At 35.4% G+C, this 267789-nt stretch overlaps 4 protein-coding genes, 1 long non-coding RNA gene and 1 pseudogene across 9 annotated transcripts; 4 read left to right on the forward strand and 2 right to left on the reverse strand.

Annotated features, from left to right (window-relative positions):
• Positions 1-27556: 27556 nt before the first annotated feature.
• Positions 27557-31773, forward strand: DSPP (dentin sialophosphoprotein). Its single transcript, XM_039845780.1, is given in 7 exon segments — positions 27557-27607; positions 28685-28771; positions 28903-29901; positions 30372-31003; positions 31412-31455; positions 31458-31516; positions 31519-31773. Coding segments are annotated over 7 exon segments (2127 nt in total).
• A 17186-nt stretch (positions 31774-48959) lies between these two features.
• On the forward strand, positions 48960-61281 carry DMP1 (dentin matrix acidic phosphoprotein 1). Of its 3 annotated transcripts, XM_039844972.1 has the most exons (6): positions 48960-49171; positions 54274-54348; positions 54832-54879; positions 57064-57096; positions 57273-57320; positions 59189-61281. In XM_039844972.1, exons 2-6 carry the CDS (start codon positions 54295-54297, stop codon positions 60569-60571), a joined length of 1566 nt encoding a protein of 521 aa, XP_039700906.1. In that variant the 5' UTR covers positions 48960-49171; positions 54274-54294; the 3' UTR covers positions 60572-61281. The 3 variants fall into 3 exon arrangements, with proteins under 3 accessions (XP_039700906.1, XP_039700907.1, XP_039700908.1); XM_039844973.1 differs by lacking the exon at positions 48960-49171 and having other exon boundaries at positions 54295-54352; positions 54836-54879; positions 59189-60815; XM_039844974.1 differs by lacking the exons at positions 48960-49171; positions 57273-57320 and having other exon boundaries at positions 54295-54352; positions 54836-54879; positions 59189-60815.
• Positions 61282-93542: 32261 nt separating this feature from the next.
• On the reverse strand, positions 93543-93661 carry LOC120588394 (uncharacterized; annotated as a pseudogene).
• Positions 93662-113081: 19420 nt separating this feature from the next.
• On the reverse strand, positions 113082-182268 carry LOC120588301 (uncharacterized). 3 transcript variants are annotated; one of them, XR_005649220.1, is made up of 5 exons: positions 182057-182268; positions 172076-172190; positions 169865-169958; positions 113454-113658; positions 113082-113120 (listed from the first exon to the last, which is right to left on the reverse strand). It is a non-coding gene; the product is annotated as an uncharacterized LOC120588301 (long non-coding RNA). The 3 variants fall into 3 exon arrangements; XR_005649221.1 differs by lacking the exons at positions 113082-113120; positions 113454-113658 and adding an exon at positions 147162-147332; XR_005649219.1 differs by lacking the exons at positions 113082-113120; positions 113454-113658 and adding an exon at positions 168403-169079.
• Positions 143708-152727, forward strand: IBSP (integrin binding sialoprotein). The gene is made up of 6 exons (XM_039845658.1): positions 143708-143761; positions 143851-143901; positions 143997-144074; positions 147629-147691; positions 151462-151626; positions 152188-152727. Exons 1-6 carry the CDS (start codon positions 143708-143710, stop codon positions 152725-152727), a joined length of 951 nt encoding a protein of 316 aa, XP_039701592.1.
• MEPE (matrix extracellular phosphoglycoprotein) lies at positions 168373-178235 on the forward strand. The gene is made up of 4 exons (XM_039845659.1): positions 168373-168426; positions 173294-173347; positions 174296-174388; positions 176766-178235. The coding sequence occupies exons 1-4, from the start codon at positions 168373-168375 to the stop codon at positions 178233-178235; spliced, it is 1671 nt and encodes a 556-aa protein (XP_039701593.1).
• Positions 182269-267789: the final 85521 nt, after the last annotated feature.

Genomic DNA, 267789 nt, shown 5'->3' on the forward strand with positions numbered 1-267789 from the left:
ATAGATTCTTTCACTTTCAGCATGTATAGACAGGGGGAGAATGGAAGATTGCGTGGGACAATTTATGACCAGGCTTAGAAATGCATTTGTCTCTTTTGCCTACATTCCTTTGAAAAAGGAATATGCCTAGGAAAATAATGCATCAGTGAACCATAGCATTTTCTCTATCACATCATCCTTTCTCAGCTTCTAATGAAGTTTTAAGCAGTAGGAGTAAGATATGATCATGTTTTTAGGCCTCTAGTCTATTTCATTGCCTTTACCACATACGACAACAACCTCAATACATAGTGTACTCATTCTCTATTGTTTCCTAACATAGTATCACAAACTTAGTGGCTTAAAACAACACCCAATTATTATCTCACAGTTCTATGGGTGTGGCTGAATTCTCTATTCAGGGTGTTACAAACCAAAATCAAGGTGTTGGCAGGTATGCATAATTTTCTGGAAGCTCTGAGGAAGAATTCACTTCCAGCCTCATTCAGGTTGTTGGTAGAATTCAGTTCCTTGCAGCTGTAGGACTGAGATTCTTATTTCCTTAGGGCTTCCTACAGCTTCAAATTAGCAATGGTGCACTGACTGCTTCTCATGCTTCAAATATTTCTGTCCCCTCTTCTGCTTTTAAGAGTTTAGGTGGTTGGTTACCTTGGCTCACACAAATCAGTCAAGATAATCTCCCTATTTTAAGGTCAGCTGAGTCATAATCTTAATTATACATGCAAAGTCCCTTTGCCATATAATGTAACAAATTCATGGGAGTAACACCAGGGAACAAGGGTCATGGGGCAAATATTTTACCTACCACACTAGGAGTATTCCATGCGAATAGCTTTCCTTCTCTTTTTACTCATTTTCCAAATACACTATAGCCCAAGAGACTTTCAGCACCTTGCCAACCGTACAGCTTGAGGTACCAAATATCATCAGGTTTTCTCCACTGCCCGATTGCAGGCGTATGCAGAGGAGTGAGCTGGTGTGTCCCACTCACCATAGAGTGGGTGGGTATAGAGGGGATTGAAGCAATGGAAAGAAGTCAGCCGCAATAGCAGTGGTGGGACACTGCTGATTATTCCCTATTATAAAAAGCGAACACATTGTGCTATGGAGCTGATATATGTTCAATTCCACTTTCACCCTTATCCTAACCCATGGGACTGTGAAATTAAATGAAAAAGAAAAGATACAAAAATAAAAACTCTTTGCTAACACTAGAAAAGACTATTTCTGCAATTAAAAAAACAAACAAACAAACAAAAAACAATTCATGGTCCATACATCAGAAACATGGCGGAGTGAGAGATGTCCCCATATTTCTCCTCTTGAAACAACAATAAGCTGAACATCTAAAACTCAACAAAAAACACCTGCACGCAAGCTCATCTGAGCATGGGATCTGTGCATAAAAGCTTTCACAGTGCACATGGAACATTCTCAAGGATTGACCACATACTGGGACACAGAGATATCATCAACAAATATAAGAGGGTTTAAATCATACCAACCATATTCTCTGATCATAATGCTTTGAAGCTGGAGATCGACTGTAAAAAAAAAAGTGAGAACAAATACATGGAGGTTAAACAACATGCTACTGAAGAATGACTGGGTCTGAGAAGAAATAAAAGAGAGATCAAGAGATAAATAGAAAAGAATGATAATGATAGTACAATATATCAAAATTTTGGGACGTGGCAAAAGTGGTCATAAGAGGAAAGTTCATATCATTACAGGCCTATGTCCAAAAACGAGAATGAGCCCAAATAAACAATCTAATGTTTCATCTTAAAAAACTGGAAAAGGAAGAACGAATGAAGCCTAAAGTCAGCAGAAGGAAAGAAATCATCGAAGTTAGAGCAGAAATAAATGAAACTGAAAACAAACTAACAGAAAAGAATAGAAAAAATACATGCAACAAAGAGCTGGTTCTTTGAGAAGATTAATAAAATTGAGAAACCCCTGGGTAGACTCACTAAAGAAAAAAGAGAAAGGACACGAATAAACAAAATCAGAGATGAAAGAAGAGAAATGATGACAGACACCGCAGAAATACAAAAGATCATACAACAATACTATAAAAAAAAGTATATAACACCAAATTTAATAACCTAGAAGAAATGGAGAAGTATTTAGAAAGATACAGCCTTCCTAGACTGAATCAAGAAGAACTGGAAAATCTAAATAGACCGATCAGCAGTATGGAAATTGAAACTATCATCAAAAACCTACCGAAAAGTTAAAGTCCAGGACCAGATGGCTTCACCAGTGAATTCTATGAAACATTTAAAGAAGATTTAAAACCTATTCTCCTCAAACTCTTCCAAAAAATTGAAGAGGAGGCAATACTTCCCAACACATTTTTATGAGACCAATATTACCCTGATACAAAACCTGGTAAAGATTACGCAAACAAAGAAAACTACAGACCAATATCTCTCATGAACACAGATGCAAAAATCCTAAATAAGATACTAGTGAACCAAATATAGCCACATATTAAAAAGGTTATACTCCATGATCAAGTAGGCTTCATCCCAGAGGCACAGGGATGGTTCAACATACGCAAATCAATTAATGTGATACGCCACATAAATAAATTAAAATATAAGAATCATATGATCATATCAATAAATGTGGAAAAAGCCTTCGACAAGATACAGCATCCATTTATGATCAAAACACTTCACAAAATTGGTATAGAAGGAAAGTACCTTACTCTAATAAAAGTCATTTATGACAAAGCCTCAGCCAACATTATACTTAATGGTGAAAAACTGAAAAGTTCCCTCTAAGATTAGGAACAAGACAAGGCTGTCCACTATCGCCGCTGTTATTTAATATAACACTGGAGGTCCTAGCGAGTACAATCAGACAAGAGAAAGATATAAAAAGCATCCGAGTAGGAAACAAAGAAGTCAAACTCTCACTATTTGCAGATGACATGATTCTCTATATAGAATACCCTAAGAACTCCACAAGAACATTACCAGAGACAATAAGCAAATACAGTAAAGTTTCTGGATACAAAATCAATGTTCAAAAATCCAAAGCATTCCTATACTCTAATAATGAAGTGTCAGAAAAAGAAGTGGAAAAAAATAATTCCTTTTGCAATTGCAACAAAAAGAATAAAATATCTAGGAATAAATTTAATGAAATGCATGAAAGACCTATACGATGAAAATTACATGACCCTATTAAAATAAGTTGAAGAAGATACAAAGAAATGGAAAGATATTTCGTGTTCTTGAATTAGAAGAATCAACAGAGTTAAAATGACCATATTACCTAAAGCATTATAAGATTTAATGCAATCCCCATCAAAATCCCATTGGCATTTTTTAAAGAAATAGAACAAAAAATCAGATTTGTATGGAAGCACAAAAGACCCTGAACTGCCAAAGCCATCCTGAGAAAAAAAAAGAGTGAGGCTGGAAGCACCACTCTGTCTGACTTCAAATTATACTACAAAGTGATAGTAATCAAAACGACATGGTATTGGCAGCAAAACAGACACACAGACCAGTGGAATAGAATCGAGAGTCCAGAAGTATACCCGTGGTTATATGGGCAAATAATTTTTGACAAAAAAGCCAAAAACATACAGTAGAGAAAAAAAAGCCTCTTTGATAAATGGTGCTGGGAAAACTGGAAAGCCATCTGCAAAGGAATGAAACAAAACTGTTGTCTATCATCACACACCAAAATTAACTCAAAATGGATTAAGGACCTGAATATAAGGCCTAAAACAATAAATTGCATAGGAACTAAACTGAAGGACTTTGGACTTAAAGAGGATTTTATAAATTTGACCTCAAAGGCAAGGGAAGTAAAAGCAAAAATAAACGAATGGGACTACATGAAACTAAAAAGCTCCGCACAGCAAAAGAAATGGTCAACAAGGTAAAAAAACAATCATCTGAATGAGAGAAGATATTTGCAAGCAATACTTCTGATAAGAGCCTAATATCCAAAATATACAAAGAACTCATATGACTCAATAACAATAAAAAAACCCAAACAATTCAATTAAAAAATGGGCAGGGGACCTGAACAGACACTTCTTCCAAGAAGACATACAAATGGCCAACAAACATATGAAAAGATGCTCAACATCACTAGCTATCAGGGAAATGCAAGTCAAAACTACAATGAGATACCATCTCACACCTGTTAAAATAACTGTAATAAACAGGACAATTAATAACAAGTGTTGGAACTGATGAGGAGAAAAAGGAACATTCACACACTGCTGGTGGCACTGTGAATTGGTACAGCCACTATGGAAAACAGTATGGAGTTTCCTCAAAAAACTAAGACTTGATCTTCCCTTTGATCCAGCAATCCCTCTACTGGGTATTTACTCCAAAGACTTGAGAACTCATATCCGAAAAGATATATGCACACCGATGTTCATAGCAGCATTATTCACAGTGACCAGGACATGGAAGCAACTAAAGTGTCCTACAACAGATGATTGGATAAAGCAGCTGTGGTACATATATACAATGAAATATTACTCAGCCATAAGAAGAGATGAAATATTACCATTTGTGACAACGTGGATGGACCTTGAGATAATCATACTAAGCCAAATAAGCAAGACAGAAAAAGTTGAAAACCACATGATATCACTTATCTGTGGGATAGAAACCTCAAAGCAACAAACAGGACAAACAGAGACTCATGGACATGGGCAATAGACTAGTGGTTACCAGAGGGTAGGGGTTAGGGTAGGGGATGTAGATGGGCTAAAAGTGGTCAAATATGCAGTGACATATACAATATATATATATACCCATATATATGCCTTACTATTAAATTGTACACCTGAAACTAGATCTCGTTAATCTATGTCACCATAAAAAAATCAATGCTAAAAATAAAAACTCATGTTCCACATACATTCATATCTTAAGAGATCTCCACTAAGGAGCTTTCCAAGTTGCTATGAACATGTTAAAACTCGATAAAGTATAGTCCAACCATTGCAACATTATAAGCAAATAAAATCGAAAGATTATATAATGAGGCCAGTGTGTGTTAGGAAAACTATCAATGTTGGAGGAAACGGCAGGTCCACATCATGTATTTTGACAGTGGTTTTACTTGTTATGTCTAAACTCCAGAATGACTTGTTGTAAAAGGGTCTTTTTTGTGTTCTATTCCACTAGTTTATACGTTTTAAGATGGCATCACATAAACTGCTTCCATAAAAATAGAATTTTCATAGAAAAACAGTGTTTTCACAGACAGATAATTATAATTTCTGCATTGTGTTTCAAAACCAGACACATCATTTGACTCAAAGTTAGAGATTTATGTCAAGAGGTAAACACACAAAACTAAATCTAACCTACAGTTACTTACCAAGAGTCTAAGAGCACTGATCACCTCAGTAGAAAAACATTTGTGAAAATCAGGTCGTGTGGCAATGTAATTCTGAGTTTTTTGCTTTTCATTAAATGGTTTTAAAATTTTATCAATATAATAAAAATACTTTAAAATTTTAGAATAATTTATTGTGAAATAATCCCATACTTATAAGACTGTTGTCAGAACAGATAAAAACTGCTATGTCTCTTTCACCCAGATTCCTCAAATGTTAATATTTTACTACACTTGCTACATCACCCAAAGTCCATTATTATTAGTCTGTTTCTGAACCTTTGAAGAGTAATTTGTAACCTTTGAAATGATGTCCCATCACCCGTAGATATTCAATAATGGAGTATGAGGGAAGTTATTCTGATATTTTGTTAATATCTTGTACCTGATCAATATCTGCCCACCAGCTTCACCATCCATTGATAGTTTCTGTCTCAATCAACCTCCTTTATAATGGTTGCAAATGGTTATTCTCTATTTTCTACATTTAATAGTTAACATTTTGTAGGAAAAACTTTCTCTTCTACTTTACTTCTTTATACACTCACATATATGTATATAGATCTGTATAGATGCATGGATTCCTTTTTTATTATTGTTTGTAATGTGTTACTATCATTATTTTTATATTCAAATTGTTCCCAGATTGGTCAATGGGAGCCTCTTCAGGCTGGCTCCTGCGCTCCTTCGGCATGTCCCCATCATTCTTTGAGTATTTATGTGCTTTCTGATACAAAAAGGTATTCTAGGCTCATCTTATATTTTATTTGTCATTGTAGGCTTCTCTCACCTATTCTGCCTGGGTTGGGCTCTTGACTCCACTATTTACTAGACTGGTCCTGGCTGGGCAAGGCACTTAACCTCCCTGTGCCTCAGTTTCCTAATTTGTGAAATGGGAATAAAAATAATGATTACTTGTGAAATTCTTGTGAGAATTAAATAAGTTAATTCATTTAATTCATGTGAAGCTCTTGGGGTTTAGCACATATTAGATTCTCAGTAAAGTCTAGCTATTATTATCAGTTGAGGTAAGATTTACTTTCTTTGATTTATACAAGGCTAAAACAACTTAGAGGCCTGGAAATTTAACATGCTCCTTAGACTTTCTGATTTCATGAGGAAATTTCATTTCTTCAACCAGATATTTAGCAGATACTTGGTCACAATTATTTCTAAGTCAAGGCTTCTGTCCAGAGTTTGAAGTGCAGATATTGTGTGTAATTAGTTGAAGATCTATATCCTTTACTTATCAAGTAAGAGGGGGCAAAAGTAAAAAGAGATTCTTAAGAAAATTAAGGATCTGGACAGTTTTTTTTAGCCATTTCAGCAGATAGTGCAGAAAGCTTCTTTCCTCAGAAAAGCGCCTATGAATTTGCATAAGTATTTGGACAAGAACTTGATGGAGACTTGAGTCTTGTGTCTTAATGTGACAGATCAACAAGAGAGGGTCTGAAGGATAATTATATCGATTGTCTGCCAAATCTATCAAAGAAACAATGGCTCAGAGTCTGAGGAGAAGAGAACACGAATGAAGGTTGGCTTTACTTTTCTGCAAAATGTATCCCAAACAGCTAATGAAGTAACGTAATTGGGTAGGGTTCCTTGGTTTCATTTCACTTGCACATTAAATAATGTTCATCAGAATTCCATTTTAACTTTTTCATCTTAATAGTGAATAGTCAAGAAATCTAATAATACCTTAAAACTGGTCTAATTTAATTATAGTATAGAGAAGTTTTTTTTTTTTCCTTATTTTTATCGGGCTATTTTTTTGCTCATTAAAATATACAATTCAAACTTAAAAAAATTTTAAACTATTTAAAAAACATTATTTCTTGCTATTCTGTAGTGTGCCTGTTTAAAACTCTCCTTAGATTTGCCAGAGTCAGGGCAAATTACAATCATTTTAGAAATGGGATTTTATATTGTGCTGATTAAGTCAAAGTTTGCACTGTCATTTTGTGTTCTTTTACTGTTTTTATCCTCTGATATGATTTTAGATACTGATGAAATACAGCCCTGATGAAAACACAGCAACCATTCTGAATAACGAATTAATCCTTTCCCAATTTGCAGCTTGGGCATGTTGGCGACATTAATTATCATATATGTTCAAATTTTGAAGATGACTGTGGTATAGCTTCCTGCCCCCTCAAACATGACAGCCACCAATTAAGACAAAATACAGACTTAATTATGGCCCCAACAAACCAGAAAGGATGGTAAATTTCCCTTTTGACTGAGTGAAGCCCCAGGCCTGCTGAATCTGATCAGTTGTTCCTTAACGGGGCTGATCCTCACCCCACTCTGTCTCTCCCATGGGGAACACATTCTTTGACATCAGTGAGAGGGTGGTCTATACTATAGAGTCTATAGAAAAGAGATCCAAAAATTAGATTAGCTTGTGTGAAATAATATCTTTGTTTTTTTTTGGAAAGCCTGGCTTTTATTTTTTTAAATTTTTTAATTAATTAATTAATTTTTATTATGGTGCCATTGGTTAACAAAATCCAGTAAGTTTCAGGTGTACAATAGTATCTTTTTTGACTACATGTATTACTGAGTTATTGATTTATATATTCTAACTTTGGCATGTTTTAATTTTAGATAGAAATAATTTACTTTACAATGTTCTTCAATAGAGAAAGTCTCTTTAAACATTCTACATGTGTGCATGTCAGTTTGCTATAATTTTTCCTGTCCACTGATGTGGTGCCTACATCTATGCTCTCTCTGCCAACTTGCTCCTGTTACCGTGCACACATGAGAACAGTGATGGGCTGCAGTCCCAGTATAAATGGACAATTCACTAAAGTTCTGGAGGTGGTAGCAGAAAGAGTAGTAGCTGGAGGTGGGGGTTGAAGAAAGGAACCTGGAGCCAGCAGACTGGAAAAGACGACCATGGGCTTTCTTCATTCAGCAGTATCTACCATATGAACCATACTAGAGCTAGATACCAAGAGATTTATAGGTAATTATCTTTTCTGTAGGGAAAGGGAGGAATAAACAAATATCAATAATAATTAACACCTACACTTATTTTCTGTCTACAAAATATTTTCAAAACCATAGTCTTGCTTGGTTTTTACAATAATCCTGTAAAGTAGGCATAAAAGGCAATATTATTATTCACCTACCCCCTTTGCAAATGAGATGACCAGGGATCAGAGAGGTTAAATTGTTTACTAAAATTTACAAAGCTAAGGATTATCATCATTACCCTCATCATCATCATCAATACCATAAGCAGTTAATATCTGTTTCATACTGTACAACAGGCACTGTATTAAGTACTTCGTATAGTTCTTTTAAGATAGCAAATTGTCAAACCAAAGACAAAAATAACCAAAGTCCTGCTCCTTTTCTACTGTATTAAACTACCTTCTTCAACAATGAATCTCAGACATTCAAAAGCAGCTCTTTAGTCTGTGAGAAAATTCAATATAAGATTTACATTTCCTGAAAGTGAACAGTTCCCATACCTTATTACTTTATAGAAAAGCTGACTTAAAAAGGCTTTTGAGAAAAAAAGCATTTAACTTGATTATTATGTCCAAATTCTTTCATTCATTCTTCAATTAAATTGATAAACCTTATGATTCACATGAGTTAGTGGAAGAAATGTAGTAAACAGATGTTCTTATTTAAGGTTGTCTTTATTCTTTAGCTTAAAGCAGTTTTTCAAGCACTCAACATGCAAATGGATCAATTACTCAAAGGTGCCCAAAGAATAATTTTATAGTTGATTATATAAAGGTCTGTTCTCTCCACTGAGAGTAGGTTATCTACTTAAATATATGTTGGAACTGCTCATATAATTTCTTGATGAAGAGATAATTTTTTACCCATTTTTTGGATCTTGGTATGTTAAAACATATATAAAAACAGAAGTCATTATTCACTAAGCACTAGCTCTAAACATTTAATTTAAACAAACATTTTGTTCACTTACTTTAGAGTCAGCACATTTGTAGCAAACATGTCATCACTCTCCCAATGCTAGGCCAGTGGCAGACAATGCTAATTTTGTGAATCATTTCTTTCTTCTAAATCAAGGATTCAAAGCAGCCCCAAGCTTGCACTCTAGCCATTACTAATCAGTTATAGTTGACTCCTACAAAGAAACTTAAATCTGAATAAGATCAATGGAGTGCGTCACAGTCAGTATCCTGGTTGAGATACTGTATTATAGTTTTGCAAACTGTCGTCATTGGGGGAAACTGGGCGAAGGATACTCCAGAGCCGTTTTTACTCAACAAAACTTCTGATGCCAAATATGTGATTTTTTCCCCCAACACCAATCAATTCTCCTACACCAACTGGGTATTTTGCAATTGAATTCAGTTCTGACACTATCTAAAGTTAGCATCAGATCCAACAATTTAAGGGCTCAGTGTCATAAGACTGCCCCCATTTCACATTCCAATCACAAGTTCCAAGCCTCCTGGACATCTGGCTGCCTGACTATAAATGAGAGGTTCTCACAACCCCCTCCTAAGGTTTGATAACTTGCTAGAATTACTCACAGAACTTAGGAAGTCACTTTACTTACTTGTTTATTATAAAGGATACAACTGAGGAACAGCAAATTGGAAGAGATGCATTGAGCAAGGCATGAAAGGGAGGGGTGCTGGAGTTTCCATGCCCTTTTTGGGTGTATCACCCTCTGAGCACCTCCATTTGTTCACTAATCTTGAAACCTCTCTGAACCCTATCATTTAATTGTATTTATGGACGGACTATTCTATAGGCATCATTGGTTAAATCATTGGCCATTGGTGATTAAATCAGTCTCCAGCCCCTCTTCTCTCCTTAGGTGTCAGGGGCTGGGACTGAAAGTTCGACTCTCTAAACATGCTTTGTCTTTCTGGTGACTAGCATCCATCCTGAAGCTATCTAGGAGCTCACGGCCACAAGCCATCTCATTATCATAAAAAAAAGACACTCTTATCACTCTAGAGATTCCAAAGATTTTAAGAGTTTGTGCCAGGAACCAGTGACAAAGACCATATATATATTTCTTATTATCACAGGTACCTAAACATTCTCTGTATTATTTTTTGTCAATCTACAATTATCTAAAAACAAAAAGTTTGATTAATAAAAAAGAAATCTATTTGTCACCTGAGATTTGTAATACATTTCAATAAGAATCTCTTTGATTTGATAATAGAATGACCGTTTAAATTAAATTAGATAATTATAGAGCAGGCACTAGTTCATCTAGTTCTGCTCTTTTATTTCAGAATAAGAAACTGAGGCCAAGAGAAATTAAGTGACTGTTGCTGTGGTACCTGAATCTATTTACATACATAATATCTTAAGTGACTATTTTGTGGCCACCACTGTGCTAAAGGAGTTTGTATACATCATCTCATTTCACTTCCCAAGAATTCTTGTAGGTATTATTCCCATTTCGCACCTGAGGAAATTGAAGTGTGTCACAAGTCATAAAATTAGTAAGAGAGCCTGGATTCAAACTCCTTGTGATTCCAGAGCAGTTAACTTTATGCTACACATTTTAAAACTTTTCCCACACAATCCACTATAAAAAATAATTATTGCATTGTAACACAAATACATATACAAACTGAAACAAACTTTTTTCAAATACTTTACTATATATGATGCCCTGTTCTCTTCTATTCTTTCATTAAAAATAAACTGAAATTGATTTTATGATCCATTAATAGGTTGTGACCTATAATTTGAAAAGCACAGCATGCTATTTTCCCTTTCCTGTCGCTATTCTATTAATAGTTTGGAAGACTCTTTCTTTTCAATGCTAACCGATAGTCTTTTTAGCTTTGCTCAGATCTTACATACTAAAATTAAAGGAGATGTTGTCTTAGCTTTTATTTAAATTCATAGCTGCTCATGCAAAACATTGTAGCATGATTTTTCCTGTGGCCTTAGGCATTTTAGCACCCCACCCCGCCCCCTTTCTCTTCTTGACCACATCCCTGTGAGGGGGGTGGGTAGATAGACCCATTAAAATTGAACCCTGCCATTTTCTGAATTGATGGGTGGTTTGTTGTTTGAGGAGAGTCCAAGGCCATATCTATAAGAGGCAACTGTAGGCAAGTTATCCACTGATTTACATTTGGCTTCAAACTCTCTCTGAGTGGGTGTGTTGGGTGGTAGTAGTGGTAGGGTTGGGCTGTGTATCACTTACCCTGGCAATACTTCATGTGACAGGGTGCATTTGGGTGGCCTGGCATTCCTAATTCATTTTTTGGTGGATGCCACAGGTACCCATTTTAGTCACCCACATTATTCATTCACAACTCTTCCTCAAGTAATGGGAACCAGGGACTTCAGTTTCTTGGCCCATGTGGGATTACTTTTAGAGCTTAGTAATGCCACATGTCTGTCAGTGATTTTGTTAGATTTTAATAATTGTTGGCATTGCTTTAGTCATCTGAGTGTCGGGATCTGAGTTAAACACTTTACACACATTATTTTATTGAATCCTCAGAGCAGCACTGTGATGAGGATGTGATTAAATCATTTTATATTAACAGAAGACTAGCGGGTTAGCAGGTAGATTTTGTTCAGTAGACACTTAGAGGGCAGGAGAAGGTTGAATCAGAAAATGTGATGAGATGAGAAAGAAAGTGGTAGAGATGAAGTTTACACACACACACACACACACACACACACACACATCAGAAATAAAAATGTGAAAAGTTTTGGTGCCCAAGTCCTGTTCTTCTTTTTCTGGCCTCGATCATCTGGGCTTTGTCATCATCTGTTTCAGCCAACATTATGACAGTTTAAATCCTAGAATTTCCTATTCTTAGCTTTTCTTGTTTAGAAAAGGAGATTGAAATTGGATCTCATATCTGAGCTTATTTTGTAATCACAGGCAGACTTGGCTTTCAAGTGGAAGATATTTCAGTTCCCTTGTTGGGCAGTGGTTCTCAGATACTAGTACACACAAGAATAATCTAAGAAGCATCTTAAAATGCAAAATCTGATTTAATAGGCCAGATGCGGTTCCCTGAAATCTACATTTTCCACAAATTTAGACTTAACAATTTAAATCAAGGTGATTCAGATTTAAGTTATCTAGAAGCCACATTATGAAAAATGTTAATTTCAGGTATTATAAGTTGTATGCAGGAGTAATCCACATTGTGGACCTGCCCCATTTTTGGTCTCATCTTTAAAACTGTCTTAGAGAGGACTTCAAATATTTTTATTAAAGATAATAGCAATAATATTTATTAATAACAACCATTAATGAAAAGAGTTAAACAGTGCTTTAAAGCTATCTAAAAGTGTCCCCAGCCACATCTAATCGACCAAGATACAGGTTCCCTGCACAAATGTGAGGATCAACATGGGGGCCTGAGAACCTTTCCCTCTTGAGGCAGAGACTATTAGTGCCTTTTCCATATCTGAGCACTCCTCCACATTGTCCAGCTTCCGTTGGAGTTGCGTTGGCCCTGTGGAATATAGACAAAAGTGAAGAGCCATTTCCGGACCTGATCTTTAAAGTATCCAGAATAGTCTTTAATATCCTTCCTTTCTCATCTATAGACAGGTAATAGCCAGGGTGACCTCAAAGCTATAAGATGATAGAACAAGATGGAAACATCCTGGGTTCTTGAGTCACTGCCCACAGGAGAGCTACCTAATCTGCGCTGAATTGTGACATGAGCAAAAATAAGTCTCTATTGCACTAAGCTGCTGAAACTTTGGGGTTTATTTATTTAGGCAGCATAGTCTATCCTATCCTGACTAATACACTGCTATGTTATTGAAAACTAATTAATAATCATGATGGAAATTTTTCCTTTACTATAGCAGGACAGATTAATTCCTACTAAATCTCCCACTAACCTAGCAGAACAAAACCTGGGCAATCTTGCCTTTGCCTCTTCAAACTGATAGCCCATATTGAACTATTACAACCAAATATTTACTGAAAAGTATAAGAGTCAGCATTTAGCTTGCAAGGAATAATTATTTACTTTTTCATCTATAAAAAATTTCTGGCCCTATGCCTGAAACTTGATCACAAACCAATCTTCACTGCTTCTTCTACAAAAGATTATGTATTCCCTCGTAAGTCAGAAAGAGAATCGTGTCCATGAATTAAACGATTCTTACGTTCAACAGCTGCTACATATCCAATGGGAAAATAGAATCTAACATGGCATCTAAAATGAGGAAAAACAATGAAAACCGAAGAAGATACTGCTAAGACTCTTCACATTTCTAAAGAATGCAATCCTTTAACTTTCCCATAAACTTTGAATACTGATTTTATTTACTAATCTGAAAAAAAACCTACCTTTTTTCTTTCTGCGTGTGCTGGAGCAGTGTTTTCCACCTGTCCCTAATGACCTATTAATGGGTTATAAATCAATTCAGGGAGTTGAAATCATTGTAAGCAGCATGAAAAAAGAAACATAAGAGAGATTATTAAAGCATGCCACACATAGTAAAGGTAAGTATTATAGTTCATGAAAATTGTTTCTGATATAAACACACACACACACACACACACACACACACACACACACACACACACATTCTTGTTATCAAGTTAGCTATGTCCTATTCAGTTGCCTTGAACACTGAATTAGTGAATGTGGAACCACTGCCCCTGGGGAAATACAGAATTAGGTTTCTGAGAGCCTTTGGTCACAACATTTTCATCCACCGATCAATACATAATCTTGTTCTTTGTGAATTTCTGTTTAAAGATACTTTATTCATATACATTGTTGATTCATTAACATCGCACTCATGGCCAACAACACTATAACTTACATCTTAATGAAGCTCATTGAACACTATTTTCTCCATATGACACATGACAGTATTCCTACCCTTTGAACCCTAGATAATACTTTAGCACTATGCTTGGGGGGCATTTTAAACAGCAAAATCACCTATAAAAAGCACAAAATACAAAAATGTGGCACTAACTAGGCCACAAAAAAGACAGTACATTTATAGTATGAGAGCAGAAATAAGAAGGCAAAGTGTTACCTTGTTTGACCTCAGCCAGGAACTCATAGGACAGCTCAAATTTTTTGCTTCTCTGTGTGCATGCATGTGGCCTTGCTTGACCATGAAATGACTACAAATATTGATTAGCAAGTTGGAGAATGAGCAAATATGGAATCTTCAAATAATCAGGATTAACTATCAAAAAGTGCTGGATATTGAGTTACTGCTTCAGTCAAAAGCTGAAAGATTTATGAATATACTCATATTAATGAATATATGCAACAAAGAATATATGCAACATATATAAACAATATGTAAGTAAAATAAAAAGATACTATAGATAAAACATGTAATGCCTGTCACGAAGTAGGTAATTAGCAGGAATATGCCACTAATAGTTTGAAGAATGGAGGTTTCTTAAGGGCAAATTACCTGAGTTCTTCACTGAGTGTAGTTCAATGCCCTTCTCTACAAATCTGCTGACTGAATGGTGGCCAAAGGTGTATAACTGGTCTTAGAATAGCTTTATTATAGCCTAAAGTATATAGAGAAGGTTCACTTGTGGCAATTCTATCTAAACAATTCTACGGTCTGGTCTTAGGTAGTTTTTCTCCTCAGAATTGGTCTGGGAGGTGGTAGGATATGAGATTGGGAATCCCCAGCAGCCTAGTAAGGCTAATGGATACAAACACCAGATGTGAGACCACTGACTCTCTTCAGATATCTGATTGTCTCTCCTGCAAAGAAAAAGTCACAAAATGACCACTTGGAAAAAGCCTTACATCTGCTGATAGAATCTAACCTAGAGTCTCCAGATTTAGCAAATGAAAATACAGAGGCCCAGTTAAATTTGAAGTGATTTTGAATTACACATGCTTATGTACATGGAGATAAAAGAAAAATATTTCAGGGAACATACTTATACTGAAGTATTTGTTGTTTATCTGACATATATTATAAAAATATCTAAATTACATACTTCTTTCTTTAATTATGTCTCCATTATGATTTGGCTCTCCTTATAGTTATCTTGCAGCATTTACACATAAAATCTTATCTTACAGTTACAGTATATGTTTAATTTACATTGTGACATAGCTTCTACTGTGGTCACAATCATTTTCTTTTTTCTTTCTACTTTTTTCCACTGAACATTTGTTAATGAAAAATACACACTCACTATTAGTATCATGAGCCAATGTGTACTGGCATAAATTTTAAGATTCATTCTTCAAATTTGGTTTCTTGAAACACATAATACCTTCTTTCATTGCATAACTTACTTTTCCATTCTTCAGGGTTTTATTCTATCTCTTGATCAATGACTTTTAAAAATGTTGTTCACTGACAAAAACATTGTTGTCAATATTTATTCCTTTCTTCAACACAACACTTGACCATTTTTCACTTGTTCCTGTGCTGGAAGAGTATTTAGAAACATCCATACAAAAGAATTAATCCTTCAAGGGATGAAATTATTTCACAAAATAGTCAAGACAGTGCTATGATAGTTATCTATTTTAAGCTGGGATTTCTTTTCTTGTTCATAAGTAATATTCCTGTTAAGAACAGTTTTGACACTTAAAGGGATAGCTTTTTCTGTAGTTCTTTCTTTAACACATTCCACAATTTCTTTTAAGACTGGAGTACTTCAATAACATTGTTTACTCTTCTTTCAATTTGCATAATTTTATTACTAAGGCAATATTGAAAAGTATAATTAAGAAACATGTGGGCTTTCCTCAGTGGGTTATTTTAAAAGTCAACAAAAATCTTGGGAGCCTTTTCTTCGGAATTAATGTATGATTTGAGTTCTTCAAATAAAGAGAATTTTTTAAGTGACTATTCGAGAGAGTCAATGGATTCTGAATGCAAGAGCATTGAGGACAGCTGAATGTCAACAATATTACAAAAAAAATCTTTATTTTTTAATCTGCTCAAAGCTTTATTTTACTTTTTAGAACAGTGTTACATATATAACAGCCTAATATAAAATTCAAGCAAAATATTTGAATTTCAAATGCATTGAGCTACTCAAAAGACTCAAAAGACTATATACTGTATGATTTTATTCATACAACATTTTGAATAAGGCAAACATATTTGGACAGAAAACAGATCAGTGGTTGCTGATTGCTTTTTTCAATTATTTATTTTAGATTTATCCATGTTGATAGGTAGAGCCTAGTTCATTCCTTTTTAAATGCTATATGGTTATTCTATTATATAAGTGTATCATTCTTTATTTATATAATCCTCTACTGATGGATATTTAGATTGTTCACAGATTTTTGCTAATATAACAAATAGCAGTGAATGTCGTTGTGTACATTTTTAAAAATGAGAACTTTTAAGATTTACTCTCTTAGTAACTTTCAAATATGAAATGCAATATTATTAACTATAGTCACCATGCTGTACATTACATCCCCATGACATTTATTTTATGAGTGGAAGTTTGTACCTTTTGACACTTTTTACTTGTTTTACCTACCTCCAACTCATCCCATCTCCCCCATTTCCCAACATCTGACAACCACCAATCTGTTCTCTGTATCTGTGAGCTTGGTTTTATTTAATTGTTTGCTTTATGTTTTTATTTATATATTTTTTAGATTCCACATGTAAGTGAGAAAATATGGTACTTGTTTTTTCTGTCTGACTTACTTTACTTAGCAGCATACCCTCAAAGTCCATCCATGTTGTTGCAAATGGCAAGATTTCCTTCTTTTTTATGGCTAAATAATATTCATTATATATATATTTATATATATGTATGTACATGAATAGTTATATATGTATGCATATATACGTATATATCACATTTTCTTTATCTATTAATCCATCAATGAACATTTATATTGTTTCCATATCTTAGCTAAATAATGCTGCAATGTACATATGTCTTTCTGAATTAGTGTTTCATTTCTTTCAGATAAATACCTGGAAGTGAAATTCCTGGATCACATGGTAGTTATATTTTTAATTTTCTGAGGAACCTCATACTGTTTACCATAGTGGCTGTACCAATTTACATTGCCACCAACAGTGCACAAGAGCTCTTTTTTCTTCACATTCTCACCAACACTATTTCTTGTCTTTTTAATAATAGCTATTCTAACAGCTGTGAGGTGATATCTCATTGTGGTTTTGATTTGCATTACCTTGATAATTAGTGACATTGAACATTTTTCCATGTAGCTGTTGGCCACATGTGTCTTCTTTGGAAAGATGTCTATTTGAATTTTCTGCCTATTCTTTAATTGAATTGTTTGTTTTTTCTATTGAGTTGTAGTTGATATTGATTGAATTTGATAACGTCGGAGTCATGATAGTGTTTGTCACTCACAAGTCAGAACTCATAACTAATTGCAAAAGGGCTGAACTATTGAAAGAGTTGTGAATTTGAGAACTAACAATAAATTGAACTCAATATCTGATGTAAAAATGATGACGTTCTCCTTTACCCACAAGGAATAGCTGTACTTTTAAGGCACAGTATTACTGAATTGATGTTTTGGGAAATCTGGCTTTCAGGGATTGGTAGACTTTCAGAAATGAGAGCATCCAGCTATTGGTGGATTTGCAGATGTATTAGTGTGGCCACTGGAGTGAAGCACATACTCACCGGCTGCTGTATAGAATTGTCAGTTGCCACTGATTGGCCTTTCAGAAGCTTAGGCTGCCATTAATTTGCTTTCAGAAGCATAGTTATTGGAGTAAGGCTGTCACTGATTGGCTGGTTTTCCGAGCATACACACTGATCTCTTATTACTAATTAATGGTAGTTGCTTGTTCCTGACTTAGGATTTTAGCTAAAGAACGGTCTTTTCTTATATATGAAAAATATGTCTTTTAATTTTAAGTCCTCCTTTTGGTCTTCCCTCAGCCAAATTTGCAGGAGCGAACATATCAGATTGTAGAGATCTTTACTTGTGGAGGAAGGATTTTCAGCTAGTGTTGCCAATTAATAGATTTAAGCACAAATTACTGTGGTGGAAAACTAGCCCAAATTGCCAATATCTTGTGATTATTGAGAACAGCTGAATATACAACATTTAAGTAGGCCTCACAAAGTCAATGTGGAAGCAGGAAATATCATTAAAATATAGTACAAGTCCTGTCTATTTAGGGTGCCTGGCACCCTGATCCTAACCACATCTTGGGCTCTTCTTCTCTGTGCTCTTCCCAGCCCAGGTCATATTCCAAGTTCTCAAGGGTTCTCAAAGGGGTGTGGCTCAAGGTGAGGCTGGGTACTTTGAGAAGTTCCAAGCTAGATTAAAAGTTTGAATTTAAGTAGTGACATGATTCGATTTGCATTTTAGAAGAATCACTTGGCATCTGTGTAAGAGATTTGGGATCAGGGCCCAGAGACTGGGAGGCTGTGAGCCTTTTAGGAGTCTCAGCACTTAGTAGGAAGAAAGAATGAGAGCCAGCAGACTTTTGTTGTCACCGATGGTTAGTAATTTACTTATAGTATTGAATAAAATAACTGTCAAAATTTTGGGGTCTTATTTAAAAGGCATCACTTTGCTAATAATCCTAGGAAAATTTGGATAGTGACAAGTAAAGGACTTAGTGAAGAACCAGGAAATTCATAATAGCTCCCTAATTAGAAGTTATGTTCTGGGTACTGAGTGATTGTCCATGTATTACTTTCACAGTGTCATTATAAAGTAGGCACTTTAGTGCAGTGGCTAAGAGTCAGGGTATAAGGTCATAATTCTGGGGTTTAAATCTGGGGTCTGTCGCTTATTGGTTGTGCCACTTTAGGACCCACATTCTTCATCGCTATGATGGAGATAAGCAGTGTTACCATGTGTGATCATTTAAGGACTACATGAAATAATGGGCTTAGATTGTTGTGTTGTAGGGTGTGTCCTATTGTGGATGTTCAATAAGTGTTAGCTATTATTATAACATAATTTTACAGATGAGGAAACTGAATCTTAGATACATTTAGTTACTTTTCCAGGGTCATACAGTAAATGACAGGTGGTAGTTTGACCCAAATAGATCTGGCTTCAAAGCCTATAATTTTAATTATTACTCTCTGCTAACTCTCAATATCCGAGACACAGGTTTGGAGAAAATATAATATATGCACATAAAAGGAGAAAAATGGAAGTATTCTTTTTTCTTTTTTTCTGTAAGAAAAAAGATTATGTGGTCTAGTAATCGTTGTATTATCATTCCTAATAAGACAATGGAAGCTAAGTCTTGCCCACAGACATATCTGTTACTTGAGCTTCAGTTATGTCTTTTTAAATTAAGGTATTTCAGAGAACATTATGCTGACTATAGACTTGGAAGAAATGGAATAAAAAAAATCTTTGAAAAACTATGGTTGTTATTTTTAAAATTAATATTATATCATTTTTTGCAATTGCACTGGCATTAATTCAATATTGGGCAATCGAATTGAAGGTTTTTGCCCTTAAAATTTCCACCATTCAAAGATGCCTGGCTGGGATGTTGTACATCTGCCCACACAGAGAACCACTACTCAAGTACCTTCTGCTGGTTTGTGAACTGGTTTGAGTCAACAGAAAACAATTTGAGTTGGAACAGCCTCTCTGTGTCTATACTGCTATTGCTATTCTTGCCTTAGTTTTGATATTTGGCTCAGCAACTGTTTATCCAAACTTAAGAAAACAGGAAGCAGACAGTTCAAAGTCATGGTAATAGAGTAGCCACTAGGTTAAGAGTTCCATTCCAAACTCTCCTTAGGAGCAGAATAACAATCCTAATTAAGGGCTTTTAGATAACTTTTTAAATTACTAAATCGGTGAAGATATCTGCGCCCAGATCTTAAATTTTAATTAATTGCTTGGTTTCCACAATAAGTTGGGGTTTATGTTACCTTCTGGGGAGCCCTATTAAACTCAATTTTAACTTCTCAATTTACAGGATTTGAAATAGCCTAATTACTTTTTCCCCCTAACAGCTGTATTGAGGTATAATTGACATAGAATAAACTACACACATTTAAAGTGTAAAATTTGATAAGTTTGATACACACACACACACACACACACACACACACACACATGCACACCCCTCTATGAAACCATCACCACAATTAAGACAATGAAAAGTATCCATAAAAATTTCTTCCTGACCCTCTATAATCCTATCCTTCCATCTTCTCCCCAGGCCTCATGAAACCACTGATCTATTTTCTTTCCCCATAGATTAAAATATGTGGTAGGCAGCATTTAAAAATGACCCCAAATGACTTTTACCCTTGTATGATCACCTTTCTTTTGAGTATGGGGAGAATATGTAAAAATGAAGTATCATTTCCATGATTATGTCCCATTATGTGGTAAAAGGGATTTGACAGATGTAATTAAGTTTACTCATCAGTTGACCTTAAGATAAAGGATGAGACTAACCTAATCAAGTGATAATCCAAAAGCAGAGGTATACTTGGTGACTTTTTAGGAAGCAATAGAAAACTAATACAGATGTTGGTACATAGAAGTAGGGAGTGGCCAAAAATTCCTAAAATGTGGGAGTGGCTTTAGAATCAGGGAGTGGGTGGAGGCTGGAAGACTGTTAGAAATACAAATGTTAAAGATGTTCCTGGTGAGGTCTCAATAGAGAGTGAGAAAAGCATTACTAGAATTTGAAGGAATGAAAGTTCTTGTTATCCTAAGTGGAAAGCTTAGCAGAAAGCTTAGCCATAATGTGCCCTTCAGTTATGTGGAAAGCAGAACTTATAAGCAATGAACATAGATAACTAAGATTTCTAAGCAAAGTGTTGATACTGCCTGCTTCTTCTTGCTGCTTTTACTAAAATGCAAGAGGAGAGAAATACGTTGAGAGAAGAACTATTAAAACAAAAAGGAATTGGGACCTGGTAATATTGAAAATTCCCTGCCTCTTCACATGGCAAAGGATGTTAACATTAAGAAATTTGCTGTCAGGAGAGCATGATCTAAAAAAAAGTCCAAAGGAGTGACTCTACAACTCTTTGCTGAAAGCTGGGAAAGTTATCAAATGATCAGAATATTCATTCACAAGAGATTAAGAATATTCCTCACATCTTTTCACTCAAACCAGAGGACCTCTAAGTAGTTTCGGGGCTTTGTCCTTCAGCCATCTCAGCCAAAGGGATAGAAAGGGATATGTGAAAATATGTGTGGCTAGGACTTTTGTCTAATTGAGTGAACCTTGAGAAATCCATGGAAGAGTTTTTGAAAAATTTATATCAGTAGAAATGCTGCCAACTTAGATTAAAAGAGTCAGAGAAAGAGAGTATGAAATGAAAAGAGGCTATGGTGGGAAGGATTTTAAATTATGAATTTAACTTCTTTAATAGGTATAGGGCTATTTCTTCTTGAGTGAGCTTTGATGGTTTCGAGCAATCTAGCCATTTCATGTGAGTTGTTGAATTTATTGGCATAAAGTTGTTCATAGCATTTCCTTTTAAATCTTTTAATATCTATAGAATCTGTAGTATTTTCATCTCTCTCATTCCTTGTATTGAGAATTATGCCTTTTCTCTTATTTATTAACCTGGCTAAAGTCTTATAAATTTTATTGAGCATCTCAAAAAAACACCTTTAGATTTCATTGATTTTCTCTATTTTTCTTCAATTTTATTGATTTTAGTTCTGCTCTTTACTATTTCCTTTCTTTTACTTAATTTGAATTTAATTTTTTCTTGTTTTTGTAGTTTCTTACGGTGTAAGGTGAAGTCATTGTTTGAAAATCTATTTCTTTTCTAATAAGGCATTTAGTGCTATAAATTCCCCCCTAAGAACTGTTTTAGTGACATTTTGCTAATTTTGATAAATTGTTGTGTTTTAATTTTCATAATTCAATAAATGTTGAATTTCTCTTTGGTTTCTTATTTCACTCATTGATTATTTAGGAGTGTGCTATTTAGTTTATAAATATTTGGGTTTTCCAGAGATCTTTCTGTTATTGAGTTCTAATTTAATTCTATTGTAAACATACTTTGTATGACTCAAATCTTTTTAAGTTTATTGAGATTTGTTTTGGGGCCGAGAATGTGGCTTATCTTGGTAAATGTTCCACCTATTTTTATTTTATTTTATTCTTTTATTTTATTTTATTTTATTTTATTTTATTTTATTTTATTTTATTTTATTTTATTATGTTTATTGGTGTAACATTGGTTAGTACAATTATATAACTTTCAGGTGTATATTATAATTTGACATCTATATATTCTATTGTATGATTACCACCCAAAGTCCAATTTCCTTTAGCTATGTATATTTGATCCCTTTTACCCACTTCACCCTCCCCTCCCCCTACCCCCCTATATTTGACCCCTTTTACCCCATCTATCTCTCCTCCTCCTCCCCACCCCCTACCCTCTGGTAACCACTACTCAATTGTTCATGTCCCTGAGTCTCTGTTTGTTCTGTTCATTTGTAGCTTTTAGGTTTATATCCCACATATAAGTGATATCATGTGATTTTCAACTTTTTCAGTCTGGCTTATTTCGCTTAGCATGATTGTCTTGAGGTCCATCCATGTTGTCGCAAATGGCAGTATTTCATCTCTTCTTATGGTCGAGTAATAGTCCATTGTATATATGTGCCACAGTTTCTTTAGGACACTTCAGTTGTCCTAGGACACTTCAGTTGCTTCCATGTCCTGGCCACTGTAAATAATACTGCTATGAATATTGGTGTGAAAACATCTTTTTGGATATGAATTTTCAAGTCTTTGGGGTAAATACCCAGTAGTGGGATTGCTGGATCATATAGTAGGTCAATTCTCAGTTTTTTGAGGAACCTCCTTACTGTTTTCTATAGTGGCTGTACCAATTTGCAGTATGTTCTATCTATTTTTAAAAAGAATATTTCTTCTGCTATAGTTGAGTAAGTGTTCAATAAATGTCATTTAGATCAAGTTGGTTGATATTTCTCTTTATATCTTATCTGTACTGATTTATCAGTCTACTAGTTTTATCAATTATTAAAATCTGTCTATAATTCATGTTCATTCAAATTAAAGGAAAAGGAAAACAGATTCAATTCTCTAACCTCCACTGGTGTCTGTTGGAGTGAGGGTGTTGTGATGCTCTCAAGAGTGACTTAAGACTCCTCAAAAACATTTTTAGGTCCTTTAAGGCACCCACATAAACATGCTGTCTAAATAAAAACAAAGTCCTTGCTATGAAAACAAAGCTTCAGGGCGAATTCTCTTTCTATTCTCTCCACTCCCTTTCAAACTTACTGCTTTGCCTGTATAAATCCTATATATGAATTCTGTAGTTACTACTGTTGGAGAGCAGAATATTAGTGGTCTTACATGGTTCACATCCTTTGGTATTATAATATACAAAAAGAGTGGACTATTCCTGCAAATTCTGAACAAGTTCATGAAGAGACATAGATTGTAAAGTTTTTTGAACTCACAAATTGAAGAAATGGTCTAGAGATTACCTGAATTATAGGATAAGTCTGGGGTTCAAGAGAATGATGAGTTCAGGTACCAAAACTTTCTGCTAGAAATGTGTCTGGTTTTCTATTTTGTCCTCTATAGCTGACAGACAACTAAGAGACAATTGAAAGCTAATTTTTTTGTCTGTACATACTTTTGCACATCTAACTATCTTACAATAAGTTTTGGTATTTTGAATATCTATTTTCAAAATATAGTTTGAATCCTAAATTGATACATTTTAAAACTTCACATCAGGTCAGAGAGATTGCATAGAGTTACTATTTATAGTTTGTTAAAGACACCTCTCCAGCAATGTCAAGGCTGTTGCATGTGGACAGTTTCTTGAATTATAGCACAGAAACTTTAATATCTACCTCAGGAATGATAGAGGTCTTAAATAGGCAGTCATATTTACTAAAGAAACCTAGAGTTTTCTTAGATTGCCAACCTTGGTAAGACAAGAAATGTCAGGGTGACAGTGTTTAAGTGGCTCTTTTCAGATATGTTACACTGATTCTCTATATTTAAGATGCAAAACAGCCTCCCAAGAGCTATTTAATTAAGTGAAGTCTAGTTTCTTTGGAACCAAGTGATTCGGTGAGCAAATACATATCACCAAGTGAAGGAAGTAGAGGAAGTTATTATGTGCTTCGTAGACACAGTGACACTTTAGAACCTTATATCAAGGATCCTAAAAAGTGATTGGTTGAGAAAATTATCAGACTGAGTTTAAATTTCGGCAGGTAGAAAATTGTCATGCAAAAGTCCAGAACAGTGTGTCACTCGGTCTTCAAAGAAAAAGATAAGAAATCCTGGATTTTCAAAGTCCCTTTGAAGGCTTTTAAGGTAAGATGAAACATTCTCTTTACTCAGAACCAACAGATGCCTGTAGGAAGAAATTTGAATTTTAGAGGAGAAGCCAACTAGATTTTAAGAAGTGAATAACCCTGTGTGATTAGCTTTTCCTTCCTTTTTGACTTGTCAAATCAAGAGTTTGTATTAAAAGATAATGGAAAATTACGTGGTAAAATATTATATCACTGAAGAATTGTTTTTTTCTTTTCATAGCTAGTATATTAAAATATCAATTGCTAATAGAAAGAGTATATGTAAGATAAAACAAATATTTTAAATCTAAAATATTAACAACAGAATGGGTAGATCATTTATGTATAATCCACTGAAGTTTCATTAGTGTTATTTTTATTCAGAAAAACCATTTTTAAAAACATTGAATCTATTTAAAGCCATTTATTTAAGCCTAACCATTGTAATGTATGATATGATGGGATTTAATGAGAGAGGAAAAAAACCAATCTCTTTCTCCTTCAAATGGTAACAATAGTAATATTTAAACACTAACTCTATTAAGAAATAAACATGAATTTGGGAATTTGATTTAACACATTATGTTAACATTTATTTCAAAGTCTGACTAATTCACTCAGTGATAAGCTCTGTGAGGATAGGGCTCATGTCTCTTTCCAGAGCTCAGTATCTGGCCCACATTAGGCCTTCAAATATTTGTTGGATGAGTGAATCCTAGTTTATATTTAATTTTTTGGTCCTTGAAAAATCAACCTTTGACATCGAAAAAAACATTTTTTTGCCAATTAAACATTAAGGTTTTAAAAGCTATATTAAACAGCTACAGATTCTGACTTCTGTCACACTCCTTTTCCACTTTATAATATAATAATAGGTTTGAAGAAACAAAGACATGTTACTAAAAGTTAGCAAACAGAGGTGGAAATTTGATAATTATCTGGTTGCTTTGGTTACTTTTGATAAAAATATTACACAACTGGGATTTTAAAAATCCATCTTGGGCTTTCAAATGGCTTTAATAAGGCATTGCTTTTCACTGTTTTATTATTTATTCCTCCAAATTAAGTAATTGCTAAATCTTGTTTTATTTATGACAATACATGAAATAATCTGAAGAAGCTTCACGCAATTCTTAAGCCTCTTTTTTCAGGCTGACAAAATTGAGGCCATTTCTATAGCAGCCTTTCAAGCCAGTTATCTCCCTGTGGAAACAATGGCAAACATCATCATGCACCATGTAATTGTTCTCGAGTGGATGTGAAAGGGAGCTAATGTGGTCAGATTTCTGGATTGCAGTTTAGACATGGGCTGTGCATAACCCTGGCCTTCAATATAGGTACCTTTCCAGGACACCATGGCTCCTCCAAATCACAGTGGACACTAGCCTTCTGCCAGGTCTGTGTAATAGTTAGGTTTGAGACTGCAAAGTACAATATAATCCCTGCTACCTGAATAGCTACTCTTCAGCATCTATGCCCAGATCTCTGCATTATACTTGTCCTGAGGTCACCTCAGCCTTGTTTTTAATCTATAGCATTTTGGAAGGAGGTCATGGCATTCTGCTGAGCAGTTATAAGAGTAAGCACTTTTTTTCTCTCTCAGTAGCTCTAGAACTGTGTCCTCTTTCCTGTGGAGAAATGCCAATAATCCCATGGCAGTTGATATTCACTGAGGTTTTATTATGTTTCCACTATCAATATTAAATTTGTTAAAGGCTACTTTATGACCTGCAGCAAGCATTATGATCTATAAATCCAATGGGAGTCTATAAAATAAGAGTAAAACTCTCCCTTCCTTTTTATAGTAATAGTATCATTATATCAAGAAATTCAATTTACGATAAATAGGAATTCAAATTTTTGATTCACATGGACTATACTGTCTATTCCAATGTACCAAAAATATATATTAGAACATTTTTGAGTGTGTTATTCTAACAGGAATAAAAGATCATGTTTTTAGAAGTCCCACATAATAATTGCTATCATTTATTAAGAGATTGCTAAATACCCAGGACAGTGCCAGATATTGCTTATACTAATAAATATTTATTCATTAACAACATTCATAAAATACCTTTTTCTGTGCTATGTGTTGGAATACAATGATCACCAAGACATTCTCCTGGGTTTCAGGAGCTCTCATAAGGGCAGAGAAATGTATAAGTAACTGGGCTGTTTTAAAACAGTACAGTGTGCTACCAGCGAGGTGGGCTGAAGCTGCTGGATATAAAAAGAAGAGAGACACTGAACACCATCTGAATGAAGTAGAGCCAGAGAAGCCTTCTCAGACAATATTCTTCTGCTAAGATAATTCAGGTACTCCAGAAGTGCAGGCATTATTATTAGCCCAGACAGAGAAAACAAAAGCTTAATAAAGTGAAGTTTCTCAAGCTCACATATCAAGTAGCAAATGTAGAATTTGAATCCAGTTCTCAGAATCTAAACTCCACTAGCCTAGGCTCCCTCAAGTCTTTCCCTTACAGTCTAGAATAGCACAATATATGGATTTTGGGTGGGAATGATAAGTGCTTCATCTTTTAAGCACAATCTTAGCACAATTAATTAATGCTTGGTTAAAACTATTTAGAAGAGAGAGCTATTATTACCATCAAGAAGAGCAGAAGGACAAAGTTGTGGTTTTTCTTTTGTGCCTATGTGGCCGTTTCCCTTTACTGGCAGAGGCAGAAAAGGTCAGGTAGCTATACTGATGCTGAGCCTGATGATACCTCGTATATCCTTGTGACTGCTCCAGGTATGTTCTAGAACACTGAGTCCTGACAGGCACCTTCTCATGTTGTATATATCCTCCTTGCCCAGGAAAAATACAAATGCTTACAGATCAAAATAATATCTTACTGTGGTTGTCATCTTTTGCTTTATAAATAATGTTGTGTTGTTCTTTTTTAAAAAACAGCCATTGATTAATATTCCTAAAGAAAATGAAGATAATTATATATTTTTGCATTTGGGCAGCATCATGGGCCATTCCTGTAAGTATGCCTTCCTCAGAAAAGCTCCTTACCTTGCTATCTCTTTTCACCTAACACTTTATATGTATATATAATACATATATTATATATTTACATGCACACACACACATATATATTCTTAAGGCTTTGCAAATAAGCTGAGCCTAAACATTTACATTTGCATGAAAGACTTGACAAGAATTCTCTGAGATCTCAACAAAACCAAACATGACTCTTAATTCATGCTCCTATTCCTCCAATGAAAACTCATGCTAGTCAGAAGGATACTTATTTTAAAAATCTGTTTAGATTAATTTACATTCAGTGCCCAGAAGTCATGGAGACTTTCATCTTCATTCATGCTCTATCAATTTCATTCTAATATCAATAAAGGCTGTATTATTTAGGAAGTTTTCAAGAAAGAAAAATAGGAAAAAACAGAATTTTTTCAACATAGAAGAAAACTTACACTCAGAGAATTGTGTTTTATATGCTTGCTGTGGAAAAATTGGAATATACAGATAAACAACCACCAAAAAAATTAAACCATTTGTAATTTTATTAGCTAGCTGTTATGATTAACATTTTGATATATTTTCATAATAGCAAACAATTTGATCTTTTTGTAATTGGGAATTTCCTCAGCCATTTCAAATGTGCTGCTGAAGAGCACAAAAGTAGCCTATTACTTGATTTTGATTCTGTGCTGCCTCTGGTCAGACCAACTATTTTCTTAGGGATTTTGGCCAGGACTATAATTGGGGTGAGTCTTGTGCTATCTTTACTCATCTTTAAAAAAGACTATTCCCCTTTTATTGTTGAGATAAATGTTATGGTTAATTCTTCAATAAAATTAGTAATACCATTGTGAAAAATATCTGTGTGCCCAGTTTAAATTCCATATAAGCCCTGTAAAAAGTCACTTCTTTTTTTCTACTTGATTAGATCATACTTTGGCCTTCGTGTTTTATATATATATATATATATATATATATATATATATATATATATATATATATATATATATATGAAAAACTGCGTGTGTGCATGTACACAAAATAAAAATGTTTTCAATTTCCAATATTTTCACTTTGGTAGGTTCCTCAAATCAAGCCATTGGAGAGATATGCTGTTGACAAATCTGTGAATTTAAATCTTCTAGCAAAATCAAAAGTGCCAATACAGGTATAGGATATAAAATGTATTTCTAAGGTGTTTTTAGATTCCATTAACTTCCAAAATTTTACACTCTTCTTTTCAGCTTGCATTACTTCAAGATGATAACCACAATTAATTTTGAATTGTTTCTTTTTCAGAATGAGTTAAATGCCAATTATTCTACTAAAGAAATTGGTGTCCCCATGCATGAAAATGAAATAGGAAGGCAACAGTATACCAAAGATGGTTACAAAGGAGAGAGAAATGGCTCTGAGTGGGCGGAAATAGAAGAGAAAAGTTTTTCTACACATTCCAACTTAATAAATGAAGAGAGGAATCCTGAGGATCAGAATGGGAGCACAGGAAAATTGGAAACATATGGTCATGATGGGATACATGGAAAAGAAGACAGCACCTCAGCACATGGCATCAGGAGAGAAGTAAGCATTATCAACAATACTGGAGCAGAAAATGGGAGCAATACTAATGGAAATACTGATAAGGATTCAAAAACTGAGGATTTTGGAGATGTGAGTCAGCGTGAGGATTCCACTGTTGTCAAAGAAGATAAACATCAAGTAACTGGAAGCAATAGCAGTACAGGCCACGAGGATGGAATTAATGGGAATTCCTGTAGAAATGAGTGTGATACTAGTGAAATAACACCTCAGAGAGCAAGTGAGGGAAATAACAATAACAAAGCGGGAGTAATGCCAAGGGGAAGTGGAGCTGGCAATAGAGAAGATGCTGGCCTGGATAATTCTGATGGGATTCCTAGTGGGGATGGAGCAGATGAGGATGAAGACAAGGGCTCTGGTGATGATGACGGTGAAGGAACTGAAAATGGAAAAGAGGGCACTGATAACAACAAGGCCCAGGAGGGTCAAGGTCACAGAAAAGAAGATGATGATGACAACAGTTTAAGGCAAGATTCAATTAGTAGTGAAGATGATGACTCTGAACACAAAGAAGATCTGCATGGCATGGATGGAAACGATGCCTCCAAGAGTGAGGAGGATTCTGGCGGAATTCCAGAAGACACCGACAGCCAAAGAATAGAAGACACCCAAAAACCCAATCACAAAGAAAACAGTGGTGTGGAAAATGGAATCAACAAAGATTCAGAACCAAGTACAAATGGGAAGAGCCAAGACAAGGTTAGTTTGCGAAGCTGATTTCTTTCAATGGCAGTTTAAATTTTCCCCACCACTTGATAGTAGTAGCCCAAGAATAAATCACGACTTGCATTCATGTATTTTTGCACCTCAGTTACTTGAGTATTTAATGGGAAAGCTGGAACCCTTACTAGACTTTGATATAGAAAAATTTTAAAAATCAGATATTTTTGAAAATTTGGTTACAATTCTGGAAAAGTCTTATGCTAAATAATAGCTACCCCGTGTAACAGTTTACAAAAATTTCTACTGAGTAAAAACACAGATAGATTGTTAAATAATCTAAACACTAGAGCACTTTCAAGTACTAAATAAAACATTTTCACAAACAAATGTTTCTGAAGTACTGGAAGCTGAACTCCTGTTTCTCTGGTCCCTTTTCCCTGTCGGTTTTCCTCAGACCAATGCAATTTTGTAGCATAACATTCATTCTTTATCCTATTCTTCCATAGGGAATAGAAACTCAAGATCTCAGCAATGGCAACAGGAACAACATTACCAAAGAAACCGGGATAGTCAACAAAGATAAGGAGAGTAAAGGACAACATAATATCATTGTGGGCAAAGGAAATATCAAGATACAAGAGGAGGTTGACAACATGCAAGGACCTGGCCAGAAATTAGAACCTGTAAATAAGGTTGGACACAGCAAAATAGGTAGTGAAAGTAATAGTGATGGATATGATAGTTATGAGTTTGATGATGAATCCATGCAAGGAGATGATCCCAATAGCAGTGATGAGTCTAATGGCAATGACGATACCAATTCTGATAGTGACAATAACAGCAGTAGCCAAGGAGATGCTTCTTATAACTCTGATGAATCAAAAGATAATGGTAATGACAGTGGCTCAAAAGGAGAAGATGACGACAGGGATAGCACATCAGATACTAATGATAGTGACAGTAATGGCAATGGTAACAATGGGAGTGATGATAATGGCAAATCAACCAGCAGCAATGATAAATCAGATATCAGTGACAGTAGTGAAAGCAGTGATAACAGTGACAGCAGTGACAGCAGTGACAGTAGTGACAGCAGTGACAGTGACAGCAAATCAGATAGTAGTGACGCGCAACAACAGTGACAGCAGTGACAATAAGCAGCAGTGACATGACGATTACAGTGAGCAAGTAGAGTGACCAGAGTGACAGTAGTGAGCGACAACAGTAATGAAAATAATGCAGCGACAGCAATGTCCACAGCAACAAGTAAAATAAATGGTGCGCAGTACATGAAAGTAAAGTAATGCAAATGAACGTAATAGTTCAATGCGATACCGTACAACAATAACAATTAATATGACAATGGTATGTGACAAAGGCAATAATGTGCTGCTTATCGCGTGACCAGTACAATGACAAGTGCCGCCATCAAAGTGACAGAGTAATCGTAAACAATAACAGTAACCCAATAGTAATATGGCTTTAACAATTGAGTATGGTGACAATGGTGACCCTCTCACTAAGCAGTGACAATGGTATGCAACAGTGACAGTAGTGATGCTGACAGCAGTGACAGTAGTGATAGTAGTGACAGAATGACAGTAAGTGACAATGCAGCAGCAGTAGTGACAACAATGAGAATAGTGACAGCCCAGGAGTGACAGCAATACGTAGACAACGGCAAACAGTGTAGTGATGACAATGGTAACTAACAATAGCAACAACAGTGACAGTGACAGCAGCAATAGCAGTGACAGTGACAGCAACAAAAGCAGCGATAGTGCATCTGACAGTAGCGATGAGAGTGACAGCAAAAGCAAGTCTGGCAATGGCAACAACGGAAATGATAGTGACAGTGATAGTGACAGTAAAGGCAGTGACAGTAATCACTCAACCAGTGATGATTAGAACAAAAGAACACACCACAAGATTCCTTTTGTGCAAAGTTCGGCGAGTGATAGGAAATAAATATTTCTAAAAAAAGCAAGGGAAGGGGAGAAATAAACAAAACACATGTAAACATCTACAGAAAACAAGGGGAATTAAGTCAAACTGATTATTCAGAACCAAGTCTCAACTCCCTCAGTGAGAGAATCAGAATGCATGACCTTTGGTACATGCGTGTTAAAACATATCCTGAAACGAGTTTGTTAAAAGCGTAAACCTAAACATAAAAGAACAGTTAAAATATTCTTTAATACTTTACATAGAAACCTCAAGTAATCACATACTACGTGATAACTTCAATTAAGATACCAAGTGCTTTAGAGAATGTAGCAAGTAAACAGTTGTTATAAGCAACCGGTGGCTTTGCCTTAATCTTTCCAGTAATCATATATTTTGACTAGATGGTCTGTTTACTGCTGTTACTGTGATATTCAGTTTAGCTGCTAATTCATTTGTTTGTTCTAAGGAAGGACTTGTAACACGAAAAAAAGCAGCAATAATTTAACCTATTTGGACCATGGGAGTAATCTTTGTAATTACTGAATAGAGTAATTCCAAATTAGGGAAATTTTAAAGAGTGTTAGAGGAATTCAGAGACTGGTTTACACAACAAAATCTGATGTCTAGCAAACCACTGGAAATTTAGCATAAAGTCCCTAAACTACTGGCAAAACTGATGCAGTGTTTTAGAACAGCGTCTGGCCTCAAGTAGCTACTCACCAATACTAATAAATAAAGGAATTACATGGATGAAGGACTCTTGGGAAGGTTCACTTTTTGAACTCTATATTCAGAACTCTGTTAAGTGAAATCAGTTACTTGTCTTCCACTTCAGTCTCACCAAGCCAAACTTGGTTCACATTTCCCTTTTAAAGCCCCAATTTCAAGCCAAAACTTCCAAATCAGACCCTGAGACTCTCTTCTCTCTATTAATCTCTTTAATAAAGTCAACAGTTTCTGGTGGATAATGCTTGGAAACTACTCTTTTTATTTGAGAATCATATAAACAGCTAAAAGCCGAGATTGGACTCTTCAGGTTTTTGCATGAATGAAGGTAATTCTTAGTTTTGGGATGAAGCCCAAATGCTAGAACATGAGGATCTTGAAGATACGTGTGACTAGAGTGAGATATTTAATAAGGTGGAGATATAATTTATCACCCAAACTAGGATACTTTTGAGAGTGAAAGAGGTGCTATCAATAATTACTCAGGGACAGGAGGTATAAATTGGGATTGTCCAGGACACTGGGAGATACAATGACCATAGCCATAAACCTTTAGGGTATATTTTCCAAAGTTTAGTAGTGATTTGTCATTTCTCTCTTTTTCCACTTAGGTAATTATTATAGATTTGTTCTAGTTCAAAGGTAAAAATCTATACAACAAAATTTTGGGCACAACTTTTTTTTCGGTCTTGATATGGCTTCTTCTTCATATCCTTAGTTATAGGACTTCTGTTCAACTAGTCTTCAAATGGTTCTCCAGGTTGATCATTCTATAATTTAGTTGTAATTTTAATGTGGTCATGGGAGGAGGCAAGCACAATGTTTACTTACTCTGCCATCTTGACCAGACTCTCTAGGTACAACTTCTTTAATGTTAATTTTCAACCAATCATTAGTTGACAATTTATGTTCTAATATTAGCCATATTTTACACAAAGAGTTTCAGGTTGTTTTTTCTGCCTTATTCCTCCTTTATGCAAGAATTTCTTAGTTAAGAGATCCATCTTACAAGGAATATTGCTAAAGGTGTTAAAAATACTGCTATTTACAAACTACTTGGTAACTCAAAATACTGTAAAATTTCAGGTTTCAATATGTCGCAATCATGTAAATGACTTGAAACTTCTTTCATAAAAATATGCTCTAAATTTTTAAGTCTTTTATCTTCAGGTTTTTAAAAAATTTATAAAGTATGGCTTTCAGTGGCTGTCCCACCTATTTCAAAAGGTTGTCATGAGCACTAAGTCAGGTAATGGATGTGAAACTCTGTAAATTGTACAAAATATGTAAGTGAAAGAGAGAATAAATTTTGGTATTATAATAAACATCTATTTATATGACTGTTCACAAGGAAAACTCCCTTCATCTTAATGAGTTTGCAAGTACTTACTCCCTCCTCACATTTTTTAAAATTAGCTATTTTAATCAAAAAAGGAATATATGTATGTACACAAAATAAAAAATTCAAACACTATGAAAACGTATACAAAAATATTACATCACCATCCCATCTTCCTTAGAGGCAATTCCCATTACTAAAATCCTGTGGAACTTTCCAGAAGTTTTCTATGCACATATAAGCACATTTGTCCTCTTTTTAAAAACACATGGAAGTCTACTAAACACAGAAACAAATAGTGGCATGTGTGCGTGTGGAGGGGTAGGGGAATTTGGTGGTGGGGATGGGTTTCTGGATTTATTTGTGCTACAGTAAAAGAGCTGAGGTAATACTGTCATCTTCTGAAGAAGAGACTATCATGGTAGTGCTGGTGGGTTTGTTGAGAATTCAAGATTTCTTTTGGTTTGCTTGGGCTACTCCAGATATGACTGAAAACGCATGATCTTAAAACTGCCTCTCAGAGGCCGTCTTATCCTTCCCACCTGACCCAGGAATTCCTTCCACAAATCAGGAAAGGTAGTAAGGGTTTTTATTTGTTGTTATTACTATTGTTATAAAATCTATTTCTTAAAGTAGATTATAAAAATATAACCTTTAGAGAGTCATACCTCGCCATATAAATACATTTAAAGCTATTAACTGGAAAGGAATTTCCCATAATTCCAACTTGCCTTATGGTCTGTAATGGAAGTTTTGAAAAACTTTAGACCAAAATAACTAGGAATTATTTTCCTCTCCCCAAAAGGAGCAGGAACAGAATAGAATAGTTCAGTCACAGATAAAAATATCATTGTGTTCTCACAGTGATCCATTCACTGCGGCTTGCAAACAAATCCTCTAGAGAATGAAACAAGTCAACAACACAATGTTCCCAAGAGCTCTACTCTGAACAGGGATTTTGGGTTCATATGCTAAGAAAAAGGGGGGAAAAAGTCAATTCCTACGAGGCACGCATGTAGCTCAGCAAAATGGTATAAAGTCTAAAATTCGCCAACACTTTAAGCGTGTTTTCCATTAGTTGGCACAGTCCCAGCTCGAGCACAAAGCACTGCCTTACAGAGCACTTTACCACAAGGTGCTTCCCTTCCAAGTCCATTTTCTTAGGCTTTGCCACTGGCTATCCCCCTCTCTCCTCTACTCTTTCCTTCTTTTCCTCCCTAGTTCCCCCACCCCCCTTCAAAGAGATAAAGAAATATCCATGGGGAGAAACGCTTGTCTTTTGCACAGTTTAATTCCCAGGCACCTCCCTGTGTGAGGCCCCAGGCAAAGCCCCTAGTCAGGGACTGCTCTTTTGAGCTTCCATCACTGGCCCTTTCATCTTCTCCCAGGTTTCAAGGAGCTGGGTCCCAGCTCCTGCCTCCCTAGCACTTTTCTCAGTTGAAACCACTGAATCTTTCCTCACCATCCTAACTCCATCTCCCTGTCCTCAGGCAGATGTGAACTGCAACAAAGATACTCAAGCTGCGACAGACCAACACCTAGGCTTGGCATCAAAGCACATTAACTTCTTGTTTTCTAAAAAATCCTGTTCTGGTAAGTGGACTCTTACCTTTTCCCCAGGCGACAATCCTCTTTGACCTTTCTCACTGGGTTTCTGCGTGGTTTCCTCATCTCATTCACGTATACTGATTGGAATTGTCCCACCCCCATCAGCCTGAGATGACCAGGAGCAAACCTGTTGTCTGGCATAATCAGGCTTACTGATCCAACACAAGGAAGGAGACCACACACCAGAGCAACCTTGGGTGTCTCAGCAAACAAAGGAAAAGATAAAACTGCTGTAGGATTTTGATTTTAGGAAAGGGTGGTATTTAAATGAAGTTTGAGAGGCTCAAAGCAAAATCGGACTGTGGCTAAAGGGATCAACACCAAGTTTGGATTGTGAAGTAGACCCAGGCTCCTATGTCCTTATTGTCCTTATCAAGTGCAAAGTTAAGATAGATGTGGACTGTTGTAGCCAGAGACCTCTTATCTGAAACTCTGTACCTGGGTTGTAAATTGAGACTGATTCTCTGTGTCGAAGTGCCTTTAGGCCTTCCTAAAAATCCCTTTCTGGTAGAGTGGGGTGTTTTATTTTTACTGATATCATTTTAAACAGCATGATCTCTGATAATATATAATATTAGAGAATAAATTTCTTCAGTGATTAATAAAGCAGTAGTCATTCAGAGTAGGGGGTTCTTATGACATTTTACTGCTTCAGTGTTCTTGAGAGAGAGATAATTTTCTATTAAGTTCATAGCTGACTGTTAATCCAGTCTGATAAAAGCTGGGTAGATTTTTACTTTCTCAGTATAAGCTCATTTTTACTTTCTCAAGAGATATGTTTCTGCTAAAACCAAGCCTCTGCTTATCTTGCTAGTCTTTTCCCAAATTCTGGCAGAACACCCAGATGCCTGCCTACTCTTTAAATATTGCCCATTCCAGATCACCACTTGTTGGACTTTGCATCACTCCCATGATTTCTGTTTCTTTTTTGATGATTACTCTCTACACCCTGAACACACATTGTTATGTCCTATTAGTTTCAGTGTTTTGCAACTGATTTCCCTGTTTCTAACTTGCAGCACGGCAAAACTGCTCCACTGTCATTTCTCGCTTGTCTCATGCAAATGGGGAGACTCATGCTCTGTCTCCTTTCTGTCTGTCCCTTCTGCAACAAGGAGTCCATCCTAATTGGTCAAGTTATGGTATTTAACTGTTTCCATCTCTAAACTGAACTCAGGTTCTTTTCTGAAATTCAGGTTGTTGTGCCTTAACTTCGTAGATGTTTTTTTTTTTTTCTTGTGAGTCTCTTTGACTCTGGGTTTCTGAAGTTTGTTGACATATTTCTCCTCACTTTTTGTGGTTTGTTTAAAGGACATTTAAGAGCTTGATGTTTATAGCTGGATCTTGATTTTATGTTTCGATAAAGCTCAGATCTTCACCTACCATTATCTGCCAGTAGTTGGGACTAATGGACTTAATAGTTGGGACTATTTCATTTTCAAGAATATAAATGAGTAAAGTAGCCATTTTGTTTAACTAAGGAATCTTATTCTAGTCCTCTTTTCCATTCTGACTAGACTCAGGACAAACAAGATAAGGAAAAAACACCACAAAATGAACCATCAGAAACAGTCAGAAAAACAAATCCACAAGATTCTTTGCGGCTTTTCACTAGAAAGAGAAAGGCTGCTATCTTGAAGCAAAATGGTCATTGATAAGTAAACTTACCCTAGACCTATCAGATAGGTAAATGACAGCTCAATAATATTAACGTTGTGTATAAACTTAGTCACGTGTTTTTTTCCTCGTTTCACTTACCTATTCTCAGAGGAATGTTTGATGGAGAAATGTCCCCAATTTTGAATGTCTGTGGCTGGAGCTTTGGCAACACCATTGTCAATTCTAACTTTTTAGAGCTCTTGAAATAATTTTATTAACCTACATATGTTTATAGTATCTATAACATTGCTAATCAAAGTGTGACCGGTAGAGTGACTGGTAGAATAGCCTATAAATGGTCAGAAATATAGAAATTGAGAGTAAGAATTCATAATCTTTATAGCAATTTGACATTGCCATGAAATTTTTCTAGTAATTAATTTTCATTGTATTTATATAAGCAGAAATCGAGGAAACTTGTGGGAATGGATACTAAGAATGTGGTATAATGATAGAAGGAAGATAAAGTTGGATTAGGCTGAATTTATGGACATGGACCCACTAAACAAGATTCTGCATTTACTGTTGCAGTGTGGGGAGTCAGAAAGGACTCTAAGAGTTTGGTTGGCTGATTGACTGAAACATGAATGAAAAGGTGGTTTTAAGTGAGCAAACTGGAAATATTTGGCCTCCCTTGGTTTAATGTAGAGGAAGGGATTCAGAGACTTAGGGGACTGGAATGCTGAAGTGGATTTGTCATTTAAGACCTACTCGCCTACAGTAAGAGGGTCCAGAAGACACAGCTTTCATCAATACTTTGAGAAATCAGTTTCTGAGGGGAGAGCTAGCATCACTGAAGAGTAAGGGTAATTAGATCTTGGGATGGCAGGTGGCACTCAACTGCCAAAGACAAGTTGAGAGTGGTTACTCCAATAGATAGCAGAGTCAAAATAGTAATCAGATTAGTCTGACTTGCACAGACCTATTGTGTTGGCTAGTTAATCATGGTGTTCCTAGAAGTGAAATAGATGGTGAGTTTACTAAATTATTACTTTATTTGTATAAGCAGAAAAGTTCTTCACCAAGTGAACAAAAGTCTAACTCAAATAATAAAAACAGAGAGGTATATAGTCCTTCAGTCAATTCCCAGACTTGAGACAGTATATAGACCCAAAACTCCTTGAATGAAGGGGAGACCAGGTCCCCTTGAGGAAAAACTCCAGTTTTTCTACCAAAAATTTATACTGTTAATCTTCCTCCCAGTCTTCCCCAAAGGGATCAATGACCTTTTCCCAGGTTAACTGTACATCACTGGGGAAAAGGAAACAATCAGACCTGTGGGGACTCCTTGACACTGGCTCTGAATTGACACTAATTCCAGGAGACCCAAATTGTCACTGTGGCCCACCAGACATATACATTCACTTTCTGCCTTCACTATACCTATCAGTTCTCCAGCCCTCTGTCATAATTTAGTTTGTAGGGACTTTGATTGCCTTTCCTTTTCAAAAGATATCCTGGTCCACTGCATTTATGCACTGATGATATTAGGCTGATTGGACACAGTGTGTAAGAAGTAGTAACTACTCTAGAGTTATTAGAAAGACATTTGTGTCTCAGAGTGTGGGAAATAAATCTTACTAAAAATCTTACTGAAAAAGATGAGATAGGGAGATAAAAAGAAAGCAATATAGGGCAGTGCTGTCTGATTTATCTCTACCATTTTTTAAAACCTAATAAATGGTTCAACTTAAGTAATAATAACGTGGAATTTCTGGGAATTCAGTAGTGTGGGGCATATTGAAAAATTCCTTCTATGATGAAAGATAAGTTGTTCCATCTGGCTCTTCCTATAACCAAAAAAGAGACATAATGCCTCTTTGGATTTTGGAGGCAATAAACTCCTCATTTGAGTGTGTTATTCCAGTTCATGTACTGAATGACCCAAAAAGTTGCTAGTTTTCGGTGGGGCCAAGAAGAAGAGAAAATTCTGCAACAGCTCTCACTTATTGTACAAGCTTCTCTCCCATTGATCTCCCATTTGATCCAGTAGATCCAGTGGAGCTTAAAGTGTCAGTGGCAGATAGGCCTGCTGTTGGAACCTTGGGCAGGCCCCTATAGGTGAATTGCAGCATAGGCTTTTAGAATTCTGTAGCAAGATTCTGTCATTATTTGCAGATAACTACCTCCTTCTGACAAACATCTCTTGGCCTGTTACTGGGCTTTCAAAGAGACTGAACACTTGACCTGAATCAACAAGTTACCATCAGGAACTGAGCTTCCCATCAGGAACTGGGTGTTATCTGACCACGAAGCCGTTATTTATGAGTCTAGGAATTAAGGGGTGAGGATGGGAGTTACCCCTAGTGACCCACTAGCATGTTTGCTTTCTGTTTTTGTGACTTTATGTTTTGCTGGTCTGGAGGTCTTAGTTACAGAGAGAGGAATGCGTCCACCGAGAGGCACAATAATGATTCCACTGAACTAGGGGTTAATACTGCCACCTGACCACTTGGAGCTCCTCATGCCTGTCAAACAACTGGTAAATAAGAGAGTAATGGTGTTGGCGGGGGTGACCGATCATAAATACCAAGGGGAAATTGAATTATTATTCCATAGTGGAGAGTATGTCTGAAATGTAGGCGATCCATTAGGGTATCTCTTAGTATTACCATGTCCTATGATGAAGGTTAATAGAAAACTACAATCGCCCAATCCAGGCAAGACTACAAATAACCCAGATTCTTCAGGAATGAAGGTTTGGGTGACTCCACTAGGTAAAGAATCACACCAGCTGAGGTGCTTGCTGAAGGCAAAAGGAACACAAAATAGGTAGTAGAAGAAGGTAGTTATAAACACCAGCTATGATCACATGACCAGTTACAGAAACGAAGATTGTAATTACCACGAGTTTTTTCTCCTTAATTTGTTACACATACATGTGTGTGTGTGTGTGTGTGTGTGTGTGTATGCTGTATAATTTCTTTGTTTTCTTTCTTCTCTTGATCTCTTATCATATAACATAAGATGTATTTACTTTATGTCAGTATTTAAGTATTGTTAATTTCACATCCTGGGGCTTCTGGGCCTCTATAATCATGTGAACCTATTCTTATAATACATCTCCTTTTACATGTATATCTATATTTATCCTATTAGTTCTGGCAAACCCTGACTAATACAATGGGTGAAAAGGAGGGAATTCTGAGTAAGATGAATCACTGATTAGAAACAGAATGTATTGAGGGGTACAATGAATAGATGAATGTGCCTGATGTATAGGATTAATAGAGAAGTTATGAAAAAGATGAGATAGGGAGATAAAAAGAAAGCAATATAGGGCAGTGCTGTCTGATTTATCTCTACCATTTTTTAAAACCTAATAAATGGTTCAACTTAAGTAATAATAAATATGGTATTGGACAAACCTATTCATTCTTTTAAATTATGCAAAGAAAGGAATATTATCTTTTTTTCAGATTGCCTAATAGGTGTCTGTCTGGCCCTAATGATATTAACGGATAATACAAGGTGAAGTTATTAAGGGAACCTAGACAAAGAGGAGAGAAGGAAGTTGAAGAGTAGAAGAACAAAATGCAAAATATTAAAAAGTTAAAATTAATTCATAAGGGGAGAAGCAGCATTAGAGTATTAGAAATAGGATAAGAAAATATTTTAAAATAAGCACATAGATCATAATTGATATTTATGTGTGTAATTACATGTGTGTTCAGGAGAAGAACCTAGTAGACTAATAGATATTCTACTGATAAAAGAAGGAAGGAAATTTTTTGGCCTACAATTGATGGGAATATAGGAAAGCTTCGAGAAGATTAATGATTTTCACATCTGTATTTAACTAGACGTCTTGGTTCATGTGGATTCTTAAACAAATAGATCAGATCAAGGACTGAGGACATGATAATATTACATTAAACTTAATGCATATCTAAGTGAAATGTTTACCTGTCTATGTAATAATTACTGCTGTCAAAGGTGGTAATGATTATTATGCTCTCATTCATCAAATACAGATACCCCAGAATGGCAAAACACAGTTGATGTAACTGCTAGACAAGTCAAAAATCCATTTCATTACCACCTTTTCTTACTATCTTTTGTCATGTAGATAGTACATTTGATGAATATTTTTGTACATATAAATGAGATTTTAAGAGATATAATATATGTATAATCTGGTTTGCCAAAATTACATATATTATAAGCAAAGTGAAATAACAATGAGTCTAAGCGAAATAAATATGAGTGAAAATAAGAATAAAACATTTGGAAGAAAATATGATTTATTATGTATGTTTGTATCCAGAACCAAAAAATATAAGCCTGACATGTTATGGAATCTGACATGCTTTGAGCTCATCACTTTCTAGATATTATTAGATGTTGTTAGTAAAAGTTTTCACACCACTGGTCTGTCATTGACAGTAAGATATATCTTAAAAGACTGACTTTCAGATTAAACTACTCTTTTCCAGGCCAGTCTTTCTTTTCACAAGCTGAAAGCTGACTCTTTTGGGATCCCTTCAATTGGCCTACAGAGGGGTATAGAAAGGAAATCCCAAGTAGTACAACTTGGAGAACTGATACTACTTGGAGAATCTATTCTAAGCATTATTTTAGGTTGGCAAAGAAAAATGTGGGACATGATGTACTCAGTGTTATCCATTTTCATTCTACTACCAATTTTCTCCAAAATCAGAACATCCTGAGGTCTCTAGATTGGAAAAGAATCAAATTGTGTGGCAGACTGAAATCAGTCTTTTTCAAGTAACTAAATTGTAGTATTGTAAAGTCCCAAACAGTTTCTAAATAGCCGGTTGCAATTTTTAAATGTTATTACAAATAATAAAATTAAAAAAAATTTTTATCCACTCCCAAGTCTCAAAACAAAGAATTTAAATTCCTTTATGGAAAAAAGATTAAAAAAATTACAAACACTTGTTTACTTAAGATCAGAGTGGTAAAATTGCATCATGAGCTCACAGAGAGTTATTCTTAATGATCATATGCAATGTTAATTTTCAAAAAATGAAAATTTTTATTAAAGATTTTTTAGTATGAAATATAATACACAAACCCCAAAGCATAAAACAATTGTATAACTTTAAAGTAAATGCTTGCGTAGCCACCAATTAGGAGTTTTTCATAGTGTTTTGTTTTTGGTACCATTATGAATGCATAAACTCATGGATTTAAACATATTAGAAGTGACATTAATTTAAAAAAATATTTAAAACTTTTATTGTAAAAATAATCACAGATACAGAAAACACAAAAAGAAAGGAAGAAGTAAAGCTACCACTATCTTCAGATGGCATGGTACTATATATAGAGAACCCTAAAGAATCCACCAAAAAATTAAGAGATTAATAAATGAATTTGGTAAAGTAACAGGATACAAAATTAATATACAAAAATTTGTTGCTTTCTATACACTAATAAGTGATCAGAAGAGACATTAAAACAATCCCATTTACAACTGAATCAAAATGAATAAAATACCTAGAAATAAATTTAATCAAGGAGGTGAAATACACGTACTCTGAAAACTGTAAGACATTGAAGAAATAAATTGCAAAGGATACAAATAAATGGAAGACTATATTGTATTCATAGATTGGAAGGATTAATATTGTTAAACTGACTATACTACCTAAGGCAATTTACAAATTTAATGCAATCCCTATCAAAATACCAATGGCATTCTTTTGTAACTAGAACAAATAATCTTAAAATTTATATGGAATCACAAAAGACCACAAATAGCCAAAGCAATCTTGAGAAAGAACAAAGTTGGAGGGACCATGCTCCCTGATTTCAAACTATACTACAAAGCTATAATAAGCAAAATAGTATGATAGTGGCACAAAAACAGACACATAGATTAATAGAACAGAATAGAGAGCCCGGAAATAAACCCACATCTACGTGATGAATTAACCTATGATACAGGAGGCAAAAATATACAATGGAGAAATGACTGTCTCTTCAACAAGTGGTGAGAAAAGCTGAACAAAATGCAAAAAAAATTAAGTAGGAGCACTCTGTTACAGCATGTACAAAAATAAACTAAAAATAGATTAAAAACTTAAATTTAAGACCTGAAAGCCATAAAAATCCTGTAAGAAAACATAGGTAGTAAACTATCTGGCATCAGACTTTGTAATATCTTTTTAGCTATGTACCCTTGAGAAAAGGAAACAAAAGTAAAAATAAACAAATGAGATTTCATCAAACTAAAAAGCTTCTCTACAGAAAAGGTCAGGAAACCATCTACTAAACAAAAAGGCAACCTACTGAATGGGAGAATACATTTGCAGATGATATACCTGCTAAGGGGATGCTATCCAAACTATATAAGGAACTTATACAACTAAAAAAAAAAAAAATCCGGTCGAAAAATGGGCAGAGGACATGAAGAGAGAGATTTCTTTAAAGAAGACATACAGACAGACAGCAGACAAATGAAAAGCTGCTTTACATCACTAATCACCAGGAAAATGCAAATCAAAACTACAAATGAGATATCACCTCACAGCTGTCAGAATGGTTGTCATCAATAAATTAATAAATAATAAATAATATGTGTTGGTGAGGATTTGGAGAAAACACTTATGCACTGTTGGTGGGAATGTAAATTGGTGTAGCCTCTATGAAAAAGTGTGGAGTTTCCTCAAAAAACTAAAAATAGATCTACCATGCAACGCAGCAATTCCACTTGTGGGTATTTATCCGAAGAACATGAAAACACTAATTTGAAAGATATATGTACCCCTTGCAGCATTACTTACAATAGTCAAGATATGAAAGCAACCTTTGTGTCCATCGATAGAATAAATAATAAATAACAAATAAACAAAAAAGAATGAATTCTTGCCATTTGTGATAACATTATACCTTCTATACTTAAATAAAAAGAAGTCCACAAAATGAATTGAAGCTTCATGAATTATGAAGTGAATACTTTTGTCCCACCTTCTGGGCTAAGAAATAGAATGTTTCCAGTCACTCCAGGAGCCCCTCTGTTCCAATGAAACACTCTTCATTTCCCAAAAAGGAATACTGAATTCTACAGAAATCACTTCCTCGATTTTCCTTGATTTTTTTTTTATGATTTATCACCCAAGTGCTCAAACCTGAAACTATAATCTAGTCTTGCCCATTAAAAAAGATTGCTATGTATTTTAAGTCTCAAGATCATTTAACTTATACTTCTATTTCTTCTCTTTCTTTCCTAATACTGTAATTTTCTGTCAAAGGGCCTGAGGTATTTGAATAAAGTTTCTCACAGTCTAAATTTTACTGATTACACACATGGTGCACTTCCAAATACTCCTCTGCTGTCTGTATTTTCTGCAACTTGGCAGCTGGATCCAGACGTTTGATTGTGTTGCGTTTGATCTGTTTGGTCACCTATAGGTGATATTGTGTTCTTTTGTCAGGAAGCATCTAGTTTTGTTGTCTCTCTTTTTATGAGCCATTGATGTGCAATACTCAGATTGATTAATTTATTAGGGGTTGCAAAATGGAAAATTCTATCATTTCCTTTTAATTTGTTAATTGGAAGACTTTTATAAAGATATACTTTCCTTCATCTCTAATTTGGTTCAGTTCATATAGGGCTGGAAAAATGCCCCATTCTTTCAATTTATGTGTAAGTTTTCTACATAATGAATTGGCTTCCTGTCATTATCTCAAGGTGACCAGTTAACGTTTTATTTTATTTTCGTAATATCATTATAAACTCATGGATTTAAAATTATTTAACAGGTTTCAGTCTGTCACAATTATTACCTATTTTAAAGATTATATTGTTCCATTTTTGGCCAGTGGAAGCCTAGTCAAAATGTTCCTGAGTTCCTTTGACAGAATTCTAATAGTCTTTGATAGCTTTCTTGCAATCTAGTAGGACAAGATGTTCTCACTCATTTTGTACATTTCTTGTCAAGATCTGGAATTAACCAATTTCTCAAGAGGGCTTAGATGCTAGGCTGCAATTTGGATGCTAGCGACATTACTACTGTGTTGTCTTTGGTTTTAGGTGTCTATAGGAACAGAGTTAAGATATACATGTGGGGTAAGTGTTTGTGTGTACATGTGTGTATGTGTGTTTATAAATAATTCTTGGGTAAATTCGAATTCTCCCATTTAAATTCAAAATTATGGGATTTCTTTCTTATCCTCTTCTGTATCAAATACATATCTCCTTTCTTCCACACTAAGAATCTTGGTTGCAAAGGACACATTGGTAGAAAGGAATCTAATAATTTATAATTACTAATTTACTTTATCTCACATTACACAAACAACATTTTTCAGAATAACAATAATATTATCATCCCTAGTATAATTATTGAGAACATTTGAAATTCTTTTTGCATATGTATTCTTCAATCTCCCCACTTTTTTTAAAAGTTATACTATACTTATGCTAAGTATAAAACTGTTACATACAAAACACTCTCTTTTAGCCTCATTCAATTTTATTTATAAAAGTAACTATATATTTCAGGCTTACTACCTGTTCTTATAATAATGTCTCTCTGGTCATTTTGGTTACCTGAGCTTCTTCTCTATTAGATTCTCCAGAAAGGTTTAAAGGAACCAATGTTACCTGAGTTCTTGCTTGTTGATAATAGTTTGAAAACTTTATTTTTGAAAGTCAGTTTTGTTCACTACAAAATCTTTGGTACAGATTTTCTTATCTTGAATGTCTTAAATATGTTCTTCCATTTTCTTGTGGCATAAAACATTGCTGTCACAGAGCCTCATGATGATTTACTTTTCTTTCCCTTATAAGTCACTTGCTGCTTTTGCCTAGAAGCCCAAAGGACTTATTTTTATCTTTAAAGTCCAGTCATTTTATTAGAATATGTCTTGGTGCTGGTCATTCTGGGCTGTTATTCTTAGACACATGTTGTGCTCTTTTGATATGAATTTTAAATCTTTTTTAATTCAGAGAAATTTCCTTGGTTATAAATGTTACTGTTTGATTATTTTGTTTTATTTTTTTATTTATTTTGGTATTTCTGCTCTTCCCTCACTTTTGCTAGCTTCTTCAGAGCTCCTATTATCTATAATTTGGATCTTCTTTGCTCGTCTTCGATATAAGTTACTTACTTGCTACCAAATACTTCTCTTTTCCTTCATTTCTTTTAAATTTAAAACATTTTCCTTTTTTTTTCTGCCTTCTAGTTCTCTTTAGGAATTTTTGCATTTGTGTTTATTCTCTCTTGTGTTCCTTCTAGTTTAGTCTTCATTTCCAAAATATTTTTTCTTTTATTTTATTTCTCCTGATTTATGATACTTTATATTTGTTATTCTAATTTTTTCTTTATGGTATTTTTTCATCTATTGCCTCATTTTCTTAGCATCTTTTTGCTCTTTTAAAAATAGGTTATGGTTTAAATGTATCCTCAGTATGCTCTCATTGTCTGTAAAGTTGGATGTTTTTCTGTTCTTATGTCATTTAAACTTTATAGGTTTTGCTGTTTGTTTTATATGAAATTGGTTTTCCTGAACTTTTGGAAGGAGGCATGGCTCAGGGTAGCTTTTATGTAGTTCTCTCCTACTGTTTTCGTGTTATGTTGAAAAAGATTTCTATGATTTCTATGATTTCCTGTATCCATCTTCCTTTTCTACACATACCTGTGTCTTCTTTATTGTACCTATTCTATACAATTTGTATCCCAGAAGTTTCTCCTCTATATGGATCTTTCCTGGAAGGCAGCTGTTTTGAGAATTCTTAGGGGCTAGACTAGTCCAGATCCTTCAGATTTTATTATAAGCCATTAGCACTTACCAGCAATAATTATTGAATATTTAGAAGTTCTCCTGTTCTCATGTCCATCGGATGTTTTGATGCTTCTCTCTTCTTATGCCTGTGTAGATGAGGTAAGTCTTGGAAGTGTTTATGGTTTGTCCTCATCCACTTTATTTGAAGTTTGAGGTTATAACCTGTCATGTAGTGTGGCAATCAGTCTCCAAAATGGTCTCTACATTTCCTCTCTTTTCTATATGTTCGTTCTGCTCCTCACATGCAAGGGTAGAGGTTATTTCTATTTCTGAATATGGGAAGGCCTCGTGACTGATGTGACCAATAAAATGTGGAGAAAGTGACATTCTGTGAAGCTCTTGGATCTTGGCCACCATGTGAGAAGACTAACTATAAGGAGAGGGCACATAAAGGAGAATTCAAGTACTCAGAATAGCACTGCCTCAGATCCAAAAAACAACTATATGAGATATCTTGAATATTCTATTCCAATTGAGTCCCCAGATAACTGTAGTCCCAGTTATAAGAGATAATAAAATGGTCATTGTTTTAAGATACAAAGTATTGGAGTAGTTTTTAATACAGCAAAAGGTAACTAAAATATTTTGTTTGCTGTCAATATTGTCCATGGTTTTTAGTATTCTTATCTAGTTACTTTATCTGTTTTCATGTGGGGATTTAAAGAAATTCTAAAACAATATTTGTATGTAACACCCTCTGCCAAAATCTTCCCAGAATCTGCTCTGACATAAGATTATAAGGTTCTTCTAGGATAGACCTCAGTCAAGACCTATGAAACCACCGGGAAGTATAATTCAGAATGGGAACAAATGAGGGGAATTTACAGCTTCCCCATATAAATTTTGGTTTTCTAATCAGCCCTGAATAAAAATATACTTCACTGTCCTCATTTTATGCCTCCTAATCCATTGCAGTTAATATTGAACAAGTTAAGAATCCATATACTTGATTTAGTTTCCTGGATAAAGTTGGACACCCCAATTCTTTAGAATAAAATTTCTAATAACCATAAAAATTTCCGAAAACGTCAGAGAGAGTCATGTGGATACTGCAGGAAAGCTAATAATTTGGCCCATTTTAAAGCCAATCCATTCAGTCATTTATAAAAGTAATTATTGAATGTTTATCATGATTCAGACACTGTCTAGGTATTAGAGCGCTCACTGGGTATACACCAGTAAACAAAGCAAACATCCCCACTCTTGAGGAACTTAAATTCCAGTGATTTATATTTTTTTAAATACTTATTCAGTGGTTATTTTATTGTTACTTGACCAGGCTCCTTTGGAGTGCCAACTCCACTTCCAGCTCCCTGCAACAAATACACTCCCTGAAGAGTCCTGATGAATACCATTTTATCCATTTCATTACATTTTCAGTGATGGCAGAGAGTCCCTTGGAGATTGGTTTCTCTGGATGCTACCCAAATAGTCTTCTCTTTAATCTAGTTCTGATTTCAAATAGTCACCCGAGTTAAAACCAAAAAGCGGAAAGCAGTTCTGAGGAATAATGAAATATTAGATTTAAATTATTTTTGGTTAAAAACATTACTTAGGGTAATGTTTTAACATTTCCAGTCACCACAGAATTCTGTAAGTGGGTACTTCATTAGATTAGTAAAAAATTTGGACTTTTGTGTATATGTAGGGGTAGGGAGATGAGAGAAAAAGGAGATGAATAGTAGAAGCTGTTAAAAGAGAAAAAAAAGGAATGAACAAAAGTCCATATTCTTAACACCCATAATTTAGAAAAGTCTAGCATTTTAGTAGATTCTTCACGTACAACCTAGAAATGTACATTAACAGGAAACTTTCTACCCACTCTTTGACTCTCCTTTTCCCATCCTCACGTCTGCTGGGATCTATCAGTGGGTGGAAGATATTGTCATTGTTTATAATGCTTATAAGCCTGCATGGATGTGAATGACATATATTTAGAAATCAAAATAAAGCTTTAGGAAGATCTTCAATTTAATGGAAACTAGTCTAGTCATTTGAGAACCACAAGAGCTTTTTAGGGAACATCTGCCTCTGCAAGCTGGAGGAAGTGTGGGTGTATTGGAGTCCCAGTGACACCTTGTGATGTCAGTCACTCCTAGCCTGAGGGCGATTGGCTATGAAGAGCTGAAGCAGAGTTTAAATTCTTGCACCATCAGAGAAGTGGTCAGAATATCAACAGAAGAGTGGCTTTACTGGGCATAGATTTCCTCTGTGAGAACTTCAGCCTGATGGTTGAGACTTTCTGAGAAAAGTCTTTGTGAACTGAAGAGGGTAAGACATTTTCATGGTTTACTATTTTAAAATGACTTCTGTTTTGTTGTTTGGAAAATACTAAATATGTATACATGTCGAGAGGTATTATGCCATGTAAAGAAAGAGAGAGAACCGTGTCTTGGATAAAAATGATTCTCATTTTTGTACCTGATGGTTATACCACAGTAAATAATGATATTAAAATGACATGTTAAGTCATTAGAGTCAGGTATTTTTCTCGGTAGTACTTTAATTTGATCTCTGCGTAGTACTTCTTAAAAGGAAGGTTACAGAACAAGAGGCAGATAGAAAGTCATTTCAAAGTGTAGCTTTAATCAGGAAAACAAATGAAACTTTTACGTTTAGGTTTCATGGGTATAGTGATCATGGCCTATAGGACATTATGAAAGAATCTAAACTAGATTGGCTGGACTTTTAAAACATGGTCTTTTAAATTAAAAAAGAAAAACAAAACAAAACATTTAATGCTATTCGTCTAGACAGCATAAAATAATATTTATTATAAACTGAGTAATTGGAAAAAAAATGTTAAGACCACGGAAATAAACCAAGGGTGCGATAATTATAATGCTTTTGTATTATTTAGCTGGATATTCAAGTTAACATAATGCCTTGCATATAGTCAGAATTCATAAAATTTTGAATACAATTGTCTTTTTAAAACATTTTCTAATGTAGAAGACTTAAGATTATATATACTCCTGTCCATATGTATTTTTATTTGCTGCATTAATTTTGTTTCTTTATCTATAATGGAAATGTCTGTCTTCCATAGCAGAGAGTGGGAGCTGTGGTCAGGCAACGTATTCTGTGTGACATCTAGCAGATCCCATGTGTAGTAGCAATACTTCTAGAACCCTGTCTTTTTCAGGAGAAATAATCTTTGGTGAACCATACTTTCTCTTTCACTGAGGCCCAAGTAGACTATCCTACTTTGATCTGGTTGATTAAAACATGGGAATAAATAAACAGTTTTCCAAAGGGCATTATTCCATTTACCTATCCCAAAATGATGATGTGAACCAATGTGCTTCAGATGCTTAGAGACTTTACAAATCTATATTTAATTTGGGGACGCCTAAGAGTTATTTTAGTGTGGTTGAAGGCATATAACATGGAGTTGATTGTAATCGACCTCAAGACAACTACAATTGGAAAAATTGGAAAATTTTATTGATTTATTTGTTTGGTTCTCTGAATTCCTGATAGAATTCATGTCTTGGGAAAATTAGACTTTCTTTTTAAAAAGAAATAATGAAACATTCTAAATAATGGATGTTCTAGTTAGTTGAGTTCTGGGTAATTTTACTTTTGTAAGATCAGCTTGTTATCATCATTATTACACACTGCTATACACTCAGCACCTAGAACCAGTGTCTGGCACATAGGATGTTCTCCATGAATATTTGTTGACTTCCAATAAATGGATAGATTCCTCATTAGTATTATTAAGAAAAACAACACTAAGTCAAAAATAAACAAATTAAGCATGATAAATTGAGCCTATGATATTTCAAGGTCTTATTTCCTTCTTTTGGCCAATCTTTCTCATTTCAGTAAAAGAAGATATACTTTACAAGTGAATATAATACAAGTTTTAAGAATATGAGTTTTCTTACTTGAGAGTACCAAGAAGTTCTGGCTATTCTCCGGGGTAACCAGAGAGAAAAGAAACTGTAGTTCCCTTCTCCAGATCTTAAATTTTTAGATATTTTCAGCTCTGAGAAAACAATTGATAAAGGTTGAAAGTCTCTAAAACATACATACACTACCTTCCAAACAAGTGGAACTCGAACTGAGTTTATTTTCTTTTGTTACACATTCTTATTGTAGAATGACAGCATGTACAATGTACAAATGACATTTATCAATCACCGAAGAACTTGGGGTTCTGGGCTCAAATCTTTCAGGCTCGTAGCTATTTTGCTTATTTATTACTCAAAATAAGACTACTGCATATGTGCTTCTACTCTTTTTAGTGTGGTAGCTAAAGGGTATATAAAAGTTTAGAGCTCTTATTTGGAAATACGCTTCAGAAAAATGTAATTATTTTAATCAAAAATATGAATTAAAAATCTAAACGAGGGTTTAAGATCTGACTTTTTAAATGCTTGATGGCAGACTATATTCTTTGGGAGGCAATATCAACTCTCTCCGGACCCCGGAGTATATTCTATTTTAGTTCATCAGACCATTTGAAAAATTATTACTTTAGGTCAGGGTGCTAAATGGTATTTCTAGCACATGAGCAAGTTAGTGCATCTCCCTTATGTTGCATAATTTTCCATCCCTAAGAAATAAACACTGGGAGCACATACTTCCTTCATGAAAACACAATAGTCATTGGTGTAGAAAATCTCATTTCGTTGTTGTTGTTTAGATTAAAAAAAAGAAGCAAAAGAAAATATAAGAGGAGAACTCAGTATTCATTGGCCTTTTATCAAGACTAGAATATTTGCTAGTTTTCAGAGCATCATGAGATTACCACACTATTCATATTTCACTTTGAAAATTAAAATGGTGAACAGCCCGGTTTTTTCATTTGATCAAGAAGCCAAAACCATTGGCATGCAGTTATTCTGAGAGTATCATATTTGAGGAAAACTTTCCTTTCCTTAAAAAATGAACCTAAGAACTTAAGAAAAAATTTCGATTGTGGGAACTAAAGGGAAGTGTAGAAGAGGAAAAACATTTCTTCATTCGTAGGGTCTTCTCTTGGGCCTAAGAATTAAACTGACCTAAGACAGGTAAACAGGAGAAAAACATACAAGTGTTATTAAAATTTTTGCATGCACAGGGAACCTTCACAAGAGAATGAATACCAAAAGTGACCAGCGTTTATATCTTTTAAACAAAGAAACAATACATTTGTGAAGAATTAACAAGACAAAGGGGTTTGGGCTAGGGGCAGTAAATTGTGAGGTTATCTAGGAAGATATGAGTTAGTTTAACAAGGTTTGTTTGTGCGAATTTCTCTTAACCTCCACTCTCTGTCTCTGGTGATAAGAATGCCTTCCTTCCCCTGGTACAGAGAAGGTAACTTTTACATGGGAGTTTTACCTCCTGCTTTCAGAAAGAAAGGAGGATTAGAGATCATTTCTTTCATCTGCTGTTTCTCAAGTGCTTGCAGCTCAAAACAATTTTTATGTCATTCAGAGAGGAATATTTTGGGATGAGATATTCTGGTTTCCTTCAGAAGTAACATCTTGTTGAATTAGGTTTGTTTAAGGTTGAGTTGAGCATTTTCATATGCTTGCTTTGTTGATATTAGGCAAAGAATTTGAAAAAGACATTTAAATAATATCAGAACAAGGATTGATATGAACTATGCCTAATTAGAATAAAGAAAATAACACAAACTAAGAATGGCAATGTTGAAGAGAGATGATGCTCATGATATAAAATAAGAGGCTCTATGTACCATTGGAGCTGTATGAAAGTTCAGATGAAGACCATTCTCAGCTTCCTTTTCTTAGGATTTCAATTTTTTCTTGAATAAATTACAAAAGAAAAGATTAAATGACTTCACAAGCCCAGTATTTCAGATATTATTCAGCATATTCAGACATTATTGAGCAATGTATGCTTATTTCTTACATCAAGGGTTAAAATCATTAAGAGTACCTTAAAAACAAGCTCATGCCTGTTCTCACCCCCAGTGACCTGATCTGTTACTGTGCAGTGGGATTCATGCATTGGTATGTCTTTATTTCTCCCCAGGTGATACTAATGTACAGCCAGAGTTGAGAATCTCTGGCTTAGATTTTTTTGTCACTAGTATAGCATACATCTAACATTTAAAGAAACAAATTGACAAAATTGAAGTCTGCAATAAACTTGCAGGATTTTTCACAAAATATATAGAAGTTTATCCAACCAGTTATTAGGGCAGCCACAGGGTTTTACTAGTACAGGGCAAGTTATTTTCCTTTCAATCATGTCAGTAACTTTTTACATTAGCATCTAGTACATCAATTTTTAGATATAGAACAAATTGTTTTCCAAATCACTAGTTCTTGAGGTGTGAAATGAAGCCACCCTACAGGAAAATACAGTTTGATTTGGCCTATTTCTTTTCACATGATTCACAAGTGCTTCCCAAACCTCTAATCTTCCTGAGAACCTTCAGTACTGTGAATGACACTTAAAAGAATTTAGCATAACCATGTGTTATGTATGACTAAATGTAGCACAGTAGATATTAAGAGCTTTCTGGAGCTGTAATATGAAAGCTGCCATCGTGTATCTCTTACAGATCAAGGAAAAAAAAAAAGCAAAACCAATCTATTTTATCTAGACATTATTATGAGGTTATATAGTGTGTGTGTGTGTGTGTGTGTGTGTGTGTGTGTGTGTGTACAAATGCCCACCGCCTATCATTGGTATCAATACATTTAGTTTTTTGGGGGAATATATTAGCCAGGTTGCTCTGCCACACTAAGCTACATAATTATCATGAAAGTGAAAGATTAGAAATTTCTCTATTCCTTTTTCTCTACTTTTTCCTCCATTTATCATATTTTATGGGTTGGTGAAGAAGTGTTTCTCGAGCTCTTCATTGAAAAATTTTCAATTTATCTCTTAGGTGTGAGGTATTTTAAAAACAGCTTTATTGAGATACGATTCACGTTTATACTTTACCTATTTCACAGTTCATTGTTTTTAACGTATTCACAGAGTTGTGCATCCTTTATCAAAATAATTTTAGAACATTTTCATCACCTCTAAAATTCACTCCCTAGCTGTCACCCCCAACTTCCCATCTTCTCCAGCCTTGAGCAAACACTTATCTACTCTGTTTCTATGGATTTGTTTATTTCTAACATTTCATGTGAGTGGAATTATACAATATGTGGTCTTTTGTGTTCATCTTCAGTATAATGTTTTTAAGTTTCCTTTACTTTGCAGCATATATTAGTACTTCATTTCTTTTCATGGATGACTAATATTCCATTGTATAGACATAGTATATTTTATTTATCCATTTGTCAGTCGATGGATATTTGGATGAGTTGTTTTTTAATTAGGGAGGAACTGTTAAAAAATTGAAGCTCCTATACCTTTTTAGTATGGAGAAAAACATCTGTCCTTCATCACAGGTAGAGGTGTCACACCCAGCTATGAAGACCAGCATCCTGCTTATGCTTCTTTGGGGATTGTCCTGTGCTCTTCCAGTAAGTATCATGATAGAAATACATGAAAACATTCTTTTATACCTAAAACTTTCCAATTTTCATTGGCTATGAGCCAAGGTGGCTAGATATGTTTCAGTCAGAAAAAATATAATAGTTTCTTAATAAACTGTGTTCTTTAAAATATCATCTGAGTTATTCCTTATTCTGTTCAGTTGCCATTCATACAGCTATGATTCTCATTTTTCTTCCTCACAAGCAGTGGTTCTCAAAGTGTCATCCCTAGACCAGCAGCATCAATGTCAACTAGGACTTTGTTAGAAATGTAAATTCTTGAGTGTTACCTCAGACCCACTGAACCAGACTCTCTAGAGATGGGGCTCAAGATCCATGTTTTGACAGGTCTCCAGGTGATTCTGATGCTTGCTAAAATTCAACTACTACTGCTCCTAAGAAAGTAGTGTATTAATAGCTGCAGCCTTGGAAATTTCTCTGTGGGCTGACCATATGTACTAAATTTTCTAGGTAGCCAGGTATCAAAACACTGAATCCAAGAGCTCTGAAGAATGGAAGGTGAGTAGAAATAAGATTTTTTGAAATATTTTAATTTTAATATATTATTAATATAACCAAATTAGCTCCATTGCAAATGTTGAAACTGCTAATGATTTAATGAACACATTAATAACCTATAACATAAGTAGTAAGAGCTATAATTTCTAGTTCATATTAAAAAAAAACTTAGTTCATATAATGCTTCACCTCCAAGTTAATAGCATAATTTGATGAGGAAGCATTTTCTCTTTTAGCTTTATTTTCATAATGGATGTGTATAGTAGCGCAAGGGGTTGGGTGACAATGAACCAAGACTGCCCTCGGAGGATTAGGACTATAAATATGTTTACCAGATGTCTGGTTAGGCAGGAGGTCAAGTCGTAGAAGGTGAGAAAAGAATGAAAAATGAGAGGGTACTAGAGTCTTTGCTATGAAAGCTAATGTTAAATGACTATTGACTCTGAATAATCCAATGATTATTAGCTCTCAATAACTCAAGAATCATTGCCAGGCATGGTTTTATGTGGTTTACATGTATTAACTTTCTCAATCTTCGCAACGCCCCAGTGAATTAGGTGTTACATTTTATTCTCATTTTACAAATGGGAACCCTGAAGACAGTGAGTGAAACCTACCCTGTCTGCATTATATGGTTAATAATTGTTAGAGTCAGACTTTGAACCCAGGTCACTCTGGCTTCAGAATCCACATTTTTTACCAGGGGGTTTCATCCTTCTCAGGAAGGGACCTGAGCTAGGAAGTCAGTGGGTTCTCAAGAGTGGAACTACAAGTAAGGGTTAAAATCTTATGTTAAGTCAGTGTTTTTGTTCATTACTTTATTTCCTACAGGCTTTTGCATATGATACAACTTGGACACAATGCTTTAGTGATGGGAAGATAATGACAGAGGTTTGAGATAGGGTTCTGCCCCGCCTGAGGCTGGAAAAGACATTGCATGAACTTGCATCAGAGATGTCATAAGGCTCGTTAATTTAAAACCAGCCACTGTAGATCCTTTGTCTCATTCAACCAGAGACTCTAGGAGTACCACAAATGTTCTATGTTCTCAAGTCCAGTGTTGGCATGAGAAAAATACCAATGTCTTGCTCCCGACTGACTACCCCTTAATTCCAAGTGATAACTGACTGGAGTAGTCTGCCATTGTGCCTGCCTGTAGCCTCACAGGGCAAAGATTTAAAATGATTACAGCTTCTTCCTCTGAGGAAATAACTCCAACCTTGCATTGCTGAGAGGCTTGTTGAAAACTTGTTGATAGCAGCGTCACCCTGCTCTACTTTGCACCTTGGGTCTTTACACCCATCTCTCAGCAACTTCAAGCCACGGGGACTTGGAAATTTTACTTTGCTCACGGGGAAGGAGGAGAGTAGAGGGAGAAAGGGAACCAGAGTCTCAAGCAGTGAGTTCTTGTAAGATTAAAGAAAGTGAAATAAATTAGAACTCTGACTAAGTTTCAGATTTAGCATTTCTTTTTATTCAGGTGACCTTATGTGACTCAAAGAAGGTTTAATGGCTTTCTCCATTCAGTTTTGTCTACTGTTGAATTTTATAAAGTGGATGTTTTCAAAATGGATCTTTTTTTTAGTTTATATCATATTGAATAGTTCTCAAGATGCTTCCATAGGCATTAGCCGATTTCATCCTCATAGCAGGCCTGTGGAATAAGCACGGTGGTTGCCAATATTCTTAATTTATAAGAAAGTGATATCAGGCAGGTGAAGTGAACTGTTCAAATTCACAGAGTCACAATCATTGCAGTCACCTGAGAGTTAGGGCTTTCCTGGAACACATGAATTTCACTGCTAACAACAAGATGGTTATTTTTCAGGGTTAAAACCAATACCAATGAGCTAATTGAGACTTAAATCTGGGTTCTGAGTTCCCATTTTCCCTATGTTATGTTTTCTCTGGGTTGTATGAACAACCAGTTTCAAAGAAAGCATATTTTTCTTTAAGTATAAGAAATACAAAAATCTTCTAGGTTTTCCATACCACAAGATTTTTTTCAGGCCATTAGTCATCTCACATTCATTTTTTAGCCATTTCATCATAAATGTTATTACTCTTGTAAATATGAAATATATATCAAGAAACTTAAAAAATCCCCTAAAATTTTTCTAAATTTTGTGATGACGCGGTTCCTGTGCAGGAATAACTCGTTTTTTTTTCCTTCATTTTTTATAGGGTCGTTTGGCTCAGACACAAACACCTCCTTTGGTAATGATCTCATTTATTTTTTGTCATAAACATCTCATAAAGTAACTTTAACTCTCATCTCATCACCTTAGGCCATTTAGAAAGTAGTAAATCCAAACCACGAGCAATTGATGTGTATCATATTTTTTTCCTTTCCTTGGGAATTACTAAATAACACACTTTTTTTTTCCTTTTAGGAGAGCAGTGAGTCATCAGAAGAAAGTAAAGTTAGCTCAGAGGAACAGGTAATTAAACAGTCCTTTTTAAACTTTTCAGGTTATTTAGAAATTGAAGGAAATGATGCTAGACTAAATTACCTGGCAACTGTTCTAAATATAATATTTTCTAACCATTGCTTATGCTGACTAAATAGTCCCATAAAATAAGGGAGAAATGAGTGGGAGAATTCAGATGTGGACATATTTATCACTGGGGCCAGATTATAGACACTGTGGCCCTAAATGTCACCCTAGTTAAAAAGAATACACACACACACACACACACACACACACACACTCACGGTTATAGACTGTTAGACAAGTAACGGCTCATTCATTAATCTAAAATGTTGCTTTTACAATTAGAGCAGTTCACATCAGACAGAGAAAAGAGTTCTGGATAAGACGACATGAAGTGCCTGCTGGGCCTGGAAACCTCCTCCATGTCCAAGGATCCTGTTGGAGGGGAGAATAGGAGACCCCTGAGGAACCTTCAGTGAAATAGTCTCATCCTTGGCTCTGGGAGGGAGAAGAGCTGACTTAGCTTACATCCCTTTAATAAAATTTTTTTTTCTTTCTGCTTCTCCTCCCTCTCCCATTTCCCTTCCCCTCACCCTTCTCCTTCTTCTCCTCTTTCTTCTCCTTCTTCTGCTTTCTCTTCATTTCTCTAACACTAAATGTCATTACTTTCTTAGCTGTCCTATCATTTGACCAAACTAAACCCTGTGGGGCTCCAGAGGTTCCAGGAACCAGGTTTTTCTCCAAAGCTTTGATCCATGTTGCATTCTATACTCAACCACAGTTAGAAGATGAGTTATTTAGCTTTTTACCACTATTTACTAAAGGTCTGTTAAGGAACAGTCTAGAAATTTATCAGCATGGAACTGGAGAAAGGCTCTTTTCTGGGGATGCTACAGCTTATTACCTCAGTGATCTCTGAGTTCAAATAAGGGAAACAGTCTGCCTGAGAAGGATGGCGTACGTGCCTACTGACATATGGAAAGCTAAACAGGTGCTCGGTTTCAGCCTACCAGTGTAAACTCTAGAGATGGAAAGAGATCTCATTATCCCATAATCCCAATTGGAAACTCAGACTATGATCAGTAGGAATACGTGGAAAAAGAAAAAAAAATGGTGAGAATACTGTTTTAGAGTATGAGAAAGAGAGTAGATTTTTCAGAACACGACAATGCCTCACTGTCCTTTATCTGTGTAGAGCATCCCATTGTTTTACTTATAGGGATAATCTGTCTGAGCTCACACTTAGAACTTGGTGGTCACACTAGTTGCAGTCTTTTAGCTGAGCCTTCTATGGACAACTCTCTACTTGGGAAAATGAGGTGTAAACACAGTTTGGGTGAGATATAGACCTTACTACAATATTTTACTTTCTTTTTAACTAAAGATTTTATACTCTTGCCCTAATAACTTTTTTTATCCCAAGTTGAATAGAAAAAAATGTGTGGGTCATTTTAAAATCACCCAATATTTTTAAAAACTCTGTTTTAAACCAAGCAATTTGATGAGTGAGCATTATAGTTCAACTCTTTAGTTTACAAAAAAAAAAAAAAAGAAAAAATTCTGAGAGTTTTCTTGAAGGAATCATATTTACCATATGATTTGAGTTTCATCAATGTGATTTTAACAAAACTTTTTGAGAAATTTTTGCAGCATGAGTGAATAGTACTAATATAAAATGGAATGACTTGGAGTTTCAACTCCTCTTCCTTCCCTTTTAACCTCAGGGAAGAGATGTTATTCAGCAGTAAAATTGACCATGGGTTATGTGAGGGACATAGGAAGAAGAAAGGAGAAAGAACCTTGATGGATACTAGATACCACCCTCTGTATCACCTCCTGAAGTACTGACTATGTCTGTTAACCCCAAACTCCAGGCAGATGAAGACTCCAGTGACAGCACTGAATCAGAGGAGGGCCTGGGCTTCGATGACCATCAGTATGCTCATAGACCAGCTGATGACATCTCTAGGAATGGAGGAAAAGAAGGAGATGATAAAGATGATGATGAAGATGACAGTGGAGATGACACTTTGGGTGATGATGACAATGGCCCAGGACCTGAAGAGAGTCAAGGAGGAAACTCCAAACTCAGAAGTGATGAGGACTCAGCTGACACTACACAATCCAGGGAAGATAGTGCCTCTCAAGGGGAAGACAGTGCCCAAGATGCCACCAGTGAGAGCAGGGACCTTGACAATGAGGACGACGTGAACAGTAGGCCTGAGGGAGATGATCCCATTCAAGAGAGCGAGAGTGAGGAGCACTGGATGGGAGGCGGCAGTGATGGGGATAGTAGCCATGGGGATGGCTCTGAGTTTGATGATGAAGGAATGCAGAGTGATGATCCAGACACCATCAAGAGTGAGAGAAGCCACTCCAGAGTGAACAGTGCCAGTGTCAAATCAAAAGAATCAAAAGAGAACAGTGATGAGCAAGCAAGCCCTCAGAATTCAGGTGAGAGGCAATCAGTGGAGTATCCTGGCAGAAAATTTTTCAAAAACTCCCGCATTTCTGTGGAAGATGACACAGGTGACCTTGACAATAGCAACACAATGGAAGAAGTCAAGAGTGACTCCAGAGAAAATACTAACTCCAAAGAAGTTGGTCTCAGCCAATCCAGAGAAAACAGCAAGAGTGAATCTCAAGAAGATAATGAGGAGATTCAGTCCCAGAAAGACAGTCAAAATGTACAGGATCCCAGCAGTGAGTCTAGCCAAGAGCTTGACTTACCATCTCAAGAAACCAGTAGTGAATCTCAGGAAGAGGTAGTAAGTAAGTCCAGGGGTGATAATCCAGATGATACCTCAAGTCACTCAGAAGAAGGTCAGGAAGATAGCGACTCCAGTGAGGAGGGCAGCTTGAGTAAACCCTCCAGTTCAGAAAGCAAATCCCAAGAGGAACAAGCAGACAGTGAATCCAATGAGAGCCTCAAATACTCAGAGGAAAGCCCAGAGTCCACTGAGGAGGAGAACAGTTCTAGCCAGGAAGGCCTTCAGTCTCACAGTGCCTCTGCAGAGAGCCAGAGTGAGGAAAGCCAGTCTGAGCAGGACACCCAGTCTGAGGAAGATGATAGTAGTGATTCTCAGGACAGCAGCAAATCACAAGAAGATAGCAACTCTACTGAGAGTAAGTCAAGCAGTGAGGAAGATGGCCAGTCAAAAAACACTGAGATAGAAAGCAGAAAATTAACAGTTGATGCTTATCACAACAAACCCATTGGGGATCAAGATGACAATGACTGCCAAGATGGCTATTAGCATCAGCTTTCCTAAGATGGGGCCCTCATGTAAAGAAGTCTTGGGGGTTGGAGAGTATGGAAATAATTATAACTATAATTTATTAATTTTTTTATCAGGAGAATAACTGGAGGGCCATTTCTTTTCTGAAAGGAAATGCTAGACATTATACTTGTTTCTAAGGTGTCACCAACCACAGAGGTTTAAATAACGTGGAATGACACCAGAACACACTCAGTGAGACTGGAAGCGAGGAAAGATGTGCATTACAGCTTCAAAAATGACATAGTTCCTATGCACAAATCTAACAAATAGTTATTGAGGTTCTATTATGTACCAGGCACTGTGGTAGGTGCTGGGGATATAAAGAAGCTTAAGACTTATTTCTTGCTCCTGAGGAGCTTACAGAGAGATAAATAAAGCTAAAAAGGTAAAGAGGAATACACACGAGGGAAATGAGAATCATTACAATCCCACGTGGAGAGTTCTATAATAAAGGTATGAGCAAAATACATGAGAGCATAGAAGAGGGTAACCAACGTTGGCTTGGAGAATCAGGGAAGGGAGGGCTTCACAGCAGAGCGTTGCATAGGATTTCTCCATCGAAGACAAGAGAATTCTATTTATTCTTGGAATAAGCATTAGTAAATCCTATATTATTCAATATTTAGTTTGTGGGAGCACTTTCAAGTTCTGAACCAGTGAGATGTTTTAGACAAACAAAAATTTTTTTTTCAACTAATTTATCATTTTTGACTTTTTTTGTGGAACTCCCATGAACATCACCTCATTGACTACGGGCAATGATGTGAAGGATTGGAACAAGAAAGTGGGAGAAAGAAATTCCTCTTTGAATAGATAACTTTTAGCTATTTTTTTCTAAAATTAATCTATGTGCAATGCTAGAAAAACTGTCCTCTGAGTTCTTTACATACGTTGCACATAACAAAATTGTGTATATTGAATTCAATTGATTTTTGCCAAATGTCCTTTGAAATGTTACCTCAACATAAAATACTTGTTTTGTAATAAAGATAATAATACCCAGAAGTATGTGCTTATTTTTTATGGTGATTAATTATTAAAATACATTTATATTAAACAACTCTTCCTTTAAACCATCACAAAATAGTTTATTAGCTTTTTCTCATTAAAATAAAAAATCTTCTTAAATTATTTTCTGAAAATTTAATTTTATAATTCAGTTAGCATTTTCAAAAAATTACATATTGCTTCTGATAATTCACCGAATATACTTTTATAGGTAAGAAAAAAGGGAAGCAAATTCTCACTTCTTTTATGAGGCCACACCAAAAGGTCATGGTGTTTGAATTTAACATTAGTTCTTGCTTTTCTCTTAACTTGTCATTCGTGTAAATTCTGGGAACTATAGGGAAAAACATTCCTTATATTTTATTTCTTTGGAGGACTCTACTTCGCTTCAGGACTTCTACTTTTCAAGTGTGCTTTCACCCATACTTCCACTTAGAGTGCATAAGAATTCCTCTACAAATTTATTAAAGAATCAAGAAGAAGACTGTCTAAACTTGAGTCTGACCCTTCTCACCCTTCACATAGCTTTGTTCCCTTACAATTTCAAAGCAATAGTCACTTGGGGAGAAAAAAGGGGATATATATGTTTTTTTCCTCTCTTCCTAATCCTCCACCTCGAGATTTTAATTCAGTAGATCTGGAGTGAACCCAGAGTTCTGTATTTTTAAATTGATCCTGGGAGATTCTGATGTAGCCCATTCACATACCTACATTTGGGTATTCTGGCTCTATGGATTATCTGGCTCTACTAAGCAACAGGTTCCTGCCAACCCACAGTCTTTTCTGAGGAGAACTTCCTCATGCTCAGATCTTCTGTGTGCCTGAGACATAGGTGAACAGGTTCTAACCACTGCCTCACCCAGATGATTGTATAGGATGAGCACCTGACCCTAGGGAAGCTGGCCTATGGGCTGGCCAGCAGTATCAGAGGAGGCATGTTGCAAAAACTCTGCTTGAACATGAGTGACAGTAGCTTAAGGTTGAATCTTATTTTCTCTCTCTGGAAATTTGTATATTTAGAGAGAGAGAATTCAGAAAGTGGTCTAAGCAAGAACAGATGTGAAAACACAGAAAGGTAGAATAGAGAGAGAGCTTAAGTCCATTCGTGGTGGAACACAACACAGAAAAATATCAGGGCAAATCACAGTCTTCATGCTCTCATGCTTGGTTCTTGACTCTCCCTTGCCCCAAACTTTTCTGGGTTATTGTGACAGCCCTTCCTCTTAAGTGTCACCTATATCCTTATAACAAACCAACCTTTCTTGAGGCATTCTAAGTCAGTCTTTGTTCCTTGCAACTCAAAAGCCTAATGAACTCAGACTCATAAACTTAGGCAGTGTTCTGAGGTCATATAACTCCTTAACCAAGTTAACTCCCAGGACTTTTAGAAGAATGAACAATGATAAAAATTTCATCTATGCTTATGGACAGAAATCACCTTAAGCAGATGTGGGAGAGTTTTCTTTTCCATCAACTCATTTTATGTACTAAGTATAGATATTAGTCCATCTTGCAATTGGAAATGGTATAAAAACACTATGCAAAGGAAAGCTGGTTGGGCTTGGTCTTTAGCTTTGAAGGTGTAGAAGTTTCCCCTTGGAGGTCCTCATTGAACTCTATGGTGGATGGGTCCACTTGGGAAGCCAAATCACAATCATAAACCAGTTTTTAATTTATAATGGGAATGAATAAAAATTGAAAGGCTATAAAGTGAGCATAAATGAGAACAGAGGGAGTATGTGACATGAATGCTTCATAGCATTGGACTAAAAAAAGATGTATCTATCATGCTCAACGGAAGCCTTACAGTTGAGACTCCAACACTAGAAACGTGACTTCCTCTTTCTTGGAAAGTGCTTGAAAGGGCCATGATCAAGTCTCACTTCAGTGACCCTTATTTTTCTAAGCTTATTAAGGCTAATTCACTCTTAAATGGCCAATACTCTCTTTACATAGAATAGTACAGTCAAGTTGGATTCTGTGGCGTTCTCATGGTCTGGAAGCCATTCTGTCTTATGCAGGCAATTTTGCATATATATGTAGACCTTAAAATTTAGTTCCTAAATGATGATATTACTTTACTCCTTATAGTTCTTGGATAAGGTTGACAACCCCTGTGGCTCCCAAGTAAAGACAAATTTGTGGTTTCCAACTCTTACCATTTACTCATTGACTCATTCAGACATTTATGAAGTACCTCTTATGATCCAGGCATTAGGGATATACACGTGAGATATGATTTCTGCCCTTAAGACGTTTATCATTTATAATAGCAGAATCAAAAGTGTATATACTGTGATAGATGGTTAGAGCAGTGAAAGGGCTCCAATTAAATCTCCATGGGTGTACATGGAAAAGAGTAATAAATCTGTTTAAGAAGTGGAAGAAGTACTGGGACAACTGAGGTGGGCCTTGAAAAGTGAATAAGAAAACAAGAGAGAAGTCCATTCCAGCAGAGAGAACACAGAAGTGAATGTATAGAATTGTTTATGGCATGATAGGTATGGTTTAAAAAATCTCGTGTCTCCAATGCACTGGGAAGAGAGGAAGAGGAAGAGAAAGTGATAAGAGAAGAGATTGGAAAGGTGGGTTGGGATCCAAGATGAAGGCCTCTGAATGTCAGATTAAGGATAACAGCCTTCATTTTTATTGAGTGCCTTTCTGGCATCAGGTTTTCATATATGATATAGCATACATATCACAAATATCTTTTCAATTGATGTTATAAACTTTCTACTTTAAAATATACAAAAATAAAGAGCAAATAAAGTACAGAAAAACTAAATTAATTAATTTAGTTTAAAATCCAAGAAATGGCAGAGATTGGGTCCATTTCAGTTCAATAATGAGCCCTGAAAATTTGAAGCAGTGGAATAACATTCATGAATATATGAATATGGCCTTCTCTGCTTGAAATATAAGCAAAGGAAATGTTATAATCTCTGCTTGCTCTTAGCATCTAAGGAACCTCTCAGTCACTTTCAATGGTGTGTTTTCCTAGACCTGTTATTTTGAAAGAGCCACATTTAGTAGAGAAATTCATTCTTACTTCCCCTAAAGTTTCCCATGAAGATATATATCAAAGAGAAAATTGAAGATTTTTGTAAAAAGAAATGCCATGGTGATGCTGGAGAAACCAGCAGTATTGATGTCCAAAACAAGAAGCTTATAATGAAGTCTTTAGCACACATGGCTTAATGTGCAGCAGAACTCTTTCAGCCTGGAAGCCACTGATTATTGACACAAAGTACTGGACACTGTGGCTTGTACTGTGATCCCACTGGTAATGACTGTAGATGCTGCTGATTACACTGCTACGGCAATAACACTGGTACTACAATAACACGGATGCTACTGATCCCAGCTGTCTCTGCTGCCAGAGACCATTCTTTATGGGCCCTGCCTCATTGTTTCACTAGTTCTCAATCCAAAGTCTCTGGTAGATGCATAAAGATTGCAGAGCCTGTGCTAAGTGCCCATATACTAGTTACAAGGGACGCTAGAAAAAATAATCTTGCATTTTTAGCTTCTATATCACAAGATAAACTTTGTCTCTCACCCAAAAATATAAGAAGGTAATAATATGTACGATATATAGGAAGGAGGTTCAGATTCTGGGTGAATAAAAGGATTGAAAAGTGTTCCACTGATGGAGAGAAGGTCTCGTCCATGCCAAAAGAATGAGTGGCATTAATGCCATGGAAATGATCAAGTCAACTTCCATGGCTGTGGGTATGATCTGTGTTGGTGAAGATGGGAAGAATAACACTAACACCAAGGGAAGGCGCGCAACACCAAGGAATTCTCACAGGGAGCAGAGGGGACTTGAAATACAAGGGAATAAATATTTATCGAGCAGTCAATATGCTTCAGCTACGTGTCTCGCCTTGGGCCAGAGCTCTAGGAATTCCATTGGTGGGTCCCAGAGATAGAGATTAAAGATTTTATCTGTACTTTCCCAGGCTACCATGGAAGACAGAAAAATAATCTCTCATATTATACATAGTCAAGTCACTCTAACTAAGCTTCATGGGGGAAAGCGTCCCTAAACTCCCTACAATTATTTGCTAAATTGTTGATATATTTGGGTTGAGGAACTATAATTTTATTAGATTCTTAAAAAAGGGCATGACTGAGCTCCTGGAGTCTATTCATTTAAATAAAGGAAATAACACTGGCAATTATCAGGTCTGTCTAGATGTTGTTCTGTGGACAGTGCTGAGGAGTAGGCCTGGGGGTATAGCATGTTTCACATTATATGCATCACTTGCTATGCATCACTTGCATATTATAGCTAACGCTATGCACAAAGGAAGATGATGTATCATAAAACAACTTTTTGATCAAATGAATACAAATTCTAAGCTTCTTAAATGTTACTAGGACACATAATGAAAATAAATATTTTCCAAATAAAACATTAAACCATTTAGTTTCTTCATATTCTCAGTATATTTAGATTCTAGGTTGTAGGTAGATGTTGTAGAGATTGAGAATTGTTTCCAATATCCATTTTCCTCTTCTTTGTATTACTGATAGAAATCTTTGGTTTTCTGTTGGGTACATGGCTGCCCAGATGGAGACTCTATTTTTCAGACATGCACGTGGGGCTAAGTTCTGGCCCCACGTGCATGTCTGGGATTGTGAGCAGAAGCGATGTGCTCGTTCTCTTTCCTTTTCTCTCTTTTCATTGGCTGGAAATTGGCAACAATTAAAATAGCCTCCTTGCACCAAAAGGTATCCTCCTCTTGGTTGTTTCATGAGAGAGAAATAAACTTCAATCTTATTTAATCCACCATATTTTGGGGTGTCCTTATTACAGTAGCTTAATCTACATCTCAACTAATATATGGATGGATATATGTGTATATTCAGAGACTATATAAATATAATTTGGATTTCGCACTAGATACACTGAGTAATCTTCCATTTATTTAATTACTGAAGAAAATATGTTCTTCAATTGTGCTCTCGCATATTTTATGCATAATCAGTGGGCTTTTGTGTTATTTAGATAAAATTGATTTTTAGACTGTGAATTATGTGGTATAGGAAAAAATACACAAAAGAGTCTGTTAAAGTAAGTGATTTTTAGCTTTTGCAAATAGCAAGAGAATTCCCCAGCATATAAAATATTCTTAGGGAATAAATGAAAGTTATACCATATTATGAAACTGCTAGAGACGATTTGGTAAATTTCTACATCGAGGACTAAAATTATTGGTCACAATTTGAAGTTGTGATGTTGATTATTCAAGCACAATTTGTGAATCTGGCTGTTATGAATGAACGTAATGAAAATAAGGTAAGGATTGTAAGCCAATAGCACCGGTTCTCAGCCCTGGCTTCACATCACCTGAGGAGGTTTGAAAAAAAAGTCTTTGCATAGGCTCTCTCCTAGAGGTTCCAATTTAATTGGTCTGGGTTTGGGCTTTAGCACTGGTAGTTTTTGAAAGGCTCAGGCAATACTACAGTGTAGCCAGCATTGAGAACTCCTGCTATAATATAATAGTTCTGGAAACTTTTGGCCACTCTTGAGTCCCAGGTGTAGGTCTAATTTTGGAGATAAAACACCTAACAAACTTTGACTCCATTTTGTATGATGAGTTGAATGCTTACGTCAGTTACAAAGGCTTGTCTACTTCCTCTGCCAACACACTGATAGGCTCAACATTTGAGTAATGAGCATTTAGCTCCCTTCAACTCCTGGGTGATGGCGATTAGTTAAGACATAACAAGTCAACAGAGAAAAATATATGGATATTTTTGCTTTTTGGTAAACTGCCCATCTCAAGGTCAATCAGAATATAACATCTCTCAGTTTTACTCTTGTTGGCTTTCTATCAGCTTCTGTTTTGTCATCAGCATAAATCTTACTTAAGCTTGTGAATGGTTTCCCTCTGTCCTCACACTGTGACACAACAGATGGAAGAAATTATAGCAGGAGAAATATCTACAGACTGTAGGTCTCATGGTCAGACACACAAAACAGAAAGCCTGGCTTTTCCTTTTCAGCACAGATCATAATTATTATTTTAAACGGCTGAATATAAATGCTGTGTTTGGTCAGAGACCTTATTGTGTAACTGATATGAAAGAAACCATTACCATTCTTTTCTGAAACACAAGCCACTCTTTATAAATTGTAGGTCTAGCAGATTGTCTGAAAGTCCCCCATTGGGAAGCGGGGAACTAGCAGAAGGGAGGGTACAGGAAGTCTGACTGGGACATTATGTTGGGTCCGCATCTACCCTCCTCCTAAATAGAACTTCAGAGTAACCTCACCTCCTTCTCGGGGCATTTCCCCATCTCCCCACCCCATCTTGTCCCCTTCTATCCTCCAGTTAATACCAAACTATAGTAATAAATGGGGAGTTTACATTGATGGAGAAAGCACAGACTTTGTACTTCTTTAAGTCAAGATAATATTAGTAAGAGAAAATTTTGTTTGTTCTTTAGATGTTTCATTCTGAGGTTGGACTGCAAAGTACCATTGTCCTTTATCTTGCCTTATTCAGAATTTAAAGGATGCGAATTACTCTGTTCAAATTTTTTTTTTTTGATCCAATTTCATTAAGGGAAACACTTGGTCGAATAAAATGACCCCAAGGTATGAGAAAGGACTAAAATAATGGAAGAGATAAAAGGAGAGTCAAGGAGAAAGAGAAAAACAAAGGAGGGAGACCAGAGAGAAGGACCCCCGGAATTCTCATGGTAATTGGATTCTGTATGGAGTGGTAATTGTCTTGAGGAGTAAAGAATTGTTTTCGCTATTCCCTAGAAATCGTGTGTGTGTGTGTGTGTGCGCGCGTGCGTGCGTGCGCGCGCGCGCACGCTTGCAGTGGTAATGTTAAAATATTCTTTCTGGGAGTGGACTTAACCTTCTTGACTTTTCAGATATTAAGGAGAGGTGTGAGGTGGAGATCAGAGCACATCTGAGGAATTATAGCATATTGGAATCTGATCCACATAAAGTCGGAGGCCAAGGACCTTGGCCAAAACCAGATTCCCATGGTTCAGAATCTGATATAGAGCAGGATACCACAGAGAAAATGCAAATATTCACCACACCCCAGAAGTTTACCCTAAAGCAATTTAACATAAAGAGTTTCATCAGTGAATAACTTGACCTCCTGGTCACCACTCTGTAAGCATGCATATTTTTCCATAGTTGCAATTAGAGTGATTTTAATTTTTCTTATTTCATCTATATATTTTTGATGCTTTACAGTTTTAAAGTTACCATAAATTACCTAAATTACTTGTACCTTTCTTCTTTTTTCTTTTATTATTTAAAATAAAGCAATGAATAACTACATGCAAACATTGTCTTGCTACTTACTAACCTTAGATTATCTACTGTAAATTTACCAAAGAAAAGACTATCTATTAACAAAAGCAGCAATGAAAAATCTTTCCTTCTGGCAAGATGCCTTTTAATTTAACTACATGTATTCTTCCACTCAGTCTGAATGGAGAATCACATGTGTCTTTTTAATCTCCCTCTATTGCAAAACACATTTAACTAGGCTATAACTTCTTGATTTAATGTTAGTAATTTAATGGTACCAACTAGAGTAAAAATGTAAATTATTCAAATAGTAGCAATTTTACAATTGCAGCCTTTCCAGAGTTATAATTCCACAATAGCATTACGACCTAAAACATAAGAATCATCATTAAACGCAATTGGAATTTATTTACATTTCTTTTTTAAAATAGTATTCTTAAAGACAGCTTCATATCCTGAAGTTTGAGAATATTTGAACAGATAATCCAGCTCTGTAACTTCTCTAATCCCCAGCAGGTGGCAGTGTTGCTCGCTGCTGTGGTCTCTGAGAGGCTGAAAGCGTGGAATTCCAAGCGCAGGTGGTTGGTCAACTGCAAACAGAAATTAGGAGCAACTCTTGTGTTAGAGGAATGTGGTTGTTTGTTCTCCACTGATAACTTTTCAAACTATTTCTCACACTGCAGTTAGTTTTACTGATGAAAAACTTAACTTTCCCCCATGCAACCTCTCCCCTGCAATTGCACATTGATTCCCTTTGTTGAAAAAAATCTTACTACCTTAATCTGAAAATTAAGAGCTTCCATGTACTGATTCAATGTACCTGTCTGTCAGTGGCTTTCAAGATATGGAAGAATAGGGAGAGACAAGAAGGAGAGAGAACCCAGCAGTGTTTTAGTTAGGATTATTTAAATTACTGAAGAAATTAAAAAAAAAATTTTTTTTTTTATATAGAAACCAAGGATTGGAATGCAGCCGGCCTAAGGAACAGCATGAACCAGGAAGGTGGCCCTGACCAGACATCTGACTTTTGTCTCTGTTCCTGCCAGTGTATCTGATGCTCTATTCTTCGAAAACAGTGCTCTCTTTCTTTCTTTTGGTACATGTGAAACCAAGAAACTTTTTTGGGGTCAGTCCTACGGAAAAATTTGATTGGCCTAGTTAGGACCAACCACCTGTGTCCCGTGGAATAAAGATAAAGCGGTACAAGAGGACGTGCTCTATCCATGTAGACAGGAGAAGCAGGTCAGTTTCTGGAAGATGGAGGTGAGGGTGGGGTGTGAGGGGGCTGTACAGACCTGATAATGCATCAAGCACATAGTGAGGCCTAGGCATAAGATAATGAGTACACTGCCATGGCAGTGGTGAGGGAATAATGAAAAGAGGGCATAGATAGGAGAGGTCTGGAGTAAATAATTTGTAGGACACGGAGAATGATTAGATAGAAGATAAAAGAAAGCATTAAAAAAAACTCTGATAAATCAAAACAAGAAAACAGAAAAGTTGGAGGTATGGGGAAAGGTGATGAGTAGAATAGAGATACTTGATGATATAGATCATTTTGTACTAGCTTAGAAAGTCCGCTAGGATCCTTGTGGAAGATTAGAATACGTCAGGACTTTTAATTTAGTTTTTATAATCTTGGGTTAATAATTCAGTAAATTGCTTAAAATTTTGAAACTTAATTTGATGAAAGCCAGATCTGAACTGGCTTCCTTTTTCTGGTAGAAGCACTGTAGTGAATCTCATCATCTTAAATAAAACCTCAGAGAGGCAAATTTCTTTTCAGAAGCACTAGTTCTATTTCTGACATGCAATTTCCCCTATACCCAACATCACAAACCTTAACTTGAATCATAAAGATATTTAATACTCAGAGGATAGACTAATAGAGTCCTTTTAAATACTGAAAATATAATGAAGTCAGCATTCCAGGGCAAATATCCTGCCCCCGTTTTCTGCACAGACAGTAGTAGAAGACTATATTAAAGAGTTCTGTATTCAGGTCCAACTGGGCTCCATGGAGCTAGTTACTTAGCTTCTCTGGACCTCTGTATTTATTTTATTTAAGAAACACTATGTACATCACTCAGACTATACAACCAACAAGAAACAGAAAAGGATAATAACTAGATAGAATGTGTAAAAATACTAGATGCTCTATATATTCTTTTACAGTTTAAAAAATCGGTGTTATTTTCACGGTTGCACTAAAAGTTATTATGACTTAGCAGAGCAAAGACACCGTACCTAAAAAATTTAATCCAATGCTGTGTTCCACTAGAAAGGCACTGAGCTATCCTGAGCAATTGTCTTACCTCTACATCATAATTTCCTATTTCACAGTCTATAAAATCAAACAGTGTGTGCAAAGGAGAATCTTGGCTGATATCTGGCAAGGCTTCTCATTCAGCTTTTCTTTCAATCAGTATTAAGTCCCTAGCAAGTTGGGGAGGGTTTGCTTCCATCATGTCTACATTCTTTTCATTCGAAACTCTCTATTTTTTTCCTTTACTCTTTTGCTCCTATGGGTTATCTTATATCCTATGGAGGTAAGATTACGGACTTACATCTCAATCTATTCCCCTACTTTTCCTTGAACTTTCTCTTCCTCTTTCTACTCTGTCCTTGCCCATCTAAACAGCATATTTATTTTGTTTTTGCCACAGTAAATGCTTAGAGACAGAGGTAGTTTTTGATTATTTAAAGGGGCCTGTGTATTTTAGAAGCATAAAATTTAAATCTGAGTGTATTAGTTATCTATTGCTGAGTAATAAATCACCTCAAAACATAGTAGTTTAAAACAAAAACAGTTATTATCTAACAATTTCTTTGGGTCAGGAACCTGGGCTTGGCTTAGCTAGGTCCTCTGCTTTAGGGGCACTCACAAGCTATGATAAAGGTATGATGCAGTCATCTCAAGTCTCAATTGGGGAAGGATCTGCTTCCAGGCTCACTCATGTGGGTGTTGGTGGATTCAGTTCCTCAGAGGCTGCTGCACTGGAGGCCTCAGTTCTTCGCAGGCTCTTTGCTGGAGGCTCCTGTCAGTTCCTTGCCATATGGGCTTCTCCATAGGGCAGCTCACAACATGGCAGCAAGTTTCCATCAGAGAAAGCAAGCAAGAAAGAGTGAGAAAGATGGAAGTCACAGCCTTTTATAACTCAACCTCATAAGGTAGCCCATCACTTTTGCTGTATTCTGTTTGTTGAAAGCAAGCCACTTGATCTAGATCACACTCAAGGGGAGGGGATTATTCAAGGCCATGACTATATGAAGGGAATTATTCAATATGAATTATTCAAGGATTGAGGCCATCTTAGAATTCTTACCACTAGCTACATAATATGCTACATAATAACTAAAAATAAAGAAAGCTGCATTTCTAATAGGATATTTGAGAAACAGCATTTAGGTATATTTTACCTATTTGCATATTTATATTTTTGCTTTTGTGTATGTGTCTATGTTTGTGTGCTTAGTAGAGAAAAACAAGCAAGCAGGCTAAGTTCATCAGGTAGTAGAGGGCATAGACCAACCATTCCGAATTTTATGCTCTTTGTGTCTATTTCCCTCTTACATCTCTTACTCTTAGGAGATGCCTTTCTTCTACTCTACAAAGAAAACAGAAACCAGCCAGAAGAATCTCCTCATCAATCCCCACGTCTCCACCCACATCCATCTTTATCCTTACAGTCATCCCTCTGATTCAAAGTCTACATACAATTTGTCCAAGGCTGAGCCATCTACATGTGACTTATACCTTTCTACTTTCTCAGACACCAAGTTTCAACATTTTTTTTCCCTGTCCCTATCTTCTATGGCTCTTTCCTATGGACACAGACACATGTTCAAAATTTTAAAACCATTTTAAAAAGATGAAGCTAACTTTCCTCTGCCCCGAGTAATCCTTTGGCTAGTACCTTCTTTAACTCCATCCCTTTACAACCACACTTTCTGAAACAATCGTTTATTTTCTCTGTCTTCATTTTAAAAAAACTTTCAATCACTCATAAACCCATTGCAATCTGATGCGTACCCATCTCCCATCTTTAACAACAAAATTACTTCTCTTGCCCCCACTTACTTTGCCAACTAATCATTTCTTTTCTCCTCTTTGCAACAAAACTCATAATTTCAAATTTTTCTTTTACACTCACCTTAAACAGGGTGTTGCCTCTCACAGTTTACTGAAATACTCTTGTCAAAGTCACCAATGACATTATAAATCAAATGGCCAACTCTCATTCCTCAGCCTGGGGAATTAATGGCAACCTTTAAATGGTTGATTCTTTTTTAGTAACTCCTCTTCTCCCTAATCCCTACCATTGGAGGTCCCCAGGGCCCAGTCCTTAGTGCTCTTCCTTTCTACATCCACACTCACTTCTTTGAAGAGCTCACTCTGTATTATGGCTTTAAATACCATGGATGTGACCATAGCTTTTGCATTATATCTATAGTCCAGATCTCTCCTTTGGATCTATCTGCCTAGTTACCACCTCTGCTTGGATGAGTAAAAGCATGTCAAACTTCAACTGAACTCCTTATTTCTGCCTCTCCTAAACTTTTTCTATCTACATTCTTTCCAACTCAATTGATGGCATATCCATTTTTCCAGTTCCCCAGGCCAAAAACATTGACTCTTTTCTCTCACACTCTCTTCTTATCCATTCAGACCTTTGTCACCTGGTCTGATCACAGCTATTTCTTACCTGGATGAAAAAGTAGGGTCCTAACTGGCATCTTTCTTTCCACCCTTGTGCCTATATCTTCCCCTCCCCTAAAGTCTATTCTCACAGAAGCCAGAGTAAACTTTTAAATCAAGAATCAGATCATGTCGTTTTTCTTCTCAAAACCCTTCAGTTACTAGCCATTTTGTGTAAAGTGAAAGTCAGCGCTCTTGTAATAATCTGCAAGGTCTTAGATGACCTGAACTCTTTTTTTTTTCCTTTTGGTTTTGGTTTTCTAATAGCTTTATTGATACATAATTCAAATGCCATAAAATTCGACTTTCTGTCTCTATGAATTTGCCTGTTCTAGATGTCTCATGTAAGTGGAATCATACATTTGTCTTTTTATGTCTAGCTTATTTCAGTTAGCATGATTTTAAGGTTCATCCATGTTGCACCATGTATCAGAATTTCATTCCTTTTTATGGCTGAATAATATTCTACCATACACATAATATTCTTTTTCAAATAATTTTTTCATCTTTCAATTATAGTTGGCATATAACATTATATTAGTTTCGGGTATACCACATAGTGATTAGACATTTATATAACTTATGATGTGATCACCTCGATAAATCTAGCATCCATCTGACACCATACATAGTTATTACAATGATATTGACTCTATTTCTTATGCTGTACCTTACATCCTCATGGCTACTTTGTAACTATCAATTTGTATTTCTTAATTCCTTCCCCTTTTTCTGTACCCAACCCCCCCATCTGGTGACCCTCAAAATGATCTCTGTATCTATGAGTTTGTTTCTGTTTTGTTTGTTTATTTTGCTCTTTAGAGTCTGCATGTAAGTAAAATCACATGGCATATCTTTCTCTCTGACTTACTCCACTCAGCACAATATCCTCTATGTCCATCGATGTTGCAGATGACAAGATTTCATTTTTTTTATATGGCTGAGTAATATTCCATTGTATATGTGTACCACCTCTTCTTTATCCATTCATCCATTGATAGACACCTAGGTTGCCTCCATATCTTCTTGGCTATTGTAAATAACACTGCAATGAACATGAGGATGCACATGTCCCTTTGAAGCAATGTTTTCGGTTTCTTCAGATAACTACCTAGAAGGATTACTAGGCCCTTCTTTTGTCTCTTGTTGTAGCCTTTGTTTTAAAGTCTATTTTGTCTGGTGTGAGTATTGCTACTCAATCTTTTTTTTTTCTTTTTTCATTTCTATTTTCATGAAATATTTTTTTCCATTTTTTTTCAGTCCGTGTGAGAGCCATGTTCTTTACAAACTCTCTCACTAGTCATGCTGTACTAGCCTTATTACCAAGATGTCACTGGACTCATCCACCATGACTTCCATTACACTGTAAGAACAGCGTGGACTGTAGCACTGGATTTTCCTTTGTAGTCTGGCAGAAATTCACTGTTATTGTATGAGATGTACCACAGAAACTTGTTCTTCTATTATTAGACTGTTGTGATTTTTTTAAAAAATGAATGCTCATAAAGCAAATGCTTTGACAAAAATTCCATAGTTTACGTGCTTCTAGTGTTTAGATTTCTTGACAAATGATCCTTTACTGTACTTCTACAACTAATGAAATAATATTTATTTTACATGTGATATTCTGGTGCTTTACCTGTTATTATACATTTTTAAATTTAATTATCACAATGAATCAATGAGATACTATTATTTTCTTTATTGTGAATTAAGAAATTGAGATTCAAAGGGGAAAAAAATTTGTCTTCCTTTTCCCCTTTAACCAAAGGATAATGACTTTGGGTATTAAATTTCAAACTGTGTAACTCCAGAATCACTTCCTTTCCACAATAGCACACTATTTCTCTAGACTCATTCAGGTTCCTTTTCTCCTTTTGACATAATCCTGTATGGTAGAACTAGTGTATGTGTGTGCATGTGTGTGTGTGTGTCTGTGGTTGCACACTCACATGTTGGTATATATTTTGTGCAGTAAATCAGTCAGAGTTCCAGCAGGTAGCAGATAGCTTGCTCGCTTAAAAGAGTTAAATCGAAAAGAATGAAGTAAAGAAATTACCTACAGAGATATGGGCAGGGCTAAGGATCCCAAAAGGAGGGTAAGGTGTCCAGGGACTAGCAATAGTGAGACATGTTTGTCATTCTTAGATCTGAGGCTCCAAGGGAGAGAATTTTGTTACCAGAGCCTACCGAGATGCTGAGCAACCTGCTTATGTAGTTTATTTGTTCTTTATGGACTTGCTTACAGATGATCTCATACATTACTTCCATGTAATAATGGAATGATGCTATACAAGTCCAACTTTATAATTTGTGAAATGGGTAACATGTCTTTCTTACAGCTACCCAAGATGAGGATTTTCTTTAAGGACATTGTAGAGACATTCTGGACATTCTGATTCTTTGCCAAAACCTTGTTTGGATGGGTAAGGCTTTAAGTTTACCTTTTTTTTTTTTTTCCTTTTTTTTAAAGCCCTCCATAACTTACTTATGACACATTTCCTCTTCTTAAGAAGATTATCTGGAGCTCATGGCAACCAATCCAGAATCTTCTTTGAGGATCTATTTCCTGGGGCCATGCCCAGTACTAATCACTATGTCAGTTGATGTTCAAGGAGGAAAGAGATGGCATCCTTAAAAAGATGCAGCCGAAGAGATCTCAATGAAAGGATTGTTTAGAGGTATGGGCAGGGTAAAATACAAAAGGGATATTGTTAGGTTTTTGCAACAGTAAGAAGTTGCTACCACTCATAAACCTAAAGCGTCATGAAGAGGGGATAGTATGGGCAAGCCTGGGAAGACGTTCTGACAATCACTGCCGAAACCACAGCAAGATAGAGGGAGCAGGCAGATTAACACCCTGACTTCTCTCTCATCCCACCATCTGATCTCCTGGTAGGCTGTTCTATTTATCAAAACCAGATGGAAAAGAAGCAAGGAGGATGCAAAGACTATATCAACAGATAACTCATCCAGGTAAAAGGAAATGGAGAATATGGCTGCCTGAAATAGTTTGCTAAAGCAAAACTTTCATTATATATATTATACATTTATTATATATAAAAATGATATGGATCATATTTTAGTCACTCTCAAATTACTAAACCTATTTATATTTTCATCAAAGTTCATTAAAGTTTTCTGGTTAAAAATCTGCAATATTGATAGAGCAATACAATCTTGAAGGATGATAAAGAATGAAGAGGTGAGAGAAAGGAAATAGATATTCTAAAACTCTAGGGAAACATGTATTTTAAAATGAGATTTAATCAAGCTACCACTCTGAATTAAATAGTCTGATTATAACTTGACTTTTTTTTTAAATGTATTTATTTTAATTAGTATACAGTACATTGGTTAGACATCTATACAGTTCGTAAAACGATCCCTGCAGTTGCTCCCTCCCTCCACTGACCCTCCATCTAGCCAACGTATTAATGCTAACTGCATTCCCTATGCTATGCTCCCCATCTTCGTGACCATCCACCAGCTACTTCTTTAACCCTTCACCCCATTCTCCCAGCCTCCCAAATCCCCCTCCCCTCTGTCTATCACCAAATTGTCCACTATATTTGTGAATCTGTTTTTGATTAGTTTGTGCTTTTTATTCCTTAGATTTCACATATAAGTGAAATCATATAATGTTATCTTTCTCTGTCTGACTTAAATATCTTCTAGGTCCATCAAAGCCATATCTTTTTCCATATCCTTTCTTTTCATACATTGGGGTCTTGTTTTCTTATCCTTTCAGCACTCTATCTTTTGGTTGGAGCACTTAATTCTTTTCCATTTAAGATACTTATTGATAGGAATGTAGTTGTTAACATTCATTATTCCTGTTTTTGATACATGTTTTTTCTTCTTAAAAAAGTCACTCCAACAGTTCCTATAATACTGGCTAGGTGGTAATAAATTCCTTTAGCTTATTTTTTGTCTGGGAAGCTCTTTATCTGTCCTTCAACTCTAAATGATAGCTTTGCTGGATAAATTATTCTTGGTTATATATCCTGGATCTTCATCCTGTAGAATATTTTTTGCCAAGCCCTTCTGTCCTGCATAGTTTCTTTTGAGAAATTAGCTGCCAGGCTTATGGGTGTTTCCTTATAAGTAACTATCTGTTTTTCTCTTGCTACTTTTAATATCCTTTTTAAAAAATATTTATTTAACCTTTGGCATTTTAATTATGATATGTCTTGGTGTGGGCCTCTTTGGATCCCTGATTTTTGGAATTCTCTGAGCTTCCTGGGGTTTTATATCCATTTCTTTCACCAGATTATAGAAGTTTTCTATCACTATTTCTTCAAACAGGCTGTTCAACATCTTGATTTTTTCTTCAGTTACGTTGATCAGACAGATATTTGGATCCTTAATTGTGTCCCATATTCTCCTTAAGTTATTTTTAAAGTTTTTGCCTCTCATCTCTTGCTGTTCTGATCACGTGTCCTTGGCTTTCCTGTTCTCTAGATAAGGCATTTGATCCTCTTTTTTATTCACTTTGTTTATTCCTTTGTTTATTCCATTTAATATACTTCTCGTTTCAGATAATGTGTTCTTCATTTCAGACTGGTTCCTTTTTATAATTTCCATTTCTATTTTTGTTTTTTATCTCTTTGTTGAAGTTCTCTATATTCCTAAAAGTTCATTGAGCATCTTTATAACCAGTGTTTCAAACTCTGCATCTGTTAGGTTACTTGACTCGTTATATCTGGATTTCTGTTCTGTTCTCTCATATGGCTTCTGCTTCTTTGTCTCCCCATTTTGGCTGTCTTTCCATGTCTGTTTCTATGTACTAAGCAAAGTTCCTAAGTCTCCCAGTCTTATTAGTGTGGATTTGTGAAGTAGGTGTCTGTCCAGTGGCACAGTGCTGAGAGGGGTTCAGCTGCAGGCTAAATTTAGCCCAAGCCTCTGCCCCTCTGGGGCCACCTATAAAGATTCAGCAAGCAATCCACAGATGCTTTGCTTATAGTTGCCTCAGAAGGTCACACCAGAAACCGAGGCCAGCTGCCTCCAGTGTGAGTCTAGGCGCTGCTCAACAAGGAGCACCTGACTCCTGGATGTGGCTTGAGTGGGGCCGCGAGCTGGGGGAGGCAGGGTTTCAGGGAATCCTCTGGGCAGAGTGACCTCTGTTATCCAGTTTGATGACATCACGGCTATGGTGGCACTGTGTCCGGCACACTGTTATGGGGGAGGGTTCAATAGGGAACAATGGATACCGCCGGCACTTCTGTACCAAGTGTCTCACCTCGGTCCTCACTCTGACAACGTCTCCCTGTAAGTCCCTAGTGCCTCCTCTGTGCAGCCTAATCGGCACTGATGCTCAGAGCGAACAGGTCCGTCATTGCGAAAATCTGCTTGCAGACACAGCCCCTTTAAGAGGTGTCTGCCACTGCTGTTGCTGCTGCCGCAGCCTCCGTCTCAGTCGCCGGAGACTGTGCAGTCCCGTGTCCTCGCCTCTTCCTACCTTCTGCCATTGCAGGGTGATTTCTTGCATTTCTCTCTAGTTGTATGGCTTGTTCATATAGATCCCAGGTGATTTTTTTCTTGCTGCTGCTCCTTGTTTCCATCACAACTTTGATTTGGTTACCAGAGGGATGAACAGAGCCTCTATCTACGTCATTTTTTTCATTTTTCACAAATTCTTGACTATTATCTATTATTACCAGGCTAGCTACATTGATCAAAAAACAATTATTATGAAGGCAGATCTTTTTAAAAGAGAAGTAAGAAATTCCCTAGGTATAGTCTCGAAACACCTGTTGACTTAATTAGAGAAGAAATACTTTAAGGATGAATTCTTTTCTTGGTGGTCTTTTCAAAAGATGGTAATCAAAGGTTGGAAAGAATGGATCAAAGCTATAAGACCATCATGTCCTGTGCCACTTCTACATATTCCGCAATAGGGCTATTCCAACCTCAGGTGCTGTTTTCTAGGCAATCTAGTCCAAGACATTAGTCTTCAGTGAACGCAGAGTCAGTTCTGAGGAGCCGCAGCTACGGTCACTCTTTCCAGAGGAAGCTTGATCTCACGGGATCTTGTGGGTGGTCTCACGGGATCTCTCAAGATATTGGGAGTTCTTATGGCGCAGTCCAGGGGATTCCTTGATGCTTGAAATTGTCAGGGGATTCCTTGATGCTTGACATTGTGTGGCAAAAGGTCATCTACAACTTGACATTTTTACTTTAACTTCCTTAAAGAGAAAGCTCAGGAGAACATTTGCATATAAGTAATTACTTGAAAATAATGTTTTGATAAGTGTAAATGAATATAAAACAACTTGAAAGGTTTCACATTGCACTTAGAATGCTCATGTGTTCAAGAGAGTTAAGATATACCCGTTGGGGGAAAAACATGTTTTGAATTTGTTTCATGTTTAGAAAACACTTCAAGAAGGTCTCCCTCTCTAATCTAACAAAACCACTTGAAACAATAGTAGTTATAAGAGTTTATTGCAAGTACCTCTTTAAGTCTCTCTTTTAAATATAGAACCACGCTGTTTTCCTTTAACCTTGACTGATACGTTTTGATGTTGTGGAGAGAAAGATTAATTTGGAAAAGATTAAAGAGGAAATGTATATCTGGGGTAGCCAAGGGTTTCAGATAGATGTAGAGAGCATAAACTTCTCTTTCATATTTCCGCTTTGTACTTCTACTTTATAAATATAAAAATTACTTTATACCTATAAACAAATAATATCTATAAAAAGGATAGATCAGTCAGAAAACTCATAATTTGCATTTTTTAAATCATCCAAAACTTTAATATTTGTGGAATAATTTGAAACACTGACATTATCTCACCCAGTCATAAAATAAAAACACTGAGCATAAAACTGTGTACTATTAGAAACTCTGGCAAACCTGGTTTCACTTTCCTCCCTTCTTCCGAGATAACCAAATCCTAAAACTCGATTAAAACTTTTTACATATTCTAACTGCCTAACCACTTCTACCATTGTATCAAAGGCTAGTCCTTTGCATTTTTAGTTTATTTACAGACATTTTCACATATTATCTGTCCATACAAGTTTTTACAACTTTTAATGAAAATCTTGGTTGAGAAAGGATAACAAAAACAACACTAAAGTGTAAAATGTTTTTATTAAAGTGTATTTCATATGGAGTAAATTCACATATGGTAAGCATACAGTTTGATGAAATTTGACAAATATGTTTATATATGTAACCCACACCACCCTTCAGATAGAGCATTTTTCCATTACCCCAGAAAGCTCTCTTATGCCCCTTCTCAGTCAATTGTCAATTAACCATCCCCACCCCAAGAGGCAGTTGCCGTTCTGATTTCTATCTTTATAAGTTAGTTTTGCCTATTTTAGAAATTCATATGAATAGAATCACACAATGTACTCTTATGTATTTTTTACTCAGTATATGTTTTTGAAATTTATCTACATTCTTGCATATTTGGTAGTAAATTCCTTTTTATTGCTAAGCAGTATTCAACTGTATGAATATTTTGCTATGTGTTTATCTTTTTCTGTTGTTGGATATTTGGGTTGTTTTCATATTTTTGTTATTATGAATGAAGCATAAGTACAAATAGCTTTTGGACACATACACTGGTATGCTGTAGCTGGCTCTCATTGGCTCACTAGAATTTAATAGTGTGCATCTCTTCCAAACCCTGTGTTCAGAGATGTTATGTTGGTAGCTTATGTGGCAGGAGTATGTACCCAACAGAAATTGATAATGCTACAAATTAGGACTTTTACACATTTAAAAATTTTATTAATTAGTTAATTTTTGTTAGAGCTGCTGGTTAAACATTTACCTGCATATTACTGGATATGTTTTCTTTTTTGGGGTAGACACCTAGGAGTGGAATTGCTAAATTATATGTTCATCTTTATAAGTTGATAATTTTTCAAAGTGTTTGTATGATTTTATACTCTCTCCAGCAATGTATGAGAGTTATAATCATTCCACATGCATACCACCTTTTGGTGATGTCACTCTGGTGGGTGTATAGTGGTATCTCGTGATTTTAATTTGCAATTTACCAATGACTATTACATTGAGCACTTTTTCTGTGCAGATTGACCAGCATATATCAACTTTTGTCAACTCTTTGTTCAAGTCCTTTGCCCATTAATTTTATGGAATTGTTTGTTATGGGATTGTAATATATATGATATATATACTGGATACAAACCCTTATCTGATATATGTGTTATGAATATTTTCTTATCTTTTCTTATTCTAACACTATCTTTTGATGATAGTAAGTCAGTCTTGAAATCAAGTAGTATGAGTTCTTCAATTTTGTTCTCCTGTTACAGGATTGTTTGAACTATTCCAGATCATTTATATTTTCATATATAATTTATAATCAGCTGGGATTTTGGGATTGCATTGAGTCTATAGGTCAATTTGAGGAGTTTAGACACCAACACCATGCACTTGCTTGACATCTGCATTTTGTAATACACAAACATGGCATATCCCTTTGATTTTTAAGAACTTTAATTTCTCTCAGCAGTGTTTCATAGTTTTTAGCCAAGAAGTTTTCCTTTTTTCTTTTGAAATTTTAAACGTTACATTTATTATTGATATTTTTTAAGAGAAAAGTGATCCTGAATTTTCTTAAAAAAATTTTTTTGTAACAAGTAAAGTGAGAATATAAAGTTTATTTTTCTTTAGTCTTCTTTTAATTAATTGTTTCAATAACATATATTATCTAGACTTACCAAATCAACTATATAATCTCATTTTTCTATTTTTATCAATTTGTTATCTGAAAATTGAGATAATATCAGAAAATATTCACTTGTTGAATGAATGAAAGAATAATGATTAATGAAAATGACTTGAATATATATATTTCATAGAGAATTTGTAAAGAAGTAAAAGATTTAAAAAAATTAAGTCATATATAACTGGTATATTAAATAGTAAATACTTTTGAAATAGAGAATGGTATGAAGATATAAAAATATTTTAATAGATTAAAATAATAATTTAAATCTAATAAAGGAGATATCTATCAGTCTAAATATGAAATTCTACGCTCAAGTTAAAAATTGTTATATAAATGCAGACCTAAGTATATTAATATTGTTAGAAGTTTGTTAATGGTGGCCACATATAAATGTGCTGTGTTAACTTAAACTTTTCACGAATACCTAGCCCATATGAGTAGAAGACATTTCCAATAAAAGAAGAGGTATTCCTTGTGAATTCTGCATTGGCATACTGTGTTAAAACATGAAAACTACTTTTTAAGAGGAGTATCAATTGTATTCTGATGATAAATAAGTTAATGGAAAACATCTGAAAACTCTTACATGAGAATAAGTTGGAGGTCTAGAGGGAAAGCTTGTACAGTGGATACATGAATTTGAATACTTTAATAAGTGTTATGTGGAACCAGATCAAGTTTAATTTCCTCTGTAAGTCAGAACCACCAAACTTTTAAAGAATAGTTTCAGTTCAACCAAAGTTTTTTTTTTTTAGCCAAATAAATAATCTAAAGATGATAAAGCCTCAGTCATAACCAGTGGAAGAGCTTCTTGATTAGAGTGGGAGGCTTAACTCTGTCAGTCATTCATTTGCCAATGATTTATTAAGTATTTACAATGCGCTAGATACTGGAAAAAAAATTTAAAAGATCACTGATTATTATTGGTATGTGACTCTAGATTTTAATCTATTAAAAATGTTTCTTACAGCCATTTAATACATATAAATTTTATAATAAACTGGTGATATAAAATGTTACACATATAAAATAGTGTTGAGCTTATTTATGTTTTCTCCTAGGAGTTTTATGATTTCAGGTCTTACATTTAAGTCTTTAATTCACTTTGAGTTAATTTTTGTGAATTGTATAAAATAGGGGTCCAGTTTTATCCTATTTCATGTAGATATCCAGTTTTCCCAATATCATTTATTGAAGGACTATTCTTTCTCCATCTTGTGTTTTGGGGCCTTTGTAAAAAATTAATTGACCATATATGTGTGGGTTTATTTCTAGGCTCTCTCTTCTGTTCCGTTGATCTATGTGTCTGTTTTTATGCTAATATCATACTGTTTTGATTACTATATCTTTGAAATATAGTTTGAAATCAGGAAATGTGATGCCACAGGCTTTGTTCTTTCAAAGTTTGCTTTGGTTATTTGGAGTCTTTTATGGTTTCATACAAATTTTAGGATTGTTTGTCCCATTTTTGTGAAAAAATGCAATTAAAATTTTGATAGGAATTGCATTGAATCTGTAGATCACTTTGGGTAGTTTTTTACAATATTAATTTTTCTAATCCATGAGCACAGAATATCTTTCCACTTATTTTCATCTTCAATTTCTTTCTTCAATATCTTACAGGTTTCAGTACACAGATCTTTCATATTCTTTGTTAAATATATTCTCAAATATTTTATTATTTTTGATGCTATTATAAATGATGTACTTTATCTGACATTAATATAGCTATTCCAGCTTATGAGTAATGTTTCGTGGTATCTTTTTTCATGGTATCTTTTTTCCTACCCTTTTACTTTTAACCTACTTATTTCTTCCTATTTGAAAAGAATTGCTTAAAAACAGCATGTACTTGGATTTTCCTTCCCTGCCTTCTAATTGATTGTTTAGTACCTTTACATTTAATATAATTTTTGATATGGTTAGCTTTACGTCTATCATTTTATTATTTGTTTTCTATTTCCCCCACGTATCCTTTTTTTTTTTTCTTCTTTTCCTGCCTTAAGTTATTTCTTAGCATTATATTTATCTCTTCTTTTGGTTTGTTATCTTATCGTTTTATTTCTGTGGTGGTTCCTTTAGTGGTTACAATATACATCCTTAACCTATTACAGTATACCTTAAATTGATAGTATAACATTTCATATATAATGTAAAAACCATATATAAATATACTTCCATTTGCCTTCTTCTCTCCTTGGTACTATTTATCATATATCTTATTCTATATGTTATAAATTCCACAAAACATCACTTATGTTTCAAATCAATTACTTTTTTAAGTTCCTATATTTATTTATTTATTTATTTATTTATTTATTTATTTATTTATTTAACTTATTGGGGAGACATTGGTTAATAAAATTATATAGGTTTCAAGTGTACAGTTCAATAATATATCATATGTATATTGCATTGTGTGTTCATCACCCAAAGTTAAATTTCCTTCTGTCACCATATATTTGACTCCCTTTACCCTTATTTACCTCACCTACCTTCCCTCTGGTAACCATTAAACTGTTGTTCATGTCCATTAGTCTCTGTTTGCTTGTCTTGTTTGTTTGTTACTTTCAGTTTTATATCCCACATGTGAATGAAATCATGATTCTCGACTTTTTCTGTCTGACTTACTTTGCTTAGCATGATAATCTCAAGATCTATCCATGTTGTCACACATAGCAGTATTTCGTCTTTTCTTATGGCTGAGTAATATTTTATTATAAACTGGTGATATAAAATGTTACACATATAAAATAGTGTTGAGCTTATATTATTACATTATCCAATCATCTATCGAAGGGCACTTCAGTTGTTTCCATGTCTTGGCTGCCACGAATAATGCTGCAGTGAACATTGGGGTGCATATATCTTTATGGATATATGTTTTCAAAATTTCGGAGTAGATACCCAGAGAAGGGATTGCTGGATCATATGGTAATTCTCAGTTTTTTGAGGAAACTCCATACTATCTTACATAGTGGCTATAAAAATTTACATTCCCACCAGCAGTATATGAGGTTTCTTTTTTCCTCACATCCTCTACAACACTTGCTATTACTTGTCCTGTTGATGAGAGCCATTCTAATCAACAGGACAAGCAATAACAAGTGTAGAGGGTGTGAGGCAGTATCTCATCGTGGTTTTGATTTGCATTTCCCTAATAGCTAGTGAAGCTAGTTGAGCACCTTTTTATGTGTTTGTTGGCCATTTATATGTCTTCTTGGTAGAAATGTCTGTTTGGGTCTTCTGCCCATTTTTTAATTGGATTTTTTTTTTATTATTGTTGAGTTGTATGAGTTCTTTGTGTATTTTGGATATTAGCCCTTATGAGAGGTGTTGCTTGCAAATATGTTCTACAATTTAATTGGCTGCCTCTTTGTCTTGTTGATGGTTTGTTTGCTGTGCAGAAGCTTTTTAGTTTGATATAGTCCCATTCGTTTATTTTTGCTTTTACTTCCCTTGACTTTGAGGTTGAATTCATAAAATCCTCTCTAAATCCAAGGTTCATGAGTTTAGTACCTATGTTTTCTTTTATGCAATTTATTGTTCCATGTCTTTGATCCATTTTGAGTTAATTTTGGTGTATGGTGACAAATAGTAGTCTAGTTTCATTCTTTGTATGTGGCTTTCTAGTTTTTTCAGCATCATTCACTGAAGAGGCTTTCTTTTCTCCATTGTACGTTTTTGGCTCCTTTGTCAAAAATTATTTGCCCATGTATATATATGGTGGTTTATTTCTGAGCTCTCAATTCTGTTTTTCTGCCAATACCATGCTGTTTTGATTATTGTCACTTTGTAGTATAATTTGAAGTCAGGCAGAGCAATACTTTTGGCTTCCTCCCCCCCCCACCCCCAGGATTGCTTTGGCTATTTGAGATCATTTGTGATTCTATACAAATTTGATAATTTTTTGTTTTATTTCATTAAAAACTGCTGTTGGGATTTCGATGGGGATTGCATTCAATCTGTATATTGCTTTGGTTAATAAGGTCATTTTAACTCTGTTGATTATTGCAATCCGTGACTATGGAATATCTTTTTATTTGTTGTGTCTTTTTCAAGTTCTTTTAATAACGTCTTATAGTTTTCAAAGAATAGATCCTTCACATTCTTTGTTAGGTTTATCCTGGGTATTTTATTCTTTTTGTTGAAATTACAAAAATATTTTTTTAAATTTCTTTTTTCTGAAAATTCGTTGTTAGTGTATAGAAATGTTATGGATTTTTGTTCATTGATTTTATGTCCCGAACTTTATTATATTTGTTTATTATTTTGAATAGCTTTTTAGTGGAGTCTTTAGGGTTTTTTACATAGAGAATCATATCATTTGCTTAAACTGATATTTTGACTTCTTCATTCCCAATTTGGATGCCTTTTATTTCTTTCTCTTGACTGATTGTTCTAACTAGGACTTCCAACACTATATTGAGTAAGAGTGGTGGTCAATTACATTTTAAGAAAAACTTAAGTAGCAAAATATCTAGTGTTTTTTAATCATTCATGTAGATTTTCATTTCTACCTGGTATAATTTCTCTTCAATCTGAATCAATTTAACATTTCTTGTAGTGCAAGTCATCATTTTTGTTACCTGAAAATATCTTTATTGGTTTAAGTTTTGAAAAAATCATTTGCTTAATTTAACTTCTAAATTTGTAGTTAACTTCTTCCATAACATTTCAAAACTACCATTCCATTGTTTTCTAGCTTGTATTGTTTCTGATGAGAATGCAGTGGTTATTCTATTGTTACTTTTCTGTATTTAATATGTCTTCTTCTTCTGGATGTTTTGAAAATTTTATTTTTAATTTGGCTTAAAGCAATTGTACTATGGTATGCCTAGATGTGGTTTTCTTTGTGTTTATTCTGTTTGTGGTTCATTCTTCCATTATAGCCAGAAAGAAAAATCAAAATTTTCAAAACTAAGTTTTTAAATGTTCATTTTTTTGCTGGGGAGATGAACAGATGTCCTCATGGATATTAATAATTGGTGATGGAGAATGTTCTCTGTGGGTATTTATTTTTCATTAAATTTGGATTTTTTTTAAATTGCTGTTTCACATTATTTTTACTGCACACATCTCTCTTCTTCTGGGACTTCTATTTCACATTTATTAGATGACTTTATAATATTCTACAGGTCATTGAAGTGCTGTTCATTTTTTTGTCAGTCTTTTCTTTTTCTGTGCTTCAGTTTGCATAGCTTCTATTTATCTGTCTCCAAGAACTTTTTTTTTGCTGTATCCAAACTGCCGTTAAGCCAAATTCAGCAAGTTTTTAAAAAAATTTAATATTTTTAGTTCTACAATTTTTATTTACTTTCCTTTCTCTCTTTTAGTTTTCATTTACTTGCTGCGATCTTTCATCTGTTCCTTCATTTATTTATCTTTGCCTTTAAATTTTTGACCATATTCATAATAGCTGCCTGAAGTCTTTATCTGCTAACTCCAATATGTCTGTCATTTCTGTTGCCTTTCCCCCTCCTATATTGGTCATATTTTCCCGATTCTTCATATGCGTGGTAATTTTTTATTTTTATTCTGGACAATGGAATATTATATTGTTAAGATTCTGGACTTGTCTTCCTATAAAGACTTGGGTTTTATTCTGGGAGAGAATTGATTTACTTACAGCTCAGCATGTTTCTCCTGAAGCATGGATTTAAGCTTTGTTAAATTAGGTCCAGAGTATCCCTTATGTTAGGACTAGACTAGTTCTACTCCTAAATCATGACTTTCCTGGGGCTTAAGCCCTGGTTGATAGCACTCCATTGTCTCCCAGCACTAGATATTCCCTGGTATATCCATTCATCTCACGGTCCTAACACAGCTGCTCTATAGTAGGCTTCTCAGTTTCACTGCATGCACAGGAGTCCGGTCAAAGACTTAAGAGAACACTAGTGCAGATTTCTGGGGCTTCTTCTCTGCTAAGGTCCCTGATATCTGGAACCCTGAAATGCAAATTCCAGCTGTTTCTATAATCCCAAACTCTGTTTCATATGGCTGGCAAGACTACTGTTTTCTGTTTAGGCTTCATTTCCTTGGGTCACAACTGGACATTGCTCCTAAGTAGCAAACTAGAATGAACACGATGTTTACTTGTCCTTCACGTGTCTTGAGTATCACAGCCCTGAAAAGAACTGCTTCATGTATTTTTTTCCAGTTTCATACTTGTTAATAGTGGGAGAATAAGTCTAACACCTATTTCTTCAATCATGGCTAGACTAAAAGTCAGGATTTTCAACACTCAGTTCCTTTCTTGCTCAGTGATTAAATGTCCTCCAAGACATTAGTTATTTGATGACTGAACAATAACATCCTCTAATCACAAAAGCATATTTATGAGCAGTTTCTCATGCCATGCCTTATATGCTTTACATATATTTTCTTATTTAATCATGCTATTAAATCAATGAAGCATGGATATTCCTATTAAATCCATTTTAGAGATTAAAAAAAATTAGAGTGTAACAAAAACTCACCCAAGAATCTATATTTGATGAATGGTAGGGCCAGGAATTGAACCCAGGATGGTAACTCCAGAGCATATTCTAAAAGATCATGCCAGTTTGATTATTCTTTATTCCTAAGCAAATTGTTTATATAATTAAAGCTGTTCTTCCAATGAAAGTTGCTTATTTACTTTCCATAATGGAAAATGCAGCAATCCCTATTGGCTCACTAACTCTAAAAAGTCTTGTGAATGTATGTAATGGTTCTAAAAACATCTTCGTTATACCTCCAAGTATCCAAGAATAGGGAAACTGAAAGACCTATGTTTTATTTTTTATTTAAAAGGAAAATAAATTGATTTACTTAAACTTGACTAGGAAAGAAGGAAGATCAGTACAGTTTACTATTTGTTAAAAAGTACTAATATGTATTTTTGAAAATTAATCCTTTATTTCTAAGAGCAGTTTTAGTTTCACAGCAAAATACAGCATTCTCTTTCTCTCTCTCCCTCTCTGTCTCATTTTCTAAGAAGCACACACCCAAACCCTAGCCTCTCAATGCATTTAAGATTTTGAAAACAAGAGCGAGGAAGCCATATCCCAAGCCTTCTTCAAGGCAAGAAAGTTGTAAACCTTTATGTACATGAGTAGGGGAAGAGAAAAGGAAAATCATTGGTGAAAACATAGATTCATAACTGAAATTAAAAACCCACTAGAGTTATTTTCCTAAAATCAACTCAGGTCATGCCTTTTCACTGATTATAATTTTCCTTTGTCTCCCCATTCCATCTCCCCAGTCCTCTAATCTTTTAGCGAACACCCTAATTCCCCTTAACTCAGTACCATAACTCTTCAGCAGGGGGACATGCTTCTTGCATTTACAGGCTCATTCATGCCAAGGTTGAAATTTCTCTATTTGCTTTAACACATTTTATGCCTTTTATACTTTCAATTCCTTCAGTTTGATATCTCCTATACGGCCTGCTTTTCAATCTTTCATCATGAAAATTCCTTCCCACTCTTCAAGACTAGTAGAAATGCTGTTTCCCCTGGGAAGCTGCCCCTAGAACTCCGAGAACCTTGGCGGGTACTTCTTAGGTACCCAAGCCCCTACAGTGTGCTCATGCACAACAAAAGTCTTTCAGTACCTGAGACCCCCGTTCCAAGGCTCCACTGTTCTTTGGTCTAAAGTTTACTTAGAATTATACATTGTGAAATGTTTCCTGTGGTTCCCTCTAGGGCAAAATGCTATGGTATTCACAGGTGTATACTTGCCTAACAATGTACTTGGCACAAGAAAGGTGCTCAAAGATGATGTGTTAGATGTTTAAGGCTGCCAACAAATTATTGCAAATTAGATACAAACAGAAATATATTCTGTCAAAGTTCTGGAAGCCAAAAGTCTGAAATTAAGGCACTGCCTCTGAAGGCTGTAGAAGAGAAAACTTGCTTGCCAGTTCCAGCTTCTGGTGGCTCCTGAAATTCCTTGGCATGTGTTTGCATAACTCCAATCTCTGCCTTCATCTTCATATGGCCTCTCCTCTTCTCTCTGTGTGTGTCTTCTGTTCTGTCCCTTTTAAGGACACTTGTCATTGAATTTAGGACCCACCTGAGTAACCCAGGATGATCCCATCTCAAGATCATTGTTTACACCAGCAAAGATCTTTTTTCCAAATAAGATCACATTCACAGGTTCTGGATGAACAGATCTTTTGGAGGAGGCCACAATTCAACCCATTAAAAATGCTTTTCAAATGAATCGGTAAATGAAATGAAACAGAAAAAATGAACTCTATGTATACACATGTTTGCATGCACAAAAGATGAAGACAAGAAATATTGCTTTGTTTTTACATCTTTATCTGTTATCTTCTATTTGTGAATCCACTTTGTAGATAATACATCATGCCTGGTGCTGTTTGCATGTTGACAAAATTCTGTTATGTTAAATAATAAAGCAGTTCAAAAATTGTTTGAAAATTGTTTAAAGATTATTAAATTAAAAGATGCAATTAGGAAAGCTATACAGTAATTCTCACTGTATTTTTTTCTTTTCCGATGTGACATTTTTTCCCCCAAAAATTATGTTTTAAAAATCTGTTTTATGTGTGACTTTCTTTCTCTCTCCTAGAGTTAAAGATATAAATTGAGAGGTTACCACAGAAATAGAACAAGTGTTTTCAAATAGACATTTCTACATCTTACTCTTGGTCCCTCAAAACAAAGTCTACTACTTTAAGAAACAGGTCTCAAAGACTGAGCTGTTTCTTCTTGTGGAGAGTTATATTTGTATTCTCACAAACAGGACAGGTTGGGAAGCTACGGACCTAGAAAAATATAATTAAAAGATCCAGATTTATTTTCTGTTTGGTTTTAATATAGTCATTTTCTCTTTCCACTTTCAATGACTGAAAGATTTAATTTGAGTAATGCCACAGGAATGTGGTTTCAAGGAGGAAAAATGTTCAAGTATCCACCTCCCTGTTCCTTACTTAAAAAAAAAAAAAAAGAATAATTTGCTATAATGTATATTGAAGGGTTTTTGAGATGTTTTCTTCCTTTGCTGGTATTTGTGTCCTTTCTTATTTAAATAAATATATTAAAATGTAAAGATAGTTCTCAAAAGAGGACTTCAAACAAAAACACTGCCACATTTTGTTATGAAAATAAAAAAAATAATGAGTTTAGTTTTTCTTTTGCTGTCAATATAAATATTTTCGATATCATTATCTCCTGAGAATTCATATTGTTTTTTTTTTTTTCTGAGAAGCTCATGGATCTTTATAAATAGAAAATTAGAAACATGGGGCATCTAATTCCAAGCCTTTGCTTTGGGGAGACATGGGCAGCTGGGGCATTAGAATGCTACAGTCAGTTCCTAAGAAGGCAAGAGACTGGGGAAAGGAGGCATACGCAAGTGCCATAGGTATTCTCCCTCGATCAGTTCTGAGCAGGTTTGATGGGCCCCAAATCACCTTCCCTCCTTCCCTGTATCCCCTAAAAATTCTGAGTGGTCCCTTTATAATAGTCCCTTTTTATATAGTTCCTCTTTTTTTTCTTAAGTCTGCCGTGGTTCTCCTATTAAACCCAAGTCACAACCAGTCTGTTTCCACTTCCTCCCCTAGTGTTCATGGCAGACATCACTAACTGATCACGATATTTTTTAAATTGCTGAACTTAGATTTGGTCTCAAACACAAGGCTACACACAACCGTTTGCTTGTTTAGAAATTGTACAAGAGATAAAAATGTTGCCATTTTTGCCCTAATTTGTGAGATGGGATCCTTATAGCCTGCCTAGCTCTTGCCAAACTCCTTCCCTCAGGAGGCTGTATCTTGCTTCCTGTAGTCTCCTGGTACTGATAAGGGTTCTAATAGAATCACAGTGCCACCACCTGTCTGGCTTTGAGTAATTCCTCGTGCCTGGATTTCCCAATACACTGGACTGCTTGCTGGATTGGAGTCCCTACTATAGAGAGGACCGCCTGGATCAGATTTCAGATTACCACACTTTTCAACTACTGTATCCTGGATTCTATTGTCAGGATAAGTCTCCACATCTGTGTGACTTTTTCCTGCCCGCCGGCCTCTGTGTCTTGGCTTCCACTATATTTGCAGTAACTGGAATTCCTGAGACCCAGACACATTTTGTTCTGAGAGAATTCCTGCTGAAACACCCAAAGATCAGGTCCAGTTGTTTTATTTATAATATTCATTTTTGTTAGGATTAGCACAGTAATTCTTATGTTCCTAGCACATAATAAGCATATTCAATAAATATTAGCATCTGTAAGCTCTGTTATCATCATAATCATCATCACTTCTATTAAAATCTCCATCACAATTCCAGAAAGGCTTCTTCTGAAATAATTAGGAACAGACTTCAAGTCTCAGCTACCTCTGGCCACAAATGGACCTAGGGACAACCATACCTAACAATTATTCAGATTGGAGCCTGTAGCAAACAATAATGAGAGCTGCCATTTACTGAGCTCTTTCTATATGCCAAGCATTTTCCACATATCATCCCGCTTACCCTCCACAGCAACCCAGTTGGGTGAGAATTATAACTCCCATTTTATTGATGAGAAAATAGAGAGTTGGAGAATCCCACCTCCAACAAAAATGGTAGAGAGTAAAAGCAAAATTAAACCCAGACCTCCTTAACTTGAAACTCCTTTTATCCCTGAACCTGTTACTTCTCAACAAACAGCCTGTGTCCTGGAAGCAGGGCTTTATTTCTGGGATCCCAGCTAATCAAGTCTTATCTTGTGTCCTGTATGTTTCCTGCTCAGCCTTACATTAGGTAGTCCCTGAAACTTTCCTCTTACAACCTTACCTCTGATTCCTTCTTTCTGCTCTTCTAACCTGTCAGCCAGACTCCTAGGCCTGTTGTTCTTAGCCACTTTGGTTCCATTGTTGACACGATCATCCCTAAAGGTCTAAATCAGGTTTAAAATCTCCATCTTCAAAGATTTAGTATGATAGCTGAAGGAAACTGGACTTTGGGTGTTAGACGCAAATTAAAAAAAAAAATTTAGACTTCTTAGACTGTTCCATCTCACATTCAAGTTGTTTTATTCCCTCCTCCAAATTCCTTTTACTCTCCTATTACTCTGCACCCATTGCAACACAATTATTATTATTATTATTATTATTATTATTATTGGCGAGGCAACCCTTGGTTGACAGATTGTAAGGAACTTGACAGCTTACAATCCCTTGTTTTATTTATCTATTTATTTATTTATTTATTCATTCATTCATTCATTCATTCATTTTTACACCTACAGCACCTGGTCTTCCTAGGTGGTCTCCCATCCAAGTACTAACCAGGCCCAACCCTGCTTAGCTTCTGAGATCAGACAGAACCGGGCTCGTTCAGGGTGGCATGGCCGTAGACCCACAATTATTATTCTTAATTATTCTCTGTTTCAAGTACTCATTCATTTATTTATTCAACTACTACATATTTGAGTACATATTATAAATAAAACACTGAATTAGGCAATGTATATAGAGATGTGGAGATAAATAAACTATTTGAAATGGCTTAAAATTTTCATAAGGCAAATAAGAAATATACACAAATATCTACACTACTGTATTGAATAACAAAAGCACTATGAGAAATAGAGCTAAAAGAATTCAGACAAGGGAAGAATTACATCTACCTAGAAGCGAATGAGGAAGAAATAATGATTCTATTGAACTGAGGCAGAAGATTTTGACAGGAGGTATTGAGAGGAAGGGTGTCATAAGCACAGGTGCTGCCCGAACACAGTCATGGAGTTTTCTGAGGGCACTGTCAAGGAGTAACAAGAAGCTGCGGCCTTTAGAGAATATCAAGGACAGTCGCAGGGTTAAGGTACATGATGGAGGTCCTTAAATACTGTGGGAGGTTGTAATGATGTTGTTGGGTAGGTAACAGAGGAATCATTGGAGGTTTTTGAAATGATACAATTAGGTCTTTGTCTTGCATCCCACCCCGCATCAGCTCCCCAGTTACACAGCAAGTCCATTGAAGTTTGAACCATGTTTTTACGCTTTAAGATTTCCTCAGGATCCAGCACAAACCTGGACATGAAAAGTATTTAATAAATAGCCAGATGGTGACAAAGAAGCAAATTATATATGATAGTTCTGTTATATATTTTGCTATTTATTAACTTTCATGTTTATTGGAATTAAAAGTTTTTAAATTGCAAAGTAGCCTAATTTGACAGCATAATATTTTTTTAAAAAATAGCTCTTTCCTCTGAATCAGTACTAATCTAAAGATAATATAATAAGTGTTAATTTCATCTTCAAAAATTTATTATTACAAGAGAGGTCTAGATGAATGATATATAAAAATGTGACTTTAATATTTATTATATTAATCTCTTTTTTTCCATTATGGATTTAAAAACTTTGTGTTTATATAAATATTTTTCTCAAATCTTGTCAGGTACCTGAAAAGTCTTTTTTTAGTCATTTTTTCTTTTCTTTAAAAAGTGTGATTCAATCACTTCGCACATTCATTTTTAATGTTAGAAAAAAATCAACGGGAGAGGATGTTTTTGCAAAGCCAAATCATCAGAAGTGGCAGTTTAGACATGACCGGAAGGTCCAGGAAAACCAACGATTCACTCTCTTAACTCCTGGCATGAATGTCTGTAGAAGCATCCAGGCTGTTCAGACCATGAAAACAAACCAACAAAAAAGCCTTCTATTTCCTCCCAGGATTCCCTCATTGGAACTACGTACATCTTTCCAAAGCCAAGAATAAGATGCTGAAAGACAAAAAAGATTTAGCTATTACTTCCTTCTAACAAGTTGCTTTGTAGAAGGCACTTTTTTTTTTTTTTGAGTGGGAAAGGTACTTTAATTGCAGATTTTGTGGAGAAGTGAAGAGTGTTGATGTCATTTATTTGATCTGTGACTCTATGGGTCAGCCTCTGATTATTTTGATGGAGAGGCAGTACGGAAAATGCTCCACTTGCTGTAGAAGGGGGTTGCATGTTTATAATTTTTCCTACCTGAAGTAAAAATGTACCTTTCTTGGACTAAATTTTTTACTATTAGTCAGTTGTAAAATGTGCATCAGGTAAAATGGATTTCTGCCCAGATAATACTTCAGAACTAACGAGTAATTATAGAGATGTTTGGAACATTTATTTATAACTATGGAACTTTTCTTCATAAAAACTCAAAGATCCCTTGGGAGAAGTTGATGAGATGTTTGGATCTACTTTATTGACCAATAAGATTTTGCAGGTTGTGATATTTGCAAATATATTCTTTTTTTTAGGGAGGAACTCTGTGTTTATTTTTTAAATGTCACTAATATTTCTTGCTTCTTTTCATTTGTCCAATTATCTTTATTGCTTGTACAGGGAAGTACTGTGTATACAGAGTTTTCTCTATTTGAGAAATTGTTTGGTCTGCTCTTTTGGGAAAATAATTACACAGTGTCCAATAAAGATATTAACACTGGTGGCATCAAGGCCTGTAGCAATGCAGGGTCAGGAGAGATTTGTTTAAGCTGAACTCTTTGCATAAAAGACTATTTTTTTCCCCAATGTTCAGAAAGAACTATAGTTGCAAAGTGAGTCAACATCCTGCAACATCCCACAATGTATGAGGCCCGAGAAATTATATTTTTCTTGTATGTGGTACTGTCTATAGTGTCTCCCTTCTTTCTAAATCTGCTCTTCCCAGACGGAGTTGGTCTAGAAGTTGTTTGTACTGAGTGGTTTTGGGAGGGGGGGGCAGGGTTGTTAAGAATAGCAAGTACAAGTACATTATTATTATTTTCAGCCCTCTCTTCAAAAACTGCCACACACTGTATGCATTTACTTTTATGAAGTAAAAATGGTAATTCCCGGCAGAACTATATTGTGGAGGATGGGAAACAGATGCTTTGGTCAGTCTCAGGGAATTACTATAACATAACATGTAAACACAAAGGAACGAGAAAGTAATTGTATAGCACTTTGACTTTAATGAGCTGATTGACCAGATGGCACGTGCACACCTTGTTTCAACAGTATTTTGCTAATACTAGGTTGACCTGATTTCCTACAGCTAAGAGGAGTCAGGGATCATTTTAATATAACTGATTTATCCTGATCTTGTGTTTTGAGTCTACAATTTGGTGGGGAGATTGGTATCAAGGGGAGATATCTTTTAATTTAGTTAGAAAAAAGCAAAGTCTTGAAGGAATAACCGAATAATAACAAAATTGTCAGATTGCAACTGTGCCCCTATGCCAAGCCCGCTCCTTTGTCATCCCTCCACCCTGTCCCAAGGCTTTAGGCCTAGTTGCACCTCAGCTTTTTTCCACAACTTGCTTAAGATTCTAACTGTAAGACTAGATAAGTTTGCATCATGTTCTTGAATCAACAACCTGTGACCTGTCACTCAACAATCATAGGGAAAACAATAGATAACATCTTAACATAATGTCTTCACTCTTCATAGAAAAAAGTAAAGAGAAAAAACTCATGAGGTGATGATTTACGGATTTGCTTTGCAGAAAAGAATGAGAACCTAGACCATGCCCAGACTCATTTGATTATCTGATGGTGTCTCCAAGTCTGTATGTTGAGATCTTATCAAGAAATTAGAAGCCGTAAAGATTTATCCTGACTTCCCCTCCCATTCTCTTTTTGGTGTTTAAAAATCCCTAACTCAGGGCAATGAGCAATATAGATCTGAGGCATTTTTAAGCCTCCCATCTTCTCTATTGGTGCCTTCCTGGTCAATAAACATGTCCTTGTTACAACTCTGATGTTTCTGATTTTGGCTTTGTGAAGCACTGGATAAGCAAATTGAAGTTTGGTAACAAGATTATGAATTTGTTTCAAACAAGGCAAGATCTCTTTAAAGTTTTCCTATTGTGGGAATAACATGTGTTAGGATGAGTGCCCCAGAGCAGATCTTCAGAAAAAGATTTGAGTGCCAGTAGCTTATTGGGAAGTGATCTCAGGAAGCAGAGATAGAATAGGAAATTTAGACAGAAAAGGGAAGGGAGCCAATAATAATGTGTGTCCCGATTCAGGCGAATCAGCTCAGTCCATCCCTCTGAGGAGCTTTGGGAAGCAATGTAGAACATTCTCAAAGTTCCTAACCCAAGGAGCAAGAAAGCTGGAAAGGTGGGGCGAGGGGTTGAGTTTTCATCCTGCCCTCAAGAACATTAAATCCCTAGTACTCCAGCTTTCCTTGAGCATGCACGAAATATGCTCCTGCAGCTCAAAGAGCCCCTAGGAAGACAGTTGCACTGCCTTAGGCTTGTTGTCTGTTGCAGAATGCTAATAACTTATTTACCCATAGAAGATAAAAAAGCAGATGGATATACTGATATAAATGAATAAGTAAATTGAAATTTTGTTGAGGAATGTTACATTATATGGTTTCAACATATCTTTTTGCTAAATACTTACTAATTATGAAAGGGAAAAGAGTAACTTTACAGTGCAGAAGCCTGGCAAACCACCTGAATCAGGAGATCAAAGTTAACAGGACACAAGACAAATTTGTCACAAGATAAAGTAAAACCTTAAGCCACCCAATAGAACCAATGAGAACACAGCATCATTTCTATGATGTTGCTTCCAAAGAAACATGATCTGACTTTTACCCCGAAGGAACATCAGACAAACTCAACTTAAAGGACATTCGTAAATACGTAAACCTGCTCTGTAATCTTTAAAAGTTAAAGACTGAAGAACTATTCCAGATCAAAGGTGTCTACAGAGATATGACCATGAAGTCTAATATGTGACTCTGGACTGCATACTTTTTTCTATAAAGGATGTTATTGGAAAACTTGTGGAATCTGAGGGTTAGATGTAGCAACATGTCAATGTTAATTTCCTAATATTGATGGTATATTGTGGTTATATAGTAGTAGGAACTTGTTAGTAGGAACTACACATTAAAGTATTCAGAGTGTTAGGGCATTTTAGTAACTTATTCTCAAATGATTCAGGATAAAACAGTTTTTCCTGCACTATTCTTTTCTGCAAATTGAGATTATTTCAAATTAAATAGTTTTTTTTAAAAATAGTAAATGATTAAAGAATCAAGACGCAATAGGTAGAATTTATCCATTTCCTTTTCCCTTTAAAAGGTTCTCCTTGATGAGGGGTATTCTCATATAGAGCATCATTACACCTTTAGGTAAGGGATAGTGAGCCAAATTGGGCACTAGGTACCAGACCTCCAGCTGAACTCTAGTCTAATTGAGCAGCATTTTCACTTAGAATAGCTACAAGAGAATTCTAGGCATCACTATCCATGCTAATGAATTTCCTTACCAAATGTCTGTGTGTAACAAGTGAGAGATGCATGCCTATTCCTAAAGCAGGTTAGAAGAAGGCAAAGTCGAGATTGGGAAGGACACCATGGCAGATTCCTAAATTTAAAGGTGCAAGAATTTCTGTCAACATCTTTTGTAATAAATACCAATTGTCTTTTTATACTAAGGACATTAGCATGTGAGAGGGGTTGTTAATACAGTTAAGAATAGGGAAAAAATTCCTTAATTTTCTTATAGAAACAATAGTGAAGTTAGTGCCTAGTATGATCCTCCTTTGCGCAGATGTGTTAAGTTTGAGCCAGATAAAGCAAGAAAGTAACTAGTAGTATGTTGTGTTCCATGAATATGAGAAATACCCTCTAGTACTTTTCAACTCTTAGAATACAAATTCAGGTCTGTGGTTTGAGAAGAATGAACTTCTGAGCAAATCCTTAAGATCTTTCTTGTCTCTGCTGATCAAGTAGTTTTTTTTGGTGCACTTAGAGTGCTTTAAAATTATTTTCCCCTGCTGAACTGATAAAGACCTCTATTAATATATTTTTTAATTCATTAAATAAGTATTTATGAATTACCATATCTGCCTGGTACCACTATTCTAAACACATTAAAAGAAACGAAACCACAATTGAATGGACCAGTTAAACAGAGGGTGAATCTATATAAGATTTCTTTACCTATTCTGACATACTGGCTACAGCATTAATACAACAACTCGACAACTAGGTATATGTTACCTTGTCTACTCAGCATTTCTTTTCTAATAATCGTTCCCTACTTGTCTTTCTCCATTGACATGATTGCTGTCCCATTCCTGCACTGTGACCTTTGGCCATAGCTAATTGGTTTGTTGAGAGTCATGTGACCCTAGCTGGGCCTAGCTGTCTCTTTATCAGCAACTGCGAGAGTAAAAGAGAAGTGATTAGACCTATAATATAAAACTCAATGGTGTCACTGGCTACTTTTTTTTTTTTTTGAAATGTAGATTGTGAAACAGGAAGCTGGGATACAGAAAGACAAATGATGCTGACCTGCAGGGATGAACAGAAAAGAGAGATAGAGAGAATCTGAACATTTTTTTCTTCCTGGTTTTGGTTTGTTCCTGGAGCCCAATTACATTTCTCTCTTTCAGTTTCATCAATTATCCTAATATCCTTCCAATAAATTTCTCATTTTCTGCTTACGCTAGCTAGATCGGATTCATGTACTTGCAAGCAAAAAATACTAATTAGAAACCAATATAAAAGTGGGTGCTGCCAAAGACAGATACTAGCATGTGAAGCTTGATGAGTTCACGTGAGAATTGAGAATCCTGCTGCCCCTAATGCTAAGATGGGAAACTGCAGATCTTGTGCTGTGGCATAGCAGGCAGCTTAAACCATCTCTTGGGATTCAGACCTTATAGCCACTGACGCTGGAGCAATGAGATTTAATGGCAACTTGATAGGATGCTCATGTATTTTGAAACTGCAGGGATTGTAGTCTTCTGTAAGGGCTACAAAAACAGCTCCCTTCAGGTGGACCCATTGGAATGCACATAAAGGACATCAAGATAAGTGCCTTGTGAAAAGCTGTTTTCCATGTGAAGCTGGAGATATTCAGAGCCTTGCTAGATTGCAACTGCCAAATTCACTGAGACTTATAAAAGAATGAGTGTGTTGTCGAAGAAAAGGCGGGATTTCGGACATTTAAAATGGAGATGTTCAGGGGAAGCAACAAGAGTCAGGAATCACCGGTCCTTCTTCAAAAAACTCTCTGCTGCAAACCCACTGCCAGTCAAAAGACCCAGGGCTTCTCACTGACCAACATGTGGGCCAAAAGACAGCCCAGGGATGGGCACTGCGTTCCAAGAAAAATCAGCCCTACTTCACTACCACCATCCCAGCCTATCACAGAATCCTGAGGCTGATTCTGTAAAGCTCAAAGCTAGCAGAAAGGACAGAGTACTGACTTACGTTGCAAAAAAGCCATGAGTGTGGGGCCCTGCTTCAACTAGAGATTCAAAGAGTAAGGGTGGTAAACCTTTCTGTCATTGGCATGTGTCCCCAAAACAAGATAAGCAGTCAACTATAGTTTTAAGGGAGTTGAATCACAAAAAACTTGAAACCTTGCACACGGGACACGAATTTCTCAACTTAAAAGCAACCTCTAAAAAACAATAGGACATGGACTATTAAGGTAAAATGGCCCTCCCACAGAAAAAAAAAATATCCTTCTCTATTCTTCGAAACGATCCTGAAAAACTGGACAAGAGAATTCATCCTAGCAGGTAGAACTCGAGGCAGCCAGACAGTTCAGCAAAGAACTCGCTCTACTCTAAAACTGCTACAAGATTTTTTAGAGGTGAGAACACAGACAGAAAGAAGAGAATATCTCACCTAGACAATGAGGCTATTAGAATTAGACACAGGTAGACTAGTTCCCCAAACCGCACACCATGGCATTTACTGGCTCCATTTTGATGGTCAACATTAATTTAGAAAATGAATTCTAGTTCTACCACTCAAACAATGTGTAACATTGGATAAACTACTGAACCTCTCAGTGCCTCAGTTTCCTCTCCCTTAAATGGGAAATAATAATAATAATGACTATTTTGTGGGGGTAGTTTTGAGGATTATATGAGTAAATATATGTGAAGACTTAAAATAGTGCTTGGCACTGCTACTGTTGTTACTGTCCTTATTTATATTGCCGTCAAATTTTAAGTTCCACATCAAGGACAAAAATTATTATTTCTGGACCAAAACTTCTGCATCCCTAGCCAACTCTATTGTATCTAAAAGATTTACTATTGAGCCTCTTCATTGTTTTGTGGCCGGGCTTCAAAAAAATATTATAAAGTAGATTCCCAAATGGCCTCAGACTTTAGGTGAAGAACCTTTGCGAGGGTTAGATTCGTTTGATGCCTTCCACCAAAGCTCGTTAACTCGCCACTGGAGGATGTCAGTTTTAATTAGGGAAAAGACTGAATATAGAATACTCTAAATTTAATTGCAGTAGAAAATTCATTAAAACCCTATGTATTATGCGTTACTCAAGTAAACATGACTTAGTTCTTGTCCTCTTGAAATTCACAATATAATGGGGAGATGGATTTACACAAGCTTACTACATGTGATAAGGGCTATTAGTGGTTTGAGAAGAACATCGGAGAGAATGTCCTTTTGGCAGAGCTTTGAGAGATGAGTGATGAAGATATTCCAAGCCAAGGTCAGCAAACGTGTGGAGATTTTGAAAATTCATTAGACATTTGAGAGTGCTGTGGAGTTTAGTGTTGTAGGCCAGAGCATGGCATAAACAGTGGAGATGCATCTAAAAAGGAAAGTTGAATTTTGAACAACACTAACTTTCATACTTTTAAGAGAACATTTGCTACCAGCATTAGTAAGAAAAAGTCCCTAGGAATTACATCAATGAATAGATAACAATATTCTTAATTAGCCCGATAATTTTGAGAGGATGAATATTTCTAAAGTATTTGAAGTTAGTAGATTGACTTACATATCTAAAATATGTTGAATCATTGCCATTCGTATTACTAATATGCTTGGATATTCTGTCTTAACCCAGATACTATTTTGTCAAGTTAACAACAAAATGTTATTCCAAATTATCCTAAGGATTTTCTCATTACGTGCTCAACACATGATCTCCAATTTACTCTTTTTCTTGATCTCATCAAAATATTAAAATTTGTCACAGTATTGTCTGGAGCACCATTTCTAAGACTGTGTTTTATATAAAAAAGAAAACTGTGGTCAAATAAATTTGAGAAAAAATAGAATAAATAAAATTAATGGGCTCTTGATCATAGAACTATTCAGGGCCTTTAATATGCAATATTCATTGTGAAACTCCAAAAGGGGATAAAGTGAATAGCAGTTTTTGAAATTATGTGACAAATACTTACTTAGTGGACCACTTAGTAAAATGTCATGGGAGACCAAGGTTCTATGGACTCTTGGATGGGTAAACTGTTTGGAACCATCCAGGTTATCACATGATACAGGTAAAAGAGCAGCTGCAGCAGTTAGCACACTGGCAGTCATGTACATAGCTGAATGGCGACAATAAATTCCTTTAATTGGAAACCCTCTTTTAGGATGGCTTGCAGGACAATAATTAATTTTATTATAGCTTGGATTCTTCCTCTCAACTATTTTTTTCAATAAAATAAATACTGCCTGCAGGTGCTTATTTTTATAATAACCACTTATTTTTACTTCCAGGTGTTTCTGAGGTTGGCAATTATACGTTTCTCTTAGTCACGAAAGTTCACGACTACTAGAAAAATGGAAGGTATTTTCTGTCTTTGGCCATATGCATCTCCGAATTCAAGAAACACACCAAATCCTATTTTCTTCTGTAAGAAAAAAATGTAAAGTGAGGTGGTGAGAAGTGAAGTTGTTATGAAGAAGTTTCCAAAGCTGGTGGAATGTTAAATTTGGGAAGCTTTTAAAAATACTGGTCCAAAGCCTCATGAAAGACCTAAATCAAAACATATGGGCTAGGAGCTTGAAATGTTTATCTTTAAAAAGCTTCCCTGGTGACTATGGTGTAATTGGCTGGCAGATTAGCAGATTGTAGTGTCCAGCAGAGATTTGTTAAAGCTTGACACCTTTGTCCCATGATCTTATTGAAATTTAGGATTTTGTGGCATTTACATCAGATTTACTTAGAGAGTTTTAAATTGTTTTTCTGAGTAGAATATAATGATATTCCAAAAAGTATTGCTGATTTCTCTCTCTCTCTTTTTGACCATGTATTACATATTGAAGTTTCTCAACCATATATTTATATTAAAGCTTCCTGAGTTTTGGTGAATTACATTTTTCACACCTCACACTCTTTTAGGAGATCTCATTAAGTCTCATGGTTTCAGCAACTCACAGATGTCCCACAGATGTCAAATGCAACTTGCCATTCTCTCACTCCAGTTCTACTCCTCTTTCTGAGCATTCTCTCTCCGTTGGTGCATTGCCATCCACCTAGATGTTCAAACTTGTATTATAGGAGCCATTATTTTATTCTTCCATAACTTTCATTTCCTATTTCAACTTGATATTTCAAGTCCTAATAATTTTTCTTCCTGAATATTGTATCTCTACCTTGGTTCTGCATTGCTTGGTCCTGGGTTCCAGAATCTAGAATTCAAGCAAGTACCTTGTTAAGTAATATTCGAATACTCATTTTTTATAACATTAAATTTATGAAAAAACACCTGTAGCGATATAAATACCTGATTAACAACTTAGCTTGTGAACCACAACCTGTTGGAAAATTGAACACTGATTATACTAGCAATTAACCTCCCAAATCAATAAATGCTTTTTCTTTATTGTAAATATTGCTGCTTGGAAAAAGTGGTTATAATCAAAGTATGATGAAGAGGTAGGGAGGCCCTTTTATAAGTATTCTGAAGTGACTTTCAGATTTTTTTCAAGAGCTTTAAAAGTTTATCATTCTGCAAAATGTAGCATTTTATTAGAATGATTAATTCTTTTATATCTGTCAATTACATCTGTTGCTTTTTTGTTGCTGTTGTTCTTTCTTTACAGTGTATTTTGTGTTTTCTGGATTAAATAACTGGTTTCTTTGTCCTTGTGGTACTTGGACCAAATTCTATGATTATTGGATATTAGAATTCACTGTGTACAGTAGGTAACTAAAATTGCTCGTCAAATATTTATTGCTTATTGTATGCCTAGGGATGGGGAAAGGGATTGATTGCAAAAGCGCTTGCTGAAACTTTTCAGGGTAATGAAAATATTATGACCTTGAAATATTGAAGCTTCTCGACCATATATTTATGTTTACCTAGTTTGGTGGTGATTCTAAGACCCTGTGCATTTGTCAAAACTCATCCAACTGTATAGTATGGTATTTAAGTTATAACTTAATAAGCCTAACATTTGAAAAGCTTCAGGTGCAATGAAACATGCCTTGTGGGCAGGGTTCTTAGCTTGGCTGAGCCCCAAGGCCAGGAGAGGAAAAAGAAACCCAATTGTGGGATTGCTCTAAAGGTAGCAGAGGGTGTGGAGGATATGGAACGCCGGAGACTGCACACCAGGCTTACTACCACTGGCGATGGATCTGAGATCGGACATCTCTGGCTTAGTGCAGAGGCTCCACCATGAGGAGCACACCTTTGTCTCAGCAGGCAGCAGGTGGTGAGCCCAGGCCCCACAGGATGATGCACAGAGAGTGGACCGTGGACAGTGGACAGTGAGCTGTGCCACCAAGTGCCCCTGGCTCCCACAGGCCTCTGTGCTCCACAGGGCTTAAATTGGATGCGCCAGGCAGCTCTCACTTTTTACAGGTATTTTAATAGAAGTATGCCGAAGCAAATCAGCTGACGTTTTGGTGGGTTTCGAGTTTACGGATGGATTAAAAAGAGGAAGAAATGAGGGATAGAGAGAAATATAAGAGAACACATTTATCTCAGAAAAATGCAAGAGTAAATGTGAGAATCTGAGTTGCAATCAACTAAAGAAGCACATGGGCGGCATTTCTGGGGGAAAACCTCTAAAGCAGAAGTCTGAGTATGTATATTTTTAATCTCATTCATATTATATCACTGAAGAGTAAAGTAGATGTTTTTGATTTGTTGAAGGGTTTAAGATGGCCAGCAAACACCCAGAAGCTAGGAGAAAGGCATGAAACAGATTCTCCTCCATATTCCTCAGGAGGAACTCACCCTGTGAACACTGTGATCTTGGATTTCCAGCCTCTAGAACTGTGACAGAATAAGTTTCTGCTGTTTAAGCCACCCAGGGTATGGCATTTTGTTCTGGCGGCGCTAGCAAACATTCTGGGGCTATAGAGAAATAGAGGAGAGTGAGGGGTATTAGAAATCCCTAACAAGAGCTTGCCTCACATCATTTTTCATTTAGAGAATCCAAGAAGTAACAAATTATTTTCTTGACCATTCCCACCACCTGCCCCTAGCACTTTGTAGACATCTTCCTTATGGTTCCCATCGAATTATACTGAATGAATTACTGCTGTCTCCATTTATCGCACCAGACTGAGAGCATCTCAAGTGCAAGAACCATCTCATTCTCCTTTATAGTTCTAAATTTCTAACACAGATTTTGGCAGATGATAAGTGCTTAATACATATTCGTTACATAAATGAATGGAGAATGTGCATAATTCAATGAGAGTTTAATGTATGCAAGCTTTCCATGGTTTTATAATTAATATAATTCAATAAAAACCATAATTTTTCATGAAACAGCGTCAGTAGCACCTCTCTTAGGTGGCCACAGCAGTCACCCTGGGACAGACTTTGAAGCAATGCAGGCTAGCTGTGAGGAGTACAATCTTCGAGCCTCTCGCCAGCTGTGTGAGGCTTGTGCCTGTTTCCCGGTCTGAAAGCCAGAGATGCTAATAGCACTGCCTATCTCACAGGGCTGATGTGGGAGTTAAATGAGCTGATACATGTAAAGAATGTTTCTGATGTTGCCTGGCATAGAATAAACATTCAAAGAATGCTTTACTACTTTATGTAGCAAAGACTCACTTGAGAAGATTTCTAAAGTCATTCAATTGAATTACTTGACTATGTGCCTGAGTCATTGTGGATAAAATGTGGGTTCAGATTTTTTTCTCACTGCTCATTGAGCTGACAGCCTAATGGAGAAAGCAGAAGGTAATTAATAATCATAAAATAAACAAACAGTTCAATTATGATCATTGATATGAAGGAGAGATACTTAGTACTTTGAGAAGAAAATATAATTAGTTGGCAGGATTAGAGATACGGAAATAAGATCTAAGATATGAGTAGAAATTGGTGAGTGAAGATGTGAAGAATGGTGTTCCAGGCTGAACGAGCAGACGTTCAAAGGCCCTGAGGCAGTAGGGACTTTGCTGGTTTAAGGGAAGGCAAGGAGGTCAGTGTGCCTGGGGTACAGAAAGTGAGAGGAGCATGGTTTAAGATAAGGTTGTATGAAAACACATAAGCCACCTCACATAGAACTTTGTTACCCTGTTCATCATTGGCACAATGGAACCTGTATGAAGTGTTGTGGGTGTGTTGTGGGAGAAAAGATGATCAGTTTCACTTGGGAAATCATTCAGGTACAGTGTAGAGAATGATGAAAGGGGCACTGAGTAAATGCATTAGGCCCTTCCAGAGGGAGAGATGATGATAGTTTGTGGTCAAATGCTCATAAGTTGAAATGGAGAGAAGTGATGGATTGAAGATGAGTGGTGACGTCAAGGACCAGGAGCAAGTTGCTGGCTTATGCTGTGGTTAGAAAGGATCCTACTGACTCAGACAGAGCATACGGAAGAGCGCTTGGGGGGAGATTATGAGTGTGACTTTGAGTGTATTGAGTATTAGCTGCCTTTGAGATTTCCAAGTGAAATGTCCAGTGATCTGTCAAGTATATGTAAACATGAGGCAAACAGGGGTCCATTGCTTTGAGGGAAAGATGCAACAGAGTAAGTATTTTGTGGCCTGACAATACCTCTTGGAACGCAGAGCTAGTCCCTGGGGAAAAAAGATGGGCCAATTGACTTAATGCATCATACTTTCTTCCTTTATAATTTCTGTTTGGAGCCCTCAATCCACTGGGTGGCCTAAACTTAACCACAGTCAGTCTTACATGTAGAAATTTCTCCAGAACTCTGTCTAACTGGGGAGACTGAGTGGTGCTAGGTCCTTCGTGGGAAACACATGATTCTTAATGTCATCTGTCTACATAGTTATCCACTGACACATCGCTTCTCTCTCTACATCTGTCATCAGTCCACTAAGTGGCAATGAGATGTCCTTCATGCTGTCCCACATGATCCCTTCAGATATAGTAACTCTTTTTGTTTCTTCCTCATCACACTGAGAGACAAGAATTATTCTGCTGCTTCTGTCATGGTCTCTGCAGCACAAGAATCTAAGTCTCTTTTTGGCGCAGCGGACCTGGATTCAACTTGCAGTTCTCCCCTCTTGTCACCTCACCAAGACTCTACAATGGAAAATAAGTAGCACATGCCCTCTGCTCCCACGTACCTTAAATTTCCGGAGTCTTCCCCCGTTGCCAGAGGTCTAAATCAGGAAGTCGGAAACGTAGTTTCGCACATAGTCTCTTTAAAGCTTCTCTAGGATCCTAGAGAAGGGACTCTAACCTATAAAATGGATGGGAGCAAGCCTCACCTCTCTGTTTCCCATCCACAAATTCATTCTTCTTCATTTGACTCCACTTCTCCTCTCTCCATGTAGCTCGTGGAATAGTCTTCAAATCTGCCCTTGTTTATACTCTTTTTTTCTCCTTGGAGTTTTGGCTTTTGAAAACCAAAGCAAAAAAGACTCTTTTTTTAATTTTTCTACCCATATTTTCCTTTCTCCAAGGAAACATGTTCAGAATTTAGTTTCTCAAACAGAAGTAAAAGAGGGAAAATATAAAAGAGAAGATAAATATTTCTTTTAAAAAATCTTCATGCCACACACATGAGTGAAATTTCCCTTTCATCTTTTCTAGATGATTTTATGATCAGATTAAATTGTATAGGTTATAATGGAAAATATGTTACATAATTAACATACAACTCTTCTATTATTTACATAGATCTTTCTATGAGCTGAATTGTATCCCCTTAAAATTCGTATTCTGAAGCGCTAATGCCCAATGTGATGGTATTCAGAGATGCAGTTTTGGGGAGATAATTAGGTTTAGATGAGGTCATGAGGTGGGGCCCTTATGATGGGATTAGTGCCCTTAAAAGAAGAGACATTGGAGAGCTTACTTTCTTTCTCTTTCTCTCTACTTGCATGCACTGAGGAAAGGCCATATGCAGGCACAGTGAGAAGGTGGCTATCTGAAATCCAAGGAGAGAGTTCTCACCAGACACTGACCCTGCTGGCACCTGGATCATGGACTTCCAGTCTCTGTAACTCTAGAAATAAATTCCTGCTGTTCAAGCTACCTAATCTACGGTAGCTTGTTATGGCAGCCTGAGTTGACTAAAACAAATCTCAAATGGTATGATGTTTCCATTATATTTAATTTAATTAGAATCCCGTGAGGCAAAATTCTCTAAAATTAGTGACATTAAAATCATTATTTCCTTTCCCAGAAAAGCCCATAAGATTCTGTTCCAGTAATATTTTATAATATATTGTTTTTCATTTTCCAAAAACCACCAAGAGCTATTTATTGGTTTTCATCATTAATATGGGAGGTAAGGTTTGAATGTAATGTAGCAGAATAAAAGCACCACCACATGTTTGTTATGTTGTTGGAATAAGAATAAATATTCCAGGGGCAGGGGGAAATTAGATTAGATTTTTATGATGCCAAGAAAGATTTAAGAAAGATTAATAAAAAAAAAGTAAGATTATTAAAAAAGAATGATTTACCTTTTATGCTATCTACCTAATGAAAAGTAAATTTCTCTAAGTATACAAGACAAAAACAAAACCAATAGTTTTAAGATCATGAGTTTAGTTCGAACACGTCAATATTTTCAGTTTAGGAGGGTATCCCTTATAACGTTACACATTAGAACTTGGGATAGATTGGCTGTTAACAATGTGAAACTAAGTTCAAGTTGTTTTAGTTAATTGAAGTTGTTTTAGTTAGATGTCTGCAGGAAAGAAGGTAAGAGAACAATATAAGCATTCTATTATAGCTTAATTTCTTTAGAATCCTTTAATTTAACTAGTTTTGCTAATTCACCACAATGCTCATTATTCAATGCTTTGATGCTAAACTTAGCCACCTAAGTTTAGCCGCCAAACTCTGGCTTTCAATTTGTCATGTGCTAGTAAAGTGAAAATGAATTTGCTTTACGAAAAGAGGGCACACAATGTATGTAAGATTTTTTTTATTATTATCTATAATATTTTCTTTCCAAAATAAATAAACTTTAGTAGAAAGTAGATGAGAACTGATATTCTAATATTCTATAGATTCTTTCCTTGAATTAGTAAGAGATACCAAGTAACATATCCTTCAATATTTGATTTTGTAAAAGAACCCACTACAGTTGAACATAAATTTACAAAATCCCCTAACAGTTAATTGAACAAAAGAAAATACTCAGATCCTTATTTAATTTAGAATTTGAATCTTTGTATTTTTTAGTACATTTACATTGCTTCCGTCTGTCTTTGATTGATTTTTCTAAAATTCTTCCTAATATCCAAACATCTTTTGACATAAGGCTACTGACCAAACCTATAGGTCAGTATAATGTCATTGCTCTAATCTATATCAGGAAGGGATATGATGACTTAAAATTAGCTAAATTCTAGCTAAAAACATGCCAGTGACCAACCCTGGGAAAGAAAGTATATTTAATATTGGATAACTAAGATCATAGACATGTTTAACTCTTGATTTTTAGGATCGTAACCTGTTCCTTTTATTAGGTCAAGTCAAATATGTAGCCAATAAGAAAAAAACATGTTTTGATTTCTTTAAGTCAGAAATAAGTTCCCATGAAGATAAAGATAACTCATTAACTTTGTGGTGTTTTATGGAAAAGAAACTGTGGGCTGCTCAAACCCTGTCTTGAATCTCTGGCCAGGCACAAAGTCAATCTTGGCAAATGAACAGAACATACATTTCCTTTTTTGCCAAATAAAGACAGCTGGTGCCTGGAGTTTTAACCACCACTGTCGATGTATTTCTAAAGCAAAAAAAGAACAAAAACCAAAAACCAAAAAAAAAAAACAAAAAACGAAAACAAAAAACCCCTGAAAACTAATCTAATCTGAACTTGGTGACAGAGTCTGTCAGATTCTAATGTACGAATTGGCATATTCTTTTCTTCAATACACTTACTATATCTTTCAACTATTTTATTTAGGTTCTCTTATTATTTGTTTTAATCTCTATAATTAGAACATAATCTCCACAAAACATTATCTATCTAGCTCAGTGTTTTATTTCCAGCATTAGTAGAGTAGGTGTCACATGACAAATAGGCATATGAACTCTTTTTTTTCCCCTCACCTGATTGGACTGCCATTTTATACAGTGCTTTGAAAAATTGAAAGTACAAGGAATTTCAAATTTGAACATATTGACATGAAATCAGCCTTTTCTCCTTCTAAGCTTATATATATATATGTGATATATATATATATATACATATATATGTGTATATATGTATATATATATGTGATATATATATACACATATATATATGTGTGTGTGTGTATATATATATATATATATATATCTCCAAAAGAAACAATGGGAACATAAAACAATGTCACTAGGGCGGACATTGGGAGAAGATAACACAGTGAAAACTAATTGACGATAGGATACAGTTGTTATAGATATCAGAAAAAAAACTGCATATTTTACACTTTGCAAAATTGTTATGAACCCATAGAAGTGCAAAAACAATATCCCTCATTTTTCAGGATGTAGAGTAGGTATCAAATGGAAGCTGGAAACCTTGTCTACCTTACTTGATTCCAGGAGCAGAGCAAGTATGGCTGAATCAAACGTCATATAGAGAAGCCAAGTTTCCAGGAAACAGTTTTTCTTTGTGACAGCAGGGAAGAGCAGAACATGAATTGTAAAGAAAAAATTACTGTCTATTTTGACTTACTGAAAAAACATGAAAGCTGAATATGTACCTTCTAAATCTCTAGATTATAAGAAAGATCTCAAATAGCATGGAACAAGGCCCTTGCTTCTACCTCTCTCATAAACTTCCTTCAAAGAGCTGGTTCAGAAAATTAAAAATGAACAAACAAAAACTTTTAATAATAAATAATTAAAAAGAATTAGTAAAAGACCACATCTAGATCAGGAGCTATGAATATTAGTCACTACTTCATCAAACTTACAATTCTCTGTCATTCTGTACCTGTTATACTGCTGAGTTAAGGAAAATGTGATAGAAATTTTCATCATAAATCTTTCAAATTTTTGATAGTAGTATTAATCTCTGTGAGCTTCCCCAAAGACACAAAAGTTTTTGTGACTCTTTTATTGGAAGTGTAGAGACCCAGGGTTTCCACATGGCCCTTAAAAAAAAAAAGAATCAGTAAAGGATCTATAGAGAGGTTCTACAAGGAAAAAAATACAAAGAAAATAATAGACGAAGACCACTCATCAGACTACTGTTGCCATGGAATAGATAAATATTGTAAACAAATGTTTTACCATCAATTTAAACAACTGTAACGAGGTAATTGCCTGTATGGAGTGAAATATAGAATACACAAACAAAAACCCATGGAAGAGAAGAAGATATTGCGGACATGAAATACTAGCTGTCGGAGCTCAGGAAAAAAGTGAAAGAAAAATAAAATCGCCACAAAAATCACCAGAAAAAAATTGGCAAAACTGAAAGGATCTTAAAAGATAAGAGATACTGTAGACAACACAGTAAGTGACACAAAAGATAAAAATGAGAAAAAGAGGCAAGCTGAACCAAAAAAGAGAGGTTAAAAGGATTAGAGACTATAATAGATCTAGAAAACAGGCAATAGAACCTCAAGACACAAATAATCATGAGTATCAAAGAAAAAAACAAAGTATGAGACAAAAAAAAAATAAGGAAACATTTTTTGATGTCAAAGGAAACTTGATCTAAGTATTGCAAAAATACATCATGAGTTATAAAATGGTTATTCGAAAATGATCAACCCTGAAGAATATTATGTTCACTGGGTTTCTTTTTTAAAAAAAATAATTAATTAACTTTTTATGATGACATTGGTTAACAAAATTAATTTTTTATGGTGGCATTGGTTAAAAAAATAATTAATTTTTATGGTGACATTGGTTAACAAAAATAATTTTTTATGGTGACATTGGTTAACAAAATTCAATAAGTTTCAGCTGTACATTTTAACAGTAAGGCATATACATATTTACATTGTGTTTTCATTTCTCATAGTTATATTTCTTTCTGTCACCACATATTTGACCCCTTTTACTCCATCTTACCTCCCCGCTCTCCCTTCCCCTCTGGTAACCTCTAGTCTATTGTCCATGTCCATGAGGCTCTGTTTATTTGTCCTGTTTGTTTGTTGCTTTTAGGTTTATATCCCACATATAGGTGATATCATATGATTTTCAACTTTTCCTGTCTGGCTTATTTCACTTAGCATGATTATCTCGAGGTCCACCGATGTTGTTGCAAATGGCAGTGTTCATCTCCTCTTATGGCTGAGTAACAGTCCATTGTATATATGTACCACAGCTTCTTTATCCAATCTATCATAGGACACTTTGGTTGCTTCCATGTCCTGGCCACTGTGAATAATGTTGCTATGAACATTGGTGTGCAAATATCTTTTTGGATATGAGTTTTCAAGTCTTTGGGGTAAATACGCAGCAGAAGGATTGCTGGATCATATGGTAGATCAATTCTTAGTTTTTTGAGGAATCTTTATACTGTTTTCTAAAGTGGCTGTACCAATTTGCAGTCCCATCAGCAGTGTATGAGGTTTCCTTTTTCTCCATGTCCTCTCCAGCATTTGTTGTTACTTATCCTGTTGATTACAGCTATTCTAACAGGTGTGAGATGGTATCTCATTGTGGTTTCACTGGTTTTCAAAAATAAATAATCTTTTGGGTATCTAGGCAAAAAAAAAAAAAGTTGTTTAACTTATAAAGGAAAAAAATCAGGATAATCTCAAACTCTTTGACAACAAAATTACATGTCAGAAGATAATGTAACAATAACTGCAAAATTCTATTTTAAAAAATAATCCAAAAATTTTATACATAGCCAAACTGCATTTCATGTATAAAGAAATAACTGTTTTAAAAACACAAAAATGCAGGAAACACATTCTTTAAGAAAGTGTTTCTTAAGGTCTTCTTGATGAATCCATGCATCACACACTATGGCTAACCTAACGGTAACTGGGAACACAAAAGCAAAAAAGTGGTCAATTTTCTAAAAATACCTTCATGCTTCAGACAAAAGAGAACATTCGTCTGGGAGACCAAACACTGCTTTCTCGTTCTTGCAGTTATCCACAGTCCAAGTGATTCTGTTCAAATCAAAACTAATACTTGGCTTTGGGTTCCTAAAGTTGGAGAATGTGAATATGAAACAGTTGGTGGCCAAGTCTTGAGAGCTCGTCTGTAGTAGGAGAGAATGGGACCAAACTACAGAGAGAAGTAGAGACAAGAAATAGATAACATATTATTAGTAGAGAGCCCTGATAACAATGTTTGAACTGATTTTATTTTCAATCACTTATTTCTATGTGCCAATCACCATTCTAGATGTGAGGGATACAATAGTGAACAAAAAAGATAATGTCTCTGTTCTTATGGAGCTCATACACTATCGAGGGGGCGAGACAGAAACCAACATTTATATAAATGTGTGTCTGCATGTGCGCGTGCACCGTGCATGCATTATAATGTCAGGTGGTGGTAAGTGCCATGAAGGAAATAAAATGTGTGTGTGTATGTAGCGGGGAGGCTAAAGAATAACTGAGATAGAGGCATGCTCTTTTATGGATGATCAGGAGAAGCTTCTCTGATAGAGTGAGCAGACACCTGAAGGAAAGGATAGCTTAAGCAACAAGTACAGTGAAGGAAATGCACTGAAAGCAAGAGAACAGTAGCAATGAGTCTGAAGCAGGAGCATGTCTGACATTCTCAAGGACGGCAAGAAGATGGTGTCACTGTGTGAGTGTGATAGAAGAGGATGGAGAGCGGGAAGAGAGCCAAATAACTTAGAGCACAGTTGGTCGTTGTAAGGACTAAATTGCTCTCTAAGAAAGGCGAACAGCCATTGAAAGGTTTAAAGCAGAAGACTGACATGTTCTGGTATTTTTTCCCAATCTATAAATTATAAATTATAAAAAGGCATTCAGTGAAAAGTTTTCTTCCTACTCCTAAACCTGTTCCTCTTACTCCTACAAGAAACAACCCTTAGTAGTTTCTTGTGAATGTGTGCCGGAGCTTCTTTATGCATTTGTAAGTATATATAAAGCTTTATTGTTGTTTTTATCCTTTTTTTTTTTTACACAGACAGTAGCACCTATGCAATACTATTCGGTCCCATGCTTTTTTATTGAAACAAATGTATCTTGTTATATATAAAGTAACTTGACAGTCTACATAGCAGCACACAGAGAGCTAGAGGTGAATCCTCAAGGAATTGATGAATCTAACTTATTTAACTAATATCCTATTAATAGGCATTTGCCCACAGTGCTGCAATGACTAAACTTGTACACACATCATTCCAAATGTGTGAAGCATATCTGTAAGATAAACTCGCAAAAGTGAAATTGCTTAGTCAAAGGGCATGTTCATTTGTGATTTTGCTAGGTTCTGCCAAATTTCCCTTCATAGGGCAAGTAAGAGCAGGTGGGTCCTAGTGCACATTAGACAGATGACAGAAAGCTCATCTACAGCAACATATAGATCAGAAGAGTACATGGGCACACATGCTAGGATGTGAGTTGGGGGTGGGGTACTGGGAGTCTGTGCCAGTTTTCTTCTAAGTGCTTTATTTTCTTAGTTAATTATCAAAGCAGGTCATCAGCTGAGAGCGTGGATCAAGGAAAGAAAGATGTGATACAGTAGCTAACAGAGAGAGAACGAATGATTAGAGAAACATAGTATGATTGGGAGGCAGCATTGGCAGGCCCCTTGAAATTCAAGTATGATGGTAGAGCAAGACCAGTAGTGTGGTTTTTCTCTATGTTTAGTTGAACAGATCCAGGGGCAGAGTAGGCAGAAAGGTGGATTTAATCAGAGTTGGGGTTTCACATAGCTGGTTCAACCAGGTGAGAAAGGGCAAGTAGAAACAATATGTTGATTAAAATGATGAGCCATGGGATTTAAGCTGTGTAAGGAGGAACAGTGTAAAGGCAGATTTAAAGGATTGTTGGGATTGGGGTATTGAAAAAAACCTGAAATCTAAGGGGTGATGGTCAAAGAGTAAGATATATGAAATAGGACTTATAAAGGAAATGCAGTTATTGAGAATGAATAATAATAATGCCTGTGTAACGACCTTGGTAGTGTCTGAGGTAGGATGTAAGACAAAATCTTTGTATAATTTTTCTCCAAGCCTCATGAAGGAGGGAGAGGCAAATCAAACAGGACAGATGACAGTACATGAAATATATCAACAAAAATTTGGCATTAGGAATCAAATATATCAGAGACAAAAGTGAAATATAGAAGTCAGCACAAAAAGAAATCAAATAATTTTTAAAAAGTTCGGGACTTATAAGAGGCATACCTAAAACATAGAAATACCAAAACGTTGGAAATAAATGTTGAAAAGTATATACGATGCCACTAATATCAGACAAAGTAGCTGAAAACCATTACCAGAGATAGAGGACATTTTATAATAATGAAAAGACCAGCTTGAGAAACAGATTTGAGAACTAGTCTCCCACTTGCCATTCTCTGGCCATTGAATAAAGCTTGTACTGTTAATGCTCAAAAAAAATATAATGATATAATATAATTAATATAATATATCAGCCTATCAGGAAGATGCAAAAATTCTAAATTTGTATGGACCTAGCAACTTAACCTGAAATAATACAAATTTTAAAGTAACAGAACTTAGAAATAAATAAATTTACATTTTTAGTAGATTTTAACACAGTTCCCTCAGTAACTTATAGAAGAAATGGACAAAAAAATAAGAATTTAGAATATTTGAATAGCATGCTTAACAAAATTGGCCTAATTGACACATATATAAAACATTTCACCCAGTACCTGTAGAAGAGATGATCTTATCAAGTGCAAAGGATCATTTATCAAAAAAACAAAGCAAAACAAAACAAATGTGGGACATAAAGTAATTCTCAACAAATTTCAAAAGATTGAGATCAGAATACAATTTCTGTTTGTGATGGAAATTAGCTAGAAATAAAAACAAAAATGAAAACTTAAAAACATTAATGTTTGAAAATTAAGCAATATACTTCTAGATAATCCATCAGAGAAAAAATCATAATAAATATCATAAAATATTAACTGCAAAGTAATGAAAATACTATTTATCAGAACTTATGAGATACAGCTAAAGCTGTGCCAAAAGAGAATTTTATAGTCTTAACTACATTGGTAGAAAACAAGAAAAGCTGAAAACTAATAATCTAATTTTTCATCTCAAGAAGGTGAAAAACGACCCTAAAATTTAAGCTAAAGAAAGTAGAAAGAAGGAAATAATGAAGACAAGAACAGAAATCAAGAAAAGAGAAAGCAACCATAAGATTCAAATGATCAACAACAGAAACATTTTCTTTACATTAAATTACAAGGCCATCTTGTTGCTCTAGAAGAGTGTCTTAAACTATAAATATCTAGTATGCCAAACATGCTGATTCTTTAATTTAAAACATGAGTAATATAGGTTTACTTATCTTTATAATTTCTATACTTAATGTTAAATTTTCTTGTTTGAAGTATGCAAACTTTCTAAAAATTAACAATTATGCCACTCCAAATAATTTTGAATGCTTTTCTTCTATGAAAATATTGTCAGGTTTTTATCTCAGCATGCTGGCTTGTTGTCTGTGTGTTTTTTAAGTACCAGTGATATCAGTCAGAATTCCACTAGATCCTGTTTGAGACACTTATGGGACACGGTTGACTCCTTTGTAGCTGCTATATCTATGACTCTGAATATAAAGAAAAACTGGGTACATTACCTATTCCCTCAAATTTGAATCATTTTATTCCCAATTTTCAAGTAAAGTTAATCTGAAACCCTCATTCAGTGGCTACATGCTTAATTGAAGTTTGTGTTCCATTTTCTCTTAAGATATGTAAATGTTATTCTATCCTCTGGCTAAAAATCATTAACAGAATTCTGAATTCTTTCCTTTTTTCCTGACTTGTTGAGGCACATAATCCTTAATATTAGAAAGTCTGATTGGATTCTACAAATCTTAAGGCTGTGTCTGAATTTATTTACAGCGTACAGCCACTAGCAATTTGTTTAATGGAGGAATTGGAATGTGTTATGCACAAATGGTGGATTCCATAACTGTATTTTATTCTCTTTGACATGCCATATTTCCAGCATGTCATGACCCTTTTTTTTTAGTTCTTACTCCTCTAGGACAGTGAAGACTAAAAAGAATTAAACCACCGGGCACTGACCACAGAACTAGTCCTAGAAGTTGGGTGTTCACACCATGAAAAATAAACACGGCCCATCATTGTTGACACTAATTGTGTCCTTCACTATGTCTTCTCAGAAGAGAAGCTAAGAATAAAATTGCCATGAAGGATGAGCGCCTTCTCATCACTGGGGGTGGCCTCGTTAGGACAGGGTTGAAGTTCAATTCTAGCCCGGTTTAGGATAAGTACACATGGCCAAGGCCTGTGCTATTCCTAGTGTGTGGAAAAGGCAAATGAGATAATCTCCTGGGACATCGCTAGATGACTCAGCAGCAAATCTGTTTGCAAAAGTTGAGAGAAAGTAGAATATGCCAAAAATAGGCAAGAGGAGACTCCATGACATTACTCCAAATTTTCTTTTATGACACATAACTATCTGTGATATGTCATCACTTAACATAGTTTAATATACTTCCAGATTTATAAATTATTAACTTTTTGAATACTTAATCAGACAGATTAGTAAAACGTGGTATTGGTCAGTCACCCACAGAGTAAGTCCGATTTAGCAGGACCATTTAACTCTCACACATTTCCCTACATCAGCTTTACTAGTAACAAAGTTGATATTTAGACTTCCATATACCCAAGGCCGGTTTCATGGGCTTGCCACCTGAGCAGTAACACAGGGCATGCTTAGAAGGTCTCTGTGCTTACTTACTTGTCCCTGGACTTAAGTTTAATGCTCGGCTCTCCCTGTCTTGAAATTCTTAATTATTATTAAACAAGAGGCTCACATTTTCATTTTGCACTGGGCTTTGTAAATTATGAAGGCTGTCTTGCATATAACATCTATTAGCTTTTACTTCTTCACTTGTTCTACTTAGGTGAGAAAGAGGGATGCTATTTACTAAGTAACTCCTCCAAATCCTAATACATCAAATCATATAAAGTAAGATTTTTTTTAAGTAATAAAAGGCATGATTTGTGGAATTGCATAATTATACCACATAATATAGAAACTAAATTTATTAAATCAAACTATTGGCAAAATAAGGAAAATGTGGTAAAAATATGATTATAGTTAAAAACTTGAATAACTTCTCTAGAATAAGATGGTTATTTATAGCCAAAAACATTAAACAAGGACATAGAGAAATTGAATATCCCTTTAGTAAAGATTTACATTTTTGTTTTCATCTATGGAACATTTACGAAAATTGTGTACTTAGTCACAAAGAAAAATTTAAAACCTAAAAATTTGGGATTTTATAGTTTACATTTGATTAGCACAATCCAATAAAATTAGAAATAAATTGTGAAACAGGCTCCCACCAAAAATTAAAGAGGTGAATTAAAGAATTAAATGGGGGAGAGTAATAATACAAAAAGTAATAATACAGTAAAATCCAGGAGACAATATCAGTCTATAGAGGAAAAAAGAAAATGCATTTTTATAAAAATGAACCAACAATGGCTTTGGAGAAAATAATTACAGCATAGATTAAGACAAGGTGTTGGTAGCTATAATAAAAATGTCCTAGTAAAAGGCATGCAATAGATAAAATGGGCAAGAAATATATATATATATTAACTTATAATAAACCCAAATATCCCACAAATATGGAAAGACGCTCAAGTTTACTGGTAGTTAGTGATATACAGATGAAAGTAATAATGAGTATTATTCCACACCTACAAAGATATAATAAAAAGGGCTCTCTCAGAACTGCTGGTGGAATTGTGCATTGCTACTGCTAAAGCAATCTGACAACGTATGTTGAAATTTTTAAAATAATGTATATTCTTTGATTCAGTACCACTCCGGAGAATCTATCTCATATAAATTAAGCCAGTAGCACATAATAACGTGTATGAAGGAGTCTATTATAGCTTCATTAATAGTGGGCAGAGAATAAATAAATGGAAACATAGTGAATAATCATCAATTGTGGTATAAATTATGCCACATTCACACCATGTGATATTTATTAACAAAATAAATCAGAGCTAAACAATTGACTTGAGGTGATATCCACAAGGTATTTGTTGTTGAGTAAAATGTATAAGACGGGTGGTTGTACAGATATTCATTCTATAATTTTTGTAAAAGAAAAATGATAAGGAAAACATGTGCTTTCTATAGTAAATAAATGTCTGTATGTGATTCAGTAACCATGGTGATGAAGTGGAAAGATGCCAATTAAGTTGTTATGGATGAGAGAATGATATGTATGGGAGAGGGAACAGGTTATGAGTGTAAGGAAAAGGGAAAAGGAAGGCCAAAAATGCAAAAAAAAAAATTGTAACTAGCATTTATAATACAATCTGCATTATGCATTAATGTAAAATTATTAGCATATATAACAAATAAAAATTTTAACCTATAGAGGACCGGGCCTACTGCCCACATGCAGGTCTTCCTAGAGAAATCCCAACTCTAGGCAGAACACAGCGTTAATTCCTCCTCAAAACAGACCCAACGTCTGCCTCATTTCCTTTTTCTGAGTTTTTAGTTCCAACATAAGCTGGTTTTGAATTTCTGCATAGGCAGGAAATGAAATTACCTCCAGGAGGTGGAAATAGTATGAGTGAAAAAAAAGTGTGAAGCGTTTAATAGTATGGAGTTTCATTTTTGAAATAATAAAAATGTTTGAAACTACATAGAGGTGATGGTTGTACAATATTGTGAATATACTAAATCTCACCGAATTGTATACTTTAAATGATTAATTTCATACAAGGTAAATATTACCTCAATAAAAAAAGTGAGAAGGATAGTTATGGACAAATATATTGTGGGGTGCTATTTCTGAATTTAATCCAAGTGCCACAGTCATTTGGAAGCTATGCCAAACATGTAGACAGCTGTGAGATCATCTATTTTAATTATATTCCTAGTTTACTTTTGAAATCCATTTCTTGAATCTTCTAAAGATATTAACTCACCTTCATTGGCACAAACTGTAGTCAAGTGATTAAAAGATGTATAACCATCTCTTCAGTGTTAATGTATTCAGCTAATAGGTTCTAAATATTCCAGGATACTGTAGGATCCTTCTGCAATATAAACTCCTCATTAATCTTTTTCTGTAAAGCCATATATTAGCCAATTGCCCTGAACCCAGAAGCAAACTTCCTGGCACTTACTTTGTTTTGTAGTTCAAGACATATTCTGGCACTCCTGGTGATCAGATATCTAGAAAGACTTATGGGAATAAGCACAGACTGCAGAGGTAAAAGTGTGTGTGTGTGTGTGTGTGTGCGCGTGCACGCATGAGAGAGAGAGAGGGACGGAGGGGGAGAGCATGTTCATATCTATGGCCACTGAATAGTACCTTCAGCGCTACTTACCTCCAAGCCAATTGGATATTGTTCTCTCCAACCACTGCATTAACTTAAAGCACTCCTCCTACACAAGCTCTACAATTGCCAAACTATAATTGTCCTCATGATACTTCTTGGCTCCCAGTCTAGTCCATTGTCTTAAACACAGATAATTTCCTGGGGAAATTTATTTTACACATCAATTATCTACCATAACTCAACTAGAAAATGTAGCTTGCCTAGGGGCTAATTATAAGGGGAAAGCTAGTGCAAATGGAAAACTAAACGCTATTTATTGATTCAACATCTCCCATCCTGGTCCTTGGACTTTCTCATTTTTCCTAATAGTTTTGTCCTTTTGAGCTTCCCAATACAGTTTTGATTCCCTTGGTTAAAACCCTTTATTCCATATTTGTATCATCCTTGCTTCCATTTGCTTTTACCACATTCATCTTACATCCTGACAGTTCTAGATCCAACTTTACTATCTGGCTTCTCCATTCTTATATCTGGGTTTTGAATGCTTCTGGAAAAGGTAACACGAAAGTATAGATTGGTGTCATTACAACTCATGAGTCTATGTTAGGTGTATGTCCAGTGTTAGAATTGGAGTTGGGTTTTGGGTAAATGAGGTATATCCAAATTGAGGATAAAGAAGAGCAGAAATCAAGAATCTTGAGGAGCAAGCTAGTTTGCAGCAAGGAGAAGAGATCACTTTTTATGGAAAGAGAGTTATAGACTGAGAAAGACAGGGAGGCTGCCCTGACATTGCAGTTTCACTCTGTTGCTCTACAGCTCCTTTTTTTTTTTTTTTTTTTTTTGATGTAGCTTGAGAGGATTTTTGTTCCTTGAGAACAAATGATGTCTCACAAAATATGGACCCACCCTTCCAGACACTGGTTTCTATACCTGTCAGGCAGACCATGCCTTAGTTCATTCTATACCTGCCAGGCAGACCATGCCTAAGTTCACCCTGCTGGACTATATGGTTTCCACTGGCCAGAACTTTCTCAACTAACTCAAGTATTTGTGTTGTGATATAACTTTTGAAATGTGTCTTTTCAGGATTGTCTCTCTAGATTGCAAGTTCCAAATGGCATCCTTGATTTCTTTTTATGCCCTCGAATGTCAGCCTAGAATTCTGTGACCATTTATAGTAGATGATCTCTAGATACTTGTTGAATGAACAAACAGATGAATGATTCATTATTAGTCTTCAGAAATATGATAATAGCAAGAATCTCTAGAGTCCTTGGACATTCAGAAAGAATAAGAAATGAAAGAGAGGGAAGCCCAAATGAAGGAAATAGTGGTGTTATTTCTGCCAAGATTTGAAGGAGGACCAGGAGAATGGGCCGACAGAATGAGCCACTCCTGAGGCCAGAACACGAAGCAAGCAGGAGTGGTCTTCCAGCGCTCCAGGTCTCCTCATTCCATCACCCCTTCTGACCTGCCATTGACATTTGGAAAATACCAAAATAAAACTGAACAGAAATACTTAATTATATTTACATTTTTAAGGCAGGGGAAAATATCTTGGCAGAGTTGAACATCGTGTTACCAGTAACCTTACTACCTGCAATCTGAAAGACATCACATTAGTTTATTTTGTTTTGTTTGCTTTGCTTATTTCTGGAGCTGTGGTTTCTTTTTAGAATAGCTCCAGGGTGGAAACATGTGAATACTCCTGAGTTATTAAAACAACCACTACAGTCTTCACATTCAAACATGGCAAATATAAACGGTGACTCCTATTTCATCAAGCTATGAAAATAATATTCGGGGGAAGAAAATAAGAGGAAAGAAGCTTCTACAAACTTGTAAGAAATGCCTTAAAGTGATCCAACCATCTGCTCTTCAAAGTTGGGTATCTAAAGAGGGACAACATGAAGCCACACCTTCATTTGACTAAATATATGGTTTTAAGACACTAACCTTCTCATTTACAGGTTTCTGCTTAAATTTTCAACCACAGATTAAGCACAAAACTTTGCGGTTCACGAGTTAACAACATGCTACCAAGAAAACTTTGCTCCATGGGTGTTACTCTTGAGATTCTTAGAAATGTCAGAATATAGTGGTCCCCCTTCCCCACAGAGTGACCCTTTGGGTTTGAAAGCCGTTGGTTTGTTAATGGTTGGTTTCAGGCTACAGTATTCCACAAACCGTTTTGTTCTTTTTCTATGGTCTATGAATGATGTGCCTCAAGAAATGGTGGCTGATATTTTTTTCATTTTCCTCCCTAATTTTCTCACTAAAATGTTTAATTAGTGAAAAGGCAACATATTTGTAGATATAATAAAACAGTAGAGGAGTGTTTTAAATATGCACAACATGTTATATTTAGATATATACACTCATGTACACATATATACATATTTAAAGGATACTTTAAATTTATATACATGTGATTCAGAAAAGTTATATTTCTCTATGGTATGAAAGTGAACTGACATATGAACAACAAATTATTTGAGCTATTTCAAGATAAAAGAAAGATATTATGCAAAAATTATGAAGTAGTGTTTAACATTACATTTAGGTAATTAAAGATCCAAGAAGTAAAATATATTGAAAGCTTATAATAGCAGATACTCTATATGTAGTATCTTACTTCTAATAAGGACTTTAAAATAGGTATCATTATCCCCATATTAAAAATATAAAAACTGAGGCTCAGAGAAGCTAAAATAAGTTTTAAATCTAATAAAATATGCGTGAATAGTTATGTAACAAGTTCTAAATTCACTATTTGCTCTTTCGACAATATTTAAAGGTGATAATGTAATGAAAATCAATTACACAGTATTTTGAATGACAAGTCTAACGATCTGTAGTCAATTTTGGTTTCCAAAATTCTTAAGAGAAATTCCCGAACCAGCAATAAATGGATGCTGAAATGAAAGGTCCTGAAATCAGGAGAACAAAAGAAAAGGAAATGTACCTCAAAGGGCTATAGAATTATGAAAAATAACTATGACAAATAATATGTGTGAAAAAATTTTTTATAGAGTCATTCAGTAAATTGAGTTGTAAACAAAAATAATTAAATATAAAAGTTAATTTAAATTAAAAATAGTCCTGTGTTTTACTACATTTAACACATCTAACAGGTACTATCAGTAAAAGTTGGCCATCTAAATAAATGGAAATGTAAGTTATTAGGGACCAATAATTTCTAGTTACACCTGAAATGCTAAATACATTTCCCATACTCTTAAAGTTAAAATAATAAGTGAGATCTCCATTCCCACACACATTTTCAGGAGATATATTGTCCAAGTTTAAACTACAGTGGCAGCAGTATTTGCTAGACCTCAATGCAAGCATAAAAAATTTTCATATTTCAACATTCATTTAATAACAACAAAAATTTATTTAACTGAATTTTAATGGAAGCAATTGAGAAGCTTCCACTTAACTTTCAATTGAAAGTGATTAATCTATAATTTAATGATAGGCTAAAAGAAATATAAAGAGATGAATCTAATAGATTTTTATAAATGTCTTCCATGTGATTAATATGCCCAACTAAAATCACATGCTTATAAATTGATATCAGTACTTGGTAGGACCATGATATGTGAAAAGATGAAATGTGTAAAAATATCATGTCATTAACAGATGCACCTTTACAATTCATTTCAATGATAGAGAACGCTAACGTTGAACATTTTACAACACCTAAGGGAAGGATGTGTAATTTTTTTCAGAAAAAATATGTAACTTTTGTCAGATGTAATTGACATTGATTTGGAGATTAAGAGGTAAATTCTTATCCAATCTGAAATCTTTGTTCTTTAATTAAAGTATTTGGTCCATTAATAAATAATGTAATTATTGATGTATCAGGTTTATAACTATCCTTTTAGAGGTTTTATTTTTTTTGGTCCTATATTCTTTTCTATCTCTTTTCTTGCCCTCTTTTGGATCAATCAAGTTTTTTTTTTATTATGATTCAATGTTTTTATCTATAAGTTTGTTAGTTACATATCTTTTGATATTTGCTAAGTGGTCACCCAAATAAATATGTCTCCTTGATTTATTAAAATTTGGTATTTTTACCCCTTCCCAGACAATATCAGGACCTTGGAATGTTTTAAATTCATTTATTTCTTATCCATCTTTGTATTGTTATCATGCATTTTATTTCATATATATTTTGAACTTTCTAAGACAATGTCATTATTGTTATTACTTTTGATAGTCAATATTAATTTAAATTTATTTCCCCTTTCCATTGCTCTTTATTACTTCCTGTAAGTCCATGTTTTCTTTCTGGCTAATTGTTTTTCTTCTGTCAGGACTAAGACACCCATTCCCTCAGCTGTCAGAAGTGTTGCTTGCTGACAGTTTACAGTGGAGTCCCTCTGCAAGAATGGCTCTCAGCTGAAGGAAATTGCTCCTCCAAACTTACATCCACCGCTAGAGGCAGCCTACATTCAAATACTGGTCAAGAAAGAGTAGGAAAGAAATGGTGTAGATGATAGAGGCTCTGTTTATTCTTCTGGCAACCAAATCAAAGTTGTGACAGAAACAAGGAGCAGCAGCAAGGGAAAATCGCCTGGGATCTAGATGAACAAACCATACAACTACAGAGAAATTTAAGAAAGCAACCTGCAGGAGCAGAAGGTAGGACGGGGTGAGGACGTGGGGCTGCCCGGTCCCAAGTGGCTGAGTGAGAGACGAAGGCACAGCAGCGGCAGTGGCAGTAGCAGATGCCTCTTAAAGGGGCTGTGTCCATGAGCAGATTTTCGCGGTGGTGGACCAGCTCACTCTGAGCACCGGTGCCAGTTAGGCTGCGCATAGAGGGCAACAGGAACTTACAGGAAGACATTGTCGGAGTGAGGACCAAGGTGAGACTCACTCAGTACAGAAGTGCCCGCAGTATCCATTATTCCCTGTTGAGCCCTTCCCCCTCCCAGTGTGCCACCATAGTCGTGAAGTCATCAAACTGAAACCCCACCTACCCCAACTTGGGCCCCACCCAAGCGACATCCAGGTTTATCTTCAGCAAGTCAGGTGTTCTTTGCTGAGACTCACACTGGTAGAGGCAGCTGGCCTCAGTTTCTAGTGTGGCCTTTTGAAGCAACTATAAGCACAGCATCTGTGGATTGCTTGTTGAATCTGTACAGGTGGCCCTGGAGGGGTAGAGGCTTGGGCTAAGTTTGGCTTGCAGCTGAATCCCTCTCAGGACTGTGCCACTGGATACCTACTTCACAAATCCACACTAATAAGACCGGGAGACTTAGGAACTTTGCTTAGTACACAGACACGGAAAGACAGCCAAAATGGGAAGACAAAGAAGCAGAAGCCATATGAGAGAACAGAACAGAGATCCAGATATAATGGAGTCAAGTAATCTAACAGATCCAGAGTTCAAAACACTGGTTATAAAGATGCTCAATGAACTTTTGAGAAGTGTAGATAAATTCAGTGAGAACTTCAATGAAGAGATAAAAAACATAAAAATGGAAATGGAAATTATAAAAGGGAACCAGTCTGAAATGAAGAACACATTATCTGAGATGAGAAGTATATTAAATGGAATAAACAAAGGAATAAACAAAGTGAATAAAAAAGAGGATCAAATGCCTTATCTAGAGAACAGGAAAGCCAAGGATATGTGATCAGAACAGCAAGAGATAAGATGCCAAGACTTTAAAAATAAGGAGAATGTGGGACACAGTTAAGGATCCAAATATCTGTCTGATCAATGTAACTGAAGAAAAAATCAAGATGTTGAATAGCCTAGTTATGAAGAAATAGTGTACTATATACTTGAAACTAATTAAAATTAAAAAAATACAATAAAATTTTTTTTAAAAGATAAAGAAAGAGTAGGAGAACAAAGACTTAGTCCCCTTGCCTTAACTCAGGGAAACAGTGAAAGGCTATGGCTCAACTTCTCTAGCCACCCAATTCTGCTTCTTTCCATCACTTTCAAGTGTTAATCCAGCAAGCACTACCTTTATGCATCCTACATGTAAATCTCCGTAGGGGGTGGGTAGTCCAGGTGATCTGAATGCAGTTCTTTAATTTATTGCCATTAGTTGTTCTGTAGCCCACACTTGCTCTTTCTACGTCTTGATTTTGAATTCAGATCTTCTTTAGGATTTCCTTCAAAAGAAATGTTATTAACTCTTATTTTCTTTTTTTGTTTTCTATTCAAATTGATCCTACCTAATTTCAATCTTCTAGGAGTTCTTTGGAATTTTTGATTGACTAATGGCACATTTTCCCCCTCCACACTTTGTTTATGTACTTTTCAATAAGTTTAAATCACACAGAGTCTATATCCAACGGCTTTGGAATTGGCACAAACCATGCCATTGTTTCCATGACAAATTATTCTTTGCCACCAGAATTCGCTGTGTTGTTCTTTGTATGCATCAGCATATCTCTTGCCTAGAGAGAATTCAGTTCCATCTCAAGCATAAACACCTTCAACTTTAAGAAGACTTTTGTGATCCCTTTGGTTCTGAAGACTCTGCTTATAGCCAGATAACAAATGGCCTTGGACATATCTGTTATTTGAATCTTTTTCTCAGCAGGCCTCCATAGACTCCAAGATGGTAGGAAAAAAAAAAAACTGATGAAACTCTTTTTATAGCACTGTTGTTATTTTCTTTTTTTCCAAAAGAACTCATATTTCAGTGGAATTTTAAGAAGAAATAAAGAAGACAAATATATTCAGTCCATCATCAAAAAATGTAGTCCAGTCACTATCTTGAGCTAGAAACTTTTTTTTTCTGTAATTTTTTCCCCTCCAAACTTTGAGGTTTTATAGAAATGCCAAAAAGCTTTATGAAGTTTTAGATGAGAGCCTTATTATATGTTTTAATGTATTGATTTTCTCATTTCATTTGACTAATATTTTGAACTATGTTATTTAGAAAATTAAAAATAAAAAATCATCCTGTTCATATACTTATTTATGTTGTCTTCTCCCTTTGCATTGCAATGTCAAAATAAATAGAATTCAATAATTGCAAGAACAAATTTAATGAAAAACTATTCTCTATATACTTATATATTCCATATATCTAATTTTTAATACAGAATTTTAGGCCCTGTATACAGAATAGGTATTTATTATATAATTATTCAAAAGAAGTGGAGGGCCTTAATATGTGAGGCCTTTTAACAGAGAACAAACTCTGATAATATTTAATGCTGCTAAGGATTCAGTGACAGGCATGGTAATATGATATTTTGTAAAGATTTACATTGGTTCACATTGGTTCATATAATCAAATTTGAGAACTTAAAAATGTTCATAACTTTTTATATAATAATTCCATTTCTGGAAATCATTACTGAGGAAATGGTCAGAAATTCTATCAGAGATATGAATATAGAAAGACTTTTCAGTCATTATATGTTATAATAAAATTATAATGATAAACTAAACATCCAATAATAGGAATAAATAACTATTATACATAAATGTAGAAGAATATCATGCAGCCACAAAAAATTAGGCTTTAAAATAACTTTTTAAATAATGTAGAGAAGCAATGGAAATATAACCATATGTTATATGGTTATGCAGTGAAGGAGAAATGGGATTCAGAGAGATTCCCAGTGTATTTCAACTACATCAGTCACTAAAAGAATGAAAGTTTGTCTACTCTCACACAAAAAGATTAGCTTTGGTCATTGCTAATGTTGGCGGTTCCCCCTGAGAGCTATAATCAATGCTGGATTTACTCAACAGTTATGCTAAGCATATGCTTACAACACCAGAGGGAAGGCACCAAAATCATTTTTTGAAAGAACATGATATTTCAAATTTTGTTAAAACTGCATTGAAATAAACATCATTGAAAAATTGGTTTGTTGAATTATCTTATAATTATATAGTTTTTTAAAAATTAATTTTATACAAGGGCCACATTAATCTTTTCAGGAGTTCTGTTACAAACTTCTTTGCTTTGTTCATATTTTCTTCTTTGCTTTGGCTGTCAAAGTAGCACAGAGCTAAACTGAGTAGCTTCTCTGAATCTGGGTTATTAACAAGGTGGGAATTATCAATTTATGTTTGCACTTTCATGCACTACATCAAAAGTTTGACTTATGCATTTTCAGAGTGTATCCTGGGATTTCCTGTTTGATGGGAGAGCAATTTACCAGCTGAGTCAATGGGCTGTATATGAAATACAGAAGAGGAGCTTTTCTTGAGAAAGGGGGCTGTGGGAGTCCTATAAGACATATGAGTAGCTATTGAGGACAGGAAAAGGCAACTAACATTTGTTGAATGTTTGGCATTACCAAGCATTACCAAACATAGTTGAATACCAGGCATTACCAGCTGATCACCAAACTGGTTTCCTCTTCTTCCTATGCTTATAGCTACATCATAATTCCCAGCTTCCCTTTGAAATATGGTGTTGCCAAGTGACTGAATTATAGCCAGTGGAAATAGAGTGGAAATAATGCATACCATTTTGAGTTCTGGTCTCCTTCAAAATAAAATGTCCCACAGTATAATCCTCTCTCTTTTCCTCCATCTGCTAGTTGGATGCTTATGGCCAGTGTAACTTAGAAGCCCACATATTGAAGACAGAGAGCCTCCATCTGCCTGAGTCTATGGGATGGTATGGAGTAGAAACCCCAATCCTACCACCAGCCAGAAAAACCCAGAATGGGATTTTATGTGTTAAGCTACTAACATTAGAGGTGTCTATCTCACAGAGTATGTTTAATTTATTGCATAAACTTACCTTATGTAAGCTCAACCACAGAATCACAGAAAAACAATACAATTTTTTTAAAAAAATTTAAATCATCCCACTCTCTGTAGTATATGAGTACTCAAACTACAGCCTCATTGTATTTTGTCTAAGTATGGTATCTCTGATTACACTGTATACAAAATAAATTTGCTATAAGTTAATTATAGTTATTGACATATAGAGATTATTTCATGAGAGTTTAAAATGTTTTTTGCAATTATTGTGAATTGAATGACAATTGACAAATTAGCCAACATTAAATCCAGTTATACATTAAATAAATAGTTACACCGAGTGTAAGTAAAAGGGAATATAGAGTAAAGAAGAGGCAGTAATGAAATATTATTTCTTAGCAAGAATGTGTTTTAGAAAATTGTAATTTTTTTTCAGATTTTGGGACAATGGCTAGATTCTTTCTTAAAACATGAATTTTATTTTAGGAAACAAATGAGGCAAAAAAATTTTCCCACTAGTGTCATGAAAGAGCTTCATCAGCTTCTGAATTTTTTATGCCTTTCTTATGATTAAACACAGTAAGGTGTTTAGTTTTTTCCATTAGATCCATTTTCTCTGTCATCATCTTTGCTCCCATTCCCCATCCTGCTACCCCACTTCCCCTGGTACTATGCTTGTAACTCCATGGGCTCCTGAGCCTGACAGTTGGTCCTCTTGTAATCCAGTGCCTCACTCGATACACTTTTCTGCCTTCTCTGCAGTCCTTTAGATTTCATTGTTCTAAAGTAACCTGCTCTAGTTCTGAATATAATTTACCACCTAATTTAAAACATCCAAATCCATAGGAAACTTTTGTCTCTCATGGTGGCCAACACTCCTTCCACCGCAAAGACCAATTTTGGTCTCTCATGGGCGGTGGCATCTCACTGTTTCACACAGTAGCACCAACAGATGCAAAGACTCTGCCAATTTACCTTAATAAAGTATGAACTTGAATACGGAGCAAGAACTTTTCGGCTATAATAGGAAAACATAATTACAAGGAGGACTTGGCTCTGGTTTTGAATCAGCCTGAAATTATAGGCAAGTCCCTTAACTCCCCTCCCCCATCCTAAACATAAAGCCACAAGATCTAGGGAGGACGTTATCTCCTGATGCCAGCTCATCAAATTTAAATAAAAACAAAGAGTTCCATGTGTTTTAAAAGATTCTTCTAACATTGTAGAATTAAATCACAAAACTTGAATTTTAATGTGTTCTCCAGTCTACCATCTCACAATTGAACTTACTTTTTTTTTTTAATATATTTATGACTATTGGAATAACGAATCTGGCTTATTTTGGCTGTTATTTAATTTTATACTTCTATCAAGGAGTGATTGTTTCTTGGCTGTTAGATATTTCTTTGTAAAATTAGAAAAAAAATCACATTTTTACATAAAGAGATTACCAAAAGAGAGACTTTGACAGACCTCAAGGGAAAATAGGCATTTAAAAATTTTTGATGGTGATAGTGACTATAGTGACAAAAGATCATGTTTTCCAGAGTTGTTAAATTTCTTGTGTAATCTGATTTATCTATGACTTGACCTATCATTTAGTTCATCATCACTTTATTCCATCTGATTTTATTATAAATTTAAAAATTATTTTTAGATTTTAAAAATTAAGGAGAGACACGTCATCTTTTGCCTCTTAGCATGGCTGTGCCTGGGAATACAAAGATATGGATGACCATCTTGAGTTTAAAAATCCCTCTAAGAAATGCATTATTTAAGCATTTAAATTTTTGAATCTAAATAACTATTATTTTATTCTCTGGGGTAGTGGGTAGGATAAGGAGGAGAAAGAAACATCACTAGCCCAAATTCTAGTATAGAAGGAAGACTTCACGTTCAGTAACAAGTCACATACAAGAAAAGTAGTCATTCAGTTACCCAATGTTTAATAAGTTCTTTCTAAATGCGTAGTACCATGAGAGCAATAGAGTTGTTTGAGAACAGAATAAGAGCAATGACTTAACTATAAAACATCAAAAGAAAAAGAAAAAAACCCTAAAACCAGAAATCTTTGGGACAGAGGATCTAGATGAAAACCCAGGTAGGGGGAAAAATCAGCTGCAAGAAAATAAGGCATAGATAGAGATTATTCCTCTAAAAGAGAGAAACTTGTTTGGAATGCTCTAGGCCAGAGTTATCCCTACAAACTCACCCTGGATACATTTAAGCAGAAAATACCAACGTGATTCCCAACAAATGTCCACTGAGTGACCAGCCGTCCTCAGATGTCAAATGTGCTATAACCTTTACAGTTAGTGCTGTGGAGTGAGCCATATCATACAAAATTACAACAGACCACAAGTAAAGACTGGCAGTGATTTGTTTTTTGTGGAATCACAAGCTGTTATTATTGCAGGTCATTGCAGAAGGTCCGAGGCAATGGAAAACCTAAGAAACACCAAAAATATAACCCCAGCTAGTAACTAAAAGACTATATTTGTCAGTTGTGGAATCCTTGAAATGATGATTTCTGACAACATATTTCTCAGTTCTTCACTAAAGAATGTGCTGATTTGATAAAAATATTAGGCATTTTAACACCACAAGTGAACATTCATGAAACGTTCAGGTTATTCACAAAGTAACTGAATAATTAAATAATAGCATGAGCTAGCAGTTTCTCTAGTAAGTAAAAATTTTTGTTTCTAACTAAAAACACAGATAGGGTTAAAGAAAAATATTTTTTTTTTAAAAAAGAGCAAGATCAAAATTATCCCGCAGTCTTTCCATATGTAGAAAAGAATTTTGTTTGTTCTTTTCTTAACTGTGGCTGATACAGATATAGACACCGTAGCCTTCTAGAAATCATTATAAATTCCCCTTTCCAATTCTTAGATATTACAATGGTTTGTGGCCCTTTGAAGCTCAACTCTGTCCAACAAAATCTTATTCCTTAGTATTAAATTCTCTCCTTAGGAAGACATGAAATTAAATTTAATTTTTCTCCTTAACAAGAGATAAAGGGGGAGAAAAAGGTTAGAAACACTGTGATAGATGGCTTTCATTTATTCTTTCTTGGTTAATCAGACATTATTTCAAGAATATTTATGAAATAAATGCACTGTGGTGAGTGATTGGAGACATAATAGTAAATAAAACCCTGTCCCTATGCTTAAGGACTCCCAATCTACTCAGAGGGCACAAGAGATAAGCAGCCAGTCACAGTAGAGAAGGCATAGGAGTGCCTTGGAAACATAAAGAAGAGGTACTCAGCCCAGCCAAGGTGGGAATAGGAATCAGAATGGGCTTCCTAAAGGATTTGACTTAAGAACTGAGTACCAAATGACAGATCAAAGATAGACAGACAATGACAGCATGTGCAAAGACTCTGAGAAAAAGGCATGAGATGCAAGAAAGGAAATGAAATATTTTAGTACAACTTGAGCGCAGTGTGAGGCAGGAAGTGTAACAGGTAGGACTGGTGTCATAGGTAAAAGCCAGATCCTGAAGCACCTTCTATGCAACTCTGAGAATTTTAAATTTTATACTGAAGGTATTAGAGCCATGGAAGATTTTAGGCAGAGATTGAGAATATATTATTGGTATTTTAGAAGGTTTATTTTGGCCATGGTGTGAAATACAAATTGGAGAGAAAGACAGTAAAGAGGTTCTTATAATAACGAGTATGACAACAATGGCTTCAAGTAAGAAAACAGTGGTATTGGGGGAGGATAGAAGTAATACTCAAGGGGTGTAGAATTAATAGGAATTGACAGGACTACCTTGATATGGGAGTTGGTAAGAGACAGGTGATAAGAATGACATCGGATTTCTATCTTGAGCAACTAGACAAGAAAAAAAAAGAAGGAAGGACAGTTGGGAACTTGAGGTAATTTTGGAACTTCCAGGTGGAGAATTCCATTACATGTTTGATATACAACCTTGAAGTGCAAGAGGAAAATCCATATTAAAACAAAACAAAACAAAACAAAACAGATGGGCAAGTGAAGTCATGGGAATGGAAGAGATCATCCAAAGAGACTCTGGAGAATAAGAATGACAGAACCTTGAGAACATGAATATCTAAAAGACAGCTGGAGGAAGAGTAGCACATAAAAGTAGTCAAGAAATAGAAGACAGGGAGGGGAGAGAAAACCAGAGAATGTAGCACCACACATGTGGTAGGTAGCTAGAACTTTTGGAAGAAAACAGTCCATGGCATTAACTGCTATCTACATCACCTAGGAAAGTGACTGAAAAGTGCTCATTCCAGTTAATGAGAAAAAACTCATGGGCTAACCAGAATGAAGTCATTGATAACCTTTACGTGACAAGTTTCCACCTAGTTGTGAGGGCAAAGGCTGTATTGCAATGGGTTGAGAAGTGAGTAGAAGGTGAAGAAATTGGGTCATTAAATGTTGGAAACTCTCAAGAAACTTGGCAATGAAGACAAAGAGAGAAATATATGAGTAGCTGGGTAAGAATGCGTATGAATGAAGGAGGGTGTTTTTTTTCTTTGTTTTATGAAAGAGACTTGAAAATTAAATGTCAATGAAAGAGAGCCAATAGGGAGAAGTAGATGGTAGAGAGAGAAAGTACCTGAGAAGGCTATAGAGAGATCCAACCATATTTAACTTTCATTCATACTTTATAAAGATTTGGAGGGAGAAAAGCAAATTCAGGACCTTTCCTTTTGAGACAGAACCACATCACAAAAAAGAGTCTGTAAGTCTTCTGCCCTTAGATCTACTATCTCTAATAGCATTGTGTGTTCACCTTTGCCTTCTCTTTTAGAAAGGGCAAAAAATCAACTTATACCTCTCACTAATGTTCACCTGATATCAGATTCAATGAGAATTTCCAATCTTGTGTAAATAACTATAGACGTGGTTTTCCTGACTCCATACACAGCAATTTAAATAGATACAGTCCCTGCTCTCCAGAAACTCACAATAAAAAACAGATGACATGGACACACATCCACCACCACCACTACCACATGAGGACACAATATTATAGTAAGAGAACATGATAGTTCTTAAATAAGAATTTATATTAGGTACAAGTTTGGTATTTGGTATTTCTGGCTATGGAATACATGAAAGTTTTGCTGGGAAATTGGGTAGGGTTAAGAAAAGCATTACTTTACTTTCACATAAACAGAGGAGGCCTGGGAGGGAAGAGAGGAGAGAGAGTTTGACTAGATTATAAACTCAAAGGGAAAAAAATCTGTCTCTTGTATCCTCCACTACCCAGGCTTACGAGAGCTTAAAAAGCAACAGCAATTGACTGATTATATGAAGTCCTAGATCCAGAGACTTATTGATGGATAAACTAGGCAAACATTGAACAAGTAAGCCTGGATAGAAGGCAGAATGCATGCTGGAACTCAGAGGGTTAAGGGTATATAAATCCTTAGGTTAGCTAGAAAGGTTTCTGGTGATGGAGTTATCAAAACACAACCAGGCTGATGGTGAGGCGGAAGAATATGGTAAAAGTGAGGGTTAGTGCACAAACTAGACACTATCTGTTGGTTTCAGAGAGAAAAAGTGGATGCAGAAGATATAGAATAGTAGAAGAATTTAGCAATACGTAAAGTACTGGCATAGCCGAGATTTTAGCCTTTTTCTTATGGAGGGGAAGAAATTTTGCAATTTGTTCCAGAAAATTCCAGGTTATTAGAATATGAGCAGCAAAGAGTTTGACATGAAAATATATTTTTAAAGTATTTACATTTCAGGCTCTGCTGTTCATAAGTCCTTATATAAAGCATCTTGAAATGTATTCTAGCAGACAAGAAGTAATACATGATATTGGAAAGGAAAGTTGGGGTCAGACTTTTTAGGATGAGACAGTTTTAGCCCAGGTCAAAAGCCAGCAAGAGACAGCATCAGGACTTCATGTCAATTTTTGATTTTAAATCCGGTGGTCATTGAATTGTTTGGAAAGGGAAATGGGCGATATGCTCACAATTATAATATTACTACTTTAATCTGTCAAGAAGTAATGAGGAATTGGTAAGAAAGCGGGGATAAGTAGGATTCCAAAGTAACTGTGGAAGTGGTGTTAATAGGACTTGACAACTGAGACTATGTGTCAGGAAAGAAAGAGGGATACATTATGAGTGAGAGCTTCTCCCAGAAATGACTCATTACACAGTGCAACTTGGTGTGGTATGCCAATGAAATGAATGTGTATTCATATGCCATCTAATAGCATTAATTAATATCAACACACTTGAATTAAAAAAAAAAACCGTTATGGTAATAAAATTGCAACAAAAAGTGTTGTTAGGATAGCCCTAAATATAGAAAAAGCAGAATTAGTAAAGATCTGTGATTTTTTTTTTTCCTCTAGCACTATTTCTTAGAAAGAATGCTCCAGTGAGCATGCATGAATAAATCTAGTCAATTTAGAGGTAGAATTTGACTGGATTAGTTGGAGAACTGTTGGAAAAGATATATTAGGCTTAAATAACTTGTTGAAAATAAGGGATTATAGGATATTAAAAATTTACAAGGGAAGTAAAAGCAAAAATAAATGAATGGGACTATATCAAACTAAAAAGCTTCTGCACAGCAAAAGAAATCGTCAACAAGGTAAAGAGACAACCATCCGAACGGGAAAATATATTTGCAAGCAATGCCTCTGATAAGGGCCTAATATCCAAAATATACAAAGAACTCATGCAACTCAATAACAACAAAAAAACAAATGATCTAATCAAAAAATGGGCAGAGGACCTGAAGAGACACTTCTCCCTAGAGGACATAAAAATGGCCAACAAATATTTGAAAAGATGCTCAAGATCTCTAGCTAGTAGGGAAATGCAAATCAAAACCACAATGAGATACCATCTCACACTGGTTAGAATACCTGTTATCAACAGGACAAGTAATAACAAATGTTGGAGAGGATGCAGAGAAAAAGGAACCCTCATACACTGCTGGTGGGACTGCAAATTGGTACAGCCACTATGGAAAACAGTATGGAGGTTCCTCAGAAAACTAAGAATTGATCTACCATATGATCCAGCAATCTCTTTACTGGATTGGCCCAAAGACTTGAAAACCTATATTTGCACACTAATGTTCATAGCAGCATTATTCACGGTGGTCAGGACATGGAAACAATCAAAGTGTCCTATGATAGATGATTGGCTAAAGAAACTGTGGTACATATGTACAATGGAATATTACTTAGCCATAAGAAGAAATGAAATACTGCCATTTGCGACAACATGAGTGGTGGACCTTGAGATAATCATGCTAAGTGAAATAAGTCAGACAGAAAAAGTTGAAAATCGCATGCTATCACTTATATGTGGAATATAAACCTAAAAGCAACAAATGAGCAGGACAAACAAACAGAGACTCATGACACGGACAATAGACTAATGGTTATCAGAGGGGAGAGAGGAAGGGGAAAGGGGATGTACACGGGGTAAAGGAGGTCAAATATATGGTGACAAAAAGATATCTAACTATGGGAGGTGAACACAGTGTAAATATATATATGCCTTACTGTTAAAGTGTGCAGCTGAAACTTATTGGATTTCGTTAACCAATATCACCATAAAAATATAAATAAATAAATACATAAGTAAGTAAAAATGGAAAAAGTTCTACGGATCACTTAGTTTAATTATTTCCATAAAAAACTATTTATAAACTATTTTAATTATTCAATAATTATCCATTTATGGCCACACTTAGCTGTTTCACCCACAAATATTTTAGTATAAATTTCTAAAAGATAATTCTTTTTAAAAGCATAATAATAATGTTATGATACCTACAAAATTAACAATAATTTCTCATACCATAAAATATCTGATGAGCATTCAGCATTTTCCTCATTGTTTCATAATTTCTCTAGCTATGTCTCTAAAGTCTGTTAAGTCTCTTGTCCTCCCATCCTCTTTAAAATTTTTTTTTCTGCTAATGAAATAGAAACCAAGTACTATGTCTTATAGTTTCCCACATTCCAGGTTTTGCTGAATGCATCCCAAATGGCGTCATTTCACACATTCTTCTATTCCCTGTATTTCCTCTAGCCTGGTAGATATAGAGACTTATCAGATTCAAGTTTGATTGTTTGGCAAGAATGCTTCATAGGCGATAGAGGCACACGATATGGGTTTTAGTATGTGTCTGTGTGTATGAAACCCCCCTTATTTCTTAAAGATGGATTGAATTGAAGCTTCAGGGTGGTTCAGTGGTTCACATAGGGTAGAATCGAGAACAAAACCCCAGTCTTTTGATTCTCAGTTCTCTACTCCTTTCATTATATCATATATTGTTAATGATATATATATATGTATATATATATAACTATATATATATCATATATTGTTTACTATATTGTTATAGTAAAACAACTACTCTGCTAGTATTGCATGAGATATGATCTCAACACTCACAAAACTACCAAAGCCATAAATTCGGAAGTCATCCTAGGCTTCTCTATTTCTCTTATCTCTACTACTACTAAGAGTTATTGATTTTATCTATTTAACATCTCTCTCATTTGTTCTGTCCTTTCCATCCCCACTGTTACTGCTGTAGTTTAGACTATAATCACTGTTTTCCTGGACCACTAAAATAGCTTCTGGAAGCTCCTCTCCTCCATAACAATCTTGCCTTCTTCAACCCAGTTCTGCCTTATCAACAAAAGAGTTTTTCTAACTGCAAATCTAAATATGTTCTTTTTCTGCATTAACCCTTTGATAGTCTCTCATTTGTATGATGGAGTCCATAAGCCTTAGTGCAACCTACAGCCCCACCCATCTTCTGGTCTTTGGCTATCCAATCATCCTCATTTGTCACTACTTCCACTCACTCTATTCCAATCTATTGAATCATCGACGTTTTCTGAATGTGCCAGCAAGGATATATTATGACTAAAAGTAGACTATAGAATTAGACAGAGTTGGCTTTGATCCCTAGATTCCCCCTATTTACTAGCCATGCAATTCAGGGCCTACTTACCATCACTGTGCCTCACCTGCCTCACTTGTAGAATGACTTGTAGAATGAGGGAATAACCTCATAGATTTGTTGTCCATGTGTGAAGGATGAGTGAAATAGCCCAAGTGAAAAACTAGCACAAGTGCACTCAGCAAATATTAGGTGGCGTTACTATACTGTTCATACATTTTCATGTCTTTTAAACCCATTCCCAAGAATGTTTTCTTCTTCCTTCTTGATAACTTTTTCCCTATTGATAACCTAGCAAATTCCTATTCTGATGTCAGGGTCCAGCTCCACTGCTCTTTTGTCATTTAGAATTAAACCTTTCTATTTCTGCAGCACCTCTAAACCTTGTAGATATTTTGATTGCTCTGTCCTAGGGATATATATCTGTCTCCCTACACAACTGAAAATTTTAACCCATTTCCTATTTAGGAAAAAAAAGTGCAGCTTGCTGCCAGCGTTAATTTAATTTTACATAAACATGCTGAGGCTGAAGCAAATCTGACTGGTTTTCAATGTAAAAATGAAATATAAAAACTGTTCTTAGAGTTATTTCTAAATAGAACTTGTCTCTAATCCTAATGTAACAGAAATGTATATGATGATCAATATTTAATAATATTTTTGCATGTAGTAAATTTTAAAGCACGGAACAACGCAAAGCGGAACATCACATTCTGCACAAAAATATTGCGTTTCTCTCCAGATCGTCTTGCCATCCTTGTCGTTGTGCAAGCAGCAAACTTTGCAGCAACCAGTTGGATTCTGTTTCCCTGATGTTGGAGGTATGCTCTTGGGAGTATGTCTTCCAGACAGGGCACAGAGGACCTTGAAGATGTTGCTGCCCTGGCTTGTGACGCTTTTCCAGTGTTCTTTCAATCAACGTCAATCTGAAGTTTACATGGCTGATCATGTGCTCAGGATTGTCGTTCTTAAACAGGATGTAGGAGTTAAACACTATAATGTTTAGAAGGTGGCAAAAGAATTTTTTAGACCAAAACTGGTGCCTTAGTGCTCACTTGGATAAGAAGTGAGCATCTGATGAGCCGAGTCCATTGCTCCCATATTCTCATTATATATAAATCCACAATGGCACATGGCTTCTTAGTGTTCTTTCCATTTCTGTTGTCTACTTCAATCACAGTATCATTGTGGAATGCTGAAAACATTATCACCTCCTTCTTGTCACACCATTTTAGTGCCATTATGTTCACCACGGAATCTGGCTATAGGCATCCCCTTTGCAATCTTTTTTTTTTTTCAGATCGTTTGGCATCTGTTCTCTGTTCAAATGAGCTGTCTCAACTGCATCAGTCTTGTTTTAATGTAATTCTCTGAAAAGCTTGGGAAATGTATGGCAAACTTTAGAGGTAAGTTAGGACTGTAATCTGCTGATTATCTCGGGGTAAACTCTGCCACCACAAATGCCACCAGTGAGTATTCTCTGGGTAAAAGGGAAATGGATTAAAGACAGGAACCAAATTGTTCTTATATTTGGTTTCCATGTCCTGGAACATTGGCTATCCAGTGCCCTGATTCAAGAAGATGAGTGAAAAGCTCAATAATTCAAAGTTTGGTAAATTGGCCTACACTGATGTGGTCGAATCTATATTTTCCAGGCAACTTTTCTGAAATAAAAGATGATTTATTTTTCAAAATATCTAATAACGTGACTGGCACACACACTTAAAAATGATATCTATTAATTTTTGATTTCTTAGGTAAACCATAACTGGGTGAATAATAAAAGTACTGAACAAGAAGAATATGCGAGCTATTAAGCTAAATTTCCTTTTGCAAATTAAAGAATTAGCACTTTAGTTTATCAATCAGTTCCTCGTGTACTTGGTTTTTCTGAATCATTTCAGTAACAGATCACTCTTGCCAGACCTATTCCTATTTTTCTATACACATAAATAAAAAATTAAATATGAAAATAAACAGAGTTATACAGAAGCCCTAGAAAATAAAACAAGGTGACATCATTTGCATAACAGGAAGGGACCATATAAATAGATAATCCAAACAGGTTTATTTTGTAAAACAAAAAAAATGAAACCTTCCTCTCAGTAGCATGATCCTCAAAAGTTCTAACTTTTACATTCAGTGATGTATTTTAGCAAATATATCTTATAAATTCTGACATTTAATTATATTAGTTTTAACATATGAGGCACCGAAGTATGTTTCAGGAAAAATAAAATAATTGATGTTAAATTATTAATTGTTCATCAGGTCCTTTCCTTTGTTATTTAGCTTATTATTTTTTTTTTACTAAACTAATAAAGTGAGACTGTATCTGGTGACAGTGAGTTTTCTTTCTTTTCAACATAGTGAACTCTTGCATAATTATGATATTTTTAAATGGTTAAATCTTTTGCTACTTATTTTAATTCAAATCCAGTGTATTATGTATATTCAGAACTCAAACTATTCATCTTCATCTAAACCTTCAATTAAATTCCACAATGCAAACCTCTTGGCACTAGAGGCACTTGTTTCATGTTTATTCAACTGAGCCTGTGTCTTGAAAAAGTGTTGATGTTTGGGGGTTTTCTGGTGAGAGTCCACATTCTGACATCACCTTGACTATGACAGTGATTGGCTGTTGGAAGGCAAAGAAGAGTTTATAGCCAGCAAAAGCAAGTGAATGAGTGAGTGAGAAAGCAGAGGAAAAATTCAATCTGTGTCACTCACTCCTGTGAGCCTGCCTCTTTCCTCATTTCAGGACTGCAAAAGGGTAAGATTTAATATGACAAATAAATTATCTTAAACTCAAACACTCCATGTTTTACAGCTCTGGATTTGGCTTTAAATTTTTTATTTAACTGTTGATATGATTGCACTATAAAATGGCTATATAATTTAACACTTGTTTACCATTAAACTAGTACCTCAGATTTTAGATTCTTTCCAAAAGGCTGTTTATTAACCTATGCATGTAAGTAAGTTCTTAATATGCACATAAATCAATGCACGTAAATTAGAAACTTATACTTCCTACTTTCTATCCTGCACCTCACAGATAACTCTTTGTTTTCTCATTCCGATGCATTCAAGATAACCTAACTGGAATACTATTTTGCATTTGCAATCTGCCTCCGTGTATGTAGATTTCTCCATGAATTATGCCTAATCTATATTTCAATTACATACAATATCTTTTCAAAACATTATAAATTCAGCTTCAAACTATTAATATCTTACAGCTATAAAATCAGTATGGAAAAATATGTAGTACTAGAGAAACAAATAATGTTGGTAGATTATTGTACTTTCTCAGTAAAATCTTGTAATGAGATTTTCAAAACTATCCTTTAAGAATGTTGACATTGTTGTCTGAGTTATTAGTGGTCACTAAAGAGATCTTTGCTTTTGCTGAATCACAAAGTAAATAAAATAAGATTTATGTAGGTAGCCAATTAATTGCTTCCTACATGAATCACTTGGTTCTTTTTATATTATCTGTGTTATGTTTTTATCTAGCTGTTTTATAGTTTGTTATGAGAAATTTATGTAATCAAAACTCTTTCTACAGTTCCATCTGTTTAATTTTTTAAGCTCTTTAATATACTATAAATACTCCAACTCTTTTCTTGAAGCTGCGGAGCAACAATCTTCCTGTTTGCGGGTGGGCTCAATCTTGGGTGGCAAAGTTCAAAGTATTTTTCAGAGCACGCAAGAGTAAAAAAAACTTCTTAAACAGATGAGTCCCCTTCCGGGCAAAGTCTCTTTATCCTGCTATGGCCATCAAGAAATTTTGCTAAAGTAGAGAGGACTGTGAGGAAGTGTGTAGGCATCAAAATCAAAAGACCCACTCTGCCCAAATAGAATGTGACTTAAGACCCAAGGCAACTTCTCTAGGCCTCAAGCTTTACCTTGTGTGGTGTATACTTTAGTGTCAGATACTCAATAAGGACGAAATAAATCTTAGCTAATGATGACAAAATGCAACATAAACCTTCAGAGTACCGTATATGACCTGAGTTTCATACATTTTAAACATTACTTTTTCAAGTGTGTTTATGGGGATAGTGCCATCACCATTACATACTTCTAAATTATTGCCTAAGATGTCACTCTGTATGAGAAGGCACTATCAGTTAAATGTGTATGTGTCAATGCAAATAGGCTGGTGTTAGTAGGCTGCCAACTAAGTTATCCAAACTCTATTAAATTGGATTTTATTAAATACAGTAAAATTAGAATAGGGCTGCACTCTCTCTCTCTCTTTTTACTTATGAGAAATCTATGTGGAATTGAAATCTTTACATGGTTGCAAACCCCAAGACTGTTCTGGAACCATTCCCACTTTGAGAATTGCGTCTTTAATTCTTCCCTGACCCTGGAGATCCCCTGATCCATCCCATGACAGTGATGGAAACCTTAAATGGAGCTGGGGAAAAACCTAATTTGAGGAGAATTTCCCCTGATAAACTCTTCTCATGGAATCATCCTCAGACACGGCTGTTCAGTACAACATGCTGAGAGAATAATATTCCACATGTTATGGATCACTTCGTGTACATATAAAAAAAAAAAATACCAAGTATTTTAAGATGTTCATAGAAAAATGGCTCCTAGCCTCCATTTTACAAATGACCTTTAGTTCAAAAGCTATATAGAAGCTAGAAATGCCTGTAGGACCATTGACATAAAAAGCAGTCATTTAAATGTATTCAATTTTGCTTAGTTTGTTAAGCAAATCAAACAGGTCACATAACTACACTAACAATTCAATTCACTTAGCTGATATTCCTATGTCAATGACACTAAAGAGGCCTCTGAAGCTCAGTGTAAAGTATGCTAAGACTTCAAGCCCTTTGCAGTGATGAAATGGTCTTCCAGTGGCAGATCACAGCAGATAGGTTAAGACCAAATATGGAATTCATGATTATTTAAACAGGTGAGTTAAGTCAGTCTTCTGTTAATTAAAAGGAACAATTTTAAAACAAAAGCAGAAATTCGGTCTTTATTAGTTTAAACTATGATTGGACAGAAATAAAAACAAATGAAATACTTCATCTAATATGAGCAAAATGTTACACTCTTAGTTTTAATATTTATTAACTTTACCATTTCATTAATTCCAGAAGCAATCACCAAAATGAAGACTGCTTTAATTTTGCTCAGTATTCTGGGAATGGCCTGTGCTTTCTCAGTAAGTTCTTCATTAAAAACCTATAGTTATTTCCATTTTTGTCTTTTTATGTGAGAAAATATGTAATAATTCGATGTTCTTTTAAACAGATGAAAAATTTTCACCGAAGAGCCAAATTAGAGGATTCTGAAGAAAATGGGGTAATTAATTTTAGCATACTTCTTTTCCCCGACTACACTTACTCTAGATTAATTGTATATTAAACATGAATATACCATTTATTTTGTTTATGCAGGTCTTTAAGTACAGACCACGATACTCTCTTTACAAGCATGCCTACTTTTATCCTCCTCTAAAACGATTTCCAGTTCAAGTAAGTATAAAAATTAATTTTCCTCCTCACCCATTACAATTCAAAGGGAATCATGTTTAATTACAAAACACCAAAATTATTGAAAATCAGCCAGAAAGACCACTTACTACAAAAAGTTTGTTTTTAATATATTAAAGCAAAATTTATTCCTAAATTCTCTTTTAAAGCAGAAATATATATACAGAGTAAGATCATTTGGGCCCATTCTAAAATGATATAATAAAAACAAATACCCTGGTACATTCAATTCAGCTATTTTTGCTAACTCACTGACAAAAGTGGACGATTTTATCAGTTGCTGACAATTAAGTCAATGATAAGGCCACTAATCGTCATGTTATTGTTGATTCGGTACTGTCATACAATTGTTTTACTTTCAATAATTTAGAGTCCTTTATTTGGTAGGGAAAAAAATTACTCTATAAACAGTAGAGGTCATTTAAAAAAATTCTTAATAATCAGTGGTGATTGCTGAAAATTTTCTGAAACGTTGACCTGTGTAGGTCACTAGACTAATGAATATGTCATATGTTGAAACATAATTATAATGGAAGTGTGGTTCAAGAACTGCAGAGGAGAGAAAGAAGTTTGTGAAGTAAACTAAAATGCTTGCATGAAAAACAAAACATTCTTACAACTTGAAAACAAAAAGGAAAATAACTAAGCACTAAAAATAAGAGTTTCTGTTTTTATTGGGTTACCTGTGAAGAGGGCTTTTGAAAGCTGGAGGGAGTAGTGTTGATTTTAAATACACAGCAAACCAGAATTGCACTATTTTATTCCTATACAGTTTAGGTTCAGGGTACCAATTATGCACTATTTGACCCAAGACTCATGAAACAGTCAAGATGCTGAAAAAGATGTCTCAGCACAGTGGCTTGGCATAACATCCTACCATATGTTGGGCTAACCCATCTCTAACTCATACAATGATAGGAAATGATAATTTTAAAGTATTTCTAGCACCACAATAATTATGGGGAATGTGTGTGGCCACAGAAATATGAGCACAAATGATACATGAGTTGTGAGTTCTCAGAATTGTCTTCCATTCTCTGGTTTACCTCAGGCCCATAAATAAACATTGCTCATTTGAAATTTTGCTTTGTTTTCTTTCTTAAATAAAATGCAAATGGTAATAAATTTATGTTTCTGACTAGCTCCTCGACTTTTCTAAAATATCAAGTACTTAGAGATATTCCCACCTAGAAATTCTTATGGATAAATATGTGTGGTCCAATTAAAATATTCATAATGAGAAGATATTAGGAGGTTTTATTTTTCATTATTAATAGACTCAAAGCTCATAGATCTTTAATATACAAAATTTCCACAAATTATATGTAAACAGGTACACCTTAACTAATGTAGAATTGAAAGATAGTTGTTTTTAAAAAGAACCTAATAAAATATATCTCCCAATATAACAATCTGAGTTAGTATTCATGATGTATTCTATTTTGCAAAGTTTGATTTCCAGGATTTTTTTCCCTTACATGTCTATTTATATATTTCTCATAGCTCTTTTTTATTTATTCTCTTAAGTCAGCTAAATATTTAATGCCCAGATTGTTACCCCAAAATGGATTAAGCTGTATTGGCTTCGAAATTCATGCTTTATTCAAACAAAGCTGTGTTTATATATATAGATAGATATACATATCTATCTATATATATATATGCACACACACACACAGACACACACATATGTATATATATCTATAATAACTTCTAAAATACCAACTTGCATGAAACACGTTATATTATTTACAATGCTATAGAAATGGAAGTATAGATAAACTTAATACTCTAAGCATTTTTAATTGAGGAAATTGATTTTTAATGCTTCAAATAATATTTGACTAGTGTGTCGACTCTTAGGGGACAGGAATTTTATCTTATATTTCTTTTATTGAACTCATCTCAGCTATCACCATGCTTGATACAAGGAAACTGTCCACATTTCTAACCTCATCTCTTGCTATGACCCTCATTCTCAGTACAATGCCTAGAATGGATACTTGAGATTCAATAAATGGAATGATAGAAGTTAGAAGAAATAATGATTTAAAAATTATATTTATGAAAGACATCTGGAATATCAATTGGGTTTAGTGACAAAATGGTAATAAGACATAAATGAAGGAAAGGAAAATAAGAAAATGCCAAGGCTTCAAGGTATTTCATGCAGTTTAAAAATTGCTCTCATTGCAGATATTAATTGAAGAGTTGTGTGGTTGGGGGTAGGAAGAAGGCTAGACATAAGAAAGCTTGAAAAATGATTAAACACTCTCACACTCCCACTCAGACAAAATATGCTGCATGCATATGCTGTCCTTGCTATATCACTTAATTAACAAAAATAGTTTAGATATAATATTATTCTTTATTCACCCTCTGGACTATGGAAGGCACAATCTTTAAGGTCATGGCAGTGCAAGAGCTGGTTTAACTATTCTCTTTTCCACTTGAGATTATTCTTGAGTCAAGGGGACAAGCATTCCTTTTCCTTGGGTGGATGGTGTGGTCACCTGAAGAATGAGACCAACAGGATGGCCCTGAGTAGGACTGACATGTGATTGTTTCCTCACATCTGATCTCTAACTCCAAAGTTATTCTGCAGCTATATTTTCTAAGACCCATGGAACTTAACTGAGTCATCAGAATGACAGAATCTTAAGTTGGGCATCCATGTGTATACCTGTTACCATTAGGAGCAGTTGCAGAAAAAGCAGGAAAATTCTATTTGCATTATCACTGGAAAAGAAGATGAAGAATCTCTTCAATTGTCTTAAAGGCTCTGAAAACAGATGTTTAGATTTACATTTTCTTTTAAAAAGTAGCAAAGCTCATTAGCTTTATAATTGTGTTTTTAAAATACACTTCTTGGTTTAATTTATTTTCACTTAATATTGAGCTCTTTAGAAGGTACCCTAAAATCTCTTTATTGAGTAAATGAATTGATTTTCATCATATAACTTCTAATACATATATTAACATTTTAGAGGTTAGCTTTAATTACATTGAAATATATTAAAATTACATGCAAATTTAATTTCAAGTAAAATTCTAATTTAAATTCACCAAGAAAGCTCATTGAGAATTAACCAGTAACAACTTATATTTTATAATAAGCCCAATCATTATTTCATTCATATTTTATAAATAAAATAAAACAATGTGATCTATGTTTTAGTCCAAGATTTGTCTTGAACTGATTGGAGAAGTCACAACCATTCTGGGCTTCAGATTCCTTCTCTGTAAAATAAAGAAATTGGACCAGATAATCCCCTTGTTCTCTAAGAGTTAAACAGTTCTGTGACACATTGCTCTAGTTTTTGCATACAAAATGCCAAAGCTTTTGGAATTGAAAATGGAGTATCTCATACATATCTTGAACATTGTGAAATGGCTTCTTCTCTCTAACATCATTTTATATATGTCTAATTTCTTCATATCTTTTCCACATTAGTATTAGAACTGTTCTAAAGTAAATAAATACAAATCTAATTACATATTCATATGTGCATGAATTCATGTGTATATTTTTTTAGAGCAGTGACTCTTCTGAAGAAAATGAAGATGGTGATAGCTCAGATGAGGAAGAAGAAGAAGAGGTAAGGAGTTTCTGCAGGATTTTTCATAACAAACCAGGCAGCACAAAAACAAATAGGAAATTAGTCTACTGTAGTCAGAACTCAGCAAACAGACATTGCCAGCTTACCAACTGCCCAGAGTCTTCTATTTTGGACAAGTGAAATGTTATTTAAATTAGAATAAACTAAAATGACCTGTTCAAAACACTACTGCAGTTTGAGGTTAAAATTATCTGTAAGTGGTACACAAAACCAAAAGTAGTCTTTGTTTTAAGTGGAAGAAGTATAAATTCTGATAAAAAGGAAAAGTATTGTTTATATTTAGATGGATAGAATATGATAGTAAAAAAACAAGTATATAATAGTTCTGAACTCACTATAATGCTTGTTTTAGGGACTGAACTTAAAAAAAACTTAATTTACTAAGTGTAGTATATGATAGCTAATCTTACATCCTCTACACTGTTATTGTGATTCATCTGCCTTTCTTGACCCACGAAGTAGGGTTGTTATTTTTAAGAGGAATTTCATGAGTTTTTATTTAATAATGAAATTCATGTTCTTACAAAAATGTAAGTGCTCAAGATGTAAAAATATCTTCTAATACAGTACTACAAATTAGTGTAGTTTCTGGCTAAGATTCATCTATATATCTTGGAAATTGTGCCAACATGTTTATAACTAACACTCTTGCCCAAGGAAACATACTAATTAGGTACATTTTCCTGGATTGTCAATTATAGCAATCCACTGGTTTGGGAAGCTTCTAAATTCAGGTATTCATAGCTGCTATTTATAAGTGGACAATGACAGTCGAAAATGGATCATGGATAAATGTCTGCTATCTTGAAAACAAAATGGCATGAGAACTTTAAAAGTGATGAATATTTAGTTTAATTTTTTTAACCACAAAATTAACATTTCTAGTACCATAATTTACTAGAATCTCATTAATAGCTTAAAGGAAGGCCCTAATAAGAATGTCAAGCCAGTACCAGAAAATCCCACAAAATTTTGCCTGTGGTAATCTTACACAAGAATTAAGCTAGGGTAATCCATTTAACTACATTTGTTTGCTGTATAGTGATTGTAAATTTGCCTTGCCCAGCTAGATTTTCCAATTAGATTGTGTACATTTTGGCAGTGGTTTTTCATTTGTTGTGATGGTAGTTGGGGATTGGGGAAGATTAGGACTCCTTTAAGACTCTTAAGAAATTGCACACACTCAAAATTTTGCCAGCAATCTGAATATTTATGGTACTTTCAGAAATTATCTGCAATTCAAGTTAAATACAGAGTCCCCAGGAATTGTATTCACATGAGAAAGTGCCTAGGCATATTTTCTACTAGGTGATCATACATTTCACTCTACTGCTGAACTACTAGCCTTAATAAACATTAAACCTTTATTGAAATATAATATACATACCACAATTATCGTAAGTATACAGGTCATTGAAATTTCAGAAATGTAACATGTAAATGTAACCAGCACCCATATCTAAAAGCAACACATGCTTGGGGCTTCATTCCATTCATTAACCAAGCCCCGCCAAGGGCAGCTGCTATTTTGACTCCTAACAGATAGATTACTTTTGCCTATTTTTATTATATATATGGAATCATACAGCATATACTCTTTTGAGTGTGGCCTGTTCCACTCTCAACTTCAGAGGTTGATCCATACTGTTCTGTCATTGTAAACTGTTCATCTTCATTGTCAATATTTGTTACATGGATATACCACAATGTATTATTCTCCTGTTGATGGGCATTTAGGTAGTTTCCAAGTTTGGGTTATAACAAAGAGTGATACTATAAACATTCTAATACTCTTTCTGGTGAATATATGCATTCATTTCTGGAGGCTAATTTATCTAGAAGTGAAATTTCTAAGTCAAAAAGCTATGCGTATGTTCAATCTGAGTAGATGCAACCAAACAGCTTTCAAAGCAGACATACCAATGTAAACTCCCATTGTCAGTATGTAAGGGTTCCAGTTGTTCCTCATTCTCACCAACACTTTTTTTTTTCAGTTATTTTAGCCATTCTAGTGAGTTAGTAATACTTTTTCCCTTTTTAACTCATTGCAACAGGATATCCTTAAATAAAGTGTCTAGGAAAAGAAAGGGTGTTACAGGAGAAAACATAGATGTCTATAAATTGGGAGTCTTGGGCCTATAGCTATGACCTTGTCACTAATAAACTGCTATCTATTTGACCTCACACCATTTATTCCATTGAACCTCAGAATTTTCACCTATGAAATGAGGGTACAGGACCCAACATGTATATTCTCCTATTCTAAGGATCTTTACTCCTCTACTCCTAAAAGATTTAGTCTGTTGGGCTAAAGCATAAACTCGAAAAAAAAAATAGTATGGTATTTATGGAAATTGACACAATTAGCTTGCAGACTATTTTGGGATGGACTCTAGTAGTCCCAAGAGTTCACTGACACTGGAATTTACAAATTTGATGAGGCAAACATATTCTTTTTAGTCACTTGTTTAATAATAAGGCAGGCTAAATCTAGGTTTTGTTTGTTTGTTTTCAAGTCTTAAAATATAGGATGCCTAGTTAAAGTTATCCAATTATCATAATATCTTTTAAAATACATTAAAATTAATTTGATTTTCTAAGACTCACTTAAACAAATTCTACTTGCATGAATTCCTGACTTTTAATATTAGTTATAAATTACATTGTGAGATTAACTCAATTAACAAACAATTGGAGTAATTGACAATATGGAGTAAAGGAAAAAGACTAAAGTGTTAAAGATTATAATAAGCATTCATTTGAGGACTGGTAATTTTTAAAAAAAAATATTCATGCAATAACCTAATATATTATAAAGGATTTCTTGGAGTGTTTACTTCCTTCATTGCACAGAAAATTGATTGTGTGTCAAATGTCTAACATTTTTTGAATGCTGCATATGGTACAGAACTGGCTTACATATTGACAGATGGGTTTTGAATTAAATATATCATTTTTGTTGTTTAATAAATCTGAAAGCAAATGAGATATATTCACTTTTGGGAAGAGGTGGATAGCAATTAAGATATGCTATCAATTTGTTTGGAGTTAGTTTCTATAAAAAAAATTTCCTATTAAAAAAATATCTTAGGCATACTGTGGAAAATTCATAGAAATTCTAATCATCATCAACAACACATGGTCCATTAAAAAGAGCCCAGCTTTTTTGAGGTAGAAAGATTTAGCTTCATCACTTACCATGAGACTTTAAGCAAGTTATTCAGCTTTCTGAGCTCTTTTTACTTTTCCAAAGAGTAAGAGCAGCAGTCTTATCTTATAGGGCTGCTATAAAGAATATAAAGATAGGTATAAAGTTCTCAGCTTATTTGTCAGCAAATATGAGGACTAATTTACTACCATGTTATAGTAGTTATTGATAATTTTAATTTTAATTATTTAAATTAAATTAAATTATTTTAATTAATTAATAAGATTTTAATTGAAAGACGTTAAGAGCCTAAGTTCTGTATAATGTGATACCAGATATGAAGATATGTAGAAATTATTACACAAATATTTTGAATTGATTAAATAAAATGTAGAAATATCTAAAACATAACTCAACTTTGAGTTGAGTTCTTAGAAGTGAGACGTACAAATGGCATAAGAGGAGGAAGAATTGTCAACATTGGGTGATGAGTTGACTGAGAAATATAAAGTTTTTTTTCCAACAATGGTTCATAATACCAGCGAATCTTGAGTTATCTTCTGGCTAAAATAACTTTTCTTGCTCTGGGTGTTTGTACCAGGAGACTTCAAATGAAGAAGCTAACAATGAAGAGTCTGATGAAAATGAAGACGAAGAATCGGAGGCCGAGAACTCTACCCTTTCTGCTACCACACCCGGCTATGGAGAGGAGACCACGCCCGAAGCAGGAAATATAGGTCTAGCCGCGATCCAGCTTCCCAAGAAGGTAATAATTCCTCCAAAATGTTACATCTAATTTCATTTCTTAACTGAAGTCTAAGGTTATTTTGACACTGTATCCAGAGTGTTTTATATTATCTTCTTTAACTCATTGAGAAAGCAAGAACAGACAAAATTTTCCCGTTAACAAATAAGGAAAGATCTTTTCCCAGGTAAGTTCTCTTCCCATGTTATTACACTGACTTTCCACATTACACCAGAAGACAAAGGATAAGTATCTTAGCAATGAATGAAGGTCTTGAGAGATGCCTCTTTCAGAGAAAGGGATAAAGACAGAGAAAGTGAGTAATAAAGCTATAGAAAGCATCTCCCACACAGAAGTCTTATTTATCAAGTACATTTTTTTCCATCAAAATCCAATGACAAGGGTACTAATGTGGAATTTTTAAAGCCCCCCCCCCTCAATTCTTTTGTAAGTTAAATGGACTTCAATTCGGAATTACGTCTAGAATAAGGCTGTCAGTACAGTCTATGTTGATGACATTATGGCCTTAAGTTTTACATTTTCATGCCTGGATGTGGAGTCTTTCAAATTTTTTTCTTACAGACAGGAGATACAGGAAAGAAAGCTACCAAAAAGGAGGAAAGTGATGAAGAAGAAGAAGAAGAAGAAGAAGAAGAAGAGGAAGAAGAAGAAAATGAAAATGAAGAAAATGAAGCAGAAGTGGATGAAAATGGGCAAGGGGTAAATGGCACCAGCACCAATAGCACAGAGGTAGAAAATGGCAATGGCAGCAGTGGCGGAGACAATGAAGAAGAAGGAGAAGAAGAAAGTGTCCCTGATGCCAATGCAGAAGGAAACACAGTGGCTGGAGAGCAGGACCATGGCAGGCTTGAACCTACGACTCCACCACAGGAGGTCTATGGGGCCACTACCCCAACACTGGAGAAAACCACCACCACTGAATATGAGGGGGAGTACGAACAAACAGGCACCAATGAATATGATAATGGATATGAAGTCTATGAAAATGAGAATGGGGAACCTCGAGGGGACAATTTCCGAGCCTATGAGGATGAGTATAGCTACTATAAAGGGCATAGCTATGATGGCTATGATGGTCAAAATTACTACTACCACCAGTGAAAGCCCAGCCTGGGATGAAGTCATCCATTCTGGTGTTGCATGTGGCTACAGTTTTCAAAGTTCAACTCAGGAAGGTGCAATATAATACATGTGCATATTATAATGTGGAATGGTGCTGCTGTTCCTAAGTGATTTTCTGTAATTGCTTCCGCAAGTATTGGGCTTCATGTTTGCTTTTCCCTGGTATATTATTCAAAGGTAATTGTAAATCAGAGCCATTTATCAAGTGGTAAACCAATCCATAAGATCAAGTTTGATCGAATGTTTTAGGTTGTAATTCTCTAAATAGTATTTTTAATCTGTTTGCTCTATTACTAACTGCTAAAACATACTCTTTGTGCAAGAATTGCTTCTAAGAAGAGATTCATTGACATTAATGCCACTGTATACAATAAATGTGTTTGTAGTTCTTTAATCATACTACCTATTCAACACTGTATAGTTTAATTATTATTCTCATGTATTTTTATGTAACCTGTATGTATGTTCTATCAATAGATTTTATCACAAATAAAAATGCAATTGTTCAAATGTGTTATTTGAAGAAAAATGAGAGATTCAGAATAGAAAAATGTGAGACAAGTAGGGGGACAATTCGGCTAAAGGATAAAAACTTATTTCCACTATGGTTTAAAACTCAGAAGAACTACAAACATGTTCTTGTGGATAAATCAACATAACTACGATTTTGACATACATGTGGACAGGGTCAGCCATATACATCAGGGAAATAAATGGCTTTTATGAGCGTTGCCAGATTTAATAAATAAAAATATAAGATATCTAGTTAAATTCAAATTTCAGATAAACAATAAATAATTTTTTAGTATAAGTATGCTCCATGCAATATTTGGCCTTTGTGAAATATTTGGGACATACTTATACTACATAAATAATTCATTGTTTATCTGAAATTCAAATTTAATTGAAAGTTCTATGTTATATCTGGCAACCCTACTTCTACTTAATTTGGTTTTAGGTGGGTTAAGGATTGGGATAGAATGAAAACTCTTATACACACACATATACAGAGGGCTAATATGCAAACTCTTAACTGCAATTTATGATTTAACAGAAACCTAAAAGAAAGTTTGAAATGGGAGTAATGAAGGAAAGTAGATAGAAGAAGCAAGAAGACAAAAATTTGTTCATCTTTTTATTTATTCATTTATAAGATGTATTGAGTATTTACTATGGAACCGGACAACATTTAGACACTGGGCATATGAAAATGAAGAACTCTATCCTCGGAGTGATTTTTGGCCGATCGCTAACATTTGTAAGGTGTTACGTGCATAACTCATTGTCTCCTCACTTTTTATTTTGAAAAATACCAAGGCTTCAGAAAAATTGGAAGACTAGTACATGAGTACCCTTATTGACCTTTCACCTAGATTTACCAAGGATTAACATTTTGCCATATTTATGTTATCTCTTTCTGTTTCTGTGTGCCTCTCCTCTTAAATGTGTATATACTTTTTTACCAAACCTTAGAGGCGTTCTGAGATCATTATGCTCCATTTCTAAATACTTCAGCATTTAGTATAAGAACAAGGAATTCTCCTAAATAGCCACAATATTGTTATTCTTATTCTCAAGAAATTTGACATAGATATGATATTTTTCTAATATACAAATATATAGTCCATATTCAAATTTTCCCAATTGTTCCAATAATGTTCTTTATTGCTAATGCATTTAATCCTTGCAAAACTCTATCAGGTACAAAGAAGTTATCTGTGAAGTTTATTTATTTATTAATGTCCTGAAGTTTATATAGCAAAATTGGTTAATCTTTTCCTTTATGGTTCTTTCTTTTGCTTTTGACTAATATAACATGAGTGGCTGCTCCTTGTTATTTTTACCTCAGGGATTTAAGCTAGCTCACTTCCATCCTTGAGAGCCGAATGGTGACTCTTCTCCACCATTGCTCCAAGCATCTAGGAGTCTCCTTTAGACTAGTGGGGTTTGCTAAGAGAACTGTGGCAAGGCATTTCTTAGAGTAGGTCATGGCAGCAGAAGAAAGAGTCATGGCCTAGTCCAGACACCAGCGTGAGTGGGTAGTCAGATGGTAAGGCCTATAGACAACCAGCTACCCAGGGCCCAGATGGAAACAACATGAAGTTCTTAGATGAAGACAAAGAGGTGGACTGGTGAGGACTGTGATTTAACACAGGTCCTGGGCACTCCCAAGATACCCCTTTAGAGTAGTGCTCTCGGCCATATCATGCAAAAATCTCTGCATGGAAGCCCTCTTCTTTTAATATTTTTCCTACTTTGAATCACATGTTAGAGTTCCAGCCTCTTCCTACCATCCTAGCTAGCTAGCCCTACTGACTTCTTGCTCCAAATTCTCTTTGATTTTTCCCACCGAAGCTCTATTTTCTGTATTCTCTCACAGTATCTATTGATGCCCCATCAGGAAGAAACTTGATGAAAATCCAAATTATTAGGAAAGAAAGATGAACAGTTTCATTCTTCCCTGAGAAGATATAATCTTTCATCTGTGAATGAATCAAATGACTCTTTTGAGTGGATAAAAGATAAAAAATAAAATAAGCCCAGCTCATATTTGGGGGAAAATGATGTTGGTTATTTATATCTTCTTACCCATAGAAAATTCTTTCATGCCATTGTTTGCATGTAAAAAGCAGTTTGTAGCTGTGGAAGGACTCCTACATGTTGTTAATATGTCTTTCCTTTCTCTCCGAGTAATAGAATCCTGGTTTATTGGCTGGGCCTGTGGCTACAGAATAAATTTGTATTTCTTCCACTTCTCCTGGAGCTAGATGTGGCCATTTGATTTAAGCTCTGGCTAGGTGGACATGTGATGTGTACAATTTCTTGGTTATTTCCTTACAAAAACGTATTATTCACTTTCCCTTTCTCCAACTTCTCTCTCTTAATAGCTGGAATTCAACCGTGGTCGTATGCCATCTGTGACAGTGTGCATGACTGTCTATGACAACAGTCTATGGGTGGCAAGCTGAAAAGATAGAAAGAGTCTGTCTCTGAGGAGCACCACACCAGCTGTGGACACTGAAGCTCTAGGAATAAACTTCCATTTTCTTTAAGCCCTAGGATTGTTCATCTCTGTTATTAACAGGCAAATGAATCCTAATTCAGTGATTCTCAAGATGTAGTTATCAGATCAGCAAAAGCAGCATCACTTGAGAACTTGTTAGAAATGCGAATTCTAGAGCACAACCCAAGACCTACTGACTCAGAAATTCTGGAGGTGGACAGGTGATTCCAATGTCCTCATATTTTGAGAACCACTGTTTTCATCAATATTATAGACAATGTTTATTATACACCTACTGTGTGCCAGTTCTATTGTAAGCATTTTACATATATTACCTCATTTAATCCTAACAATTATTGAACATTAACTCTGTTTTACAGGTAAAGAAACTGAGTTGCAGAGAGATATAGCAACTCTGAGATGACTGGCTGGTAAGGCAGGGAAGGAGACTGCTCTAGAGTCCACTCCCTGTATGCCTCCCAGAGTTTCTTTCTTTATACAGAAAAATTACCCTGTGGAGATACAGGAAGTTAACTCAGACCTAGGAGAGGAAATTTTGGATAGGAGAACATATAACACCCCTTGTGATGTTTCCTCTTGTCTTTTAGGGTTAATAAGAAGATGGAATGTTACAGGTTTTGCGCCATGCTTGGGTGATCAAATAAGGATTTCTTTGAGAATGGAGACTGCTAGTAAACAAGGGAAATGTCCTTTCATGTTGTTGTCAAAATAGAGTAACACCTTGCCCTCATCAAGCAGTCAAGCATTCTCTACATGAGAGTGTGATTTATAACAGGGCCATGAAGATTGAAGATCGATGGCAGTTGTTAGGGTTACACACCACACACAATTCCATTGATTCAGCCAGTAGAGAGACAATGAGCTCAAATGAAGTCAAATAGTTTTTAACTCAGAGAGAGAAAGTGGGATCAAGTTGATGTCAGCTCCCTGTAGCCCTGGTCCCACAGATGACACTGAAGTGGAAGGGCCAGATGACAGATAGCACAAGTGGGCAGGTCATTCCGACGTTGAGGAACAAGTTCTCATCTATAGCCAAGTGGATAGACTTACACAGAAGTCTGTGGTTGAAACCCTAAGGAAGGTCAAGGCTGAAAGTTTCATGTTCAATGGAAACTAAGAAGATAGATGAGAAATGGCCCTGTGACTATGCCCCATAAGATAGAGAGGTGGGTGAGAAACTGCCTATAGCCTCTCTTTACTAGGCTGCTTATCCCTCCATGCTCCAGGTGGAGCCACAGGGCACTTTACCAAGAGTGGGGCCAGACTGCAGTCAATCCTTGCCCAAGTGTCTATATGGAGACAGGTAAGGTTAACAGGAAATGCAGCAGAGCTCCTCCTCTACACACCTTTTCCGGACACCAAGGTTTGGGAAGTTTATGAGTGTCCTGGGCCATTCTAAAGAGGCTGGCCACACAGGGGAGTTAGGATGAGCTAAGAAAGGTCTTAGAGCACTAAGAAGATTACTTCCGTGGGATGATCTATGGCAGGCATGTGGACCCTCACCAGGCAATGGTGTGTTGAAAGGCTTCCCAGTATAGGCCACACTACGGGGTGGTCTGTGTGGCCACAGGACAGCTGCTTCTCAGAGATGACTCTGTCCTCCCTGTGGTCACCCTAAGCCCCATCCCCTCAATCAAGTCTCTCTTATCCCCTTTAATATGATGCTTCAATCAATATTCTCTCCAGCTGGAAGCCCAAGGGTGGGAGGAGCATACTTAACCTATGGAGAGCACTGAATATCACCTTCTTTTCAATTTATTATTGTGACGTAAACTCAATATTCTGCTTCTTTCAAGGTTGATCCTGCTGATATCCTACCACCCTTTCTTCTCCTAACAAAATCTTCACCTTGCAAAACTAAAGCTTTGGCTTTCAGACTAATCGGTTCCATTGAGAGCCTCAAGGACCGATTTCAGAACTGAAAAACCAAATGTTCACTTTTATTAAAAAAAAAAAAAGCCATCTCTAGGCAAAGCGAATCACTCTAAATGATGAGAAGAAATAATGAAAGTGTGAGAAAAGCAAAAAATTTAAATACACTCTTGAAAAGGATAATCTAATGTCAAGAAATATGAGTCACTAAAAACAGAATCAATGTTTTTTTAAGTTAGACATATATTTTTTAACGTTACATTATCCAGATGTGGGGGAGGGGTTGGAGGTGGAAAAAGTGAAGGGATTAAGAAGTACAAATTCTCAGTTATCAAATAGTCACAGGAATATAATATACAGCGTGGGGAATATAGTCAATGATATTATAATAACTATGTATGGTGTCAGGGTGGGTATTAGACTTATTGAGGAATCACTTCATAAATTATATAAATGTCTAACCACTATGTTGTACACCTGAAACTAATATCATACTGAATGTCAACTGTCATTGAAAAAACATTTTTTTATGAAAAAAATCAATATTAGTTAAAAGGAATCTATGAAGCAATCACATGGACCTTTGTATACCCAAAGGCAAATATTTGTAAATATTCTTTCTAATAACTTTTTTCAATGACAGTTGACATACAATATTATATTAGTTTCAGGTGTACAACATAGTGATTAGACATTTATTTAACTTGCGAAGTGATCACCCCAATAAATGTAGTACCCATCTGACATCATATACAGTTACTACGATATTATTGACCATATTCTTTATGCTATATTTTACACCCCCATGACTATTTTGTAACTACCAATTTGTACTTCTTAATCCTTTCTGCTTATTTATCTGTCTCCCATGACTCCTCTCCCATCTGACAACACTCAAAATGTTTTCTGTATCTATGAGTTTGTTTCTGTTTTGTTTGTTCGTTTATTTTGTTTTTTAGATTCCACAAAGAAGTGAAATCATGACATTTGTCTTTCTCCATCTGACTTATTTCACTTAGCATAATACCCTCTAGGTCCATCCATATTGTTGCAGTTGGCAAGATTTCATTTTTTTTTTTTTGTGGCTGGGTAATATTCTATTATATATACATATGTAGCACTTCTTTATCTATTCATCTATTGATAGACACTTAAGTTGTTGATAGACATATGGATGCATATGTCTTTTCAAATAAGTGTTTAGGATTTCTTCAGATAAATATCCAGAAGTGAGATTACTGGGTCCTTCTTTGTCTCTTGTTATAGCCTTTGTTTTAAAGTCTATTTTATTTAGTATAAGTATTGCTATCTCAGCTTTTTGTTTGTTTGTTTTCATTTTCATGAACTATCTTTTTCCATCCTTTTACTTTCAGTCTGTGTCTTTCGATCTGAAGTGAGTCTCTTGTAGGCAGCATATGTAAGGGTCTTGTTTTCTTATCCATTCAGCCACAGTATGTCTTTTGATTGGAGCACTTAATTTATTTACATTTAGAGTAATTGTTGATAGAAACATAGTTGTTGTCATTTTACTATTCATATTTTTTTAACTTTTCGTAAATTTTCTGACCTTGATTTTTAAAATACACAGTAGGTTAGAATCTCATTAACTTGATTTGTTGGTCTAAAAATAAAAGTTCCCATGCAAAATACATTCTGTTGTATTCTGTTCTTTTTCAGGAGATTCCTACCTTATATTTCATGACACCCAAGGTCTAAGGAGATAAGACCTCCATCTATATGTACAGAACTTATCTTATCTTTTTTTAAAAATACAAATTCAACCTTTGCTATTTCAGTAAGGGGTCATCAAACTTTCTCTATACAGCAGAAGTTGCAAATTTTCTGTGAAAGACCTGATAGTAAATACTTTCGGCTTTCAGGCCATATGATTTCTGTCCAGCTACTCAAATATATCATTGTAGTAAATAGTCATAGATGCAAATAAAGTATGTAAACAAAGTTTATTTGCAAAAATAGGTGATGGACCAGATTTGGCCCATAGGCCATAGTTTGTTGAATCCTGAATCAGATGATTATATAAAGTCATAACTATGAAGAACTAACTGATTTTAAAATTTAGGTATTTAACCATTTAGGATGTAAACAAACTATCAGTGAATTCACTATCTTTTCTTCTAACTTGAAACTTGGTCTTTTACTTCAAACTCTTAAAGAAAATTCTGTAAAATTTCTGGTGTTTGATACAATAATCTGTGAGTTGTCTCCTTTCTGCAGATACTTAGTGAAATGCTTCCTGTAGTTCCGGGGCCTAAACACATCAAGAAGTATTATCTTTGAATATATAATATTCAAAGACAATTTTTTCACTATACTAATTATCTTTTGAAATTTTGTGACAGATTATCAGATAAGTCTCTCCCTTTAGCCAGCTGAGGGAAAGCTTGATCTTGATTCTAGCTCTAGGATAGTTATGTAAAATCAACTGCACAATATAAATGATTACTTATGCTATGTAGAATGGGTTATCATCAAATCTAGTGGTAAACTCTGAGTCGACTTGACTGGACAAAAGGATGCCCAAATTAAATGTTATTTCAGCATTCTGTGAGGACATTTCTGGATAAGACTAGCATTTGAATAGTGAACCTCAATTAAGTAAATTGTCTTCCTCAATGTGGGTATGCATCATCTGACCCATTAAGGCCTGAATAGACAAAGGGTGGAGGACAGAGAAATTCGTCCTTTTGGGTCCTGCCTGCCTGCCTGCTAAATTAGGACAACTATCTTTTCCTGCTCTTGTATTGGTATCTACACTTTGGTTCTCAGGTCTTTGGACTCAGATTTACCAGATTTGCACTACTGGCTTTCTTGGGTTTCCTGCTTGCAGATGGCAAATTGTGAAACTTCTCACTCTCTATAGTCTTGTGAGTCAATTCCTTATATAAATCTCTTTAGAAAGATAGAGATAGATAGATAGATAGAAGATAGATAGATAGATAGATAGATAGATAGATAGATAGATAGATAGATAGATAGATAGATAATAGATGATTGATAGAGACAGAGATAGCAATAGAGATAGAGATAGATAGAGATAGAGATAGAGAAAGAGATAGAGATACAGATAGAGATAGAGATAGAGATAGATTCTGATTCTCAGAGAACCCGGACTAATACAAGTATACCAAACATTTTGAAAGTAATTTTCGGTGAATGTTCAATATCTGACTCAGGCACATCATATTCTCCAAAGATGGTTCCAACACTATATCCTATTCCACAAGCTCTTTCATAAAGTAATGTCACTTCTCCATAAAGTCATGGAACTTATTTCTGGACTCCTTTGAATCTGATTGCTTTGACCAATATAATGGCAATGACTCCATAACAGTTCCAGAGTTAGTTCACAAAATTGGTCTACCAATTTCTCCTTTCTGCTTTTGAGACTTTGGAGGGTCTTAGGAAGGAAGAGGCCTCCTCAGAAAAAACAGAGTATAATAGAAGGTAATTTGCACAGGCACTTTTATTCTTAGACCAACAAATCCAGTTAATGAGTTTTTAACTCACTGAGTATTTTAAGTCATGAGCTACCATGTAGGAAGTCCAGCCTGTTCTGCCAAAGAGAGAGGTCATGTGGAGAAGCATCAAGGTGCCATCTTGGACGTGCAGCCCAGTCGAGTCTTCAGATAACTCCTGCACCTACCCTGCCCCCTTCATGTTTCAAATGAGAGATTCCAAGTGAGGACTTTGCAGCTGAGCCATGTCAACCCATAGAGCCTTGACAGTAAGAAAAAATTGGTGTTTTAAATCACTGAGTTTTGAAATAGTTTGTTATACAGTAATAGATAACTGGAATAAGAACTGACAAGCATAGAGATACTCTGAGTTCATGACAATTAATAAAGTCATTAGAGAAGAGCTAAAATAAAATAACAATGCAGGTAAGCGGGAAGTTAAAAACTAAAAACTTAGAAGACTGGACATGTTTCGATTTGGTAAGAAAATAATATGTGTTCAATCAATGAATAACTAGCTGGTAAATGTTGTCATATTCTGTGTCCTAAGGAGCAGGTTCTAGGTTCTGCAAAACAAAGAGGCAACTTCTGAAAAAGACTATTTTGAGAATGGGAGATATTTCCCCCTTGAGGTCACAAAACAAAATTTTGTAGCCACTTCCAGCAATTTCATCATGTCCTGAATGAAAGGGTTGGTATCATTATAATTACATTTTAACTATATCCTCTGAGTTACATTTTAAGGTGTAATAAAACATCTAATATAAAAATAAAATCAAATTATATTGACATGTCTTCTCTTTGCTAGTAATAGCTGAATGAGTAAACAAATAGCCTAGAGAAAAGAACACAGCTAGCTTCACACTGTTCCATGATCCTCTGTGGTTCTGTATCTGGCTGGGATTTTTATGTACTTCTGTTGAAATTCCCAAATACAGAGACAAAAAAAAAAAAAACCTCTAAAAATAAAAATAATTCGGGGTTAGATGAGAATGTTGGTTGTAAGTGATGTTTTAGAAAAAAATGACTTTTTTAAAACTTAGGATAAATATTGATACTTATGAATGAACATATTTAAAACTAAAACATTTACTTCTGCTAAAAACAGAGTGAGGCTGCCAGCACAACCGTTCTGGACTTTATTCTGGAGATCAATGAGGAATAAATACTTCTATGAAATGCCTAAAGTCTTGACAAACCTTTAAGGGTCTATACAGTAAAAAGGAAATTGCTAAATAAAGGCCTCTTTTTTCCACTCATGACACTGTAAAGATTCCCCCACTGGTCCAGAAGGGGAAATGCTGTATATTTATGGTACATATAAATTAGAAGGTAAAGAGTTATTTTATGTCAGAACATATGGACATATATATATAATATATGTTTATGTCTAACTGTCTATGATGATACAGGGACATGTGTTACCTAATAGCGTTAAGAATTTAAGTTGGGGCAGAGGATAAAAAGATTATTTATAATATTAAGTTTTAAAAAATGTATATAGAAACAATTGGGCTTGAAGAAATACAGAAAAAATAGGTGGGAGGTTCCAGAAATAGACAGGAAAACAAAACAAAACAAAACAAAACAAAAAACCTTATTCCTGGATGAGGATCCATAGCTGGAACTGATAGTGTAGGTTCCTAGTCTGCTAACATTTTAAATAATTGTTCTCACTCACGTGAAGGTTAAGAAATGAAAAAGCACCACAAAATGAAATCTGTTTTATGGACTACTTTCATCTAAAAATCTCTTTGAGGAGCAACCCTATGTGTCAACCTGGCCCAGGAAAGCTGGGCTGGGTGCATCATTGGTGGAGTTGTCTGCTCTTCAACCATGAACCAAGAACTAAAAGAAAGTTCCAGTGTCCATTTCTTGCCGTTTTCTATTGCTTCCTAATTTGTTTGTTTTCCAGTTAAATTGAGATGCTGTGAAGATAGATAACCTAAATTGAGATGCTGTGAAGATAGATAACCTACTTTGTTTGTTTTCCAGTTAAATTGAGATGCTGTGAAGATAGGTAACCTTCTTTATGGAACTCTGGCCTTTATCTTTGGTTACTGGTTCCTAAGAAATTTATAGCAAAACTGTTTACTACACAAAAAATTTTAGGAAACTTAAGTTGAGTTTTTGAAGCTTAAGCTCATCCCAGAGAGCAAATTTCAAGGGAGTAGAAGTAACACCTCTATTTCACAGAATTTTAGCAAATGATTATTCTCAGTTTTTTCCCCAAACACTCTTTTCTACAACCTTCCAGTCAGAATAGGCTTTTTTTTTTTCTTTTTATGCTTTTGTCAATTGTAGGCTCTAAATTTAAAGCCCAAGTTGATTTTTTTTTTTTTTGAGCTTTGGTTTCATTTTAACTTTGGGAGCATATATATTTAGCTACTTCCAGTTTACTCCTTGGTAAGACTAGCAGCTAAGTCAATTTTTCTTCTCTTAAAATTCTATGAATTTTCTCTCATAGAACACAACTTCAATCTAGATAGAATTAGATACTCTCCCATCACAAATAAAGGGGAAATCTTTCACACCAATAAAATTCTTTGGAAAGAAGGTAAAACAAAGGAAAAGTGCTTTTGAGAAATATCTGAAGCTATAAAATAATATCAAGGAAAAAACCAACAAATATTTTCTAAGGCTGTAGCATATATGAGGCACACATCAGGTGCCTACACTTTTACCAGAATCATTCAAAAGTATAAATTTAATTTCATGGAACAGTGCACAATCTAAAAACACTGCACAACTTGCTAATTGTTAATTCTTGAATTATTCATTGCCTTAATGAAATATTAATATGAGCATTTCTATGGTATTCACATCTGTTTACTCTTTATATAGCTTTATTTTCTGTTCAGTCTTGTAATTGACTGAGCACTCTGTCTTGCTTTCTCCTTGATTTTTATTACCTTTTTGTTTCACCCAAATCCTTTGTACTTTGCTAAAATTCTGATCGTTAACATTTAAAACTAGAGACATAGCTTTTAAATTTCAACTCGTTTTTTTCACTACTTCCTTGCTTTTTTTCTCCCTTATTAAATAAGTCATAAAAGAAGACATGATAGTAAAATAAACAGAAGACAGAGAGAGATACAGAAAGATATTGTCTGAATACCAGATTATTATTTGATGGGGAGAGTGGGTGGGATAGATAGCTATTGTTTATTTATCATTTAATTTAGAATCAAGTACTGGGCTAAATGTCTTGTAGACATTTGTTAATTAAATGTTCATGCTGATTTTATGAAACAATATAGTGCTGTGGTTTTCAAACCTCATGTCAGAGTCAGATTGCTTAATTACAAATTCTGGCTTTTTATACTTGCTAGATATGTGACCTTAAGGAAGTCACTTAACTGCTTTATGTCCCATCATTAATATTAAAATAATAACAGTATCTACATTATAGAGTTCTTGTAAACATTAAATGAGTTAATACATCACACTGAGAATAAAGCGTGGATCAAAGTAATCACTCAGTGAATGTTTAGCTTATTATTATGCTCTCCATTTTCCAACGGAGGAATTGAGGTTCACAGAAACTCCATTTAGGTACTTAAGCAACTGACAACAGCAAGTCAGTATTTGAACTCAGGTTCGTTTCATTCCAAGGCTACTAGAGTTAAATGTTTCCATTTTCAACGACAATGTTAAAATACTCTAAAATCCATGGTTGAATGGTTGTGAATCAACAGTGGCCACAGCCCAATAGCTCAAATTCTAGTCCAGGCAAGTGTTTTAAAAACCAGCTCCAGACACTTAGAGGAGGAGCTTTAGAATTTGAGTGAAGCAAAAATGGGGATTAGCCTGAATGAGAAAATATACCATTTTCTCCGCTAAAGTTGTCCAAAGGCTATTTTGTTTGTTATTTTGTTCTTTGTCTGTTTTGAAAGTTAGGAGAAATTGGGAGTTTACACTTAACTCTCCTTAAATATCATTTATAGTTTATTAAAATTGTGTTTAACTATAGGTAGTTCTTATCACTTGACATGGGTTAAGTAATTCTTACATTATCTTTTATTGATGTTTCACATATAGTTCTAATGTAAATTACCCCTCTAGATATTGCAATATTTTTAGACTGAATGGAACCTCCCAAAACATTGTGATCAATATTGGCAGCTAGGCTGGGCAAAACCAAAGAGCAGGCAATTGCTCTAGAAAGCCTTATTCCTATATGGTATGCTATGTGCATCCACTCAGAAAATCAGTGTCCTAAATTGACTACTTAATAACATACATATTCAAACCCAAATTCTCGATAGTTCCCCCAAAACCACTCCTTCTGCAGTTTCTCCTATATCAAAAGGCAGCTTCATTCTTTCAGATGCAAAAAACTTGGTGTTATTCTTCATTCTTGATTTTCTCTCACAATCCATATCTCGTACATCAGCAAATCTTATTAGCTTTACTTTCAAAATATATTCAGAACATAATCATTTCTCCTCATCTCTTCTGCCACTACTCTGGTTCAAGTCCCAATTATTTCTTCCTCATATTGCCTAAAGAGCTTCTCGGCTGGTCTCTGCCTATTCCTACTTCAGTCACTCCCTCAGTTACTCCTCTGCCCCAAACTACCAAGGGCTTTCTTCTCATTCAGGATAAAGCCACAGCCTTGCACACACAGGCCCAATATTATCTGCCATCTGATGCCTTTATGCCCTTATTTCCTGTCATTTCCCTCATCAGTCCCTTCAGCCAAACTGACCTCTTCTCTATTTCTCGAACCAGCCAGCAGGCTCTTGCCTCTGGGGCTCTCTCTACTCTTCCTCTTCCTTCTGCCTAGAATGCTCCTCCCTTGGAGAGTCATGTGTCTACAGGTCTTTACTCAAAAGTCATCCTCTCAGTGAGCCCTTCCCAGGGCTCCTTATCTAAAATTTTAAACTCCTGTCTCTACCCTCCTCCCTTGCAATACTTCTTCTTAAATTAAGTCTGTGTCACTATCTAACATAATATATTTTACTTATTTATCCTATTTATTTTCTGTTGACCCATTAGATTAAAAACTCCATGAAGACAGGGATTCTTTTACTGTCTCTTTTGTTCACTGCTGTTTCCCCAATGCCTGTCATGTTATAGGCACTCAATACATTTTTGTTAAAGGTTGCTGAATTTAATTCAGACAAAATCGAAATAATAAACTTTCTATATGAAATGATAACCGAAATGTTTTCCATTTATAAACTTGTTATTCAGTCGGTCTTAATTAATAGTTCTAAAATCAATTTTAATTATCTGACAACATGATATACCAAACTGAGGTATTTATATTTTCTGTTTATCCCACTTTCTGGAACATTTGATAGCAGCTTTCCACCACAAAAACATTTTTAGATTAAAATTACTTTGCCCCCTATGGTTATCTGCGGGCACTGGTAACAAATTGTTTGTGCTAGTGCTAAGTGAGCCAATGCTGATTGGCCATTGGGAACTCTAACAAACTTTAAATTTCAGCAAAATGCCCAGAAACTGCTAATCCTGCAGAAGAAGCCAGGTATTCTGAAGGTAAAAGATACAAGGTAATTTATCTTTCTTGATGTTTTTAATAACAAATAGCTTTGTAATGTAATTGTTTACATTTTCAGGATGCATGCCATCTAGGTAGGAGATTGCTTTTGAAAATAAATGCAAATTGAAAGTGTTCTCTACTGAACACAGCTGTGTAATATTTAGTGCTTTGTTTTATAAAATAGAAAGTGTGTTACTAAGGTCTAGAAATTATCAACTAAAATTGATGACTTGGTAACAATTTCTTCTTTGATTTGACTCTCAGCATTATTAAGATCCACAATAACGCAAAGACTAATTTTACTTTATACCTTTACTTATAAACAGAATAAGGGTAATGTAAACATATTCATACTTTTTAACCTCATCCGTGCTGATATCACCTGTGCTGATATTTCTCAGCATTAAGTCACCTAATAAGTGACTTATATTGTCCTGATCTCTAAAGTGTTTGGGTGGATAAATTATAGTTAGAATTAAGGTTCTTAAAATTGTATCGATTTAAGAGAATAGCTTAGAATTTTAGAATATATTTAATAGTTATATTTATTTCTACAAATAAAACATTAGCTTGAAATGTTTAAAGATTGCAACAGTATTTAGATTATTTCTTCCATTAAAGGTGCTTTTCCCCAAATAATCTCAAAGAGTGGTATAAATATGTCTGTGTGGTAGTTAGTACAATACTGTTTATTGAAACCAACAGATTAGTAATACAAGGTTATGTTGAAATTTTTTTCAATCTAATGGCCCCTTAAGTGAGGTCATCTGATCCTTTAGTATATTTACCAAAGGATATACATGTACCTTTATACATAGCTACAAATGTTAATGTTTTAAACAAAATTTTGTTGAGTCCAATATAAAATATAATTTGCCTTCAAATCAACTACATGCAGATTTTTCTGTAATAAGATAAAAGAATAGAAACATTCTAGGTGGCAAAGCATCTTGATTAAGAACACTGGCTCTCTACCTGCTTTGCCTGGTTACTAATTCCAGTTCTGCTCCTTAATATCTGAGAATTCTGGGGCAAGTTATGCGACTTACTGTGTCTATTTCCCATACTATAAAACAAGAATAATAATGCCTCCTGACTCATAGGGTTGGTATGAGTCTCAATGAATTGAATATGTGTAAAATTTTTAGAACAGTGCTTGGCTCATTTTAGTATTCAATAGATGTTAGCTATTAATATATTACATAAATTGTTTTACTCTTCAGTCCATGGATGGTTACGAGTTCAGATATATTGCCAATGAATATGAGAAAATATATTGGGGCACCGGCCTGGTAGCAGACAAGATTACATTTCTCACAGTGGAGTCTGCTACCCTGGCAACTCATTTAAAGAATATGTTATTAGCCGCTATACTAAGTTAATGTTATTACGAATTATATAAATAATTAAATTAAATGATCTTTCTTTAAAGACAAAAGGGAAAAGTTTGGGCTGACAGTAGAGCAAATAAATATGTCTATAAAATTTATTTCCAACTGACTTCATTGTTTTAATAATATTGGACAATTTTCATTTTCACATTGTAATAATGAGACATATGAAAGCACTTACATTAAAGTATCCACACTTGAGTATAAACAAATTTATTTAAACAAAAGAATTACTGGGGGAAAGATGTTTGTATATACTTTTGTGTTTTATTTATTTTTATGGCTACAGTCATCGTTGGCAATGCTTTAGGGTAAAATATTATTGTCTTTTTACAGAGATTCTCAAAGATGCAAATTATCTGTTTGGGACTGCTCCTTTTCAGTCTGACCTGGGCAGCACTAGTAAGCATTTACAAATTCAGTTATGCATCATATACTCTCTTGCTCTCCTTAACTATTTTTCTTTTAAGTAATGTCTTTTCAAATTAGTAGCACTTACATAGTTCAATTATAATAAAATATCAAGCAAAAATCAAGCATCCAGCAGTTGATACCAATGCCTCCACCAAGGAAGCCTTCAATAAACATGTGCTAAATTACAAGTTATCAACACATTGCCTTTTAAGAAATGCCAAAAAGAGTACTTTTGAGAAAACCAAGAGCCAGTCACAATGTTTTAAATCAGCTAATGCTAATGAGTAAATGCTCAGAGATCCAAATTATAAAATGTCAAAAAACTTTTCAATATATTACTAAAATCTGGAAAAAATGGACTTGAATTGTCTAAGGCTAACCAACTAGATGTTGTAAATATATGGCAGCACAAAGGGACTAGACCTTTCCTATAATTCTTGTAACATCTCAACACTGTGAGATGTTGGTAATGATTTTTCTCTTCAATAGCGAGGCTGAAGATGGGATGAAGTGCCTCCAAGCTTAAGTCAAATCAAGCTCCAATCTCCTTTTGTATCTTTTCTTCCCTCTAATTCACCCAGATGAGTACTCAGGATGTGACTAAATTATCTTGTGAAAATGCTGAATGTTACCGATATTTTCTGCAATGCAGACACAGTGCCAATTAGATAATGTCTGGAAAGCATTCGAACTTCTCAGAGTAACTTTTTCAGTTGGAAAACCATGGAAACAAGTGGTCATTCTGTGCCAGAAGTACTTAAATATAGGTTATGAACAAGTGGGTGGCCAACTGGGTAACCCGCGGACAAGCATTGACCATACCATCCGGTAAGGATGGCAGAGGTTGAGGAAAGCGTGTCCCCTCTCAGCTCACAGCCTCTAACAGTCCTGTGGAGGCTGTGCTGCTTAAAATAGACATCTGCCAGGTCCAATCCACATGGCTTATTTCAACCAGGGCCATAGAGGCATGTGCTTAGGCATGACGGGGTTGAGTGGTTCTTAGTGACTCAGCTCAATCCCACCAGCCTAGTATGCGTCTATTTTCAGCAACACATTCCAAGCAATAGCTGGAGTGGCACTCTCCGACCATTTTCCAGTAAATGCCCTATGTCAACATCAATCTACTGACCACTGTTCAAAAGCAGGTGCCAATGTTTCTCCTTAGATGGAGACAATGCCATCTCCATTACAGGGCCACATTCAAGCATGGAAGAACCGCCAAGCAGGTGTGGGAGGTGGCGGAGAGAAGGGAGAGGTGCATATTTCAAATGAATGAGGCACGGCAAGGGCATGAAGACAAAATTTGAACTATGAATGGCTACATGTAATGTTTTCTCCCAGATAAATAGATTCCATTTGAGCAATTATCTAATTATTTAATAATTGATGAGTGGTAGAAGAAATCAGTATATATTGAGTTACTTACATATATTTTGAAATTATAATCCAAATTCAAACTGTAGGGCAGGAAAAAGTTTTCCTCAATCCTCTTTGGGTCCCTGGCTGGTCTGAAAATTAAACTGACAAAGACAGATTAACAGGAGAAAAGCATACAACTGTTATTGAATTTTCACATATACATGAGAGACTTGACAAGCGAATGAAGACTTGAAGAAGTGACCAGAGCAAGAAGCTTTTATGCCTTTTAGACAATACATTTGTGAAGAGTTGACACTACAAAAGGTTTGGGTTAGGGATACTCCAGCTAGGGGTAGATAGTCCTTATCCCTTAACTAAGAAGACTAAAGTTAGTTTAACAAGATTTGTTTGCAGATTCTTCTGGTGTGGTCTCTGGGCTGATGAGAGCCTGTCTCCAGTAAAAAGATAATTTATTTCCTGCCTTTATGCAGAAAAGGGAGAACTTTTTCTGTGTTTACCATTTTTTTAATTGGTTTCAGCTCAAAATAATTTTTATGTTAAAGAGGCGTATTTTGGGGTGACTTTCTGGTTTCCTTCAAAAACAAAATTTAAAAATCGAAGAAAATAAAAGACAATTATTGGGTCATGTGATTTAATTAATTTTCATCAATATGCAATTAGACTATAAAGATTTTGTTATAATTTACTTTCTTGTAAGCTCATGATTTATTATTGTGAACTATATTAAGATACCCTATACTATCAAGTATGTTTTTAATACATTCACGTGTGTGTGTTCTGTAAGAAGATGCCTAGCACCCCAAACTGTCATTTCTTTTTTTTAAATATCTACCCTTCTTATTTTTATGTTTTCTCTTTCCTATAGCCCCATTTCAAGATATATTTTCACTATTTTGATATTTTTGAGAAATGATGCAATGATCTAAATTTGCATGTGCAAAATCATGTAAGAACCAACATTAAAAAGGCAATAAAAGATAAAATTATAAAATATACCTAAAGTTATTTAATATAAACTTCAAGAACACTTCCTTTTACTATTAAATGTTTTTTTTTCATATATCAGACCATTTAAAAATTTATTATTTTAACCCTAGAACTTTGAGGCAGAGGATTTAGGTTAAAATATCTTCTTTACTGCTACTACTACTAACAGATATGCAACTGTAGGCAATTCTGTTTTTTCTACTGTCTGTCTCACAGGGGTTATTATGGAAATCAGATGATATTTTTTAAATATGAAAGCAGTTTACAAACTGTAAAGTGCTATATAAATATAAAGTATCATTGACAAACTGTTTTATACAAATTTGTACTTCTATATTTATGAGCAAGATTTGTACTTTTATTTCTATAATAAAGAGATTTCTAGGAATAGAAGTATTTAGTAAAAGATAATATGTACTTCTTGTATAGATATTGCCATATTTTCCTCCCCAAATGCTATACATCGTAACATTCTCACTACCAATATGTATTATACTACCCTTTTCTCTATATCCACATACAATGAATATAAAATTATATTTCATTATTTCTTTAATGTGTATTTCTGCCTTTTAAAAATTGAGTTATAATTGACATACAATATTACATTAGCGTCAGATGTACAAAATAGTGATTTAGTACTTTTATACATTACAAAATGATCACCATGATAAGTCTAGTTACCATCCGTCACCATACAAAGTTATTACAATTTTATTAACTATATTCCCTAGGGCGTACATTATACCTCCGTGACTTATTTATTTTATAACTGGAAATTTGTACCTCTTATTCTTCTTCACTTATTGTGCCCATCCCTATACCTGCCTCCCCTCTGGCAAACACCTGTTTGTTCTCTGTATCTGTGATTGAGAAACGATTTTTGTTTCTAGAATGGAATGGAATACTAGGCAGATCTGCTTTGGAGTCCAGCCAATAGGGTACTTTTACTAAAGTTTTGAGTTTATTTCTAAGATGGTTTCATCAGCAGGGTCCAGTCAGGAAAACAAAATCCATGACAGGGAATTGGGAGAATGGCTATAAAGTATGGGACAAACAGAAAGAGCAAATCAAGAGTATTGAGGCAACGCGAAGACTGAGGCCAAGGCCATGCTCGGGCTGGAGGAGCCAGGAAAGCGTGGAGTTACCGATGCCCTGAAGGAGGTGGTGGCAGCGACAAGAACTAGGACAGCAAAGGAGATGCATCCAATCCTAGAGATGCAGCCCCAAACCGAGAAAGCAGGGAAGGACATACCTTGGCTTCTTTTACCTTTTATCCTCAGGTGCCATCTCTCATCTGCCAAACTCAGACTGGAACCAGATGGCAAAGGAGGTCAGGAAATGTCATTTGTTGAGTAGTCCCAGAGAGAGCAGAAGTACTGTGTCTGAAAGCGAGCAGGATCATTGCTCATATCTTATTGCAAGGAAATACAGAACTATAAAATTTATTCAGGCAGAACACTCTCTAGATGGATATGGTCTTTTTATTTAATCTTTCTCTTAAGGGTTTCTCTCTCTTATACAATTGATACCACCCCATATGCCTGTTTCCACTTTAGTTTAGTTTTCAAACACGAACCAGTCATACCCACTGGTTCCTCTTGCCACATATGAGATAACTCAGGAGTTTTAAAAATAAATATGGGGAAAAAAATACTGAGAATAAAATAATTGTTATGTCTGTTGCTTCCATGACAAGTTTGCTTCAGGATTCTTAGGTCCTCTTCTGCATGCTCTCCTGTGACACCAAAATTTTAGTCCAAAAGTCTGGAACAAGCTGCCTAGGTCTATTTCTTTTTAGTGTCTAGCCTTTCTCTACTTTAATAACTACCTCTTGCTCCCTTGAACCTTCAAGATACTTTGACACTTTCACGTCAGATCAAGAGAAAACATTTGTCCCAATCTACAGGCCACTCCATTTTCCTTTTCTGGAAAGAAATATTTGCCCAGGTGACTGGCAACAATAAAGTTACATCCTTAGGTGTAGTCCTTCCCTTTTTGTGCAGGGCTATGTATGGTTTTATCCTTGCTACATCAGCAGCATCATATCTTAATTCATATAGCAACTACCAAACTTATATAATTGGCGCACATACAGTGCACATCGATGAACTCTGATTTTGGTTTACCGATACTAAATGAATCCCAGGGTGCTGGTGAAAACTTCTATTTCGGTGGATACCAATGACATCCAAGCATTTTCACCTGGAGTGCCATTCCTCCCCAACCTGGCAGTTCTCCTGTGCTTAAACGTGGTTGTGTAATGGAGATAACTCTGTCTCTGTCTGGGAGAGGAACACTGGCACCTCCTTGTAATACTGAAACAAATATTAATGTGGTGAGTGTGTCCATCTTCTTTTAGTCAGAATGATTTTCCACGTTGAATAGTATAGCCCAGCAGGAGAAAAATAAATGAAATATTTATTGTTTGAAGAAGTGAATGAAAGAATGAATGTTTTGTGAAGTTTTATTTTTTGTTTCCTTTCAGACATTTCAACCACAGACTGAGAAAACTAAGCAAGACTATGTGGAAAAGCAGAGGGTAAACAGAATTATTCTTCTCAAATAAATCCATTTCAACTCTGTAAAGGAAATAGTCTGTAAGAGGAAATTTTTAACTGTCACAATATTCCTGTGTACTTAGAATGGAAATGCAAAATTGCACAATATAATTTTAACACTTTGATTTCATAAAATGTGTGATAGAAAAGAGAAAAGCATTCTAAATGAAAATTTCTCTTAAATATGACTTTTTCCTTCCCAGGGATAAGTGAGGAAAATTTCTGGGATATTGTTAGCAAACAACATTTTTCCACATGTGTGCATGAGAAGAAAGCAATAAATGAGGAAGAAAACAAAGGGAAGAGAGTTTGCAATTCTTAAAGAGGAATTCTGTTCACCTGGAGTTAGTTTTCCATATGCATCCATAAAGTTAAATAAGTTCCCTCGGTTTTTCATGTCACCAAATTGCAGCTTACTTCTGCCTGCCATGATTTCTCCTGGCAGTCTCAGAAAATTCTGTTCTAAGAACTAACAATCTTCTGTTCTGTCTCAGCTGAAAATTACAAAGGCAAAAAGTACATATTTAAGAGCCTGAATGTTCATGCTTTGAGTTTTGTCAATTTGACATCAGACATGTATACTGTAAAATCTGCCTTTCTTCTAATCTCCCTACCCCCTCCCACCTGAAAATTTTCAAGTGCTCCGTTTCCACTGAAATTTGGTAATCGAATTGATATACCCTGGGTGAGAGATGGTTGATAGTCATCTTTAGAGACAACAGAGATAAGTAGAAAAGAAAGGAACAAGCTGCTACCTTCAAGGGCTGCCTGACACACGCCCTTCTGTGGTCATAGGAAGAACTACCATCTGTCAGATGCAGAATTAGACTTCACTCGAGTTTAAAAATATCTTGTCCTATCAAAAAGAGAGCCAGAAAACTTCTCAGTAAGAGATAAAGCCATCTTAATATAACGTTGTATTTTTGTAGATAACGTACAAGGGTCACAGTGAGAAACATGGGTCTTATATTTTTAAGTATGTTTACACGTCATCTGGGAGGAAAAATCAAACTAACATAAAGGTAACTGAATGATTGAGTGATGATCCTTATAACAAACCAAACTCTAGACTAACGCTAGAGAAAACTATGGGGGAGTCTGCTCTGGTGTTTCTGTCTGAGGCTGGTGCCTTTGTCCTTTTCCCACAGTCTCAGGCTCCTCAAGGGTCTCTGCTATGGAACTCTGTATTGCAGAGTCTTCCTGACACAGGTGGGCTACCCCATGCCCTGGCCCCAATCCTGCCCGGCTTCAGGACCTGCCGTGGCAGGTGTGGTACTGATGGACCTTGATCTCATGATTTTTTTGTGTGTTATTGCTTCTGATTAATGTTCGGTCTTTTATAAAGGAGTTCTCTGGACACGTTATAGCATACACTCTAATGGTGAGGATTAGGAAGCTATTAGAAATCATTTTGGCCTAGAGTGACACATTTTAGTGTCCCTTAAATTCATTCCACAGATGACTCCATCTGTTTTAGAATGCTCAGAAGAGAAAGAATAAGGGCCTAGTCACTGAAATGGAACAATAATTCTTTTCACTTAGTCCTTTTTTGCAGATTCATTGGCCAAAGAGCTGGAAACAACTTAAAATGCCATCAGCAAAAAAGGACTATTTACTTTTTCCAAATCTGGCTTCGTTTCCCATGAAAGTACTAGTTTTCCTTCAGAATGTTGTTTTGTTCTGCTCAGTATTCTTTAGATGTATCTCTAAGACTAACTGCATTTTAAACTTACTTGTAACAAATATGTATTGAGCTCTTCCTAATGTGCAAGATACTATGGGAGATAAAATGATTGAGAAAACTTAATGCCTTCTCTTTGGGATCTTAGAAAAGAAACAAATGACACTTAGAAAAATCATTATGACCTAATACAGAATGTGCAAAGTGCTATGTGAGTGGTAACCGAAAAATCATGCTTTAGAGCTTGAAGTAGAAAAAGATTAGTTCCTAGTCTTGTGTTAGGGGAAAGTTACATAATAGAAGTAATTGAGCTGGTCTTGGAGGATGAGTAGGATTTGAGCAAACAAGTAGGTGGGAGATATTATTCTCCATGAAAAGAATAATGTGAGAGAAGTCATAAAGAAAGACAGTAGAGTAGAGGAAAGCTGAAGCCAGCTGATATCTAGACCATCATACCATCAACAATATATTCAGAAATCATTTAACATAAGCAAGTGAAGAAATAATGAACCATCAAATACCACAATTTAAACATCATTTTATGTTTTCATTTATAAAAGAATCCTATTTGGTCTTTAGTGAAATGCGCACAATTAATTAGTATACATACTGTTGTTTTTAAAGTAGTAAAAGCAGCAAATATAGAGCAAAACTTTCCACTTCTGATTAGAGAGGAAAAAATATTAAGAAGGGATGATTACAATCTATTGATTTTTTTATGCATCAGCTTAATTAAAAAGGATATATTAGCAAGGAGCAAATGAACTTGATTTCAAAGGACAATATAAATGTCCATGTAAAACTTTCCAAGATTTAATGTCTTAAAATAAGTCAAATGTTTAAAATACTTTTCATTTAGAAATAACTCACTATGAAGTTTTTTTCTACTATATTTTTCCTCATAGCAAAATCTCACTAATTTTCAGAATATACCTGCCAAATAAAAGACTAGTGAACAATGATATCACAAATAAATCATTTCAAATTATACCTTAAAAATACTACACACTGAAACTTTTGTATATTAGCCAGCTTCATAAAAATAGAGGGCATTTCCATAAACTATTTTTATCTTGAGATTCAAGTGTGAGTTTACTCAACAATTTCCCCACTGTTTCCCACATTAATAAGAGACATGTATAAAAGCAGAACAGTACTATAGTTGGGAATGAGAGAGAGAGGGAGAGAGAGAGAGAGAGAGAGAGAGAGAGAATGAGTGAGAGAATGGAAGAGGAAATACTTATTTTAAAAATATGAACTCTCTGCCATGTGCAACTATTCACTAGTCACAAGGTGAGGACAACAGTCTATTCTCCTTCAAAATCAGGCCCTAATCTACATTTCCAAATTTATTTCTTATTCTCTTCTTTAAGATTTCTCCACTCCAAACTTAGAGTTTTATTCATATTATCTTTCAAATATTTTGTTTCCAAATATTTGAATATGTGACTTATTCTTAAAACATTCTCACCATTTCCTTTCCATGTATTTGATTTTACCCATTCTCCAAGCATTGCTCATTCTTCTTGCTCCATGAAAACTGCTTTGGCCATTTCAGAATTATCTCTACCAACAAACTTCTACTGAGTTGATAGAATCTTTTTATTAAGTATTTGGGAGATTATAGATAGATAGATATAGATAGACTCTAAGAATTATTAAATTTAAAAAATTTAACATAAAATAATCACTTTATGTTAACAATTACATTTTAGCAGGAAGAAAAAAACAATGACAAAATTGCTCTTCACCAATCTGGCAAGAGAAGAAATCAAGAATCAGTATCTAAAGAAAACATTGCCCAGGAAAAAGAGAAAGACTTGTTCCTTCTTGGAGCCAATAAAAATAATCAAACCAGTAAATCTCAAAATATTTTTGAAAATAGACAGACAATGAATGAAGACTTCAGTACTAGTAACAAAGAAAATGCCCACAATAACCTAAAGGTGTCCATTTATCCTGGATCTACTGGGAATAATGGGGCTGAGGATGGAGATACTGTTATTAGCAAACTACATGACCAAGAAGAATACAGTGCTGCTCTCACCAGAAATAATATGCAACATATAATGGAGCCAGGAGCTGTGACTGAACTCTTGGGGAAAGAAAACAAAGAGATCAAATTCAGGAAAGTTCTAAGCAAAATTCCAACAAGTGTGAGCTATGCTAAAGCCCCTTTAAAAGGTCAGAAGAATCATCAAAGAGATCCACAAGCACAGAAGATTCCAGTAAAGAGCAAAAGCACTCACCATATTCAACACAACACTGACTATCTAAAACAGCTCTCAAAAGTCAAAAAAATCCCCAGTGACTTTGAAGGCAGTGGTTACCCAGATCTTCAAGAGAGGGGGAGCAATAATATGTCTCCTTTCAGTGGCGATGGACAACCTTTTAAGGACATTTCTGGTAAAGGAGAAGTCATTGATCCTGATCAAGAAGGTGCAGATATTCAAACAGAATTTTCTGGTCCAAGTGAAGCTGAGACTGTTAAACCAGAGGCCGGAGGGCCAGGTTATAATGACATCCCAGAGAAAGAAGAAAATGGCAGAAATACCATTGGGACCAGGGATGAAACAGAACAAGAGGCAAATACTGCTGATGTGAGCCTAGTGGAGGGCAGCAATGACATCATAGGTAGCACCGATTTTAAGGAACTCCCTGGAAAAGAAGGAAACAGAGTGGATGCCGGCAGCCAAAATGCTCACCAAGGGAAAGTAGAAATTCATTACCCTCACGTACCCTCAAAAGAGAAAAAAAAAGAAGGCAGTAGTGATGTCGCTGAAAGTACTAATTATAATGAAATTCCGAAAAATGGCAAAGGGAGTAGCAGAAAAGGTACAGAATATTCTCATAGGAATCAAGTGACCTCAAATGAAAAAGAGAGATTTCCTAGTAAGGGCAAAAGTCAGGGTCAGCCCATTCCCTCTCATGGTCTTGATAATGAAATTAAAACTGGAATAGGTTCCCATAGTGGTCCCAACAATGAGGGGACTATAACAACACACAGCAGAAAAAATTATCACGTACCCCATAGACGAAACAATTCTATGTGGAATAAGGGTATGCCGCAAAGGAAAGGCTCTTGGGGTTACAGAAAATCCCATTCCAACAGGTTTAGGCCCCTTAAAAAGCATGACAGTAGTGAATCATCTGACAGTGGCAGTTCAAGTGAGAGTGATGGTAACTAGTCCACGAGAAATTCCCAGCAGAATAAAGGTTGGAATACCCAGTCGTCTGTGATTCGATGGTGAAGGAGAGCCACCTGATAGCAGACGAGGTGCAGAAGGACAGAGCAGGGAATTAAGTGAGACAAACCCAGCCTCCTGGGGAGAACTGTTGCTCTTTTAATGGTCATAGTATGAAATTCTATTCCAAGTTGTGATGCTTTTTTAAGAAAATAAAAATTCATTAAGGATTTATGAAATAAGTAACATTTGAATAGGTGTCATTTAATTTTTGAATGTCACAAAAGCCTTTCTTTGTTATTGCTCTGTAGGCATGAAAGTAAACACTATGTCTCATATAGTAATTTGTAATAAATGATCTCTAAGAAAGGCTGTTGTCTGTGGCACTTCATTTCAAAGGCAACAAGATTAGTTCTGCCTTTGGCAAAGGCAGTGCTGTGAAATTAGTCTACTGAATAAAGCTTGAGTAAAGCATTCCATCATCTCAGTCTGCTTAAGTTGGCATTTCTTTTTTCTTCTGACCTCCCTCTGCTCTCACGAAGATATCCTGCTTCATAGCCTTCTATGCGCTTTCCTCTGTTGCACATTTATAACTCCTTACAGGGCAAATTTTATTTCCTGAAACAAATCTCCAAATTATCACTTTTCTCAGTTCTACCTCCTTCCAGACAAAGAGAAAGAAAATCTGAAATAAATGCGAAGTGAACCTGAAAACAAGGATTATCTTTTTTCCCCTTATTTAATCTCTACCTTCTAGGTATAACAGAAATCCATATCAATGGATACTGATCATATAACCTAATAAATTAGTCACCACCAGAATTTCAGAATAATCTATTCCTGGTACTTTGCTATTTTTTTAAAAGACAATTTGGCATGTGCACACGCACATGTGCGCGTAAAGAAAATTATACCTGAATTTAAATTGCAGATAAATAAATTGAAATCAGCCTGTTACTTATATCTCAGATTATATCAGACTTATATATGTCAATGGTCTGATCACATGAAAAATACTTGACATTTTAAAGGCAAAAAAAAAATGAACTGCTAAAGAAAATGAATGTTTTCTTTGGGTAATTACAGGCAGGACCAACGAAAGGCAATCTGTCCTCATCTGCTATCTAGTGGAGAAACTACGCTTCAATTCTCTGGTCAGATTTTGTTTCCTCTCTCCCAGCTCGAGTGTTCATGCATATTTATTCAAATTTTCTTCATCTATTTATGGGAAACACGATGTTTTGACATCCACAATGCATTACTTTGGGATGCAGACCCGGAGGGGTGAGTCCAAAATGGAGGGACTAGAGATCTGGGAGCACAGCCCACCTTCAGGCAGTGGGTCTGCGTTTTAACCAAACCCATGTATCAGCCATCAAGCAGCACTGGCTTCACTTAAAAACAAACAAACAAACAAAGATTTCTAAAATAGGGCAGAACATTTCAGCCTCACAAAGCTGTCTTAAATGTTGTGATTCAAGTGGGCATAGTCTGCCACCTTGTGCCCAAAAAGAAAAGATCCCTCCAGGCTCTTGCATTTATTTCCAGGCCCTCTATTCCGTCTAACCCCTCCCTCTTAGATTTCTCTGCTTGTAAATACATACCTTGATTTTGCAGCCCTAATAAATCTGTTCTTGACAACTTCAGCAAGTCGGGGCAAGATAATCTGATTCTGTTTGGCATAATGTTCAGCTCAGTTGAAAAACATTGACTGAATGACCACATTTTACAAAATTCCATGGGGATCAAAACAAGAAGAGAAGAGATGCTCCTGGCCCTTATTAAGATGATTGTTTAGTCAAGGACAAAGGTATACAAAAGGTACAAGGCAGACTGTAGTAAGCTCAATAACAGAAATATAAATAAAGTGATTATAGTTTTGAGGAAAAAGATGAACTCTAGCTGAAAGAAAGAGCAAAGATATAATAAAATCTATTTTCCTTAAGGTATTACACATTCAAAGGAACTATAGATAGTAAGTTCCAACAGGCAAATGAGGGCTTGACAGTGGATGACCTTAAATGATACCGTATGTATTTTCCAGCTTAAGGAAGATCACTCCAACCATAGGATAGGGAAGTGGTGGTGGATGAGAAGGGGTGGGGGGAGTTGGAAGGCAGAAAATTAGCAGTAAGGACACCCAAAGGGCTATCGATATAATCTAGAAGAAACATGTCATTGTCCCTCACTTAGTCTTTAGGACCTGCTTTAAACTAAGTGGGCACTCAAGATTGCATTAACTTTAAAGACACTAAGATGCTTCCCCAAAAGCCCACATTTGAAAACCAGCTTCTAATAAACTCTGCTAGTCAAAATATTGGTACCTGGAATTAGGTGTTAAAATACAGCATTAGATGGCCTACAGGAAAAGGAAAAGAAATTGACGGATCTGTATGAAAATCATGGAAAGGGAATTTGAGAGCAGAAGAGGAAGAGCAGGTAATAAAGGCTTAGAAAAAAGCTTCTGAAGAAATCTTGAAAGAAAGAATGACAAAACTCCAATATGATCTTGAGGCCAGAAACCTAGATGAGAAAAAAAGAAAAAATGATGAGTGGATTCACACAATATCTGTAAGAAAATCTACATGAACATATGTGGTTTAGACTTTAGGTAATAAAGACAAGAGCTGCAATGGGACTCTGTCTTATTAAATGACCAACACACTATGGGGTTCCTGGGGTTAGTGTAGAATAGCATACATCATCCCTATTTAGAAATATGATTATTGCTATAATTGAACTTTAAGTAGATTGCTACTATTGTTAGATTAATAGATTAGTAATAGAATTTAAACAATTTTAAATTACCAATTTTTATTTAAAACAATCAAAAAAGCTCTGAAAGATCTCACAGAGGCAAAGAATAAAAGAAAATGGCTAATCAAAACAAGACTGTAACACCAGATAGAGGAACAATTAAACTATAACAGTAATGAAACCAATTTTATGATTATAAATTAAAATATTTCTATGAATTCATCTTTTCTGAAAACATATAAATCTTGAAAAATCTTAAAACCTGAATAAATCATTAACCATGAAAGGGAGTGGAAAATGTTATCCAAAAATTATCTCTCGAAAAATCCTCAGGATATAGAGGACAATCTGGTAATGGCCAGAGGGGAGGGGGCTTGGGGGACAGGGAAAAAGAGGTGAAGGGTTAAAACAAATTAGTAGTTGATAGAGGGTCACAGGGATGGGGAGCACGGCATAGGGGATGCAGTCAGCACTAACGTAATAGCTAGGTGGAGAGCCAGAGGAGAAAAAAAAGCAATCAGGTGGATCATTTTATAAACTATATAAATATCTAACCAATGTATTGTATACTTGAAACTAATAAAAATAATAAAATAACATTTAAAAATATCTTCAGGACCAAATGGGTTTACTAGTGTGTTCTTTCATAATTTCAACAAATAGATAATTGGCATGATACATGCATTGTGCACTGTTTTAGAAATAGTTCAATGAGTTCAGTTCAGTTCAGTTGAGACCAGTTGACTTTCTAGTATATGCCAGATACTATCATAGGTGTTGAGGCTGCATTTGTGGAGCTTACATGCTAATAAGAGAAAGACAGGTGGTAAATAAACAAAAAGAAAAGATTGAGTATATTAGATGGTGATAAATGTTGTAGAGAATATAAAACAAGGAAGGGTGTAGAAACTGCCATTTTAAATAGGATGATTAGAGAAGGCTGCACTGAGGTGACATTCAAACAGAATCTTGAGGAAGATGAGGGAGCTAGCTATGTGGATATGAAGGAGAGAAGCATTTCAGGCAGAATTAACAGCAAGTGTAAAAGCCCTGAGGCAGCATCCTACCTGGTGCACTGAGGACAGAAGGGAAGCCAACATGGTTTGAATGAATGTGCAAGGGGGAGTGATAGATCCAACCAAGTCCAAGAAGTAGAAGCAAAGGAGAGAGAGCCTTGTTGACTACGGAGTGAGGTGTAAATCCAGTCAAAGGCTATGAGCAAAAAGTGATGGCCTAACTTATCTCAAAAGGATAACTCTTGCTACTGTGGTGAACAGAATGTAGGCTGGTAATGGAGGAAGCACAGTAAGGTCTAGACGCTGCTATAATAATCTAGATGAGCAAGATGTCAAGCAGTGGTCAGATTCTGCGTGTGTGATGAAGCATGAGCTGAGAAGATTTATTGATTTGGGTATGAGGGTTTAAAAGAATGGAAAGAGACACAAATAACTTTAAATTTTTGGACTGAGAAATTTGAAGGATGCTAAATGGCATTCTCAAATATTCAAATTTCTGGTTTCTGATGTTCAAGTTATTAGTAAACAAGGAATACCACGAAGTGGTATACTCTAAATATGATAAAGAATGTATATCTTAAAAACAGCTAATATTGTGAATAATGGTGAAATACCAGTAGCATTCAGATTTAATTTTAAAAAACAAATAAAAGTTTATAATGAAGAAAAACTGGACAAACACTAAATATCCTTTAATAGTAGATTGAACAAATTGTGGTAGCATTATATAATAAAATTTTAAAATAATTTAAAATATTTGGTAATGTAGTGAAATGACTATTAATACAATAGGATACCAGACAGAATATAAATCTGATTCCAGTTTTCTTAAAATGTATGTAAATATGTTTATAAAAAGGACTGGAAGGGAAAATGTGATGCATCTGTGAGTGATTTTTTTTTCCTTTACATTTTCCTATATTCTTCCTAAATTTATATACCGAATTTTTCTTCTATTTTATGATCAAAAAACTATAAAGATTATTTTGGAAAAGAAATATATACAAACTGATTCAAGGCTTACTCTCACATGCTTTTGTTAAGGAATAGATTAACAAGCAAGAATCAACTGAAATAAGGAAACCTCCTCATGTACTCAAAAATACACGATCCCTGTTAGACCATGTGTTGGAAAGTCAGAGCAGAAACTTGTTTCCATTGGCTGCAGAAAGGCTTAGAGGGGGCGGTCCCAGGGAGGCTTTTACTCCCACGTGCTCCACCTTCATAGATCCCTCCAGTCTCCTGCTCCTTGTCATAAAACATGCTGGTTCAACTAATGGCCCTTCCGGGGAAAAGGTGCATCCCTTTCAATATGTCAGGTCTCTGTGAAGACAGAGTTCCAACACCAAACAGGTGGCAAAGGCCGACTTCAGGAGAGAACGTCACAGATTTATGGATTATTGCTTACAAATTCTACTAACTGAGAATTCTACTAACAGGGCACACTCTTCCAGAACATAAACCTTTGGGAAACATAAGGCAGCAAACACATCTCAGATCAGCCCATTGTGACCTTTGCTCCTTTTGCACTTTCAACTCTTGCTCCTTTGGTTCCTTCTTTGTTTCCTTGTCACACTTCCTGTTCTCTTTTTCACAGAGACAGACATTGCAGTCATATCCTGTTAGAATGACTGATTTGTAGGTGACCTGATGGCTTACCACAGCTCTACAGCCACCACATCATTTCCATGTAGTGGCCAACTGGGGAAGCCACACTTGCACACTGATGACAAGTACTGTTTCACAAGATCTTGTCTAAAGGTCGATGTTTGAAGAGTGTTTTGTACGTTCACTTTAAATAGTTATTTTCATTACTTGTTGATAGAGATAATCCACGAGGACATGCTATCTCTTTATCACAGACTGAAAGCGTGTCAACATGCCAGGTTAACACGGGCAGATCTGGCCATAGATCTAGAGGACACCCAGTAGACTGATCTGAGGATTAATGGGAAGATGTCCGTGCTAGTGATTTCAAATACTGTGGTTCGTATTAAAATCATTTGAGGAACCTGTTAAAAATGAAGATCTCTGGGCCCCATTCATGGCCTTATATCACAGATATTACTTAATCTATCTACTCATTAAGACAGTGTTTCCGAGATTGACTCCAAACCACCTGCATCAGAATCACCTCTTTGCTCAAAATACAGCTTGCTTTCTTCACATAATCAATTCCTCTAGGGTATCAGCATCTATAGAATTACTCATTCTTCTTAAATTCTTTCACCAAATTTCACTGCTTTGATTTACTGTCTTTTTTAGCCAAACCCTATTGATGAACATTTAAGTGGTTTTTGGTAGATATTATTGAAACCAGTATTACAATAAATATCTTCAACTATGTGCCTTTGATCATAGCAGTAGGATAACTTCTAGCAGTGATAAGCCTATTATAAGTATCAGACATACAAAGATGCAATATCAAGTTGCATATGTCTGAAACCAGATTCTTAGAGCAAGTAGATAAATAATGCGCTTCACAAAATTTTGTCTCTATGACACTTCATCCCACACTCAATATGCCTCCAGGGCAGTTAATTCCAAGCACAGGTGGTAGACTAGGTCCAGTACAGTCATCTGAAGATCTTTAAAATAAGGCAGAACCCCTAGAGCCCCATCCCCAAAGATTCTGATTCCAGCCTCAGGTGGGTCTCAGGAATTTATAGTTTAGGAAACTTCCAGATGATATGAATGCACAGCCAGATTTGAGAATCACTGTCATGGGGACCCATATTTAAGAGCCTCTAAAGTTAGAAACCAAATAGTCACTAGATGGCAACCTTGCTCACTTTTTTTTTTTGTTTTTAAGCATTGAAATAAAATTAAGTGGAGCACTTGAGATCTGAGTGTTAGTCTTTCTTCTCATTCATAATTATATTTGGAGATGATATCTCCCTAAAGGAAGTTATTTTTTTAATACACAAACAAATGCTTTTCTTTTATAGTGCCCATAGCCCCTTCCTTACTTTTGAACTCCATAATCAAAAACAAGATCTCTTTTGTTTGAATAACTCCCCTGAAAATTTTTAATCTAGCTTTTGTTTGCACACATCTTTCCTATAAAATCCCAAATTTCCTGTTTTCTAAGATAATAGCTAATATTTATCTTAACTAAAAATACCTCTTTTCTTTCTTACTCTCTGGATCTCATTGACGCCAAAGATAAGCTGTGTTCCATTTTGTGAGGCTAAACCCCCTGCCATTAATGCTGCCATTTTTTTTTTTCTAATTCTGCCTATAGAAGTGCATAGATTTTTGGAAGGAATCTTAGAGGTCATCTAGTCCAGTGCACCTTAAAGCAGGATCACTTTCTTTTATACTTCCTTGCTGGTCATTTTGTATTGCTTACTTACACTAACAGGGAACTCACTACCTTGCACTTCTATTTCTAAGCAGAATAATTTATTTTTTTCCCACATGACATCTTTTATGCTCTCTACCCTTCTCTTCATTAAATTAAAATTTTTTTCAATGACCTTTCATGTGACCTGCTGCTATACTTATTACCTCCAAATTATTGTCCACATATTGTCCACACATCTCAGCACAGTGTGACTGTCACTCCCCTTATTCTGGCCACTCGCTCCAGTAAATATAGTCTATGATTGTGTTATATTCCTTGGCACCTACAAAATACCTGCACCAGTGCTTGGCCCAAAATACAGGCTGAATTAATATCGATTCCCTTTGTTTCTCATTTAACTTCTAATTATATAAGTACTACAATCCTTCTTGTTTTTGTTTCCTTGTTGTTTGCTCCATAAAAACCAGTGTTAGATCAGCTCTGTCCTTTATACTATATTATATAATTCATTTTCTGAATCAAAGTACGTAATTTAATATTTTATCAAGGCTTTTTGAATCTTGATTTTAGGATCTTATATATTAACTATCACTGCCAGTTTTTTTGAGATGTATATATATTATTGCATTTTAGGCATTCATCTCAGCTATTTGTAAGAATTTTGATGAGGGCAAAGTGTAGGACAGTGCCCTGTTGCATGCTGATGTTGGCTCTCCTGAGCATTTTTAAATCTACGAGACCAATAATACTATTAAAGTCAGAATAGTTAAATCAGAATAGTGCCAAAATTGTATAAAATGTTGTGATAATGTAAATTAAAAAAAAAAATCCCCTCTTACCACTTCTTTTTAACATTGTACTGGAAGTCTTTATTAATGCAAGATGGAAAAAGGATGATATACAGACTAGGAAGGAAGATAGAAAACTGTTTTTGTTCACAGATGACATAATTGCCTATATAGAATACCCAAAAGAATAAACAACAGAACTCCTGGAACTAATACGTGATGATAGCAAGGTTGCAGGATACAAGTTAATATACAAAAAAGTAATTGCTTTCCTGTGTACCAACAATAAACAAATGGAATTTAAAATTAGAAACACAATGCCATTTACATTAGAACCCTCAAAATTAAATACTTAGCTATAAATCTAACAAAATACAAGATCTATATGAGGAAAACTACAAAACTCCATTTATTTAGTTTTTTGAATGAAACCAAAGAACTAAATAATTGGAGAAATACTCCATGTTCATAGATAGGAAGACTCAGTATTGTCAAGATGTTAGTTCTTTCCAACTTGATCTATAGATTCAATGTGATCCTAATAAAACTCCCAGAAAGTTATTTTGTGGCAAACACAATATTGCAAGAGAAGAACAAGATTGAAGGACTGACACTACCTGACTTCAAACTTACTATAAAGCTACAGTGTGGTATCGGTGAAAAATAGACAAATAGATCAATGAAATGGAATAGAGAGCCTGGAAACAGACCGACTTAAATGTAGTCAACTGATCTTTGACAAAAGAACAAAGATAATACAATAGAGCAAAGACAGTCTCTTCAACAAATGGTGCTGGAACAATTGGACAGCCACATGCAAAAAATTGAATATGGACACAGACCTTACACTTTTCACAAAATTTAACTCAAAATGGATTATAAAACTAAGTATAAAATGCAAAACTATAAAACTACTAGAAAACATTGGGGAAAACCTCGATGACCTTAGGTATAGCGATGACTTTTTAGATATAACACCAAAGGCATGATCCATGGAAGAAATAATTGATAAACTGGACTTCATTAAAATTAAAAACTGCTCTGAGAAAGACAATGTCAAGAAAATTAGGAGACAAGCCACAGACAGAAGAAAATGGTTGCAAAAGACATATCTGATAAAGAACTGTTTTCCAAAATATACATAGAACTCTAAAATTCAACAAAAGAAAAAATCAAATTAAAAATTTGATCAAATTAAAATCAAATTAAAAACAAAAAAATGGGTCAAAGATCTTAACAGACACCTCACAAAGAAGATATATAAAAAGATGCTCCACACCACATATCATCAGGAAATGTAAATTAAAAGAACTATGAAATACCACTACATACCTATCAGAATGGCCAAAATTCAGACACTGATACTACCAAATGCTGACCAGGATATGAATCAACTAGAACTCTCGTATATTGCTGGTGGGAATGTAAAATGGAACAGCTACTTTGGAAAACATTTTGGCTGTTTCTTAGAAAATTAAACATACTATTGTTATATGATTCAGCAATCACCCTCCTTGGTATTTATCCCCCAAAAGTAAACAAAACTTGCACAGGGATGTTTACAACAGCTTTATTCATAATTGCCCAAACTTGGAAGCAACCAAGATGTCCTTTAGTGGGTGAATGGACAAATAAACTGTGATATATCCAGACAATTAAATATTATTCAGCACTAAGAAGAAATGAGCTATCAAGCCATTAAAAAATACAGAAAAAACTTAAGTTCCTATTACTAAGCGAAAGAAGTCAGTCTGAAAAGATTACGTACTGTAGGATCCCAGCAATTTGACATTCAAGAAAATGCAAAACTGTGGAAACAATGAAAAGATCATGGGAGAGGTGAACAGGCAGAGCAAAGACAATTTTTAAGGCAGTGAAAATATTCTGTATGATGGTATAACTGCAGATATACATCTTTATACATTTGTATGAACTCATAAAATGTACACCAAGGGTGAACCCTAGGTGAACTATGCACTTGTGATTATGATGTGTCAATGTAGAGTCATTCTTGGTAACAAATGTACCATTCTGTTGAATGATGTCGACAATGGGGGAGGCTATGCATATGTCAGTGCAGGGGTTATATAGGAAATCTCTGTACTTCTCAATTTTGTTGTGAACCTAAAATAGCTCTTAAAAAAATAGTTTTAAAAAATGCGCCCCTTCCCAACTTCCAATTCTAGAGCTTTATATCTAGAAGGACTCTTTTGCTTTATCACTAAAATGGACTGAAAGTGCCAGAAATTAATGCTAGGAAATTATCTCAGAAGCAGCCGTCAACCAGGATTTGGAATATAAATACCCCAGTTCCCTCGCCCCTTGGCTAGAATAAGTCTGAGGGTTTTTTTTTTTACACTGGTCTATAGAATTCCCCCCTCAGGGTCACACTCCATGTTCCCATGAGGTAGCTGGTTTGATGATGAATTCTTTATTGGATTTCTTTATTTCTGTGTCTCATTTCCTCATTTTCATACCTTCATCTCCCCTCATCCAAAATAAAACATAGTCAAAATACACCAAAAAATCTACTAGTATTTGAATCCTTTCTGAGTCTGTTTCTGGAGCAAATGAAAATAAGAAAATACCAATTAGACATCCAAAAGGCAATATGATGGAAGCAGATGGACACTCAGTCTCTGAGATTTATGAAAAAATCAGAGTAGGGATATAAATTTCAGAGTCATTAGCGTATAGACAGTTTGGGAGTCTTAAGAGTGAATGTGATCAATAAGGGAATGAGTAAAAACAGAAAAGCAGTCTAAGAATGGGTTGGAACCCTTGGTTATACTAAAGTTTGAAAGTAAGAGAACTGAGGAGGAACCAGCAAAAATGCCAAGATCTTTGCAACTAGGAAGGTGGAGGAAAACTCAGGCAAATGAAAAAAATATTTCCAGAAATTTAAAATATTGAATCCTGGATCCCACTGCAGATCAAAAGAACCAGGATCTTTGTTGGTTCATACAGAAAGTTTGCATTTTTGAAGGCTTCTTGTAATAAGGTTCAAGAAATATTGACTGTTCATGGATCTATACACTGAAAACTATAAAACTTTATTAAGAGAAATTGAAGAAGACACAATGAAAATATATTCCATGTTCATGGATTGGAAGCATCAACATAGTTAAAAATGGCCTTATTACTCAAAGCAATATACAGATTTAATGCAATCTCATCAAAATCCCAATGGTATTTTTTAAAGAAATAGAACACAAAAATCATCAGATTGAAATGGAATCACAAAAGATCCCGAATAGCCAAAGCAATCCTGAGAGAAAAAAAAGCCAAGGGTATCACTCTGCCTGACTTCAAATTATTCTACAAAGTGACAATAATCAAAATAGCATGGTATTGGCAGAAAAACAGACACACAGACCAATAGAAAAAAAAAATGATAGTCCAGAAATAAACCCCTGTATATATGGGCAAATAATTTACAACAAAGGAGCCAAAAACACAGTGGAGAAAGGAAAGCCTCTTCAATGAATGGTGCTGGGAAAACTGGAAAACCACATGCAAAGGAATGAAACTAGACTGCTATTTGTCACCATTCTCCAAAGTTAACTCAAAATGGTTCAAATATAAGACCTGAAACAATAAATTGCATTAGCACATAGGTACTAAACTCATGGACCTCAGATTTAGAGAGGATTTTATAAATTTGACCTCAAAGGCAAGGGCAGTAAAAGCAAAAACAAATGAATGGGACTATATCAAACTAAAAAGCTTCTGCAAAGCAAAAGAAACCATCAACAAAACAATGAGGCAACTGACCCAATGGGAGAAGATATTTGCAAACAACACCTCTGATAAAGGGCTAATAACCAAAATACATAAAGAACTCATACAATTCAACAATAAAACAAACAATCCAATTAAAAAATGGGCAGAAGACCCGAACAGACACTTCTCCCAAGAAGACAGACATACAAATAACCAACAAATATATTAAAAGATATACTAGCTATCAAGGAATTGCAAATCAAAACCTCAGTGAGTTACCACCTCAGCCTGTTAGAATGGCTATCATCAACAGGACAGATAATAACTGTTGGAGAGATTGTGAGGAAAAAGGAACACTTATACACTGCTGGTGGAATGTAAATTGTTACAGCCACTTTAGGAGGTTCCTCAAAAAATTAAGAATAGAATTACCATATGATGCAACAATCCCTCTTCTGTGTATTTATCCCTCAAATAGAAAAAAATTATCTGTAAAGATATATGTTAGTGCTGCAATAGTTAATTACAGGACTATTCACGGTGGCCAAGAGATGGAAATAACTGAGGTGTGCATTGATAGATGATTGGAAAAAGAAGCTGTGGTATGTATATATATATATATACAATGGAATATGACTCAGCCATAAGAAAAGATGAAACACTGCCATTTGCAACAACAATGTGGATGAATCTTGTAATGTCATGCTAAGCGAAATAAGTCAGAAAAAATAAATTGAAAACTGTGTGATTTCACTCATATGTGGGATACAAAACTGAAAGCAACAAACGAACAAACAAAAACTCATAGACAAAGACACCAGTTTAGTGGTTAGCAGAGGGAAAGGGAAGAGGGAAGGAAGTAGATAAGGGTAAAGGGAGTTAAATATGTGGTGATGGAAGGAGATTTAAATTTGGGTGGTGAACACACAGTGCAATATACATATGACATATTATTAAATTGTACACTTGAAACCTATATTATTTTATTAACCAATGTCATCCCAATAAATCTATAAAAAAATATTGATCCTTCATAACTCCTATCCTCCCCTCTTTTGGGGAGGGTGGGCATGGTATTGTAGATAGCATGGCACAGATAAGCTTTTATTCTTTACTGGTAGTTTCACAACAGAAAAAAAAAGCCCAACATTATAGTTGGGCATTTATAATTGACTTCTCAGAAACTCATCCTGCTACCTAAGCAAATTGTGCCCTGTAATTAGAGGTTATATATATGTACAGTTTTGAATTAGCTGAATATGGATCTTTTCTTTCTGAAGTTGAGGTTATCCTGAGTTGATAATGTTAGTTCCTAGGGAGTTTCACATTCCTGAGCTAGATCATTAACCAAAAATAGGTCTATAGAAAATTAAATTCTTGTTAAGGTGCAAAATCAGATCAAATAGCAAGGTTTCAGCTTTACTTCAGTCCTACAGATAACTTATTTTTTTGCAATTATGACAAATAATTAGACTAATAAGACTGTTTTTTTATTGTTAGTACTTATACATCCAAGAGAAATCTGTCTGAAATAGTCATCTTGGGAAGCTATATGCTACAATTATGAAAATCTTTTAGAAATACCTTTAATATCCGTGGCAACTACATTTGACTGGCACATCTTCTTTCTTTTTAGTCTTGATTTTAGAATTACTAATACTGATACTAATAATAGTTAACGTCATTTCATGATTGTCATAAACTGAATGTGTGCCACCAAATTCAGCTGTTGAAATCTAATTTCCACTGTGATGGTATTGGAGGTATGGCCTTTGTGAAGTGATTAAATCATGAGGACAGAGCCCTCATGAATGAGATTTAGCATCCTTATTTATAAATAAGGCTCCAGAGAGCTCCCTGTCCCTGTTGCCATGTGAAGTTACAGGAAGATGGCTATCTATGAACTAGGAAGCAGGCTCTAACAAGATATTGAATCTGCTGGTGCCTTGATCTTGGACTTCCCATTCCTCTAGAATTGTGAAAAATAAATATTTGTTGTTTAAGCCATCCAGTCTATTGTACTTTTGTTATAGCTGCCTAAACCAACTAAGACAATGATTCTCATAGATTGACTTCTACAGAGTAGTCTCAAGAATGTTTGCAACAAAAAGGACACAAATTTAATAAATGAACACAAGCACTTCTAGGAGAACACTCTCAAAAGATGTGCTATTATTAGTCAAATAAAAAACTCTAGAGATCCACAAAAACAAGACCACCTACATTATCTGCTAATCTCAGTACAAATGAAAATGCGGAACCTCTTGTTCAGAAAGCAGGGGAAAGTACTGTTAAAGTTACTGAATTACAAAGCTCCTTCTTTTTGTATATCTCATCTGCTCAAGCACATGCTTCATCGTCCCATCAGACTTCACTTACAAAACATAAGTTCAAAGACAATTATTAAGCATGAGCTCTGTGTGACAGCACAGGACACCCACCAACGGAGCTAGCTCTGCAGAGATCACTGCTATTAAGATACTACCACTGATGCATATAAAAGTTACAGATTTTGTGTTTGTTTCCTTATTGGCCAAAGAATAAGAAGACTCAGGATATGGAGAAGAGGTGCTAGTTAGGGCAACAAAAGCAAGACCTTTACAGAGGGGTTAGAGGCAAAGAAGCACGTGGAGAAAGCGTCTTCCTGGCTGGCTCCTGAGGCAGGCCAATAAGTTAAGGATGTGGCAGCTCATTTTAACTTGAGTTCAAACAAAACAATATTTGCCCTGTAGGTGGGTTTTAGCAAACATCCTAAAGGCCACTTTATACAAAACTTTGTGGAAACACAGTAGGACAAAACTTAGCACCACACCTACCCACTCTCTGTCCCACCTCATTTCCTATGCTTCCCATTGCTGCCATGTTTAATTCAAGAGAGTCACAAATATACTGGCTATTAAACAACTTAAGGTTAACTTATATTCTCATCATGTTCTAGGTTTTTGCTAAAATACACACAGGTGATTTAAAGGAGTAAAGTAGCTCTAAAATTGTTTCTGTAATTCCCTGAAGCAGTTTCACCTGAGTACTATCTTATCTTTTCAATAATTTTCTCCTTGGCAGAAAATCACTTAGTTCTTTATATCTCCTGCATTCTTTATTATAGCACTAAGCATGGAACTGATTACATATTGAACAGAGTTTAACTGTATCATAACTGGAGCAGAATGTTTAGAGACTATATACAAATGCCTCCTCCCCTCCAAAAAAATACATTCAATTTTCAATGTAAACCTTAACCTTGATACACCTTCCTAACATCTATAGTACAGGATAACTTACATCGTTACTCAAATTTGGTATATGATGATGGTGAGAGTATTAGAATGACACTCCTGTATTTCTAATTTATTAATTTCCAGGCCCATTTATGGTACATCACAGATTTCTTTAAATCATTTTGAGATATTTTCTGAAATTTTTAAAGAGTTTTAAAACAAAAACCTTTATTTTAATTGATATTAACTATTTAATAGTATTATGAAAAAGCGAGGATATCAAATCCATTGTTAAAATATCAAATACTGTTTCCAATTCTACAGAATTCTTCTGTCAGTATTCCATTTATATTGATACCATCTAACCTGAGGTCGTGCAAGCTGTATCACCTCACAACTTAGGTTTAAGCAATAGAGAATAATATTTATGGTGAAGGGAATAGCAATCACTAAAACAAAGTTTTTATAATATAATGAAATTCTAGAATGACCCTGAGGAAGAAACTCTAGGACGAATGAGTTGAACTTTCCATGAACCTTCTCAGACAGAGAAGAAGGGGGCAAATTAGTGAAGGAAGAAATTAGAACAGTTAAGGACTAAAATTTCCCCAAAGTGAGCATGAGGTAAAGGATTTTCCAGTCACAATGAAAATAGAATTTGCCGACAAGGTCATAATCACATCAGACAACTCACAACTGGGAAAAAGAAATTTACAAAACATTATTTATTTTTAACTACACGATTTGGAATATTTCCAGACTATGTCTGGGAAGTGCTTGCCTGCCCTTGGTCATTACACTGCTCCCTTTTCTTTCTGATTTCTCTCACTCCTTTACTAATACACTCATACATATCTGTGGCGGAGTAAGGAGTCTACTTACATGAAGTATTTCAATAGCCTCTAAAAAGCTCATAGAAGCAGAGTAGAATGGTGATTGCTAGGGGCCAGGGAGAGGGAGAAATGGGGAGCTGCTCTTTGATGGGTATAAATTTTCAGTTATACAAAATGAGTAAGTTCTGGAAATCTGCTGAACAACATCACATCTATAGTTATCAACACTGTAGGTACACTAAAATTTTTGTTAAAAGGGTAGATCTCATGTTAAATGTTCTTACTACAAGTGAAAAAAAGGTAGTAAGGAAGCACTTAATTGCATTTAATTCTAACCATATTTTGTTCCTTTAACTTGTAGATTGCTTTATATGATTCGGGTATTTATCATTGGTAAGGCATGCCTTATTAAATAAACTGGAATATCTGTGCTCCTAATTTAATGCACAAGTCTCATGCTTTTCTGACCTTTGGGATCTGGCATTATCTTTGAGAAGTCTAACTTGATATTTATATTATAATCCGTTTTAACAAACACCCTCACGCTTTAGTATAGTGCAGTAAACCTTCCCTGAAAACCAAAAAGGATTTATTCACTATACAATAAATGATTTTATATACATCCCTGACAGTGGGAAATGAACCGTATTACTGTTCATTTGAGGGAAGATCCTATTATTTTAAGCCATAAATGAAACAAGGTAGATTTCACCTCATTTCCCAGGAATGACATTGATTTTTAGCAAGATCTCCAAAGAATCATTTCTCTACACCATTAGAAAACATAGCTTCTTTCCTAGGCCAAGAAAATACTTAGGATGCCTACTTTCTTTCTAGGTACTCTTGATACAGATCTTTGGACTTCCCTGGACTGGTTCAAAACACGATTTAATGCTTTTGAGCAAGCTCGAAGAACTAAAACGTATTTCTTATAAAGCATCCAGCCTAAATAGCTTCTGGGGTAATTAAATAAACTCCATAACCCAAATAAAGTCCAGGGTTCATGAGATCTAGTCTCTTTAGGTGCTGCTTTCAAAAGAAAAAGAAAAACCACAATCAGCTGTGGCTTCTAAATAATATGGGTTTAGAGAATTATTTTATTGGAGGGGTACTAGAGAATCTATCACAACGGCTTTTTGTAGAATTTTACATAAGATTGAAGAAGCATGTATTATTCATCTCAGAGAATCAACTTTCTTAATGCTGCCATTGAAGTTCAAAATCAAAACTAAGTAAGTGTAATTCCAATTCTTACTTGGTTCTTTAGATAAAGCACTAAAGGAAATTTTATTCACAATCCACGCTAATATTTTTTAAATACTCTCTCCCCATTTCTCTTGCATTCATTTCTTCTCTCCCCACAACTCCCTCAGATCTTTTTTGCCACACCCCCTGATTGTTTTCCCTGAAGCTCGCTGACTTACTATGTCATTTCTTTCTGTCCCTTCTCATTTCTTTTCTATACATAGTAGATCTGACCTTTAAATTCGCATCCTCTCCTCACCCATACCTTCTTCTCACGTCTTTGCCTTCTTAACTACCCTGGTCTGCATCAGCGTTTCTTGATCTTCTTTTTTATTATTGCCTCCCCCAAGGAGACTTTTTAGATATATTTTTTCCTAACTCCCTCCCATGAAATTTTAAAGCCACAGATATACCATATACTTGCTTACATGTTATATATATCTGCACTTTATGCATAAAAAGAGTATGATTTTTTCACTCCTCCTCCCCAAGAACCAATCCCTTCCTGGGAGGCAATGTCATCTTATCTGAGAATGCATGGTCTACAACTTAGGAGGGACAGCAGAGGGGAGCAGGAGCTGATGGGCAAGAAGTGCCTGCCAGCTGCAAGTTCTTTTGTGACAGCTCTAATTCCACTCTCTCTCTCTCTCTCTCTCTCTCTTTTTTTTTTTTTTTTTTTTACCTATTTTTTAGCCACTTGGGCACTACTCTAGCCAGTTCCATTCCTAAGCAAAGCTATATAATCTGGCTTCCATTCTTAGCTTCTGCCTTCTCTTATTTTTCCTAGATAATTAGTATCCTACAACACCACATTTAAAAACTATTCTTACTTCTGCACCCAATAAACTCCTAGGGATTTGGGAGTCTCATCCCCTAACTGTCAGATAAAACCGGCTAATTTGGGATAATTCTTGCATGTTAAAAACTAATCTACAAAATCAGTGTATTTCTCCTCCAAAACTCTTTTGTATTCCTTTTCCTTCTAAAAGGAAACTATCTTCCTCACAGGAATTAAGTCGTGTTAGTAGTTCAGGCACCATAGAAAGCAGACAGGAAAGTGTTCTGCAATAAAAGCATTTTCTAAATATCATAAAATCATGAAATATAAGTCACTCAGGTGCCACCTACTCTGTCTCTTCACAATACTTAAGGTTTCCTCTCTTCCCTATCATCTCTCTCCCTATTAATATTACCTATTCTCCCTATTAATATTCCCTATTAATATTCCCTATTCTCTTCCCTATCATCTCTCTCCCTATTAATATTACCTATTCTCTAGGCTGGAAGCTTGGGAGGAAGGGAAACCTTCATTAATATCTTTAGATTCACTGTGGCATCTAGTATGGCACACTGCACTGCTGCTCCTCAATGAAGCAAAATTAAATTCCCAGTTTCAAATAGTTCCCATTTTAAGAAGTAGTCCTACCTTATTTTTAGTCCTTAAGCTCTGCATCCATCAACTAAAAAAATTTTAAAAAATCTCTATTTCTATATTCTCCATAGGCCTGATAACGAATTCTATGAGAGACTGTACTTTTCAAAATATTGTCTCCAGCATATAGTAAGCATTATGTTTCACCTCATAACCCAATTCACTTCACAAACACACAGGCGCAGAAATTTTATAAAATAATATTATGTGGGTTATCCTCTGTTAATTTCTATTTCTTAAAATTATAGTTGTGACCCACTGAATTGTTTTCGTGACTCAGCAGTGGGCTGTGACCTGCAGCTTGAAGAACAAAGGGTAGAGGCTGAGAGCACCTGTGCATTTGAGTCAGAGTCAGAGATGGGTACAGACTTGGGCAAGTGATTTAGCCTTTGTATCCTTTAGTGTTTTCTCTTTTAAGACAGAAATGACAATCGCACTTACCTAGAAAGATTGTCGTGGGAGATTAAATAAATGTATCCAAAACACTTTGTTCAGCTTAAGGCACATAGTAACTGTTAAAAATTGTTAGCTATTACTACTATTCACTCTTTGAATTCCTTCCAGAAACTTGGAGAAAGAAGTTATGTGAATGTAAAATATAACGCTTATATTTTCCTCACTGTGCATTTAATTATGTTCTATAATTTTATGTCCTTATTTCATTCCATAAATTTTATGTTCCTATGAGTGTTTTCTTCTCAGCTGTGTTATAACTCTCTGTTGGGGCTGCTCATGAACTTTTTCTTCTACTACATGTAGCACCTACCCAGAGCTGAGGTTCAAGTACTATTAAAATTCTCATCCAGCTACTTTTTTGCTAATAATTTTTTATAACATGTTAAGGAAAGAATGACGTAAAATAGATTGGGGAGTGGGGAAAGAAGAAATTATTTGCAACTTTGAATTAATTCCTCTAACGATGGCCAAAATTTATCTTAAAAGAATACTTACTATAATATGGAACTTTTCCCAAACAGTAACTTAAAATAAATATGAGAACCTCAAATCATAGAATCATGGTGTTTTTGAGAAGTACCACTTAGAGTGAAAATGTCTTATGAAAACAAGTACTCTTTACTTGCTTTGCCCTCTTAAATCAGGAAGTGGTATTCCAAACTGATGTAGAAAAACAGTGAAAAACAGTTTCTTAAGATTACAAAATCCTATATTGCTATACCCAGAGATCTAACAAGACTACTTCCTGAGGGAAGAATATGATACTGTATTATACCCAAAATGAATTTTTATGAAAGCTTTTTTTTATAAATAATAATTATAAAACAAATGATAAAATAAAGCTGGTCTAAATAATGCCAAAAAGAGTAAAATTAATAATTATTCATTGAACACCTAAACTAAAAACCAAGGAAGATTAACAGAGTTAAGGTGCTCAAGAAGTTATCTGCTTGGGCAACCAAGACAAATACATGTAAATTTCATCAGCATAATGAGTTAAATAATATGTTGAGACAACATGAGAAATAACACAGAGGAACGTATGGCTAATTAAACAATGCAGGGCTACTTGTACAAAAGAGATAAAGAATGTTGATGGTGAAGATGATAAGGGAGAGCTTTCTAGAGTGAAATTTAGACTTGATACCAATAGCTCTCTCTACTCACTCTTGTAGAAGAGGACTAGCACAATCTGTCTAAATCAGAATAAGCCCTGGCTAGGAGGAATTAGTTAAAGGCTTACTGAGTTTGTTGGGTACACTATGAATTCAACCCTTGGATAGATCTATGACATAACAGAGCAATGAAATTTTTAAAAATTTTGATTACTTTCATAGTTTACAAATTGGAGAATTATATATTTTATAGTCTGTGGATGCCACTCTAGCATCCATTTAGGTTCCACAGAATTCCCTCCCTTTTTAAATATAGTAGTTGTGTATTTAGGATTTTGGGTTAGACACATGTTAAAATATGACACAAGTCTTTCCTGATGGATACCTCAGAACACCCAGTTATAATTATGTAAACACCAAAAAAATGTTACAAAGGAAGTGAGAGGTTTACATATTAAAATGAACACTAGCATTACCAATAGTACGCAAATATAATTTAATTCTATTCTAAGAAAATGTTCAAGATTTATTCCAATTGCTTCTGCCAGATTTTGCTCTCACTTTGTGCTAGAATTTTTTAAGAATAGAAATGTCTTAAAGAAAAAAATTGTGTTTTATATTACCCAGGAAGATGCTTTTCTATTAATAATTGTTCCCTGCTGACATCTGGAGGCTTGACTAGGGTAATGAAGACAATGGGACTAATGATTAAGCATTATTATATTGATTTTTCAATTTATCCTCCTTTGATCAAGCTTTCAGTGGATTTCCTGAAGCTGAAAACCTTAACAGTCCACCAAAGAGGAAATGATTTAGAAAAATAACAAACCCAGTGCTAGGGAGGATAATTTGTAGTTAAATATAGCATATATGTATCTAAAATTACACTGAACATCCTTAAAATATTAACAGCTAATTAAACTAACAATTTGTTGGACTTAGAGTAAGCATAGAGCCTTTCAATTTTCTTTTTTAATTTGGTTATTTACTTTAGAGACTCAGAGTAAAAACACAGATGAAGAAACATCAACCCTTTGAAGAACTAAGCAAACACTTTCTGTGTCTGCCCAAGGCGAGTCCACACTGAAAGAATCAACCAGGCGCTGTGGGTAGCAGATCTCATATTTACAAAGTAGATGCCCGAGAAGGACATCAGAAAGATGTTCTTCTAAATGAACAGGTATACCACAACTGTGCCTTTTAATTTAAAATCTAGGAAGATAAGTCGAACATAAGCTCAATATGAACCAAAAGTAAGAATTATCAAATTAGCCCTTATAAATTAGAAGAAAGATTTCAGCTCAATAGAAGAAAGAATTTTTTAATTAGAGTAGCACTAATCTCATAAATTGGTAAATTCTTCCATGTCTCTCTCTACAGGTTGAAGCAAAGAACGCACCCCTCTCAAGAAATACGAGTGGTGATGGAATGTCACATTAGAAGTGCTAAAGATTTAAAATTCTAAGCATGAAAAAATTTTACATTCCTAGTCTCCTTACATCTTGTGAACACAATCTAAAACTTTTAACTCAAATGAAGTTGCTAGAACTCATAGAAATAGAGAAAAATTAATACAGAATTATGGGAGGGTAGAAGTCTTATAGGATATTGGCTGTAAATTCTTATTATTCCAGTTCTTAGATTTGAAATGTTTTTAATAAAAAAGAAAGTACTAAATATGAGCACTATTGTACTTATTGACCAGTTTATTTCAAAAAATTTTGTCATCCTTTTGAAATCTAAAAAAACCCCTGCTCCTTGAATGAATAAAATACTTTATTTAGACATAATAGTGAAAGAAACTGTAGGCTTTACTTTGGTTTAAAAAACAAAACAAAACACTCTGCCTTTGCCAGTTTCAAAATATGGAAAATTGTAAGTAATACCGTTGGTTGCACTAATCATAAGACTTAGTGATTCTATTTTTTCCTTTCTCTGCACACTGCTTAGACCTGTTGCTTTCCTTTGCTAAATATAGCTGGCTTCCTGCTATTTTCACAGCCAACTGGAGAATTTCATTAAGAAGGTGGAAAGCTAACATTGTCACTGTGATGAATAAAGTTGTCAGCTGATATCTCTCCTTGCTCCAGTGGAAAAGTTTACAAAGATTAGAGGTGCTGAGAGAGAGAATGAAGCTTCATTAAAATGGTCAATTAGTTGCAATAAGCAAAAAGCAATAGGCAACAGCCTTCTCACTGTTCTCCCTTGGCAGGGAAGTGTTGTTAGCTCATTTGAGTACAAAAGGGAATTGTCTTTTCATGCTCAAACCTGGCCTCAAGAATGATTTTAGGCCTGTAACCTTATAAAATATGATTAGCAACCACTCTTTCCTGAGTCTATGCAGTTAAGTGATCAACCCTATAAGTTTTCAGTGACGTCTCATTGCCTGCATAATAAAGTTTACATCCTGAAACCAGGCTTCAACATCCAGATATATCCTAATCATACCTCCATTTCCCTTCTACAGGAACTCTTCATGCTAACCAAAGTAGTCTTCGCACATGTTCCTGAGCACACCTTTACATCTTTGTTATCCTTGGAATACTTATCTTACCTGTCCCATCTATCCCGATATATCAAAGTCTAGCTTAAATCTCCTCATTTCACCTCTGATTGTTCTCCAGCTAGAACTCATTGGTCCCTCTGTCATTTATGTAACATTGTGCCCTAACCCAGTGTTCTGAGCATCTTCCAACTGACATGGATCATTGATCCAAGAAGTCAAAGTTACTAATTGCTGCCCATTGTCATTGGTTGATTATGTTCAGTATTAAAAGTGAGACTATCCCTCATGACTTAACAATTGCCAACCACAAGATCCTGCATGTGAATTAAATGGACTTACAGAAATATTGAACTCTCATCAAATTCTTTTTCCCTATCTTATTTAAAACTGTAATTACTTTATTCGGTTTTATTTTTATTTTTAAAATGATACATTCTCATTTTTGTTTAAATTGTAAAATATTATATAGTTCATAGTAATAGAATTCTATTTCTAGCCTGGCCACAAAAGCTGAGTTCACAGACTATGAACTCTCTGTATTCGTACATATCATTTACTTAATATTTTGTCAGAACTGCATAGTAGTTCACCATATGAATATAAAACTATTTAATCACTCTTCTGCTAAAGGAAATTGAGGAGTTTTTCTCCACAATTTTTTATTATAAGTAGTACTTTAATAATTTGCTCATTTATCCTTGGAAATCTATGAAAATTATTGATGGGATAAGTTTCTTAGAAGTGGAATTTCTAGCTCATAAGGTTTTCTGCATTTTTAATTTGAGAGGATCTTGCCAAATCATACTTAAAAAAAATGCCAGCTAACTCTCCAATCAATAACCTATAGGTTATTTTGGTGCTTACTAGTTGAATTGATTATTCAAGAACTTTTCTTATGACATAAAAATATTAATGTACCACATTATTAAAAAGAAATATACTGCTCTGGTCCTTTTATTCTAGGAACACATAACATTAATTCTGAACCCATGTAGAAGTATCAAGAAACTTGTTAGTAAAAATCTATTAACATTAATTTGAAGGTGTATTTGAAGATTTGTGGAAACCTGAGAATTCCTTCGTGACTAAGAAAATGAGTAGGGCCTTGATTCTTGTTAGGAGAAAGAAGAACAAGACATAAGTCATTCTATTGCTGAAGGGAGATTAAAAGTCAATGAAATAAATATAATATCATTTTACTACCCTAGTGAATTAATAAATCCAGACAATGGTCATCAATCCCTGTTAACATCATAAAAAAGAGACAACTAGATATCTTCTGCTTCTTGATGAAAGTACATAAAACCATTAATGAAATAGTTTTGACCAAAAAGTCAAATCTGATGAAAATTTAGAGTCTAGATCTGACTACCAATTTACAGAAAACACAGAAACATATTAGACAATACCACAAAGATGAAATCAGCAAAATCAGACAAATGACCCATTTTTTAAACAAACTACATAGAAAAACAGAAGAGAGAAAGAGAACCTATAGATTAAAAGAAACACGGAGGTATATGGGCAGTATTTGGATTCTGATTCAAACAAACTGTAAAAATAAAATATTAGACTATTGGGAAAATTTAATATTGACTGAGTAACTCATAAAATTAATAAATTATTGTTATTTTCGGGTATAATAATGGCATTTTAGTTATTTTTTAAAAAGTTTTCATCTTTTAGAACTACATAAATATTTATAAATGAAATGATATGATTTCTGAGATATACTTCAAAATACCCTGGTGAGAACAGAAGTAGAATGAGGTATAGAACGAGATGGGCTAAATAAAATAGATGAGCTAAAGTTGTTAATTGTCAAAGCTGACTGACATGTGCGTGGCAGTTCATTGTACTATCCTCTATATTTTCTATATGTTTGAAATTTTCAACAATCAAATATTTAAAAATAGAAAAAGTTTGCATTAAGATATTTTGGAATATTTCTTCCTAACTACTAAGATCCATTTAAAGAGGATGGCTTTAGGAAATTTGAATTTCCTAGATGATGGCCTCAAACTAATTAAATGCCTAGAGGCTTGCTTCCAAGCCCTCTCCCTGTGATTTTAGGCAAGAGCAAGAACAGGAGCCAGATGGTATGGAAAACATACTCATAAGTGGGTTCATAAGTCAAATGAAAGCTATAATTTAAGGGAAGGGACGAACAGTCCTCTTTTTGCTCTCAAAATGTTTTTGAACTTAGAAAGAGGCATGTATAGCACTCCAACACAAACGTGTAATCTTTGTCCCAGACAAATGGATGCTCTTGTGGACAATGACAGTGTAGAATTTGTCATATCCTTCACATGGGATTTCTTTGGTTACACCACATCCTTCCTTAGGGGGTCCTCTATTTCCTCCTCCACTTTACGCATTCTTCATGCCCCTCCAACTTGTACCAAAGGGAGGAAAAAAAACAACAGATTGTTTTCTTTGCACAGCTATTCAAACATATCACTGCAAGCAATTAGTTTTTAAACAGATAATACATTGGACTAATTCTGACCAGTCTTGTTTATTAATCAAGACTTAACTGCAGTCAAAGGTGAGACTGACTAGTTTATCAGAAGGCTGAAAACAGTGCCTCTCTGCAAGGTTACTAGAGCATTCCACTGTTTTTTTTTGTTTTTTGAAACCCAACAGAAAGTGACTTTCAAGAGTGTCTTTAATTTCCATTCAGTCATCATATTACTTCCTTAACTTCTCCATTTTATTAAGTATATGTAATGCATATGTTAAAAAGTCTAGGAGTTAGAGCCCAGAAAGTGTTATAAATCTGTGAAAACTAACAAGATACTCCAAAGATAGGGATGAGGTCAAGGAATTTAACCAGGAGTGGTACATGCTAGTCTAACAAAAAAATCTTCCCACAAAGAGATTCACAACCGCTACTTTCTTTCATGTATTTTCATATATACTCCTGCCTATTGGTGAGTAGAATGAAAAGATTACTTCAATCTTAATGTGTTTTTAAATCATAATTTACTTGGTTATCTATATTACTCTGTATACCACTACCTGCCTTTTCCTCCAAAACAACAAATCTATCAATTTACTTTCCTGTTCAAAAAACTATTACCTCAAAAAGTTGGAATAGACACTGACAGATTAAAAACCTTCAAAAACTCATTAGTAAAAGAAACAGTTTAGCACACCCTTTCTTAAACTTATCTACCCTTTTACGTGTGAGATTTATTAATATACTAAGAACACATTTGGGACTTGTGCATCTACATCTCAAATACTTTAGGAATACTTTGGGTTAAGGGAAAACCACGTAAAAAGGATAGTATAGATAACTAAATCATATCTTTGAACACTGTCATGGGACTTTTATTTTATTAATTTTTAATTTTAATTTTATTTTTTAATTAATTAATTAATTTTTATGGTGACATTGGTTAACAAAATCCAGTAAGTTTCAGCTGGACACTTTAACAGTAAGCTATATATATATATTTACATTGTGTGTTCACCTCCCATAGTTAGATTTCTTTCTGTCACTACATATTTGACCCTTTTTACCCCATCTAACTCCCCCCTCTGCCCTGGGACTTTTATTTTGGAAAAGAATACATGGGATGTTCTCTTCTGGGAAGCTGAAGTAGTTGTACTTTTCCCGACGCTTCCCACTAAGGACAACTAAAAAGTTTGGGCATTACATATAAAACAAACATAAGAAGACTGAAAGGTGAAGAAAAGTAGACAGATTGGCTAGAAACCTTGGGACGTGAGAAACAACATAGTAGTAATTTCCCTGGGTTCTCTTTTTATCTCATATATATCAGACTTGGAGCTGAAGAAGCCAACAACCCAGCAAGGCCAGTGTAAACAGACTAATAAGCCCCAACAAAAGCCCCCTTTCTCTCAGCAAAGGATAAAGAAAAAGGCAGTCTAGCAAAACAGAAAACATTTAGAGATAACCACTCTATTCCACAGAAAAACTGACATCCTACTCCCACCCACACCAACAAAGGCTGAGTGGAGAGCCTGGACTTCCACCCTTCAAGAGGCTGTAACAAGGCACACTAATTCCTCTGCCAGGGTGGCGTCAGAGAAAGCTGAGTAGGGAGCCAGGACTTTCTTCCCCATTGGCCTGTGAAGAGCCCTTATACACCCCTTTCCATGTTGTCAGTGGGACTCTGTAATGAGTCTGGACTTCCGCCCCCACCCAGCAGTAATGAGGCACTCTTCCTTCACCCTGGTAGGGTGGCACAGAGGAAGCCTAATGGAGTGTCAAGATTTTCATCACTACCTCATGGTAATGATGACATCCACCTATAGTATCATTGGAGATTACATGGGGAGCCAGAACTGCCCAGCAGTAAAGAGGAGCCCCAAGTTCTTTCAGAGTCATACACATCTTTATCTATCTATCCATCTTATCTATCTATCTATCTATCATCTATCACCTGTCTATCTACTTATCTATCTATTTTTTCCTCCTATGCAGAAAACCTGGTTTTCTATATCTACCTGGCAATAATAAGCAGAATTTTCCTCTGCAAAAAACAAACAAACAAACAAACAAGCAAAAAAACAGGTTATTGTAAAAAAAAAAAAAGCCAGTTAAAACAGATAGCTTGAAAAGATCTCAGAGACTCATAACATAATATGAAAATTTCAGTTTTCAATTTTAAAAAGTCACTTATTATATCAAGAAACAGGAATGATCTCGAACTGAATGTAAAAAGACAATCAATAGATACTAAAACCAAGATGACAGATATTACAATAATCTGACAAAAATTTTAAAGCAGCCATAATAAAAATGCTTCAATTAGCAATTATCAACACATTAAACAAATTTAAACAAATAGGAAAAAAAAATAGAAAAAAAAAAGAAAGCCTCAGCAAAGGAAAAAAAAAGAATCAAATGAAATTTTAGAACTAAAAAATACAATTACCCAGATAAAAACCTCAATGAATGGGCTCAAAAACAGAATGGAGAAGACAGAGAAAAGAATCAGTGAACTGGAATACAGAATGATATAAATTTCTCATTCTGAGCAAGAGAGAAGAAAATAAATAAATAGAGCCCTAGGGAACAATGGAACAATACCAAAAGATCTAAATTTGTGTCATTAGAGTCCCAGAAAGAGAAGAGAAAGAGACTGAACTTAAAAAGTACCTAAAGAAATAATGGCTGAATAATCCCCAAATTTAGCAAAAGATATAAACCTACATATTCAAGAAGCTGAAGGAGTCCTACACAAGATAAACTCAAAGAAATTCATGCCGAACCATATCATAAACTTCCAGAAACTAAAGGAAAACAGAAAATTTTGAAAGCAGACAGAAAAAAGACAACTTTTCTTCACATATGGAAAAAGTAATTCTAATGGTAGATGATTTCTCATCAGAAACCATGGTCATACAAATGGCCAACAAACATATGAAAAGATGCTCAACATCACTATTAGGGAAATGAAATCAAAACCACAATGAGATATCATCTCACATCTGATAGAACAGCTATTATCAACAGCACAACTAATAACAACTGTTGCAGAGGATGCGAAGAAAAAGGAACCCTCATACACTGCTGGTGGGACTGCCAATTGGTACAGCCACCAAGGAAAACAGTGTGGAGGTCCCTCAAAAAACTAAGAATTAATCTACCATATGATCCAGCAATTTCTCTACTGGGTATTTACCCAAAGACTTGAAAACCCATATCTGAAAAGGTATTTTCACACTGATGTTGATAGCAGCATTATTCACAGTGGCCAGGACATAGAAGCAACCGAAGTGTTCTATGATAGATGATGGGCTAAAGAAACCGTGGTACTTATACGCAATGAAATATTATTCAGCCATAAGAAGAGATGAAATACTGCCATTTGTGACAACATGGATGGACCTTGAGATAATCATGCTAAGCAAAATAAGCCAGACAGAAAAAGTTTAAAATCACATGATATCACTTACATGTGGGATATAAACCTAAAAGCAACAAATGAACAGGACAAACAGAGACTCATGGACTATAGACTAGTGGTTACCAGAGGGTAGGAGGTGGGGGAGGAGTGGGGAGGTAGATGGGGTAAAGGGGATTAAATATGTAGTGACAGAGAGAAATCTAACTATGGGAGGTGAACACGCAGTGTAAATATATATGCATTACTGTTAAAGTGTACAGATGAAACTTACTGGATTTTGTTACTCAATGTCACCATAATAAAAATAAATAAATAAATTTTTAAAAATTTAAACAATTTAAAAATTTAAAAAAAAATTAAAAAAGAAATCATGGGTCCAGAAGAAAGTGACATAATATTGAAAGAAAATAACTGTCAACAGATTCCTGTATCCAGTGAAAAAATCCTTCGGGAATAAGGAGGAAATCAAGATACTTTCAGATGAAATAAAACTAAGAGAATTTGCTACCAGAAGACATACACTAAAATAATGACTAAAGGAAGTTCTCTAAACAGAAAGGGAATAATGAAAGAAGAAATGTTGAAATGTCAGGAAGTAAAAGTGCAGTAAGCAAAAATATGAATAAATATAACAGACTATGCTCTCCTCATAACTTCTAAGTGATGTTTGATGATTGAAGCAGAAATTCTGGTTTCACTGAAGAATTCTACCTAACATTTTAAAAAGAATTAACACCAATTCTACACAATCTCTTCCAGAAAACAGAAAAGGAAAGAGCATTTCCTAATTTATTGTATGAAGCTGATATTACCCTGATACCAAATCAGAGAAAGATAGTACAGAAAACAAAACAAAACAAAACAAAACAAAACTATAGAGCATGATCTCACATGGTGATAAATGCAAAAATCTAGAATTCAACAATATATTAAAAAATAATCTCCATGGAGAAGTGGGTTCATTCCAGGGATATAAGTCTGGTTCAATATTTGAAAATCATCATTTCAATCCACCATATTCATAGGCTGAAGAACAATCACATGATTATATCAATTGATGCAAAACAAAGCAAATAACAAAATTCAATGTCTATTCATGATAAAAACTTTCAGAAATTGGAAAAAGAGTGGGAACTTCAGTATTTTGATAAGGAGCATCTACAAAAACTCAGAGTTTACCTTATATTTAGTGGTAAAAGACAGAACGCTTTCTCCCTAAGGTAAGGAGTAGGGCAAGGATATCTGCTGCCATCACTCTTAATAAACATAGTGCTGAAAAATCTGGTCATAAGAATAGGCAGGAAAAATAAAACAAGTCAAGAAATAAAGACATAAAGATCAGAAAAAAAGAAGTAAAACTGTTTTAAAATTCACAGATGACATAATTGTCTATGTAGAAAATTCCAGATTTTATAAAAATACTTCTAGAACTAATACATTAGCTCAATGAGGTTGCAAGATACAAGATCAACAAACAAAAATCAGTTGTATTTCTATATACTAGCAATGAGTACGTAGACATTGAAATTAAAAATATACAGTCATTTTCAATTACTCAAAAAGAATGAAATACCTAGGGATAAATCTAACAAAATGTACAGTTGTTTGCTGAAACTACACAATGCTGAAGATAGTAATCAGAGGATCTAAACAGAAATGTACTGTGCTCATGGATCAGAATATCCAACATTGTAAAGTTGTCAAATCTCCCTAAATAGATATCCAGATTTAATGCAATTTCTATCAAAATATCAGCAAGATTTTTTTGTAGATATAGATAATATTATACTAAACTTTATGTGGAAAGACAAATAAACTACAATAGCTAAATATTTTTTGAAAAAGCAGAGACTTATTGTACAGCTAGCTAAGCATACAACTTCTATATAACTCAGCAATTGTACTTTGGGCACTTATGTTCATTTATGTTCACACACACAAAAAAATGAACAAATATTTATTGCAGTCTTATTCATAATAACCCAAAACTGGAAACAATTCAGATGTCTTTCAACAGGTGAGCAGTTAACCAAACTATGGTACATCATCAATACCATGGAATACTAGTCATCAATAAAAACAACAAATCGTTGATACGTGCAACGATCTCCAGAGTGAAAAAAAACAATTGCAAAATCTCCATACTATATGATTTCATTTATATGACATTCTTGAAATGACAAAATTATACAAATGGAGAATAGTGGCTGCCACGGATTAAGGAGAAAGTGTAGCCAGGCAGGAAAGGGTGTGGCTGTAAAAGGACAACCTGAGGGGCATTTATAGTGATGGGAATGTTCTGGATCTTGACTACATCAGTGTCAATGTTCTGCTTGTGATGCTGCACTACAGTTTCACAAGATGTTATCAGTGGGGAAACTGAGCAGAGTACAAGAGACCTCTCTGTATTATTTCTTACAACCATCTGTGAGCCTATAAGTATCTTACAATAAAAGCTTAATTTTTAAAAAGCCATAAGAATACATTTGTAGGTAATTTTGAGACTCAGTAATCAGAAGCCTAAATTCATTCTATGTTAATATTAACTAAGAAAAAAAATCAATATATTTTAATTCAAGGAATTTGCCTCCCTACCAAATGAAACACAAAATACAGCACTTTCACAAGGCCAGTTTTTTCCACGTTCCTTGAGAAAGTGTTAAAATATAGCAGTGAATTCCTAATTGAATAAATAATATATTCCACTGATATTAAACTTCTATTACTGAGTATATTCAAGAAACTAAAACTTAATATTTATATTAATAAGGTATTTATTAAACACAGGAAGTAGACTAGGTTAGAGTAGACAAATTGGGGTAGGAATTTCAGACAGAGAATTGTGAATATCATATTTGCATTTTAAATATAAACAAAAGAGGCTATTATGGAATACTAGTTTATTCAGCGCACATTTACTAAAAGTCTGCTATAAATCAGTCAATCTGCTAAGATCTAGAGACAATCCATGAATCATTACATTAATCATTTTCTAAGAATATATTTATAAAATAGTTTTATAAGTCTTGTCATTATATATATGTGTATATATATATACTCACATAATTGATACATGCAGTACGTATGTACATATAGTAGTGTATGTGAAATGTGTTATATATAGAGATGTCTGTTGATAGATAAATATTTATAAATTAAGCACGTCATACACATACACATTTAAATAATAATATATTTATATATTAATAAGTAAATATGCACACTTAAAAAAGAAATCCCAGGAAGCATGAAGTAGTTTTATAAATATATTATACGTACATATGTGTGTGTATCTGTGCATATAAATTAAAAACTCCACACCACACCTATACATGTTTTAGCAAACCAAATAATAAAAAGGGAAAAAAACATGAAAAACCTGGATATATTAATTAGAGAAAAAAACAAACATTTTGCATATTTTATTTCATTTCATATGCACAACCACCCTATGAGACAATCATTATTATTTCATTTTACCTATGAGAAAATGAGACTCAAAGAAAAGAAGGGGTTTATCTAGGGTCACAAAATCAGCAGATATCAGAGCTAAAATTAGATCTCTTTTTGCCTCTAAACCTTGCTTTCTTCATGACACTAAATGATATTACACAAGCAAATAATATTTTAAGTGTGTAAATTTCAAATTTAAATAGTATTCTAAACAACATTTTAATTGTGTAGTTAAAATTTTCAAATGGCTTCTGCATAAGCTGCATTATATACTCTTCAAAATGATCCTATGAGTTCAGAAGGTAGACATTATTCTTTCTACTTTACACTTCAGGAACTGAAGTGGCATAAAGTTGATGACTTGCCCAAGGTCAGCTGACAAATCAGGGCTGACATCAGGGCCAGAAGCCAAATCCCCAATTTCCTGGACCAGAGTTATGTTTTATAACATCACACTCCCTCTGGTATTTCTATAAAATAACAAGGTCATTACAGCCGAGGAGTTGTCAGGGGAAAATCCTCACCAGCCTCAGGAAGTGGCATTGGGCATGGAGGAGGGGGTGACGGAATGACACAGCTGTGACTCAAAGCTGACTGGGTCCCAGGAGGGCAGGGAAATTCACCCTTCAGGTGAGGCAATAAGCCACATCCTTGACTATTTGTGTGAATATTTAGAAGAGTTCCCTTCGTACTTTCCTCAAGAATTTTTCTTTGGCCTAAACTTGTCATTTTTGGTTAAAGCAAAATACTTTTCCGAGAACTCTAACTAGATACCCTTTTCTTGACTTCTTGACCTGCAAGTATTTCTCAGCCCTGTGCACTCTGAGATGCCTGTCTGCACCCTGGAGGAGGCCATCCTTTCAAGACATTGGCCCTATTCACAGTAGTAAAAGTCAGCCAATAAGAACAACAACATAAGAAAGATCAAATGAAGAATGAACAGAGAAGAAGCTAATGTTTGAGGGCTTACTCTGTGCCAGGCATTATGTCAAGTCCTTTACACAGATTACCTCATTTAATCCTCACAAATCCCTGTGAGGTAGGTGCCATTCTCATCCCCATTTTTCAGATGAGGAAACTGAGGCTCAAAGAGGCTGAGTAATGTGCCTAAAGTCACAGAGCTTGCAAGAAGCAGAACTGAGATTTGAAGCCTAGTGTACTAACTCCAGAGACTCAAAATATTAACTCCACTAAGTGTGACATCATTTGGTCACCTAGCAGTTACATTCTTATTGAGAGAGTGAACAATTAGTGACTCCTAGCAGGTGAAACTATTACTAGTATTACTAATACTAATAATCATAGTTAATATTGACTGGGCATTTGCTGAACAGCAAGCACTGACTTTAAGGTCTTACATGTATTATTCCATTAAATCCTTGCAATGATTCTATGAGACAGGTATTATTATAGTAAATTAGCAAACAAGAAAATTGAGCTACAGAGAAATTTAACTTGCTCAAGCTCACACAGTAAAAGATTGGTTTGATCCAAGAAGTATAATTACAGTAGTATCAAATGAAAGATTTTAATTTTAAAAGGGGAATCTGTGTCCAGTTAAAAGTACCAAGTTTATCCATTCGAGAATCATTTAAACATTTGTATTAAGAGTATTAAGCTCTAAAGCAGCTAAGAGAACTAGCTCTTGACAGATCCTGAGGACAAATACAAAGGCAATCACTTATGAAATGTTTCAGCAGGAAAATGTTAATATTCCCTGTGTGGTCGCGTTCTAAGACTCATACAAAGTAGCCACTGACGTCAAATTTTGCACATCTCTGAGCCCTCCACACATCATATTACACACCATAATACGCTCTTTACCAAAAGTACTTGAAAGTCATCTCATCTACTCATAGGCAAAGGAAGTAACCTGGATGTTTCATATTGTGTTACAGCTAAGGTGTTAACCTTGACTAAAGGAGTAACAAATAAAAAAAGATTTTCTATTGTGTTTGGTGTTGAGGTTCTTGGAGCCTGGACCTCAATATTCCAATACTTTAAGGAAAGCAAGAGAAAGTTTAAATGTACAAATAGCTCTCTATTGCTCTAAGCAGGTGGGAGACTTTCTCTTTGGGGCAAGACCAGGTTTTCCACAAAATTTAATGAGCCTTTTGGTTATGCAAAAGTGAATGTCAAATCTTCTCCTGGAGGAGGAAGTCAGAGAATGAAGAGCCTTCATGTAGGAAGCAGTCTTCAGTGCAGGCTTTGCAACTCAGTCATTGATCATGATGAGGATGAAGATGATAACTGGAGAGTGGGCATGAACTGTCAATTTCCTGTGGGAGTGAGGAACCTGGAACACAAGAGTAGAGGCACATCCATCTGGAATGGTACCTGGCCCACCACCAGCAGCCTGTGGGACGTAGAGATAGATGGCCCTCTGTGAAGGCCTGAGGCTGCTAAATGTTACAAATATCTTGGATTTGTATCTGTTGACATCTAACATAAAGTTTTATGTGTTTTTTTCTTTTCTGCATTATAATTTCCCTCTATTAATTCATGAAGACTTTTGTAAATTTTTCTGAATGCTACTACCTGGAGGTAGTTATGCTTTGGGGACGTACAAAAGTGGTTCGCATCGACATTTGGGGAAAAATCTGTAAGCGGAGAAGAGGAGAAGACTGCAAAATCAGTTATCAGATGGTTAGAGGTGAAGAATGGGAAATAGCCAGGGAAACCAATAACAGCCAGGACAGAGATACTAAGGAGAAAAGAATGCAATAAAATGACTGGATTCCTATGGTCATGTTTGATGGAAGCATGGACCATCTGAGTATTAAGCAGGAGATTCCTGAAAGCACCTTAGATAGGTTTACTTATTTTTTGCTACCTTAAAAAATTCTAAATTATTTTTCTCATGAACACATAGTCATAAATGGCTCTACTATATATACACAGTTTCCCTCAGGGAAAACAGGATAGAAGATATAGTAACAACATGTGGTTCAGAGCTAGAAAGACCAGGGTTTGAATCCCAACTCTGGCTTTTATTTAGCCCCTCTGAATCTCAATTTCATCATCAGCATAGTGAGAATAATCATATCGAACTTTATGTGGTTATTGGGATAAAGTTAAGTATTGCATATTAAGTGACACAGAATTTTGAGTTAGAAATAAAAAAAATCTAAGCAACTAGCAAAAAATAAAGTATTTTAAAAAGGAAGAGTTAGCTAAGGTAGTCCTTACAACTATCCATTCAGTTCTATGACTAGTTCTTTAATATGGTATATACTATATATCACCAAAACCAGTAGTGGGAAAACCTCCATTTTCTTGAACTCTGACTGTCCGGTAGTCCCTCATTTTGCCAAAATATGTATTCTGTATTTGATGAATATTTCTTAGCAGACACTAATAAATAAAGAACAGTTCTCCTCAAAATAAAGAACAGTCAAGTGTTCTTTTCTTCTTGGTTCTTCTTTTTCTTTTTTAAGGAAAAAAAAAACAAAACAAAAAAACAGCTCCTCTTCAAAGGCATTAAGGAAAAAGGAAAAATAAAGTGGTCATGACTCTTTGGTCAAGCACATCAGCTTAGATATCTTATCTAAGTCTTATTTTTCACATTAATCTCTTTATCTGAGCTCCGCAACACCACCTATACACAAAAAAAGAATGTTTCTATCTTCAATCGATATTATTTTGGAAAAAAACTTACCAGAAAAAAAGTCCCAGAATCATAGCTTTGTTTTGTTGTTGTTAAGTAAGTTAATCTCCACAAGCCATTACTTCATTTTCGATACACCTTAAAAGGTACAGAGTGACAAAAACTATCTTCTCATCTAGGGATTGAATAGTGTTAAAAAGAAAAATAAAGTTGGAGTAGGGACATTTCCTTTTTCAAGCTCTTTTTTTTTTTTTTTTTTTTTTTTTTTGTAATGGTGAGATCTTGCCTGGCCTAAACTCTTTCCAAAGAAGACAGAAAGCTGCCTACATACACAATAAACTAACAATTTAAAATTCCTACCTCCTTCTTCCTCATTCAAGCTTAAAATATTACCAGTATTAATGTCAGTGCTCTGCCTGGTTATTAAATCTCAAACCACACTGGCTGATGAGAAACAAAGAAAGAAAAGAGCCATTATTCTAGTCAAAGCAGACAGTCTCACAAATAGCTCTACAAAACTCAACTAAATTATGCTTTTCACCCCCTCATGAGTCAGAGAGAAAGATTCTAACTATCTAACTATGCACATTTGGAGTGGGAATCATAATTAGACAAGTAAATAGAGTTTACTTGAAAGAGATAATGGATTACCTGAGAAAGTATACATGGGTTGGTAAAGATTTGCCAACTTTTCCTCTTCTAGTGAGAATGCAATACAGAGTCCAGAGGGCCTGGGAGTGGATCAGGCTCCCAGACTTGCCTCCTACCCACATCACTGCCCACCACAGACCACCACACTTGCTGTCACCAGGTCTTTCTTTCTGCTTTCCCCTTCTCCCTCATCCCATCTGCTCCTATGTCCTCTATTCCATCGCTCAGAAATTCCCCTCTCCCACACTCCTTCGACCACAGTGCACATCTTCCTCTCCCATTCTCCCAAAATATTTTATATTTCTTTTATATCACTCACCCTCATTCTTCCTTCTGAGTGTCAGCTGGGGCCATCTTCCCTACCAGACTGTAGTAAAGTCTGTGACGATGATGAACCTGTCTTTTCTTGTCCATTAGTTCCTTCGTGTGCTTGACCATGAAACAGGTATAATATATTTAACATTTTTTCTATTACATGTTCTTTTATTAGTAAGCTAAGTTTTTCCCCCTTCTCCTCCATAAACCACATACTTTTAATGCCAAGAATAAGGCTGGAGTAGGAAAGATGAAATAATAACACGAATGTGCAGTTGCAAGTGACAGGCAGAGGAAGGAGGCAAGAAAGAGGACTTTGGCTAGCGGAACGAGGACAAAAGAGGTCAGAGATGTATGGTCCAGACTTTCCTGAACTTCATCCCAGGAGGCACAGAGCTCGAAAATCCAGAGAAGCTTCAAGGTGGGGTGGAGAATGCCTAGAGCAGAAGCAACAATTGCTTGGCTTTCCAGGGAACAGTCAAGAAGACGTAAAGACTCACAGGGAAACACACCATGCAGAAAGGTGATCCTAGGAAGTGACCGAGATGCGGTCATGTGCTGTTTCTGGGCAGAGAGACAGCCCACTTAGCACTTGCGCTCCTTCCCTGGCTCTCAAGTGTATCAGAGGAATCCAGAAACTCCAATGTGCCTGGAGTGGGGACAGAAGAGATAGTTGATCAGAGGGCTGGAAATCTTGTCAAAGGGCAGCCATGGTGAATGAGGGTATATATACACACATATCCTGGATTGCGGACTGCATGCATGACGTGGCAGAGATTCAAGGGACTTGCAATGTCAGCAAGGGCCAGGATAGGCCAAAGTTGGTGAAGGGGGACCACTGGGTTCTGATCCAGCTGAGAGAATAGACTGCCAGTTCACCAGGTGCAAATTTTATCAGTAGAGAACAACAGGTTGTTCTGCATCCACCCCAAAGCGCCAGTGGATGGGAGGATTCTCTCTTTGTTTTAACTATGCCAAGTGTACTTGATGTGGTGTGGGAGCAATCCCCAAAAGGGATCTACTCTTGCCAATAGGGAATTTACATGTCAGTGTGATCTTTGGGAAGTCTAACTCTCTGACAAGTTCATGTCTCTCCTATAACAAGCTCATTCTTAGTTCCTGGAACAGAGATTCTCAGTTAAAGGGGTATGAGTGGTATAAGGTCCCCCCACCCTCTTGGCCTGTGTACCAAACGAAGATAGAATTCACTCTAAGAGGCCACATACACCAGATCCAATCAGGGTCTACTTAGCTTCATGATAGTGCTACATTTTGTGTCAGTCCTTTGATATTTTGACCCAGCACTTTGCCCAACCTGCCTCAACTAGCCCAAGAAACGTGTGTTATAGTGTCAGAGATAGGAAGGTGTTGTATAAACAGAAATAATTCTTTAAGAGAAAGAATTATGAACTGAGAGTGTTACAAGTAAATTAAAGTTTAAAGCCATAATTTTTGTAGGCTAAAAAGAAATTGTAGTGTTGACAAGTATGCTTTCCTCATCTTAAAGTAGGACCCAACTCTTTATCCTCCCACCAAACAAAAACAAAAAAATGCAAATTTTAATGAAATTTATGAGAGCTAGTCAGAAGCCAATATCATAAACCACACAGCAAAAAAGTAGAATAAAATTTCCACTAGACATTTCTTTTTTCCTTTAAATTCCTTTTCCTTTAAATTCCTGAAATACCAAGTTCAGGTGTTTACCTCAACTCAACTCTTCCCCTAGACAGTTTTCAAAGTCTCTTCCAGCAGTTCAGCTCTGTCCCTAAACTTGCAAACCTAACTAGAAAATGAAACCCTAAATTCTACAATGTACCCAGTGGTAACTGGGCAAGCATCTGTTGTTGCTCTTACATCATGCTTTCAGAGATCTCATCCCCATCTCCACGCTCCAAACAGATTGTCTAAATCTTCACCTCAAAATAGTGTATTTATCCACAGGAATGCCTAATAAAAGCCAATTAGATGTTGCCCATATATTTACAATTGTGTCCTGTGCATGTTGGGGAGATCTGGTTTATAATTTAGATGTGAAACATGAAATTATCAAAGTGGTTATATTCTTTCATCTGCTTCATTTAATCTCCTGTCAAATGCTACTCAGATCCTTCCCACTGGGCTATGTACACTCACTGCTCTGTACTAATGCCACACAGAATGGGTGAGTACAATCATAGATATTAAAACATGATTGCTATTACAGTCCTTCCTCCCACTATGACATCGATTGTTTTCACATATATATTCTTTCAGTCCATATTGCATTTTCATTTTAGTCCATTTTTACATAATAAAATGTGATTCTGTACCTAACAAATGTCTTATTCTCTCAACAGAGTACAAATCAGAAGCTTACAGGGAAAAAAATTTAAGTAACTTATTAGTACTCCTATCATTTTCTGATATGGGATATTCTTAAATATTTCTGGGTTTTGCCCTCAGACAAAGCTAATTTTGAATATCAGTTTTGCCACTTGTTAATTTTTTGATCTTGGACATGTAAAATCTGAGCTACAATAAAATAACAATAAAATATATTGTTACTTAAAAGAACTATAATAACAATTGAGTACCTACAATAAAGTTTGTGTGAAGATTTGATGAGACAATGAATTTAAATTTCTTAGCTCAGTTCCATGGCTCATGGTAAGTCACTATGTGCTAGCTATTATGAACCAAACACTGGGCTAAAGATTTAGTGTGTGTTATTGTACTTAATTCAGAAAATAACCTTGGGGTTTGGGCATTATTATTCCTCCATTTTAATCAATGAAGAAACTAAGTTTTAAAAAGGTTAAGTAACTTACCCAGGATTATTTATTAATAAATAATAAAGGGGAAGTTGGACATGATCTGTTTAACTCCTCACATGTGAAATGGGGATAATAATTCTTACTCTACAGTATTGTTGTCAGAATTAAATTAGCTAATCACATAGCATAGAGTATAGAGTAGTCATTCAATACATTTTCATTTTCCTTCTCTTTCTGCCTTTATGTAACCCATGCCTTTCACATTTCATCCCATTCAATAAAAAAAATTATTAATGATATTCCTCAGTATTGCTACCTCCAAAAGCTCCAACTTTTCCCAGGGAATTTTTTTTTAGTACAACTATTCATATTCTCATACAGGACTCCTTATTATCATACTAGATATTCAGATGGCAAATCAAGTAGCAATTTACTCAGATTCAACACATTTCTAAGAAGCAGGAATTTACAGATAAGAATATATAGTCAGGAAGGTTGATTTATTATTTAGAATTACTTTTAAAGGGCTCATTTTCCTCTTTAACTATCCTAAAATCAATACATTTTCATTTTTTCCCAGCATCCGGGCAATTACCAGGTTATTGTTTAAATGCTTTTCTCCTGTAGTAGCTTCTTGTTTTGAGGTCTGTCCTATTTCCTGTTCATAAGTCTGCAAGGTTCCCTGAAACCTATTAAATTAATTGCAAAATCTTTAAATTGACATTTAAAGCCATCTATGACCTTACTCAGTATGAAATGTTCTGCCTTCATCTCACTCCTTGTATCAAACTATTCTCTAATGGTTTTCCCTTTATTTGCAATGTCTTCCTACCCCAACCCAACGGAAAGGCATTTGTATTGACCTTTTTCTGTATTTCCCAAATTGTCTTATAAACATTTTGCACATTTTAATCAGCTTTATTTCTAAATACTTCATAGGTTTTGTTGTTATCTTGAAATGTATCTTTTTTTCTACACATTTTCAAATAGATTTCTGCTGGATAGAGGAACATTATTGATTTTTATGTAACAGTCTTGCCTCTAGCAAGTGTTCCAAACTCTTTTGTTAGGTTTTTTGCTGATTTTCTACAAAGTATATATTATTTTTATAATAATTGCTTTCAAAAAATGAAAGTAGCAAGCATTTGCATAACACTAATATACACAAGAGCTGTTTGTTCTAAGTGCTCATGTAGGTAATCTCATTTAACTTTCCTGAAATATGTTTTTATTTTTAATCCAGGTTCACAGATAAAGAAAAGGACACACACATAAAGGAAATAACTTGCAAGAAATCCCCAAACCAGAAAGTGAGGTGATTGAGATTCACAGTCAGTCAGTCTAGTTCAAGCATCCATATTCTTAACTTTAGGGCATATTGTCTGCTTTTATAAAGAAGGATCATGGAATCAGAGAGACCTGCATGTAGGCCCTGGATCAACTGATTTAGGAAAGTCACTGTCTGTCTCTTCATGCTTCAGTTTACTCACCAAGAACATGAGGTGAACAAAAGTTATGGAATTTTCTAAGGATTCAATGAAAAAGTCTGTGATTGCATCTTGTACAGTGTAGCCTAGAAATAGTAGCTACTAATACCATTATTCCCATCCCCCACTCCTCCCCAAAGTCCTCATCCATCTTTTTCTGTTCAAATTCCATTCATCTGTCTCTAAACTCACAAGAACTCTGTATTTTCCTTTTGGTAGTTATAGTGTACTTTCTTGCCAGCCAGCTCTTCGGCACCGGTCTGATCTTCCGTGCTAGACTGTATCCTTCTTGCGGACAGGAACTGCACCTAGTTTACCTTGGTCTCTGCACAACAGTTCCTTGTCTTACACATAGAGCCTGCGAGCAGATATTTGTCGTAGCTGAAAGAACTTTCAAATTCATTGGTTGTAAAAATATAAATGTATCTGAGTCTGGGTTATATCAGCTTGTTTACAAACCAGGCACTCATCTCAGAACCATTAATTTCCATATAGGTAATCCTGCAAAAAAAAAAAAAAATGCTTGCTTTCCACTAATGCATTTGTAGGCATTTATATGACCTAAATACCATAAACCCTTTGTATGTTCTATATACCAATTACCAGTTTAAAAAAAAATTGTTCCTGGTTATTTTATGTGAAAACGGGTTAATCACAGTGACCTGCCACATTTTCACTCACATGAGACAAGTGCTAATGGTGAAGGGAAATAAAAACAGGGAAGCTGTGTTGAAATCATTGTGAAAGGAAGACAAGCTGTCTCCCCTGAGTGGTGTGGCCTGAGGGGCATCATGCCCAGAGTGGCTGATTCACTCCCTCCCCTCTTCCCTGTCACCTCGGAAGCCTTCTCTCCTCTCCACCTCTCACTGAATCCCACTGCCCTTGCCACTGATTCAGTGACTCAGAGAGCCATCACCCAACCAAAGAGGAAGGAAATCTAAAGTAGGAGAAGAAAAATATATGCTTTTTTTTTTTTAATTAGAGAAAAATAAATGAAACTCTCCATTGGGAAGTTTCACAATTATTAGTAGAGTTGATTGAACTATGCAATAATCTTGTTAAAAATCTTATTATGGAGGTATAACATAGGTACTATAAAATGTATGTATCATAAGTATGCAACTCCTTGAATTTTTACATACATACGTAGGTATGTGTGTGCATGTGTAAAAAACCAGATCAAAAGATAAAATATTTTCAACACCCCAGGAAACCTTGTGCCCCTTCCCAGTCAATAAACACTGTCTGCTCCCACACAGGTAACCATTCTGACTTCTCTCAACACAGATTTCTTTGCCCTGTTTTTGACCTTCATGTCACTGGAATCTAGCATGTACTCTGGTGTCTGGCTTTTTCACTTAGCCTTATGCCTGTAAGGTTCATTCGATTGTGGATAGCAGGGGTTTGCCCATTTTTATTGCTGCTTATTATTCTACTCTATGAATTTTATTAATAAAGCTGCTATTATGAATGCAGTGTTGTAAACATTTCTGCACATCTTTTGATAAATATACGAGAACTATGCAATAGCCTTTTACGGGATCTACCTACTTCCGCTTCTCTACATCAGTCACCAATCATGCTGAGTCAGCCTAGATCCTGGCTCCCCATGGAACTCAGTGGCCCTCAGAGGTCCTTACAACCTCAAACTAGGCTTTCAAGGCCCTCCATGCTTTAGTCACAACTTACTTCTACATGGTTATTTCCTGTTTAATTTCTAGATTTATTATCCTCTCTCAGTCACCTGCCAAAACATACAGCTTGCCATTCTCCACATATGCCTCAAACTTTTGTTTGTGAATTTACCAATCCTTCCCTATCCAGAAGGTATTTTTTCACCAATTATAAATAAGAATTTGATTTCAAAAATTTGTTTGCTTCAGATTATTTTAAAGACATTTTCCTGATATAATGTTATGGAAAGGTTATAAAAAGTAACAAATAACTTAAATTGAATTTTTCATTCAGTTTGGAAACTAGGAGCATACACCTGGAACAATTTTGCACACAGGTTAAGGTTAGAAGCTCTGGGGAATACTGGTTCTATCACCTCATAGCTACATGATCTTAGGTAAGATATTTAACTTTTCTAAGCCTTAGTTTTCTCATCTGAAAAATGGAAGCAAAAACCTTCCTCACAGGATTATTATAAATAATGAATAAAATATTACATATCAACTACTTAAAAATAGTGACAAGCACAAAGGAAACACACAATAAATAGTATTTAGTATTCATTATTAATAAAGATTCTGTACATATATTAGAGGCTAAGAAAAAAACTTGGGAACCAGAGTACCTGGGTTCAAATCCCAGCTCTGCCACTTACTAGCTATAATACTTGGGCACATTGCTAACCAAATTGTGCCACAGTTGCCTCATCTATAAAATGATTAAAATAATATTTTCTTCAAAGGGCTATTGGAAGGATTCAAAGAATTAATACATAAAGCACTGTGTAAACCTCAGCTACTTGTACAATCATTATTATTATATACTAACAACTACTATTACTAACCTCATTAATAGAATACTATCTATCGTTCCTTGATAGACAAGGAAAAATACTAAAGGAGATTAACATAGAGATATTTTTTTGAAAAGGATCATTCCAAATGAGAGAAAATTCTGTAGAGGCAGAAGAGTGAACCCAGAAGTACCAGTGGTTTGAACAGAGTATGGCCAAGAAAATATGTCAACAGTATCAGGGACCCACATGACAGAGCTACCAGTGTCCAAGGTGAGTTCATGATTCAAAATAGGCCTATTGGAAACCTTGATTTCTCACTTACTAGTAGAGCTGCCCATTGGGCAATGGGCAGAAGGTGGTCCTTAATAATTCACACCGATGCCACCTGTATGTCTTGAGATTCATTAAGAACTTGATCTTTAGAACTTGATCATTTCAGGAAAATAAGGCTCCCTAACACTAGGTCCCAAGGCATCCCAGAGTAATCTATACTTTCTGGAGAACAAATAATAAGTTAATAAGAGACAGAGGCTAGAGTTTTGTGTCTTTGGTGAATATAATGATTATTTCATTATTTTATTCCCATTTCACAGAGAAGTATACTCAGGCAAAAATAAGTTAAGTAAGTCATCTATGATCAAATAGCTCAAAAGAAGCAAACATAGGATATAAATCCACAAACTTGAATCCAGGGCCTACACAATTACAACACGAAGAGCAAACTTTTTAATTTTTCAGTCGACAAAGATTTCTTACTAGTAACTTTCAATGGATTGAAGCTAGTGGATAAATAAGTTCAGACAGGAAATTCTTCAGTTTTATATTCAGTAAAATCAAAAGGGGAAAGAGACCTCGGGGGCTATCTTTTCTGTTGACCTCTCTATAGTATAGCTTGCTGGACAGTAAGAAATGAAGAGTGGAGGAAAAGGTACAGGAGCAACTTTTTCCTTGTCTTCCATAGAAACCTAATTAATTTTCTGATGAGAAGAAACAGAACAGACATCGCAGTGTCAAGGAACAGAGGTGCTGGTGGCCATTGGAGTCTCTAGGTAATTTGTAGGTAGTTTTAGGATCCTACTGTCATATCTGTACCCTTAGGCTCTTTCTAGGTTCCACCTCTCCCTCTGTATCCCCTATTTTATCAAATTTGTCACTTCTACTGAATCATTTTTAACACACAAAAATTATGAATTGTGTGAGTTGGTGAACAAAAATGATTTGAAATTTTTCATGTTTAAAAAAGATGATGCCTGCATTCCACTTTAGCATTGAAAACTTTCTCAGTAAGCCCTGACTTACAAATGTTAATATAAAACTTCCTTTTAAAATGTCTAAGGCACTATATTTATTCATAACTTCAATCATCACCTGAGGTATTAATCTACTTAATGGATTCTGTGTTAAATATTGTTTAGAGCTCCTGATTGTCCCAGACAGAAACACAGACAGAAAAGAAGGGGAAAGACAGCTACCAGAAACACCACACAAACTAAATAGCCCTCAAATTGTACTGGGTTCAAGAAAACTGTAAGAATATTTTGTGTGGTGGTGAGTGAAGCAAGTTGAGGCTGTGCTTATTTCAATCAGTCACTTGTGGGTGGAGATGGCCACATTACCACCTCTCCTTTATTTGGTAGAAAGTATTTTGTGGAGGGAGGTGGAGTTTAAGGAAGGAAAGGAAGACTTAGAAGTCTATTCAAGGAAGAAAGTGTCACTTATAATGAAAGTTTCAATGAGATAGAGAATAATTATTATTTTGCAGAAAAAGAGCTCTAAGACTGCCTCAGAAAACAAAGGGGTTGGGCACATTTTATGTGGGCGCATCACCTCTGGGTAGGAACTCCTTCTTCCTGCATTCATTACTCTTAGTCCAGGGCTTTATCCATTTTATAATATTGATATTTTTTGAATAAATTAACCCATTTCCATTATCCTTTATTCCATAACCCATTCCTGGATGAAACTGCCCTTACCGTGTTTAGTATTAAAGAATGATAATTTCAGCCTACATTAAAATCTCTCTCCAGAGGTTCTATTTTCTGTATGCATATAAGGAACACCTGTTGTATGATTTTCTACTGTCAACTTTCATTTACATGCAGTGAAGCACTCTCTTTTCAACAATGTCAAGTTTAATGATGCCAAAGGACAACAACTGTGCTTCTTTGTTGAATCCTCATAATACCTGTTTTACGCACATTGCACATAATAAATATTGGTAGAATAGATTTATAAATCCAAATGGCATATTTATGTTCTTCAGTAGAAACCTTAATGTTTTGAATTTTATTTTTATAAATGTTGCTTCATATTTTTGCCTATTGTTATGAAGAACAGACTACACTGAAATGCATGAATTTACCATGGGAGGGAGTTCAGTACATAAACCTGAGATCAGCCTTCTTGTTTTTGGTTAACACATCAGACCTTGTGAGTGTGTAATTAGGAACATATGTGGTATGGAAAATACTTCAAGTTCCTTTTACAAAGATACTTTTTTCCACTGAGATAAGAAAAAGTGTAGTCTAATTTCAAAACCGAGAAGTGGAAATCTGCTAGAATGGGGCATTCATTATTGCAAAATGTTCACTACCTCTTCAAAATGCTCTGCTGTTGAGAGATGACCAGGAAGCATAGACTCTGAGCTATAAATATCCTCAAAGAATCATGGAGCATCTGCTTTTAATTTGTGCTTGGGTGGCTTATACATCAGACAAGAAAACATCCCTTGTTTTAAGAGGTTTGAACAGATGCCATAGAATAAGTCCCTTTTCAAGTGTTTGTTGTCATTTTGGTTAGTGAACTCCACACACCAAAACAAAAATGAACACAGTACTTCAGAAGGCTCCTCCTTCAGCCTTTAAAGAAAGACAGAGTGGAGCAAACCTTTTTGCCTGCTCTGCCACAGAAACATGTTTTTAACTGATGATTCAGAAAATATTTTTAACACTTTACATATGCAAATTATGTGGCCTTTACATATCTGTTGAATTTCTGAGGTAATTCAACCTTATTTTTGTTTCCTCCTTACGCTGTCATCGTTACTGCTATATTCTAGACCTTTGCCTGTTTTGTTTAACTTCGCACAGCACTCATTAAGCTGATTAATGTTCTACTTGATCATTTTAATGAATAAATGTCTTAGCAGCTTAAGAAAAAAAGATAAGTATGGTTGGATCTGAAAGCTGCAACTTAATGTAAGAAAAATTGGGTCACATTAAGGGAGGTCAACCATGCAAGCTCGTGAAGCCTCTCTCAGTCTTTCATTCTTCAATTCTGCCCCATTCATCCTCCCACATTTACATTGCATAAGTTATAAATGCAAAACCCAAAGTCTTCCATAGGAGTTCAGAGAACACAAATATTAGTGTGAGCAGGAGCAAAGAGAGTCTTGGGAGAGTTTGGACTACATCTGAACCTTAAAGAATAGAGAGATTTGGGTGTATGAAAGGAGTATGAGAGACATTTGCTTCAGGCAAAAGCAAAGAGCAAGAAAATGAGCTTGTTACTACAGAGAACCAGCCCTTCAAAAATGCTGAAGAGATGAGGGCTTGCTGTTCGGGTTCCTGAGAACCTTAGTTCTGAAAACTCTTTGTTGCCTATTTGAAGTTCTTGATTCTTGCTAGAAAACCCCAATATTTTTTTCACTAGTGCAAGAGCTCTGAATGGCTGGCATGGGAAAGTAAAACGACAGAAGATTTAGGTTTCTTAGTTTCTCAACAATGCACATTTTGGAAATGTAGTGGCACCTTAGCTCTTTGTCTAGTGTTTTAGTGAACTGTTAAAAAAAAAAAAGGCACATCTACAGAATTAGTGATGAGTGTCAACCTTTATTTCAGATATAAAGGTCAGTAGAATGTAGGAGACATGGCTACAAAGTCATGGATGTGATTCTTTCCTAAATGTAACATAATGTAAAATTTCAAATGTTTTGCCATCTTCAAAACCAGCCCCTTTGAAAGGCTAAGTAACTATTTCAGTGATGTTTCCATTCTCCGTCACTTTTAGAGCACTTCTCTTTGAACTGTTGTTCTAAGAGCTTACTGCACAGTCTAGATGATCTTCCTCAAAGGCAAACCTTTCATCCCTCCCTTTGCTCTCTGCATCTACATTTGTCTCGTCTTGCTTACTGACTTTTTCTTCCTTAAACTGGTACATCTTCTTTTATTTTGTTCTTGCTTCTGCTCTGCCTCCTATCTTATCTATTATGTCATCCTTGTTCCAGAATTCAGTAAATGCAGGGTAGGGGCAGAAGATACTTGGCTTGAATCTAAGGAGATATGCCAAAGTATGATGCAAGAAGAAGACAAACAACAACTGCAACCAAACAATAGTTTGAATGGGTACCTAGGATACTGTGAAAAGTGAATAGAATGTATCAAATGACACAGGGAAAGTAATACAGACACTAGAACCCTTTGTGGGAGATATTACAATTATAAGATAGATATGATAAAAAAAATATTGATAAGTATTAGATTCTCTCCCTTTCTCACAATGTCAAGTGACTCCTACTTTATCAGGCCAGTTTCTATTTACTTCCTCTGAAGTGAATCTATCCCTGCTAAACTCTTTTCTAGTCTTTTGGAATGCGAAATTAGGGAACACTGCAATATCGACAGAAAACTACAGCACCCAAGAGTCTAGAGGAAGGGAAAGATCTAGCAAGATTGGGGAAGTGGAGTTGGCACATGAGAACCTGCAGTGTCAAAAAGTATGAGATGTGAAAGAATGGGAATCCAAGAAATATTCCAACAGGGCAGTAGATTGTATGCACTTTAATACTTTTCAAGATATAAATTCAATACATTTTTAAACATGTTTGGGTGAGAACTATGCTCCTGGAACAGAACACCACTCAGAAACTGGCTTCAATAAGGTTATATAAACAGTCATGACTGTTACACTGCACTAGACCTATAGGCTATGAGGTAGCCACATAGGCTTTCTCACAGGGCAAGAATGCAAGCAGTGTTGTTGTGGGGTTGGCATGGAAATAGATGCTCGATCCATCACTCAGTCTATGAGAGCAGACAGACTGCTGACCTCAAGTAGGCACAATCACCTCAGATGTCATGGGTGCTTGGAAGTCCCCAGGGCAGAATCTAGGACTAGAGGCTACAGTGTCAATGGCACCAAGACATTGACATTCCTCTCAATGGAGGAATCCTGCATGCACACATATGCCTGCTTTTCTGAGACTTTCATCATGTTTATGCCAAACCAAAGAAGGGAATTCATGGTATCTAGTTGGCCTAGACGTAGAGGGCATCATTGCACTTTCACTGGAGCACATTTGTCTAATTATGTTCCTGGGCTGTCGCATCATCCATCATGAAAAAGAGGTAGAACTATAAAGTAATAAGATTTTTTTAAAACGAATACATCAAAATATAACTGAAAGTAAATGTTTTATTCCCAGAAGGTCACCAAGGATAATTTTATGTTTAATCCAAAAATGCTGACCATGTTCCAACTGTTTCTGAAATAACTTTTGCAAGTAACATTTAGAGCTATTTTATGAGCACACAAGAGTGTCATTTTATAGTTAACACCTCATTAATTGTATTTGGTTGCACTGACTTTCAGTCGTTTTCAATATCAAATCGATCCCCAGGGTATGAAAATTGCCATCAAAGAGTATATTCAAAGCGTGAGAAACAGCTCTGAGAGCAATTGAAAAGAGGGGGTTTAATCCTGTTTTAAGCACTGTTAACTTAATTTAAATGAAGGAATCATCTCCCTCGAAGACTGATTATAAAGGAAGAATTACCAATTTTAAAAGTCTATACTTTAAGGAGAACTTTTTTAAAAATACATTTTTATTGAGATATAATTCACATATCATAAAATCCCCGTAAAGTGTAAAATTCAGTAGTTTTTAGTATATTCATAAAGTTGTACAACCACCACCACAACTTTTAAAACATTTTTATCACCTCAAAAAGAAACCCCGTACCCACTGGCAATCATTCCCTATTTCCCCTCCGTCAGCCCTCACTAGTCTGCTTTCTGTCTCTGTGAATATTTCATATAACTAATCGTAAATATGTGGTTCTTTGTTATCTTAGAGTCAGTCTTCAGTGGAGAATGTTGACGCCTACTTTATCCTTTTAACGTCAAGAAGAAACAAGTTTTTATATAGTAATACAAGCAATATAGCACTTCATAATCAGACAGAAATTTTTACACCTAGATATCCATATCATTGAAGAATAGTTACCAAGTAATCAGTGCAAAATGGGTTTTGAGAGTTTTAATTCTGAAGAAAAAACTGTGCTGAAGAGGCTTATTCGGTCTCAAAGCTTGTCAGAGGCAGAACGCAAACAAGTTTTTTGATTCTTTGAAATATATTGCTGTAATATGTTCCTTAAATATGATAAAGAGCTGATTGGCCCATAAAAGATTTTTTAATAATTTTTCTTGTTTACAATTATTCTCCATCATATCTCTCGTGGTGATATTTACAAGATAGTTGGCCAGGAGACAGAGTAGAGATGAGAACACAATGTTTAAAAATCAAAGTATAAAGACTAATACCATGAATAACTAATATTGTGATGAGAGGGATCATGTCACAGGCTACAATCCCATCTTGAGAAAATAAAAATATCTTAATTTCTAAAAAGTGAATGAGAATTTTTAAATATGACTCAATAGTATTGTTAAAAGGAATCGGGCATTAACCAATGTTACCCCAATAAACTTAATTAAAATTTTTAAAAAATAATAAAATGAAAAATAAAAATAAAAGGAATCAGAATAAAATGCTGCTCATATATTGTGGTGGCATAGCAAGGAAATTGTCATTCAATTCTTCTCTCCTATCTCTCCCATCCTCCTCCTTGCCTCAGTTCCCTCTTCCCACAGTTATGTGTAGTACATTTATAGGCACTGGGATATAGCCAAGAACAAGTCACCAGGAACAAGTCAGATATGATCTTTGATCTCTTGGCACCTTCAATATTGCAGGTAAGACATATTAAATAACTAGTTTCACATTTGAAGCATATAATGATGCAAAAGTAAAGAAAAATCTATTTTTTTTGTGCAAATAAGCATAAGTAATCTTAGTTTAAGTGATTATTAAGAGTGTTAGTTTCTGTACCTTACGTAAAAAATATCCCATCTCTTCTTCTGAGATGATATCTAATGGCTGCCAATCACATTTAGAAAATTTCTCCTAGCTGTAACCCAGTAATGATAGGCATTACTAGATTGACTGCTAGTTTTGTTTAGCAGAAGTTTTCACTATTTTTGAATTTTTATTTGTTTAAAAACCAAACTGATCCTTTTTCTGTCTAAACCAGAAACACATTTTTCTAAATTTCTTTTAATTTGGAACTGTTAACATATACTTTTATTCTGAAATATTTCAAATCAAAAAAGGTTTGGTAGAATAAGGTACCAGTATATATTATATAAGCCCCTGTATTGGATTCCTAGGGCTGCCGTAGCGAAGTACCACAAACTGGGTGACTTAGAACAGTAGAAATTTATTACCTCACGGCTCTGGAGCCAAGAAGTCTGAAATCAAGGTCTTGGCAGGGCCGTCTTTCCTCTGAAACGTGTTAGGAAATATCCCTCCTTTCTTCTTCCTAGATTCTGGCGGTTTGCTGGCAATCTTTGGAGTCCATTTCAACCCTCAGTTTCACATGGCCGCCTTCCCTGTGTGTGTGTTTGTTTCTGTGTCCAAATTTTCCTTTTTATAAGGACATCGATTATATCAGATTAGGGCCCATGACCTCCTCCTTTATGACTTTTGGAAAGACCCTATCTCCAAATAAGGTCACACTGTGAGTACTAGAAGTTAGAACTTCAACATAACAATTCGGTCCATAATAGCCCCCAAGCAAAATGATGCATTCTTTATTGATGGTTGTATTAAATAACTGGACTTATTGAGCTACTTCACTCTGCACTATGTAAATCATTTTTTTTTTTTTACAGAAAGTTGTAAGAAATTTTTAAAGTCAATCTACAAATTAAGGGAGGCTATACATTATCTTTTCTACAACTGTAATTTTTCTCCGGCGTTCATTACGAAGAGTTCTAAAGAGATTAGTTAAGAATTCTTAGGTCAAATTAAAAAAAAAAAATTTGTGGATTTTTTCACCATTTTGAAAAGAATTTAACAACAGTGGAAAATTCATAAAGGAATATCGGTATAGCATATAATTATGTTTTTATTCTTATCATGACCTTATGCCTTTAACTACATGATTTCTACACCTGGATATGATGAGAAAGGTACAGTAAGGCATTGGAGAATGTGAGGTCAATTCAACTATGAGGAAGAATAATAGAAAACAGTTGAGTTCAACAAATATTTATTAAGTGCAGCTATATGTGGCTTCTGTACTAAGCAGTGTGAGGATGCAAAGTTGAAACATCATGGACCTGCCTTTAAGGAGTTTATCTCCCTAAAAGAAGTAAGATAAATGTTAAAATACTTACAACATGAGACACTTTTAAAAAATCACAGGAGGCAAACATTTATTCTAATGGAGAAAAGGACAATAGAACTTTGTATTTCCAAGAGTCAAAAATAGAATAGTTCAAAATACCTGTTTTAAGTATTCCATACTGTTTTTAAGTATTGATATAGTAGCATCTTTGTGGTGTAATACTGTAACTAAAATCTTACGTGCCTACATGATTATAGATGGCATTAAAATTTAACAAAGATGCAAAAGTTTAAAAGCATTTCCATTTCCCCATAATCCAGAATAAGACAAACTAAGCTACTATTGCAAGATGATTTTCATTCTAGTTCATGAGCAAGAATGTAAATATGATGGTGCCACGTCCTCTTTCTACCCTACTGTGTGACAAGGTCCGGAGATGGGGACAGAGGCTTCAAGGAATGCATCGTCAAGAATGAGGACGTGGCATGTGTTTAGGGATAATTGGTTTCTTAGGAACAATCCTATTAACAGAGGGAATTTGGGTAACACAAATTCTAGTAAGTGTAAATGCTGTACAAATGGATTTCCTCAAAATTGGCTCTGAGGAAAACATAGTAAATTCCCTGCGTATGGAATCAGCTCTAGTCACCCTGACGTGTCCAGAATGCGTAAACTCTTTATTTGAACAATTATTAAGAGAAATTTCTTTTGACGCGCCTCTTAAAGATGTTATGAATAAATTATAACAAGCTAAATTACTAGAACCAGTTTATACTCCTGTTCCCACGCAGTTAGTAGAAAAATTAGTAAAGAATAAGAAATTTACTCATAAGCCTGTGCCTACTATGGAAGGGCCTCTTTTTGTGGCCTAGTGGATAAATGGAAAACTCTGGTATCCACCTAGGGGGGCTAATAATATGAAAAGATTACCTGATCTTCCTTTGCCTTATACAGGAGATTATAATAAAGATAGAATACATATAGTGAATAAAGATGGAATTCATGTGCCTTATAGTAGTTTAAGTTTCATAGAAAGGCTGGCTAGGTCAGGACCTCCTCAGTGCTTAAAAAACAAAGGAACAGAAACTTAGCTTATGAAAGCAGCTTTGTAAAACTGATTTTTATAAATATTTTCCTCATTACTGCACCAAGGAAACTTTTGAACAGCTATGAGAAAGGTTCAGCTTGAACTTTAGATATAGCATAAATCGAATAGCATTTAAAAGATTTCTTCAGGCAGAAAGAAGAACAATGTCTGCCCACAAGCCAATGCTTGCTGTTATGAATACATCTATCTATCACCTTTACTTAAATCAAACTGTATCTTACGTAATAGATATAAGAATTAAAAGTTTAGATTGTTCCATCAGGTAGTTCTGTTCTAATAATTGAGAGAAAAATGTACTAGTTAATCATGAAGATTAATAATAATATACTCTATAACATTTTCTGCAACGCCTAACCACAGAAATTTAACTCCCTGCTACCTTAACTACAAAGTATAATCAAATGCCAAAATAAAAAGTATAAAAGTTGTACTCAAATCACAATAAAACAGAACAGTGTCACACCGCCTCTGAGTTGTGTAGTCGATTGTCTCCCGCGCCGACACCTTGCCCATCTTCGGGGCCCCCTGGATCCTGTCGTGGCTGGACCGCGGCCTGACGGTATTCAAATTTACATAAGTTATTACAAATCAGCATTTTCACCTATAAATAATGAACTAAAAAAGATAAAGACCAGAATACTTTCTTTGAAACAAAAATTAGAGTTTTCTATCAATTGAAACACCCTTAAATACATACCGCATATAACTTCATATACACAAAATTTGTTCACAAAGCTGTCTTTAAAGTTATCAAACAAGTAATGAAATTAATGGACAACTTTTATTTGGAGTTAGCATATACCTAGAGTCCCCCATCCCATTTCCCCACTAGCGCAAGATTAGAAAGAGCTTTATACACGCAACTCAATATTAATGTAATCAGTGAACTCTATCATTAAAGATTGTAATATCTACTTTTAAATCTTACAATTATTGGATGTTAGCTTTTTAAACAACAATTTATTTTAATAATTTCCATTTGCTGATATAGAATGGGAGTAGTGGTGACCAGGCTGAAAGGTAGGTGGAAGCCTGATTAGAAGAGTTGCAAGGAGAAGCTATGGTAGAATTCTGAGTAGAAGAGCAGCATAATCAGAGCTTAAGGAATGGTGGCATGAAGACAAACTAGAGAGCAGCAAGGTAAGAGATGCAGAGATCAAATGAGTAGCTCAACTGTGTCTGAACCACAACCAGTAATGCACTAGATAGTGATGCTCAAGAAATGAAGTGGACATATGATGAAGCGATGCATGAGGGACAAGTCTGCATTACTAGTGACATTATCTTTGGTCCATTTCTATTTCTCTCACCCCCTCCCCCACTCTCCCAAGTTTGAAATTTTTGATTGAACTATACTCTTAAAATTTTACTTGTACATATCAGTGGCTCCTCAAATTCAAAGTGTCTAAAAGCTGACCCATCTTTCCTACCCATGGCCTGTACACACTCCTCTTCCTGCATTCCTCATCTCGGCTGTAACAGCTACATCTTCCACGGCACCCAGACAAAAATTTCAGCCTTTCCTTCACCTTATCAGCTAGTCACCAAGTCCTGTATAATCTGCCTCCTAGGAATCTCTAGCAACTACCCGTGCTTTCCATCCTCACTGGCAATCAAGACTCTTACTTTTTCTTGCCTGGGCAACACAATCTAAATGAATTTCCTTGATTCTTTGGATTTTCTTCCTCCTCTCAATAATCTACTTTCAATCCTGCTACCAAAAACACTTTTCTGAAATGTAAATATAATGTCACCGTGGCCCCACTTTAAATTATCGAATATATTTTCATTGCCTTTAAAATGGAGGAAAAACTACTTATATGAGTTTCAAGGCCATTCAGGATGCAGCCCCCTCCCCGTGGAGTTTCCTCTCCTCCTGCGTTCCCATGCATGCTTTGCAGCCAAACCGTCAACTTGCAGTATCCCCAACAGCCCTTGCTCCCTCACAGCCTTTGCCATGTAGTGCCTTTCCTATAATGCCCTTCTCTGTGTTCCCCACTGTATCAGTTTCCTATTGCTGCTGTAATGAATTAGCATGAACTTTATGGCTTAAAATAACACTAATTTATTCTCTTATCATCTGGAGACCAGAAAGTAGACATCAGTCTCACTGTGCTAAAGTCAAGGTGTCAGAGGACTGATTCCTTCCAGAGGTTCTAGAGAAGTATCCATTTCCTTTTCTTTTCTATTTTCTGGAGACCACACGTATTCCTTGTCTGGTGGCCCCTTCCTTGCACATTACTAGGACCTCTTGCTTCCATTGCCACACATCTCTAATCTCCTTCTGCTTTCCTTTAATAAAGACACTTAAAATTACATTTAGGTTCCACCTGGATCATTCAGAATATTCTCTCCATCTCAAGATCGTTAATTTAATCCTATCTGCAAAATCTCTTTTACCACATAAGGTAACATTCACAGGGTCCAATGATTAGACTGTATGTCTTCGGGGCCGTTATTCAACCTTTCACACCTACCATTTTGACCTCAGCCTTTCCAGACATAGCTTAAACATTTTCTCTCTTCTGGGAATTTTCCTTACATACTACTGCCCCCTCTCCTCCTCCATAGCTGCCCCCAATTACCTCCAACTAGCTACCTCACCAAGGTGACCAATGGTTTGGCTGGTACTGAGGGGGTTCCCAGAACATGGGACTTTGAGTGCTAAAACCAAAAAACTGCCAGGCAAATCAGGATGAGTCAGTTGCCCTAAGTCCTCACCTTTCTTCTCACATCATCCTCTATGTAGCACTTATCATGTTGGATTATAATTCATAATTCTCAGTTCTTTTGCCTTTCTCCTTTGCTAGGCCATGGACAGGAATATGCTTCTTTTGTATTTATATTACTCATGCCTCAGTTTCTTTTACATGGCAGATGCTCTATAAGTGAATGGATGTCAATGAAGTTTGTGGAACAACCCTATTACAGCAGACAATCTAAGCAAAAGGGAAAATTTCCATCCTGTGAGTAGAAAGAAAACAAAACAGAACTCTAAACACCAGTACGCTTTCTTGGATATTTTTTTTGCCTTTTCTTTTCTCATCTGCACTTGCAAATTTGAGTTGAACTAGACACAATTCTTTGCAAGAATCCAAATATTCACAGTTTTTTACAGAACACACTGTCTTTGAACAAACAAAAGCTTTACTGTTTATAGCTGATTCTTCTTGTCTTGCCTGTTTCTTAAATGCCTTTTTCCATAAACAAAGCAGATTTAAAATAAAATTTTTGGTCAGGTTTTGGGAGTCTTATAACATTTCTTTATTCCTTTAAATGCTGATAAAGCTGATCCATTATGAGAATTTACATCATGAATGCCCGAGCAGTGGGAGCACCAGACAAATGACTCACTTTGATATCACTTCTCCTAGTTACTCTCCAGTTAGGTTTTTTGTTTTTCTTTATTTTTGTTTTGTTTTGTTTTGTTTTTTTACATCTACAAGTGTCCTTGGACAAAGGTGACCTTCAACTTAGCCAGAATTAATGGAAATGCAACTGAGGTAAAAATTTAAAAGCAAGATTCAGACAAAGACATCATTTAGCCAGAACCATTGATTCCACATTTTTGGTTGAAAGAAAAGTCATCTCTTTTGCTGAGTAGTAAATACATTTGTGCCCTGGTACCAAGTATACCTAATCGCTTGTGAACAAAAATATGAAGGGAAACTCTGGACAAGTTAAGAGCACGGTGACAAGAAAAAATTAAATACAAATTTTCTGTTGCCCATATTTTTTAAGAGAGAGAAGAAAATTAAAACCTATTCATGTCATATATGCAAAAACAAAAGCTTTGTAAAAAGATGAGACATTCCTGATGAATGAGAAAATAAAACTTGGAACTTCTAAACTTACACTTTATATGGAATTGAATCAGATCAACAAAAATAGAGAATTCAGCACAAGTACAATCAGAGGGAAATATTATAGACTCCCAAAATATAAAACTGTAGTTAAAAGTAGATATATTTTTTAGTTTGAAAAAATATCTTAAATTCTACTTAAGGTTTAGAAATCTTTTCTGTAATGTATAATAAGGGGGGAGAGCTTTTAATGATTCTCCTCAAGAATGTTATATCTAAATGAGTTCATTTGATTTCTCCTTGAATGGGTATAACCCATAAGGGGTTATGACTAATGAGTGACTGATCTACCCAAACGTAGCCACCAAAGCCCTGATTTGAATCTTGGTTGCACAGCTCTTTAAATTTGCTCATAAGTAAGTCACTATGATTATAATTTCACCTATACATTCATGGAAAATTCAGTCATCTATCAAAGTTTTACTGACTGGTTTTTACTACTTAGCGAGCAGCAAGGCTGAATTTGAAAACCAGATATACAGGGGAAACCAGCTTTCCTAAGCCATTTGTGCTGTCCATATATATGAGTTTATTAAGTTTCTCAGAAGAAAAAGGAAATGTCTATTCTCTCTTTCCAGAGGGTTTGGTTTTCTGGTTACCCTGTTCCATCAGATTAAAATAAACACTTGTGATTAGTAAAGCTGCTTTAAATAATCTCTTTTACCTAACCATGAAAGAAATTGAAAGGCTCAATGTTAAATGTTAACTGCTACCAGGAACTGAGGCTGAAAGGTTCACCAGCAGAGCAGTAAGTCGTATTTTATGAATCCACAGTCGACTAGCCTCTGCCATGTTTACAGAATATTGGGTGGCATTAATAACCCAAAATGGCTCCAAATCTACAAATAATTTCTTTGTCTTCATAAGTTTTAATTTTTTAAAAATTTCTGACTCTTTAGGTGGGCTTTTCACTTTTCTGAGTCTCTAATATCTTTGCTTAGAGTTTTAGAACTTTAGAGTTGGAAGGGATTATCTAAAGCAGTGGCTCCTAGATTTTTAAATTACATTAACTGGTAAAAACTTCCCAAATTTGGTAACTGATTTAAAGTTGCCAACTTTGTATTTTGTTTGGTACATTAAAAAGACAAGGCAGAACAAACAACTACCAATACTATCATCATCATTTTATAAAACGAAGGATATTTTCACTCTGAAAGAAAATAAAAGGCTGTAATCTTCAGGGGGAAAAGAGGAAGAGAAATATATTTGAATGAATCTGGTTATCTGAAAAGCTTACCAACTTGTTTTCTCTTTTTATGACAGACTGGATAGAACTTTATCTAAAATGGACACTGATCTACAGACTATAGTTTAGGAAACTTTTGATCTGATTTCACCTCCTAACCTTCAATGCAAGAAAGTTGTTCAGAGATACTGAGTGGACAAAAACAAAACAAAACAAAACAACCCCCCGCCCCCACCAAAAAAAAAACAAATAAATGCCACAGCTTTTTTCCTTAGGCATTCATTATATGTTGCCAAATGGCTTCCAGCATTACAGCTCTCCAGGTTCATAACCTATAAAACACTTGTCTCCCACTGGCTCTGATAATGTCTCATGCCCAACTCTGTAGTCAGGGGGATGTGCCACTTTGATTGGCCAAAACTGAAACGCATGCCCTACCCTGGAGCTAGAGGTGAAGTCAACTCTACCCGAAGCATTTGAAGAATTTGTTCTGAAAACAGAGAAGAGTGGTTCCTCAGGGAGAAATTTCTAAATTGTGCCCAAAAGAGTTAATAGACAAAAGAATGAGGAGGGCAAAAATAACAGATGTTTCATACAAATATTTTTGATATCCAACTTAATTTCTTAATCACATCGAAAATGAAGTAAAATTGGTCCGACCATGTATTCCAATTTATATGATCTTTGATCATTCTAATAATAATAATTATGGGAATAATGATGGTCATGATGATAATAATAATAATAATGGCCTAGCACTTGTGTGTGCTAAGTTGTTTCAAGTTATTGCATGTTATATCATATAATATACATATTATATAACATATTGTATAATATAATAAATATTATATAATACACATATTATATACTAATATAATATATTATATAATATAACATGTTATATAGATATAAAAATATTTTTTTCTCAACAACCATATGCTATATATTACTATTACCTCCATTTTGCTAATGAAGGGACTGAGACACAAGATGTTAAGTAATTTGGTCAAGGAAAGATAGTTGGTTGACTAGAATAACTAGTATTTGAACCCAGATAATCTGGCTCCAGAACCTATTCTCTTAACTACATGCTATAGATTCTATAGAGAATGAGTTACCTATCATTGGCTATTTTTAAGAAGAATTTAGGTGACTTCTATATGTGGAAGGTATTTCACTATTTAAAATATAATTGATCATCTCTCTTTCTTCTTCCCAGTTGGCTGCATGTGGAGAAGTGCCCTATGAAAAAATAATGATCATTCCTCTATGGTCCAGCAGTGTGGATTTTGGTGCCCGGGGCCAGGTCAGATGGAAGGGATGTGTGACTCACGTTTCCCAGACTGGCCTAGTTCATCACTGTGCTCTAAACTCCTGCAAGGAAAGCTACTTCTGGAAGTTTGTGTCCTGCCTGAGTGTTAGCGACTATCCTCCACTCCAAAAACTACCCAGGAATGCCTAACCATTGGCCCATGGGTACCCATGTCCACATTCCCAAGCAGCTTCTATAGTCTGGGGCTGCTCAGAGACCTACTCTGTATAGATAAAAATACTTTGCTAACCTGATTGACCAACCACTCATTCCCCTGTCTCACACCCACATGATGCCAAGGAGGAGCCATAAAGCCTCCACAAGCCTCTTACACAAATCCATTAGTCATAGTACAAATTGCACTTGAAAGACAATCTAGTACCAATTAAATTTGATTGTCAGTATCCACATTTGGCTGTAGCAACTTTTACTTTTTTCTAAACCGTTCTCATCTTGTTAAATGTTGAATCTGTGGCAACCAAGTTAATTATGCTTATTGTGCTGTGAGATAGACTTTGCTATTTTCTACCCCAAAATCATGTTCTTTCCCTTCTTCCAGCTGGCAAAGATCTGTTCCTGTGATGGAGACTGAAAATGTCAGATTCATTTGTTTCTGCTGTAACATCGTTACTGGAAATCCTTGTTTTCTGCAAGATTAGGTCCTACAAATAACAGGGTCTATAGGAAAAATGGAGTTAAAGGCAGATCATTAAAAACCTGTTCAGCTTTTGCAAAGATCACTTGCATGGGTATTTCAGAATATAACTTGAACGACTCTAGGCAGGCAGCTCAGTATGGCTAAGGCTACAGAGAATATATAGGAAATATGTATTAAAATGACATAGACCTCACATTTGCCCTGTTGTTTCAGTTCCTAACCCACAGCACGCTCCAGGCACCTGGAAGATGTGTCCCACAGATTACTGATTAATAGTATAATTCCAAAGGATCAGCACACTCTTTTTGTAAAGTATCAAGGTTCGATTGTAAAGCAGTTAGATAGTCAAAATAAGAAGACTGGGCAGGGAGATGATTCCTTGAGTGATTAATTAAACAAAAGGCAAAAAGATGCCACCAATACTACTCATAAAAATCTTTAAGAAATTTCTTCATCCACTGAAGACCTTATCCTCAAATCCAGGAAATCATTGGTAACGGAACAGTAATGGTCTTAATTTACTTGTGTTGTATAGTAAGCCTTTCCCCCCAAAGTTAAAGGTGAGGGTTTACAAAAAATATTCATTTCATAACTCCCCAATCCTCCTAATATTCATTTATGGTTTATGCATTTTTCTCTATATATGTTATAGTTTGATAAAGTTATTAAAAATGATAGGGAAAACATTGAGAAGTTCTAAGCCAGTGAGGCAGCTGATAAAATGGGCATGGAAGTGGAAATTGCCTCAAGCTTAGAGCTGTATAAAGCAGATGGGCAGGGAAGTACCCTGGTGCAGGCACTCATTTTTAATTTTCTTTTTAAAAAGTTAACAGGGGTCCTGCCTGTACAGCTAAACGCTTTTACTTCTCTGGCTGAAGGTTACTAATTCTCTCCTTCTGTGTTGCTATACACTGCTTTTTTGCTATTCCAACAGAATTTCCACATTATACTGACATCATTCCCCTGCTCACCAATGTAAATACACTAATTCACTTCTTGGAAATGAGTATTATAACAGAACAGACTGTACTCACTCTTCTAACCTTCCTTGCATCTGAGAATGGCCACGTGACCTGGTTCTGACTAAGGGAACTCAAGGACTCTGCTGAAGTAATCCTAAGTAGAACCCCATGGCTTCCTTTCTTAAGTTTACACTTTTTCACATGAGAGTACAACACTTAGAACAGCTGCTACCATTTTATAACCGTGAAGAGACGTCGCTGTCACACTACAGATGGTCAAGAAGTAATAAAAGAGTCTGAGTCCTCGATGACATCCTCAAGACACTGAAATAACCCTGGAACTACATATCTTCAGCTCTAATTTTTAAGCTACTTTAGTCTTTTCTTCTTCACTTGTAGCCGGAAGCACATTAATCTAATCCCCTCTTTACATTTCATAGAGAGAACTCACATATCTATTCCATTAGTTTCCTAGGGCTGTTGTAACAAATAACACAGACTGGGTGCCTTAAACAACAAAAATTTGTTCTCTTGCAGTTCTGGAAGCTTGAAGTTCAAAATCGAGGTGTTAGCAGTGTCGGTTCCTTCTGAAATCTATGAGGGAAAGAGCTGTTCTGGGCCTCTCTCTTTGACTTGTAGATTGCTGTCTTCTCCTTATAAGTCTCCATATCATTTTCCCTCTGTGCTTGTCTTTGTCCCCAAATTTCTCCTTTGTATAAATACATCAGTCATATTGGGTTAGAATCCACCTAATGACCTCACTTTAACCCAATTACATCTGGAGACATTCTCCAAATAAAATCACATTCTCAAGTACTGAGGGTTAGGACTTCAACACATACATTTGGGGGAGACACTATGCAGTCCATAGCTTCCACATAATACTCTTAAAATCTGGACAAATTTATTCCCCTTTCATGTCCCTTTGTGAAATGTTAGTTACATAGGCCCACAGTTTCATCTGAAACCTTAAGACCAGAGATATTTGGAAATTCAGAATTTTCTCGATTTTATGAAGGTATATATGTATATTATCATTCTAGACGAGTCTGAAGCAATACCTCATAATCATTTATATTAACTTTATTGTAGTAAACAAATAAATATTCTTACATGATAAAAAACCTATGAAGAATTTCACAGTAATTCGGATCAGAATTTGTCACCAAATGAGTTAAGAAAAGATGTTTGTTTTCATTCTTTTCAAATTTCAGAATTGCTGATAAGGGATTTTAGACCTGAATTGCCTGCTCTTTGTCACATAAAATCTTTCTTAGCCAAGTTCTTAAGTTTGTCCATCCTTGCTTCCTTGAGCCTTTTTCTCCTCTCCTTTCTTGTCAATAGTCACCCCATTGCCTATCCCTTTTTCTTCTTTTCCTTCCCTGGCCTACAGGAAGAGTTCACTTTTCATGTTGACATAATAACTAATTTGTACAAGACGATTTAAGTAGAAACATCTCTACATCACTTAACATCTTGAATCAAAAAGCCATTGCCCTTTCTCGAAGCCTAGCGATCACTCTGACTTTTGTCCACACCGCTTGAGCTTCAACAAACTGAGAAACTGACATTCAATCTGTAGAAACTCCACATTTATTCATTCATTCAACAAATATTAATTAAGCACCTACCATGAGGGAGGAACTGTTCTAGGCAGTTGGTATGCATCAGTGAACAAAACAGAAAAAGATTCCTGCTCCTTTGGGGCATGTATTCCAGCAACGAAATAAGCAGGACTTGAAAGAATTCAGAAAACTCTTTAAATACTGTAAATTAATACCATAAATTGAGCTAGCAGAATTCAGCATAGCTAGGACATGAAATTCAAAAATATGTTCAATAATTAATTTATAAGTCTGATTCTCAAAACCTGTTAAGATATTCTTGTGGTAGGAATTTATTCAGGATTACTGCCACTCAAGGCACTGCTGAGATTGCTCACAAATAACCAAAAGAATCAATCTTTCCAGTCCATCTAATTCTCCAGAGCTTACTGAAATTCTGTGAAGGAAATAATCACTCTGGATGCCTGTTGAAATGCAAATTAATAGGATCCTCCCTCATACAGTCTGTTAAATGTGCAGCATCAGTTATTCTTGTTAAGTAAATGTTCCTGAGAGTCGGGATCTAACTAATAACATATATTAAACAATATTCACCGGAGGGAGGCCAGAGTGGCCTTTTTGTTTCCACACTACAGCATTAGAGCCAGTGATTAGTTTGTTGCCATGAAATGCACTGTATAGCATTTTTTTCAAAGATCTGTGGCATCTGTTCTCAATCTCTGATGCTCATAAGGAGAAAGTGTATTTCCATTCAATCAGCTTTTAAAGGAAATGGAATCTTACTCTTTTTTTAAAATTTATTTTTATTTTTTATTTTATTTTCTCTTTCTTTCTTTCTTTTTTTTTTTTATGGTAACATTGGTTAAAAAAATCCAGTAAGTTTCAGGAGTACAATTCAATAGTAAGGCATATATATATTGTATTGTATGTTCACTGTTCATAGTTAGATTTCAATGACATCTTACTCTTGAAAAGAATGAAGTACCAGGTTGACTGCTAAAGCTCACTGAAGAATTCTATCAGACACTTAAAGAACTCAAACCAATTCCCTTCACATTCTTCCAAAAAATTAAAAAGGGAACAGTTCCAAATGCATTCTATGAAGCCAGAATTACCCTGATACCAAAGCCACACACAGGCAATACAAGAAAACTATAGACCAATATCCATTGTGAATATATGTGCAAATAGTGTCAACGTTATACAAGCAAATAGAATTTAGCGAATAAGAGTTAGCCTTGGAATGTGAGGATGGTTCAAAATACCAAAACCAATCAATGTTATATACCACATTAATAGAATGTAGGGGGAAAAAAACCTACATGGCCATCTCAATTGATGCAGAAAAGGTATTTGACAAAATTCAACGTCTTTTCATGAAAAAAAAAAATCAATAAACTGGGAATAGAAGGAAACTTCCTCAACATAATAAAGGCTATATATGAAAAACCCACAGCTAATATCATACTCAGTGGTAAAAGACTGAAAGCTTTTCCCCTAAAAACAGGACTAAGATAAAGATGCCTGTTTTTATCACTTCTATTCAATGGAGCAATTAGCCAGAGCAATTAGGCAAGAAAAAGGAAGGCATCCAAATTGGAAAGAAAGAAATAAAATTATCTGTTTCACAGAAAACATGATCTTATATGTAGAAAATCCTAAAGAATTTACACACACACACACACACACACAAAATGTTAGAGCTTATAAACAAATTCAGCAAAGTTGCAGGATATAGAATCAACACACAAAAATCAATTGTGTTTCTATACACTAACAATGAGTAAGGAAATTAAGAAGACAATCTCATTTGCAATAGCATCAAAAAATTACGTAGGAATAAACTTAGCAAAGGAGGTAAAAGATATGTACACTGGAAACTATAAAACTGCTAAAAAAATTAAAGAAGTCACAAATAAATGGAATAATTTTCCATTTTAATGGATCAGAAGACTTAATATTGTTAAAATCTGCATTCTATGCAAAGCAATCTACGTATTCAATGTAATCCCTACCAAAAGGCCAATGGCATTTTTTGCAGAAAAAAAAATCTTAAAATTCATATGGAATATCAAAGGACCCCAAATAGCCAAAATTTTCCTAAGAAAGAAGAACAAAGCTGGATGCCTCACATTTTCTGATTACAACACATATATTACAAGCTACAGTAGTCGTAACAGTATGGTACTTACAGCATCAGCTGGCCACTTCACCCTGGCCCCTGTACAACTATGGAGCAAAATAAACCAACACTGAGATGAAACATAATGCTTACTGTGCCATGAGTAATAAAGTCCTTTGTCTCTGACTCTTGTATCTTCCAGCAGAATTTATGAAACTGTAGCAAGCTACCTTGTTAGTTTACAGGTAAGGTAACATCTCAGAACTTTCGCAGTTTTTTTTTTTTTTTTTTTTGGTAATATCAGTCAATTGAAATCGACAGACTTAATTTGGATCTTATAAGGAAAATAGTTCATGAAATATTTGAAAACTTGAACACTGATATATTTGATAATATAAGGAAAAATTGCTTATTTTTCTAGGTGAGACAATGCTGTTATGGTTATGTTTAAAACAGTATATTCTTTTTTAATTAAATTTATTGGAGTGACATTGGTTAATAAAATTATATAGGTTTTCAGTGTACAATTCTTTAATGCATTATCTGTATGTTGCGTTGTGTATTCACCACCCAAAGTTAAATTTCCTTCCATCACCATATATTCGATCCTCTTTACGCTTATCTTTTAAAGATAGTTTGGTATTTGTTATAGGCTGTTTGAAAACAACTTTTATAAGATTAAAGAAGTTGCCTTCCTTTCTTAGCTTGCTAAGTATTTTTATTTTAAATAGATTTCAAATTTAATCAAATGATTTTTCTACATCTGGTGAAATAATCTTTGATCTTATTTTTGTGAATTATATTAATTGATCTTCGAATGTGAAGCAATTCGCATTTCTGAATTAAACTCAAATTAGTTGAGTATGTTATCATTAATGCACATTTATTGATTTAGTTTGTGACATCTGGTTTTTTACATCTGTGGCCAGAAGCATGATTGGCTTTTAATTTTCCTTTTCAGGTCCTTTCAGGCTTTGGTGTCAAGGTTATGACATTCTCATTAAACAAGATGGGAAATGGTCCCTCCGTGTGCATTCCTTGGAAGGTTTTAATTAATACTGGTATTCTTTCTTAAATGTTTGGAAGGATTCACTCTATTAAAGCAACCAGATCTGTATTTGCTATATGGGAAGGTTTCTGTTGAGTCAAGTGGTCCCTAAGCCACAGTGACTATTTGCCACACTTCTATAGATGTATTGTGTGGTAAGCAAACAAACCTGAATGGATTTCGACAGTTTATTATCACAGCACAGCAGGCAGCCTGAGCTCCTTGCCTTAAGTCCTTAGAGAGTGATATAGAGGCTGGTCCATGTGGCCCTTGTGCACACAATAATTTGTGTCACAGTGAGGAATACTAAGCTTAGGAAACACCCAACCTTTTACAGGAGCCTCTAACAAACCTGACCAAACTTTATTCTGCTGGGACACATTTCCTGATCAGGAAATAAATCTGACCTCTGACCTCTCTCTAGAGAGAGACAGTATCCATAGCTTCCAAATCTGTTACCTGTGCAAACATTCTTGAAGAGATTGTTATAGAAACCCCTAAAATTTCTATTTATGGATTCAGTACTTGAACAGTTACGTAATTATTCAAATATTCTATCTTTTGCTGTTTGTTTTTATATGTGAGTTTTTAAAGAGTTTGTTTTATCCACAGTTTTCAAACTATTTGTATTAAATTGTTCATAACACCCTCTTATGAATGTCTATAGGATCTATAGTAATGTCCCCCTTCATTTCTCCTGATATTGGCTATTTATAGTATCTCTTTTTTTTCTTAACAAGTCTTTTTAGAGCTTTATCGATTGTATTAGTCTTTTCCAAGATGTTTGCCTTTGTGGTTCCTCTTTTATTTTATTTTATTATTTTATTTTATTTTAAATAATTTCATTAATTTCTTCTCCTCATTATTTTCTTTCTTTTATTCTATTTGGAATTTTACTTTTGTTCTTGTGTTTATTTTGTTTTTACTCTCCTTTTCTAGTTTATTGAGATGGATGCTTAAGTTATTAAATTTTAGTCGTTCCAACAGTTTAGTGGTTACCAGAGGGAAAGCAGGGAGAAGTAGGTAAGGGTAAAAGGGGTCATATGTAAGGTGACAGAAGGAAACTTAACTGTGGGTGGTGAACACAATGCAATAAACATATGACGTATTATTGAACTGTACACTTGAAACCTATACAATTTTATTAACTAGTCACTCTAATAAATTTAATTTTTAAAATTTCAGTCTTTCTTTTTTAAAATATATACATTTAATGCTGTAAAATTCTCTTTATACATAGCTTTAACTGCATCCCACAGGGTTTTTAAAATTGTGTTAAAAATTACATAATATAAAATTTACCATATAAACCATTTTTAAGTGTATAGTATAGTAGTGTTAACTATATAACATTGTTATATTGTAGAATTGTTTCATCTTGCAAAACTGAAACTCTATACCCATTGAACAATTGAATGACAAATCCTCTTTTCTCCCTCTTGCCTCTGGTAAGCACATTTTTTTTAAGAGTAAATTTTATTTTCCCCAGTTTTATTGAGATATAATTGACATATGTACGTAGATAAGTATATCTATAACATTGTATGTTTAACATGTACAATATAATTTGATATTTGTATTTATTGGGAAAAGACTGTCATATAATAACCACATTCTATTTTATGTTTCTATAAGTTTGACTGCTTTAGATATCTCACATAAATAAAATCATACAGTATTTGTGACTGGTATATATCTGTGGCTGGCTAATTTCACTTGGCATAATGTCTTCAAGGTTCATTCATGTTGTAGTGCATGACAGAATTTCCTTCTTTTTATGACTGCATAATATTTCAGTGTGTGTATATATCACATTTTCTTTATCCCTTCATCCATTGATGGACATTTAAGTTGCTTCTACCTCTTGGCTACCGCAAATAATGCTGCAATCCCCATGGGCGTGCAAATATCTCTTTGAGATCTTGTTTTTCAGTTCTTTTGAATGTATAGCAAGAAATGGAATTGCTGGATTATACAGAAATTGTTTTTAATTTTTTTGAGGAAACTCCATTCTGTTCTCCATAGCAGCTGCGCAATGTTACATTCCCACCAACAATGCATAAGGATTCCAATTTATTCTCATCTGTGCCAGTAATTGTTATTTTCTGTTTCTTTGGAAGTGGCCATGCTAACAGGTATGAGATGATATCTCTTTGTGGTTTTGATTTACATTTCTCTGATAATTAGTAATGTTGATCATCTTTTCACATGCTTTTGGCCATTGGTATATCTTCTTTGGAGAAACGTCTACATAAATCCTTTGTGCATTTTTAAATCAAGTTTTCTGTTATTGTCGAGTTTTAAAAGTTCTTTATATATTTTGGATATTATCTCCTTGTCAGACATATGGCTTGCAAATATTTTCTCCCATTGTTTTCCTTTCATTTTGTTGATTATTTCCTTTACTATGCAGAAGCTTTTTAGTTTGATGTAGTTTAATTCATCTGTTTTTGCTTTTGTTGCCTGTGCTTTTTGTGTCAGAGTTAAGAAATCATTGCCAAGAACAATGTCATGAAGCTTTTTTCCTATGTTTTCTTCTAGGAAAAGGTAATCTAGTAATAGGTAATCTCACAAGTTTTATAGTTTAAGCATCTACAAGTTTAAATATGTAGTTTTTAATTGTCGTTCGATCAAAATCATTTCTAATTTCAATGTGATGCCTTCTCTGACCCATAAAGCAATTTTATCATTATGCAAATATCACGGAGTGTGCTTACACTAAGTGTACTTAGACTAAGTGTACTTAGTCTGGATAATATAGACTACTACATACCTAGGCTATATGGTATACTACCCTTGTATATTTGGTCTATTGTTGACTAAACATTGTGTGGTGCATAATGTATTTTCTATCTAATCAGTTTGAGTAGTTGTGCATAGTATATCTGCCTTACAATATACATATTAAAGGCTCTGGGAATTCCTACAATAAAGAGACAAGCTTAACTCAGCACTTAACTAAGTTATTTTGGCCACCAAATGGGACATTTCTAACATCTTACTGAATTGTTCAGCAAAACATTTTTGAGAAATATTAATTTATTATCAGAAAACAATCATTTCCAAATCCAACATAAGTTAAGAAGATGAGAGATCCAGCATTATTGTTTCAAGAGTTTGGGATCTGACATCAGTTAAAAGTGTGCTCTCTGCCCTTTTTTGTGGCATTCCATCTCCTACAGCATTTTTATACTTGGAAAATCAGATGGAGAATAGACCCTGGTATGTGGATATCAGAAGTTATAGGTACTGATTCTGCCACAGAAAATTGTGAAATCTTGAGAAATTTAAAACCACTTTTATCGCTATCACAGAGTTAATCCATGCTTTTTTATTCACTATCAATGAACATTAAAAGCGAGTTGTCAGGAAATTTACATTCTAAAAAGGAAGGAGATAGAAAGATGAAAATAGATAGATAGATGACAGTTGGATGATAGATTAGATAGATAGAGGATAGATAGATAAATTTTATGGTTACAAAAATAAGACAATACAGTAAGCGATAAGTTCTATGAAAAGAGTTAATATAGGATGTTGTGATAGTATTTGGATGACTACTTTTGATTGAATGGCTAGAGAAAGACTCTCTGAGGAGATGACATTTAAACTAAAACTCGAATTATAGGAAGGCAGATCTTCGGGATGAGAATCTCAGGACATAAAGCACTGAGGGATCTTAAAGTGGCTTAGTGGAATGAAGGGGAGGGAGACTAAGAGATAAGCTTGGAGAAAGACAGAAACCAGGTCAACTATGGCTTTTACACCACACTATCTGGATTTTATTTCAATTACAATGAAAAACCACTGGAATGTTCCGAAAATGAAAATCACAGGATTTACCCAATGTATATTATAGAATAGTTGTAAAGATAAAATTAAGTGTTGTATATAAATCAGTCAGGGTCCCAATAGGACATACTCAGAACAGGTAATTTGAGGAGAATTTTTTAAAGAGACTATTTGCCATGAGTAGGTTTCAGGAAACAAACCAGAGATAGTGTAGTACCCATGGGCTACTAATAGAGGAAACTCATTATCCCTTGAACTAAAGAGAGTGGCTATCCAAACCCTGAGATGACAGTTACATGGAGAATGCCAGATGAAAAGAGCTGTAGCCTTCAGGAAATGGACACAGCCAACCTGCAGCACTACAAACAAAAAGAAGGAACCACAACATCACTCTCCTCTGCCTCCCACTGGCTTAACCCAACCAGAAGCCAGAGGCACAAAGTCCACTGGTAAAGAGTCACACAGAGAATGAGAGGTAAGGGTAGAGGATGGAGCTGGTGGAGCAGCAGAAAGCATCTGGTTTGCTCCATTCCTTTTGCCTCTCAGTATCCACATCATCAAGGTCTATTCAGTCATGTCATGTCTTGCAACCTAAAATGTTAAGTACCAGCTGTGTTCTTCATAAGAGGAATGGGAAGAAACATGGTGAAAATAAACAATTATAAGACAAAGCTGTTCTGTAACTGGTCTCTGCTTCTGTAACTGGTCACTAAGCCTAAGCTGTTAACTGTAGTGACTATCTTCCAATTCCCATTCCATGTTTTTCTTTTATTCCCCGAGAGCATATTGAATGGGTTCTTGACCTGGTTGCCTGAGTCAAAGCTTTAGTCCTATATGAGCTGAGTCCTTTGGTGGTCCTGTCTTTATTATGTTGTGACAGTTTCTATTAACAAGGGACATAGGGTAGAATCCTAAGCAGCTAAGAACCCCACTTGGGTTCCAGAAATAGTTCTCCTCATGCCCACTGTATAGCAATAACTTGATTTCCCCTTGGTAATCAGAATCATCACCCCAGCCAGTACAGTAGTCTCTTCTCTGTCTGTTGCTTCATTAGCCTAAAATGGCCAGTGAGCAGTCTCCATTTCTAATTCAATGGAACTATTATTGAATTTCCTAATGGATGCATTTCTTCCTTCAGTGCTATAAACCCACTGAGACCAAGGTTGCTTGGATGAGAAGAAAAAAATTCCCCAAAATATATATTTGGTATAATAGTTTCAAAGTCCGTCACCTCCAGTCCTTGGCTCCTCAACACATGGTTTCCAGCACTAGGAAAGATGTTACTTTTATTGCATCTGGTTAAAGACATATAAAGCATCCTGTAGACAGCACCCTGTCTTCATAGAATTTATCTTCTGATGGAACCAAAGTGAGGCTTCAGGTGCCAAAAAACTGACCTGAACATCATGAATGGTGTCACATGGGGAGCTCAGCAATGGCCTCTCCTATAGGCAGATTGGATACACAGAGATGGTGACAAATCAGCCTTGGTGAGAGTGTGCCCACATTGGTAAGCCTTATGCATAACCTCCTTTCCTGCTACCATAACTACTTTACATATCTCTACTGGCTAATCATAGGCATGGCGAGGGAAAGAGGCTGATTGACATGCCTGAGAGAGAATCTTATCCACTCATTTATTGAAAACGCTCATTCACTCCTGGGAATTTACATGGGGCCCATGTATCCTCCCACCCGTGCCCATGCTGAGAGTCCCATCCACACCCCTCTCTCCTAGACTTTGTTACCAGTCTTTCCATTTTGTTCTTTCCAAAGCCTTAACTGCTGCCCTATCCAATTTATGGAAATTCATACTTCAAACTATTTCTCCTTGCACATTAAGTGAACAACCAGATGACTGACCAAAGTTATGCCCATTGAGAAAATTTTCTTTCATCACTGTCGCTTAGTGCCACCTCTAAGTAAGGCTATAATGCAGGAGCCACCCATCTCTGTTTGATACCCCACAAGCTACCCATTCATAAACCAGGTCCATTCTTTTTCCTCTTCTTTCATCTGGTCATAGAGAATTCCCCTATGAAACAGTAAGTATAAGCTGACGGATAGGCAGGAAAGCAGTAAGAGTAGCTACCATGGGAGTTCATGTTGTTTATTTATGCCTTCGGACTTATCTTGGACATGTCTCATATATACCATTTTCATTTTACACTGGAATGGAATGCACATGTCTAAATTTATTGTGCAAAAGATCATATAAGCCCCAGTTCAAAATGAGCAGTTAGTGTCACATATTGACTTACATTCAAAGATCTGGTGTTCAGTCTTTGTCAGACCCAGTAGCAAGCTAAAAAGTGTTTGTTTGTTTGTTTTCTAAGTGGAGAATAGCTGTCATAAGAGGCCAGGTTTTCCAAATACCTCAGGGTTTGCACTGTGAGCTTACCAGAAGCTCTGTACAACATCTCTGTCTGAAACAAATGCTTAACACCATTGGTCTAATAGGCCATAAGCATGAGTAGCATAGACTTGCTGAAAAGCCTTGGTTGTTTTTCTTGTTCTAAGCTCCACACAAAACTGACAGCCTTACAGATTTTCCAGCAAAAGGTAGGACCAGCATTTGCATAAGTGGTATATGCAGCCTCCTGGATCCAAAGAGACCTGTAAAATATTGTGCCTTCTTCCTTGTAATGGGCCATACAAGGTACAGAAACTTATATCTCAGTTTAGAAGAGATATTCCCAATAAAACCAAGATGCCTGGATACCTAGAAACTTCACTTATGTAACAGATCCTTGAAATTTGAAGAGTTTTTCACCTACCTCCTGGCACATGTGTATCTTATGAAGACATGTAAGTGCTTGATAGTTCCTGCTCACGAGGTCCAATTAGCATAATTTCAGCAAAGTAATGCACTAGCATAATGTGTTGTAGAGTATCAAGATGATCAAGACCCCTCCGAATCACATTATGACAGAAATGAAGTGAGTCGACATAGAGAGTCGTTAGGCAAGTCAGTATTCTGCTCTCCCTGCTACTTGAAAGCAAACTGCATCTTATTAATTTAGCTGATAGAGATGTCAAAAAGCATTTACTAGATCAATAGCTCTATACCAAGCCAGGGGCCATGCTTATATGCTGCTCTTGTGAAAATACCACATCCAGAACTGCAATTGCAACTGCATTACCATCTTAATAGGTTGTGATAATCTGCAGTTATTATAAATGGTAAAATAGAATAAAATAAAACTTTAATGAATTTCCCCCACTGCTAAATGGACTCGTTAGTAAAAATATGAAAAGATCATTTCTTCAAATAGAAATAATACCTTGCCTCTCTTTTCTGAATGCTGGGTTTCCTTGCCTGGGATGAAGGGCAGGGGAGAGAGAATTAGTATTTTGTGGAGTTCAGGGCTAGAATAGGAAAAACGTTAATTGTCCAATTAGTGGTTGGTGGAGGATCTTGAACTTTGAAGTTAAAGGAAGGTGCAGTCTCACTTCAGGAGACTTGGCTTCTTTGAATTTAAAAGGATGGGCAGGTAGCTTCTCCATAAGAAACAGAGTTCTATATCCTATCCAGAGCTGCACCTTTAGAAATTGCCACACCCAGACCTCTGAATGGAGTGGCAGCATGGATCCAAAATCAAGCCACTAAGCACCCTCGCCTCACTCAGTGAAGGTGCGTAAGAAGCCAGCGGAGCTACCCATCTGAGAATGGCCATAAGAGCTTGGACTAGGATGGACCCAAACCAGAAGCTGGTTCTTGTGCAATCCCAAAAGAGCAGAAAGAAAATTCTATGAAATATTATTGGATTTGGATGTCCCATTATTCAGGCTGCTTGCAGCTGAGACAAATTACATTTTTTAGCAAGATTCTTAAAGGTATTTTTGTTCTGGTGTGTATATTTATAAAGCACACTGAAGCTTTAATATAAAAGTACACAGAAATCAGAAGCCTAGCAATATTCTAACAATGAGAGCAAACCTGTGCAGGCTAATGCAGAAGTGAGCTTAAACAAAGGGACTGTCCTTCATTTTCCTCTCTGTAAAGTCTGTCATTCTTGCTTTCACACTACTTCCTCTCAAGTCTTTTCATAATAGTCTTAACAGTCATGTCAACAAACCCCTTTTTAAATATTTTTTAAAAGATACTACTAATGGAAGACTGTGTTTAAAGAAGTTGCTGCCTGGCTCCTCATATTCTTCTGATAGAAAGTCAATAAAATCTTATTTTAACAAGAACTAAAACTAAACTTTTTTGTGTAATGTTTTCACAAGGAATATTTTTTAAAATCTCCCTTGCTATAAAAATAGTGCTGCTCACTCTATCAGTTCTTAACTAAATGCAGACTTCTTAACACACTTAAAAAAAGAGGGTAATTTGCCCAAGGTCTGCGGCTTTTTACATTATTCTAGCCCCAGCACAAAGAAAGCATTCTCTGCTTGCCTCTTCCCACTTGCATAATGCCTAAAAAATTATCAAGAAAATTTTCCACAATCCGAAGTCGGAAACTATGTATAATTGGATTTTTAAAACAATCCTAAAACACTCAAGCATTATATCTTTTTGACAAAGTCAACGGTTCCTCTCTAGTTAGCAAAACAAAAACATCTTACTTAGCTCAATAGATGTTATACTTGAAATCTATCTGCCTGCCCAAATTATACAAATCTCTAGAGAATTTTTTCATTCCAGACAAATGAATACTTAGCACAAACATATTTAAAAGTACAGAATTTTTCCCAAAACTCTATAAAAAGGGTCTTATCTAAATTGTACTGCAAGATACTCATGTGAATGCAAGAATATTAAAGTCATGGCCACAAACTATTCAACCCACAAAAACCTAGCATCTGTGTCATTACATGGTACATGTTGGGATATTCAAAGGTTTAAAGGAAAAAGGGGAGACCGGAAATGCCAAAATAGCCTCTGTAAACACAGTTTCTATAATTTACTCCCATTTGTTTTCACTTTCTCACTTGTGGCCTAATAATGATGTAACAGGATCTGGATACATCATTCACCAAAATGACAGGTGAAGATTTTCTCACCAATATGAGCTCATACACTGTACAACAGGAGCTCACCACTTTCTAGGCCTACTTTTTTTTTTTTTAATTTAAACTATTAGAATATTGTACTCTGGTGACTTCTGTATATCATGAATGTTCGAGATACCGGGAAATAGTGTTCTCTAGGGTGTTTCTGGAGAAGCTAGAGGTCCAATCCTGGATATCTCTAACAGAAGTTTGTTTCTTAATAAATTTGCAGCTTTTGCAAGGAGTCAATGGTCCAGGCTGTGCCCATGAGCAGGTCTATAGAAAGTTGTTTCTCCTAGAATCCATAGTCAATGTTTAAAGTTTTCTTTCTTTGTTTCATCCAAAATTTAAAGGACTTCATAGGCCCTTAAATGTTGCTAATGGAAAAGTACCTCTAAAAAGAACACAATGGAAAGCAATGGCAGAGGAGGCTTTGCATCTACTACCAATAAGAGAACTGAGTGAACAGAGGTCAAATATAGGCTCTCCTGTAACTGCTTTAATTAAATATTGTCCTAAATGAATCTTAAATTAGTAAAACATGTTAGACTCAGCACCAGATCCATCACCTCTGGCTTTTTGACCAAGAAATGAGATCCTCAAAGTTTCCTTTGGTGCTAACAACATAAAATGTGCCTTCAGTAGATGAATACTGGATACTTCCTGCTTTTCAGTATTTATCTTCTCTGTAGTAGTCTTGTTAGTAAGTGCAGTATTTTGCAGGTTTTGGGACAGTTTCTTTGCAAAAGAATAAGACTTTAGTGATGATGGTGGTGATTGGTTAGTTTTTTTATGGGGCTGGTCTGTTTTCTCCCATGAATAGCAATGTTGATTCAAGTTTGATGTTAAGACCCACAATAATCCTACATTAGCAAATATTTCATGAATTAAATGAAAGCTCGAAGGTTTTATTTCTTCCGAATCAGTGATATAATCCTCTGAAATTAAACAAACAAACAAATAAACAAAATAGACTTCAAATTTCAGTTTCTCGATTTCAGCACAGCCATACCCTGTTATGGCATCACTGATAACCACCTGCAACCCCTCATCTCTCCCAAAAGGGATCGTACAGGCCCGCAGTAACTGCACTAAGGAACGGTAACTTGCTCGCTCTCACTCTCCATCTTTCATCACATCACTCTCATTAAGTTTCTGATTCCTGATATTAAATAAATAAGAAATGTAATCAAACTCAACAGCGTGTCTGTCTGGTGGCAGAAGGACGGTGAGAGAGGAAGGTGACATTCTTCCTATCAGTCTCTTGCTAGTCTGAAAAGTGTCAGTTTGTTGGCTGATTGGTCAGATCATTTGTTTCATGAGAAAAGACTTACTAAAAGGAAAATAAAGTAATTTCCCAAAGTCAAATAATATTATGGGTTTGGGTTGCCTGCTCTGCGTAGACAATCTACTTGAGCTGAGACAGCATTCCTTTGAGAAAAAGCTCTATTACTCTCTCAGAATCATATCTGTATGGTTTTAAGAACAGATACATATGATCCATCCTAGTTCAATGTTGGCATAGCAAGTCTGAATTAAATCAAAAGATCCCACTTGCTATGTACTTCCCGTGTAATATAACCAATTTAATCAAGCCAGTAATCTAACTTCATAGAACAGGTAGTATGAGAAGATCTAGGAAAATATGTCAATTTAAAGCATAGCTTCTTTCTCTTCCCAAACTCACTAACATAGCCACAGAAGAATATCAAAGCTTGTAAATCAGGAGAGGAAAAATGGAAAAGGAAAAAAACAATGATCCCAAGATGGCAACACTTTGGAAGATGGAAAGTGGAAGAAGTGGTAGTAACTGGGATGGCTGATACAGAGCCTGGCAACCCCAGGGCACAGAGAAGAACATGTCTTAGTCCTGCAGAAGATTAAAAGGCCCCAAGAGTTGAAGTGTTAGGTATTTTTGACAGTGGAATTGAAGTGTGAGGCTGATACCAAGATACCAAGTTGAAAGCCTGTACTAAAAAGGCTGGGTAATTTCCTCCACTTTGTGGATCAGGGCAACTATCTTTATTTATCCCCACCTACACTACGACAATTAGATCAAAGGTATATTCCCTGGAGGCATTCAGTCAGGAAGGTTCTAGATTTAGAAACACAGGCTGGAATGAGTATGGAGAAACTTGGGGATGAACACAAGATTAAGTCTGCGTAATCAACTGTAGAAACTTATTACCTTCCCTCATTTTCTGGTCTTGATTTCAAATGCTGGAAACCAGAAATATATTCACCATGTAGAAGACTGAAGGACTCTACTCTAGAGAAATTAATTGGCTATAAAGAGAGGAGCTAGAGACCTAGACACTGAGAAGTGTCCTAACAACAATGAAAAAAGGGCAGTTTAACCTTGAGAAAAATACACAGTTATAACATCCATTAGTAAACAAGCCCCATCCCAAGACAGGGAATGTCCAATCAGAGAGGCAGTAGAGGTGCTGGTTAAATACTCTGGAGACAACTATCTGAATTTAAATCCAGTCTTCGCCTAACCCTGTTCGACTTTAGGCTATTACTTAACCTGTCTATGCCTTTGTTTCTTTATATGTGAAATGAGATAACAATGGTTTCCTTCTCATAGTTATTGTTAAGATCTGTATCAGTTTCTAGAGCTTCCATAACAAAGAATCACACACTGGGTGGCTTAAACAACAGAAATTTATTGTCTCACAGTTCTGGAGGCTAGAAGTTCAAGATCAAGGTGTCGACAGGACTGAGTCCTTCTGAGGCCACTCTCCTTAGCTTGTAGACGGTCACCTTCTCTCTGTGTTTTCACGTGGTTTTTCCTGTGTATGTGCCTGTGCCCTAATCTCTTTTTATAAGGATACCAATTATATTGGATTAGAGCCCACTATATGCCCTCATTTTAAGTTAATTACCTTTTTAAAATCCTATCTCTAAACATAGTTTCATTCTAAGTTACTGGTAGTTAGAACTTCAGCAAACGAATTTTGAGGAGATATAATTCAGCCTATAACAAGATTAAATGTGTTAATTATACAAAGGGCTTAGGACAATCTCTGCTACATAGCATGTGCCATCTAATACCTTTTTGGTGCCTCACAGTTAAATAGAAACTGATGGCCAAAAATCACCTGAGAGTCTGATGAGGCCTGCAACTTGAAAAATTAAAACCAAAAAATATTTTTTAAAAGAAGCATTTGGAGTAAGCCAAGATAATGTAGGGAGCAGAATAAAAGGTCAAAGAAACTATAATTAACATCATTAGAGGAATATGTGAAGGTATTGGGATTCATAAAAAAAAAGATTAGAATAAAGCAATTGATAATATAGGTAGGAGAAAGGGTAAAAAAATATTAGAGGATCAAACTAAGAGATGAAGATATTCATGCAGGAAGTTTTGGAAAAAGTACTCTTGGGATAAACATCTGTGCGGGGAGTGAAGAAAGTAAGTTGGGTAGACGGAGAAGTTTAACTTTCAGCACAGCATTGTATAACAATTCCACTAAACAGATACAATAGATGCAAGTAATGTCAAGAGCAAGATAATTAGGAAATGATGATTTTTGAGCACTTATTACCTTTGTTTTTAATATAGTTTATTTCATTATAAGTTTACATAATTTAATTTTGAATAATGGTTGTACTTAATAACTAGCTTGTAAAATTCCTGAACATTTAACAGTCAGCCCTCATGAACCAGTAGGAGCCAGCTTCAGCACACCACTGTCCAAGGCACCCTGAATTTATATCATAATAGCACCTACCATGATTGATTTTAATTGTTTGTTCAATTGTCTGCCTTCCCTGATGGACTTTATATCTGATGAGGACAAAGACTCCTTCTTCTCTTACCAGTGAGCTATCACAGGGCCTGTCACACAGTGCTCCAGAAATACGTGTTGTGTAAACAAATAAAATGGAGAAATGACTGTCATAGGTATCAGGGCTGGGTCACTCTCAGCACCAGCTGCTACCAGCCCGCTCTGTGATATGGGTCCTGTTTCAAAGAATCACTTAAACATTATTTAACAGAGTTTCAGTGAGTTGAGAAAGCTATAACTAACAGAATATGAGTAAGATATTACAGTTTAAATGAATACAGATTCATCGATTCACTTAGCAGGAAAACTTTGTACACCTACCATCTTCCAGGCATTGTGCCAGGCACTAGTGATAAAGTAGTGAACCAAAGAGAAAATGTCCTTCTCTCATAGACCTTACATGCTAGTGAGGGAGACGGACAAATAAATAAATTAACTAATGTATAACAAGATGTCTAATGAAGATAAGTTCTATAAAAAATAAAAAGGGGGAAGAGGATAAAGAGCGGTAAGTGCTAGGGTGATCAGAAAAGCCCTCTTGTGGAAGTAACATCTATTTGAGATACTTGAGTGAAGGTGCGAGCCATAAGAATACCTGAGGGAATATGCCAGGCAGAACTACAGATGCAAAAGTGCTGTGCAAGATTGGATGGAGCATGTTGGAGAAATGGTTAAAAGGTAAGTACACTTGGAGTAGAGCGAGTTAGGGGACAGTATAGAGGAGATAAGAGAGTGATATGGGGCAGATAATGTATTGACTTAAAGGTCAAGGAAAGGATTTGATATTATATTGCATGTGAGATGCTGTTAAACTGTCAGGAATACAGTTTAAAATACTTTACCTTGGGTCAGTTTTAGCTCAAGTGGTTACTTCGTCAGAGCAGACTACTAAAATACTTCACCTAAGCTGTGTGTGTGTGTGTGTGTGTGTGTGTGTGTGTGTGTGTGTGTGTGTGTGTGAAATTTAATCACACCATGGGGACAGTTAGTTAATATTTGTAATTCTCTGAGCAGTAACTCACACTCAGGTGCTTTAAATGTTTGGAGTTCCCATTCCTGAGCTGCTTTCAGCAAGTGTTTCAATACCACTATCTAAATCTCCACCAAAGGTTCATAAAACAGTATTAAGAATATTAGAAATAATCTTTCATTGTGTGACTACTAGTATTTAATAAATATAGTTATCTGGAAAGTCTGTACAAGCACTATTCTCCTTGCATTAAAAAAGCGTAAATATCTGGCAAACCCAAGAGCCTGATATCTATAGGGCACAGTTCTTGACCTGGAGTTCCATGCGGTCCTGTGTCTCCCACCCCACCGATCCTTCACTGTCATGGGGTACACACACACACACACACACACACACACACACACCCCCCAATAAAGGACTCTGTTGCCAAATCCTATTAAAAGATTGGCTCATCCTACATTGAAATGTTGACACGGCTGTCTTAAATTGAATCTTGTGGAGTGATAAAAGGACAAAGAACTGAAAAAAATCAAATAACTGCTTTTATACCTGTTTGCTAATTATTATATGTGTGGCAGAATTATTCCGAATATTCCCAACATATTACTAGGGAGTGAAACTGTCAAAGACACATAAGACTCATCCACCTCTAAATGTAAGTGGTAAATTGTGCAGAAAGCTTTGGAAAGCAGGGCGGTGACATGCTCAGATTTGCAGTTTTAATTCTCCTTTGGTGTAACAGTTATTAATTTTTGTAGATTTTCAAGTGCTCAATAGTCATTAACACATAGGCTTCAAACTTCTCCATGTAATAGAAAGAGTAAATAATCATCCCCTTCTGAAGAGAAAAGTTAGCTGGAGAACAGTATCAAACATGAGTTAGTACACTCTGATATATGTGTGATATGGGTGTTCAGTAGAAGGCCACAGGCTTTTGAGAGCTCTAATCTCTTCCAAAACTAAAGATGTTTCACACTTTAGTGTTTTTCTGTAAGCAAACTTAAGATTTCTTCAGTCTGAAGTTATTTACTTTATTATTTTATAATTCACAGAGAATCTCTCTCTATCCTTAGGAAGGCTCGAAGTGATAAAAGCAGAATGTTTCATTATTATTACTACAAAACAAATAATTACTATTAAAACACTTTTTTGCACTCCTGGAATCTGCATCATGAAGGAGTTCTCACGTGGTTGCAAGCAAACAGTGACTGGAGCAGGTAAAATCAGGGAAAATGAGACCGGGGCAGCTGGGTTATAGCTAAGCACATCCCTCTCTCTCTCCCTCTTCTTCTCCTTCCTTTCCTCTTTCTCTCTGAATTTGGTTTCAGGATCTCTTCACATGATCTCTCTACATGTGCTGCTTTGGGTTTCCTTATAGTATGGTGCCTCAGACGGAGGGACTGTTTACATGGCAGCTGACTTTCTTGAGAGCAAGTGTGCTGAGAGAACATGACAGAAATATGTGGTATGTTTATGACCTAGCCTCTTCAGTCACCTAGCATCACTTCCACCATCCTCTCTTGGTCAAGGTAATCACAGAAGTCCTCCAGCTTCGAGGAGAGGGAAGCATTAATGGGAGGCATGACGAGGTCACACGGTAAGAAGAGCACATGTCATGTGAGATATTGCTGCAGCCGTCTCTGGAAAGTACAATCTGCAATGCAGAAGGACAACACAGGTACGCTACACACGGAAATGACATCAATGCAGTCTATAACCTGTTTCAGGAATGATCACATTCATTGAGACTTTACCATGTTCCCAGTGCTTGCTAAGTGCTTTACATGCCTCATCTTATTTAATCTACACAACATTTTCTTGAGTTAGAGACTACTAATTCTTCATTTTCCAAACAAGGAAACTGAGTTTTAGAGAAATTAAAGTAACTTGTAGCGGAAAACCTCTGCCAACTCTAATAGTATCACTGAAATATAATAAAATTTTAACAAACCAAAACACAATAAAACATATTCAGTTGATTAAAATGAAAGTTTCTTACATAACTAGAAAAATTACATAATTAGAAAAATATAAACATAAAAAATAACTTTATTTTTAAAATATTTTTATTCTGGTTTGTTTTAATAAAATCCTGTCCAGAAATGATGTGATGTATTGATAACTAATCCCTCCTATGTCCTCACTTTTTGCATCTACAGTCAGGTGTAATGATAATTAGCATTCAGAATGAGAAAAACGCTTTTCAAAAACCTCTATTAGCTAGAATCCCCAATGCCTTCAGCACTGAAATTCGCCATGGTCTCCCCTTAACTTCGTTTGAAATAGACATTCTTGTAGGCATTTTTTACTCCTATGATCATACAACATAGAAATAAGTGGAAAATATGGAGAAATTAGACCTTTCGTACTAACCGATAAATGTTTTGGGAAGAAAATTAATCATATTTCTTTGTTCCATTGAACTTTTCTTATGGGAAATTCTGTTAAATTAACCATGCTAATGAAAAGGGAATTTAATATTTCTAGCCCAGTGTACTTTTATCCTTAAGATAATAAGTACAGGAAGAACTATTCATAGGAAAACATTTTGTTCAGAAAGTACCCTCTCCTCTTATCCAAGCTGCCTGAAATATAAAAATCATCATGTGGATTTTAACATGTTATTTGACTTAACTATTCCTTATAAAAATTTCAGGTCAATTGGGGTAGGGACTTAAAATGTTAGTGAGAGCTGCTTTCTTTTCCCAGACGCTCCACTAGAAATGAAAAGTTAATTTAAATGAATCATGCAAAGATATTGACACAGATAAATTTGCTGCAAGCTGTTGGGGTTTTAAACTTTTCCCTAACCCCATGAAATGCTGCTGAACTTAGTTGTATCACCAACCAAATGACAAAGCAATTTGGGCATTTCAGTGCCCTTTTAGAAAGATATTTTAAGCCAGAATGGCTCTGGCTTAAAACAGATAAGATTGCTCTTAGTCTTGATGCTTTGTATGTTTGGCAAACTAAGGAATGTTTATTTGATAGAGAAATGAATGGTTCAGTAAATGAGGTCTGCTTTGCAATCTAGTGCATTCTTAAAAATAAATTTCTACCAAAAAAAAAAAAATTCAAGTCAAACAATGAATTATTATAGCACACAATATCTAGAATTTCTGAAACAAACATTAACTTGATGAAACACCCCAGCCCTGTGGAGTGCAAATGTCTTTAAAACTTGGGGGTTTTTGGTAAAAGAAAAATCAGGATGAATCCTCGTTCATGTTTTATTTTCAATGTCTGGGTAATGAGAGGAATATCAAAGGTAATATTTATGTGAGAGCACAATCAGAAGTCATATTTACATGGGCACCAGGTTAAGGGATGACCCATAGGAAACATATCATCTAATTAGCAGAGTTCTCCAAGCAGAATTCATTGAATCCTCATTTTTTTTATACTGTATCATTCCTTTGTCTCTTAATACATTGCACAAAGATCAATTCGAAACAATAAGAATAATAATATACATCTCTCATAGAGTTGTTAGAGGAATTAGACATTTAGAAAAAAATTTACTACTGACAATGTATGTATTTCTCTTCCCCACGATGTCTTAGGAAAAAAGGAATTCAAAAGAACCATATAATATCACCAAGCAGTTAACTTAGATACCTAAAACACAATCATTTTTTATTATAGAGAAGTAGATCCAAAAATTCCAATTGTAGTGACATTTTAACTAGGCCTTAATAATAGGAAATACATAAAGGACAATATCATCACAATCAAAGGTTTTGTTCCTGAACTAGGAATGAAGGAATACGTGTACTTCAACCTGTCTGTGTTTATTTCCTTTGGCTCCTAAGGCCATCTCATTTTATTCTCTTAACTCTCCTACTAAGATTTACATCTTGCTTTACCTTTTGAACTATTTCTTAGTTCATGAATGTTTCATTTCTTTCCCAAAACTTTCACTAGCTTGTTGCTTCTTGGAATAATGTCTCAATAATCTACTCTCCTGTGGCACCAACCCAGGACTCCTTCCCAGCTGCTGTGTGCCTCCTCCTACTGTACAGGACTCAGAGTGGCATGACTCACTTCTATCCTTGCCTAAATAGGAGATTGTCAACATGTAAACTGACATCAACCAAGATGGGAAGGTAAAATGCTAAATTAATAAGAGTACTTTTAGAGATTGTGAAATTAGGGATAATCCCCCTCCCCCCAAAAATATATATTCTTTAATTTTTGAACAGGGAGAAGAGAAGCATAAACAGTAATAGACCATACAGTATCCAAATATTTTAAGACAAGACTAAAAACGCTGAGAATTTCAAACTCTTATGAAAGTTTAAAGGGCAGAAGTCTCATATCTGCTATTCTTGTGCAGTGAAAAAAAGCAGAGACATTAGGACCTGGCAGACTTAGGTCAAATTCATATTCCGTCACTAAATAGCATGACAGAGACTTGACCTATAACCTCTCATTTATATAATATGTTTAATAATGCCTACATTGCAGGAATGTTGTAAAGGTGAGAGACAATACAGACTAATTTGCTCATAAAGATTGCTTGAGTGAATGAGTGAGTAGTGTGCCCTTGAATTAAAAAAGAAGTCCCCGAGAGGGTGCATTTGAAAAAGAGGCTGTAAGGATGGGAGAGATTGGGAAAGGAGAGGTATGAAGAGTCAGGTACATTCTTTTGGTTTATTAATACAAGGTAACAGTTATGCACTGGATACCTTTTGTTTAAAAAATAATCCTGTGACTGATATATTAGCAGCTGACAAAATATTTCCTTTTCTCTCTGAATTAATATCTGTACAAGTCCTTATTGTAATTCAAGTGAGTATACTCAAGAGAAAATACGTGAGGTCAAAGAAAGAAAAATTAATCATCTCAGCCAACTCCCACCCATCCAGGGGCTCTGAGGAAAGTTCAAGAGAAGGAGAATAAGTCATGATATTTGTCTCTCTTGTGCACAATTGATGGAATTCTACCATGGAACTTATTTATGTTATAGGAACTTATTTATGTTATATGTCAGGTATAGTTATACATCTGAAAAAAAAAGTCTACAATTAGGTATTATTTTCTTTTGAACATACAGAGGGGAATTACTGGAAAAAAAAGTCTGCAATTAGGTATTATTTTCTTTTGAACATACAGAGGGGAATTACTGGAAAACAAAATTGCTCTGCCTTAGAAATGAGATTGAAATTTGGAGATTGGAGGCTAGCAATAGAACAGAAGAAGAGAAAAGACTTGAGAGATGTTATGGACTGAAGTGTGTCTGTCTTAAATTCATATGTTGAAAATGTAAACCCTACTACCTCAGTGAGTGCATTTCAAGATAAGGTCTTTAAAGAGGTACTTAAGTTAAAATGAAGCCATTTAGGGCGAGCCCTAATCTAGTCTGACTGATGTCCATATAAGAAGAGGAGATTAAGACCCAGGAGAGACAGCAGAGATGCAATGCACACATAGAAGAAAGGCCATGTGGGGACATAGCGAGAAGGTGGCCATTTGCAAGCCAAAGAGAAAGGCCTCAAGAGAAATCACACCTGTCATCACCTTGATTTTGGACTTTCGGCCTCCAGAACTGGGAGACAATAAATTTTTGTTGTTTAGGCTACCCAGTTTGAGGCATGTTGCTATGGCAGCCCTAGCAAACTAATACAACAGATTACAGTGACCTGAAGTGAAAGCAGTGAGACTTTGGAAACATGGAGGAGTGAGAGATGTCCCCAGATCTCTCCCCTTGAAACAACAATAAGCTGAACATCTAAAACTCAACAAAAAACACCCAAACTGCACGCCAGCACGTCCGAGCGTGAGATCTGAGCATGTGAGCTACCACAGGTTGGAACCTCAGGTGCTGCGCGGTGGACTGGAAGAAATAAAGAAGCCACCTCTTGCAGCCATAGCTCCCTGCAGGAATAGGGGGAAGAGGGACAGAGTGGTGACTTTCCTGAACAGCCCTTCCTGGGAGAGTTGTGAGTTCCATGCAGCCAGCAGTAGAGCCCAGTCATCAGGGCAGAAAGCAGAGAAGCGGACGGCAGAGAAACAACAGATGATTTTTACCAGCCGTGGCTGCAAAACTAAGGCTGAGCCACAGCTCCTAACCCCCAACTAAGAAGGTCCCTCCCCCCATACTCTATGAGACTGAACACCGCAAAGCCCCAGGGGAATCTGAGTAAATACCGCAAAGCCCCAGGGGAATCCGAGTAAACGCCGCGAAGCCCCAGGGGAAGCCGAGACTGTTGCTGACACTGACAGGGACTGAAACTGAGGGTAGCAAGTGTGATTATCAGAAAATAAAAAGGCATTTTTTAAGGCTTTATATAAAGCAGGCATCCAGGAGGCTTAGACTCCACCTACTGGAAACCAAAAGAAAAGCGCCTTCTCTGCAGCAGGCTAAAGAGAGACCTTTATATAATAATTCTTCTTTCTGGAAAAACGGTAGAATACATTTTCATTAATACACAGGCGGAGAAATAATCCATTAAACATCATGAACAACCAAGGTGACAAGACAGAAAGGAAAAGAAAAATCTCCAGAAAATAAGCTTACAGACACAGAAATATGCAAATTAAATGACAGAGAATTCAGGATGGTACTTCTGAAAAAACTCAGTGAATTCTGAAATGAGTCAATCAACAATTTCAGGAATTGAAAAAACACCTAGATAAGCAGAGCAAGGAGATTGAAACCCTCAAAAAGAACCAATAGAACTTCTGGAGATGAAGAACACACTGCAAGAGATGAAAAATGAAATAGCAAGGTTGGGAAATAGAGTCGACCAAATGGAAGAAAGGATCAGTGATATGGAAGACAGAAATCTAGAAATAAATCAGAAGGAAGAAGAGAGAAACTGAAGAATGAAAAATAATGAAAGAAAAATTCAAGAACTAGCTGATACCATCGGGAGAGGAAACATAAGAATAATGGGCATTATCGAAGGAGAAGAAAAGGAGCAGGGACTAGAAAGCATTTTCAGACAAATAGTGGATGAGAATTTCCCAGATCTGCTGAACTAGAGCTTGGAATTCAAGAAATCAAAGAACACCCAATTATCTCAACCCAAAGAGACCTTCACCAAGACACATTGTATTAAAATTATCAAAAGTCAATGACAAGATAGAATTCTCATGGCAGCCAGGGAGAAGAAAACAGTAACTTATAAAGAAAAACCCATTAGATTATCTTCAGACTTCTCAGTGCAGACATTACAAGCCATAAAGGAATGGAATCAAATATTTAAACTATTAAGTGAAAGGAACTACCAGCCTAGAATAATGTATCCAGCTAAGCTCTTTTTTAGATATGAAGGAGAAATTAAGACCTTTCCGGACATACAAAAATTGAGAGAATTCTCCACTACGAGGCCTGTAATACAGGAAATCCTGAAAGGAGTCAGCTCACCGAAAACAAAATGACCAAAAAATACATAATTAGGAGTAAAGTGACTATTAGGCAAATAGAAGCAGAGGAGTGCAACCCTTACTAAGAACATGGCATTATAAGCTTAAATAATAAGAAGAGAATTGCTATAGCAAGATAGTAACAAATGTCCTACATACATAGGCACAAACTGAGATAACAATGACTGAAAGGAGGAATGACTTGGCTTCTTTGAATTTAAAAGGATGACTGAATGGAGGAATGGAGATAAGGCACACACAGAAGAAAATGGATGACTGTATATATATATAACTGTCCTTTACATATTTGTAATGGTAACCACACACCACAGAGTCAGATTTGAAGTATATAACATAAAACAAGAAGAACCAGAGAGAAAACCCAAAAAGCCAACCAAAATAAAGAAAACAGAAACACAAGGACAAGGAAGCAATGGAAACACCAAGCTACCAGAAAGCAAAAGATAAAATGGCTATAAGACCTCATATTTCAATAATCACCCTAAATGTAAATGGACTAAACTCATCAATAAAAAGGCACAGAGTTACAGAATGGATCAGAAGTGAAGGTAGCAAAGCCTAAGCAGAGACAGCCAATAAGAAATGGTGGATGAATGACCAATGGAAACTACGATAGGATCATAATGACTGTTATTAAATTTTAACTTTTGGCTTGTAGTCAGTGTTGTAACTCCACTATACAACTCAGAAACTTCAATATAGTTTGCTAAATACAAATGTCTTGTGTTACTGATATTTTAGTCAATGAAGGACTGCAGTTGCAAGAATCAAGAGAGTAGTAAAAATCAAAAATTCAACAGATAAGAGCAGGAGGAGACTACGGAGATTTGCAGGTATCCAGGCAGCTGCCGCTGGGGTTGCTGGGATAACTGGACAGTACTGAACAAATGCCCTGTAAGAAGGCTGATTTCCACCCTTATGAGCCCAGAAGGATTTTGAATTCCTGGAAAGTGAATCTTAATAGATATGAAGAAATAAAAATGTTTAATAGGTAGTTATGATTCAGTGTATTACTTTATACTGAATCTCACATTAACATAAGACAATTACTTAGACCCATTGAGACTGAGCTCACATTCTTTCTGAAAAGTTCCAAAGAAATAGTCAATATTGTGCTAATTTAACATTAGCAGAAAACAGGAGCTTACATGATGTGTGTTGCATCTGTGCTCCTAAATTTATTAACAAGTATTAGACTAGTGTCTCAATACTCATATTGGTCTTGATATATTGCCAAATCAATAATAAATACTCTGGTACATTAATATAAAAGATACTGAGAAGAACAAAAATGAACCAAAAAGATTATTTCTTGGATATTCTAAATACTTCAGTACCTTTAAAACATATGTAACTGTCTTACCTAACTTACTCGTGTTTTAGAAGTCTTATCTAATACACAAAACAAATTACTGTGGAACAGGGCTACTTACTTTAATACATTATTTTTCCAGCCACCTAAAAAATAACATGACATAAAAAGAATAGAATTTTCCATCTAGTGACCACTTTTTGAAGAACAAATTTTTAAAATATTATTGAATTGTGCCTGTTGTAATTACTATTCCAAACAACTGGCTTTAGGGTGATCAAATATTGATTTTTTAAAACATAATTGTAGTCTTTGTTTGTTTCAGTTAGGTTTTCCAATGTAATTCCCAACTTCCAAGATTGGGATTGGGATTATGCAATTTTTGCCGTTTCAGCAAAATGTACACATGTGCTGTGGTGAGAGTTTCATCTTCCTAAGGCTATGCTTGTGGACAAGGATAAAACAAAGTTCCCCAATGAATAAACTGTCATTATCGCTTGGTCATAGCAAACCTTTCCTAGACTTCTGTTTTGCTACCTAAACAGGAAGTTAAAGAGACAAGAGCTTTCTTTGCAAACCTAACTTCGTGTATTTGAAAAAAGCTTCATGAACTAGAACCAAAAATAACTCCTTGATACCTTCTCTTTTAGCTCCAAGTTACTTTCCAAACAGGAAACAAACTGTGTTACTTATATTTTACAAAGAAGCATACTTTCCATGATTTTCTACAAAGGCAAAAATAAGTTTTCATAACAGCCAAATTCGAATGTAGTTTGATAATTAGCACTATGAGCATAATCTGCTATTTTAATACACTTATATATTTATTTATTAACTTTTTTATCGTTAGCCTTGTCATTAGAATTCAAACTCCTTGAAGACGGGTGTTGGCTCACTGAAGTTTTGTTAACTAAATGAATGAATTCCTGATAGTTATCAGTATATGCTTACATATCAGATTTCTTTTGTTCTAGAAAAATAATTAAATTAATTACACCTTAATATTAAGATACAAAATAAAATATTTCTGTTACTTTATAATTTTAAATCTTAACAGCATTAATCAAAAAATATTTTATGACTATTTCGGTTAGTACATTACTTATTGCTTTTCTCTTTAGTTTTGGTTTTCTACAATTTCCATATACAAAGGCAAAACTAGAAAGCATAGTAATAAAGATATTTGGTAAGATCATATTTCCCTCAAGGTGATGGGATAACAAAAGGATGCATTTTCAAAAATAAGTGGCTATCTTGTATTGGATTTTAAATGTGTTTTTAAATGGTAATGCATTCATAAACTTTCATATGTGTTATGAACAAAAGCAAAGTTTAAATAGAAATGTATTTAATTGATGATTACTTTTTATAATTCAAGCTTTCCAATAATTAAGTAAGAAATAGTTTCTGTATTTTCTGCATTGGACAATGTATGCTAAATGATATGGTTAAATCTACTGTGTCTGGTCAAGCAACACATTCCAGAAAAAATAATTTAAAAAAAAATCATTTTGACCAATGAAATTAGATGTAGTTGTCAGGCTTTCTTTCTTTTTCTTTTCTCTTTTTTTTGGAGAGGGTGTGGTGCTATGGCCAATGGTAACATATAAATCTATTATATTCATCCCTTCTGTGGATGCCAGCTTCTTTCCCCAGCTACCCTGTCATCGCTCACTAGACTCATGAACAAAGTGACCATGGTGGCAGAGGTGGAGGTTATGCATGGGCTCAGCAACACAGACTCCCACTCGCCAAGGCGGACCTGGCAACAGCCACTGCTGAGTGCTTGATCCACCAGCAGCAGAGACTAACACGGAGTCCCCCAAATGGCACCACTTTCCTGGGTGATCTGTTAGCTACCTAGTGGCAGGCTAATTATACTGGAACACTTTCATCATGGAAGGGGAAATGCTTCGTCCTTGATAAATAGAATACATATTTATTCTGGGTATGAATTTGCCTTCCCTAAGGTTCTCTTTTGCTATGGAATGGTGACAGAGCTCCTGGCACACTGGCTTCCATTCTGTTCCTCAGTACACATCCCAGGTCC

This window comes from Pteropus medius, unplaced genomic scaffold, assembly GCF_902729225.1.
Source record: "Pteropus medius unplaced genomic scaffold, Ma_sr-lr_union100, whole genome shotgun sequence".
Classification (NCBI taxonomy): domain Eukaryota; kingdom Metazoa; phylum Chordata; class Mammalia; order Chiroptera; family Pteropodidae; genus Pteropus; species Pteropus medius.

Coding starts and splice junctions, on each gene's coding strand:
- DMP1 (XM_039844972.1), top strand. CDS start 54,295: ATGAAGACCAGCATCCTGCTTATGCTTCTTTGGGGATTGTCCTGTGCT. Junction 54,349..54,831: donor GATTGTCCTGTGCTCTTCCA/GTAAGTATCATG, acceptor TAAATTTTCTAG/GTAGCCAGGTATCAAAACAC. Junction 54,880..57,063: donor AGAGCTCTGAAGAATGGAAG/GTGAGTAGAAAT, acceptor CATTTTTTATAG/GGTCGTTTGGCTCAGACACA.
- IBSP (XM_039845658.1), top strand. CDS start 143,708: ATGAAGACTGCTTTAATTTTGCTCAGTATTCTGGGAATGGCCTGTGCT. Junction 143,762..143,850: donor GAATGGCCTGTGCTTTCTCA/GTAAGTTCTTCA, acceptor TCTTTTAAACAG/ATGAAAAATTTTCACCGAAG. Junction 143,902..143,996: donor AGGATTCTGAAGAAAATGGG/GTAATTAATTTT, acceptor TTGTTTATGCAG/GTCTTTAAGTACAGACCACG.
- MEPE (XM_039845659.1), top strand. CDS start 168,373: ATGCAAATTATCTGTTTGGGACTGCTCCTTTTCAGTCTGACCTGGGCA. Junction 173,348..174,295: donor ACTATGTGGAAAAGCAGAGG/GTAAACAGAATT, acceptor GTATTTTTGTAG/ATAACGTACAAGGGTCACAG. Junction 174,389..176,765: donor AAAATCAAACTAACATAAAG/GTAACTGAATGA, acceptor ACATTTTAGCAG/GAAGAAAAAAACAATGACAA.